This window comes from Galleria mellonella, unplaced genomic scaffold, assembly GCF_026898425.1.
Source record: "Galleria mellonella isolate WM207_F2 unplaced genomic scaffold, CSIRO_AGI_GalMel_v1 utg213, whole genome shotgun sequence".
Classification (NCBI taxonomy): domain Eukaryota; kingdom Metazoa; phylum Arthropoda; class Insecta; order Lepidoptera; family Pyralidae; genus Galleria; species Galleria mellonella.
In genome coordinates, this window is record NW_026442039.1 from 5451998 (window position 1) to 5740355 (window position 288358).

The following is a 288358-nucleotide window of genomic DNA, read 5'->3' on the forward strand; positions in this document are numbered from 1 at the left end:
TTCATTACTTGTTTTCATTAGAAGTACAAAATCTATTGATGCTTTCAAATTTAAATTATATATGTATATATATATACTAGCTGACTCGGCAAACGTTGTTTTACCAAATACATTATTTCGAGAACTATACATGAAAATTTATCGTACTACAATCATTATATTCGATTGTCATCTTGCAATCCTATCGCAGAATATAAAAGACGCGATTAAAAAACAAGGATTGATCGTAAAAAGGTGAAAATTTGAAGCAGTACGTATTTTTCAATGCTAAATCATAATAAAATAAAAATAAACAATTTTGTCAAAAAAATAAAAAAAAAATTTTTGTGGTGGGTCACCCTTATCATTGAGGAGTATGAAAAATAGTTGCTGGCCGATTCTCAGACCTACCCGATATGCACACAAAATTTCATAAAAGTCGTCTCGGAGGAGTTTGGTAACAAACACCGCGATATTTTCTATATATATATATATATATATATATATATATATATATATATATATATATATATATATATAGTAAATAGCACCTTTATCAAATTTATATATATATAAATTTGATAAAGGTGCTTTCTTAATTATACAGTACTATTTTATTTATTTATTTATTCTTTATTGTACACAAAAAATTACTAACTTAATAAATAATTAAAGAGGATACCTAGAGGACTATTTTCTTAATAAAGATGTAAGGTGACAAAGGTCAACCTCTGGCCAGGATTAGTGCGTCATACAATGAAATTAATGCCATATTACCTAAAATTGATATAGTGTATGATAATTCGAATTCCTACAGGAATAAATTGCTGAAGCACTTTGTACAACAATCTTATGAAAATTAACTCTAATTATCATAATATATATATATATATTTTTTAATATTTTTAATTAAATTCACTCATAATCGTATTTTCTGATATTGCTCACAACTTAGATTACATGTTTATTTTTATTATTTACTTAATTTTCTTGCACTGTATAATTATGTTAAAGTGAATGCTGTGAATATCTATAATAGGCGTGTGCATTAATATTGTATTATATTTAATGTTTGTTATACCTATATGTTATAATGCAATATGCTGTTGGTGTTCCTTAAATAAATAAATAAATAAAAGGTGAAAATGGCGATTTAAAAATTAAACTAGTGAACAAATTTCGATATAATTTGTATAGGATAAATCTGTAAGTATATATTTACAGAAAAAAATATGAATTTTTCAAATCAGTTTACTACTGAGTTATTAGGTAACAAACATAAAAAAATACAGCCGAATTGAGAAATTCCTTCTTTTTTGAAGTCGGTTGAGAAGTAGTTGATTCAGCAAATGTTTTGTCCTCTACTGCCACTTACCGGCTTAATATTTTTCTTATCGAGATATCTTTCAAGTTACTTTTTTTTGGGTTAATGGTAACCCCATCTGCGCTAACGGTATACGCTGGCGGGGCACCAGTGAGTAATGATAGGTGACGATGAAAAGGAAGGTCAGTTAGCCCACCGTGATGAATACACCTGAAATTCATCATGATGGTTTCCTGGGGAGACCTCGTGGAGGTCGACCTGAGGGGGTGTATTGCTAGCAATGGGACTAGTAACCCGCATTACTAACAATCTCTCCTCCCATATCTTTCATGTTGGAGTAAACAATGCAAATACAAAAAACAAATCCTTAAACTCGGTCGAGCGGTTTCGGAGATTAGCGTAAACGAACAAATTTATTATTTATTTATTTATTTAACTCTTTATTGCACCAGAAGTAAAAATATACAATGACAAGTGAATACTTCAAGTGAAATACAGTAACATAAATACAGATTGAAATATACACATAAACGTACAAAAGGCGGTCTTATCGCTAGAGCAATCTCTTACAAACAACCTTTGGTTAAAGGAGAACAGATAGAAAAGGGAAATTTATTATATCTCGTATTATTATTATTTTTAAAACTTATATTCGTTTTTTATTCGATGTCTATATATTATGTTATATATGTAATGGAAAATTAATGAACTCACAAAGCGACAAATGCCCCCTGAATAAGACTTCCGAATGAAGTCGAAACAATTGTTGGAAACGACAAGAACACAGTGAGTTCATTAATTTCCCGTTACATATGTATATACACATATCTCGTATTACGATCACCGAATCCATACATAGAAGATTGTTTAGTACGTAGAGTAATAAAGATTTTATATTTATATTATAAAGAGAAAAATGTAAGTAAGTGCTGTATATTATTCTCAAATTCGTGTATAATATAGTATATATCATATATGTGTAAGTATATTTGTTATTCATTTATATATGTAATTTTAGTATGTATGTATATCAATAATTAGTAGTACCGCATTCGAGTATTCTGACACTTCCCTACGGTTGACTGGGAGAGAATGCTTTTAGCATTAAGTCCGCCATGTACACATATTTGTACTAATGAATAAATAAATAAATAAAAATAAAAATCCTAACTAACTGACTTGTCAACGTACAGCCGAAACTCCAAAAGTTAAAATTAATTACTAATTTTGACAGTGGTATCCTTTTATGACTACACAAGTAATTCGAAATTCGGCCCCTAACAGTGTAAATATAAGTGTAAAAGTTTATGTGGAACTATTCTTTTTTTAATTGATACATACTTGAAATTTATCATAAATACTTTAAAAAAAATTATTGAACTTTATTTATTAATAATTAATTTTAGTATTTTTCAAAATTCAACCCTTGTGAGTGTCTTAAAAAAGGGATGCAGTAAAGAGAAATGTCCTGACTGACTGATAGAGACATAGCTAAGATTACTGAAGCTAGAAATACCAAATTAAGATAGTTATATCCTTTTATGACCTTCACAAGAAAGGATTTCTCCAAATTCGGCCCCTAAAGGTATAAAAATAGATGTTAAAGTTTGTATGAGAAAGTATATTTTATTAACCGATCTATATAAAATTAATTATACATATCTTATATAAAAATAATCAAACTTAATTTCAGTATTTATCAAATTTCTTTCCCCTATATACGTATATGCTTAAAATAAATATTTCAAATCTTTTTTAGACGGCTGTAAAAACAGTTGTTGTAAATTTGTTACTCTCCAGTGTTCTATATTCAAACATCGTAAATTCCAAGTTGAAACTACGAGAATATAAGATGATACCACGTTGACTTCACGCCCTATTGACATAACCGCGAAAAATGGAAAACCATTTTCGCGGTCGCCGCTGACATTCGCTGCGGCCAGTCTCAGTTGTACGACCGCGGACGATGCACGCACGACTCCCGCGCAATACACCGGCATTCGAAATTCGAAACGTGAATGAAACCGCAAACTGTTCGTAATTTAAATTTAAAAACTGTGTAATAGTGATCATTATTGTGTGTGATTCGAACTGGCCACATAATAAAAAGGTACCGTATTCTTTTTTTCTTTTTATTATCACCGCGCGAAATTTTCGTCCAGGTGTTTTAATATTCAAATGCGATAAAACGGCCAATTCGCATGTTTATACATTTTATAATATTATTAAGATACCGGTTAAAAATGCGTATCACAATCTATTTGCCTAAATATTTTCGCATCTGATAACTATCGTAATATTAAATTATATTTTATTTCGAAACGAAAAAATAGATTTTGAATTAAAATCCAAATAAAATAATTGACTATGTACAGAGTCAATTATTTTAATAATGGTATTACATATATGTTTTAAGATAATAATATTAATAATAAAATGCATATTGCCACCTCGTTGCATTCTTGCAAATTATCAAATGATATATATTTGTGTAAAAATTTATTTTTTAATTTAACCTATAAAGACATCCAAATTGGTTACTCCATCTGTTAGCAAGGGGTATTTTTTTTTAATGTATGATAGTGGAATGGTAGCCCCACCCGCGCTTTCGGTATACACCGGCGGGGCACCAGTAAAGGATGATAGGTGAGGATGAAGTAGCTCAGTTAGCCCATCGTGACGAATTGAACAAGAATTGTTCACGATGGTTTCCAGGGGGAACCACGTGGAGGTCGACCTAATAAGGCATATTGCTAGCAATGGCGCTGTCAAACTCCATTGCTAACAATCCCTTTCCCCCCGATTTGCAAGGGGTAATCGTTGTCTATAAAAATGAACAGTACCATAGACAGAATACCATGTCGCCTGCGATAGGTTAAGTACCACTCATAGCTTGCTATACCTGAAAATACTACTGTGATTTTAATAAAAACTTTAGAAAGATAAAAATTATGAATGTACTATAAGATCACTGTCGAGTTTATTCCAGGAGATCACAGCATGGGGTTCTTTAAAATGAAATAATGAGGTTTCTTCAGGGTCGGGAACACGTGTGTAACGCCTCTGGTATTGCAGGCTTTCATAGGTTACGGTAACCGCCTACCATCACGTGGGCCGTATGCTCGTTTGCCACTTCAGAGATATAGAAAATATATAGAATCTAAAAATATATGATCACGACTGTAATAGCAGGTAGGGTAATCAGAAGTATTAACAGTAGTTCTAGTCACGAATGTCCATAAATCGATTTATCTGTATTTTGCCGATTTTTAAACACGTCTTCATCATCTGTTGGGTTCATTTTATTCATCATACCATCACATCACCCGTTAACTGTCCACTACTGAACACAGGCCTTCTTCATAAGGAGGGCTTTGCTAGTAGTTCCACCGCTTGGCAACCGCAACTAACTAACTGCGGTTGGGTTGCCAACTTCATTTTATGTACTAAATTAGGATATAATATATCCGTGTACCAAATTTCATTCAAATCAGTTTAGTAGTTTTTGAATTAAAGAATAACTAACATACATTTATCTATTTAAAGTTCAATGCACAATTATATAAATGTACATATGGCAGACTCGACAACTAACGGCGTTCTCTACCAGTCAACCATGAGGCAAACAGAAAATTAAGTAGGCGGTGCATTTACTACTAGAATATGTACAAATATTGTTACTAATACATACAAATATATCCATATATATATATATATATATATATATATATATATATATATATATATATATATATATATATACAGACAGACAATGAAGCAGATCAGTTAACCCATCATGATAAATTCATCAGGAATTAACCATGATATTTTCCAGGAGGAACCGCGACCTGGTTGGGTATATTGCTAGCAATGGGATTCTCAGTCTCTATTACTAACAATCCCTTTCCCCCCACATACATTTTTGTATTAGGTTATAATACCTGTAAAAATAGTGATAAGTGTAGATATAAATAAATAAATAAATAAACTTCCATATTTATAATAGTGGTAGAATTAGTAGTATTTTAATGACCATTATTGGATCTCAACTACTTATTCATGTATATATATATATGTATACGATGGATGGCGCCTATGTCACATCAATTCTAAGCGAATACCAATCTAAGGTTTCCAAGAACAGTTAAGTTTTTGTCAATACAAATAAATTAGACAATGCCAGTCGTTTTCTTTGAATGCCGACGGTTACAAATTAATATCCGCTGTCAGCTTAGATTCTATATTTGCAAAAGGTATAATATAATATTATAAGCATTTATGCATACTTTAGACATGTATCTATTGTTCTATGTAGGCATTAGTAATGTGGATACCGATCCGATACCTATATATTGGGTTCTTCTATGTTAGACATTGATAGCGGAAAAAGTTATTATCTATTTCGATATCACCCATATATCTATTATATATATATATATATATATATATATATATATATATATATATATATATATATATATATATATATATGGTAACCCCACCTGCGCTATTAGTATAAGTATACACCAATGAGGGATCATAGATGACGATGAAATCAGGTGGTCTACCATGAAACGAAATTCCGAATTTTCGGACTCAATTTCGTGTTTTTGTTTGTACCAAAATTGACCCCGTAAATGGAGCTTAACATTTCGTTTATCATAAATCCTATCCTAATAGTCAAGACGAATGATATTTTAACATTTTTAATAATATTAAACGACATGTATTATGTAATTTTAACATCAAATTTCTGTTTCGTTCGTGCCCGAAATTTCGAAAACCGTTATTTACCGTTAGCGCAGGCGGGGTTGCCATTTCATTATCATCCTTTAAAAAAAAAGTACATCTATACCAGGATTAATTAAAAAAATACCATTTCCTATTTCCATTAGCACTACCTATAGTAGAATCCAGAACCTACTTTACGCAAAGCAATATATTTAGTCGTGTGGTCCTAGCATAGAATAGGCCACTTCTTCCTCACTCCTGGGTGTCGTAAGAGGTGACTAAGGAAACTTAATGATCATCAAATGGCCAGCAGCGTCACTCTTAAAACATCACCAGAGGGAGACTTTGTATAAAAGTCGATTGCTTGGGCACCTCTGTTCCATTCGTGTTTCAACCGTGAAGCAGTTAAGTTTGCATGGCTGTGTTTCGGTTTGAAAGGTGGGATATGGCGTGAATTTATTGGGTACAGAGGAATAACACCTGAGTCCTCAGAAATAGCAACGCATGGGGGGTATCATGGGCGAAACAGTATACTCTGTTAAGTCCATGGTACTACTCATATCTATAGGCGACGGTTACCACTTTCCATCAGGTGGACCGTCAGCTTGTTTGCTATTATAAATTGTATAAGAAAAAATCACCTAAGGCTTAGGCTTAACCAGAATTAGTTTCAATTGCCAATCGGCTTGCCAACATTATTATTAACAAAACCCCCCAAGGGGGAGGCCTATGTTTATCAGTAGAGAATTAATGGCTGTATCAAAATCATCATCAATGTATTTACCCCTACACCATGATCTAGCATTTTTTAACATAAATAATGTAATAAATGAAACGAATACATTAAAATGAGACTAGTCAACTCTGTCTTGACATAATTATTTGGCTGTTGCACAAGAATTCATTGCATCACATGCACGCAACACAATGATAAACGTCTGGCCGCTAAATGCAGTAAACAGGGGGAAATATATTAAAATATGTGTAACGTGAGTACGTTATGAGTTTACTACGTTTATGAGTGGTAACCTGTGGGTATGGGGGGAAAGGGATCGTTAGCAATGGAGTTTGACAGCCTATTGTTAGGAATTTGTCCTATCAGGTCGACCTCCACGTGGTTCCCCCTGGAAACCATCGTGAACAATTCTTGTTGAATTTGTCACGATGGGCTAACTAACCTGCCTCATCCTCACCTATCATCCTTCACTGGTGCCCCACCGGTGTATAATACCATTAGCGCAGGTGGGGTTACCATTCCATTATCACCCATAAAAAAAACCTGTGGGTATAGGGGGAAAGGAGTAATGCGGATTGGAATTTTACACGCTTAGATGTAAACAGGGGAAGAAAGGTTCTTGAATGGCGACCATGTAAGGGTAAACACAGTATAAGACGAGCCTCAACTAGATGGAGTGACGACCTGAAATGCGTTGCAGGGAGTCAGTGGATGCAGGTGGCTCAGGACCATTCTTTATGGCAGTCTATGGGGGAGGAACAATTCCTACGATTTATTATGCAACTAATATCAATGTACAATTGTGTGTTATAGTATAAATAAATCTGTAATATATATATATATATATACATATATATATATATATATATATATATATATATATATATATATATATATATATATATATATATATATATATATATATATATATATATATATATATATATATATATATATATATAATATATATAGATAATCCAGGTATATATATATATATATATATATATATATATATATATATATATATATATATATATATATATATATCAACGTATAATTTAGTTGTTCGTGCACTTATTTATCAAAAAGATGCCCCTTTGACCTCTATCAGATCCTAACGTATAAAAATAAAAGACGGATATTAATCAAAGTAATGACCTCGAGATAAAATTGTGCATTTTATCATTCACTTTCCACTATGATGTAGAAAAATTATATTAAAAAAAAAAAAAATAGTACTGTGTAGTTTCTGCATAGAATAGGCCTTTTCCTGTCCCGTGGGTGTCGTAAGAGGCGATTAAGAGAACTTAATGGTCGAAAAATAGGGAGCAGCGCTCTTAAAAACCTAACTGTGGTTGCCAACCCGACTGCCAAGCGTGGTAACTACTGGTACACCTTTCAATAGTGTAAGGTCTATTTCCAGCTGTAAACAGAGATTTGGGTTCGACAAATAAAAAAATAATTATCATACCAAAAAACAAACTATTTTCAAAATAAATATGCTAACCAGCCAGTGTCACTCGAGATAATATGACCATTCAACGATATTCGTAATGAAACCCTATACATTCAAATCTGTTAAAGCATTTAGTAGTTATGGTGGAATAAAGAAACTCATATACATTCCATTACATTACATTCCATTTTTGGCCAGTCGTGTAAATAAGTAAACCTTAATTCGCAACTTCCCAAAGGAAAAAGTTCTTAATTTATATAGATTTTATGTTTATTATGCTATTTGTCTTTCGTTTGTTTGTTTCGCTAAATTTTAACCGATTTTATAATGCTTTTTTCCGCAAAGATACCGTGGCTTTTAAATTTCCGTGCACGTCCACGATATTGTAACGCTGAGCACGAAATTTTAAAAGTATGAGTATCCATGGAATTGCAGAATTTTACTTCACTAATGTATCGTGACGGTAACATCGTACTATATCATGTCGTACCGTGGTAAATTATAAAAACGTTTATTTAATTTAATATTATAACATTTGTAATTTATTCCAAAAAAAAAACTTTTTTTTATACAACTTAGAATGACAAACAAGCTGACGGCCCACCTGATGGAAAGTGGTAACCGTCGCCTATAGACATGAGCAGTACCATGGACATAACAGAGTATACTGTTTCACCCATGATACCCCCATGCGTTGCCATTCCTGAGGACTCAGGTGTTATTCCTCTGTACCAAGTAAATTCACACCATATCCCACCCTTCAAACTGAAAAACATCGACTTCAGTCGCGGAAAATCCAATTATTTTTATTAAAAAAACCAAAGTACTGATAATTTTGATAAAATTTCTATGATACTAATAATAAAGTATATCTTTTCCAATAGAAAATATGTTTCTCTAAACACGTTTTTAAATTATAGAGTTTTGAGGTCACAATCATAAAAAAATTACAACCGAATTGAACCACCTCATTTTTTAAGTCGTTTAAATATATATACCTAAATATAGCTACCGTCCAGAATCATTTCAAAAAGGAATAGTAATCGCTGGCAATACCATACGATTAGAAATTGTTCAACCAATAAATTATATAATCAATAAGTGACAAGGGCTCAATCAGACCATATTTATAACGACCATTGTCGTGGCTGGTGTAAAATTGATTTATATCGTGAAATACAAACCGTCCCATCAAATGTTATTGTCCATTCAATGACATTCAATTGTTAGTAATCTTACTTTGTCTTGCTGGCTTTCCTGTTGACACATATTAGACCATAAAACTAATAATATGATTTCCAAAACCTTTATTACTACATAAAGGGTGAATTAATCATCGTTTTCTTGCCCTTATTCTATTTCATTTGTAGTCGACGTAATCATTTTCTTTCTTTGTAGGTCACTCTTTACTTCCTTTCCTTCCATTTCTATTTGATCTTCCTCTACGCTTCCTCTCAAAGAAATAGTCAGACAAATGTGAAATCGTTTTTGTTTCATTCAGAACACACTCGGAAATATTTCATGGTAGGCCCTCAGGGAATATGCAAGAGACAATTTATGAAAGTGAATGAATAAGAGATGTGAGTAAGAACAAAGTCTTTATTCACCTCTCTCTGCCTACGTTATAACGAATGTAGCATATTCGCCACATTCATGTTATATAGTTCATGAATAAATTTAATTGTATTAAAAATATATAGAATTATTGCTAAAATCTTGCGTCATCCCTACTTAATCTACTATGAACAGATATTATGTGTCCGATCGTTTGACTTTTCTATTTATATGTAAATCATATAGAAAATGTAAAGGGTTGCTAACAATTCAAAATTCAAGGAATATAATAATAATAATAATAATAAACTCTTTATTGCGCACAGTAAAGATGTATACAAGGAGTATTTATACAGAACGTGCATATACAAAAGGCGGCCTTATCGCTACAAGCAATCTCTTACAGACAACCTGGCATAAAGAATGGATAAGTACAGAGAGAAAGGTAGATGGCGCATATATTCATGAAACTAAATTATACCATTAGTAAGAAACGTGGGTCGCATGTTTAAAAAAAAGTTTAGTTTAGTATAATATTAGTTTGTATTAAAGTATAACTGAAAGCAACAAATTCAAAATATTAAAAGAGTTTGTCACATGAAATTTGAGAAACTTTAATTTTTTACGCTTGAATTTCATTCCACATACGTACATATCTATGCGCACAGCCAATTAAATATTATTTTGTTCTTTTACGATTATAAATTTGAATGAATGCTGCATACACACACGCTCGCACGCACGCACGCACGCACGCACGCACGCACGCTCGTACACACGCATGCAAGCACGCACTCGCGCACGCTCTCACTCACGCACGCACACACGCACGTACACACTCACGCACACGCACACGTTGCGAAAAATGACAAATATGAATATATTTTTTAAATATTGATACGTGTATATTATTTTGGCGCGGTTTGATATTCCCGTGTATATAGTTTTATACAGTTTGCATATATGAAATGTGGAATACGCGGGGAAAAATCATCATATGAATACGCAGGGTTTTCGGTTTTTTCCGCAGCACATATAGGTTCATTCGGAATTAAAACACCGCATTGTAAAAATTCACTGTGTAAATAGATTGCGATAATGCCGTTTTTTTCCGCACCGTCTAAAGTGTTAAGCCTAGATTACCCATCAATCATTTTACGTCCTTGTAAAATGTTTTATATTTATATATATATATATATGTATATCTATCAAAATAGAATATCTATGTTAATTCGATATATTATCAATTGGCCATCACATTACGTTGCTAAGAACAGCGTATATATCAAATATTTCATACTTATCAATGATATGTCATATTCAATTTACAATGACTATCTCTATACTATCAAGTTCGGATCGAGTAGGTATATTTTTTTTATTTCTTATCGTCTTATTTTATTAAAGATTTTCCTCAATTCTTTAAGCTATTTAACTTCCGTAGTTTTTAATGGGTGATATTGGAATGGTAACCCTAATTGCGCTATCAGTATACACCGGCGGGGCACCAGTGAGGGATGATAGGTGAGGATGAAGCAGGTCAGTTAGCCCATCGTGATGAATTGAACAAGAATTGTTCACGATGGTTTCCAGGGGGAACAACGTGGAGGTCGACCTAATAAAAAAAAAGTCTCTAAAGCCTGACTGCGATTGCCAATTCGCCTGCCAAGCGTGGCAACTACTGGCAAAACCCCCCAAGGGGGAGGCTTATGTTCAGCAGTGGACAGAAGGCTGATATGATGACGATGATGACTTGTTATAGTTGTTAATATCTAAGCTAAAATAAAAACCCAGTATAAGATTAGAAAATGTTTAATAAAAAAAAAATCTGGTAACCAATGATTTCTGTCACTGTAGTACTGGGATAAATTTCAATCGATAAGTAAAATAATCAGGTAAGATGCTGTAAGAAAATCAATAAAAAAATACTCGTACATTCTAGACATAGTACATTTAAATAAATACGCATAACGTTAACACAGATTTAAAAGGGTAACTATTGAGTTTCCTGCGGGCTCTTCTTCATAGATAACAATCTTGCAAATCTTGCAGAAGATTAAAAAAAAAACCTTTCTATTTGAATAAATATGATTTGAATTTGCATTTATTCGTTTGTTTTACAGATATATGTATACATCCATACATGTTATAGAATGTTTTTAATTTTTTTTATTACAACTTAGAATGACAAACAAGCTGACGGTCCACCTGATGGAAAGTGGTAACTGTCGCCTATAGACATGAGCAGTACCATGGACATAACAGAGTATACTGTTTCGCCTATGATACTTCCTAAGCGATACCATTCCTGAAGACTCAGGTGTTATTTCTCTGTACCCTGTAAATTCACTGCCATATATCACACCCTTCAAACCGAAACACAACCATGCAAATACAACTGCTTCACGGTAGAAACACGAATGGGACAGAGTGGCCTAAGCAAACGACTTTTGTACAAAGTCTCGCTCTGGTTTCTTTTATTTATTTTATTGTAAGATGTTAGGCTAAGATTACGAGTATATTACTAACAAATTGAGCCATTATTATTGTATCCTGTAATAATAATAATAATTATTATTATTATGTCACTAACAAAGTAATAATGTGCCAGAAATTTCCAGAAATTGTAAAACGACAACGCGTCCGCGCGTCAAACTAATTGATTTATGTTTATGCTTTTGATTTATTCCACAATGGTGCCCGTTGTCGTATAACGAGGCCCAGTTTAATAAGGAAGTGATTCGACACAATATTTACAATAAGATTTAGGGGTTTAGGTGACGAATGTTTCAGTCATTCTTTGTATTTACTCTATAATATAATAAGTTATAAAAAAAATGCATAAGACGTAAGTCAAAATTTTGTTTCACAAAATATTTTAAGATTTTGTTCCACAAAAAAATTCTTTAATTTGTAGTAAAACTAGTTTTTTTCTTTATTTAAGTACTACTAGTACTAAACCGATTTTGATAAAATTTGTTAAAGTTGTTAATAATTTCTATTAGAAACTGTAAGTACATAATATCTCTTCAGATAAAAACTCTAATTCGATTTAAAAATTTATGGAGTTATGAGGTAAGAAACATAAAAAATACCTCCTCCTTTTTTGAAGTTGGTTAAAAGAAATCAGACATACGATGATCTTAGTGGTGCAGAGGTTAAACATACTGCTTAGCCTTCGATAGATCGCGACTTCGAACCTCACACGATACGAACATTTATCTGCATGTCTTAATATATTTGTCTGGATATTTTCTGTTCAAGTTTTTAGAACCTCCTCGTTTTTTTAAAGTTTGTTAAAAATAGGAAATGAGATGTGTGTATTTTATATCACTGAGGTAGTTGTAAAAAAACATTAAGTTATAAATTAATAAACGTTATTTGAAATAAATAATAAACATAAACATAATAATATAAACATTTACATAAGTAGAATCGAAATATAAATACAGGCTAAACAATATTTTATTACTCAAACAGGGTTTAGTCAAATACTCATTTAGACAGACAGTATTTAAAATTATTTTGCAGTAATACCATTTTTCACATATGATCCTATAAAAATGTGTTCAAGCAACAATCACTTTTACTCCTTAATCAATAAAGCTATTTATAGCATGGATGAATACAAGAATTGTGTAATATCATATAACAAAAATGACATCAGTCGTAAAGCATTTGACGCGTCACATTTCATTCATAAACTACAGAGATAAAGACGAAGTATAGAGGACGATCGAATAAACTTGAATCTTGATTTAGCTGTGACAGAATAACATTGGTTGTAAGCAGTTGTTGTTGATTCGTAGTTCGACATTTAAAAATTTAAATTTTGTTCCACAAATAAATAGTAATTCTAGAACAAAGTTTAAATTTTAAAAACAAATAGTCTCTATGAAATACAACGCAAATAATATTAACAAAATTGTTCTGTTGTTGTTTTGAAAGTAAATAGAACGAGACGTTACAGAAATGTATTACATTAAAAAATATTTGAATTTAGAATTAATTTTAGTTTACAACAAGCCTTTTTGTATATTAACTTTAATGATCTTTATTTAAAGATCATTGAAGTTAATATGGTACTATTGTTAGGAAAGTTCATAATTGGCAACGTAATTGAGTAAAATTTGTAAAAAAACGTTACAACCGAATTGAGAAAGTACTCCTCTTGAAATTTATTATAATCTTTTGTTAAAAATAACTAATTGTAAACATTTTACTGATTTGTATTTGTGTATACTTATAAAACGTATAATTAGACCATAATTTTGACCATTTATCTTCAAATAAAATTTCATGACAACCATTTGTATGAGCAGTGGTCTTCCACCTTGCGTTTTTCAAGGCACTTTCTTCCACGCACAATCACGCTTTGGAATCAACTTTCAGCAGCAGTATTTCAAAACCGACACGACAGTATAAGTTTCAAAACAAGAGCGAGATATATCTATTTAAAAGGCCGGTAGTATACCTTCGGTGTTGCTTGTGCCCATGGGTGGCAGTAGTCACTTACCATCAGGTAAGTTGCATGCTTATTAGCCCCCTGTGTTATAAAAAAAAAAAAAAACAAAAAGTTCCATCTTCTATCTTGACAAATTATATTAGTAAACAACAAATAATTAAAGATTGTGTCCCCCCCCCCCCGGCCCCAAAAAAATACAGATTAATTGTGACAAAATCTTAAATTTAAATTTTGATTTAAAAACTATATTTTTGAATTAATTTGGATAAAATTTCTATTGGACTAATTTGTAAGTATAACTATTATAATAAAAAAAGATTATTTCCAAGTCGATTTAAAATTGACAGAGTTATGAGGTAATAAACATAAAAAAATAACAACCGAATTGAGAACTTGCTTGTTTTTGAAGTTAGTTGAAAAGAAAGTAAACCCTTATATTATGCGTAATTGACGCATTTTTCCCACGTTTGTTTGTTTATTTATTTAAGCGCGTCGTTATTTCGAGTCTGTTGCGAGAATTATGGTCACGACGTAACTGATTAAATGCGGGTATGACTTGCGGAGATAAAATAACAAATCAAAATCGGAATTGACGAAGAAATGACGTGCATATGTAATTAAGTACATAAAAATATTAAATACAATTTCATTGTTTAAATAAAGTGTGTTTTATTAAACGCTCAATTGGTATTCCAAAAGAAATCGCAGAGATTTAAAACAAAGATACCACCTAAAGTTATATTATGAAAAAGTCTGTATTACCACCAATCCCAAAAATAAAAAGTTGGTCTTTTTAAATGGAGTGAAAATGGAATGGTAATCCTAGCCATTGCCTGCGCTATATACTGGCGAAGCACCAGGAAAAGGTGATAAGCGAGAACTTCCCCCCCCCCCCCAAAAACTAAGACTTTTATCTTGTGCACAATACAACGTTAAATAACATTTTCCTTCTCTTTCGATTACTTTTTGTCCGTGATAGTATCCTCAGATGAATTACTAATGGTCTATTGGGGGGGGGGGAAGCGATTGTTAGTAATGGAGACTGAGAATCCCATTGCTAGCAATATACCCAGCCAGGTCGACCTCCTCGCGGTTCTCCCTGGAAACTATCATGGTTAATTCCTGATGAATTCATCATGATGGGCTAACTGACCTGTTTTCATTCTCATCTATCACCCTTCACTGGTGCTCCGCCAGCGTATTCCGTTAGCGCAGACGGGGTTACCATTTTCACCCATCAAAAAAAAATGGTCTATTTGTCAATTCGAACTACGAATACTAATAAAACGAATATCACTGACAACTTCCATTCATAAACACGTTAACGACACCAAATCGAATGAATAGCGGGAAATAAAGGGCAAATTTTATGTTACGCACAACAATAGCACATCTGTTGCCGCAAATATGAGGGTGGGAGGCGATGTTGGTGTAGGGTTGCCATCTGTAATATCTACAAATCAGGACAAGAGACTCAGAAGCCCTGATTAGTAGTTTAACATTTAACATATCTCACGATAAGTCCTTTACGGAATTTTTTTTTGATGGATAAAAATGGTATGGTGACCCCGCCTGCGCTATCGGGATACGCTGGCGGAGCACCAGTGAAGGGTGATAGATGAGAATGAAAACAGGCCAGTTAGCCCATCATGATGAATTCATCAGGAATTAACCACGATAGTTTCCAGGGAAAACCGCGAGGAGGTCGACCTGGTTGGTTATATTGCTAGCAATGGGATTTTCAGTCTCCATTACTAACAATCCCTCTCCCCCCAGTCCTTTACGGAGTAGACCACATTTCTTGCTTCAAATCTCTTATTCTTATATGCATGTCTCGCTTCATGTATTGATGTAACTCGTCTCTTTAAATAAGATGACGCTTTGTTCATATAATTTCATAATTAAATTGATCATTCTTTCATCATTTTAATTATGAAATTAATCTCTCCTTTTTCATTTCTCTTGTCGGTGCAACAAATTTGTGCAATTTCTTCCAGGTAGCTCTATATTAGGCCATATATTTTACGACATGACACCTAGAGTTTCTTTTATCTGTCCTCAGTCTTCCTTTTTTGCCCTCTATTTTTTCTTCTACTTTCTTTAAAAAATCGAGATTAATAGAATCTTATAATAATGTAATAGTACATTTATTGGGAACCAAAAAGACATGTAACAATTATATATTTCACACTAGGATTCCCTGTGTTGTTAAATCACGTGCTTATTTTTGCTTACAAATCATATTAATTAATAAACATAAACTATATAATTAATTTAGACATATACACATTTTTACAGACAAAGTTTAGTAAACCAATTAAATCTTTAGATTGTTAGTAGGATATTTTGCCACACACATGGCTTTAAAATAAATGTAAACATTTTAAAAAAAGTTAGGCTGTTTTATCGAAACAATTGTAGAGAAGTACACTATTTTATTGGTCTACTCGTTTGTCTTCCCGTGCATGTCATTAGAATAGAATAGAATAGATAACATTTATTGCCAGTAAACACACAATCACAATAGAAAATATAGAAAATACATATACAAGAAGTGTCCCGTACTAGGCAAAAGGAACCGACTCAGCTGATGCTGTGAGTGTCCCAGCGCAATGTGAACAGCTGCGCAGCGCTAGTTTTCAGCCAGTCCCTCTCTTGACAAAATGCAACAAAAATGCAGAGTACCACTGTAATTGCTTCTTACAAGAATTACTTCTTAAATAATATACTTCATAAAAAGAAAAGAAGTTTTAATTTGTGCCTTCATACATAATTCTTTTTATACATTACATGTATAATAAAATTAATTTAATTATTAAAAACCGAAAAATCTGGATTACATACAAATCCCTGACTGGACGAATCCCGGACATTATGCTAATGAGGCCATTTCCGGGAAAACCCAGATGAATGGTAATCCTACATGTGTTGGTTGACAAATAGACCAATAAATAAATAGAATGTAACAACATTTACGACAATAATAAAAATTTTTGGTGTTTAGAACCCTCTTTGTGTTACTAACGTATAGATAGATATTTGACATTTTAAAGGTCTCGATATATTATCAACGTTATTCCTTTCTTTTGCTATTTTAAAAACTTCAGCAAATCAATATAAATAAGATCAAAACCGATTGTAAGCTGAGTTTCGACCATTATGTGTTACTATGGCACACGCATGAGAGGAAAAAAATTGTTACATCTTTTATATATTTTGTTTTATTTTGTATAAGCATTCTTTTATCTCTTTTTACTGTGTATGTCTATCAATATCTGTTGTTATTTGGGTGCTGTAAGTAATGCAAATAAATTACATATCTATCTATATGTGAGCGCAACACTTTCGATTGGCTGCTTCTATTTGACTAATTCTTTCTTTGTTGTAATTGTCAGGCCAAGATTTGTATAAAGCAAATGTGCAAAGCCGGGAAGATAGCTAGTAATATAATTTAATGTTAAACCGTAACATAATTCTAATCACATCATTTTTTTTAATTCGGCATCAAATATTACAAGAGCGATTATAATTTCAATCGACTTTATTTAATTTTTAAATCTGAATTCGCAGCGTGTTCCTTTGAAACGCCATTATGCCATAACACTGCAACCGAAAAACAAGAATATACTAAAACAATGACATAAAACTGTCTGGAATAATGCCACATAATCGTGTATGGTCACGACTCACATCGCATTGTTTCCTTCGGCTATAAAACATCAGAGCGATAGAGTTACACGGACAGCCACGGGTGGGTGCCGACAGGGGCTCTTTGATTTCATCCATTCATGACAACGGCTTAACTTTCTTTTTAATCGTGATTTTTTATCATTAAAAAAGTTATTAATCTCATTGATCTTTTTTAATAATGAAATATTTATCATTAAAAATACAAGTTCGCCATTTGTGATAAAATTGCAATAGTAACTTTGCTTGTGTTTTTTTTGTAGTCCGCTATGCAATATTTAAGACATTACGTCCTCACTATTGGATATGTGTGGTGTGGTGGGAGTTATTTAATATATTTATAAGATATTTAAATTATTTATACATTTTTATGCTTTTTATTATTATATAATATAAACCATGTGGTCCCGGTATAAAATAGTCAACCCCTTCCTTTACCATGGATGTCGTAAGAGGCAATTAAGGGAACTTAATTTACCTCTTACTCACCTTACATTACCATAACCTAATTGTGGTTGCCAAGTCTCCTGCTAAGCGTAGCAAGCAGTGGCGTAACAATAGGGTGGCAGGGCTGGCAAAATGCTACGGGCCCCCGACCCAAAAGGATCCTGGCTGAAGAGGCCGCGAGCTCAGAATTTTTTTTTTTGCATTGTACCTGATTACTTTATTTTAATTGAAAAGTATTTTTTACTGATAGGGCCCCATCAAAAGAATTTGCCACAGGCCCCAAATGGTATAGTTACGCCACTGGTAGTAAGTACTAGTAAAACCCTCTAAGATGCAAGGCCCATGTTCACTATTGAAGAGTTAACGGGTGATAAAGTAAGAAAGAAGAAAGATATGATGATAATAAGTTTTATTATAATTTTTTAAGTCTGTAAGTAAAGCTCTTTACAAGCTAAATGTTCAAAACCTCGATCGATACTCGCACGTCAAAGAACCTTAGCTCAGCCTAATAACTTTTTCCAGCCTAATAAATACATTAAATGTTTCTCATACAATTAAGAAAGCAGCAAAAATATAATTTAAAAGTAATCATTGTTTATTATCTCTTGAACCTTGTGCCGATAACAAGTAGGTAGAAGGCAAAGTGCATATGTACTCAATTTTTTAGATGGCATGATCGAAACGTGCAATTTAACTAACTCCTAACATTGCAACTAAATTACAACTAAAACCGGATTTAAAAAAAAAATTACGATTTTGATATACAAATAAATATCCAGTTATGATTTTGGTTACAAAAATAAATAATACATACATACTTATCCATCACGTCATCAATGAGGTAGAAAGAAATAATGGAACGTCAAATGCTCCGATTCAAAGAGACCTTTTTACCTTTATTTTTGGCAAAAATAACAATGCAATTTTTTTCATTTAATTATAATAACTAGAAACGTTAAAAAGTACAAAATACGCAAATTAAACTAAACATCCGGATAAATTTGGACAGATACAACTGTACGCGCCACTAGGACATCGTAATAAAACTATATTCTCTTGACACTTTTTAAAACAGGGTATTAAGCGTCAGTTAAAGTGGAACAAACTAACGGTAAACAGTGAACATGCGCCAGGCAATGGGCGTGTTTACCTCCAGATACTGTAATCTCGAGTATCCATCGCTTCCGCGGACCAGGAAACGGATATACAAACGCCACCGCGAGGTAAACTGAGGATCTGATGAAATTATAATAAGAAATAATAAAACGTATTATATTTCGCGAAAAAACATTCTATGCATCTTTTTTTATACCACTGAGGTGGCAAACAAGCATACGGTTCACCTGATGGTAAGCGGTTACCGTAGCCTATGAACACTTGCAATACCAGAGGTATTACGCGCGCGTTGCCGACCCTGAAACAACCTCTTTACCCCCCTTTTGAAGAACCCCATGCTGTGTATCTCTTGGTAAACCTCGGCACGTTTATGAATGATGGTAATATTGTTATAAGTGACAAAGTCTAATTAAACAGAGTAATTAGAACGCCGTGCGGTCCTGGTATAGACTGGATGACCTTTTCCTTTCGTATGTGTGTCGTAAGAGGCGATAAACTGAATTTAACAGTCGAGAGATGGGCAGCAGCGTCCTTCTTAAAACACCACCAAAGCCTAACTGCGGTTGCCAACCCGCCTACCAAGCGTGGTAATTATTGGCAAAATCCTCCAAGGGAAGGCTAATGTTCAGCAGTGGACAGATAACGGCTGATATAATTATAGTTTAATAGAACTCTAATGAAAATTTCAACGATATTGGAAAAAATCGTAAATGTCACAACAGAGTCCTTGATAAAACAACGCAACCAACGATCTATTTTGCTTTGTAACTTTCAGATAACTTTATAAAGGAGAATGTTCTCGATTCTCCTGTATTATATTTACACAAAATACACTAAACTACAATACCTTAGTACATATACTAATAAATTCTAAACAAAAATTGAAAGAGTAGGGAAAGAATAAAATTTTGTTCACTTGGCCTAAATCTAACTAAACACGCAATTATATTCTGCGCCAATTATTTGGCTAGTACACCTACAGAACGGCGTTTTCCCTGCCGCTTCAACTAAGCCGCTAACTGTCCATAACAAGACTGTTTATCTAAGACCCGGAAACGCTCGAGGTTATATAATCCCTACAGCTGTACATGGTGTTATTGCCGGTGCGATAAGAAGAGATAGCGCATACGTTACAAGTCCTAAAAATACACTATATACACTATATTATACCAGAGGGAGATTTTGTACAAAAGTCGTTTGCTTGGATACCTCTGTGTCCATTCGTGTTTCAACTAGCAGTTGTGTTTGCATGGCTGTGTTTCGGTTTAAAGGGTGGGATATGGCGTGAATTTACAGGATGCAGAGGAATAACACCTGAGTCCTCAGGAACGGCAACGCATGGGGGTATCATGGGCGAAACAGTATACTCTGTTATGTTCATGGTACTGCTCATGTCTATAGGCGACGGTTACCACTTTCCATCAGGTGAGCCGTCAGCTTGTTTGCCATTCTAAGTTGTATAAAAAAAAACTTACAAAAACTCGCGATTAAAGTACTGGACGTATATGGTTTTTTTTTTATGTAACTCAGAATAGCAAACAAGCTGACGGCCCATCTGATAGAAAGTGGTAACCGTCAACTATAGACATGAGAAAATTTACTGCCATATCCCACCCTTCAAACCGAAACACAGCCATGCAAACACAACTGCTTCACGGTAGAAACACGCATGGGACAGAGGTGTCCAAGCAAACGACTTTTGTACAAAGTCTTCCTCTGGTAAATTACTTAAGTTTTGAATAAAATTTGATACACAGATAAATCTTTTATTTCGATACTACTTTATTTTTCGAATACTTTTTATTCGAATTCACGTAGGAAATAACTTGTTATGTTTACATAGCTAGTTAGTTATGTAATATTGTGTCTTAAAATTGATGTACAAGTACTTGTAGTCTAGTTGATAGAACTATTGCGATATATAACACTGATAACTGATAATTTTAGCCTAGACATATGTATTTACAGGCAATTTATTCCATTTAATCTATCTACACATAGATTAAATGGACTTTATCGATTATTTGCAAAGAGTAAATTTGAGAGTCTTTAAGTACCTTGTACAGATTAAACAGGTTATTATAGTGATTCGTACATAATAACTTACAGTACATACTTTAATGAATATAATCTCATCATCATCATCATCATCATCATTTCAGCCATTATCCGTCCATTGCTGGACATAAGTCTCCCCCATAGACTGCTATAAAGAACAGTCCTGAGCTACCTGCATCCAGTGACTCACTGCAATGTACTTCAGTCCATCACTCCATCTAGTCTGGGGGTCGTCCTACCTATGATCTCATAGTTTGTTTAAATTATTTAGTTTGTTTACCTTCATACATGTAATACCGCCAACTTAGATCGTCTAAAAGCCTCCAGTTAAAGACACTAGTACATCCCACTAGATTCAAACCGAAACACAGCCATGCAAACACAACTGCTTTACGGTTGAAACACGAATGGGACAGAGGTACCCAAGCAATCGATTTTTGTACAAAGCCTCCCTCTGACAAACATATTTATAAACTTTTAGAATTAATATTATATTAAATCATATAAGTTTATATGGAACTTGTATGGTCATAATAGGTCCTAAAGAAGCCGGATGATTGACGCATTATTTTTTTTTATACTGTATAAAAGTAACAAAGGACGGTATGAGCTTTGCGTTGCATAAATTAAGACCCTATTGCCATCTATTTACATATTTGTCTGATATCAATGTTAAGTCAGCTCGATGGGTCGTAACTTGATAAGTGATACTGTCACTTTACAAATTGTAGTGAAAACTCGTAACATGTATGCGCCATTCACTTTTATTTAAGGTCGCGTGTCTAGTGAACTAGAAATGTAAGTATTTAAAAGTTGAATAAATTAATCAATTAATGAAATGAATAAAAACTCTTTTTTTTAACGAATTTTAAACGTTTTAACGAATAAAAAACACTCTTTATTGTTCACCTCAAAGAGTAATACAGATTACCTAATAATATTTAAACACAAAGAACTTATTCCAAGTTCACTCTTGCGCCACCAGAGGGAGACTTTGTACAAAAGTCGATTGCTTGGGAGGATTTACCTCTGTCCCATTCGTGTTTCAACTGTGAAACAGTTGTGTTTGCATAGCTGTGTTTCGGTTTGTAGAGTTGGGATATGGCGTGAATTCACTGGGTACAGAGGAATAACACTTGAGTCCTCAGGAATGGCAACGCATGGGGGTATCATGGGCGAAACAGTATACTCTGTTATATCCATGGTACTGCTCATGTCTATAGGCGACGGTTACCACTTTCCATCAGGTGGGCCGTCAGCTTGTTTGCCATTCTAAGTTGTATAAAAAAAATAGTTTATTTTTTAGATCAAAATAACTGATTTTTAACATTTGAACTCAGTTTTTTTATGAAACAATTTTTACCTATATAGAGATTGTTTGGACCATTTAGGTTCCAAAAAATTACAAACAAACAAACACCTTTATAACACTAAGTACTAAATATATAACACTAAGGAATAAATACTAGTTCGTATAGCTCTTCTACTGATTTCAGCATGTCTAAGTATGAGGCTATGTAATTTGTATTGTAATGCATATGAATGGATTTAAAGGATGCGCCGCAATTAAGTACAAGGCTGCATATATACAATTACATACAAAGTAACATCTTATTTTTTTTTATTGTTGATAATGAAATGGTTAACCCGCCTGCGCTACCGGTATACACCGGCGGGGCACCAGTGAGAGATGATATGTGAGTATGAAGCAGGTCAGTTAGCCCATCGTGACGAATTCAAAAAGAATTGTTCACGTAGTTTCCAGGGGGAACCACGTGGAGGTCGACCTAATAGGGTATATTGCTATGGGCTGTTAAACTCCATTGCTAAAAATCCCTTTCCACCCAGTAACATCTTATTAGTTAGATATATATAAAGGTTTCTTTCTTTCTTTCACTTATAATTGAGAATGCTGGGAGAGAATGCTTTTAGCATTAAGTCCGCCATGTACACATATTTGTACTAATGAATAAATAAATAAATAAATCATTTAATATCAATCTTCATACCAAGCACCTAATTGTATAGTCAAAAACAATTTTTTTTTTTATTTTTTTTTTATGCAACTTAAAATAGCAAACAAGCTGACCGCCCACCTGATGGAAAGTGGGAACCGTCGCCTATAGACATGAGCAGTATCATGGACATAACAGAGTATACTGTTTCGCCCATGATACTCCCCATGCGTTGCCATTCCTGAGGACTCAGTTGTTATTCCTGTGTACCCTGTAAATTCACTGCCTTACTTACACTAACTTAACTGCAGTTGCCAATCCGCCTGCCAAGCGAGACAACTACTGGAAAACTCCCCTTATGGAGAAGGCTTATGTTCAACAGTGGTCAGTCAACGGCTGAAATAATAATAATAATACTCGTATATTTTTCTCTGCATTCATAAAGTATACCGTGTCTAGTTAATTTAAATTTTCATTAAAACACAAATTTAACTGTCACAGAGATATGAGTAATCAAGATAAAACCTAGACATAAAACCGCTGCGCAACCCTAATTTAATACGTAACCAAAACGACCTTGGCCGATTTTTATCTTGACGACACGAGAAATTTAGACAGTACGTGATATTACTTTATTCACGATCTATTCGTGTGCTGCCAAATGGATCGCAATGGAACCGGACCGTCTTTGATGTCCAATCGAGGTTTAATCTCTATTCAATTCTCCCAACGAAAAATTATGATAACCGCGATACATTTTAAAAGACATAAACAAGTTTATCTTTTAGATATTTACAATTGTATATTTGTTTCTAAAATCAAGGTCTTAATTACATTGACATAAATATTTTCGTGTCGATTCATTACCTAAAAATAACAATGTGATTTTATCACAATCTTGGTAAAAAGTCTCGTATTTTATAAACGTTTAAACGAAATAGGTAGATAGATGCTTAAAAAATTTAACTTCATTCTTTAATTAATAAAAAAAGAGATACTGTTAATCTCTCATTTTCTTATTTAAAACTGTAAAACTAAACTTATTTCAAAGCTAAGTTATAACTGAGAATAATAATAACTAAGAATATTGCATATACAGATTAGATTTAACTATTTCAAATTAGAATATGGCATCAAATATAGGTACTTGTATTACTTTGAAAAACTTAACCCTTCTTTGCATAATGGTGGAAATTTCCATTATAACATTGAATGCCTAAGAATTATTTAAAGTACAATTTCACTTTAAGTTGATCGTGTCTGGATACCTTTTTAATGTCCATTGCAAAAAAAAAACAAAGCTGTCAAATTTATTTTTATAACCATTTTTTCTTTAATTTTGAACATGAATTATATCACCTTGATTTATTACACCAAAAAAAAAAAAATTAATCATTCATTCAGAAGGGATAAAGAACAACTACTTGAATTATGACATCTGAAACTATCTGAGAAAATGTTCCTTTTGCAAGTCACTTAAAAACCCACTATTACAACATAAATAATTCTTAGTTTGTTAAATAATAGGCGTAACTACTAATATTTACTATAAACATGATTAAGTTCAATGAAACGCTCGTAAAACGCGCTTCCAATATTTATGATGCGTTTACACCATATAAAGTGCTATCAAACATCGTGTTTGTAATTACGGCTATTATATTTAATCAGCTACATACATTTAATTAAATACTAAGTACTTGTAACTTCACTTTGGATAATGGATTTTTTCTTTCTATGTATTAGATTTTTTAAAATTGCATTTTTTGTTTCATATATGTATCTGTAAATGGTAAGCTACCGAATGGACATGTTTTTTAATTTATGATAGCAAATATTGTCTTACTTTTGTTATATATATATATATATATATATATATATATATATATATATATATATATATATATATATATATATATATATATATTTAATAATAAAGTTATTATAAGGTAATAAATAGTAAAACAATTCATCTAGTGCTAAATGTATTACTAATAATGCATTACTAGTAATGCATTTAGCACTAGATGAATGAGATACAAAACGCGCGTCTTTTAGACGTTTCTGCTACTCGATACTCCATCTAGATGATCAAGCATCCATCAATATTTCAGGTACACTGAGTACATTCGTGGAACAATTCACACGGTAGCCGGTCAACAACTCATGTAATCGGTTATTGTACTTTCGAAGTGGAGAACGATTTGCGACGCTCACAATGCCGTATCCTAGGCTTGAAACGAACGTAGATAAATGTCAATACTAATTCCACGGTGAAAGGTAAGATGTTAAGCTTTACAAGCAATTAGGTACGGTGAAACTAGTTGTTGTATGGCATTGTCCGTGTGTTGTTGAGCCGCGGACCTCGTAAAAAGAATTTATTTTTAAACGATTTTTTCGCTTATTCTGAGTGTATTTTTTTGTTACATTTCGTAATCTATATAGTTTAGACCAATGTAGCTAGAGTATTTTTTTTTTGATGGGTGAAAATGGTATGGTAGCCCCGACTGCGCTAACGGTATACGCTTGCGGAGCACCAGTGAAGGGTGATAGATGAGAATGAAAACAGACCAGTTAGCCCATCATGATGAATACATCAGGAATTAACCATGATAGTTTCCAGGGAGAACCGTGAGGAGGTCGACCTGGTTGGGTATATTGTAGTTAGAGTATTAACTTTGTCACAATTGAATTTCTGGTCTTTGTTTGTAAAGTTGTCTGTTGTAGCTAATACAATATTTAAAACTATCTTTTTACTTATTACGAATTAAGAAGTAAAAATCAATAAACTTCTAGACACCGTATCGAGATAAAACATACATCAGATTTTAAGTTAGACCTTCAGGAATAGACCAGTAAAAACTGCATCGAATTTGGTGCAGTACTTTTAATGTGATATTGGGACAAACATACAGACAGACAAAAATTTTTTAAAATATTGTTTTGACATCTATTGCTTTTAATAGGATCCCTCATATTATTTTTTCTTAAATATTTTCAATGGCAACGCACGGGGTGTATCGTGGACGAAACAGTATACTCTGTTATGTCCATGGCACTACTCATGTCTGTAGGCGACAGTTACCAATTTCCATCAGGTGGGCCGTTTGCTTGTTCGCTATTCTAGTTGTATAAAAAAAAGAAGCCACTGATAAAAGCTAGCAATTAAAATTAAAAAAGAATTACATGTAATTCTTTTTTGAAGTGATAGACGTAAAGACCCACAGTGATTTATGGGTAGACGAATTTAAAACTGGGTACCAACAGCCCATATCAGTTTATTAAGTCTTCCACTTCCTACAAGAATAATTATTAACAGTCTCAAGAAACCGTATAGTGACCTTTGCTTCTGGTTTGTTGGAATTATGGCTATTTGACAATTTGAATTATAACCTCGTTAACATTTAGGTATAGAGTCAATGTCAGCGAAAGACTAACAACTTTTTGAATGAAATCCCAAACGGGTTTATCTATGTTGAATTATATCTATTTTTATTTCTGACTCTAGGTCCATGAGAGGTCGTACAGTAAGGATTGGTTACAATTTTTTTTATTCTGATATCGGAATGGTATCACTACATAGTATAGAACGAAGTCGCTGTCGCTGTCTGTCTGTCCCTGTTAAATGGTTAAATCTTTAAAAGTAAGCAACAGATTTTGAAGCGATTTTTAATAAATAAAGTGATTCAAGAGGAAGGTTTATATGTATAATACATGCATAATATTGTAGAGAAACACTGATAAATTAAGAGATTTCTAATGTGATGTCATAAATAAGCACGTTTTTTGCGCTTACATTGTAAACGCTGGTTTTTTTTTAATGGGTGATAATGGAATAGTAACCCCGCCTGCGCTATCAGGATACGCTGGCGGGGCACCAGTGAAGGATGATAGGTGAGGATGAAGCAGGTCAGTTGGCCCATCGTGACGAATTCAACAAGAATTGTACACGATGGTTTCCAGGGGGAACCACGTGGAGGTCGACCTAATAGGGCATATTGCTAGCAATGAGGCTGTCAAACTCCATTGCTAACAATCCCTTTCCCCCTGTAAACGCTGGTTGAACCCCACGAGATTAATAAAAATAATCATAAATCGATAAAAAAAAATAATAAAAACAATCTGTAAGTATATTCGTTTAGATAAAAATAATTCAAGTCGATTTACTGTTGGCGGAGTTATAAGGTAACAAACATAAACATAAATAAAACCTAATTAAGTACTGTCTTCTTTTTAAAGTCGGTTGAAAATGAAAATATTATTCTTTTTTTATTTGCTTTCTTATGTAAAAATACAATTATTAAATGGTTATTTCTTCGGACCGAAGACGAACTACGAAGTGTAATCTGTTACAAAAAAAAGTATATATATCTAATGCAGTAACAAATCAACAAAAATAGTTCTTTATAATTACTCCACTTCGAAACACTTTCCCTGATATGACAGTTTCTAAATTAGTCTCCCAAATACGAGTATAGGAAAACAAAAAACAAATAAAAAACTCTCAAATAAAGATTTTACTATTACTTTCAGCGTTACTGAGTGTTGAAGATTTTCCTACAGATAATGCTAGCCGGAAGAAAGCTTCTTGAGTGGCGACCGCGTACGGGCAAACGTAGTGTAGGACGACCCCCCACTAGATGGAGTGGCGATCTGAAATGCATTGCGGGCAGTCTATGGCTGAAATGTAGCTATCATCATCCACATAATAAAGTTATAAATTAACGGTGCCTGTACATGGGAAATATTTAAGAAAATATAATATGAAGGGGTCTTGAAAAGATCAATAGACGCCAAAACAATAATTTTTAGACATGTTTTACTGAACTAGGTGTTATCTTGCACAAGACCATCATCATCATATCAGCTTTCAACTTTTTTTTTATACAACTTTGAATGGCAAACAAGCTGACGGTCCACCTGATGTAAAGTGGTAACCGTCGCCTATAGACATGAGCAGTACCATGGACATAACAGAGTATACTGTTTCGCCCATGATACCCACTGTCCACTGCTGAACATAAGCCTTCCCCTTGGGGGATTTTGCCAGTAGTTGCCACGCTTGGCAGGCAGATTAGCAACCGCAGTTAGGATTTGTTGATATTTTGAGAGGGACGCTGCTGCTCATCCCTCGCCGTTCACCTCTTATCATCTTCTTACAACACCCACGAGAAAGGAAAAGATGGGGCCTATTTTATACTGGAACCTCACAGCAGAAAGCCATATCACTGGTTATTTGATAAGAAATAAACAAAATAATTAGGATTAAACAAAATCATTCTAATGAAATAACCAATAATTTTTAGAAATTTTGTCTGTCTGTCTAAAGAATCCACGGACTAGTGAGCATAACACTAGTAATATCTACAATTGTTATACGTATAGACAGCGTGACCATAATAAATCAAGATAAATGATATGCAACACACGGGATCCGATTACTCATAATGATGGAACATGCAAAAACTTTATCCATCGAACGTGTAGGGTGAAAGTGTCCGATTCGAGTGACTAATCGATAGGCAATGTAATTTATCACTATAGCCCATGACGGAGTTAACGGTGATGCGTGACACTGAATAAATTCATGGGATCCGTATCATAAACATTTAACTATTCAACAAAGCTGATAATTAAGTTTACTCAAATAGGAATTATTTTTATTTATTATTATTTTATAGACTGCAGTTCCCACGCATTGTCATTGCTGAGAACTATGGTATCACGTTTCTGTTCTCTATAATTTTACTACCCTTCGAACCAAAACACAGCCATGCAACACAAATGCTTCATAAAATGTAAAATAAGTTGAGAAATGAAATTAATTGCACTTTTTATTGTTATAATTTATTCTGTATAAAGGATTATATATCCTTACTACTTACTTATAAATTATAAATGTGAAAATGAGTTTGTTTGTTTGTTACCTCTTAGCTCCTAAACGGCTAAAGCAATCTATGTTAAATTTGGTATACAAGTACTATATAAGATACAGGTTACTTTTATATTAGTCATTGAACATTTTCCATTTACGTTAAAGCGTAAATTTATCTACTAAAATTTATCTAATTATGTTAACCTTAAAAAAATATGTAATTATATGTATTGTATATGTATATATATATATATTGTATGTATATTAAATATTATTATTAATTATATTTTTGTACATATATATTTATTTATAATTTGTGTATGCTTATTTTATTTGTATTTGTATTTACCGTGTATATCTTTTTCCCTGTACCTTTTCTGCATTAGAATACTCGCTAATTATTTTCTCTCTCATTGCATTAGGTTGGCTAGATATCTTTTAGAAATAAGCCCACTCTTGCTAACAAGTTGTTAAACTAATCGCTGTATCTTTTTTTTAAGTGTAATAAAGAATATATACAAGTTTACAGAACCCTAAAGTTCCACAGGTGGTCGCGAGTCGCCATGTTGCATTGTTCACGTACAAGAGCCAAAATGGCGCTCATATAAAATGCAAAGTAATAAAAGGCAACCCCAAGGCTCAGTGAGATCATCGTTATGAAAATAACTTGTGAAAGTGGAACTAGTCTAAGCTTAACTTATTTTTATGCAGGTTATGTATTATAACATTTTATCATTTCTAATATATTTTATTATTAGAATTAATCTAATCTGATAAATTTTATCCAAAGAATTAGGGTTTCGATCAATTTAAGTACTCGACAATGTATTCTTTTAAAATTGTTCTTCTTCACTTCAGTTTGTACTATATTTTTTTCTTTTTTTTTATTATTAAAGAGGCAAACGAACAGACGGTCCACCTGATGGAAAGCGGCTACCGTCGTCCATGAATATCTGCAACACGAGAGGGGTTGCTTGTGTGTTGCTGGCCTTTTAAATATTTTTACATATTTTGTACTATAGAATAAATAAATAAATAGATCCATTAAATATGATATAATAATTATTTAATGTGTGAATTTAATTATTCAGTCTGTCCAGCGTTTTTTTTTTTTTTATCACCAACATAAGATACAGCAAAACATTTCAATACAATACACTAGACTAGTAAGTAGGCAACCAAAGCACGTTTGTGTTTGAGAAACATTAAAATGGAATAAATTAATACATGTCATTAACTGAATAAATAGCAAAATTAACGAATATTGAAAATTATGGTTAAATTATCGTATGGAACATTTTTGTTTGTAGTCGTTCGTATTTTTGTTTTGTTAGATTCAATTAGTTATATTACAGTATCATTTATTTTGATCTCTAATCGTCTAATTGACATTATATTATTAAAAATTAATGTAATAATAATAATAAAAAAACATACAATTCCATAGTGGCATTTTATTATTTCTCAGGACAATTTAACAATTCATTTTGAACATCTATAATATTCAGCACGTGATTATTGGTATTTTAACAATTCCTATGGTAATTCCTATGCACCAATAGACTTGGCGCCAACAACACACCACAAACCACGGCCTTAATGGCTGTCCCATTCACGAATTCCAAATTCTAAACGCCTTCAAAAGAAAAACCCTAATGAATATTGATATGGCCATTGTGATGACGCGACCAATGGCGTGACATTTTTATTTAATTTTTTTTAAAACAAAACTGGTGCATCTGTGTCAACATATGTGCATTCACTAGCACAAACAAAATACTATTAGTTGGTGAGAGACGGCGAGGAAAGAAGAGTACAGTTAACAAAGAAAGACACGTGAAAACTCTTCATTTATTTATACGGATGTAATATCCATACAAATAAATCAAGAGTTTTCACGTGTCCTTTTATATATTTTTTATAATTTAATATATTTTTTTAATAACTATTATTTTAAAAACTATTATTTTAATAATTTTAATATTTTAACAGATAATTCGATATTTTGAATTGTTTGTTTATTGTTTAACGCCAAGCTGAATCAATAAATAAGTTGTCCTCTAAAAAGTGTAAAAATTAAACATTATAAACTACAAAAATATATAACCTTTATGTATATATTTTAATCTGTATTTTATATTACTGTATTTCACTTGAATTATTCAATTGTCATTGTATATTTTTATGTTTCTGATGCAATAAAGAGTTAAATAAATAAATAAACATATTTTATATATTAGAGAAGTAACTACATGGGATAGATAAAGGAAAAAATAGATGTCATGTCGTATAGGGAAGTCAAAGATATGGCCTGGAATAGAGCTGGCTGGAAGAGAATGTATAAATTACTTGCCCTGATAAGAGGAAAGTCTTAAATGAGAAGAGAAATTTTATTTATTATTCCTCATTAGCTGAATTAATCATAGTTTTTTTTTTAGTATATGAAATTTAAAGTAATTAATATAGCCGTGTAGGTCCCGGCATAGAATAGGATACCTCTTCCTTTTCCATGGATATCATAAGAGATGACTAATAGAACTTTATGGTAAAGAGATGAACAGTAGTGTCCCTCTTCAAACATCACCAAAACCCAAACTGCGTTTACCAGCCCGCCCGCCAATAGTGGTAACTACTGGCAGACCCTTCCTTATGAGTTAGGCTATGCTCAGCAGTGGGCAGTTAATGACTGATAGAACAGCTTCAATATAATCAAGTCAACAATAATAAATAGAGATATTTTTGGGGGAAAAAGAATTGTTAGTAATGGGATTGGAGTCCCCATTGTTAACACTATCCCTTATCAGGTCGACCTTTACGCGGTTCCCCCTGGAACCCATCTTGATTTTTTTTTATGATTTCATCACTATGGGCCAAAAGACCTACTTTCATCCTCACCTATCATTCCTCACTGGTGCCCCGCCAACGTATACCGTCAACGCAAGCGGGGTTACTATTTCATTATCATCCATTAAAAAAAATTAAGATATTTTAAGCCGACTGTACTTCAGCCAAGTATCTAATGCTGCGGCCGTACTATCGGAGATGTCGCTATTTATTAACGTCAAGTCAACATCATTGATTGTTGGTGCGATGATGTTACTTTAAAGAGCGCGTTGGCAGATACAAATTAAGATGATGCAAATGTTAAAATACAGTATGTTAATTAATGGAATTCATTCCTTAAAACTAATTTTAATATTTAATAGTTTAAAAAAAATGTAGAAAATATTGTTTTATTACCAAAAACTAAAAAAAAAAAAATTAAAAATCGAGAATATTAATTTATTTTTTTAGTTTTTGGTAATATATTTTTTTTTCTATTAAAAAAAATCGATACCTTATTAAGGAATACTTATACTAGTTTTAAGAAACAGCTTTTACATACTGTATAATTGTATAATTTAAAATATAATTCTTAACAAAATATAACATTTATAAATTAACATTTAACTACACTCTAAGATTATCTTAATACTGCTCTTGCCTATAGGCAATGGTAACCACTTTCCATCGGGTGGGCCATCATTGTGTTTGCCATTCTAAGTTGCATAAAAAAATCATGTCACAGTATTGATAAGTGATAACGGTTGTTAGCTTTTGATATAATGAATGAATGAATGAATAAAAACTCTCCATTATTTCCTTCAAGAATGATACAGATTTTTTTTTGATAGGTGAAAATGGTATGGTGACCCCGCCTGCGCTAACGGGGACATGTTGGTAAAGGGTTTTATTTCATATTTATGTTCTCACATGCCCTGTGCTTTATTCCCATACGAAATTCTGAGAATTAAAAGAAGTGTTGACACAATGTAATCTTATTCAATTACCACACAATAAATACAAATGTTATTTTCCTGTTCTTATATATATAATATAAAAGTTATTTTTGTTATTTTATATAATAATCGTTTTTGATTGTGACACATTTTAGTTCGCACTATTTATTTAAAAAGCCTTGGTCATTTTCAATACCACATAATACCTATAATAATAATATGTGTTAAATAAGAGGATTGGTTAAATCGTTGAAACACCAAGAGGTTAAATGATAAACAAACAAACCCACTTTCATATTTATAATACTACGAAAGACAAGGAATATATAATATTAATTATTAATATTTTTTGTATGTTTATATTTTTTAATGTTACAATCTGTATCATTCGGGGGGAAAGGGATTATTAGTAATGGAGACTGAGAATCCTATTGCTAGCAATATACCCAACCAGGTCGACCTCCTCGCGGTTTCCCCTGGAAACTATCGTGGTTAATTCCTGATTAATTTATTATGATGGGCTAACTGGCCTGTTTTCATTCTCATCTATCACCCTTCACTGGTGCTCCGCCAGCGTATCCTGTTGGTGCAGGCGGGGCTGCCATACCATTTTCACCCATCAAAAAAAAAATATACATACACACATACTTCGAGCACACATATCATTTATTTTAAATAAATATATTTAATGAAAAGTCTACATATGAAGTATGTCTGTCTGTCAAAAAAAAATATTTGTAGATCGCTTGTTATAACAATTTTAGAAATTTTACAATATACTGGATTAAAATTTTCACCCAAAATCTTAAAAGCAAACACGATGACCCTCATCCGCACAGGCCACTATTGTCGTTTGATAAAACAATTTACATTATTTACAAGAAAATCAGAAGAAGAATTTATTTTATCTCTTGTTCTTAAAAAAAAAACTGTAATAAATCTAGTTGTTTATGTTTATTCAAATTTAAAATAAAACTAAGCAATTAACATACATATAATAAAATACAAAATATATATAATTTGCCAGAGCTTGAAAAAGCGGTCCCAATACAAAATTGCCAATCGTTTTAGTAACTTGTCATAATATGACTCATATTCGTCATCATCATTCAAAATATAAAAGGCAATATTATGTCAATTAAACCATTTTAAGCGACAACTTTATCAGCAATTAGTACCAACCTACGTATTTTCTATTAATAGTATACAAAATATAAAATAAATACCACTATCCACTAAACGTAGCCAGGAAGAGATTGCTTAGCTATAAGACATTTTTTTGTATCACTCTGTCTATCATCATCATGTCAACTTTTAACTGTTCATTGCTGAACATAAGCCTCTCCCTTGGGGGTATTTGCCAGTATTTGCCACGCTTGGCTGGCGGATTGGCAAACGCAGTCAGGCTTTAGAGATATTATAAGAGGGACGCTGCTACCCATCCCTCGCCCTCCCATAGTTGACTTTTATTACACCCACGGAAAAGGAACGGGTGGCCTATTCTACAAGTATTCCGGGGCCATACGGTCATCATGGTATCATTCTGTATTTGTCATTTATTATTTTTTCTTATTTTTCTAACTGGTACAATAAAGTGTAAATAATTAAATCATCCAAAACTAATAAAAAATACGCTATTTTTTATTACTTAAAGTAAGTTTATTAAGTCTATGTCTTTATGAGACTACAAAGTGTAACGAAACGGATATCTCAATATAAAACCTAATAGTATTCATAAAACTGAACAACTTTTTAATATGAAAATATTTGAATGAATGAATGAGTACACTTTATTTGCATTATACAATATAGGAAACAAGCAAGACAATTAATAAAAGTAACGATTCAATTGTATAAATACAGTAAACCGGTCTTATTGCTCAGCAATCTTTTTAAAACAACCATATTTTATTAATTTTTCAGTGCACATCAATCATAGATCACAGTTTTGTATGGATTGTACTTTCGTTTCATAGGGGGAGTTGCTAATTTTTACGAACACTCGATTCTGGCCTTCTGACTTTAAACATAATATTCCACTTGGCCGCGAATTTTACCACATCTTATTCGGGATGCCTCTTACGTAAATAATTCCTACTCCACAAACTAGATAACTCTTTATAAAAACAAAACTTAAAGATATTTTTTCGCATAACATCTCTTTAACGGAGGGTGTTGTCTTTAATTGTGTAAACTAATACATTTTTACACCTTCCAAGGCTTATTAGAATTTGAAAGGTTATACACAAATTTGCCCACTTACTACAAATCATCGCTTTAAAATTTGACTCTTATTTTAAGTAGAAACACAGGTTATTATTGGGGTTTTCTTTACATACTTATACATTACGACTTTTGTTTAACATATTGTAGGCCCTTACGATTAACAATTGCTTGTCATATTGACAATGATACGTCAACTGTTTTAAATAATCAATGAAGTCAGATGTCAGTTTAGGCACGTATTATGTCATTTAATTAATTTATCCATAATTTATTATTGTGATGTAATTATTTATTATGGTTGTTTAAGGAATACCATTTAGGTATGTACTTATGAATAATTAGTTAATTAGTTGGTTAAATAAATCATAATAATTATAAAATTAACTACTCATACACTGATGTTTAATAAGCAATAATAATTTAGTTTTATATTTAAAAACAAGGAGACTTTTTCAGAATGGAATGCGGGAAGTCACTAACCTATAAATCGTTTAGGTATGTCACTGACCTAATTACTTGTAAATCAGCTGTACTCGTGATGCCATCTGTGAGTTTATATTTGTATTTTTCTACGGGATTAAAATATTTTAACGCAGTAAAAAGTATTTCTTTTATACAACTTAAAATAGCAAACAAGCTGACGGCCCACCTGATGGAAAGTGGTAACCGTTGCCTATAGACATGAGCAGTACCATGGACATAACAAAGTATACTGTTTCGCCCATGATACCCCCTATGCGTTGCCATTACTGAGGACTCAGATGTTATTCCTCTGTACCCTGTAAATTCACGCTATATCCCACCCTTCAAACCGAAACACAGCGATGCAAAATACAACTGCTTTACGGTTGAAACACGAATGGGACAGAGGTACCCAAGCAAACGACATTTGTACAAAGTCTCCCTCTGGTAATATATAAGTATTCTATATATTGAAAAATGTATTTAATTACCATTACTCGTAACTTTCATCAATTTGTATACAGTATTCAGTGTTCAGAGGAGTTATTAGATTTTAGAGAATTTCATCACTGTACAAACCGCCACAAGCTAAAGTTTAATTCCGACCATTTGGATAGAATGGGCCACTCCTTCCTTTCCCGTGGGTGTCGTAAGAGACGACTAAAGGAAATTATAGTTGAGGGATAAGCAACAGCATTCCTCTTAAAATATCATCAAAAGTATTACCGCGGTTGCCAACCCGCCTGCCAATCGTGACAACTACTGGCAACCTCCCCCCCCTACGACCCTCTCCCCATTATGGGAGAAGTCTATGTTCAACAGTGGACAATTAATGGCTGATATAGTATAACGTATTCAGACAGGGGGGAAAGGGATTGTTAGTAATAGAGACTGAGAATCCCATTGCTAGCAATATACCCAACCAGGTCGACTCGCGGTTCCCCCTGGAAACTATAATGGTTAATTCCTGATGAATTCATCATGATGGGCTAACTGGCCTGTTTTTATTCTCATCTATCACCCTTCACTGGTGCTCCGCCAGCGTATCCCGTTAGCGCAGGCAGGGCTGCCATACCATTTTCACCCATCAAAAAAAAACGTATTCAGACATTGTCCAATAACATTTTTATTTACAAATACTTATATGCTACTTATTTTTAACTTATCCACATAAGCAAATAGTAAGTACAATAAGAATTTGTTACTTATTAATACAAAAAGCTACTCGAATTTAAAATAGCTACGCGCTTAAAATTTTTAAATATACCAGATGTTTAAAGAACTTGACCGCTTAATTCGGTTAATGACCTATTCTAATTAAAACTTATGGTTTAATGCGGGTATGTACCTGTCGCCAAGCAATGAGCTCAGTACCGTATTTCGGTAAAGGATGGGATATGGCGATATGGCTGTCAATTTAGATAGTATGAAGACATTATAGCTTAATAAATAAATAATCCTCAGGAATGGCAACGCATGAATGTTACCATAGACAAACATCTTCGTTGTATGATCCTATATATTGGACAGTGTAATATACTCTAAGGCGTAATTAATCTATATCGCTCAATTTTCACCATTTATAAAATATTTGTATAGTACTTCAACAAACTATCTCCACGTGCGCGTGCGCATCATGGCATGACAATCTATCAACGAAGCGATTTGTCATCACCAGCTAATATACATAACAGATGACAGCTAGACGGCTGAGATTTTGACATAATTGTTATTTTTATTTTGAAACTGATATTATAATATATAATATAATTCAGTATTAAATTTAAATTAATTAATTAATAATAAATTAATGGACCACGCCACAAAAACAAATAATTGTACTATTTTTAGGCACTACATAATATTATAATACATTGTATTTTTTTTTATTTATGGTACAAGTAAATATCTATCTATACCTATTATTTGTAATAATGCCAATACGAATTCGTATTTTCATAGTTAAACCACACAATATATAACAATACTTTGAAAAAACTACTACTTATATATATTTTTTAAATTGCCTACATACATTACCCATTTATTGTATATTTCAGTATTAATTGGAATAAGAGGCAAATAAGTGAATAAAACAATTGATACAAACCGCCATTTGTACCTATAATTTTAACATGTATTTTTATTTTAATGTATTTTTTATATTATATTTAATATCTAGGAAAAATTTCTCAAGATCAGTTACATATATCTAATGTTATTAGTTATATATCTATTGTAATTCATGCCTATATGGACATGAATGAATACAAATTTTTGTATTGTACGAGAATTGAACCCGCAACTCAGTTGAATTGAAATGTGGTTGCAAACATTTACAATTTATTCACGTTCATGCATTTTCTTATTGTCTTGTGACATAACATGAAATAAATAATTATGCAGGAAATTAAAAAAACAAACTTAACCAATATTCTCACACCAATTACCAATTTTACATATTCTCACCAATTCCAAATTTTTGCAGTGAGAAACATTGCAAAGTATCCACCTCCGTGTTGTTACGCTAACAATGTTTATTTAGAAACACCTAACTAAATGCATTTCGCTTCGATACGGTACAAATTGGATTGTTTGCGAAAATGCTAATATTATTTGCACTATTAGTAACAGTCTGGGTCTTGAGTGATAATAAACAACAACGCGCAAAATACATATATAACTTTCGAATAATATGAAGTGACATAGTTTCAAACAAAACTACACGACACAAATATTAACTTGACCCACAGTTTCTTTCTAATATCAGATAGATTCAGAACATTTGGTAAAAAAGTCTTCATCATCATCATATCAGCCTTTGGCCTGGCCACTGCTGAACATAAGTCTTCCACTTGAGGGTTTGCCAGTAGTTGCCACGTTTGGCAGGCGTTTGGCAGCCGCAATTGCACTATATTTTATATATTTTTTTCTATATTTTAAGAGGGACGCTGCTGTCCATATGGATAGAGTGTCTCCATATGAATGCTTTTAGAAAACCGGGTCAACTTTTTCATACAATTTTGCATGATAAATAGTTACGAGTGATTCCTTTATAACTTCTGTACACGTATTTATTTTGTCTTATAATTTCTGCATCTTTTTAATGTGTGAACAATTATTTTATTTATTAAATTATCATTTATTATCTTATTACGTATAAAATTGACGAATACGTCAAAACACATTTTATACGTAAGTACATAAAACACTGATAAAAAAAATAAGACAGCGAATTTGACAATTAGCTGACAAAAAGTTGACCTGTTTTTGAGGCTCGATGCTCTATCTATATAATCTAAGTCACGTTAGAGACTGAAACGATCTTACTTAGGTAATGCAGTCTGCTGGTTGAGCGAACGCAGAATTTGTAATTGAAGTAGTTTGTATACAAAATATTGCATATGCCGACTGTCGGCCTACGGATAACCGTGACACAGAAAAGGTGACGTCACGAAATACTCGGACCCGTCCGTAATTTGTATCCATCAGCGATGAATAAATTATCAAGATTTTTTTTTAATAATTTCAAATGTGAGTTATTAATGAAACTTCCAATGTCAACGAGGTACCGAATTGAAAATTGGTACCGTCACCTACAAACATGAGCACCACTATGAATATTACTGAATACAATTTACTCTGTACTGGAGGAGAAGCCTATCAGGTCAACATCCATATGGTTCCGCCTGGAAACCATCGTGCTGAATTCCAGGTGTATTCATCACGATGGACTAACTGACCTGCCATTTTATCTCACCTATAATCCTTCACTGGTGCTCCGCCAGCGTATACCGATAGCGCAGATGATCATACCATTGTCATTCATTGAACAATCTACTGTGTACTATGGTACTCTTGCGATTCTATTTCTTAGTACTAAACCATTACGTTCCTATTTCCTATAATTTGATAAATACTCTCTTTTAAAATCACGTTCTTAAATCATTCTACGTAACTAGTACATATTTTTTATGTACCTACTCTCAATATTAATATCGGTAAAACATATTTTCTTTCGCTTTTAAAAACAGAACTCCTGTTCTAAATTCCAATGTTATTTTTTTTTATGTTTGTTACCTTATAACTGAATTTGTCGTAATAGAAGTTTTTTTGTAACCTAATCTGAATTATGTAGTTTAAGAATAATCGTGTGACAGCGTCATCGATGTCATATATACAAAGTACACATTTATGACTCAAAAATAACATATAATTATGATTCTAATTATTTGATAGTGTAATAACCACCTTAATCTTATAGATTCATCTATTATTTCATGCAACAAATGGGTGACCAGAATCAGCATTGCGCTCGAGCCGTGACCTAAAAAGGTGACGTCACACTCCCCGGACCCACCTGTAATCCACATATATCAATGGGTTCAAATGATCTCTATCATTAATCAAATCGTTTAACGTATGTATATTTAATAGCCAATTGTCAACAGAACGGGACCATGGCCTATATGTGACGTCATTGGGTGGCACCTGATCATTGCTTAATAATCACTATAATATTTTTTTTATAACTCACACCTCTATAAATAGTGATGTCACAGAAATAGAGTCATGAATGTCATCATAACTGATGTAGATTTCATCACATGTCGAATCGTTTTTAAGTACAAAAGTTTACATAAAATCTATGGCGATGATAGGTCAGTCGAATAACGCTTAACTGCAGTCTGAGATCACAAGATCAAGCCCCAAATAACAAGGGGACGTCTGCGACTTAAATAAGACGTCAAATATAAATAATTTTAGAGTCGATGACGAAAAATCGACGTCAATATAACGAATAATTACTACCTAGGACTCAGCTTTATTAGCATACCGCTCGCCATCGCCATGGAATTCATTCTGTCACACACAGTCGACTTCAGAGGAGCTCCCTCCATCGAATGCTCCTGTCGAAGTTGTCCTTAGAAACTACAGCATGGGATTCTTTAAAAAGAACGTAAAAAGCTTTCTGAAGGGTCGATAACTCATGTGTGGTTTCCCTGATGTTACAGGCGTCCGTTGGCTACATACAGTAAGTGTTTACCATCAGAGGGATTTTATGCTTATTTGCCATCATAGTAATATAAAATAAGGTTAAATCTTTGAATTTTTAATTCATGTTTAGATTATTTAAAAATAATAGTCACTTACTTCATGATGCTGAGGGCACATGAAGCCGCTTATGTCTGATAAATTAGTTTGTATATAACAAAGGTGGTTTATAAATTTATTTTAAATACGCAATAAAATGATTTGTGATTTATAAAGTCTTGACCATAGGGAGCGACACCTTCACACGAGTAGTAGCACAATCAGTGTTGCTAGATTGAATATTCTTTCGCAATTTTGGATAGAAGCACAAAAATAATATTGTATACAGGTTTATAAACACAACAAAATACATAAATGAAGGTAGTAAAACAGAGGATGGGATAAGAGAAAGACAGGATAAGATAAGCTAAAAGTAGAAATAAAAGGATTTTTAAAAAGTATTTAAAAACGCTAATAAAAAGGATATAAGTTTGTGATCGGGTAACGGTCCTAGGAATCGTATCGATTTGGGGAAAAATTATTTGACGTTGGGGTAAAAATTAAAATTAGCACCTGGCAACACTGGATGGGATAAATCTCATATAATAGCATGAACGGGTGATATTTATCTATCTGACAATGTTGTCACGCCCTTCAATTCTGTAGTAAATGTCTTTAGTCACGCTACTAGTTGCGTTCTTGGTGTGGTGACGTAATGGATATGGTGTGTCACCGCTGTTTTTTTCATCCCCAATATATAATACAATAATTTTTTTTTTATACAACTTAGAATAGCAAACGGCCCACCTGATGGAAAGTGGTAACCGTCGCCTATAGACATGAGCAGTACCATGGACATAACAGAGTATACTGTTTCGCCCATGATACCCCCCATGCGTTGCCACTCCTGAGGACTCAGGTGTTATTCCTCTGTACCCAGTAAATTCACGCCATATCCCACCCTTCAAACCGAAACACAACCATGCAAACACAACTGCTTCACGGTTGAAACACGAATGGGACAGAGATAGCCAAGCAATCGACTTTTGTATAAAGTCTCCCTCTGGTAATAAATAAATAAATATAATTTATATACAGATCACTATATTTAGACGAAATTGAGCGTTTTAGTAGTAGAGTTTTAATGAAAAGTATTCCAGTGCCTGTTTATTTCAATGAAGTATACCAATTTCTTCTTGAAGATTTTCTTTATACTACTATGGTGGTAAACTGAGATGTTTCCTCCCACGAACACTCAGGTTGTGGAATGAGCTCCCTGCCGAGGTTTTCCCAAGAGACTACAGCATGGGGTTCTCCAAAAGGGGGGTAAAGAGGTTTCTTCAGGGTCGGCAACGCACGCGTAATACCTCTGGTATTGCAGGTGTTCATAGGCTACGGTAACCACTTACCATCAGGTGGGCCGTATACTTGTTTGCCACCTCAGTGCTATAAAAAAAAATACGGTCCGTCTAATGGTAAAACTTAACGGTACAGTATCGTAACCTATGGAAGCTTGTAACACTAGGAATATCAATCGTATGACTTCCTCATATTAATGAAAGTCCGGGAAATTAATTAAATTAATTAATTAATTAAATGAAAGTGATGAGTTGTGGGAAGAGACTGATGCCCAGCAATGGGATTTGGATATAAAGTATTAATACACCTTAATCCAATTATAGCTATTCATAAAAAAAAACTTATTTATTTATTTTATTTATTTAATCATTAGTACAATTATGTGTACATGGCGGACTTAATGCTAAAAGCATTCTCTCCCAATCAACCATAGGAAAGGGTCAGAATACTCGACTGCGGTACTAATAATTATTGATATACATACATACTAAAATTACATATATAAACAAATAAATATATATAAATAACAAATATACTTACACATATATGACATAAACTATATTATACACGAAAATGAAACTTACATACTCTCAGTGTCATAGTTTCATGACCATAGCGGAGGGGGGGGGGGGGCAGTGGCATTAAAGGGCAATGCCTCTACCTTAAAAGGCCCAATGTTCTACCTTGAAATTAAATATTCCAAGAAAATTAAACAGATTCGCTTTTTCAAAGTCACTTAATTATGGCTTTTGCCCTACCAAAAAGTTCTTTTGCTCTACTTTAAACATGGGTCTAGCTACGGTCCTGCACAACTGTAGTTTATAAGTATTATACTGTCAAGATAATACTCTCAGAAATAGTAACGCTTGAAAGGCATCATGGGTCTCACAGTGTTTCCGCAATGATGTTTATATTTATAGACGATATTCATCGTTTTCCACCAGGTAAGGCGTCAGCTCATTTGACATTCCCAGTAGAATAAAAAATAAATAAAAATATTATAAAAATGCACGCATCCACACACAAACCCATAGAGAGATGTGGGGAAAAAATATACGCGGAGATAAGTATCAACAGCGCGTGCTGGCGTTATCAATTTTGATATTGACACAAAGTGTGAGAGGCTGCATAGTATAATAATATATTCTGTGACGCCCATTGAGTTCGTTCGTGTGTATGTATTATGTATGACGCCAGAAAACTGTACCCACCCCGTACGAGGACTGAGGCACGTGCGAAATACAAAAAACTCATGGTGCTTTGTGTAGTTTCGTTCAAAAAAAGCTCGGTGTTTTTTTTTTAAATCCTATTGTGTACAAACTTTATTACAAATGGCGTAAATCGTGGCTACTGAATGCTTATAAGCAGTTGACAAAAGAAACTTTTTATATAGTCACTTGTTACAATAACTATTACATCACGGCAAGCCGTTGTTAGCAATGCAACTTTTTATAAAGTTCAATATACCTTATTTATGGTGGCGAGATGATTTAAATAGCCTTTAAACCTATATCTTTATACATATAATAAAACTGTAGAACTCGAATGTCTGTACATAGAAAAAAAAACAAAAAACTGAGTCAGGGGAATGTTAGAACTAAAATAAAACACATCCAGATTTTTTCAATTATCTTTTCTTTTTTTCTGTTTGTTTGTTTGTACGGATTAATCTCCAAAACTGTTGAACCGATTTAAATGAAATTTTGCATGGTAGTACCTTATATCCCCGGTCAACAAGTAAGACTTTTAATCACGAAAAATTGAACAGTTCCCGTGGTATAGTTAAGTCACTCTTGTAACTTATACAGCTAAGTACACAACCTACTCAAGTAAAGTCATTGTGACCTAAGACAAAAAGTGAGAACGACACGTCATTTGTTAATCTTGGTCCAGTATTCCCAGACATAATAAATAGGTAGGTACATACATCGATAACTAAACAAGAATAAGAAATACCACACGGAACGAGTTGCAGGCATCAGCTAAAAAAATAAGCTTCCGTTTAAGTTTTATCAAAAAACATTTAGAACAAAAAATTCTAGCAACTGATCGGGCATTTTCGAACTTACCTTGTTTTCGATAATGACAGCGTCATCGCAAAATAAAGTTGTAAATCCTGTTGAAATATATATTATATAGCTGTACATCTCTAGTATTAAAGATATAGTTCTAAAATTAACGTTTTCATAAAATTAGAACACTGATGTAGTTAGGGGACTCTAAAAAAAAAATCAAGTCATGTCAAGTTCATCTTCTGTTTTAATCTAGACTATTTAAAATTCAAGTGCATACTCCTTATAACTAAGCAATAAATGTTATGACTCACGAATCAGGATTTATTGTCTCTGGTCTTATACTGTTTTTTCCTTTAGTTTTTTTTTCCAATACTTTTCGACGTCATTGAGTAATACTCTTTTAAAATATAAATGTAACTTGACAAAAAAGTAAAATATCTATGGAAGCTTATAATTTAACGATTAATATTGCACGATATCATTCAATTTTACCGTCACGATCCAATAGAAACAAAAGATGTGCAATTGTATGAAGACACTTTTAAACTGCGACGGCGTCGTAAACGTGCACAGTTAAACGATATCGTGGTCATATATGGCTCTAAAAAGACATGCATTATCATACCGTCTCACAGTAAATATATATGCAACAAATTATACAATAAACATATGGTTATTGTATAATTTGTTACATAAGCATCAGCCTTTTCCTTGCTATCTGCATAACAAAAAAATATACATATTTTCATCAGTCAGTAATCCAATAAATCATCACGCATCCATATATATCAATCAGCCAAATAATCAAATTTGTTATGATAATATGAACGCATTCGTTATACATAATTTATAATATTTATGAACGCATTGTAGTCTATGGTTCATTCCGCGGTCCCGCCAAAACAGCTGTCATGCACGCACATTCAACGTCCATTCGAAATGTAGTTCCGTATACAATTTATCATACTCTTGCTTCAGGGTGTGTCACAATAGATCGCAAAGAGTGTGTATGGATTAATGGAAACTACAAAATTCTCCTGTTCTAATATACTTTCTTAACCTCTTTTATGTGTACATAATCGCTAAGCTAGTCAAGCGCTTAATTTAGTACTTCATCAAACACCACAATCTTCTAAATCCTACAGTTACCTTTTCTTGCGAGTTTATGTTCATTGTATTCTTTAGTTTTTTTAAATTTCTTTCTGTAAAACTGTACAATTTTCTAAACTAAAATTGCTACACAATCTGTACCTGCATTTTTCCTGATATTAGGATCTTTCAGTCGAAAGCATGGTTTGCGGAACATATTATCAAATTTATTTCTGGGTTGCAATGATCATGTAGTCATAAATATGTTACAATATTTCTTCTTCTCTTGTTGTATATTCCTCTATATTATTCTTTTTCTTATATATATGATTATTTCTACAAAATTTTTAAAATACGCTACAATATTGGTACAGTTGAACCATTATAGTAACTAAGTTTTCTCAACGCAAGATTTGCATCTTTTAGCGAAATAAACCCAACAGTTTTTTACGTTTATAATTAGTAAACAAGTTTACGGCCCACTAAATGGTATATGATAACTGTTGCCTATAAATATGAATAGCATTTACCATGAACATTACCTTTCACACCGTGGCGCCCATAAAACTCAATGTGTTGCCACTTCTAAGGACTAACATTATACTCTTGTGTCAATGACAATAATTCTTATGACAATGTGATGGCTTTTCCCTTGACTGGAACAACAATGCACGCGTTGCTACTTCGCGGAATTAGAGGTTAAACTGAACATTATAATCCTAGTAATTTTGTAGAAGGTGAAATGTAAATCGTTGGCATCTTTTGAAGTGAATGTTTTATCAGCAAAACTGAATGTTTTCACTTCTTCTTCTTCTTTCGAGTCAATAGGTAACCTAAATATATTTAGACCAGAACTTAGCAATTCACCAGAGGGAGACTTTGTACAAAAGTCAATTGCTTGGGTACCTCTGTCCAATTCGTGTTTCAACCGTGAAGCAGCTGTGTTTGCATGGCTGTGTTTCGGTTTGAAGGGTGGGATATGGCGTGTATTTACAGGGTACAGAGAAATAACACCTGAGTTCTCAGGAATGGCAACGCATGGGGGATCATGCGATCATGGGCGAAACAGTATACTCTGTTATGTCCATGGTACTGCTCATGTCTATAGGCGACGGTTATCACTTTCCATCAGGTGGGCCGTCAGCTTGTTTGCCATTCTAAGTTGTATAAAAAAAAATCCACAACACAGATGGTTGCCCTATTCAGGTCCTCCTTCGTGCAAAATGAAGGACACAAAGAACAGGACAGAGAAGGTAAGACATGGTTTGTGTTTGCGTTCCATAGTCGCAGGACTTCCGAATTAATTTATTACAATTTAGATTAATAACACCCAAGATTCGAAAAATAAGAAAAAAAAATTAATTTCCCATCTCCCCCCCACGGTTGTTGTTCAATAAGTATGAGAGTCAACATTTTGTGGCGTTTTTGAATTACAACAAGAAACAAACAAGCTGACGGTCCACCTGATGGAAAGCGGTAACCGTCGCCTATAGATATGAACAGTACCATGGACATAACAGTACACACACATACTGTTTCGCCCATGATACCCCCTATGCGTTGCCATTCCTGAGGACTCAGGTGTTATTCCTCTGTACCCTATAAATTCACGCCATATCCCACACTTCAAACCGAAACACAGCCATGCAAATACAGCTGCTTCACGGTTGAAACACGAATGGGACAGAGGTATTCAAGCAATCGACTTTTGTCAGTCTCTCTCTGGTAAATCTGTAATATCAAACCGAAATTTTTAGAGATAGAATTTCACAATCGACCCTAATGAACAAAAATGGACACAGCACTAAAAGAAGTCTATTTTAGCCAACCTAACACTGTGGCATACTAAGAACTTTTAAAATACTCCCGACTAATGTTCATTATAAATTCAATTCATACAGGTCTATTGAATATTAATGATTTCGCTGTAATATAAAAATTTTAAAGTTTTATTTTAGAGCTAAAGAATGGAGCTTTAGAATCGATTATGATTCTAATCGGAGTTTTTATTATTATTTTATAATTTTAACTACTAAAGTTTTGTTTTGAAGTAACCTCTTTTAAAAATGACACCAATATACAAGTGTAGCGTAACACAGGTACTTTGTTTTTTTAATGGATGATAATGGAATAGTAACCCCGCCTGCGCTATCGGTATACGCTGGCGGGGTACCAGGAAAACATGATAGATGAAGATGGTCAGTTAGCCCATCGTGACGAATACACTTGGAATGGGGGGAAAGGGATTGTTAGTACTAGAGACTGAGAATCCCATTGCTAGCAATATACCCAACCAGGTTGACCTCCTCGCGGTTCTCCCTGGAAACTATCATGGTTAATTCCTGATGAATTCATCATGATGGGCTAACTGGCCTGTTTTCATTCTCATCTATCACCCTTCACTGGTGCTCCGCCAGCGTATCCCGTTAGCGCAGGCGGGGTTACCATTTACACCCGTTGAAGAAAAAGTACATTTGGAATTCAGCACGATGATTTCCAGGGGGGACCACGGGGAGGTCGACCTGGTTGGATATATTGCTAGCAAATGGAGCTCTTAGTTACCATTACTAACAATCCCTTCCCCCAACACAGGTACTCATTCGGTAAATCCACACGTTGATACCTAATGAGTCAAAAGTTTAATATTCCAACAACAAACATTTACCAACTGAATAATTGTCTGTGAGTTGGTTTATAAGACCTCAGCATTACCACAATCACGTAATTCCGCGTGACTCAGTATTCTCAGTAGATTATATAAAGTGTCTCTCGGGCTTAATGTACGAGTAGCTTAAAGGCAGTATGTTTAAGTACATCCCTAAGTACAAAGTTGGAAAAATGTTTAAGGAAATGGGTAGTCGAGAGTGAGGGGTTTGTTGGTAATGGGAATTAATGGCCCTATTAGTAACGATAAATCGAATCAGGTCGACCTCCACGCCGCCCCAACTGAAAGTTGTCGTGGTATCATCCAACCATCTGTCTTAACCGCCAGCGAGAATGACTTGAACTTGCCGATCTAACCCAAAACATAGTGTACATGCTTACTTTTTACTTCATCCGAGCAATAAGTACTATACTCATTTTCATTTATAATATAGTATATTTTATATATGTGTAAGTATAATTATTATTTATATATATTTATTCGTTTATATATGTAATTTTAGTATGTATGCATATCAATAATTACTAGTACTGCATTCGAGTTTTCTGACACTTTCCTATGGTTGACTGGGAGAAAATGCTTTTAGCATTAAATCCGCCGTAAACATATATGTACTAATGAACAAATAAATAAACTTAATCTGAAATTTAAGTATACACTTTGAAGTCTTGTTATTAACCAGAATTAAATGCGAACTTTTTATGATCATATACTGTTAAGGTCGATACTTGAATTTAAGTTTCTACCTAACTTCATAAAGAAGGATTTTCCAATTTCGTTGTATTTTTTTTTTATATTTGTAATTTTACAACTCCGTCAGTTACAAACCGATTTGGAAAAATCTTTTTTAACTGTAAAGATAAACTTACAGATCGGTTTATATCATTCAAATTATTTAGTTTTGAAACCAAATTAACTGGTTTTGCCACAATTCAAGTCAGTTTCTATTGTGAAATACCTTATACCTTAAATATTAGTTAGTACATATGTATGTATGTAAACATACACAAATTACATTATAACAAACAATAAGTCTATACATGCCTATTCCAGTTCCGCCTACCAATACGAATAAATAAACCATTAGAACAGTTTCCTGCGATATTTGAAGTGTTTTATAAATAATTACAAGTGACCTAAATACGTTGCTTGTGCATTATTCCATGTGACGTAACGGAATGCAGCTTCGCCTTGCACTCTGGTCACTTCCTAATCCCTTTTCGGTACACCGCTCCGTTAATGTAGGGAATGGATTACTTTTTAAATCAATAGAAGATTGTGTGTTCAAATAAAAATAAATTATATAAAAATTAAAAAAAAAGTTCTAGGATTTACAAATTAGTATAGACCTATACAAGTGTACGTGTGAAAGAAGTTGAAGAAAGTTGAGATAAAAAAAACAATTAGTCGTACAAAATCTTTACAGAAGAATCATTAATAAAACAATGAAAGTTGTTAACAAAAAATATAGACAACTAGCTGTATCCCGCAGCCTTGTCTGCGCGAATCAGTACGTTCTATATGTATGGTATAACCTACTCGTGTAACAAATTTCATTCAAATCTGTCCAGTAATTTTTACTTTTTTTTATACCACTGAGACCGTCAGCTTGTTTGTTATATTGTATAAGTAGGTAGATGTTATTTTTATTTTATTATATTTATTTATAGTATATGTACCTATATAATATTTTATTATATATTTTAATATTTTATTTAACTGTATATTTGTTTATGTATTCTAAATATTCATACTTTGTAGCACTTCAGCTGCCCGCTAACGACATGCTTTCTAACTGTATTGAGTTGACTAGAGATCTCTGTCAGAGAATCCACCCTTGCTCACAACATTTATAAATGCATTAACAATGTAATTTACATATATATATAAATATTTAAAAAAATCCAATTGAAAATCTTTTTTTTAAGTCAAATTTTCAATAAATTAACTCTTTTCAGCTTCAATACTATTTAGTATGCTGAGTATCTTATTTATAAGATTATTAATGAATTTGCAGGGATTACACCTAATAACTTCGTAGTCTTTTACAAAAGTTATCCAATTTTTCTCACTTCTCTATTAACATCCCAAATACCATAAAAAATCAACTATAGTCTACCTTCATACATTGATAGATACTCATCATCACATAAATAATAAAAATGACTGAATATATAGGTACATTAAACAATTCATACAATAAAATATAGTTTCCGTGTCTATTAATACATTGTTTTATAATCTTAATTATTTAATTACCAACATAACCTACTTAAGCACTCGTAAATTAAGCAATTTCCGCTCCACCACATCCCCTAAATTACAACCTTTTAATAAATTAAACATTAACTACGCAAACTTAGTAATTTTAATAGTAATCAATCATTGTGACTTTACAAGCGACACAATGATGTCATTCCGTCGCACGCGCGAACAGTTTCATTCGTTCGGCGCGATGATCCGTAAGATTAGTTCATTCAATCATTCACTGAAATGAATTCAATTTAGATGGGCATTCGTCAAAATGGACTATTTGTTTTGTATGTTTAGCGCCACTGTGAATGTGTCCGCCAAAATTTGCATAGTTCAACGACCTAGTCGATATCGTTTGGTAATATTGTATATTATACAATGTGTTAGCAGTCAATTTATTTTGTTTGTATGACCTTAACAGTGATCAAACTGAACTCAAAGATGAGACGGGAATTCAAGAGAATTTTGTATTAAAAATTTATACACAGAGCACCAAGAAATGCATTGATAAAAAATGTCCAACTTTTTTTTATATATTTTTTATTGATATAGCATAGTTTATTGATATAGCACGGTACATAGGGAGACTTTGTACAAAAGTCGATTGCTTGGGTACCTCTGTCCCATTCGTGTTTCTACCGTGAAGCAGTTGTGTTTGCATGGCTGTGTTTCGGTTTGAAGGGTGGGATATGGCGTGAATTTACTGGGTACAGAGAAATAACACCTGAGTCCTCAGGAATGGCAACGCAGGGGGGGTATCATGGGCGAAACAGTATTCTCTGTTATGTCCACGGTAGATACTGCTCATGTCTATAGGCGACGGTTACCACTTTCCATCAGGTGGGCCGTCAGCTTGTTTGCCATTCTAAGTTGTATAAAAAAAAATTATCTACAGGACTGTATTCATAGATTAAGTATGGCACCTGTGGAATTCTCTTTCTACGACGGTAAATGTTCTAACGTCTGCATCACCTATCTACATTCAAATATACAGTAGAGAGTCGATTATGTCATCATTAAGTCATCCGACCGCTTAACCGAATTGCCACACTCCCGCACGTGTAGACTGCTGCCTTCCACTCATCAAGGAGCGAAAAAATTCTTCTTTTTCAGATTTTTTTTTCTTGAGAACAAGTATTTATGTATTTAAACATTACTTTTGGTTTGAAAACAATTTATTACATATTTCATCTGTAGCCACATTATGGTATCCGTTTCCAAAGCAAAGGCCGACATAACATGAATGATTGACCTCGTATGTCGTAGATAAAAAAATAAACACTTGAAGATAAGAAAAAATACAATAGAATGCATTTTGTGATAAGCATAGAACGTCAATGCTTCCCACATTAGTCCAAATTTCAAATGGCGGTTGTTCCATTGATGACTTGCGCTATCTGATACAGAATATTGCAGATATGTGATTTAAACATGTACTCGTATTTCTTTAAATTGTTTTTTTTTTCATATTTACAGAAAATATATCGTTTTAGATATAAATATTTTTTATTCACTAGTTTTTATTCGCAACTTATGCGTTGATTTTGAAATTCTATTTTGTCGCATAAGAACAAAAATTAATTAAATAAATCACTTAAACATACAGCAGATTTTTAATTCCGAAAAGACCCCGAAGTTCCGAGAAGACCATCAAAAATATGGCTGAAAACTCATCTAATTTAGTGCAGTTTTTGCATGATAAACAACACACAAAAATATTTACTTATTTACTGTGTGCTTTTGGCGTCTGCTTATTTTTATAGGCCACATAGCTCGCCGGGAGTCAATACATTTGAAAAAGTATGTAATAGTCAGGTGCATGGAAGAAAGAAAGAGTAACCCTTCGGATTGAGTCAATCAGTACTGCCAGCAAACTGAATATTAAGTGATCCGTATGACCCAAGACTGGGAGTATTCTTTAAGAGGAGTATTCCTAGCCATCACGATCCTCAACCTCAAAGAATCGACTAAGAAGAAGGTGATATTAGTACTTAAAAGTTTATTATTTTCAAAAGCACATCAGAAGGCTATTATGCCGTTAATTACCAAAATTCTTACAATGGAATCTTTAGAATTAATGATGCGTAAAACGCAAAAGTTTGCTCAATTAGCGCCATTTTATTATCTCTTTTCGTTACAGTCTCTATTTAAGAGATAGAAATTAAATTTGAACAATAGTAAAATTCTAATCGTTGGATGTAGGTAAGCAATTAGAACTCTAGGTTATAGTTATCTATTAAAAATAAAACCTTAGCCATTAATTAATTAAAAAAAAAAAAACAATAACAACATTTACAATTAATTATGCATCCGTGTGGTCCCAGCATAAAATAGACCAGCCCTTCCTTCCCCTTGGGTGTCGTAAGAGGCAACTAAAGGAGAGCAAGGGCTGGGCAACAACGTCCCTTTTAGTACATCTCTAAAAGCCTAACTGTAATTGCCAACCCGCCTGCCAAGCGTGGCTACAACTGCCAAAACACCCCTATGAGGGCCTATGTTCAGCAGTGGACAGTTAAAGGCTGAAATGATGATGATTACTAACAAATGAAAGATCAAACTTTTCCTCTTTACAATCTAATGTATAAAATTCTCGTGTCACGGTGTTTGTTACCAAACTCCTTCAAAACAGCTTTACCGATTTTCATGAAATTTTGTGTGCATATTCGGTAGGTCTGAGAATCGGCCAACATCTATTTTTTATACCCCTCCATGATAAGGGTGACCAACCCCAAAATTTTTTTTTTTTATTTTTTTGACAATATTTTTTATTTTTATTTTATTATAATTTAGCATTGAAAAATACATAAAACTTTAAATTTTCATCGTTTTACGATCAACTTCTGTATTTTAATCGCGATTTTTATATTTCGCAATAAGTGGTAAAACAACGTTTATGGGGTCAGCTAGTATTAGTATAATACTCTTAGACCTGCGATCCGCCCTGTACGCGACGTACGTGTAATATATGCGATTACCTTGCCGATTCTGAATCGATCGATTTTGAATTTTGTTTAATCTGAAAGGATATACTTACCGATCGGTCCTATAGAAATTGTATAATATTAAAATCGGCTCTGTAGTTTAATTTCTAGACCAAAATAAGTGGTTCGGAAACAATTGAAGTGTTTTTTTTTTTTGTGAAATGTGACCCACTACAACTGTATTAAAGACTGTGGTCTTTAATTATCCTTAAAGGTTTTCCAAGTCAGTGAATTTTCCCGTGTGTGTCGTAAGTGGTGACTAAGGGAGGGCGAGGGATGGACAGCAGCGTCCCTCTTGAAACATCTCTAAAGCCCAACTGCGGTTGCCAATCCACTTGCTAAGCGTGGCAACTATTGGCAAAATCCTCCAAAGGGAGGCTTCACCAAAATAAAAAAATCACGTATCAACTGTATTTTATTTACAAATTAGCTTTTACACGCGACTTCTTTCCCGTGACTGAGATATTTTCACTGACCGGGATAAAATGTAAACAATGTAAAGTGCATTGCCTACTTTTAATATTTTTTTAATCCATCCCATATAGTAACGTATATGCCAAATAGTCATCGTTGTCATCGGATAAGCCAATTAAAAAACCTCACGTTATTCATCAACGGACTTCAAAAAGAAAAATGTTCTCAATTCTGTTTGTTACGTCATAACTCCGTCAGTTGTAAACCGATTTGGAAAATTGTTTTTGTTTTATTATTTGAAAGGATATACTTACATATCGGTCCTATAGAAATTGTATAATATTAAAATCGGCTCTATTATTTAATTTCTAAACCAAAATAACTGATGATGTCACAATTGAAGTGGTATTTTTTGTGAGATATAGTCTTATTAATCTATAGGTTCCCTTAGTCAGTAAATGATTTTTTTATACAACTTAGAATGACAAACAAACTGACGGCCCGCCTAATGGTAAGTGGTAACCGTTGCCTATAGACACGAGCAGTACCATGGACATATCAGAGTATACTGTTCTACCCATGATACCTCCCATGCGTTGCCATTCCTGAGGACTCAGATATTATTCCTCTGTACCCTGTAAATTCGCGCCATATATGATTTACAAAGTGGTGCACCTTCATTTTAATAAGCGACTACACTGAGGCGTGCAATGCGAAAATGCATGCGATCTGATAATAACTTACACGTTGCTTTCACTGCTTAATGGTGAGAACGGTATGTGTTTTATTTTATTTAAACACAAACTTCAGTTGGCACTTTCGTGGATAAAGAAAGTTTTTTACATCTTTAATATTTTATTTGACATGGGACATGAAATTTTACCTTCATTTTTAAAATTGGATCTGTTCTTAAATACATTAATTTAAAATATAATAAAATCGTAACTGATCGCTGTCTGTACATGGAAGATATATAAGAAAAACTGTTACAGGGACTTTATGAGCGCGATAGAACCTAAAACAATTATTTTTAGAGTTATTGTCTATAATCTTGTGCACGCTAACCTCAGAAACGGCTTAAGCGACTTGAATGCAGTTTTCACCAATGCGTTGCGGTTTGCTTCACTTAAAATTTAGTGTTTGTTTAATTTAAATCGGTTCATAATTTTAAAAGTTATATCAATCTAAAGAATCACATATAAAATGTTATAAAATAACCGATCAGTTGAATTGACTAAAACTTTATGAAGGTATTAGGTACGTAATTATCATTTAAGTATATCATACATATATAAAATCGGAATCATGAAGTGTTCCAATGGGAATAATATATGGGAACTACAAAGTTAGCAGCGGGCAACGCCGCGGAAAATGACTAGTCTTTAGAATATATTTAAAACTAAAGACGTGAAATCAATAAAATTTAACCTTGATTCTTTATTGGTCACTATTAGAGAGCGATGGACTGTGATGGGGTGATAAATGATGAAGACACGAATTATAGTAAAGAAATGTATTAACAGCAATCAAGCAAGAACAAAACAGACATCGTAATTTTCAAAGTAAACCTGTATAAAAAAAGTATATAATAAAATTTAAAAAGCATGCATCCGCCGATTGCCAATTTAGACAAATGAATGGTATAAAACATGTTGTGATTTTATAAGAACTTTTAGGTTCTTAGGTTTTCTATATACTTGTGATACTAGCTATATCCCGCAGTTCCACGCTAAAATTAAATTACGGCGCTGGTGTACTAAATTTCATCTATTCAATAGTTTTGACGTGAAAGAGTAACAAACAATCATCCTTTCACGCATCCATCGACCCATCCGTCATTAGAAACTTTCGCACTTGTTAAGTTGATAGGATAATGTGTTTCCAAAATAAAGCATTTAAATATAACTATCAACTATCTATTACACATAGTATAAGCCCTTTTTAGTCTGTGACTAGGCTGTATTATTTATTACACATGCCTTTTTTTTTTAATCTAGACTCGTTCGACCAGAGGGAGACTTTGTACAAAAGTCGATTGCTTGAGTACCTCTGTCCCATTCGTATTTCTACCGTGAAACAGTTGTGTTTGCATGGCTGTGTTTCGGTTTGAAGGGTGGGATATAGCGTGAATTAAAAGGGTACAGAGGAATAACACCTGAGTCCTCAGGAATAGCAACGCATGGGGGGTATCATGGGCGAAACAGTATGTGTGTGTACTGTTATGTCCATGGTACTGCTCATGTCTATAGGCGACGGTTACCACTTTCCATCAGGTGGGTCGTCAGCTTGTTTGCCATTCTAAGTCGTATAAAAAAACGGTCTACGGACTCACGCGAATACACGAATACATGTATTTGCAATTTTGGGACGTAAATGGCCAAATCATCACGAAAACTGTAGCACTTAGGTAAAAGCTGAAGACACGACCTCTTCTCGGTTCCCTGTAATACTTATTGCCTTTGTTATACATTGACATATTGTAGATTATTTTCCAAGGCAGGCCTGATCTGTTAAAAAAGCCGTATATGTACTCTCAAGCATGTCTTTGTGAATCTTCGCTCATTTCCTGAGGTAGGCATTAGACGATTCTGGGGTGGGTATGTCTCACCCAGACCCCCTTAAATAAGTTTATGTTGTTATAACATTAATGTTGCTTGCATTAATATTCGCCATAAATTGAAAATATTTTCCCATAAATATTTTTGTGATTATATTTCAATACAATAGCATAAGTTTTAGTCAATAAATTATTATAATGAATACGCTGTATGCATTAAATTCGTCCACATCCTAAGTTTATTATGAAATAATTACGTAATTAATTTTGCATTCATTTCCCAAAAACTTCTTAAGGGACGTCTAACATGAGCAAGGGATGGGCAGCAGCGTCTCTCTTAAAACATCTGTATAAGCCTAACTGCGGTTGCCAATCAGCCTGCTAAGCATGGCAACTACTGGCAAAACCTCTCAAGGGGAGGCTTATGTTCTACAGTGGACTTTTAAAAGCTGATATGATTATGTAATTAATTAAATATTAATTACTATTAATTGATTAATTTATACTATGTGTATTAATTTTAATTTGCCTTTTAATTTTATATTAAATAATTTATATTTGGTTTATCTTGGTATTCGATCTCTTTCCTTCCTCATTAAATAAGAACTAACACCTGAATCCATTATTATCAAAACAAGTGACGTTCTAATTAAATTAATGCATACGTAATCCAGTTTAATAAGGAACATACCAGGTTGAAGTGTAATTGATTGATAACACTTACTCCACCTTATCTGAACTGGTTTTTCTCAAATTCTTGACCGTGCACTCGACTTCGAATACAGTTAAATTGAAAGTGCCTTAAAGTTCAACCTTTTAAAATGTGTCAAATAAAAAGTTAAATAAATATTACCTATGTTAATAGCAATATATGTTATAAATAAAAAGAATAAAAAAAAGTAAGGGGATAACTAGGTAGTTGAGGGAGGAAAGGGTCAAAAATAAAAGATGAATAGAGAATGTGTGGTAAACACTTTAAAAAAAAAAAGAAAAATGTATTTTATCGTTGAATAATTACAATTAACTTAAGCTATGTTAAAATTGTATTTCTGTACATTATTCTTACAAAACGGACTAAGTTTCCATTGTATGCAGTCCAAAATGGCGAATAAATCAATAGAGGATTTATATTTCTTCGAATTATTGATAGCATCGCAGTTTGTCGAATAAATTCCTGTTCTCGGCTGCCTCACCTGCCATTCGGTGGGGGTTGTAAAGGCCACCTGTCTGTAGTATAACCAGTTGTTTTGGGCAGTCTCTCGAATGATACCCAATTATTATATTATACTAACGGTCGCCTGTGGCTTTGTTCGCGTGAATAAAAAGTACCCTGTTACTAAGAATACATCCATACCTGTACATGCTACCAAAAATATAGCCCATATGCGTACAATTATTTACGTATACGTACGTATACAAGACTGAAATAACTTAAAATCATTTCAGTTCTGTAAGCCTTATAGTGTTATTAATATTCTAACAACTTTTTTTATTACTTTCACACTTATTTTCTTTCTCATTTGATTTATTTTTACTCAAATACTCGTACCAGACGGAAACTTTGTACAAAAGTCGATTGCTTGGGTACCTTTGCCCCATTCGTGTTTCAACCGTGAAGCAGTTGTGTTTGCATGGCTGTGTTTCAGTTTAAAGGGTGGAATATGGCGTGAATTTACTGGGTACAGAGGAATAACACCTGAGTCCTCAGGAATAGCAACGCATGGGGGGTATCATGAGCGAAACGGTGTGCTCTGTTATGTTCATGGTGCTGCTCATGTCTATAGGCAACGGTTACCACTTTCCATCAGGTGGGTCGTCAGCTTGTTTGCCATTCTAAGATGTATAATATATATATATATATATATATATATATATATATATATATATATATATATATATATATATGCAATATTTTCAACCGATTTAAAAAGAACAATGTCCTCAATTTATTTTATAGTAGTTTTTTTTAAGTTTGTTACCTCATAACTAACATGTAAGTTATAAACCGATTTGAAAAATTATGTTTCTATCTAAAATTTCTATTCTACTAGTCTGTAAGTATGGATGTATGCAGGTAAAGCGGATGCGCAGGATACAGCTAGTTCAAAACAAGCTTTTCATCCAAAATTTACGCTGCTAGCTTTTGGTACAGGCACAATATCAATGTTTTGCAAAACACTTTTTCTTTTTTGAGGTCAAAACAATAAACTGAGATGTGACCGTTTCGTATTACGAGTACTGTGACACACACACGGCTCCAGTTTTGTTGTTCATTTATGTTCTTTCTTTTTTTTTTATACGTTTATTTATTTTCATTGTTATATGTGTTTTGGGGTCTCGTAAAGTGACGCCATTTGGGATACAGTATATTTACAACAATGTGCTTAGTTGCTATATAATAGATTATAGTAATTTAAAAATTTGTTTAGAAGGATAGATATAGAGACATAGTAGCACGTTGGTACTTTTTTTAAATGGATGGTAATGGAATGCTAACCCACTAATAACTGCAATAACTGCACTAACGGTATACACTGACAAAGCGCCAGTATAGGGTGATAGGCGAAAATGAAAAGGCTGGTCAGTTAGCCCACCGTGATGAATACACCTGGATTTCAGCACGATAGTTTCCAGGGGGAACCACGTGGAGGTCGACCTGATAGAATATATTGTTAGTAATGGGACTTTTTTAATGTATGATAATGGAGTGATAACCCCGCCTGCGATAACGGTATACGCTGGTGAGGCGACAGTGAGGCGTAATAAGAGAAAATGAAAAGGCAGGTCAGTTAGCCCACCGTGATGAATATACATGGATTTCAGCACGATAGTTTCTAGAAAAACCACGTGGAGGTCGACCTGATAGGGTATATTGCTAGTAATGGGGCTGGTAGTCCGCATTACTAATAATCCCTTTTCTCCCATCACTTAGATATTAGCCTACTATTATTTCACTAGTCGAATAGTAGCATACGAATTCATTTCGAAAATTTCGTGTATTAGTTGATAATCATGGTGTTTCTTTTTCGTGCTGTGTTCCACTATCATGGATGGAAAAGAGTATATCCATATTGTATTTTTACTCCATCTTCACACGGTTTCATGAACATTTCTTTTTTATTTACTATTTAGAATGGCAAACAAGCTGACGGCCCATTAGATGGAAAGTGGTAACTATCGCCTATAGACATAAGCAGTACCATGGACATAACAGAGTATAATGTTTCGCCCATGGTACCCCCCATGCGTTGCCATTCCTGAACACTCAGGTGTTATTCCTCTGCACCCTGTAAATTCACGCCATATCCCACCCTTCAAACCGAAACACAATAATGCAAACACAACTGTTTCACGGTAGAAACACGATGGGACAGAGGTACCCAAGCAAACGACTTTTGTACAAAGTCTCCCTCTGGTCCATCAACCAAATTGGAGATCAATGTTAATCAGACTATTCCGAGCGGTTTTCCTTTGCGTGACTCTTGTAATGAACGAGTAATGAGCACATAGGGGATCCACAATTATCCTAACGGGTGCTTGTTAGCTGAACTTGCTTTAATTTTTAGTAATTACACCACTTTCTGATGGCTCGTCCATCCACCTGCTAACCGCTATTTGATAATACTTTGATCGAAATGGTTAACATGAAGCTCCTGTAACGCCGTATCTTTTTACACAACTGCCCAAAAAAGAGTTATGATGTTTATAAGATTTGTAAATATGTGTTTATTTGAACCACCATGAGGTTTGTTTGAATCGAAGCATATGGCGTTCCATTGTTTCTGCCTACCCTAATGGGAGACAGGCTTGACAGATGTGTATGTATGTATGTATTGAACCACCATAACTTTTAAATACCTTCCTCTTCTTCTAAAATAGCATCTTTAAAATCTTTGCATCATTCCAAATGATATTGGCTATACTTTTTTAATATATTTTTTTTTTAAACAGAGCTGCGTTTCTTAATTGGCGGAGAAAAATGCTCTTGTCATATGAATGTTTTTCAAAAAACCGTTTCTTTACAATTGTTTTCAAGTTCGATATTTTTTACGCAATATAAAAGATAGATATTATTCGGCAACGCGCGTATAATATAATTGGTATTACAGGTGTCCATAGGCTACGGTAGCCGCGTACTATCAGGTGGGCCGTATGCTTGTTTGCCACCTCAGTGGTATTATAACTGATAATTTAATAGCAAAAATCCATCAAAGAAAATAATATAATCTGTATGGAATCGTCCAGTATTAACATTATCTTTCCGTATGTTTCATTTTTAATTCAATTACACACCTGTGCCCGCTGTCAAGCAGCTATGCTTGCACAGCTGTGTTCCACTTAGCAGTGTGAGATATGGCAGTGAAATTACTAAGTATTTTAACTCAAGATTTTCATATCATAAGAATCGGCAATCTACGAGTAATATTCCTATGGGGTTATCCTTGAAATAAATTCCAATAGATCTATTTCGAATAAGAACACTTCACCCTCCCGAATTGAAATACATATTACATTAACATAATAATTTTTCCATACTTTTTTTTTATACAACTTAGAATGACAAACAAGCTGACGGCCCACCTGATGGAAGTGGTAACAATCGCCTACAGACATGAGCAGTATTATGGACATAACAGAGTATACTGTTTGCCCATGATACCCCCCATGCGTTGCCATTCCTGAGGTCTCAGGTGTTATTCCTCTGTACCCTGTAAATTCACGCCATATCCCACCCTTCAAACCGAAACACAGCCATGCAAACATAACTGTTTCACGGTAGAAACACGAATGGGACAGAGGTACCCAAGCAATCGACTTTTGTACAAAGTCTCCCTCTGATACTGATTCTATATATACTGTTCTGATAGATGCATAGTAATACAACTTGTCAATGCAAAATAATTGTTATTTCATGAGTGTAAAAGTACAAAATTGTCATTAACATTAAATTGGATTGATCGATATTAGATTCAAGAGTAGATCTGCTGGTGTTCCAGACATCCATAGGCTGATGGGAGAACGCATTGTAATATTACAGTACTATGTATCTACTGAAATATATCGCTCCAGCCATTGTGCAAACTAAGATAAGCAAACAGTTATTATTAGGGGAAAAGAAATTGTTAGTAATGAGGTATAATGGTCCTATTGCTACCAACATACCCTACCAGGTCGACCTCCACGCGGTTTCCCTTGGAAACCATTGTGATTAATTCTTGCTGAATTCCTTACAATGGGCTAACTGACCTGCTTTCATCTTCTCCTATCATCCCCCACTAGTGCCTCACCAGTGTATACCGATAGCGCAGGCGGGGTTACCATTCCATTTTCATCCATAAAAAAAACAGTTATTATCAAAATATCTCAAAGTAACTGAAAACAGAATGCTAAAGTTCACGCTCAATTGCGAACTTTAAAGAAACTTATATCCATTAGTGGACTGTGGACTAGATAATAATGATGATCATGATAGCATCACTAATTTAAGATTGTCTTCTACAAAACAACAGAGTTATTTTAATTTAAAAACTAAATTATTAAACCGATTTTGAAAAAAGTTCTATGAAACCAATCTGTATATATATCCTTTAAAAAAAATCATTTTTTTTTCAAATCAGTTTATAACTGACGGACTTGTGAGATAAGAAACATATAATGGGAATTAAGAAACTTCTTTTTGAAGTCGGTTAAAAAGAATTTTGCCATAACATTGGTTACAAAAATTTAAATTTAATTTAAATTTATTTTTTAATTTTAATTTGAATTATGTACAATAAAGATTTTACAATACAATACAAAAAATGTATTACTTCATTAGTAACGCTTTAACCTTTACGCGTCTATTACCAGTAATAAATATATAAGCTTGATAACATTTACCACATTTTAATAATACACTAATTGACAACAAATATTCACAGGGGGGAAAGGGATTGTTAGCAATGGAGTTTGACAGCCCCATTGCTAGCAATATGCCCTATTAGGTCGACCTCCACGTGGTTACCCCTGAAAACCATCGTGAACAATCCTTGTTGAATTCGTCACGATAGGCTAACTGACCTACTTTATCCTCACCTATCATCGTTTACTGGTGCCCCGCCGGTGTATACCGATAGCGCGGATGGGGTTACCATTGCATTATCACCCATAAAAAAAAAAACAAATATTCACAAGTACAAGGTAACTAAATGATCAGAAAATTATTTATAATAAATAAACTAAGATAAATACTAATTGACTGGGGGAAAAGGGATTGTTAGTGATGGAGACTGAGAATCCCATTGCTAGCAATATACCCAACCAGGTCGACCTTCTCGCGGTTCCCTCTGGAAACTATCATGGTTAATTCCTGATGAATTCATCATGATGAGCTAACTGGCCTGTTTTCATTCTCATCTCCGTGCTCCGCCAGCGTATCCCGTTAGCGCGGGCGGGGTTACCACACCATTTTCACCCATTAAAAACAAAAAAACTAATTGACTCTTACGTACTACAAAATAATATGTAAATGCAGTGCTCGGTAATCTCATATTATCGAAGAAAGCATATTGCATAAATTATCGACTATAAAATCGTTTAAATCTTTTTTTTTATACAACTTTGAATGGCAAACAAGCTGACAGCCCACCTGATGAAAAGTGGTAACCGTCGCCTATAGACATGAGCAGTACCATGGACATAACAGAGTATACTGTTTCGCCCATGATACCCCCCATGCGTTGCCATTCCTGAGAACTCAGATGTTATTCCTCTGTACCCTGTAAATTCACACCATATCCCACCCTTAAAACCGAATAAGGCAACGCAAACACCACTGCTTCACGGTAGAAACACGAATGGGACAGAGGTACCTAAGCAATCGACTTTTCTACAAAGTTTCCCTGTGGTATCCTAATCTGTTTTCTTTTTTTACAGGTAAGAATGTCAACGGTGTGAGATCGTATTTTTGGATGTTTCAGTTTTTCTCCTATTCAAGTAAGTGGAATAAGAAGGTATATTCAAGTCTACTTGCTAACACTTGCACACTCAAATGCAATCTAATATCATCCTCAAATAGATGGAGCAATGACCTCAAATATCTTGCATCGGTGGATGCAAGTGAGTCAGGACCATTCTATAAGGGAGGCTTATACTCGACAGTGGATAGGGCTCTCCCATAAGAGGATTTTGCCAATAGTTGCTACGTTTGGCAAAAAAGGAAAAACTCTAAAGATATTTATTGATTTTAAAAATTCTTTCACGAATATAAAGCTACATTATTAACGAGTAATAGGTATAGACTGTATTTTATTTAAAAAAAGCTTCCTGATGACAGGTCAAGTCGCTAGTATTATTTTAAATTTCTTAAGTAGTAAATATGTTATGTTATTAAAGACATTTTTGAACCGTCTATTATGTTCGTAAAAAATACACATATACTGTAATACTCAATATCTATTACGTAGTAGCTTTTTTTTAGATGGCGTATTAAAATAAAAGATATACCAAATATTAAATTATATCTTTAGAAATAAAACTATAAACACTTTATCCATCTCGGTACAACAGTTTTTACGTGATTCTGTAACAAAAATATAGACCGACAAATACAATTTCTAAAATTTATTATTTTGGTTTCTGTTATTCTTATTACCCCACATATATTTTTTTCTTAAACATTTCCCACATACAGACACTGTCTAATTATAATTTTATTACAGGTATTAATAAAATTATATACATTTTGACACAAATTCATTGTTTATATAATTAAACATTTTGAAAAGAGCAACAGCTGAGTTTCTTGCCCGTTCTTCTTGACTGAGATTGCTTTCCAAATGGGCGTTAATGTAAAAAAAAAAATTGACTATTAAAAAATGCTTAAATCTAAGTTTACATGAATAAAAACATTTCTTTCTTTCTTTCAATAGAATTTGTCATTCAATTAAAGAATTATTTTCATTAATGTAAGCAGGTACATTAACCTACAAATAAAATTAGTTGCATATTAGCTCTTACACGTTTCAGAATAGATAGAAAACAAGAGTAACAAATAGCAAACGATTACAAATATTGTGATATCAATCAATTCATAAATCCATAACTCGATGAACATGGATCGCTAATATATAAATCAATCACAATATTGACAAATGACAGCAGTGTTCGACAGTGTTTTTATTAGAAGAATAAACGATACAATGATCGACCGGTCTCTGTTGTTGATTCGTTCCCATAACGCTTAGATAGTACATACTAGCGATGTAGTGAAAATTTTATTTAGTTTTTTGAATTAGTAAAAATTGGTTGCCGATTTCTTTTTTTTTTTTAAAGATAATAAACTGCTAGAACCGGGGGGAAAGGGATTGTTAGTAATAGGGTCTTATGGCACCATTGCTAGCAAGCCCTGTCAGGACAACCTCCACGCGGTTCCCCTGGAAACCATCGTGATTAATACTTGTTACATTCGTCACGATGGACTAACTAAGCTGCCTTTTCATTCTCACCTATCATCCCTCACTGGTACCCCGCCTAGTGCACTGCTAAAAAAGCCTATGCTATCAGTATTCACTGGCGAAACACCAGTGAGGAATGAAAGGTGAAGATGAAAGCAGATAAATATTTTTTGATGGGTGAAAATGGAATGGTAACCCCGCCTGCACTAACGGGATATACTGGCGGAGCACCAGTGAAGGGTAATAGATGAGAATGAAAACAGGCCAGTTAGCCTATCATGATGAATTCATCAGGAATTGACCATGATAGTTTCCAGGGGGAACCGCGAGGAGGTCGACCTGTTTGGGTATATTGCTAGCAATGGGATTCTCAGTCTCCATTACTAACAATCCCTTTCCCCCCGAAAGCAGGTCAGTTAGCCCATCCATTTATTCAAGAATTAACCACGATTGTTATCAGGGGAATGATAAAATTAATACGAAACCATAATATAGCATTATTTATTCTATTCTTGCAGCCGTGACTCAGAATAGCAAATGATAGAAAATTGTAACAATTGCAATACAAAACCACAAGAACATTGGGCTTAAAAACTTTAATGTTCATGGCCGTGGCATCTTTCGTGCTTTACTATACCTTACAAATAGGGTGTTATTAAAAAAATATTGCCAATAAAACTAATAATAAGTAATAAATACTTTAACCAGACGCCGTGTGGTACCGGCATAGAATATGCCACCCCTCCCTTTCCTGTGGGTGTCGTAAGAGTCGACTAAGAAAAGGCAAGGGATGGACAATAGCGGCCCTCTTAAAACATCTTTAAAAGACTGATTGCGGTTGTCCATCCGCCAGCCAAGCGTAACAACTATTGGCAAAGCTCCTTATGGGGAAGGCTTATGTTCATCAGTGGACAGTAACGGCTAAAATAATAATAATAATAAAACTGTAACCAGAATAATAATAATAAATTGTTTATTCATAATCAACATACAATGATGATGCCAAAAAGTACAACAAAGTGTCTTATTAGTGAGAATAAAGGGTAATCAAAGGTGAGGAAGAATAGTAATATCAGGCTAATATATTCCTTTTATGGGAACCCATGTCCAGCAATGGGACTTATATTATGAAACACTTTGATTCTTATAAAATATTTAATAATTATAAATATCATTAAAAAAGTTTTATAATATTTTACGTTGACATTTTAAATATCAATTTCAATAATTAACTAATTGAAGTTGGTATTTAAAATATCATATAGATTTATAAAATAAAAACACCATTAAAGGTGTACGTTACTGGTAATAAAATATATCTAAGCGTAGAACTGTAAACGTTTTATCTCGTCTCAAGTGGGTCGAGTGCCAGCCCACGTACGTGCTACCAAGTAAGCACAATTCGATACTATATGATGCTGCTACTTAAACTAACAATAATCCAGACTCCGAGAGTGTCAGATAAAATGTATCATATGCCCTAAAAAAGGATGATTTCTGTCGTGACTATATTATTATAGAACTAACACAAAAGTAAGTCCTAATAGTTTCTAAAACAATTATTTTAATCGATTCGTTGTTGATCTGTTGGCGAAAATAATTCAGTCTCTATCTTGATTCGTGGACACACCCACGCAGACACACTTACACAGCGCACAAATACAACTCATCAATCCGTATATTTTTGTTATTCGTCTCTATCTATCCTATTTAAGAGCTGCGCTCTTGTCGCTGGAGCTCTTGCCACTCACTACTATTTTCAGCGAGTCCCTTCACCTCTTGATACGACACAACACTAACTCCTTCCTTGATCTGCCTGATGTAACTATGCCTCGGTCTCCCTCTTCCCCTACTTCCTTCTATCTTACCTTCTATTATAATGTTCATAAGTTCGTCGTGTCGTATCAAGTGTTCCAACATTTTTCCCCTTCTGCCCTCAATAGTTCTAATAATTTATCTCTTTTCCTTAACCCTAAGCAGGACCTCCTTATTGCTAATCGATGTTATTCGTATATATATTAAATTGTAAATACATATTTTAATTTAAAAAGCGGGTTTGTGCAAATGCAAGTAATTTTTAGTTTATACAAAAAAAAACTTCAAATGACATAAAATTGAAATCATCAAAAACGGTAAAGATTTGGCGACATAATCATATAATATAGTTACAAGTTTTTTTTTTTTTATGTCAGTACATATTGTTTGCTTTTGTAATCAGACCATGAAATGTTTTCCGAAATTTCGACGCCAATTTGATTCATTCATTAAAAAAGTTGAGACCCTTTATTCTGTTGGAATTCAATTTAATCATATGATAGCTGTGTATCAATCGTTCTTTGCAACTGTATTATTTTCTTCATGCAAGGGATTACATCATTCTCTAGGGCAAACAGGTTCGTACTTATATATATATATATATATATATATATATATATATATATATATATATATATATATATATATATATATTATAAATATATATATATATTTATATATATATATATATATATATTTGAAAGATACAGTATTAATACATACATATGAATATAAACCTACATAAATAAAAATATATATACATATATATATGTTAAATACAACACATAAATATCAAATAAAAGAGAACACAATGATGACAGTCTTCTAATCATTTTTTATATTTAAACAAAATTGGAAAGATAGAATAATGAGTAATCTTCCACGATGTGGCTGATATCTCGTATTGGAGTACCACATTCGTAGGCCGCTGAGTTAGTCCAGCCACGTCTGTAATTATAAGATTTGTTTTGAAAGTCAATCGAACTCCACTTTATTAGGTACTATAAAGCGATTAACTTACAAATAAATATATTATGTCATCAGTACTTAAATTAACCATAAATTAAATTTTAATTGAATAAGTGACGGATAATAAAATAATTATTCACATGTTGTTATGAAACTACCTAAAAATATAATTAATAAACGGTAGCAATAAAATAAACTGTTTAAAATGCGAATGTTTAGATTACCAATCAATATATCTCGTATTTTTTATTATATAGTAATTATTTTTTTTATACCACGAATGTGGCAAACAAGTATGGCTGTATACGTCTAATTGTTGCCGTCATCACCAAAACCTGTGGTTGCCAACCCGCCTGCCAATCATAGCAACTACTGATAAAACATCCCAATAGAGAGAAGCCTATGTTCAGCACTTAACGACTGACGTAATGATGATGAAATGGTATGATATGGAAGTCATATTTTTCGAATATCTTATTGCACTAAAAATCGCACGGTCAAAAAATTTTACGAAATAACTTTTCTGCTTGCTGGTTTTTAAATAATAATTATTGTTATGTACAATCTTAGATTCATAATCATCACATCAGCCTTTAACTGTCCACTGCTGGGCATAAGCCTCCCCTTAAGAAGGTTTTGCCAGTAATTACCACGCTTGATTGGATTGGCAATCGCAGTTAGGCATTGAAGATGTTTTAAGAAGGACGCTACTGTCCATCTCCCACCCTTAGTCGCCTCTACGACATCCACGTGTAAGGAATGGGTGGCCCATTCCATACCGGGATCACACGGGACTATTGGATTATGATACAATAAATAAAATACATAAACAAAAAAAAATATTAAAATTTTCTTTTGTTGTCATACCAATTTTTTTTATACCACTGAGGTGGCAAACAAGCATACGACCCACCTGATAATAAGTAATTACCGTAGCCTATGAACACCTGCAATACCAGAGGTATTACGCGTGCATTGCCAACCCTGAAGAAACCTCTTTAACTGTTTAAAGTATAATTTGACAATGATTTTAATAATTTACGATGACAAATGTAACAAAAAGCATTCGGAGTCAAAAATCCAAAATACTCCGAGTCGAACAAGAATAATTTTATAGTACTTATGTTAGTATACGCATAGCAACACCGTATCTAATATCAATACTGTATATTTCCTTATCACTTCCATGTTTCGATTAAGAATCAGGAAAATGTTAATCAGTCGTTGCACATTTTTTTATCATTATTACGAGTAAGTAGCGTTTCACGTCTCATTCGTTTATGCGACACGTACCTAATGTTATGTCTTGTTTATCATTTTATTGTCCAAAATTATCTACTATCATCCTGTCTGCATTCATCTGATATGCGTCGATTTTGTCTGTTATCTTTCGATTGTAGACATTGAAATAGGCTAGATTAAGATCGACTTGAATCTATTTTCAAACTTCCGAGAAAATAAATGCCATTTTATTTCTAGGCCAAATGTTTATGAACCTGCAATACTTAAACGCGTAATGGTATTCAATAAAATCCATTTAATCATGAAATCGTATAGACAAAGCAAGCTGCAAACACTTTTTGGCGTTCTTACTGATCAACGCTATTACTTTTTTTTTACAACACAGGGGGCAAACGAGCATGCGGCTCACCTGATGGTAAGTGACTACCGCCGCCCATGGTCATGGTCACACCTACGGCATTGCAGGTGTGCTGCCGGCCTTTTAAAAAGGAATATGCTCTTTTCTTGAAGGTTATGTTGTCGTATCGGTTTGGAAATACTGCTGCTGGAAGTTGATTCCAAAGAATGGTTGTGCGTGGGAGAAAGTGCCTTGAAAAACGCACGGTGGAGGACCGCCACTCGTCCAGATGGTTGGGATGAAATTTTAGTTTATGGCGGGTTGTACGAAGGTGAAAATCTGCAGCAGATATCAATCCGAACAATTCTTCGGAGCACTTCCCATGATAAATTCGGTAGATGCATAGAGATGCAACATCTCTACGCAGTTTCAATTACTGACATACTCTCATGTTAGTGTCTATCTAGTACTTCCAGTACCTATCCTATTACAACAGAAAAATATACTAATATATGCAAAGATTTCTAGAAACACTCACATTTCAAAATATCCATTAAAAACCTTTTGATTGCATTTTTCTATATTGAGACAATGAAGTCTTTAACGCCAGCCAAACTTTACAGCCAAAATTTACAATCTAATTTGATTCTTCAAAAATCAGTACTCAATATTGCTAGGGACCTATAAATATTTCGCTTAGGTTTGGCTATGAATAACAAACATTGTAAGTGTGATAAGGGCTTATCATGAGTAAGTACGAGATTCGTAGATAAGTAGATAGTACTAGTTAGTAGGACAACGTAATCTTCAGTTACACAATGAAGTAAATCACCTGAGATACAGATTACATGTAATTTTAATTAGTCTTTGTCAACCACAATTGACCGACAGATAGATAAAATCAATGATTAAATTTAAATGTATGCAGTATTGAACTTTGTTTTTTCAATATCTCTTATTACCAGAGGGAGACTTTGTACAAAATTCGTTTGCTTGTACACCTCTGTCCCGTTTGTGTTTCTCCTGTAAAGCAGTTGTGTTTGCATGGCTGTGGTTCGGTTTGAAGGGTGGAATATGGCAGTGAATTTACAGGGTACAGAGAAATAACACCGGAGTCCTCAGGAATGGCAACGCATTATGGGCGAAACGATGTATTATGTTATGTCCATGGTACTTGCTCATATCTATAGGCGACGGTTACCACTTTCTATCAGGTGGGCTGTCAGCTTGTTTGCTATTCTAAGCTGCATAAAAAAAATTAGTACTTGCCAATTCCCGTGATTAGATTTATTTTTTTGTGTTTTGCTACTAAATGTGTACCGATTTTAATTTATTTGCTTTTATTACTAAGCAAATCATTTCCTTTATTTCAAATTTCTATTGAAAAAATTTCTTCCGTTTCTACTCTCTCAAGATTTTTAATTGACTTCGATTTAATTGTATCAATTCAAATATGTTTAATTTCTGAATAGATGTTATTATGATATTTGAATGGTTAATGCAAAATGAGACTTAAAACATCAAGAATTATGCTTTGAGGATAGAGACTCTTGTAAACACACATTTGAGGATCAGTCTGTGAACGCTAATTTCTTATACACATTACATCATTCTCCGTAACAAATTATTATCTCCGTAAATAAGCAGATAATAGTGATAATATTAAAACCCAACCAAATAAGCGATGTAACGTAACGTTACATAAAATATAATGGTTAAATCAAAATGTTAAATTAAATATGCAAACGAATGCATTTCATAAGTGACAACGTGCGGACGCCGATCTTCGGCAACTGAAAATATACTAAACGTGATAGGTACTATCTTAAAGTATAAAAGACAATACAATAATGAAAAAAGAAGACTGAAACTAAAACTATGCAATCCCAGGTTACTATGGCAAGAAGGCTACAAACCATATTTTGTGAGGGAGAAACACTTTTCCGTCTGTGGGACGTTTATTAGATTGTTATGGTATAACATTGCGTTACCATGGCATTGGTAATTTAAACGATAATGAAGTTGCAAGCGTAACTATATAAACATCTAATGACACAATAATGTCATGTTACCTACTTATTTATACTTTTGTTACACAAGACTGTGCTAACAGATGATGGGCTAAAGAATGTTGGCGGTGTCATTAGGGCTCCTACGCTGGACCAACATGGTCTGACAACACAAATAATACTTTCAATATACAATAAACTTTAAGCGCTTATTGGCATTTATAATTGGCATTACAATCACGTAAGGCGTGCCCTGTTGATTAGATTTCTGTAAATTGCTACAACTGTAATTAATTGAAGAAAACAAATCATGTTGTTTTGTTACTAAACGCTACAACGAAATCTACAATTCTGACATCTACTAATTAAGTTTGGTCTCTGTATATCTAATCGTAATAAATGGCTTTGTTACAGATAGGCAAAACAAACCTTTAATTTCGATATTTATAAATTAAATTTAGTCCTGGAATACCTATTATAAAAATTTATTTATTTTAAATATTCTTACCATAAACAAACTCTGCACTGGTTATTTAATTAGAATTATTTTGTTCAATTTTGCTACCATTAGTACGTATGTGACTGCCAATACTTAACAACCTTCTATCGTCATCATCATCATCCATGCCCACTGTAGAACAGAAGCCTACCTCTTGGGAGCTTATGTTCAGCAATGGACAGTCAACGGATGATTTGATGATGATATTTGTTACTCTTTTATGCAAAAACTACAAAATGAACTAATTTAGCACATTTGGAGAGTTTATGTACTTAACAATTTACGCAGGCAAAGCCGCTGGAAACAGCAAGTACCTAATAATCTAAATCGTGCACGAAACTAAAATGACGGACTTACAATAAAATGATATCACTACACGAATCAGTTTCCACATTATTGTCTTGGCGACTGCAATATTCATTGCTTTTTACCGAAACTATTGAAAAGAATTGCGACTCTATGCCTTTGTATTAAAGTATAAACTTTAATATTGATCCTTTATGAGTTTAAGCGGCTGATGATAGAATCATCTCTGCATTCGTGCATAAAGAGGCATTAAACAATACATGACAGGAATTTTTGAGTTGTCGCTCCTACCAAAAAGATGCTAAAACTTTACCGAGAACTGACATTTACTGGAAGATTATTTCGGTCATCAGGCTTATTTATTGCCTTGTACTGGTCGCAAGCTTAAAACTCATAAAAATGACAAATAGCTGTAGAAATTCGAAGAATATCGAATAAGCTATATAGCTGTATACTTATGGGTACTCAGAAATTTGATTACATAAATTTAGTTCTTTTTTTTTTTTTGTAAATTAAATTTGGATTTAAATCCAAAAACATTTTAATTTAGGTGCTTCCGATAATGTTTCTTTGAATATAAATTATTTCTATTCTATTCTAAATATATTTAGGAACTTTCGCATGTACAATATTACCAGGACTGCAAATACTGTTGTTCTAATATCGAGTTTGTACACGCTCGGTCGCCGTTCAATGTGCGGTCTTTATGGAAAATCGATTACTTTATCAAAGCCGCTTTATCAACTCTGCGAGAACAGTGAAATGTACTCCGTTAGGTCTAATGAACCTACTTCATATCTCACTTGGCAACTAAACCTTATGAAGGTTTAGAATTTTTAAAATAAATTCATTAATAACATATACATTTTACTCTGCAAAAAATATAAGGAATTTTCATCGTAGCAAAATTAATATTGACTAGTAGTCTCACTGTACTTGTTACAAAATATGTTATTACAAATTTGTTAAATAAATTAATAAATAAATGTTTGTTATTACAAAATACACTAATGAACTACGAAGTGTTTCAAAGAAATTAGATTGTAAATATTTAAATTTAAAATAAAGAACTGTACATCTATAATTAGGTTTGGTTATGTAAAATTTCAATTTAAAGTCAATTTATTCGTAACAATATTACATTGTGTTGAATATTGTTTATAAATTATGAAAAAAATTCATAAAAGAATTTTACAGTACACAGAAATAGTATGAAGAAATGAAATAATAAATATTATAATATTTGCTGGAAGAGAACTCTTACAGAGCTAAGCTCGCCTGTTGTACATCTTCATTTAATATAGACCATAACTATGTAATTTTTGTGTACAATAAAGTATAAATTAATAAATTTTCTTAAAAATATAATATTAACAAATGTACTTGTTAACCCTATGTTCAAAAGATTCGAGATCTAATGTTTTAAAATTCATCAATGCAAATGAATGCAGGTTTTTGCTCCAGAAAGAAAAACAACATCTTCAACCACCATACAATTAATATAGAATTGGCACGGCATTAAATTACTAACTTCAGAGCTACAAAATTTGTTTAGATTATTTTTTTATTTTATTTTATAGGAAGGGAAACGAGTAGACAGTACACCTGCAATACGAGAAGAATTGCTTGCGCGTTACGGTCTTTTACAGTTGGCAATAACATCACCAAAAACCTATCTGCGGTTGGCAACCCGCTTACCAAACGTGGAAACTACTGGTAAACCTCTCTTATGGGAGAGTTTAGAAGTGGGTAGTTAACGACTGACATGATAATGGCGATAAACAATCACATAAAAAAAATACAGACGAATTAAAACGTTTTAAAAATGGCTTAAAAATAATATTCAATCCAACGCAATTATATACTTGTCATTGTTAAAATACTCATTTATCATACTGTAATTATATAACTACATTTTACATATATCATTAATTAAACCGAATCGAACACAAAATGTCAGTATGTTAATACTGAAGCGGTTCTTGCTTTCCTTCACACTTTTGAGCACATTTCATTGGCGTGTATCACAACGGTTTTAATTTTACATGCTTTCATTACTAACTGTGCCCGTGACTTTGTCTGTGTATGAACAGAATTAAAAGTAGTTTAATTGATTGTCGAAAACGATAAACATAATAAGTTTATAAAATTCCCGTTATACGTAGATATATCGTCGGCATAGAATGTATCACCATGGTGATGAAATGAACAGCAGCCTCTTAATACATCACCAAAGCCTTACTGCAGTTATCAAACCAAGCATGATAGGGGAGAAACGGATTGTTAGCAATGGGTCTAACTGATTCATTGCCAGCAATACACCTTATCAGGTCGACTTCCACGCGGTTCCCCCTGGAAACCATCGTGGTTAATTCTAGCGGAATTCGTCACGATGGGTTAACTGACCTGCTTTCACCATCACCTATTATCCCCCAATGGTGCTCCTCCGGCGTATACCGATAGCGCAGACGGGGTTACCATTCCATTTTCATCCATAAAAAAAACAGTTATTATCAAAGTATCTCAAAGTAACAGTAATTATCACCCATTAAAAAAAAACAAGCGTGACCACTACTCCCAAAACTACCCAATAAAAGGAGGTCTATGTTCAACAGTGGATGGTTAACGGCTGGTATGATGATGACGATATAAACTTACTTCCAAGTGACTTCCTCTATTGCAATTACTACAATTGGGTTTACCTTTCATATATATTCATTAATGTGGTAAAACGTCAGTTTAAGCTAACAACAGGGACTAAACTCCCGATTGCTAAAAATCACTTCCTCCCCCCCCCCCCCCATAATCTATTAGCTCCCACCGTACAGCAAAGAACCCTCTGTTTATAACCTGCACCTAACAGTGGGTCGTTTATTAGATTGTTATGGTTTGGTAACATCATCAGAAATAGATAAGAAGGTTGTACTTACCTATCATTCGTCATCATCATTTCAGCCATTATTCGTCCACTGCTGGGCATAGGCCTCTCCCCCATAGACTGCCATAAGGAACGGTCCTGAGCCACCTGCATCCACTGACTGCCTGCATTGCATTTGGGGTCGTCACACCATGGAGTACCTACCCAGCGAGTTACTAAATCTCTATAATCGACCTTATTTTCACAGTTTCACATTACTTTCTCAATTGTACTTATTTTAATAGGTTAATGCCATAAAATAATTCAGCAACATAGTGAAAGGTAATTAAACTGTAATTGGAAACGGGTTAGCATACACCATAAGTCCTGGATTGGAAACATACGAACGAATATCACGACAGAACGTAATTTTATATTTATTGATAATAATCTACATACATATAATAAATAATAAATAGCTGTGTAGGTCCCAGTATAGAATAGGTCATCCCTTTTTTTCCGTAGGTGTCGTAAGAAGCGACTAAAACAGCTTATGGTGGAAAGATGGGCAGCAGCGTCCCTCTTAAAACATCACCAAAAGCCAAACTACGGTTGCCAACCTGCCTGCTAAGCGTGACAACTACAGGCAAAACTCCCACTTATGGAGGAGACTATGTTCAGGAATGGGCAGTTGACGGATCATACAACATATAATAAAAATTTGACCAGATATCTGTACATAAGAAAATCGATATGAAGTGTTTAAATAAGAGCTATAGAAGCCAAAATGATAATTTTGAAGTCTTTTTTTATAAAGAATAGTGCACCAAATTGGGTGTTGTTCATATGTCTATTGCCAAAGATCGAATTTAAAATCGGATGTGTTTTAAAAGGTGCCAATCCAGGAATTATCAACATCATTGATTTTCTTACTTCCAAAATCCACACTCTTTATTCTAAAAGCTCATTTACTTATTTATTAAAATAACTTTATTGACCATAAGAAAATATGGCACAAAAGGCGGACTTAATGCTAGTATCATTCTCTACTAGTCAACTTTTGGGATGATTACATTTAATATTTCTTTTCTAATCACCCTCCAGAACATTTACCAGAGGGAGACTTTGTACAAAAGTCGTTTACTTGGGCACCTCTGTCCCATTAGTGTTTCTACCGTGAAGCAGTTGTGTTTGCATGGCTGTGTTTCGGTTTGAAGGATGGGATATGGTAGTGAATTTACAGGGTACAGAGGAATAACACCTGTGTTGTGTATGAATTAAAACATATATTTTATATTCATTTCAAACCGCCTAATTTTCTATATTATTTTTTACAATAATGACATAGATGTTATTTTTACTAGTTACCTAGCAACCATCGCGAAGTACGATGCAACCTGAGTCCTCAGGAATGGCAACGCATTAGGAGTTATCATAGGCGAAACAGTATACTCTGTTATGTCCATGCTACTGCTCATGTCTATAGGCGACGGTTACCACTTTCTATGAGGTGGACCGTCAGCTTGTTTGCCATTCTAAGTTACATAAAAAAAAAGTAAAACCGCAATATTTCCTTGTACTGCATAAATAGTAATAATTGCCACAAATAACACTAAAAAGACCTTGTTTAAAAATTTGCATTGTCTTGCCTGGTAACGCCTTGAAATATCGCCTAAACACATTTAAATGGGACCATCTGTTTATAATAGTACACCTGGCCATGATTATATGAGAGATAAATAGCTGCTTTCTAACTGTCACGTCAATGTATGAGAACTAAGAAAGACCAAAATAAATATCTAAATATTTCAATAAGATTTTAATTTAAGAGCTTGCTCTGAATAATGTTTGTTTGTACAATTTGTTGATGACTCAAAAGTTATATTAGTTTTCGCAAGTTCGTCCGGGTAACCGGAATATATTGATGGCCGCGATAAAAGTAGCCGATCTGCTTCTCCATCACAAATACTACGTCTAAGAATACAAACAAACAACTCAATTTCTATTTATAATATTAATTTTCTACCAGAGGGAGACTTTGTACAAAAGTCGATTGCTTGGGTACCTCTGTCCCATTCGTGTTTCTACCGTGAAACAGTTGTGTTTGCATGGCTGTATTTCGGTTTGAAGGGTGGGATATGGCAGTGAATTTACAGGGTACAGAGGAATAACATCTGCATCCTCAGGAATGGCAACGCATGGGGAGTATCATGGGCGAAACAGTATACTCTGTTATGTCCATGGTACTGCTCATGTCTATAGGCGACGGTTACCACTTTCCATCAGGTGGGCCGTCAGCTTGTTTGCCATTCTAAGTTGCATAAAAAAATAAATTAAATAGATGAAAATGAAATGGTAGCCCGTCAGCGTTAAAAGTATATGCTGGCTGGACACCAGTGAAGGGTTATAAGTGAGAATGGAAAGGCAACCTGCCTTTAGATACTCCATCGTGATGAACCACCTGGAATTCAGCACGATGACTTCCAGAGGGGACTATTGAGATACACTGAGAGGGCGCCAGTGAGAGACGATACGTGACGATGAATGCAAGTTAGTAAGCGCTTTGACTCACCTCACTCGATAAAAACTGATAGCAACACCTGAAACAAAATGCTCTTATCCAGAAACTTACTATTCGCCGTTGATTTTCTGAGCTTCCACTTATATATTCAATTTGAACCCTTAATTGTCCACTGCTGTACATAGATCTCCCCCTATTTTTGGATTGAAAACCGTTAGACTTTGATGGTGTTTAAGAGGGACGCTGCTGCCCATCTCTCCACAATAAGCTCCCAAAGTCGCCTTTTACGACACCCACGATAGAGGAAGGGGCGACCTTTTATTTTAATTGATGATAATGGAATGGTTACCCCACCTGCGCTAACGGTATACACTGGCGGGGCACCAGTAAGGGGTGATAGGTGAGAATGAAAAGGCAGGTCAGTTAGCCCATCGTGATGAATACACCAGGAATTCAGTACGATGGTTTCCAGGGGAGACCACGTAGAGGTCGACTTGGAAGGGTATATTGCTAGCAATGGGACTGATAGTCAGCATTACTAACAATCCCTTCCTCCCCCCGCCCTCGAAAGGGGTGACAGGACTTACACGGCTCATATTAATTTGATTTTATTTCATGAACACAACGTGGTCTCTTATATTTTCACCGTGGAACAAAGCACCGTTGTACTATCATGCTAGCTTGCATCTGCTAACGCCGCTGCGATCTATCCTACCTTTCACTACACCACACCGCGGCGCACTTCCATAGATTTTATACAGTTTTATCTTTATACAAATATCTAATAGTTCTACTACTAGTTATGTATACCTTACTTCGCTTCCATTTCACAGGAAATCCCTTCTAGAGCTCATACTATATATGCTCTTATATGGAAAGTCCTTAAAAATATTGTAATTTTCTTAAGAAACAAGATTTTTAAGGGTCCAAAACAGGGATACTCTTTCAAATTGAATCTACTAGTACAAGTATGTAGACTATAGACCAATATCCTCCGCGTATCGGCAAAAACTGTTTTTTTTTATAGCTTATAATGAAATGGTAACCCGCCTGCGCTAACTGTATATGCTGATCGAGTACCAGTGAAGGTTGTTAGGTAAAAATGAAAAGCCAGGTCAAGGAGTCCATCGTGATGAATCACCTGAAATCAAGCACAATGATTTCCAGAGAAGCTACGGGGATGTCGACCTCATGGTCATCCCATTGTTAGCAATACAGGGTATAATATATATTGTACATTACTATCAATCCCTTTCCCCCAGCAGAAACCGGTTCGCAGTGGTAGCGCATTAATAAATTATTAAAATATAACTCTCACTAAAAAAAAAATTAATCTCAATAAAATGTAAACCCGAAATTTGATGTTTTAAATAAGTTGTTATTTAAAACACCAAATTCCGAGATTACACCACTTATAGCGCGATATTTGCATTTATATTTTATATAATTACAATAATTTACATGTCCCGTTTCTTGCGGCGGAAGTGCACGGCGAAACATAAGCCGGTCGCTTTGCGCAAACGCCACGTGGGTGTCTCTGGCCCGCAGGTCAACTCATCGACACCCGTGCATATTAACTTATAAATGAAACGTCATGGCGCAATAACTCAGTGACGAAAAACACTGCACATGTCAATGTAAATTTTGTAGGTGTCTCGTGACAGGTGTGCAATTTGTTATACATTTTTTGCCGATTTGTTAATGTTCGAATTAATATTTTCAGTTTATATTTAAAGTTTTTTGTAACGCAAACAATATCATGACTTTTTTGTTCCACTATGGTATACTATATTATATTATATATACCTACCACGGGTGACCGACTTGCTTAGATCCAAGATTTACTTTTTACTGATGAAACCTTGTGCGATTTACCAATTACATGCTTCTTGAAATCACAAATGGAACGACATAGTTTAGTACACAGTTAATGTAGTATTGTAGTATTATTTTATTTTATTAAGAGGGAAAACATAAAGCTGAAAATTATTCTTAGTAACTATTTATTTATATTAGTGTGAGCATTGCGTCTGAGCATCTTCCGCTAGATTAGCAAAATATAAAATTTTTTGCATTGCCACGATCGACTGGACTAATAATCGAGATCGAATGGTCGATTGTGACCACTTTGGTCACCCCTGATATATACTATATAAATATAACGACGTAAAAAAAAACTCCTAAAAAAAGAAAACAGATAAAATATTATCCTGTTAAGATTATTATTATATTATTTTTATCCAACGATTTATAAACGTATAGAAAGCACAAGATTTTGCATTTAGCATTCCATTGTTTCTGCCTACCCTATTGGGAGACAGGCGTAATCGATATGTACGTAGGTAAAAAAAGTTTAAAAATATTAAAGCTATTTAAGAGCGTTATAAAACAAAGCCGTTCATGTATTACATATAAAAAAAGAACAGTGAAATATATACTATTTTTAATTATGATAACCACTATATTATAATAATAAATTTTCCGTTGTTTTCCGTTTCGTTTCGCGTAACTTTCAGACATTTATTTCTATTTAATAATTAAATACCCTCAAATTATAATGTATACTTACATTTCTATCTATTGTTGACACCAAACATATTCCAGCGATAGCTCGGCCGCTAAACGCCTACAAGTTTTGAGAGACACAAATAGACACAGCAATTTTCACATAGACACACATTTTTCACTTTCACCAAAATTTATCGTAATTTTTCATGACGTTGCGCACTGACACTTACGTTAAACATCTTCACGTGGATACTTTTAGTTTCTTTTACTGTTTTTTTATGCAACTTAGAATCGCAAGCAAGCTGACGGCCCACCTGTTGGAAAGTGGTAACCGTCACCTATAGACATGAGCAATACCATGGACATAACACTGTATACTGTTTCGCCCATGATACCCCTCATGCGTTGCCATCCCTGAGGACTCAGTGCGTAGTGGCATCGCAGCTAGACTTTGGAGGTGTTTTAAGAGGGACGCTGCTGCCCATCCCTCGCCCTTCCTTAGTCACCTCTTACGACACCCACAGAAAAAGAATGAGTGACCTATTCTATGCCGGAGCACACGGAAAATACACATACATAGTTAAAAATAATACAAACAAAAACAAATTTTGTATTATCAAATAAGTATTTGACAACTCACGTACGTACGTGTGCTACATGTTCCACGTTATGTAGGTTAGTTCAAATTGTTGCTAGTTTAAAATACACAATATGTTAACTAACAAAAATAATGCTGCATTTAAACAGTTCCCATTGTAACCCCCAGCAACAGGCAACTGTTATACCATATGTTTACAATCAACAGCAAACCCCAAATAATAATTTATGCACAGAAAAGTAATGCACGTGATTTGCGCAAGTCCGCAAAATGGCGACGAGTAGTAAGTACCTACTGAAATATTGTGCTATATTTTTAGCGCGTAGTAACGAGATGAGGCTATTCTTGACCTTGTTTTGTATATTTTTCGAAGAGTGAAATGAATTCAATAACATTTGAAGTCTGACAGATGAATATCGTTCGGCCAAAAGTAAATGTGTTCGTTTAAATGAATTAATTAAAGATAATAAAATATTACATGGCATAGATAATTAATAGAAGTATAAATAAATAAAAACAAAATAAAATCTCTTTCTCTCTTCGTCCTCTTCATTACTGAAGGTCGTATCCTTGAAAGGTGACTGTTGCCTCTCTTATGATGTTATTCCTTTTTGCACGGTGTTCACCTTCTCGCAGGGCAGCTGCAATTGACAGTCCCGTAACGGCGGTTACTTGGTCCGACCATCGATTAGGCGATCGTCCGCGTGGTCTTTTTCCCTCTATCTTGCCTACAACCATTAGTTTGTCCAGATTGTCGGACTGTCGTCGAGCAACATAACCGAAGTATCCAAGAATCCTCCGATAGCAAACTGTCGAGAGTCTATCTTTTATGCGGAGCTGCGTCAGGATATTTTTTTTATACAACTTAGAATGGCATACAAGCTGACGGCCGACCTGATGCAAAGTGGTAACCGTCGCCTATAGACATGTGCAGTATCATGGAGTAACAGAGTATACTGTTTCGCCCATGAGTCAGGTGTTATTCCTCTGTACCCTGTAAATTCACGCCATATCCCACCCTTCAAACCGAAACACAGCCATGCAAACACAACTGCTTCACGGTTGAAACACGAATGGGACAGAGGTACCCAAGCAATCGACTTTTGTACAAAGTCTCCCTCTATAACATATGTATAGGAGATATAAAAGGAATGTTTATTTTATAATAATCGGAATACCTTCCGATGTTAAGTCCACCATATGTTCACATATACATACTGTGCATTAAAGTTTAAATAAATAAATACTATATCTGACACTAGCGTTTTCTTAAAGAAAACGCAAGTACATTCGATATCGCAAAGGAATGCATTTTGTTAGCGTATCAATTTACATCAGCACCATGATCAAAGCACCTCGCTGTATTTAATTATAGCGAGCCGTTTCCATTACAAAACACCATATTATTCAATAGAAATGATATCGGTTGTCATTGTTCGAAGAAATTGAATGGATTCCCCTTTTATATTGCTCACTGAAGCAAGTTTATCTATTTGTTTATGATGTGATTAGTGATAATTCTATTGAGAATTTGAATATTTATTTATTTATTAATCCACTAATAACTTCAACATTAAAACTCACAATTACATATATTAGAAGAAAAAATAACACGTGTAAATGTATAAGTTAATTAAAGGCAGATTTTTTTTTATTTTTTATTTTTTTATTTTTTTGCAACACAGGGGGCAAACGAGCATGCGGCTCACCTGATGGTAACTGATTACCGCCGCCCATAATCACCCACACTACCGCCGCCCATGATCACCCACTAGATAGATATAACTTTTTAGTATAACCAAATATTTAAATAAATAAATTAATAACAAATTTCTTATAAACAATGTCTTAACTACTTACAATATTATAATTTAAATATAAGTAGGCCCCAAAGATATTATATTAATAGAAAATATAATATTTACAATAATATAAACCAACTTTAAAATTACTGAACTACTTCTTAGAGATCTTATACTCATATATAGCTACATTAGATTTGACTAGTATAGGCTATAGCCTTTTGATTCCATTCAGTTGAAACCAAAAGACGTCATTAGCTAATAATGTCACATAAATTTTAAAAGACTAAATCTTTTTTTTATGCAATTTAGAATGGCAAACAAGCTAACGGTCCACCTGATAGAAAGTGGTAACAGTCGCCTATAGACATGAGCGGTACCATGGACATAACAGAGTATACTGTTTCGTCCATGATACCCCCCATGCATTGCCATTCCTGTGGACTCAGGTGTTATTCCTCTGTACCCTGTAAATTCACGCCATATCCCACACTTCATACCGAAACACAACCATGCAAACGCAACTGCTTCACGGTAGAATCACGAATAGGACAGAGGTACCCAAGCAATCGACTTTTGTACAAAGTTTGAAGTTTAAAAATAATTTTAAGTAATTTTTAATCATACATGTATATTTTCTTGTTACAATTAAATAGCTAACACCTAATGCTTTAATACTAATTTAGCCTTTTTCAATTAAATTAAAAATATAACGGGAATTATAGTAAATAAAGCCATAATGTTAAATTAGGCAGTAAACATTTTACATTTCAATGTTTTCATGACTCCGACCTTAATCTTATATAGTAGGTAAATTAACATACCAAACAAAGTTATAAATTATACTATTATAAACGGATTAATCTACAAAACCATAATGCTCCAAAACAATTTGCATAATCCTTTTAAACGAAAAATGAGCCTAATTTACGAGACGCGTTTTAATTAAGTCTTAATGTATTTCTCAAATGCTCCAGAGCATTCATTAGGAAGAGATGTCTAATAAATCATGAAATAGTTACAGTTAAGCCCACCTACGACGACTGAATTAATACTACTGGCCCTTTATCAGGAAATGTAAATGCAAAATACTGATCTGTATGAAATAAATAATAATAAAAAATTGCTGTGTGGTCCCGGTAAAGAATGAGTCATCCCTTCCTTTCCCGTGAGTGTGAAGAAAGCAACTAAGAGAATTTAATGTTCGAGGGATGAGCTGCAATGTTCCTTTTACCAAAGCCTAACTGCGGTTGCTAAGCATGAGAACTACTGGCAAAGTTCCTCAAGGTAGAGACATATATTCTGCAGTGGACAATCAGCTGAAATGATATGATGATAAAATATTACGTGTAATATTACTATTGAAATTATTAGTACAGCATAAATTATAATTTCTTCATTAACATAAATACTAGAAGGAAATCCGCCTTCGCAAAATCCAGTAACTAATTATTAGTTAGCGCATAATACGCTTGAGATAGAATTCAATAAGAATAAACTATGTAGACCATAAATAATTAAATGATGACAAAAATGATGAAGAAACAAATATGCAATACGGAAGTAGGAGGATGAAGGTATAGACGAAGATGTAAACGGATCAAATACTGCCAAAATTCATCATAACTAGTATAAATGCATGAGATGAATACTAAAGTAGGCGCTACTAAAGATTCGGAGATTCGGATGAATTAAATTGTTAAATCTTAAAATCATTAAACTAAATTTCTAATATAAGTAGTATATTCATTTATTTTAACATTTTTTTATATAAGTTGGTATTATATGTATTTATAGTGTATGTATTAACGTAATATTTTATTATATATTTTAATATTTTATGTAACTGTATATTTGTTTATGTATTAATATTTGTAGCACTTCAGCTGTCCACTAACGAAATGCTTCCTTACTGTACTGGGTTGACTGGAAGAGATCTCTGTCAGAGATAAGTCCACCCTTGCTCACAACATGTATAAATAGATTATTTTATATGTAACTTACAAGTGCAATAAAGACTATATATGAACAAAGTTTGTCCTTTCATCCGAAGCTGAACATTTACAAAATATACTAGGCTCCAAGCAACATTATCTTACTAAATGCTAAGTTTGAGTCGAAGTTAAGCGAGTGCTTCACGATGAATTGGTATAAAGAAACGCTTAAATCAAATTTACTGAAGAATTATAATAAAGAATTCCTTACTGGACTCAAAGGCGCAACGTCAAAAATAAGAAAATAATAAACATAATTTTATTAAACAAAGAGTGCATATTAATTTTATTATCAAATTTTTCTCATAAAAGTTTGTACCTATCTAAAAATTGTAAAACATTTAAATTAAAGTATTAATTTTAAAATAAAACACAAGATAGCTTTTAATAAAATTAAATACAAAACGTCTCGTTCTCAGAGGTTCATAGTATTTACGTAACAACTCAAGGCCATTGTAAATTAAAATTTTACGACAAGTGTTTTTGCCAAAACGGTTGTAAGTTATTCATTCCTGTGTAAACAACACAGTAGCAAGATTGATAATACGTTTTTTATAAATATGTCTGAAAAGAGGATTTATATCCATTGCAATAATTATCTCAATTTATATTGCTTTATTTAAGCTACTAATAGACTAATTAATACATTTTATTAACCTAAATTACTAGTATCAATCAATGACTGATCAAATTCCCGGAAATGACAGTTATAAATTGAGCGGAAATGGATATTTTGTAGGCAAATAGTTTGCCATTTATGAATTATGTATTCTAATATTTTTATACGTTATTAATCTATATACTTTTATACTCCATTTTACGAGTAATTTCAAGAGTTTTACACATTTTTGAACACTTGAACAATATATAAATAATATATAAAAAATAGGATCATAAAGACGTAAGAAAGACGTTATCATAAGATATGCTCATTAATATTTCAAATTAAATAGATGCTTTGATAATATAATATCCAGATTAAACAACAGAGAAAACCTATGGTATCCAGAGTAATTAATAATACAGATTCCGCTTAACTCCTATTATTTGCTCCATTAATCATATTCAACTCCATCAAATTAGGATTATTGGAGCCTCCGCCCACGGGCTTCGGTTTGCAGGCAGCTAGCTAGCTAATTGTATTACGGCCTCTTACTTCGAAATGTACAAACATCACGAAATTTACAGATTGTGCTTGTGTGAAATACAAACGCAAATGTTACAAAGGCGTATGTTATGTATTAATTTATGACGGCAAGTGTGTATGATTGCGATATTTGTAACGGTAGCCGAATTACTCTGATTCATCATTCACAATATTAGCTGTGAGTATTCTTTTTTTTATACCACTGAGGTGGCAAACAAGCATACGGACCATCTGATGGTAAGTGATTACCATAGCCTATGGACACCTGTAATACCAGAGGAATTACACGCGCGTTGTAACTATTGTCAAAACTCCCCTTATGGGAAAGGCTCATGTCCAGCAGTGGACAATTAAGGGCTGAAATAATAATAATAATAATTACATGGCTAATCTAGTTTTTAGTATGTGTCATAATATTATGTTTGATTTATAACACAAAGGTGACATACAAGCTTATAACCTATGAACGCTTTTTTGCAAAACTCTGTACTGTAGTCTCTAGAGAAAAAACTTGGTCGGAAGTTCATTCTACACATATAGATGTACAAATTATTTCGAACTCTAAATTGGCTCCGAACTCTAAATTCCACTTCTGGGCTGCGTCCACATGTAAATGTACATTGCTCTAATTTTTTATATCCCAGTTAAGAGAAGTAGCCAATTGGTACGATTGATTGTCATTTATTATTTATTGTGTCGGAAAACAGCTTACTTCATTGTCCCGGGCGAAATCGGACCGAGCCGATAGGACATTAAAATGCCATTGATTATTATAGAACAATGACGATATCTTGATGATAAATAGTGATATCATCATTAAGTGATTGAACTAGGTAGTTCTTTTATGATATTATGTTCATAATATACTGTTCTTAATGTATGTGAACAGTCACTGTAACTTATGAACACACCTAGACTGCACACACTGTGTGTCTGTGTGTGCGTGTTTTTTTTTATGGGTGTCAATGGAATGGTAACCCCACCCGCGCTATTGGTATACACTGGCGGGGCACCAGTGAGGGATGATAGATGAGGATGAAGCAGGTCAGTTAGCCCATCGTGACGAATTCAACAAGAATTGTTCACGATGGTTTCCAGGGGGAACCACGTGGAGGTCGACCTGATAGGGCATATTGCTAGCAATGTCGAACTCCATTGCTAACAATCCCTTTCCCCTCTGTGTGTGCGTGTTGACAATACTGAAGGAACCTTCATAAACCCTTTTTAAAGCACCCCATACTGTAGCCTCTAGGGATAACGTCTGTGAGTTAAAGATATACATTGTAGAATTTTCCTACGGAAATAAAACTTGTTACCATATTAAAATGTATCTATACCTTTTTATACAATGTATCTATATATATATACCATGGACATAACAGAGTATACTGTTTCACCTATCATACCTCCCATGCGTTGCCATTCCTGAGGACTCAGGTGTTATTTCTCTGTACCCTGTAAATTCTAACTAATTGCTGTATCCCACTCTTCAAACCAAAACACAGCCATGCAAACACAATTGCTTCATGATTGCAACACGAATGGGACAGAGATTCCTGAACAAACGACTTTTGTACAAAGTCTCCCTCTGGTACTTACAGCATTATTACTCGTATGACGATGTATAGACGACTGCGTACTTAAATTTAATTTTACATTTAAATACAATACAGTTGATTTTTCAATAACAACATATTTATATGTATGTAAATTAAAAAAAAGGCAAGACTTTTTTAAATTATTATATTACAAAATGTTTATTTCATGTTTTTTAAATAGCATGAAGTATATTTATCTTCGAATTAGTAATGAGTGGTCTAAACGATCAAATGTTTGCTGAATAATTTGAATGACTTGTCTTTATTTTGATAAGTAATTGATGAAAATTAATGTTTGATTTATGTCTTCACAGACGTTTTCATTAACTGTAATAAATTATTACACAAATATATGTAAAAGAGCTTTTAAAAAGTCTTTTTACACACCCTTAATATTCTACAGAGACGAGCTGTTGAAATTGTGAGAGATATCTTTTCCTTTTTAATGGATGCTAATCCCGCCTATGCTATCAACATACCAATGTGAGAAAATACGTGAGAATGAAAAGCAGATCGATGAAAGCCCATAGTGAAGAAATTCACAAGAATTTACCAACATAGTTCCCAACAGGAATCGCGTGGAGATCGACCTGATATGGTGTATTGCTAGCAAAAGAGATACTCATACCTAACAATCCCTTCCCCCTGTGGGAGATATCAACTTGAAAAATTCTCTGGGACCACTACAATTACGTAGATACATAGCCTTTCTCAAAGTCTTCTACTGCCTATTCCAAGGGGAGTACTCAAAAGAACTGCATTGCAAGAACCGCATACCCCTTTTCGATATCGCAAAACGAGGACGTGTCAGCGACTATATTTCTACTACGTAAATCGCTCTCGCTACTGTACAAGTAAATTTACAAACTCCTAAATGGAACGACCTTACTCTTGATATATTCACTACACCCTATTCTATCCACTTTAAAACGTAGCGTGCAAAAATTGGCAAAGCACAACCAATTTACCGTGTGGTCCCGGCATGGAATAGGCCACCCCTTTTCCCGTGGGTGTCGCAAGAAGTGACTAAAGGAACTTAATGGTTAAGGGATACGCAGCAATGTCCTTATTAAAACATCTCCAAGGCCTAACTGCAGTTGCCTTCCCGCCTGCCAAGCATGGCAACGACTGGCTAAGCCCCCCAATAGAGGAAGGCTCATCTTCAACAGTGAACAATTAACGGCTGATATAGCACAACCAACCGGGGGGAAAGAGATTAATAGCAATGGAATTTGACAACCTCATTGCTAGCAATACACTCCATCAGTTCGACCTCCACGCGATTCCTACTGGAAATCATAGTGGTTAATTCTTGTTCAATTGGTCACTATGGGCCAACAGACCTGCCTTCATCCTCACCTGTCTTTCATGGGGTTACCATTCCATTATCACCCATTAAAAAAAAACTAACTGTGGAAAAACAAACATTCTCTTTTTCAGTTGATCATATTTACAGACTACTATCATTGTATTCGCTCAGGATCATTTGGTCACTTTATGACATTATAAAAAATTTACAATAAATCCACTCGTTTGTATTCCCACATTTCAAATGAGCTGGACAATTACAAACAAATGAGCTAGACATGTTGACTCGTTGCCATAAAATTATAGTACAAATACATCATCGCAATGCTAGAAGAAATGATAAACAGAGAGCCTAGACAAAACAAATAAGCTATTGAATATTAATAGTATCGTCTGCTGACGAGGGATATGTCAATCTTATTCGCGTTGTTTCAATTTACGTTTTTCTTCTAATAACATTTCTGATAGAAATTTCTGAGGTATTAGTTCGTGTACATATTGATGCTTTTTCATGACTACGTTTTATTCTAGACCTGATGATCATCATTTGTCTTCCTTTACATAGCATCCCTCAGAATACTAACATGTCCTGACCCGAACTGTTCAATAAATAGCAAGAAAAGCATATCATATTTTAAAGTAAGAACGTCTGATTTACATGTATTATAGTCGAGAATGCTCGATTTGTTTCGGAACCATCCGGGATCCTTAGCAGCCAATCTCGTGTTCGCAGGACGGCCGCTCATGTCTAAGGGTCCCGGATGGTCCGGAAACTAGAAAAACATTCTCGATTAAAATACATTTAAATTAATCCGATATTTTTACATTAAAATATAATATGTACTTACAAAACCTTTAATAATATCATGTTATGTTTTTCATGAAGTGATAGTCACCACGTCTTGGAGATGAAATTGTTAATAATAAGTATTTGCATTGTTAAGCCTATCAGGTTGACCTCCACGTGGTTCTCCCTGGAATTCATCGTGGCTATTTTTTGATGAATTTGTTACAGTGTGCCAACTGTGCAGCTTTTATCCTCAACTATCTATCATCCCTTACTGGTTCCCCGAAAGCGGAGGGGTTGCCATTCCAATATCACCTTTATAAAAAACCACGAGGTATTTTTAATTCTTAAGAAAAAAAAACTCAAAATAATACTCCATATAAAGCTACCTAATATTAGAAAATTAGCATGCTAGAATCTTTTTTCTATGGAGAAGAATCAACATCTAGCTGTGAGATATTAAAGTGTTGTTAAGATTATTAGATAAATTGAGAATTAACATATCCTGAGGAATAATGTACAAGTATTATATGTCACGTATCAAAAATTGTTCTAGGATAAATTACCTCTGCATTTGAACCATAAAAACATAAGCATTACTATTTTCTTGAAGAAATACATAGACAAGGCGATATCACAAGCGGAAATAAACTTTGCACTAAGTTATCTGAGCTAATGCGCTTAATAGCGACAAAATAAGTTTATTTTATAAATATATGGGTACATACTTAGAGATGAAATCAGGCCAATGAAAATGTAAGCATGAAAATAGAGCTATTCAGCGGCTGATACGTGTACACGAGTGGGACAAAGATGCTCAAGCAGACGAATTTTGTACAGTCACCCACTGGTATTTACTAATCTATATCTATATAATGTAACATTACTTACATTATAAAAAATGGTATATAAAATGGGTTATACTATATACCTAGGTATCATCATCATGCAGTTCAGTTTACGTGGATGGATCCGAGATACGAGGCTCGTCGAATGCCTCGGTGATTGTAATTCACGCAAAATCATAGCAACTAGTACTTTACTTGCTGTACAGTAGTATTTTACTATTAAATGATTAATATTCATTACATCATATGCCCTAGAATGCTGCCCTTTTTACTATAATTTATGCGGATCGTAAATCATGTCTGCTTAATTCGCATTGACGCTAGTTTGTCGCCCATAAAACTGTACATCTTAATTATCTAAATATTCTCCTTAATAATTGGTAGGACCACCAAAGTATATTAGGTCATTGAAAATATTGAGCCTTATTATATTATTTTAAGGCTATGACAACGTCGATGGCAATTTTAGAGTTAGTACACAAATTTCAACATTCAGTAGTAAAATCCTTTCCGCCTTTAACTGTCCACTGCTAAACATAAGTCTTCCCATTTTGTCAGTATTTGCCACGATTGGCAGGCGGATTTGCTACTGTTTGGCTTTGATATTTTAAGGGAGACGCTGTTGCCCATCCCTCCCTCTCTTTTAGTTGCCTTTTATGGCACACACGGGAAAGTAAGCCTATTTTATCGCGAAACCACACATAGTAAAATATTGAATACCTTGAATACTTGAGTAAATTTAATAGATAAAATGTTGATATTTATACATAAAAGCCTAAATAAATATTACTGATGCCTTGCAATTTTTACTAAGACTCTAATTAGAGATATAAGAATTAAAAAATTACACAAAACAAAACCCACTTGTCACCAATGTTTCCCGCGGCTTTGCCCGTGGTCGTATCGTGATGTTAAATAGCTTATAACTTACATCAAGGAATGAACTATCAAATCCAAAAAATATTTATCCTACTAATTGATTCAGAGATCAGTGCGTTCAAACAAACAAACAAATTCTTCCGTTTTATTATATTAATAAAGATGGCTCTTGAATAAAAAGGGATCGATATTGGTGCTAGCGCAACAGTCGTTCAATATATTTTTTTAACACAGAGTATACTGTTTCGCCCATGATACCCTCCATGCGTTGCCATTCCTGAGGACTCAGATATCTAATTAAAAACACGCAAAATCGATTTCTCGATTAATTATCCACCCCGGAATCTGCTCAACAATTCGCCAAGGTTACTAAATTGCTAATACAGTCTATTTCCGCGCTAATTGAAAGGAATACACGAGTGGCCGCCGCTCTTATAACCAGATGTTCCGGCTCCGTCAGGACTGTCTTTAAATAAAAGATGAGGATGAGAGATTACGCATTCTAACCTGTGGTATGTGGGTTGCATTGCATAAACAATTGAAATGTATCAGTTGTTTACACAATGTGCTATTTGGCTGTCAATAAAATTGTTTAGCGTAAATTGAAAATTGAAAATCATAAATAATATGGACGCTAGCACTAAGTTCTAGATCTTTATGCCATATAAATCATCTAATATTTTCAACATAAATAAATTATCATTACATTAAAATTCTGTGAAAAAAATTCGTTCATCATTCATTTATCTATTTATTTATATAACTATGTCTTTTAAAAAAGCTATTTGATTAATATGTGTTTTAATATAAAGAAGGCCATAAGCGTATGACATCATAAATTAAAAATGACATAATAACGGAGAAGGGATTGTTAGTAATGGGGATTAGTAGCCCCATTGCGAGCAATATACCCTGTCAGGTCGACCTCCTCGTTGTTCCCCCTAGAAACCGTCGTGATTGATTTATTGTTAGATTCGTCACGGTGGGCTAACTGACCTGCTTCATCCTCACCTATCATCCCTCACTGGTGACCCGCCGGTGTACACCGATAGCGTAGGCGGGGTTACCATTCCATTATCATAAATATAAAAAAGTGACATAATACGAACTTTTCTCGCTACAAATGAATAGTTGAAAATTCCACATATTTAACGCTTAATCAAGCATTCTCATCATAAATATTCAGCATGTGACGAAAACGGCATTGAACTTTCAATATTGTTATTAGCAGTTCCGAACACTCAATGGATGTTAACAGCTGTATTGTTGTCTTATTTATTAGTTGTATGCATATTTAATTTTTTTTAATTCGTGGGAAGGCTGAAATAATTTGAAGTGCCAATCTCAATTTTTGTCACTTATAATCGTTTTTTATTATCAGACAAATCATGTCACATTAACGCTGATTCAGTCTGATTTATGACTCTGTATTCAAAAATAGATTTTTTGTAGCCATATTATTATACAAGTACCATTACATATTTAAATATTACAGTTTATTTCATTAAACTACCAAAAGTCTAAAATCAAATTTAAGGATCAACAACAACCTACAGAACACTGCAGATTTTTTTTTTTTATATGAGTGAGCATGGAATGGTAACCCCGCCTGCGTTATCGGTATACGCTGGTCGGGCACCAGTAAGATATGATAGGTGAGTATGAAAGCTCGTCAGTTGGCCCATTGTAATGAATTCCAAACGAGCTAACTACGATACGAAAACCGCGTAAAACATTTGTACTTTTAGTATAATTCTATCTAAAGTTTTGTTATAACGTTTATGTCCTTTTAAGTGTCCTTTTACAGATAGTAAATATTACTGCATATATTTTATCCGAAATTCAATTTTTTTTTATTTTGTCCTTAGCGTTACTAATTCACGGATACCCTATGTACTATTACAGCATAATATCAAAGCGGCGCCGTGGCGTAAATTTTTTATTTAGCTACGAATGTATTTTTATTTGTTTTAATTTGTAAAGTTTCGTGTTGGTACCAAATTTATATTCCTGTTTTCTTATTGCGGAAGACATTATTGCTATTGTCAACTAGCTTTTTAGTGATATAACTAGAAATTTATTATCAATAATCAAGAGTTTCATTCATTTCTCACAATCAATTTAATAACATTTTTTTGCTTTCTTACATACTCTTAAGTTACATACAAACCACATACTTGCTCCAGAATTTTATGTTAGATTCTTTGTGTAAAATAATTATGTAGTATTAAATATTACAGTGGATATCTCTCAACAAAAACAATGGCGCTGGAAAGAAGGTATGCAGGTATGACTATGCAGGTAATAGCAAAATGCACAGCTTTCTGTATCTTTTACGTAAATGAAATCGTCATCATCATCTCAGGCAATGGACAGACCACTGCCGAACATGTAAAAGAAATGCCTAACAATACTCAACCATCTCAAATGACGCTGAAATCTTCGTTTTGAAGAAAAATATCATGACGTGACTTTACCAATGTATTCATAACAACCAATGAAATTTCACTCCAATTAGTTGATAGTATTGACAGTTTTTCTTGAATTTGTTTTTTTTTTCTTGTAGTATTTTTTGTAATAAGAATTTTGTTTATTTTTTTTTTTAATCTTAACGCTTGCATGAAGTAATAGTACAATAGATAGTCTATGGACTTATTTACTACTAGCGACTCGTCCCTGCGTCGCACGGGTGGACATTTTTAACATTTCCCTTCACTGCTCTACTCCTATTGATCGCAGAGTGATGAAAAGTATACTACAACCTGCCCAGGAGTATAAAGAATAATTGTACTAAGTTTCGTTAAAATCCGTCGAGTAGTTTTTGTTTCTATAACGAATATACAGACAGACAGACAAAAATTTTACTGATTGCATTTTTGGCATCAGCATCGATCACTAATCACCGCCTGATAGTTATTTTGGAAATATATTTCATGTACAGAATTGACCTCTCTACAGATTTATTATAAGTATAGATTACTTATGGATATATATTTACTATTACTTGATGATAATTCACAAGTGATGTCAAATACTTTATAAAAAAAATTGCATCTTTTATTACTCGTATTTTACTTTATTTTTCATTTTGTCGAGTTATTAACATTTTTACACTGTCAAGGTGGTTTCGCCTGGCCGATATTATCAATTTTTGAAATACAGGTTCTTTAAAACTTCGGTAGCCAAAACACGTGTTCAATACCTAATAAATTACCTACTCCAAAAATATGCACACTAGACATTACGATGTTGTTCTTGGAGTACAAATAAATTGAAAAATAGAAAGTTTACAATTCAAACTGGACTTTGGACCAAATTTGCATTATTTAATTGATTTATTTTTACAGACCATCACCGAATCGGCCGGAAACCGTAAAAGTACACCGGATCAAACGGGCTATTAAAAAAACATCGGATCATAGCACGCGAACTAACGGGAACGCATTCTTTTTTTACTGAAGCATTCAAACTACCTTTATGTAATCGATCAAGATTCAAAAGTTATATTTTCTTAAAGTCAGGTTTTTTATTTTTAAGATCAAATAAAAATACTGCATTTATGTACCTATATTTTTTAAGATATTAATAAAAGTAAACAAACTTACGACTAACTTGATGAAAAGTAGGATCAATTCGATCTTAACGAGTAATAATGAAAAAAAAAACATCTCATTTCCCTGTATCCACTACCTTTAGAATAGCTGAGTTGTGAATAGAGTACGACCGAAAAAATAGAGATATCTGAGGGCCTACCATGAAATATTTTACGAAATTTCGGGGACGAACGAAATAAAAATTTGATGTTAAAATAAAATTAAAATACATGCCGTTTAAAATTATTAAAAATATTAAAATATCGTTCCTCTGGACTATTAGGATAGGATTTATGATGAACGAAACGTTAAGCTCCATTTACTGGGTCGATTTAGGTACGAACAAAAGCACGAAATTGAGCAATTGTTTTCAAATAATTCTAATTAATTGGTCAGTAAAATAATAAGTAAATAATGAGTAAATTCGCGTATCACTGATCATTAATATTGTCACCAATTGCTTTTTTTTTTTAAACAAAAACTTAATAATATTTTGTAAACATACAATGAGACTAATTTTTCCTCTCTTTATGTTAAAAGAGATTAAATCTAAATTGAGAATGTAACATTTCGTAAGCTGTCGCCTGCGTGTTTTATGAATGAGAAATAAAAAGGCGGGAAACAAAAATAAATTGTTTATAAATCATAAATATTTATTGTCGATACGGCGAAAGATAAACAGCGAGAGCGCAGTTTTATTGGCTGAGCCGATGTTAAAACCGCTGTCCGAGTGGACTGCGCTGCAATGTTTAATTTATAATCGGTGTGTTGCATAATGGAAAGGATATTCTTACCTATACGTAATTAATGTTGACTTTGTTCAAGTAGGTCAAGAATTCAGGTTAGTGTATCATTTGTGGATCCCATGACATTTAATTTTTACTAATATCCTAATACCAATTTTCTATTTCACGATTTAGACTATCTGTCAAAATACGAGTCAAAGTAAACAATAAAATTTTTTTTTTATTATTTGAGATCTGCACCACCTTATTAATTTTGACTATTTTATTTTGATGCCATTTAATTTTGACTAATATACTAATACTAATTTTCTAATTCACGATTCAGACTATCTGTCAAAATACGAGTCAAAGTAAGTCAAATAATAAAAAATATACTTTTTATTATTTGAGATCTGCACGACCTTATTAATTTTGACTATTTTATTTTGATGCCATTTAATTTTGACTAATATACTAATACTAATTTTCTAATTCACGATTCAGACTATCTGTCAAAATACGAGTCAAAGTAAGTCAAATAATAAAAAATATACTTTTTATTATTTGAGATCTGCACGACCTTATTAATTTTGACTATTTTATTTTGATGCCATTTAATTTTGACTAATATACTAATACTAATTTTCTAATTCACGATTCAGACTATCTGTCAAAATACGAGTCAAAGTAAGTCAAATAATAAAAAATATACTTTTTATTATTTGAGATCTGCACGACCTTATTAATTTTGACTATTTTATTTTGATGCCATTTAATTTTGACTAATATACTAATACTAATTTTCTAATTCACGATTCAGACTATCTGTCAAAATACGAGTCAAAGTAAGTCAAATAATAAAAAATATACTTTTTATTATTTGAGATCTGCACGACCTTATTAATTTTGACTATTTTATTTTGATGCCATTTAATTTTGACTAATATACTAATACTAATTTTCTAATTCACATTCAGACTATCTGTCAAAACACGAGTCAAACAAAAAATATTTTTATTATTTGACATCTATATGACTTTATTAACTTTATTGTTTCGTAAGCACACATTATATTTTAACACCATAACTACCGGTTTAACTTACATATAATTAGGTCAAGAAAACTCGACTAGTTTCGAGACGATTCGGGGTCCTTAATCGTGAACGGCTGTGACTTCATTGTTATGAAATTCAGCATCAACAGAGCCTTTAATATCAAGAAATGCATGCTCTTTATGGCAATTTATATAAACCTTATAATACCATAGCATTATTTTAATTACTATTATAAGCGAGCTGAAGTGAAGAATATATAATAGGCATACATTTCCTAATATAATTTTAAAGCTTAAATTTTATTTTGACGTTTGAATGTATGAATGAATGAATACTTTGTTTGCAATATACAATATAGGGAACAAGTAAGACAATTAATATAACAATACAATTGTATAAGTACAGTAAGACGGTGTTATTGCTGAGAGCAATCTTTTCAAGATAACCTTAGGGTAATGGACTAATTGTTGTACAAGTAGGTATGATAATATTGTATAATTAAGTTTTTTTTTTATACGGTAGAAACACGAATGGGACAGAGGTACCCAAGAAATCGATTTTTGTACAAAGTCTCCCTCTGGTAAAAATAATAATTAAGTAAAACATTAAAGAAAATTAATTATATATGTTATATTATATATGCTTTTTCTTGCACTTCATGATATTTTGTATTCGAGTAATGGCTATTTAGAAATATATTCTAAGTTTAGAAAATGAGGTCATAATTTTATTGCACAATGATTTCAAAACGTGTGAAGTCTGTAGCGGCGGTAGTCACTTACCACCAGGTGAGCCGCATGCTCGTTTGCCCCCTGTGTTGTAAAAAAAAAAAAAAAAAGTCTCTTTCACTAAACTAGCTGTTATTTTTGGAATAAAACAAAATCATTCAAATTACATAATATGTGAAATCTAATTTAATACCAAATATAATTGCACCGCATGCTTATTATTATATCAATTGTTAACTTTCGACTGCTGAACATAATGCTCCCCTATTGGAGGTTTTGCTAGTATTTTTTTTATACAACTTAGAATGGCAAACAAGCTGACGGCCCACCTGATGGAAAGTGGTAACCGTCGCCTATAGACATGAGCAGTACCATAGACATAACAGAGTATACTGTTTCGCCCATGATACCCCCCATGCGTTGCCATTCCTGAGGACTGTTTGCATGATTACATGTTTATATATATATATATATATATATATATATATATATATATATATATATATATAAACATGCAATGTAAACATTCTGTCGTCGCATATGGCCGACATATTGTACAATCAATAACGAATAACAATAGTCACATTGCTGTTCTTAGTATTTTGTTTTGCGTGCACTATAAATATGTTTTACAACGCTGCCTGCGAACGTACGTACACCCACTTCGTATGACTAAATTAAATGTTCCTCACCCAAATCATCGTAAAATTGGTGGAATGTATCCATCGAAATTCATGTACATTGAAATATAACTTTTATTAATAATTGATATAAAGCTCATTTCACAATATGAGCAATAATGTACAGTCATAAATGTAAAAATTCTTACATAGTCACACAAGAATGACAATGTCACAACTGTTTTTCACTTCCAGGAAAGTTATCTTACAGGTGACTTTTGGAACCGCCTAAGCAGCGTTGATATGGCTGTCATAAAAGAACCTTATGGGTCCTATGCCATGAAATGAAATGTTCATAGATTGTCATGGCATATAACATGGCATGGCATCTTATATGCCATGATATTAACTCTCAGGTTGTGGAATGAACTCCCTGCCGAGGTTTTCCCAAGAGACTACAGCATGGGGTTCTTCAAAAGGGGGTAAAGAGTTTTCTTCAGGGTCAGCAACGCGCGCGTAATACCTCTGGTATTGCAGGTGTTCATAGGCTACGGTAACCACTTACCATCAGGTGGGCCGTATGCTTGTTTGCCACCTCAGTGGTATAAAAAAAATTGCGTATGACAAATAATTTAGTACCGTGTAACATTAGGTATTTACTTATTTAAAAAATGAACAACCTGTGAACATATATGAAATAAGTAATTAAGTGCCACCCATTATGCAATCGCCCGGTCCTCAAGTTAGGATACAACACAACAGTACTTAGTTTCCTAAATTGGAATGAAATCAAAAAGAAATACATGATGCATACATTTCTGTATGAGAATGACATCTTTGAATTTCAGTCACTTCAATCTACTTTACTACTAGGTGGCAAATAAGCATACGATATCAGCTCGCCTGATGGGAAGCACTTACCGTAGACTGAACGGCCAAATTCCTGGAACATTACACGCGCGATGCCGAATCTGAAAAAAACCTTTTACTTACCGTTATTTATCCCTTTTTTTATTACATATTAAATAAACTACACATCGTCACTAATATGACAAAATAATAAAGTGTTTACATATTATTATACACGACTGTACATGCAATGGACAATAAAAGTTGCTGAACATATTACATCATGCGTCTATACCATATTATATCGCAGAAGCCCATAAATGTGTATCGACTTCCGTGTATTATTGTACACATAACACATAATATAACCATGTCGATACTCTACCTGACAGCTTACTGCTAGGTAGCTATATTCTAGGGAGACTTTGTACAAAAGTCGATTACTTGGGTCCATTCTTGTTTCAACCGTGAAGCAGTTGTGTTTGCACGGCTGTGTTTCAATTTGAAGGGTGGGATATGGCGTGAATTTACAGGATACAGAGGAATAACACCTGAGTCCTCAAGAATGGCAACGCATGGGAGGTATCATGGGCGAATTAATATACTCTGTTATGTCCATGGTACTGCTCATGTCTATAGGCGACGGTTACCACTTTCCATCAGGTGGACCGTCAGCTTGTTTGACATTCTAAGTTGTATAAAAAAAGGCGGTCCTATTGCTGAGAGCAATCTTTTCAAGACAACCTTAGGGTAATGGACTAATTGTTGTACAAGTAAGTATTATAGTACTGTATAATTATAGGTGAAATTATGTATTATATACTGTTATTATGATATTCCTATGGGTATTATGGTTAACATTCGCCGTGTGGTCCCGGCATAGAACCACCCCTTCCTTTCCCGTGGATGTCATAAAAGACAACTAAGAGTAGGCGAGGGATGGGCAGCAGCGTCCCTATTAGTACATCTCTAAAAGCCTAACTACGATTGCCAACCCGCCTGCCAAGCCTGGCAAAATTCACCTTATGGGTAAGTCTTATGTCCAGCAGTGGACAGTTAACGGCTGAAATAATAATAATAATAAATAATAATGTATAATATTATATGTCAATACAATAAATTAATAAATTTAAAATACATTTAAAATCTTTATTTGATCAACACCTATGATTTCCTCAATTAGTTAAAACATGTAATACATAGGTGTAATACATTTTTTTACACCAAACGAAAGCGTCCTGTGTATCATTTAAACGCCTAAATAATGTAAAATACCATTCTCGGAGCAATTTCTCTTTGAAATAACTCGTTTTCTGTACTTTTGTTTGGTCGTGCACGAAATGTTAGGGTTGTCTCTGCGCTGAAACCAGTCAGCTGCAATTTTATTAATACTTATTCCGATTGCAGAATTATAATTAAAAATCCTACCAAAAAACTTATTGTTGTATACTAATATTCATGTATAAAAATGCCGATTTGAACTGAAATGAAATGTGTTTTTATTCGTAAAAAACGTAACTGTAGTTTCTTAACTACATATTAATATGATTTGGTTATTATATTTTAGCAGATAAACTAATATCAATTTGGAAAAAATATCATAAAGTTTCAATCACAAGGTAATAATATAATAATGATATATAATTATATATTAATTATCTTATAAATTAAAGTTAGGCTGTCATTTTAAACAAGAATTGACCGGTGACAACCCTAAATATTTAAAGCCTTCACATGAATATATGAGAGCATAATGACATGTAATTTGTCTTGTCCATGAAGGCAAACAAGACGTCTATAGTGAACAGTCTTTGTAAAGAGGACCTGAACAAAAAATATTTTCTAAAAACAAATATTATACGCATACGAACAGACAGACGGTTTGTGGTCTCAGACTGAAATGAAGAATCGTGTTACTCATATCTTATAAAAATAAATTACGTTCAAAGTAAAATGTAAAATACGTACAATAAATATTTTACAATACACTCACATTATCTGGGGGTATTATCAAAAATTATTGGTAACATTTGAATTTTACTATATAGATATAAGATTTAATATAAAAAATAAGGGATTTTATCTAGACAAGGTAATAAGAACTTTCATTTAGATGATTTGCAAATTCAATAACTGCATAAATATATTAATATCTATCTATAATATAGTGTTATATTGAACTACAGTATCGGCGACACAAAAAGATTGCATTTTTGTGGAACAAAAACGTAACATATGACAAATTAGTATAGTACGCACACATTTAATATAGATCATTAAAATCGCTCTACAACGGGCTCAGACCCTCAAAAAACATAGTTTCTTCGATTTATGTAATGTTTTCAAACATTTGTAAATTTTATACCGCATAAAAACAACAAATGACGAAATTAATATGGCACCAACACATTTAAATATATTTCAATTTCATTAAAAAATAATCATCGAAATCGCTCCACAATTGACTAAGATCCTGTAAAAAGTATACAGTATAAAATAAAATAACGTCTGATAAGAAAATAACTTATAAATAACATGGCCGATGTAAACCGACACCCGTGCCATCAGTAATCTAGTCCAATATTAGCGTATGACGCAACTCCACCTTCGTGTACTGTAATGTAGGTACTAATTATTTTACTGGTGTCCCTAAATAACTGACGCAGCCCTTGAAGGTCAGCAAGTCCGGTTAGCAACCTAAAACTGTGAGAACTTTAGTGTAAACATGTTATATTTTGTAATAAATCATGTTCGAACTATGAAAATAGCTGTAACAAGTAAACCAATTGCTTGTTAAACACGTTTTGGTAGGCTTTTTCAGTCGTTATTTACAGTTATAAATGTTATTATTGCTATTAATATCTCAAAGTTTTAGCTATAATTTTTTTTATAGCGATTCAGTTTTTTTTTTTGTTTTTGTTAGCATGTAGCCTACATTTCGCTCTGCAATTAAAAACAGTGACTTCATTATTTTCTTATTCTAATTTTAAGACAAATAAAATTCACCATTCTACGTAGAGATGTTTCAGAATTAAAATATTTTATTAATAACAACTGAAAATTATAACAAAAACAAATTATAATAAGTAATTTAAGTATATTGCTCCGCAAAGAAAAACACTTGATTCAATCGAGATATGGTATGACAACGTATGGGAGGTGTCATGGACGAAACAGTATACTATGTTATGTCCATGGTACCGCTCATGTATATAGGCGACGGTTACCACTTTCCATTAGGTGGGCCGTCAGCTTGTTTGCCATTCTAAGTTGTATAAAAAAAATATAATTAACATTGGACCAATATGAGTAAACCTTAGAGTAAACCTTATAGATTCTAGAAAAAAAAAATATAAAATTTAGTTTAGAATACACAGAAAAAAGTATAGAACCTCTCTCTTTTGAAGATGAATAACTTAGGATGCTGTAATTACAATTATTTCATGATGAACAAAACGCTAGGAGCTTTATTTGGCTTTCATCTTAGAAGGCTGCAAAAACTAAACCATTTGGGATACTTCCACTTTTCCACTCGTCGACTGAGAAATCGCATTGCGCTCTCCTGTCTTAAATAAACTCATATATTAATAATTCTCTTATATTTATTCAAAATTAAATTATAAATCATTCTAATTGAGTTATCATACAATTTATAATCATATAATTCAAATTTATATTAATTTTATAATAAATGCAAATTTGAAAATCGTTAAAAATATTTGCAAACATTTCCGTCATTGGATATATGTATTCCGAGAGGCGCGTCAACTTGGCCTATATATCGTGATCTTATTTACTTATTAGATTCCAAGACTTCACGACGAGATAAGATAAGAATTTATATGATGAGCAGTTATAAAAATGACGCACAGCAAGCCTTTTAAATAGGAATACCATAAATCCGAACACAGTGTCTCGCGAACCACGCTAGCCGAAAACCGACGCGACGTTAACGACGAGTAGAAATTTGTCGGAATTGTCGGAACTCGAACGTGCCGGCACTGTCAGAACTTGCAACCCTATTCTCGATACGTAACGAACGCCTCTTCAGTCGCTTCTCGAGGATTCGTAATCTCGAGTACGCTTTGAACTGAATGCTTTCTGGAGTGCATTACGAAGCTTTATTCGTCGGCGTCGCGTTTGATACCTTCGTCTGGTTCATATGTAATTCTTAATGGTGGCTGTGAATAAAGGCGATAATGTGTATTTATTTTAGTGATTGTGCCGCGATGTTTGTGAACGACTGAATTTATTTCAATGCCGCACGATTGTATTTATGGTATCTCACAACTTTCCCCGAGAAAGGTCGAAGGTCAATTAAAAAATCGTTCGTAACTCGCAGTCACGGGATTACAGAGCGTAAAACGTTCAAAAAAGGTTGTTTCAAAAAACTATTCCTGGATTTCGAATTATTTTTATAAGTAAGTATTTATTAAAGATATTATATTATTTTGTGTTCTTTTTACTATAATCTGTATATGCGCTCTATATTTCTGTCTGGAGAAATTGCACGCTTTTTAACATTTATTTTTACTTTCTTACAGCATCAAGTATTGAATAAATATTATAATAAAAGTACCTACCATATGCACGTTTACTTTTAAATTTATTAAAAGTTAGATTATTCTATTTTTTCTTTTCATTATTTGTAGAACCATCAGCCCTCATATCTACACTTGCTGTACTTTTATAGATATAATATTTCGTCCAAATCCATGCACCTTTTCTTTGATCGTATTCTCTCGTTGCATCTATCCTCGTTCATACTCGTATTCATCACTTATATATATAATATATATATATATATATATATATATATATATACTAGCTGACCCCGTAAACATTGTTTTACCACTTATTGCGAAATATAAAAATCGCAATTAAAATACAGGGGTTGATCGTAAAACGATGAAAATTTAAAGTTGTATGTATTTTTCAATGCTAAATTATAATAAAATAAAAATAAAAAAAAATTGTCAAAAAAATAAAAAAATATATTTTGGGGTGGGTACAAAAAGGAGTAAATAATCAAATAAAATGTTTTATAAAGTTTTTACCAAAGCAATCTCTTCCAGACAACCTTTTTCTCAATTCTCAATCTAATAATACAAATTACATCAATCATTTCACTTAAAATTTATTTTTTCTATATTAAACTCTTTTTTTATTTTCTATATTAAGCTTCTACACGACACAATATATTTTATTACATTATTAAATTAGAAAATGTAATGTTAAGAGTCTTATTTTCCCATTGGTCTCCTGAACATTGGTAGTTACGTCAACTTTGAAAGTAATATCCTTGTACGATTTGCCGTATAAGGCGTGCAGATAGCATTATTTTAAACACGAAGCGCTTGACCTAGTGGTAATATTTAATAGTTTATAGCCCACTATCCATTAAGTCTGATAAATGCACGCATGCGCAACAAATGACATTCTAATACTGAAAATTTCATTTTATCACATTGATTGACAGTTAATGACTTAATTGTTACATTGAAGTTACATAATACTTGTTGTAAATAGCAGGATGCAGCAATAAAACATATATGTACTTGAGATATAAAATAATAAGTTTAGTGAAAAAATACAAGACATGTCTTATAAAAATCTGACACAGAACAAACTTAAAAATAATACATTGTTCTGAAAAAACCTCAGTGTCAACAGCCAGTATTAAAACACCAACAATACTATGTATAAAAATTTAAATAAATACACATTGAAATTTTATTTCTTTCATTAAAATGAGATAATACTTTAAAAATTTAAATAAATTCAGAAAGTATACTATATATAACTCAAGGTACAAAGGAATAACACCGGAGTCCTCAGGAATGGCAACGCGTGAGGGGTATCATGAGCGAAAGTGTATACTCTGTTATGTTCATGATAGGCAAATAAGCTGACAGCCTACCTAATGGAAAATGATAACCTTCGCCTATAGACATGAGCAGTACCATGGGCATAACAGTATATACTGTTTCGCCCATGCGTTGCCATTCCTGAAGACTTATGTGTTATTCTTCTGTGCCCTGTAAGTTCACTGCCATATCCCATCATCAAACCGAAACACAGCCATGCAAACACAAAACACAAAAACACAAATTCTGAAGTAACAAATATAAAAAAATATGAGTGTGTAGGCAAATCGAGAACATCTTTATTTGGGAAGTCGCTTATAATACGCCCGAAAGACTTTGCAATTTGTGTCGGCAAACGTTCGATAATTACATATTTACTTCCAGCTTTGAAACGGGTCTCAACATAGACATATAATTAAATAAAAACCGGATTGACGTCTTTTAGAATTCTGTTTATAGTTTCTAGGACAGGATTGGTATAACAATGTTAAAAATTCATTAGACGGTTATTGTATTTACATAAATTGTCCACTTTAAAAACAATATTAGCGACTAATTTATTCAAACCGCAATTCAATCAATCAATGCAGTTTATTCTTCTAAATGTCAAAACTTAATGTGTGTGTTTCTTCGTGTGTGTGTGTGTGCATGCGTGTGTGCGTGCTTGCGTGGATGAAAGCATACGTATGTGTGTGTGTGTGTGTGTTCACATGTTCAGGGTATGTTCACTGTCGGGGATGAAAAGTTACTTACATCCTTCTCCATTCCATTTAGTACGCGTATACCAAACTTATTTATTTATTTATTCTTTATTGCACAATAAAGAAGAAGAAAGAATTCGAATTATCATACACTATATCAATTTCAGGTAATTTGGCATTAATTTCATTGTATGACGCACTAATCCTGGTCAGAGGTTGATGCAGTCCTAGGTTTGTTCTGCAGCGCGGTAAGCTAAATGTTCTAGTTATAGGGTGTCGAGGACAATTTAGAGGTACCATTAATTGGATTGAACTCAGTAAATCTACACAATGAATTTTATTATTGAGAATTTTATGAATAAACATTAAATACTTTAACTAGTAATTTAAGTAATGTGTTATTAATTACCAGAGCGAGACTTCATTTAAATATCGTTTTCTTGGCTACCTCTGTGTCTTTCATGTTTCTGTAATTTTATTTATTTATTTTATTTTATTTATTTGGCGCACATAACAGAAGCTTACAAATACAAACTTAAACTATGACATGCAAGTACATTAATGTATTGATAAGGTAAATTTACCATAACATGTTCACACATCTTGATCCAATAATAAATGCGACTGCAACAAAGCCATTCGGTTGCAACTATTAGTGACAAAAATTAAACATAAAAAGATACATAAACGTAAAGAAAGTTAAATAAAAACAAAATAATCATTAATTAAGAAGTTTCTAAATATTACATTATTCAAATAATTTTATACAATTGTAATGCAATGCCTACATCACTGTATTTCAATTTGATGAAATAAAACAGTGAAGTTTTTTTTTTTGATGGGTGAAAATGGAATGGTAACCCCGCCTGCGCTAACGGGATACGCTGGCGGAGTACCAGTGAAAGGTGATAGATGAGAATGAAAACAGGCCAGTTAGCCCATCATGATGAATTCATCAGGAATTAACCATGATAGTTTCCAGGGGTACCGTGAGGAGGTCGACCTGGTTGGATATACGAGGTTTGTCCGGAAAGTACGTATAAAAGTTTTTTAAAAATTTTATTTTACAATTATTCAGGTAAATCAATTTTATCCCCTTCAAAGTACTCCCCCTGTGACATAATGCACTTGTGCCAACGCCGTTTCCACTGTGAGAAGGCTCCTTGAAAGTCCTCTGGTTGTAGGTTTCTCAGCTGCCCCGTCGTAGCTTTTTTTATCTCATTTATGTCCCCCAAATGCCGCCCCCGAAGTACCAATTTGGTTTTTGGGAACAAGAAGAAGTCACACGGGGCCAAATCCGGCGAATAGGGGGGGTGTTCGGTCACCGTAATGGAATTTTTACTCAAAAACTCACGGACAACAAGAGAGGTGTGGGCAGGGGCATTGTCGTGGTGAAGAATCCAACGCCCCTCTCGCGCCAATTCTGGACGAACTCGTGCCACACGAGCTTTGAGGCGTCTGAGCACATCGACGTAGAATTTTCCATCAACTGTCTGGCCTGGAGGGACGAATTCTTGATGGACAATCCCCCGAACATCGAACTCTTTCTCGGCCCTCTCTGAATCTTTTTAGCCACTTGTGGACGGTTGGTTCCTTCACAGCATCATCCCCATAAACTGTTCTGAGATCGGCAAAAATTTCACGGCCATTCTTGCCGAGTTTCGAGAGAAACTTGATTACGACGCGCTGCTCTTCAACGGAAGCGGGCTCCATGCCGACGGGGTTTCGTTAAGAGGTAACTTCACAGATGGCGTGACAAGCCAGTTCGCACCGCACGGCGGTCAGACCAGAACTGAAGCATTTTTAGGGACATAAGGAAGGGGTCCTGCGCTTACCTGGCCTCCCCACTCCTCTTTCTCGCATTCCAGAACACTTTTATACGAACTTTCCGGACAGACCTCGTATTGCTAGCAATGGGATTCTCAGTCTCCATTACTAACAATCCCCCAAAACAGTGAAGTTATGAAGTATTGTGGCATAACACCTTAGTCAGGGGGGAAGGGATTGTTAGTAATGGGGTCTAACTGGCCAATTGCCAGCAATATCAGCATATAATTAGGCCGACCTCCACTTGGTTCCTCCTGGAACGATGGAAGCTGGAAGCACGATGGTCGTGCTTAATTCTAGTGGAATTGGACACGATGGGCTAACTGACCTGCTTTCATCGTCACCTATCACCTCTCAGTGGTGCCCCGATAGCGTATACCGATAGCGCAGGCTAGGTTACCATTCCATTTGCACCCATTAACAGAACACCTTAGTCCTCAGGGATAGCGTATTATTAATAATGTCGTAAATGGGCCGTTTACTTGTTTATCATTAAAACTTTTTTTTTTAGACATACAGTAAGAAGCTGACAGCTCATAGTAATAGAAAGTTATAACTGTCATAATTGTCTTAAAAAATATCACACTTTCAAGAAAAGATAATTTCACTCCGAAATTCATTCATCATCAACATTTCAGCCATTATCCGTCCACTGCTGGACATAGGCCTCCCCCATAGACTGCCATAAAGAACGATCCTGAGCCACCTGCATCCACTGTCTCCCTGCAATGCATTTCAGGTTATCACTCCATCTAGTGGGGGGGGGAATCGTTTTACACTGCATTTGCACGTCCGCGGTCGCCACTTAAGACGAGCCATGTGACCAGCCCATTGCCACTTCAGCTTGCTTATCCTTCGGGCTATGTCGGTTATTTTGGTTCTTTTGCGGATATCCTCGTTTCGGATTCTATCACGCAAAGAAACTCCGAGCATAGCCCCACCGAAATTCATTAATTTAACATAATTACAAATTGTTCTAGTTATTCTTTGGAAGAATGTCATTTACCTGCCTTGTTATCGCATATTAAAACATTGTAGCATCACTTATAATTATATTACCGCACACGCTTCATATAACATGTGTCTAGCGCACGGGTCGTTGATTCTGTGGCTTATTGTAATATCTGATTACTGAATACCAGTACACTCACCTTGAAAAGCTATTTGATAGAATTAAATTGTTATATATACAAGTAAACACACACACACACTTGTTCAAAATTTAACCTTTTTAGATACATTAATAATTGTAGGTTGTTAGAAAAAGAAAATTGAGAAAACAAATTAATTTGTTAATAAACAAAAAAAAATTCAATCCAGGATGCTCGAACTTCCTGTGTGTAGGACACACTTTATGGGCAACTCTTTTTCGTATCGAGCTGTCCAGTTATGGAACTCCCTTCCCACATACAAGAGAGTCCCTCTATTACCTCTTTCAAGAAGAGGTTGAAATCACATTTTCTTTCCCTTGAGTAATATTTTTTTTTTGTATTTTTCTAATTGAACTGTCAAATCTTAAAATCATTACTTTGTACAAAAGTCGATTGCTTAGGTACCTCTGTCCCATTCGTATTTCAACCGTGAAGCAGTTGTGTTTGCATGACTGTGTTTCGGTTTGAAGGGTGGGATATGGCGTGAATTTACAGGGTACAGAGGAATAACACCTGAGTCCTCAGGAATGGCAACGCATGGGGGGTATCATGGACGAAACAGTATGTGTGTGTACTGTTATATCCATGGTACTGCTCATGTCTATAGGCGACGGTTACCACATTCCATCAGGTGGGCCGTCAGCTTGTTTGCCATTCTAAGTCGTATAAAAAATACTGATATCCTATAAGGTAGAATTCTCTTCATATCTTACCATCACCTTATCTAACCAACTTTAAAAACACATTAATATATCACTGCTCGATACTAGTAAAGACGTCATAGTAGGTTTCTAAGCTATTATTAACAAGCTGGCCGAGCGATTTAATATAAAATATTTCATTTCAAGTTTCTCTTTACTAATATATATTATTTTATATATATATATATATATATATATATATATATATATATATATATGCTATCACACATATTGGACTACATATCTAGATTATTCTATAAAATCAATAGAGATATTTTAATATCAATATCTCATTTAGTATAAGTTATTGTGTAAGATTCCTATGTCCTCAGGAATGGCAACGCATGGGGAGTATCATGGGCGAAACAGTATACTCTGTTATGTCCATGGTACTGCTCATGTGTATAGGCGACGGTTACCATTTTCCATCACGTGGGCTGTTCTAAATCGTTTGACATTCTTAATTGCATAAAAAATCACTACTATTGATTCGTATAAAATCCTATTTAATACTAACAATCCGGCCCAGTTTCGTACGAGTAAATGGTATTTTCGAAAATAGTATATACACTTTGTCACTCCCTAATAGCGTAGCTTTCTATAGGTGAAGGAATTTTTTTAAATCGATTGAGTTTTTTTTACTTTATTCCTTACAAACAATCTAATATTTTCTTTTTACAATATTAGTACAAATAATTATCTAGTACCTGTAATATGCAATAGTATTTTACCTATGATGAAATCGTTCAATACTTTCAGTCGCGATTGTCCATTAAATTATAGCAAGCAATTTGAACCTTAAAATAAAGGGAAAATGCCTCCACAAAATTGACCAACAACTTTTGTTTTCAATGGGGTGGTCTGCGTCTGCGGTGCGTCTATTTTTGTTGCGATAGCTCGTAAACTTTTGTTATTCACATGTGAATTAACTCTATGGCTGTGGTCGGTGTTACTTTTATGGTGTTTTTATAAGCTCACCCCTTAGGCCTCGTCAACAGGTTATGTTAGAAGCATGCAGAAGCATGCATAAGCATAACAATAATGTTACAACTTTTTTAAATCAATACCAGGTGTGTTCACTGTTCAGAAACAATAGATCTTATTTTCGCGTATGGGGTCAGCTAAGCCGTTGCACGTCGACCCATATGGATATTTTGTGCTTCCCCCGCCTTATACCATAGATAAATAATACAACAATTGGCCGTGTGGCCCCGGCATAGAATTGGCCATTTCTCCCTTTCCCGTGGGTGTCGTAAGAGGCGAGTAAGGAAACTTACTGATCGAGAGATGGGCAGCAGTGCCCTCTTAAAACATTTTAAAAGGCCGGCAGATCACCTGCAATACTTCTGGTGTTGTGTGTGATCATAGGCGGCGGTAGTCACTTACCATCAGGTGAGCCGCATGCTCGTTTGTCCCCTGTCTTATAAAAAATCTCTAAAAGCCTAACTGCCATTGCCAATCCGCCTGCCAAGCGTGACAACTACTGGCAGAGCTTTTTCTTGTCTCTAGTTTTTATATTAGTTTTGTGTGTATATATATATATATATATATATATATATATATATATATATATATATATATATGTGTATGTATATATATGTATGTATATATATGTATGTATGTATATATATATATATATATATATATATATATAAACATATGTACAGAAAAACGTAAATTAGTGAAAAAAGTGTTACATAAGTAGAAAAAGACATCAAATATTATAATATACGTACAATTTAATATACGTACTGCATAATGGTAAGCGATTATCGTAGTCATCTGTCACCTGCAATGTTGCGCACGCGTCGCCGACCCAAAAGTAACTCTTTACTTACTATCTTATACATATTTAGATACATTGATCGATGATTTTATGTCATTATTTAATAACCTTCTATTCATTCGACAATAGCCCTCATTGTTTTATAATATACAATTATTTTGTATCGATCATGTCAGTACCACAACTAATATATACGACTCGCCATTATATTCGTTAGAACAATAGAAATCATACGCCTGTCGAATAGTACCAAGATATTTCCTCATACACATTTTCTATTTATATTTACGCAAAAGCTTTCCATACTGTTTTGTCAATGGCACTCAATTGTTCTGCCATTATATACTGACAGTATCCATCTATACTTCTACTTTATTCCTCAGGTCGTTAGATATTTCATGGTCAAACTGTTTTTTTTTTTATATATATCAAGGCCATATAAATAAATTCAACAATTATTGACATCCGCTATATGTATATCTACCCGTCTCTTTATGTTTTTTTTTATGTATTTTAAGGGATTGTTAGTAATGGGATATAGAAATCTCATTAATTTGGTTATTGGATGATAATGGAATGGTAGCCTTGCTTGCACTAACAATATACGCTGGCAAGACCAGTAAGGGATTATAGGTGGGAATGAAAAGGTAAGCCCAGCCCTTCATGATGAATACATATGGAATTCAGCACGATGGTTTCCAGGAAGGACCACGTGGAAGTCGACCCGACCGGGCAATAGCAATAGGACTGGTAGTCCGAATTATTAACAATCCCTCTCCCATAATATTAAGTACTAGCAATCCTGGCCAGTACCAATCTCCAAGTTAATTTAAAGGAATCCCGCAACATTATGCCTGAGATTCCAATCGCTTTCATCAGAAAGCTAATTTTACCAACAGTTTCTTCGTAAATCCGTTCACGAGTATAGACTACCATTATTTTATTCATTCATTTATTTTTATAACACAGAAAGCAAACGAGCATGCGGCTCACCTGATGGTAAGTGACTACCTCTATCCAAAATCCCCCGCAACACCAAAAGTATTGCAGATGTTCTGCTAGCTTTTTAATATATATACGCCAGAGGGAGACTTTGTACAAAAGTCGTTTGCGTGGGTACTTTTGTCCCATTCGTGTTTCATTCGTGAAGCAATTATGTTTGCATGGCTGTATTTCTGTTTGAAGGATGGGATATGGCGTGAATTTACAAGGTACAGAGGAATAACATCTGAGGAATGGCAACGCAAGGGGGATATCATGGGCGAAACAGTATACTCTGTAATGTCCATGGTACTACCCATGTCTATAGGCGACGGTTACCACTTTCCATCAGATGGGCCGTCAGCTTGTTTGCCATTCTAAGTTTTATAAAAAAAAACGCTTGTCCCTATTAAGTACGGTGAAGCTGAAGGTCATTTGAGGCCTATAGCATTGGATTCCGAAAAAAGGTAGCAATAAAAGCCGCCAATGTGAGCAAAACATCATATATCCCTGCAGCTCTAAAACACACAGTCGTAAATAAAGGTATTTTAGAAAACACCTCGGCAACCCGATTGCGTTTATAAAGTGAAATGGTAAAACATAATGGCGTCTATGATTTACGGCGTGTTTCCTCCGTCGAAATAGCGCCGTGTATTTTGCGATCGATTTCTCTTCTAGTGCCGCTGAGTTTCCAAATGCTGTCAGATAATACATTCTGCTGACTGTCTCTCACCAGTCCTCATAAATGATTAAAAGAACAACCTGTTAAATGACCATAACTTTTTTTATGCTACTGAAAATAGCAAATTAGCTGATATAATCGTTGCTATAAACATGAACAGCATCGTGCAGATCACTGACTATGCTCGTACTAGGTATATTATCTGTTGTCAAAATTATTGCCATTTTTAGCCGTTTTCTGTTCACTGCGAAAGATACACCTCCCATTTGGCGGTCTTGCCAGTAGATGCCACGCTTGGCAAGCGGGTTGGCAACCGCAGTTAATCTTTGGTGATATTTTAAGATGAACGCTACTACGGGCCTTGACCATTAAATTTCCTTAGTCACCTCTTACGACACCCGCAGGAAAGTAAGAGTTGATCCATTCTATGTCGGGACCACACGACATCCTTTATATTAATTGATATAAATTGCTAAATACCTAGTATTGACATTAAAATCAGCTTTTGTATCTTATTTTTTGATTACATTAAAGGGAGCAGGTCCTCGAGCCTTCTATATCTTTACTGGTAGATTTAAAAAAAAAATTCGATATAATGTTTACCATATTGATCATGTAGTCAATTTATGTATATTTTTTTTTGATGGGTGAAAATGATATAATAACCCCGCCTGCGCTAACGGGATACGCTAACGGAGCACCAGTGAAGGGTAATAGATGAGAATAAAAACAGGCCAGTTAGCCCATCATGATGAATTCATCAGGAATTAACCATGATAGTTTCCAGGGGGAACCGCGAGGAGGTCGACCTGGTTGGGTATATTATAAGCAATGGAATTCTCAGTCTCCGTTACTAACAATCCCTTTCCCCCCAATTTATGTAATATTAATTTAGTCATGAAATTAGTAACTGCTTTTATTATTGAAATCTTAAAGTATTTAATCATTAAAGTAACTGTTTTCCAAAAGGTCTGATCTCATCTATTTTATCCACGTAAAACCTTCCTAACAAGCCATAACGTAATCCAGCAAACAATTCTAAGTGCACGAAAGACTTCTAAGACCCTATAAGGCACAGGTCAGACACCGTGGTGAATATCAAATGATATCTTACGAAATGTACCAAGAATTTTGCTAAACAAAGCGCGTTATTATTTCATAGAGTTTCGGCCACTTCAAAGCTCCTAATAATTATAATTTCAACCTCAGCGCATGCGGGTTATTGGCGAGACTAATGCATAAGAGTTTGTTGAGGTTTAGCTGTACATGAATAGCTAGGGCCGCCGATTTTATTGCTAGTAACCAGACTTATAGTCCTACACGATTTTCCGTATGCAAAAATTATAAATTACTCAGCGGGCTTTGGAGAGGGCTATGCTCGGAGTCTCTTTGCGTCATAGAATCCAAAATGAGGATATCCGTAAAAAAACCAAAGTAACCGACATAGCCCGAAGGATCAGCTGTGGCAATGGGCTGGTCACATAGCTCGAAGAACCGATAATCGTTGGGAAGAAAGGTTCTTGAGTGGCGATTCCGTATGCGCAAACGCAGTGTAAGACGACTCCCCACTAGATGAAGTGATAACCTGAAATGCATTGCAGGGAGTCAGTGTATGTAGGTGGCTCAGGACCGTTCCTTATGGCAGTCTATGGGGAGGCCTATGTCCAACAGTGGACAGAAAATGTTCAGCTATTATCCGTCCAATGCTGGACATAGGCCTTCCCTATAGATTTATGATGATGATGAACCAGACTTAAGGGCTCGTGTTGACCGACAACATGTTTGTTATTATATGTACATGTTATGTACATTAACATGTACATTTTTGACGACCTCAGTTGCTAAGCGATGAGCACATCGCTTTGCGTGCGGAGGCCCCGGGTTCGATTCTCAAGCGGACCAATTTTTTTTTGATGGGTGAAAATGGTATGGTAGCCCCGCCTGCGCTAACGGGATACGCTGACGGAGCACCAGTGAAGGATGATAGACGAGAATGAAAACAGGCCAGTTAGTCCATCATGATGAATTCATCAGGAATTAACCATGATAGTTTCCAGGGGGAACCGCGTGGAGGACGACCTGGTTGGGTATACTGCTAGCAATGGGATTCTCAGTCTCCATTACTAACAATCCCTTTCCCCCCTATCGGACCAATTTAAGAAACGAACTTTTCTGAATTGGTTCGACTCTCTGATGTTCATAGCAAGGTTTCTCGTAATACAGTCTCTTAACTTGAGCAACAGGCTATTTGTATGAATGATAACAAACCATTTATTTGCTTCGCAAAAAAATACGTTGACGGTTATTTTCTATTATCACAAAATAAGTTTGGGAACCCTGCTCTAAATAGTGAAACAGGGGGGAAAGGGATTGTTAGTAATGGGGTCAAATAGCCCTATTACTAGCAATAGCCCTGTCAGGTCGACCTCCACGTGGTTCCTCCTGGAAACCATCGTGACTAATTCTAGTTTAATTCGTCAGGATGGGCTAACTGACCTACTTTCATCTTCATCTGTCATCCCTCACTGGTGCCCCGCCAGTGTATACCAATAGCGCAGACGGGGTTACCACACCATTATCACCCATTAAAAAAAAAAATAGTGAAACAAAATCTGCTACTGGGTACATAGACCACCATAGTAATATTGTATTCGCCTTCAAATTATTACGTCAGTTCATTATGTCAGTACAGGCAGTTTTATTGTAAACTAGCTAATAAATGTGTCTAAATAACACTATTAGATTTTATACAATATAACTGATAAGAAAAATGAGGTCATATTAACTAGTGCGGTGTTGTAGTCATTTATAAATAGGATTATAAAATATTTACGTCCAATATGTTACTGAATGCAGCAATTTTAATAATCAGTGTACATTTATACGTAGCTACAAAGTCCATAAATGTATTTAAATGAAATACGAATGATACTACCTTTTTTTATTAAAATATATTTAAGAAGAACACCCTAAAGATCATTTTATATTGGATGTCTCTACATCGTAATGGGGCACATGTGTTATTTATATTTCAAACTAGCTCTATCCCGCGACTTTACCTGCGTGAAGTATCCTATGTGCTTAGTTAAGATATAACCTATCCGTATATTTTTTTTTTATACAAATTCGTTTTTTCGTTTCGTTAATTGTCAAATTAGCTGACTCGTGTTTTTATCAATGTTCTATATACTTACGCATAAAATGTATCTTAACGTATTATTTAGCAATTAAAATAAATATTTTCGCATTAAAAAGATGCAAAATATATAAGACAAAACAAATATATTATAATATATTTATTTTGTCTTATAAATTCTGCATCATTATCACGCATAATTGTATGAAAAAGTTGACTCATTTTCTTTGAAGCATTTGTATGGAGACACTCTATCTATCTATATAATCTAAGTATTTTACATACTTATAATTTCTATACGTATAAATGTAAAAATTAATTAAGAACTATCAAATCTCTAGAAGTGTTTCATGATTCTACTATTATATATATATATATATATATATATATATATATATATATATATATATATATATATATATATATTTACCAGAGGGAGACTGTATGAAAATCGTTTGCTTGACTACCTCTGTCCCATTCGTGTTTCAACCGTAAAGAAGTTGTGTTTGCATGGCTGTGATTCGGTTTGAAGGGTGGGATATGGCGTGAATTTACAGAGTACAGAGGAATAACACCTGAGTCCTCAGGAATGGCAACGCATGGGGGGTATCATGGGCGAAACAGTTTACTCTGTTATGTCCATGGTACAGCTCATGTCTATAGGCGACGATTACCACTTTCCATCAGATGGGCGTCAACTTGTTTGTCATTCTAAGTTGTATAAAAAAAATATTTGTTACTAATTACACTTTTCCTTGTTTCAGGTGACATCGTCTTAATTTACAAACTTATCATATTAAAAAAATAAATATCTCATCGCAGTGTTCTTTACTTTCTTAAACCGTTTTGTTGTCGCAAGTGAAATTATAAAAATGACATAAAATTTTGTGCCAGTATCTTAGTGTGCTCATAGTGTTTTTTTTTTTAATAATTCGTAATAATTCTGAATCGGACTCTTTAATTAGTGACAATGGAAGCGATGGAGAGAAGAGGGAACCTAGTGTTGCTAGCAGCTATAATTATGTTTTGGTGCCAATGTAAGTATAAATTAACCTATTTATATAGTTTTAAATATCACGATGTGTTCTGGGCATACGAATAAAATGGGCAACCGCTTCTTTTTTCGTGGGTATCGTAAGAGACGACTATGAGAACTTATTAGACGAGATATAGACAGCAGCGTCCCTCTTAAAACTTTACCAAAGACTTAGCTACGGTTGCTAATCCGTTTGCCAGGAGTGGCAACTACTGACAAAACTCCCCTTATGGAGAAGGCCTATGTTCAGCAGTGGACAGTTAACGGTTGACATAATAATAGTAATGGATAGATAGACAGATAGATAGATAAACACTTTATTTGAGCCATTTAACACACGTAAATTAATGAATAAAATGATACAATTTGATTATTTACATTTTTTCAAATATAAAACAACATATAAAACAGAAAATGAATATTGGAGATATGTTTTCACCAAGTGTGTCGCAGTGACCCAAAAAGGCTACAGCTCAGTGCTACTTTTGCTTAAAAGCAAAGCACTGATTTTCAGCTGCAACCTGAAGTAAGGCTACACGGACGCGTGCAACAAACCCAGAGTGTAACCTGTGTAACCAATTTACACACACATACTTATATAGATGATGCATAAATAATATATTTCATTAATTAATTAAACATAATATTTAACATATATAAATAATAATTCACCACAGTAATTATGTTAAAAGGTATGTAATGGGTTTAATTAAAATATATAAAAAATAAAACTTATGAAAAAAAATTAAATGGAAGGACGAAACCCTATTGATAGCAATAACAATTATCATTTTCGGTTCAGCACTTATGTATATTCGATATTTCCAGACCACAGTCAAATGTTTTTCAACTAATTTATTAATGCTTACTTATTACAGAGTATTTCAAATAGTAATTTAAATATATTACTAATATTTCAAATAAAAACATTTTCTAAACCACGTTATAACTCAGCGTAACCACGAAAGTTTAACATACGAGTACAAAGTGTTCACTTTACCGCAACTTACTGTCTGTAGTTTTTACAAACGCCTCTGAATTTTATTGCCACCTTATATCCCATTAAAAATCTATAGCTCAATCAGATTCCCTGTGTACATATTATTTTTTAAATATCAATGTGTAAAAGCCATTTTAGAAAGATTCGATCTTTAGTTTTTTCTGTTATCATATTAATTAGCACGACATTAAAACAATCTTTAAAACGAGTTTTATACTTTTCTAAAATATATTCTTTGTTATAATACTATAGTGTAGACTTTATAAAAATCAATATTCAACGTTCTTAAGTATTTTTAACTATTTCTTTATATAGTTTCGAATTTAGCCACCCACACACACAGTTCAAAATATCTCCATTTGTATTATTGAAATTATAGACCGATGGATCCGGCCTTAAGACAGTCTGCTATAGTCCAATACTAGATAGATAGATACTCTTTATTGTTTCCTCCAAAAGATTACAATAGTAAACTTATTATAAATATAAATAATTACAAGAAATAATCACAATGAGAAAACAATGGGCGACCTTTTCGCTAAGAGCGATCTCTTCCAGGCAACCTTTGGATGGAGAGGAGTAATTATAAACAATTTGTAATTATAAATTAGCGCAAATTAAAAGTCAAATAATTGAATTCAATTAGTTACTAATTCATTCAGAGAGTATTTTCGTGATAATTTTAATAAAACTTTGTTACCTTTTCATTAAATTTCATTACAACGTGAGAAATTAAAATATCATTAAGTAAAATTGAGTAAAATTGTCATTGAGGCAAAATGCTGAGCCACCTTATACGACTATTTGTTAAAGAGCATACTAGAAGGAAAAATAGAGGGCAAAAGAGGAAGGGGAAGACCGAGAAATAACTACACGGGGCAAATAAGGAAACACTAGGTGTCATGTCGTATAGGAAGATCAAAGATATAGCCCAGAATAGAGTTGGAAGAGAATGCAAGTATTAGTTGCCCCACCAAGAGGAAATTCCTAAATAAGAAGAGAAAGAGACAAAGTACCTACGCATTATTTCACAATTTCATCCGTGTTCTATTGTAAATTTAAAAAAAAAGCAATTAATGACGTAAATGTTTCTCTTTGAGGGGAACTAAAGAGTAAACTTATCCGTTCGCTCACAAATTTAATACGCTAATAAAAAATATTATGTCTAAGAAATAATATCCAATAGTAATATACCAAGTAAGTAATATTATTACTAATTATTTAATTATAATTACCGCAGCTATAAACATACGTGAAGCTTTTTTATTTTACAATCAATAAGCACATACGCTCGAAGTATTCTATAAAGATTTCTGTTAAACCTGAGAATTATCACGTGTATTTGTTAATGAATTAAAAACAATACGACATGCAGCCCACGGTCCGTCTGTCTGTTCACTTTTTTGGGGTAAACTTGACCTTGGAATATAACTAGTTTGCATATTTCCGAAGCGGTTCCCCTACTAGCGACCTTTAATGGCAGACGCCACTTTGGGAAGTGCCACGTCTCATTGGCCTGTGATGAGTGTCGCGATAAACCCAACAATAGGCTATTTTTCAACATGATAATTGTTTAATAATGTTTTATTTAGTTTATTCACTGTAACGTGACTATAACACGCCTACGAACGTGATAAACTATTGGTCCAACCAATAAAACAGTAAAAAAACAAGCGCGTATATCAATGTCATATTTGTATGATATCTAGATCTGGATCACAATGCGGAACTACAGAAATTCTATTTTAAAAGCCCTCATGAATATAAACCCAGATGAGGAGTTTATTACCGGCTGGCGTTAAAGTTTCGTGTGGCTCGTTCAGTGAGATAGGAAGTGCAATTTCTAACGCAAAATAAAAAAATGACCCATTTTTGACACGGCAACCCCAAATAGTCGCAAATAATATACGCATCAAAAAAGCATTATAACTTTCCATTCCAAATTACCATTCCATGTAACGAAGACAGCACATTTTTTTATTTTCTATATATATTTAATTAAAATATATAAAAAATGACAAACAAAATAATGACCTACTTGATGGAAAATGGTAACTGTAGTTTAGAACAGTCGATAATTAATACGATAATTTCGGTAAACTATGAAGCGGAGGCATGGCTACCCCATCTAAATTGGGAGGAAAGGGATTGTTAGTAATGGAGACTGAGAATCCCATTGCTAGCAATATACCCAACGAGGTCGGCCTCCTCGCGGTTCCCCCTGGAAACTATCATGGTTAATTCCTAATGAATTCATCATGATGGGCTAACTGGCCTGTTTTCATTCTCATCTATCACCCTTCACTGTTGCTCCGCCAGCGTATCCCGTTAGCGCAGGTGGGGTTACCATTCCATTTTCACCTATAAAAAAAACCCATCTAAATGATAATTTACCTAAGTGATCGCATTAATTCGCTTCTCTTATAAATCATAAACCATACAATATAAATGTCTAAAAATTAATATTTACTCTTTATTGCACCATTTAAAGAATAATACAAATATGTATCTTTTATAAAAAATCTTAAAAAATTAATAAATTAAATTAATTAATTCATACTTATTATACCCTCTTTTCTTTGATTTTCAATTAGGCAAATATGTTGCGATTCATTTCTTCCAAATCTCTATCAAGATATTAATTGTCATGTGATATTTATTGCAGATGGAACAGTGGAGGGACACCGCGACTCAACAAAGATGTCGTATGTGTGCCCACCACAATTCATCCGGCTCGGGCACAGCTGCTATTTCTTCAGCGAAAAACAAGCTACCTGGCAGAATGCACTATTCGCTTGCAAGGTACCTTTTGCATTAAGTATTAAACAGTTTGATTTTGTGTTTAAAATCAATATTTTAAGATATTTTAGGACGTAATCAGTAAGAGTAATTTAGCAATATATATTGTATCTAGTTACAATATCTATACACATATTGGTCCAATAACAGATATATTAGATGTCGATTATCCAATATATAATATCGAAAAGAAGATACCGCTCGTAATGAATATAGATATCCGACTGGTATGAGCGATACCGCAGTGGTCGGTCATCAATGTCAACAAGAATTCAATATATAGCTATCAGATATTACATATTTCTAATAATAAGTAAGTAATACAAAACAAATTTAACTAAAACATTTCATTTATTAGAGGTTCTTTCAAATGACTGCTTCTTTTTTATAATTACATGTACGATACATAATTATAAAAACGATTGTTTAAGACATTAAAGCGACGAGAGCTATCAAACAAATAAACAAACTCATTTTCGCATTTATAATACTACTTTTATCCGTATATATCCTATTTTTTATAATTCCATGCATGACGCATAGTTATAAAAACGATTGGTTGAAACGTTAAAGTGACAAGAGGTATCATACAAACAAAGAAATAAACAAACTCACTTTCGCATTTATAATACTACTTTTATCCGTATATATCCTATTTTTTATAATTCCATGCATGACGCATAGTTATAAAAACGATTGGTTGAAACGTTAAAGTGACAAGAGGTATCATACAAACAAAGAAATAAACAAACTCACTTTCGCATTTATAATACTACTTTTATCCATATATATCCTATTTTTTATAATTCCATGCACAACGCATAGTTATAAAAACGATTGGTTGAGATGTTAAAGTGACAAGAGGTATCATACAAACAAAGAAATAAACAAACTTTCGCATTTATAACACTAACTTCATCCGTATACATTCTATATTTAAAATTAAGATATAACCTATTCGTGTACAAAATTAGTACAAATTTGTACAAATTAGTACAAATTACAGAAATTTGAAAGAAAAACAAACATTTATCATTTAGGAATTAGTCAAGATAAAGTTTAACATAAATACAGAATAAACTGTAAGTCACCTTACAGATAAACAATCAGTGACAATAAACTCTCTGATTTCCAACATTAACACTCATAAATCTCCATTCGTTATATGAACTTTAAAGATGCCATTGAGCGTTTATTAAATTCGGGCAGTGTACAAGTAATAATTGCACAACGCTGTAATACAATAATTCAGTTGTCACAGCCACCTGTCATGCTTGATTCGAATTTATGGTGGCTGTAAAAATAAAGTGGAGTGTCCTTCACTACGGTCTCGAGTCTGTATATAGGGTTATCTTGTTAAGATTCATTAATACATATAATAAGTAAAGATGTAAGCCTTGTGTGCAATTACTTCTGCATCATATTGTGTCATCAATGAAAATATTCTATTTCGAGATAGTATAGATCATTGAAAAGTAACTGTCGTGATTATGTGTACCAAACTGGACAAAGATCAAAGGTCGAATATGTCGATAAAAAATAAAGAAGCAGGTATACAGAGGGAGACTTTGTACAGACGTCGTTTGCTTGGGTACCTCTGTCCCATTCGTGTTTCAACCATGAAGCAGTTGTATTTGCATGGCTGTGTTTCGGTTTGAAAGGTGGGATGTGACGTGAATTTACTGGGTACAGAGGAATAACACCTGAGTCCTCAGGAATGACAACCCATTCCATTAAAAAAATACTATTTACCTGTAAGGCTTTTACATCGCGTTAAGTCCTGATTGTGTTTTTTTTTATGCAACTTAGAATGAAAAACAAGCTGACGGCCCACCTGATGGAAAGTGGTAACCGTCGCCTATAGCCATGAGCAATACCATGGACATAATAGAGTATACTGTTTCGCCCATCGTCATTATAAATTTTGTAATACATAGAAGTCATCATAAAAATCTATGTCAACAAAATAATGTTTGTTTCACATTAGCGCAACATTGTTATTAGTTATGACATTAGATATCAAATTCTTTTATAAATAAAATAAGTTGTACCAAGTATGTGTAAATTTGTTCAAAATTAATAAATTAAAATAAATAAATATGTAATAACAAAAAATTTTATATTATTAGATATAGTATTAATAAATTATATTCTAATAATACATCTAATAATATATAAAGTTTCTTATTGTTATTTATATATGTAATATAGGCGTAAAATATCGCAAAGTGGATTGTGTTTAAGTCTAATTATAACCTGGGCCTTTATAAAGCCCAGATTATATACAAGAAACAAAACAGATTAAATGCTTATAGGTAAAGTCACATTCTGATAACATTTTAACATTTCTTTCATGATATTAATATCAGGCTCCATATTTCATTAATATTTCGGACAGATCTTGATAACTACAAGATACATACGTGAAATCGTCGTATGAAAGGTCACTTGTACATTTACTCGTTCATAAACAAGTGTACCACAGATAATAAAGATATATTTATTTAACAATGTATGATTGTACAAACACAGAATTTACCTTATTTAGTTCTCTCTCTCTCTCTCTCTTTCTCTCTCTCTCTCTCTCTCTCTCTTTCTCTCTCTCTCTCTTTCTCTCTCTCTTTCTCTTTCTCTCTCTCTTTCTCTCTCTCTTTCTCTTTCTCTCTCTCTTACTTTTTCTCTCTCTCTTTCTCTCTCTCTCTCTGTGTGTGTGTGTGTGTAAGTGTATGTGTGTGTGTGTGTGTGTTTGTGTGTATGTGAACAGTATTTTTATTTATATGATTACATGAGCATGTTTTCAATATCGCCATAATTCATAGACTTCAAATGTTTGTTTAATTATTTTTTATTGCAACTTAGAATGGCAAACAAGCTGACGGCCCACCTGGTGGTAACCGTCGCCTATAGACATGAGCAGTACCATGGAAATAACAGAGTATACTGTTTCGCCCATGATACCCCCCATGTATTGCCATTTCTGAGGACTAAGGTGTTATTCCTCTGTACCCTGTAAATTCACTGCCATATCCCACCCTTCAAACCGAAACACAGCCAGGCAAACACAACTGCTTCACGGTAGAAACACGAATGGGACAAAGGTGCCCAAGCAAACGACTTTTGTACAAAGTCTCCCTCTGATAAACTTACTTTTGATTTTGTTTTTTTTACGGTACAGTTTTTAGATTACAAATTTTGCAAATTGTATTACATATGAATGGGAATAAATATATAATACTATACTAGCATGTACTAATTACGATCTGCTTGTATGTAGCTTGAAATCTGTAGAGATACTTACTCATGTGGCCTGGGTTATCTCGTCACGAATTATTATATTATGGCCTTGTATGTAATTATTGTTACATCGTGTTATATCATCAATGAAAATGTTCAACGATTCCGAGAAATTAGACGAATTGGTTCGTAACATGCATCTTGCATTAGGATTGTTGACATAGTTTTTTATAGGCGTACACATATAAAAACTATGTCATCAAGTTCAATTGAGTTTAAACAGTATTATGACCGTTTGTTTTGGTAATAGATGTCAAATTCTTTGGATGTGTGTGATGATGTGAATTTACTGGGTACAGAGGAATAACACCTGAGTCCTCAGGAATGGCAACGCATGGGGGGTATCATGGGCGAAACAGTATACTCTATTATGTCCATGGTACTGCTCATGTCTATAGGCGACGGTTACTACTTTCCATCAGGTGGGCCGTCAGCTTGTTTGCCATTCTAAGTAGTATAAAAAAAAAAAAAACCTTTTTTTCCTTTTTTTAAACGCAGTACGATATATATATATATATATATATATATATATATATATATATATATATATATATATATATATATATATATACATAAAGCACTTGTAAATTACATGTAATATAGTGCATTTTGGTCTAATAGCCCCATTACTTGCAATATACCCTCTCAGGTTGACCTCCACGTGGTATCTCCTGGAGACCATCATGTTTAATTCTTGTCTAATTCATCATGGTGAGCCAACTAACCTGCATTCATTCTCACCTATCATCCTCCACTGGTGCCTCGTCGGTGTATACCTATAGCGCGGGCGGGGTTACCAAACCATTTTCACCCATTAAAAAAAAAACAATATAGTGCATTTATAAATGCTGTGAGCAATGACTTATCAATAAAAATACTAGATATAAGATATGCAGAGAAAAGTCATTTGTATTCTATATAATACAAATGACTTATATCTGACAGAGATCTCTTCCAGTCAACCCAATACAGTGAGAAAGCATGTCGTTAGCGGGCAGCTGAAGTGCTACAACTATTAATATTTAAAATACATAAACAAATATACAGTTAAATAAAATAATGCTAAAGTAAATATAAAATGATCTCAAATACGTTGCAGGTGTTCAGTGGCTAAAGGTGAGGATGATTCCGTAAGTGGATTGTATGTGAATAGCTAAAATGATGAATGATAATTTTGAAAGGTTTCATTTCAATAATAACAAAATATAAACAATGTTAATACTTGTCAAATGCATTTCGAACTCTTCTCTTAATTAATATTTTTTTTAATTAAGAGAATAATATTATTTTAATTAATAATAATATTTATACTTTTTGACCGACTTCAAAAAAAGGGGCGTTCTTAATTCAACTATATTCTTTTATGTTTGTTACCTCGTAACTCCGTCAGTTGCAAACCAAATAAAATTATTGAAAAATTATTTTTTCTATCTGAAAAGATATGCTTACAGATTGGTTACATAGATACTTTACCAAAATCAGTTCAGTAGTTTTTTTTTAATCAAAATAACTGGTTTTGTCACAACGAAGTTGGTTTTCATTTTTGGAACACTTTTATTTCCTATTCTCTATTGTTATTATTAAATCACATATTTATTCATTATATTACATTATTAAATTCTTACAAAACTCTAAATCATTACAGTTACCCGCTGTATAGCGTCCAATCTAATAAATAAATGGCGATTATAACCAAATATTTGACTTTTCCCGTATATTTTAAACGATTCGTTAACTATGTTTGCGCTTCTCGCAAATCGAATTCTACCGCAGAATAAATTAATGTTAACAGGCAAGTCTTTCATGATAATATTTTATTGTACACATTGGACACCATTTTTTTTTTTGTCTAAAATCATGTTTTGTAAGGAGTTTTATTTTGAAAACCAGGCATTTTATACAATTATCTTGACAATAAAAAAAAAGTAAAAAAAAAAAGTAAAATTAAAAATTAAATATCCATTCCTGATTTATTACAAATTTATAGAGAACAAGCAGAAATTAAAAAATAACCACTCTTAAGAGTAGTTCTTTTGCTAAATTTTGTAATTATTGTATGTAAAAACATAACAAATTCAAGTAACTAACTGACACCGACGAATACTTGCTATTCTGATTACACAACACAAAATATGATAAGTATCTGACGGTCATCACATTATGGTCATCATAACAACACGTAAACAAGTGACACTCCCTAGCGTGGACATTTGCATACGAATAGCTTGAAATAGTTGGTGACGCGACGCGTAACTCGATGCAAATCTATCCCATTTCACGCTACCAAGAAATAAGCGGTATCCCGTTGCAATGTCTGCTCTAGTAGACTTAATATGTCTGTATTTATGTAGATATATAGATTTGTCCTTGCGACTAACAATGTAAATTATACAAATATATTTATATGTACGCTCATAACTTCGTAACGCCAATTATATTTACTGTTATATCTATGTACAGTTAATATACAAGTAGAACGCCTTATTGTGCAAAGTACTTTTTTACACTGTATTTATATAGTTGTATTAATTTAAATTTATTATTAGTTGTATTTTACCAGAGGGTGACTTTGTACAAAAGTCGTTTGTTTGGGCACCTCTGTCGCATTTGTTTTTCTACCGTGAAGTTGATAGTTTGCATCGCTGTTTCCGTTTAAAGAGTTGGATATGGCAGTGAGTTTACTGGATACAGAGGATTAACAGCTGAGTCCTCAGGAATGGCAACGCATGGAGCGTATCATGGGCTCATGTTGCCACTTTACATCAGGTGCGCCGTCAGCTTGTTTGCCATTCGAAGTTGCATAAAAAAAAAAAACAAAAAAATCTTTCCTCTTTCTAATATCATCTTAGATACTGTGCCGCGTGTTTACACATATATTGATATTGCTAAGTTGAAATAAGGGCAAGCAAGCCACCAGGTTAACAGACCATCCAACGATATGGAGTAATCATTGAACATCAAAGTGTTTTTTGATGTTAACGACTTTCCTTACCCTTGATACGGAGCATGCTTGCATAAGACTTACAAAGGATTTCCTTTCAAGTATTCAATTTCATTGACTACTGCATAAAATTATATGTACATCATCTCAGCACTTTTAACACCATTCGTCGTGATAAGTATGAAAAAATTACACGATTAATTGGTAAACATCTGTGGTTGAGATTATTAAAACTTCAATACTTGCCCTTATTTGCCTACTGATATTATTTTTCACATATTTTTCACCCCCACTACCCTTCATACCCTTTCTGTTTTTACCTAATAGCTCGTAGACAATGCCATATGGCATTAAGCTCGCCAATTGTGCAAACTTTTATTGTGCTATAAAAAATATATAAATAAATATTGTTATAAATTTCATTAATTTGTTGCTTTACATAAATGTAGTCCCGGTTTCGATTCCCAATTGGGCCAATTTAGAAAACTAACTTTTCTGAACTGACTCGGGTCTGAGTATCCTAGATTACGTTCTCAGATCTTAATTGCCTAGTTCATCATAACACATTCCGTGTTATCGTAGCTTGTAAACGAAACAAACGACTAGTATAATTATGTGGTACTCATTATTTTGTTGTTTCCTGGCAACTTAGCAATTCTACCATCGTCATGAAATTTGGCATGTTATTTAACATGAAAGGAATATTATAATATACTCTTTATACACTAACTATATAATTAAGGGATCAAAAAAATCTAAAATTTTGGGGATTTTTCAAATGACTGTACCTTTGATAAAAATGGTCGTATTGGAGTAAGAAAAAACAGCAATTTGAAGCTTGAAGTTTCTAATTTTTGGATCCACTAGTGTAGTTCCGATTGGGCAATAAAATCGCGATTATTATACAAATAAATAGCATCAAATATAATTGAATTTCTTTAAATTCTTCATCCATTATTAAGACCAAGAGAAAAATAACGTTTCAAGACGCCAAATGCAAAAATTCATATCTATGTTTTCAAATACCACTTCGGTTTTAACTTCTCGAGATTTCTTTATTATTCGCACAAACATTGTTAATTATTCTAAGAACAACTACATGCAGCGATGGATACTGATGGATTGTTTGCTTAACTTATTGCATTTTTTTATAGAAACTCAAACAAATAGGCCACTATAGAAACGTGTGGGTAGCTCACAATCAGCATTGCTTTATTTATCTTCTTTGTTATTTCTAAGTTATGTAAGATCATGCGCATAATTGTGTACTTGCTATGCGACTTTACTTATTTCTTATCAGTTTCCTATAGACTTGTAGATTCATAATTATTTTCTAATGAATTTTATTTTGCATTCAAACCATCTGTATGTATAAGAGAACGGATCTATAGTCAAACATATTAGCTTACAGTCCAAAACACGGAGTTTAAAGTCTGATATAGTGTTAATTGGAGATATACCATTTTCTATCAGCATTATCGAACCAAATCCAAGCTACGTCATGATACTATGGAATCAAAAAAGGTATAATATTAAAATTGCATCATAATTTCAATCATTATCTGTCCACTGCTGGACATAAGCCTCCCCCATAGGCTGCTATAAAGAACGATCCTGAGCCACCTGCATTTACTGATTTGCAGAGATATGCCAAAATAAAAATCAATCAAGCTTCTAAGCTTGTAAATTTTAACTTGAAAAGGTTAATTTTAAAATAAAAATTTTAAATGAAAATATCTCTAATAATATTATATATATGAAAGACAGTTTGTATGTTACCTATTAGTACCTGACGGCTATACCAAACATTACAAAATTTCGTATACACGTGCTATATGGAACGGACAAGACTACATTTTATCCCGGTACGCAGACGATTTCAAGAAAAATGTCGATTTAAATATAGCAAATTGACAAATGAGAAGCAGTGTCCAAACCTACACGCCCAGTTCTAATTAAACTTGTGATCTGGTTTTCACGTCCCAAAAACGAACACCGTAAAGTTTATGTACCCAGAACGATGCGTGTGTGCCAAAGCTGTAACTATGGTATTTACTATAACTAGTTACTCGGACGACTCGAAAAAACAACAAAAGTATTGTCCGACCATAAACATGTAGAGTAACAGTTCATATCCAGGAGCTATATCCGTTTACTATTAATCCGATTTCTAGGTAAAATGAGGTTTAGAATATACATGCAAAATAGAGATACGGTCATACGTAAGAACACGGCATGTTTGACTACAAATGATACTGTTAGAAATACAAGTGCGTGCAAGGTTGAATGCCGTTCTTTAAACTACAATATTTTCTGTCTCTAATCTACATAAGAATTTTTCTCTCAACATGTAAATTTTATATTTAAAAAAACTTTACTTTATTCCTACTTATGAACATAAATATTTTACAACCTAAACTATCTTAAATAATATTAGGAAGCCAAGTTTCTTTTAAGTCTTTTTCCTTTTATATCCACAGAAATTCATAGGAATCGATAATTTTAATTTTACTGAGTTCAAAAAGAATGTTTTTGATTGATCTACATTTATATATGTAGATTACATATTTTAGACATTTTTTAAATTTAAATTGTTTGTTCCTTTTCTAATTTTGTCAAATTTAAATTCGGTTACTTTTGTGGAACAAAATCTTACATTACTACTAACATTCCCCGAGTCGCTTCTCACGACGTTTTGAGAATGAAAAGTGATGACACATTGTATCTATTTCGTTATCAACACAGAGGATAGAAAAGTTGCTTCTGCTTTCTAAAAAACAATCCGCTCTAAGTACGTGTCGCGAATTGATATAAGTGAATCTAGAATCGTGAATCATCAGTCCACTTCTCACTGTGTTTTTCGTTTGACATGAGTCATTATAGAATTCGCAATGACCTGATTCAATTTCTTCTTAGTGGGAATAAAAGGGGACCTATTTTTACATACAATATTGTTAGTTCATAAGGACATGAATGACCTCAGTTTGTCAACGATCTTTTGAATAAACTAGGGCGAGCTGTACGAGAGAAATGTATGCCACACTGGTAATAATTGAATGGCCTGATACAACAGATGTTGTTTATTTTTTACTTTGTAACTTAAAAAATATTGACAGTTTTTAATAATAAAATTTATGCAAAGACTATTTAATACAAGAATTATGAAGACATAATTCTTGTTTTATTAGCGTGATATACTTGTAAACACAATACAGCATTGAAGACGAGCGTCCTCTACTGTCGTGATAAAAAACAGTGACGTTGGATCCTTATACATGAGAGTTTTTTTTAACCAATAATAATACATGTATTTAGCCTACGTAACAAATCAAATTATAGTACCGTCTAATTTTTTGGCAGCGCCATCTGTTTTAACCTTAGGTATTAAACCATTTTATTACAAACTTATACAATACTATTTTAATGATAAGAAGACTTAAAATAAGAAAATTTGTTCATACCCATCAACATCTATAGATGAATAATGTTTAACGATAATTCACTGATTCGATTGAAATCAATGTTTAATTTAATGGTGATAACATTAAATGAAAAGTTGGTAAAAATATTTTTCATGCAACATGGATGGCAAGCAGTTGACAGCTCGTATGATGTAAAAATGTTAAACGAAAGTAAAGTAACTTAAAATACTCCTTTTATATTTTACAATTGTTTTAAATTCCAGTTATTGAAAGATCATCTCAAATAAACATATTACTTCGAATATGTATGGTAGTTTATTTATCTTCAGTCGACAGATTGCTCGCTATATATATATATACCTAATGTCCAAATTGGTGACAATGAGGCGGAACTAGATATTGGGCTCCCTGTAATATGGTTGATTACTGCAACGGCTAGCTCATCTGTCATACTCGTAAACGGGTGTTTCCAATAGTGACTGGTCCGTTTAAGAATACTGTGATTGACTGTAGCTTTTTAGTTTTTTATTTGCTTTTTATTTATCAATATGAAATTTGTAACAATCATTTTATCCATTAACAATTTTGTTGTAAATTAAACTTTTATTTGAAAAACAGCAACACCTGAATTTCTTGCCCGTTCCTCTTAATTGATATTACATTCCCAACTGGTCAATAGATTAATAAAAATTACTATTAAAAAATGCTTATAATTATGTTTACTTGAATAAAAAATTATTTACTTATTAAAAGACATGACCTGCCTTCGAGAACACGTGGTAAAGTATGTAGGATTATATTACATCATAGCACTCTCAAATACTACCTAGTATTTGTGGATACAATGACGCCATGATGCTACACGCATGACGTGATATCGAGTCTAAACATTTTAAAATAACACCAGTACCGAGATCTGTACTCGTGTAATAAAAAGCTCATCTCATTTCCTGCGACGTGTCACACGAGCTATTTTCACGGACAATGCTCACCATCACCAATGACCTTCGCAAATCTAATCGTAATACAAACATAATAACTTCGAATTAACATGTGGTACAAGTTACAAGAAATATGCTACTTTTTGCATTATAAAAGTCGCTTTGAGTAAAATAATTGGCTAACAAATTGATGTCACGCCCGATGTAAAAAGGTACTTACATCCGACGGACATAAACAATACCGTGTATCCACGGTAAAAGATGTACTCTTTCCACTATGAATTCACTGATGAAGAGTGTAGCAGACCTGAAGAGTAAATTGTTAGACCTCTCATCTCAGAGATTGCATTGGCCATCTTAACCATGAATCCGAAAAATGACGGACGGACTGATGAAGAAGTAGATAAACCCAGAGGTACCACAAAAAGCAGTAATAACAATAATTTCCAATCAAATACCAATACCTGTTACTAAATTCTAAATGATACTGCTATAAGAGGGGATAATATACCAAAGAGAGACTTAGTACAAAAGTCGATTGCTTGGGTACCTCTGTACCATTCGTGTTTCTACCGTGAAGCAGTTGTGTTTGCATGGCTGTGTTTCGGTTTGAAGGGTAGGATATGGCGTGAATTTACAGGGTACACAAGAATAACATCTGAGTCCTTAGGAATGGTAACGCATAGGGGGTATCATGGGCGAAACAGTATACTCTGTTATGTCCATGGTACTGCTCATGTCTATAGGCGACGGTTACCACTTTCCATCAGGTGGGCCGTCAGCTTGTTTGCCATTCTAAGTTGTATAAAAAAAATCATGCCACTAAAAAAGGAATAGACTAATAAAATTCCCTAACTAATGTTACCGTTTGGAAAGGTAATAAATAAATTAACTCAAGTTAGGTATAAATATTGATTTATTATTGATCGATATTGTACCATCATTATAATTTCAACCATTGTCTGTACACTGCCATAAGGAACGGTCCTTAGCCACCTGCATCCACTGACTCCCTGCTAGCATTTGAGATCGTCGCTCACGTCACAACAAATATTGTGTATATTAAATAATAAAGTGTCAGAACTCGAGCATCTAGTCGCTCATCACTTGGGACATACGCTATAACGTGTCACATTCTTGACTCAAATGATTGAGATCAATTCAATGGAGCCTGTTGACATCATATCGGCCTACCGCTTACACAACACCTATTAGCACAATACATAATTGCTTTTCCAATCATTTGAATGATGTCACCGCTGTTAGAAATGTATTGAAACTCAAATCTACCCACTGCATGTTGGTTATTTGCATTTAGAGTCATTGGACACTGAAAACGAATCATTCCCCTGTTCGGTATCATTTGCTCTGAATACAAATGTTTGTTAATACAATAACGTGATCGCTTTAACCGCAGACGTATATGCATTTGAATAATTTAGTTCAACCGATGGGAACCATGCGTCTTGATTTTGTTACGTCAATTGATAGTTAATATTAGCTGTAATAGTATATTTATTTCTAATATTTTTTTTATGGGTGAAAATGGTATGGTAACCCCGCCTGCGCTAACGGGATACGCTGGCGAAGCACCAGTGAAGGGTGATAGATGAGAACAAAAACAGGCCAGTTAGCCTATCATGATGAATTCATCAGGAATTAACCATGATAGTTTCCACGGAGAACCGCGCGGAGGTCGACCTGGTTGGGTATATTGCCAGCAATAGGATTCTCAGTCTCCATTACTAACAATCCCTTTCCCCCCTATTTCTAGTATTAAAGGATGACAACAATTATTCGTTATTATTTTTATTATATGAGCCGTATACTGACCACTGCTGAACATAGACCTTCCCCATGAAGGGAGTTTCACCAGTAGTTGCCACGCTTGGCAAGCTAGTTGGCAACTTAGGTTTTGGTAATATTTTAAGAGGGACACTGCTGCTCATGTCTCGATGATTAAGTTCCCTTATTCGCTTAGGCTTTTCCTCTTAAATCATCACCTTTAAGAGGCTGCTTCCCATCCCTCTATCATTAAATTACTTTTACGACATCCACAGAAAAGGAAGAAGAGGCCCATTCTATGCCGGGACCATGCGGCTATAACTTAGCTCATAATTCTATCTTAGAACATTAATGATCTTTCCGTGGCTTTTTGAATTGCTCTGATAATAGGCTAATATTGTTTAAAATGATGATATTTTGATATCACAGAAAATAAGAAACAAGTTGCCAGTTATCAGATACAAAACACTAATTCTTATCTTAACGCGAAAGTACTCAGAATAATAAAGATGTTACAATTCCCGAACTACGTGATCTTACAATGCCCGGCAATACTTCAATAATACTACAATAATACACCTGCAATTCTCCTGGCGCTGAACATGGCGGTAGTTACACATTCGTTTCCTCTTATGCAATATAAAAACCCCAAAAGAATAAAGATGTTACTAACAGCAAGTGTAAGGTTACATCAACCGGCATTCGTTACAATGTTTACTCAGATGCGCATACGCAAACGTACCCCACTTTCATGGATGACATTGGAACGTATCGATACAGGCAACCAAAGAATAATAAGGCTTCACAAATTACATATTGGGCATTTTATTGACACAATGCTAAAGGTCATGTTTTATTTAGCTTCTGTTACAGTTTAAACAGTATTTATTAATCGTATTAATACTGTTTTAAATTTAAAGTAATAAATAAATGGATAAGATTTAGTGCGAAAAAATTAAAGGTTTTTAAAAAAAAATTAAATAAGGTTCTAAGAATATAATATTGAGATTAATATTAATAGAAAATAGAAGAGGCAAAGTGCTGGGCCATCTTATACGACATGACGATTTTTTAAGAGCATAGTAGAAGGAAAAATAGAGGGCAAAAGACGAAGAGGAAGACCGAGGAATAACTACATGGGACAGATAAAGGAAACACTAGGTGTCATGTCGTATAGGAAGATCAAGGATATGGCCTGGGATAGAGCTGGCTGGAAGAAGATGCATGAATTAGTTGCACCGACAAGAGGAAACTCTTAAATCAAAAGAACAATATTAAATCGCTTACGTTTTGCAATTATGCTAAGTGGGGCATAATTTGACGTTCATGCACTACAAAAATATTACAGCAAATAATAATATCCACTAAAATCTAAAAGTACCCAAGTTACGACAAGTTTATAGTGAATATATGTCTTACTTATAATTTATTGCTTTCTTTACACTATTACTATTCTTCATTCTTTGGCCGTTTGGTCCCGGCATAGAATACGCCACCCCATCCTTTCCCATGAGTGGCGTAAGAGTAACTTAATGGTAGAGGGATGGGAAGCAGCCTCTTAAAGGTGATGATTTAAGAGAAAAAGCCTAACTGCAGTTGCAGGGGGGAAAAGGATTGTTTGAAAATGATAGTTGTTGAATGAATACTAAGTATTCTATTGCTAGCAATATACCCAACCAGTTCGACCTCCCCGCGGTTCTCCATGGAAACTATCATGGTTAATTCCTGATGAATTCATCATGATGGGCTAACTGGCCTGTTTTCCTTCTAGCCTCATCCACACCCTTCACTGGTGCGCCGCCAACGCATACCGTTAGCGCAGGCGGGGCTGCCACTCCATTTTCATGCATCATAAAAAAACTGCGCTTGCCAACCCGCTTGCCAATCGTAGCAACTGCTAGCAAAACTTCCTATGGTGATGCCTTATATTCAACAGTGGACAGTTAATGGCCGATATGATGTTGATGATGATTATTTATTCTCATTATGACGAAGATACTCATAACTCATTTTTTTTTCTTTATATTATTTTAAGGGCTTTTACCTTCTTCAATTACGGATATCATTTATACAATTTTCATCAATAAATTAAAATTGAAATCCGCGACTTTTTATCCCGGTCAGTAAAAATACGACACGCGGACGAAGCCGCGGGTAAAAAGCTAGTACTTATATAAATCATACAACTGTCATTACAGTAATCCGTTCCATATACAAGTTTGTTGAAAACGCTTTTTTGATTTTAGAATTAAATGAGTTCCATGACCGATACCGCCGTTCCACAATTACTAATCAACACCAAACACCAGCGGGCGAAAAAACTTTATCGAAACGCACTACGTCTTCACCGTGTAATATATCTTCATCTCGTTCTCTCATAAGCGTAATATTATATATAGGTGTTCTGCTCCACTGTCTGTTCGTACACGTTGCCAACCACTATTTGGTGGTCAATAAAATTAATTGGTAATTATTTTGGTCTGCTATATTCGAGGTTAAGTGGCCAACGACCACCAACCGAGACGATTGACTGTTATTGATTCATCTATTATTCGAAACGTGTTGTTGAGACAAATAAATGGAAAGCGCCAATTTCTATCAATGAACGGTCACAATAAATTATTGTAATGCTCCATCTATATGAAAAAGTTTTTAAACTGTCGTAAACGGTGTTGGTGACAAATTTACTCAATGTTTTCTTTGATTAATATTATGTATTATTATTTATTTTGTAACTGTTAGTTTTCCCAAATAAATGAAAAATGAAAAAAGTTAACTCAAAATGAAACGAACATTTTGTCAATGTTCCACTGGTTGGTGGATTGAACTCCATTTAGCAACCAACTTCAAAAAGAAGCAAGTTCTCAATTCGGTTGTATTTTTTATGATTGTTACCCCATAATTTCGTCAATTCTAAATCGATTTGGATAATTCTTTTTTTATCTATTGGACCCATAGAAATTTTATCAAAATCAATTTAGTAGTTTAGTTTTCAGATCAAAATTCTGGTTTTGCCACATTTGAAATCGGTTTTTTTTTTTTGTGGGACACAATCTTTGATTATATTTGTATTCTGTTTTTAAATTTACATTTAACTAGCTTTTACTGGCATCCGCGTGATTGGTATATGTTCATTGACCGGGGTAAAAGTAGCAGTTATCCTTCTCTATTTATATAATCTAAGTACATTACATACTTGTAATAAATAAACACGTATAAATAAATTAAAAGCTATCAGATATCTGGAAGTGTTTCATGATTCTACTATTTATATATTTAATAATAAAAATAATAAAATATAAACACTAATACTAAGACACTCTATATCTATGTAATCTAAGGTATGTATGTATTTGTCATTCCACCTCATATGCCACCGCTCCGATACAGTCACAGATTACGTTATTTTAAAAGAATTAAGTAAGCTTCCTGGCCTTGTTTATCTGCAATTGAGTAGCAATATTGATATATCATTACTCACAGAGACAAGAACAATGAGAACGGCCTCCATTTGCCGTGTATCTGTTGTCGGGTGGATTCGTAACGAAACTTATTTAAGCCAATTCATTCGCTTAATGAAATTGTACCGTTTTATTGTTCGCTATACACGTATATTTGGCGACCAGCCTTCCCGTAAAGTTGTCAAGATCGAGAACGATACCGAAGTAAAATTTAATAGAATAACAAATGGGAATGTTCATGTCTGTTTTATTTTTATTACTATTTAATTAAATAAAAAATAAACTTTATCGTGCCCCTATTTGGAAATTTTCGATTGTTTTTGCTAATAATAAAAAAAAAGTATAATGCGAAAACATTTGAATGTTTTATTTATTTGTTTAGAAAACACAATAGATAACAATTGAAAATGTATATAGTTAAATTGTAGATATACAAGATATAAAACAAGATTCATATAATTTAATTTAATACTTTATTATACACACTTATTATACACTAGCGGCCCGTCCGGGCTTCGCACGGGTGGACATTTTACATTTTAAAAAGTGGCCATTAAGGCTGCACACGCGACAGAAGCTAACTTAAGTAACTTAACTTAACTTAAGTAACTTCTCCCGTTTTCCCAACATTTCCCTTCACTGTTCTGCTCCTATTGATCGTAGCGTGAGGAAAAGTATACTATAACCTGCCCAGGAGGATGAAGAATAATTGTACCAAATTTCGTTAAAATCCGTCGAGTAATTTTTGTTTCTATAAAGAACATACAGACAGACAGACAAAAATTGTACTGATTGCATTTTTGGCATCAGTATCGATCACTAATCACCGCCTGATAGTTATTTTGGAAATAATATATAAATATTTCATGTACAGAATTGACCTCTCTACGGATTTATTATAAGTATATATAGATAAAAAGAAATATATGGATTTATTTACAGATATAGGCGGCATTAAATATATATGTATTTTTATTAGTATAATTCATCTTATAAATTGACCTTGACATTAGGTCATTAAGAATGTCATTTATTATGTGCAAATTCCAATAAATTAAGCATTTATTAAATAAATACCATTTCAAAGTCTTTGAAATGTCATCTTTAAATTAAATGTAACGTACATACTAGCTTTTACCTTCGACTTGGTCCGATTGACTATGATCATATCAGTCTTCATCTGTCCACTGCTACACATATGCCTTCCCCATAAGAGGATTGCCAGAGATGTTTTGCCAGTAGTTGCCATGCTTAGCAATAGAGTTGGCAACCACAGTTCGGCTTTTAAAGATGTATTAAGAGGGACGCTGCTGCCCATCCCTCGTCCTCCCTTAGTCGCCTCTTACGACATCCACGAGAAAAAAAGGGGTGACCCATTCTATGCCGGGGCACATATGTTACGGCGGTTAAATAATTACATATTTCCAAATATTATGATTATTATATAGCCATTGCTATGTAATTCTTTAACTGGTGTGCATAGCGGGGAAAGGAATTGTTAGCAATGGAGTTTGACAGCCCCATTGCTAGCAATATGCCCTATTAGGTCGACCTCTACGTGGTTCCCCCGGAAACCATCGTGAACAATTCTTGTTGAATTCGTCACGATGGGTCAACTGACCTGCTTCATCCTCACTTATCATAATTAAAATATAAAGAAAGTTGCTTATATAGAGCGTTCACTGTATAACCATATTTACATTAAGTGTTACATATATTGTAACAAATTATATGTAACACTGTAACATGCACCAATAAATAAATAAATAAATGCAGACTGTGATAATAAAGAGGTACTCAGACAGATAGGCACGTATGTTTAAGAAAATATGCTAGTCTATATAATAAAAATAGCTTATTACATAATATTCGAATCGAATAGTTTTAAATCGCGAACGTTGCATATCAAGGTCACATTTCAAGTGGCGAATAAAACTTGAACATCGACTATTCTCAAATCAGCATTACATAATGTAATATGCCAATGAACTTCACATCACCGTGTTATATATAACATCGCCTAACAACTCCGCTGGCGCCATCACTAACGATTCTGTTTAATAACATTTTTTTCTTAGCTTGTGTTTTTGTATGAAACTTGAAACTGGTAAACGGTGTTGATGGCAACTTTACCCAATATTTTCATTTATATTATTGTTTATTTTGACATTGTTAGTTCACAAAAAGTTTGTTAAAAAAAGATATATATATATATATATATATATATATATATATATATATATATATATATATATATATATATATATAAATAATAGACTTATTCAAGTGTTCTATACTATACAATCATAGTTTATAGTTTATATCATAGTTTATGTCAATCATAATCTGAGTTCAGAATCTTGATTTTGCTGAGAAGGAAAGGAATGATTAAAGATAAACCCAGTTATTTTGATCTATAAACTAAACTACTGAACCGATATTGATAAAATTTCTATGGAACTAATCTGTAAGTATATCATTTCATATAAAAAAAAAGATTTTTCGAAGTCGGTTTAGTCTGGAGTTATGAGGTAACAAACATAAAAAAATCCGAATTGAGAACCTCCTTTTTTTTGAAGTCAGTTGATAAAAGAAGAACACATATGAAAATATCTTTTCAGAAAACAAAAAAAATTATAAATCGATTTATAAATGAGGTAAATATCTTATCGTATACTATCTGTGTCTCGCGACTTCGCCCGTTGATTATATATTATTAATTTTAAACAACTTCGTCTAGAAATAAGATATCAAATGCAAAAAGATTTTTTAATTCGACTGGTAGTTTCAGAGATTAGCGCATTTAAACAAACAAACAAACTTTACTCGTCTAGTGTATATATCAGTATTGCTTTACATTTGGATGGATGTTTGTTTTTCACCCAAAAACTATTGAACGGATTCGAATGAAATTTTAAACACGGATAAGTAGATAGTTTGCATTGAATTGTATAAAATTATAACATAGAAATCGATGTAAAATAATTTTAAGTATGAAAAAAAAAGATTTTTTCCCATGGTTTTTTTTTTATACAACTTAGAATGGCAAACAAGCTGACGGCTCACATGATGGAAAGTGACAACCATCGCCTATAGACATGAACAGTACCATGGACATAACAGAGTATACTGTTTCGCCCATGATACCCCCCATGCGTTGCCATTCCTGAGGACTCAGGTGTTATTCCTCTGTACCCAGTAAATTCTCATGGTTTTTCAATACTCCAAAATCTTACAGAAATAGGGCAATAACTATGGTTTTATAATGAGTTTGTTGTTGATGTCCTAACTTACAGAATTATAGAATGCCTTATAATAATGATTTACGCGAGCAAAAACGCCGGACACATCTAGTATCTTATATATTTGTAATTCAAATACACTCATAATGTTTAAACGTAGCTATGTTTCTTATTTTTAAATCAATGTAGAAAAACTAGCGCGTTTCTAATTCTAAAAGCACAAGTGGTAGAGTCATTCATTCCAAGCGCACTGGCAATAAATCGCTTGCATTGACAACTACATTTTGTTTTGCAAAAACAACCGGCTATTTCAATATACGTGAGATGTTTCGTACGTACACTATAATATTATCTCTTCTATATAAATAAAAATCAATTGACGATTCTATGTAACCACGCCACTTCAAAATGGTTGCACCTATTTAACTATTTTTTTTTTTGTTGTTTTTAATTGTTTTTTTATGGGTGATAATGGAATGGTAAACCCCACCCGCGCTATCGGTATACACCGGCGGGGCACCAGTGAAGGATGATAGGTGAGGATGAAGCAGGTCAGTTAGCCCATCGTGACGAATTCAACAAGAATTGTTCACGATAGTTTCCAGGGAGAACCACGAGAAGATCGACCTGACAGGGTATATTGCTAGCAATGGGGCTACTAATCCCCATTACTAATAATCCCTTCTCCCCCCTATCCTTTGGGCTACGTCGGTCATTTTGATTCTTCTGTACGTATAATTATACATTTTGGCCACAACTGAATATCAGAATTTTACTCTTTTGAAGGCAAAGCAGTAAACTGAGTTGTGACCATTTTGTGTTACTGTGGCGCATTCACAAGAAAATATGTAACCTCTTTTATGTACTTTATTTTTGTTTTGTATATGTTATGTTTTATTTCTTTTTAAGTATGTATCAATAGCTAATGTTATTAAATTATATATCTATTTACATTAAATATATGATTAGAGATCCAATCCTTCGCTATAAACTGGTAGATTTAACTTCGCAACTAACAATCCTTTTAGCTCTAAAAAAACACCAATTTTAACCCCAACAAAATGAACATAGAAACGTAAACTGTCGGTTACGAAAAGTCACGTAACAGACGCATAAAAAAAAAAAGTGCAGACGAGTTAATAACTTCCTCGTTTGAATGTCGCTTAAAAAAGCGATTATTATTTTAAAAATAACCACTGCATGACTTGTAAAATGTACCGTTAGTACGTGCGGATCCAACATTCAACACTGCAGGAGCTCAGACAATCATTAGTATTTTTTTTAATGGATGATAATGGAATGGTAACCCCTCCCGCGCTATCGGTATACACCGGTGGGGCACCAGTGAAGGATGATAGGTGAGGATTAAGTAGGCCAGTTAGCCTATCGTGATGAATTCAACAAGAATTATTCACGATGGTTTCCAGGGGGAACCACGTAGAGGTCGACCTAATAAGGCATATTGCTAGCAATGTGGCTATCAAACTCCATTACTAACAATCCTTTTCCCCCCAATCATTAGTATTAACAAGGAAACGCGGTCGTAACTACGCGAGTGTTAGCAATCTCGATCCTATATATCGAAGATCGATTTTTAATCAATCTAAAATCTATATAAAATAAATAGATCAATATCGATCTGTTCTATATATCATGTGATATTCTCTGTACGGTAAAAACTACCAATACAATGTCAATTTTAAGAATTTCTTTAAAAAATCGTCATCTCTATATATCACTGTAGGTTTGCTTTTTAAAAAAATATTCCTTTCAATGTGTAGTTTTACTTGTTTTAGAATTCAACATGAGACATGAATAAATTGTGTTCAATTCAATCATGAGGCCGATCTTTTAAACGTTGATTTCTTATCGATTTATTTCAGATCTTTCGATTCGAATCAATTCTAAAAATCTATATTTTAGTACAACATCAGAAACCCTAATCGAATGACGCCGTGACCGCGTCCTGCTCACACCGCGCGCATTCAAATGCATTTGTAAAACCTACAAATCAATCATGGTGTCCTTAATGACTCAGTTGTGGCTCGAAATAATACTTTAGGCGTCTTGTACAAGTACGACTTTACGTTTATATAAATATCAACTGTATCCTGCGACTTCCCCCGCATATATAAATATATAAAGTATCCATATAACCTATCCGTGTACCAAATTTTATTCAAATGTGTACAGTAGTTTTTACATAAAAGGTTAACAATCATCCATCCATTATTATAAACTATTATGTTTACTATATTAATAGAAAATATTAATTCAATAATCGTAATTTTGCACAATAATTAGGTATGTACAATTTTTATTATTGTTAGAAATGGTTAGTAATTGTCCAAAAATCAATTCAAAAATCAATACTTATATCAGTTTTTTTTAAAGACGTGAATTTACTGGGACAGAGGAATAAACATTCAGGAATGTTTATTGTATGTCTCTCTGTCTATAGGCGAAGTACAACTTTCCATCAGGTGGACCGTATGCCATTCTATATTGCATAAAAAAAAAAAGACAGGACAACATTTGTTTATTGTATCTCTCTTAAGTACAACTTTTCTATGTTCGTAATGGTCCATTTAAATATTATAAAATATTCTTAGCAAATAAACAAAAGTACAGTATGCTTATTCTTAATTTATTTTATTTATTTATTTAATTAATATTATAACCGTATTACTATATTATTTGCAAAAACAACATTTGTACACCTATGTAATGATAAATATTGCTGAACAATTGTATTAAATTTTAAGATATGTTACTGGCAATCACCAATATTTACTAAATAAAATTCGATCTAACATTCTTTCTTTCAATTTAAATTTGAAAATTGATTTGTTGATAAACAAATAAAAATAAAATATAACTATTCCCGTAGTAACTAGTAACACATGGTGAACGCAACTAGACGTGTCTGTTTAAGATTTATTTTTTTATAAAATAACATGCACAAAAACCAGTCCACCTGACATGACCCATCTCAAGAGTGCGGTAGTCAGATAAGAATGTCGACACTAACAAAAACAGGTCATGTGCGCGTGCGCATACAAAATATCACAAGTGCATCTTCTGACCTGGTTTAAACTGTAGGTGCGTCTATTGTTTGTGTTATCGGCACTGACAAACTTGTAAATATGTACATAAAACTGACTATATATATACATACATACTCATTTTTTCTCTGAATCTTTAAGTTTTTTTTTTTATTTTGTTCTAGAATTGTTTTTAAATCTTTTTTTTTTTTTTTTGTATAACTAAATCAGGTTTTATTTATACTAAAATATTTATTATAAATACCAAATTTGTCTCTATAAATACGGTTGATTAAAGAACTCGCTATGTTTTATTATGAACTGAATAAAAATAAAACATAAGCTTTAAAAATAATATTTTTTTTTTTTGCATATGGATGAAACCGTACACTAAATAGTTTGATAATATTTTAATTAGAAAATCTAAAATTTACGTCAGTGATGGTAATAATTCCATCCCCTCCAGTAATAGTAGAAATTAGTCGTCAATGTACCATTTGCCTTATGAGCACGAAGTCGTCTTAATTCCGTCACTTGTTTTTATTTTATACAGATTAGTCTAGCAATAGACTTTTATCTGTTCTGTGATACAACTTATAGATTGAATATAACCGTCAATAGTATATTTTTAGAAAGAAACTTCGTGAAATAAGAAAATCGGTTCAACTCTTTGCTGGTCGCTGGTTTTGTCACAGATAAATTTAACAGAAACTTGGATTCAGAAGAATAGAATTAAATGAAAATAAAAATGCCGTGTATAGACGTGCATGCGATGTATTGTGATAGACAAAAGAACGTTTTGTAATCTCTTTTTTACTTTGGAATATCTATCTTCTTTTGAACTATTGTACACATTTCACAACTATGATCTTAGAATTAATGAGAATCAAAGACAAATAGACCGATAACTGATAGGCACATACATATGTAGGTTGAGTGCAAGTTATAGGCGAAAAACTGTAAGACTTCACTGTAAATTGTGTATACCATTCTCGTATTATTTTTTAATATTAACAATATAAATACTCTAAATATGTAAAGGTTATTATTTCAAATTTTAATATCTAATTAAACCCCAGTAAAAAGTAATATATTTCTTTTTTTATACAACTTAGAATGGCAAACAAGCTGACGGCCCACCTGATGGAAAGTGGTACCCGTCGCCTATAGACATGAGCAGTACCTGGACATAACAGAGTATACTGTTTCGCCCATGATACTCCCCATGCGTTGCCATTCCTGAGGACTCAGGTGTTATTCCTCTGTACCCTGTAAATTCACAAAAATACAGGATACTTAAAAAGAATACAGGATAATTATTATGTGATTTACCTATTCAATTAAGCATGGGTCATATGGATATCGATCTGATATCTATATATTGGGTTTCTCTGGACACTGATGGCAAAAAAAGGTCATTACCCATTTCGATGTCGCCTATATCAGTCGTATATCTATTTTCGAATAGATTAAAAGTCTGCTATCCAATATTATTTTCTAAATAACAGACTTTTAACATATTCGTTATTGGATCAATATATAGATGTTGTAACTGAAATATATACATATTACTATATATTACTCACCCCTATACTTATATACAAGGTATGATAATGGCTCAAATAACATGTAAAATGCAGATCGAACTGAAGTGTATACGTGAAACATATAAGCTCTGCATAAACTTACCAGAGGGAGACTTTATACAAAAGTCATTAGCATCGGCACCTTTGACAGCCGTGAAGCAGTTACCATGATAGAAAGTGGAATAACAACTGAGTCCTCAGGAAAGGCAACTTATAGATATGCAAAACAGTATACCTGTTATGTCCATGGCATATGTCTATAGGCGACGGATACCAATTTCCATCCCGTCAGCTTGTTTCTATTTTAAGTCGCATAAAAAAAATTACCCACATTATTAGTATTACTTTACTACAAATGATGTCATTTCCATACAATAATAGTTATATTTAGAAAGACAGTTATGTATTCATGAGACAATATATTTTATTACGTAAATATATGCATAATTCTGATCGTAGTAAACCCAGTCTCCATCATTATCAGTTTTATATTCATATTAATTTAATGAATGTTAGGGAGAAAACACCTCTGCATTTATTATATTCTTAGAGCATTTATTAATATTATGTAAATATATAGTTCTCTATTTTTAATAAATTCTAAAATAATAATTAATTTTCAAATTCTTGTCGGCCGCTATCATTTGTAACTCGCGCCTTGTAGTGTTCTAAGAAACGAGGCGCGCGGTGCCAGTAATCTCAGGATGACCGATGCCATTGGCACGGCTGAGATGCAAACTCTAAATTCTACGACACTGCTCTTCGATGAAGTCGTCTTTCACGTTATTTTAAATTTAATACATAAATAAAGGTCTTCGATAAATTCAAACACATTTAAACCCCGAGCAAAGTAAATAAATAATTCATTCCATTCCCAACCCTGAGTAGATTTTCCTCCGCAAAAATATACTTGTTTTAAAATTAAACTACTAATTAATGAAGCGATATTTTTACTGAGATATATATATTTTTTTTATATTTTTTTTTTATTTATTAGATATATTTTATATATGTTTATTATTATTAGTCTAATTATATATTTATAATGTTTGAATTTGCCATGAGGTCCGGCATACAATGGGCCACCCCTTCTTTTCCTGTCGGTGTCGTAAGAAGCGACTAAGGGAACAATGGTCGAGGGATGGGCAGTAGCGGCTCTCTTGAAACAACACCAAGGGCTACTGCAAGTGCCAACCCGCCTGCCAAGCGTGGCAACATACTAGCAAAGCCCCACTTATAGGAGAAGCCTAGGCAGTTAACGGCTGATATAATAATAAAAAAATGTAATTAAGTATTACTTTATGTCTCCTTAATTTTTAAATACACAGCCTACATATGTCTCTGTATGTCCAATGATTAACTGATGGAAAACACCATCATACAATAACATTAAAGTTTAAATAAATAAATATTTTATAAAAACATTGGATTTAATATATTTAAATTTAGAACGTCATCATTATTCTCATTTAAAAATACGTAAATCACCTAAATACCTTTTGAATATTTTAAATCAATACTCACACATACATCAAAAGAACAAGCCATATGATTACTGTAAGTTATACGAAGCTGTAAATCATTAAGATGTTTAAGTACGAATGCCCCCATTAGTTAATATTAATAAAGTTAATTTTAGTTTCTAAATTTAATCGCCTATTAATTTATCTCATCCAGACATTCTAGAGACGTTGCCCTCGATTGTGTTGTTAGTGTACTCAGCAATTATCCATTAAAGCCGACAATATCCGAGAGCAGCTAATAAGGTATAAATAACATTAGATCACCGTAACCCCGTTTCCATTAAAATATATCGTAAACATGACGACATATTTTGCGACATGTATTCTTAAATGACTACCGAATGTGGATTGTTCGCAATTCGTTTGAGTTTTTGTCGTTGTTTTTTTTTACAACACAGGAAGCAAACGAGCATGCGACTCGCCTGATAGTAAGTAACTACCGCCGCCCATGATCACCCACAACACCAACGACATTGCATGTGTGATGCCGGTGTTATAAGGTGTTTACCAGAGGGAGACTTTGTTCAAAAATCGATTGCTTGGGTACCTCTGTCCCATTCGTGTTTCAACCGTGAAGCAGTTGTGTTTGCATGGCTGCGTTTTGGTTTGAAGGGTGGGATATGGCGTGAATTTACTGGGTACAGAGGAATAACACCTAAGTCCTCAGGAATGGCAACGCATGGGGGGTATCATGGACGAAACAGTATACTCTGTTATGTCCATGGTATTGCTCATGTCTATAGGCGACGGTTATTACTTTCCATCAGGTGGGACGTCAGCTTGTTTGCCATTCTAAGTGGTATATAAAAAAAATAAAGTCTATATTTAAACACAAAATATTTATAATATAAAGTATCTATGAAATGATCATTGTAAAGTAGCAATCTTAAATTATATAGATAGAGCATCGAGCCTTTAAAAACGGTACGAACAAAGAAGAAATTAATATTCTAAATTAAGACAATATATTATACGATTGTAAATTAACTTTAACACTCCTTATATCTAACATTTTATGATACCCTCTCCTAAATTTATATCTTACACATAAAGGACAGACAAGTGTATATACTCGTATATATACCCGTCTGAGTACTGCATACCAATGTTTTTGTCCTTTTTATTTTTCTACATCATATACAAGTGTATATATCATGACGCGTCATTTAGATAAGCAGAAACCATATATTAGATTTAAAATGTAATTTATATATATATATATATATATAATTATACAATATTATTATACCTACTTGTACAACAATTAGTCCATTACCCTAAGGTTGTCTTGAAAAGACTGCTTTCAGCAATAAGACCACCTTACTGTACTTATACAGTCGTATCGTTACATTTATTAATTGTCTTACATATTTTCTATATTGTATAATGCAAATAAAGTATACTCATTCGTTCAATAAAAAAACCGGACTTGTAGCAAAATAAGTTAACTTGTTTAAAAACTAAACTATTGAAAAGATTTTGGTAACATTTCTATGGGATTAATCTGTAAGTATATTCTTATATTGATAAAAAAAAAATCCAAATAGGTTTACAACTGACAGAGTTATGATATTAAAGACATAAAAAAATACCTCCTCTTTTTAAAGTCGGTTGAAACATAAAACTATTTTGGACTAGATCATCTAAATACACGGTTTGTGCAAAGAAAATTATTGCCGCTGGCAATATATGCATTGTTTGCGAACTTGTCTATTATTCTTGTATAGACTAAAAAAACTGTCTAGACATTTAGAACATTGACCGAAACAAAGGATATTTAAAAAAAAAAATGTTAATTTACAACATTAACAAGTTTGTTTAAAAGGATTTTTAAAAACTAGCTTTTATAATAATCCGCCATCTTGTGGATGCGGCCATTTTGAATAATTTGATTGATTTTGTCGTTACGGTATAATGGGCGACAAAGTATACTGTGTTAAATCCATGATACTATTCATGTCTATAGGCGACGAGAATCTGATGGCACGATCCGGAATACCCAAAACCGAGACAATTTAGAAAAAGTCACCTATTATATTGACTCAACCGCGAGTCGAATCCATAGGACCTCAATATGCAAAGCAGGGGGAAAAGGGATTGTTAATAATGGAGACTGAGAATCCCATTGCTAGCAATATACCAGGTCGACCTCCTCGCGGTTCTCCCTGGAAACTATCATGGTTAATTCCTGATGAATTCATCATGATGGGCTAACTGGCCTGTTTTCATTCTCATCTATCACCCTTCACTGATGCTCCGCCAGCGTATCCCGTTAGCGCAGACGGGGTTACCCTACCATTTTCACCCATAAAAAAAAATCAAATACGCAAAGCAATGTATCTACCGCTGCACACCAGATGTCGTTATACATACATACCCTACACAATTTCACTGGTATATACCTAACGTCACTGTCACATCTTGTACGTGACATTTTAACGGAAATTTCACAAAAACGTACTTCCATATAAGTCCCCATTTTAAATTAAGCAATTATCTTTTTAAATAACAACAGGAGAGATGTAATATTTCACTCCACCATCCGGTACGGCGTTAAACCAATTAAAACAAGCGGACAGTCTCTTAATTAAATGATATTGTTAACGTCGTGATGATGGACGTGAGCTATCTAATAATTAAACAGATGGAAATTCTCTTTAGAAATGCATTGACAAAAATGACCTTTTTTTTTTTTTAAAGACAGTGCTCTTTTCGGAAGATATACATTTATTTTAATCGTGCCATGGGTGATTTTTATTAGATAAACCGTGTCGCCATATGGTCCCAGCATAGAATAAGCCATTACTTACTTACCATGGATATCGCAAGAGGGGACTAAGAGAATTTTATGGTCGAGGTATGAATAGCAGCGTCGCTCTTTAAACATCATCAAAATCTAAGTGCGATTGCCAACCCGTCTGCCAAACGTGGCAACTACTAGCTAAGCCCCCCCAACAGGAAGAGGCCTATGTTCAGCAGTGGATAGTTAACGGCTGATAATATGATGATTACGATAATACCCGTAACCGGCGAGCGTGTATGAAAAGATTAATGAATGTGGAAGAAGCGAAAGAGGTTTGTTTGAATCGAAGCATTTGGCGTTCCATTGTTTCTGCCAACCCTAATGGGAGACAGGCGTGACAGATATGTATGCATGTATGTATGTACGACGATTAAATATATGTATTGATTAACCGAAACAAAAAGTAGCTTATATCCTTTTTCATCCCAAATGCTAAGATTATAAGGAAGTCCCTGACGATTGATTGACCTAGTAAAGCATCAGAGAGTACCAAACAAAAATACTTTCTCATTTATGATACTAATTTTTACTCGCGACTTCGTCTACGTAACCATATATTGATACTTTAGTATACTGTGAAAAAAATTGCCTATATCTCAGTCTACGCCTCCATTCCAAACAGTACGTGTGTAACAAATTTAATAACTATTGGTTCAGCCGTTACAACGCTAAGAGGTCACAATCAAACAAACACACCTTCACATTTCATCATCATCATCATTTCAGCAATTAAAAGTTAGTTAAGTTAATTTAAAAGGTCGGCAGCACACCTGCAATGCCGCTGTGTTGTGGGTGATCATGGGTGATCATGGGGCATAAAAAAAATATTTTTCCACTGCTGGACATAGGCCTCCCCATAGACACACATATATAAGGTATTAGTAAGGATTTCTAAATACCTATTTCATAATATTAAATTTTATTAAAAACAATCGTAGACGTGACTGAACCACACACAGTAAGAGTCGAAAAGCTGCCAATTAATTTTATTTCATTAATCTTAATTATGCTTGGGAATGTTTTAATTTATTAATCATAATGGTTTAATTATTAACGGGCATTCAGAGTGCGTTCTTTACGTAATAATTTTACAGGTAATAAAAATACTTTCGTAAACAAATATTATATTATCTTTTATTCGCTTATAGGGTCAGCTAAACAGTTGTAAGTCGACCCATCGGGATCTTTTTTGCTTGCCTTACCTTATACCATCATTTTATAGATCCTATGCGTTACCTTAAAAATATCCCGCGGTTTAAGATATCTGTAGTCCCCTGACTCTGGATAAACTGTTCCCAGTAGATTCATACGCATACTTGCCCACGAATCACAGTTGCACATCAAGTGTCCCATGTGTCCGAGGATAGACCCATTTTGTATATATTACAAAACTGGTATATAAAATACTTCCACATAAACTCTACTTCCCACATTTATCGCGTAATATCATCGAAGGGTATAGCAGTAAATTTACAGGGTACAAAGGAATAACACCTGAGCCCTCAGGAATGGCAACGCATGGGAGGTATCATGGGCGAAACAGTATACTCTATTATATTTACGGTACTGCTCATGTCTATAGGCGACGGTTACCACTTTCCATCAGGTGCACCCTCAGCTTGTTTGCCATTCTAAATTGTATAAAAAAAAATATACGCACAAAAAAATATAGCCGAACGAAGTCCCTCCTTTTTGAAGTCGGTTGAATATTCCTAAGTCACTGAGATAATAATAAGTTGTTAAAATCAAAATAAAACGAATAAACGAAAGTAAGTAATTTTACGGCAAATAATTGATTTGTTCTTTATAATTGTCTAAAGATGTTGCAAGTCGAGTTCACGCTCAACATCCACAAATTAAAAGATATAGCGTTTAAAATAAACTTTAAAATTCTATTCTCTTATGCAAAGTTCTATTTGTTCTATTTGCAAAGATGTTCGTCTGAATAAAAAAAAACTTTATATTTGAAAGTTATTTTCAATGTTTTATATAAATCAATGCTTGTTAATCTAATTCTTTTTGATAAATATTGCAATTACTTTTGAAATTATTACAACTGTAGTTTTAGAAAATCTGGCAAACTTTAGACTAAGATATATCTTATTATAATATATAACAATTAAATAAAGATAAGACAATGGTTAGGAATTTTTTTTATACAACTTAGAATGGCAAGCAAGCTGACGGCCCACCTGATGGAAAGTGGCAACCGTCGCCTATAGACATGAGCAATACCATGGACATAACAGAGTATACTGTTTCGCCCATGATACCCCCCATGCGTTGCCATTGCTGAGGACACAGATGTTATTCCTCTGCACCCTGTAAATTCACTGCCATATCCCATCCTTCAAACCGAAACACAGCCATGCAAACACAACTGCTTCACGGTTGTTACAATTACAACTAAAACACATATTTAATGTTTAATATAATAAAGTAATAAATGTATGAAAATCACATTACACACACGAACACAAAATTATGCCTGTTGGCATGATAATAATTTCTATTTCAAAATTTACACCTAATTGTTGACTACTTCCATGATACAACAAGTGTAGACATATTGCTTTACGTAATGCTGTTACTGTTTTAATTCCCAGTCAAGCCAATTTTGGACACGATGTTTTCTGAATTGGCTTGAGTTTAGATACTCCAGGTATAATACTCCCAGATTTAATTATTTATAACGTAGGAAATACCTTAAGCGTCAGGTTCTAGGTTCAAATATGTGGCACTAATAATAAAAAAAAAATATATGTATATATACGCTCATCGCTTATACCTTTTACCACAGCTATTACACAACTGCTAACGGATTCGGCCGTGATCTTGATCTTATTCGGATTCTATTACATTGTCAATGGCGATCAATCGATTGATCGATAAATAGATATTTACTATTCGATACGTAATAGCTGTTGTGATTTACGTACGGAATTGTACTTAGTCATGTGGCATCCGTCTTGTTATTGCATGTATTGGTTGTTATTGCTTGTACTTTAAAAGATTATCTATAAGGATCGCTAACACGATCGATGTATTGCTATTTACTATTTGATATAGAATGATAACTACCGCTATGCTTCCTACGTGCCAAATTTATTGACAAACACCCAAGTCGTATAAAAAAATGCTCACTTTAATCGTAAAAATTCATTATTTCGAAATCCTCTAAAAATATATTCTGAACAGTTGCTGCCATTTACCATCTCCGTTGCCATGTTATAAATATGCATTAAGTTGCGATTAATAACATGATATTTTATAATGGAGAGGCGTGGCCGTCTCGTGTCTGTCACCTATTATTAACTATTACAATGGGCCATAGCGTCATATATCCGATGCGTCGTAAGATTATACGGATGGAAACCGTAATCCTGATCAGTGACCAAGCTATTTTTTTATATTAACTACACAACTAACTCTAACCCGCGGGTTTATCTGCTTAAATTGTGATAACAATGTCTTTGACGTGGAGAAAAGGATTGTTTGTAATGGGGTCTACTGGTGGTGGTGTAATGGGGTCGACCCCCTGGAAAGCATCGTGGTTAATTCTAGTGTAAGTCATCTGGGTTAACTACCTGCTTTCGATGATTAACTACCTGCTTTCGATGTCACCTATCATCTCTCACTGGTGCCCCGTCAGTGCATACCGATAAGCGCAGGCGAGGAATACCAATCCATTATCACCTATTTAAAAAAAAAAAAATGTTTTTGGATAATTAAATATATTGCTCCATTTAGGTAGCACAGTCATATTTATAAGCAACCAATTTGTTACTTATAAATTCGTCTATCTATATAACATATATGTACATATACATATATATATACATATATACATACATATATAATATACAACGCTACCAGTATATTGGGTACGATGCCTTACTGCGGTGAGTTGGGAGACTGTGTATAAATAATTGTAAGTGTTGTTATTTAAAAAAATGTATAAAATTAAGTTATTCTAATGTTCAGCAAATAGTACCTACTTTTATATATATAAACATTTTCAAAATTGCTTATATCAGAAGAAACTGCTCTTTCAAAACAATGAAACTTATGTTTATAAACTTAAAGTCTTTTAATTATCGCCATAATGAATAACAAAATATCAATCAGATTTTCTTTCAAATGACGCTTCTAGAAATATCTCTTTTATCATTTGATTTGCCTAAATTACACTAATGACGAATAAGTACTATGACTCGACCACGAACGATACAATACAGTATAAATATTTACGCCTAAAAATAATTTAATCCACAGTTTTTATTACGGATATATAAAGTAAAATATTTATTTACTTTGGCACAAATGTGACCGCTATTATAAAGCAAATAAAAGGGCGGTCATCCTGCAGAGCGTTTACATTGGCCGCCCTAAATCTGATTTCACGGAATTAAGTCAGTGTGCTAGCGTTAGCGGTGAGTCATCGTAAATTGGTGATAAATACGCGTCAGAGATATAGAGCGAAATGATTAGCGGACATGGCTAGGGTTGCCACACGTGAAATACGATGGACCATAAGTACTTGTACACTTGTACGTAAATTATTCGTTTTTCGTATGTAAATTAAAGATCGTTGGTTACTGCTATTATTTTATGTATTCTTGTATTCAAAAAATTTTAATATAAACATTAGAAGCTGAAACAAATTTTTTTAGTCTTTTTTAACTGTATGTTTCAGTGTTATGTAACAACTGCTGGACTAAATTAAATGTAGTTTATTCCAGCATTAAGCAAAAATTATCAGATAAAATTAAATACAACCTGTATTTCATTTTATCTAGTTTCACAGTTGTGTCTAATTTCATTTTAATTAATTATTTTTTAGACATTCATTTCAGCCGTAAACCTTCCTCATAAAGGAGTTTTGCCAGTAATTGCCACGCTTGGCGGGCGCGTTAACAATCGCAGTTAGGCTTTTAGAAATGTTTAAGAGGGACGCTGCTGTCTTTATCTCGTCTATTAAGTTCTCGTAGTCGTCTCTCACGATACCTACGGAAAAAGAAGCGGTTGCCCATTTTATTCATATGCCCAGAACACATTGTGATTGTTAAAACCATATAAATATGTAAATTTATACTTACCGTTAAGCCAGGACCATACGAATTTAGGCATTTTACAAACATAAATAGATAAAATACGAATTATAAACATTTTATTATAAATATATATATTATAAATTCCTATAAAAAAAGTAAAAATTATTATCTAATACATTGGAGCCTTAAAAAGCTATTTCGTTCAAACGTTTTCTCAACCCTACAATATAGACATCATAATGATTATGATTCGAGCGCCAGCCCTATATAATAGAGGTATCAATTAAAATTTTAAAATCAGCGGGTCGCGAAGCTCACCAGCGAGAAACAATCATTAATCATTACGTATTTATTCCGTTCATACGTTTGTTTCGACATGCTTGACGTAAACTTGTATAATTGGCGGGTTTTTCAACGCGTTTTTGCTAATCTCAGATCAAAGACCTGTCAGATATACCTCTGCCACTATAATTAAACGCACTCTTTGTAATCTATAAACAAGTTAACAATGGCATTGATTACTGTAAAAACTCGTCTAGACACAGAGACTTTTATGATTATCTTCAAGCCAAGTCACTAGCTAGATAAGCAGAGAGAACTGAGTGCCAACTGTCTCATTTATACACATATTTAATACTACATATGATCTTCAACCGACTTCAAAACAGGAGGAGGTTTTTAATTCAGTTTTTTCAACTCCATCAATTAAAAGGCGATACGAATTTTTTTATCTCTTCTGATCTCTGATAATCGATTCAATGGTTTAGACTTTTAAATCAAAGAAACTAGTATATAATACATAGTTTAACATAATATATAACGTAATTTTAAATTATTGTATATTTTAATTGATTGTATATATATATATATATATATATATATATATATATATATATATATATATATATATATATATATATATATATAATAATTTAAAATAATAATGACGTTACAATGATGTTAGTAACTAAACTAGGTTATAATTAAATACGCTTTTTTATTACATCTAGACTGGCCAATAAGCTGACACCCCACCTGATGGAAAGCGGTAACCATCGCCTATAGACAGGAGCACCATTGACATCAGAGAAAACACTATAATTCCTATGATACCCTCTCGTTACCATTGCTGAGAGCTCTGACCATGACTGGTACAGAGGAATAACATCTGAGTCCCCAGGAATGGCAACGCATGGGGGATATCATGAGCGAAACAGTATACTCTGTTATGTCCATGGTATTGCTCATGTCTATAAGCGACGGTTACCACTTTCCATCAGGTGGGCCATCAGCTTGTTTGCCATTCTAAGTTGTATAAAAAAAAATTAATAAATAAATTATTCCTATGGTTTCCCAAAATGATAGGAGCATTTTATTTAATCAATTGATTGTATCATGAAGACCTCACACCTAGTGGTTGCCATTACGTAATTCAGCCAATTAGGATTTGTTGGTGTGATGTGACCTAGTTCATATTATAACTATAGGCATATATTACTTTTGTTTGTATGTACTGATGTCAAATGACGAATGTGGCGCCTCGACGTTGTTACAGCAATATAGGTTAAGATGGGGAACAAGTGATTTAATTGCAAACTTTAGTTATGTAAACAACTAACTATTGAAGTTATTTAGTTTCATTATTTCTATCATTAATATATAATTTACTAATGTGCAATTAAAAAAATGTGGATTTTTTCTTATATTTATATTTTATACTCATAAAATATCACAGGATCTATAATTTTAAAAGTTACTTTCTCTTATGTAATAACAGGTACTAAAAAAAAACCAATTTGACAGCCTCTTTTTTTATAATTCTCAAAAATTGTGAGTCTAATTCCAATTCAGCATTTCTTGGAATATATTTTAAAAATTCAATAAATTATACATACTTTTTAAATAGAAAATAATCATGTCTTGCACTTCACATTTCCTTTGTCTATTTTACAAAAAAAAAATTAAAAAATAATCTCAGCTATACAGATATATATATAATCCAGTTGTGTAAATACCCCGCATAATTATTTTAAGTTAAACAGTATAACTAAATAAATAATAAGGAATGATAATTAAATTTAATTCGCCGGCTGTTTTAATCATTGCAAATGCTAATTTCGCTATTGGAACATTGACATCCACTTGACACTAGTCAGTCTCGAGTACTACTGCACGTGTAGATCCAGCGTTCATGAATGATGCTGGAATGCCAATAACATGATAAACAGACATAAATATTCTATGTAGAATGTAGGTACAAACATAAGCATTCCATACAAACTAGACTATGCATAATACCTATGAGACTGACTAACATCCCATGTAGTGGGGGGGGGGGGAAGATTGTTAGTAATATTGAGGTTAGTTCCTATTGCTATCAATATGTACAATCAGGTCGACCTCCACGCAGTTCACCCTGGAATCCGTTCTTGACAAATTTATCGTTGAATTCGTCACGATGGGCTAACAGACCTGCTTTTTCATTCTCACCTTTCATCCCTCACTGGTGCCCCGCCAGCGCATACCGATAGCGCAAATGGAGTTACCATTTCATTGTCGTACATAAAATTTCTCCTCTGTATACCAAATTACAATGGTGAAAGAAAGTGTGTGAACAAACAGCCAGACACTAAAACTACAAAGATTCTATTGTACTACAAAGCCTAGACTATGCCTATGAATGCTACAAATCACAAATAAACTATTCGACCGCCATTCTATTCTCGGAACGCGATTCCACGGATGCATAGTCTCGACTACTTGTGATGTCTATGAAGCATAAATTTACTGACTGTCCTTGACATTTAATTTTTATTTCTTTTCAAAGTTATCTGCGTTATTTATTGAGCAATATATTTTTTTTTGCCACTGAACGTTTTACATAATGTCATCTTGTGACAAAATAAACAGCACTTTTACTAATGGATATTAAAACTAATAACTAAATATTATGACTAATAAATAAATAATGCAGCTTATATATTCCTGGATTCTCTATGACATATCTCTAATGTTTGCTCTAATGTATATATTGACATTGTATTATATATTATTATTGTTTTCCTATTTACTATAGTGGATTTTTTTTTAATACAACTTAGAACGGCAAACAAGCTGACGGCCCACATGATGGAAAGTGGTAACCGTCGCCTATAGACATGAGCAGTACCATGGACATAACACAGTATACTGTTTCACTCATGTGGGGTATCATGAGTACATGATAACCCCCATGCGTTGCCATTCCTGAGGACTCAAATGTTATTCCTCTGTACCCAATAAATTCACGCCATATCCCACCCTTCAAACCGAAACACAGCCATGCAAACACAACTGCTTCACGGTTGAAACACGAACGGGACAGAGATACCCAAGCAATCGACTTTTGTACAAAGTCTCCCTCTGGTTAATTAATTACAGAATTGACATTTTATGAAAATTGAATATAATCGTAATCTTTTATAGTTAATTATTACTAATAATTATTGTAAATAACTTGACATGTACCTATAAATTTTAATTACCTGTAGTATGTTGGGGTTTGATCATCTGTAAACTGCAGGTAATAATAAATAAATAAATAAGTAAATTTTTGGAAAATACTTTTTTTCAAACATTAACACACAAACTAATACATTGTTAAATTGCACGAGAATTGAACCCGCGGCGTTAGGCCAAAATTTATTTATAATTAAATATTCCCCCCGAATTTGAAATCATGCATCGGTATATAAAATCCTGTGTTAGGATATAAATTTGGTACATGTAGTATGTGCTAAATACATCAGTATATACAGGATTCTATGTAAAATTAGAAATTTTATACATTTAGTACATAGGATACTTTATGTAGTAACCTATCTGTTACTACATTAAGCATCCTATGTACTAAGTTAGGATATAGTCTACCGGTGTACTAAATTTCGTTCAAATCCGTTCAGTAATTTATGCGTGAAAAAGTACTAAATATCCAACCATCTTTACAAATTTTCAAGTTTATAATACATACTTTTCTCCAAATCTTCTGCTTTATACAACTCTCATACACTTCTAGAAGCCTAAACTAATTCTAAAATGTACTTCTAGATATATAAAATACGCAGAAATTCCTTCTGTAACGTGGCTGACAGGAAATTTCTGTAAATTCGCTAACAATTAATTCTAATAATGTAATCTTTGTAACATTATCGAGTATACACCTAGTAAAGCATACAGCTGTGTTTGCATGGTTGTGTTTCAATTTCAAGAGTGGCCATGAAATTACTGGGTACCAATCGGTCGACAATACTGTCTACATTTGTAGACAATGAATATATCCATTAGAAGTACCGTCAGCTTGTTTCTCATTCAAAGTTGTATAAAAAACCTTAACTCAGTTATTTCTCTATAAATATGAGCACTCTTGTTCTCTATGTATATTCCTCTATTATAAAAAATCATAGCTCTGGCGTGTAAACGAAAACATTAATAAAATATATAGAGATATCGATTTAAATTAATTCCTATTTGTTCTCCTTTAACCAAAGTAACTGTAAGAGATTGCGCTATCGATAAGACCGCCTTTTGTACCTTTATGTGTATATTTTAATCTATATTTTATGTTACTGTATTTTATTTAAATTGTTAAATTATCATTGTATATTTTTATGTTTCTAGTACAATAAGAAGTTAAATAAATAAATTTATTTAATTCTGTGATAGAATCCGCAAGACGTGTGCTGAGTCAGTGGTTTTTTGATAATTCATCTTTGAGCGTGTGATTTCAACTTTTTATTTTACGTAACTACCTACTAACAATGCTTGTATCTATTACTTCAAGTTTAATTTAGTTAATTGTACGCATTAGCGATGTCATATGCATTTGGTTAAATCTTCTTTTTATTTGTAAAAACCTGTTGACTTTTTGTTTTTACTGTTGTATTTTTATAATGTTTTTTTTAATTTTTGTAGTTGGTTTTTTTTTTTAATTAATTCAAAAACAAACAAAAAATAACACAATAAACAAATATAATAATTACCATTTTATTTGTAGAAAATCTATTGCCAGGTCCATAAGAAATGCTATTTCAGTATAGGCATTATTTTCAAAGCTGGACGTTCTCTTTCTACTTTTAAAACCATTCAACCACAAGAACCATTGCAGATGGCGTACGTTTTATATTTCAGTACTGGTAAAACAAACAAATTTTCGCGCCAAAACCACAATATAGCCTACTTGCAAACAATTTATAGATTCCCACACACAATCAGTGTTTAATGTACTCGTAGAGAGGTGATAAATTCAGTCTTATTTTCAAAATTAAGCTAAAAATGACTTATTATATTTATTAACAAACTAACAACTTGTTAAACTATAATAAAAGAAACTAACATAAACAAATAGCAAAAAGAATAATGTATAACCATAATTATTTACCCCGTATTGCTATTACGCCATATTATAAGAAAGAAATAAAAATATTGTACGCTAGCTTTTTCCCACGACTTCTACCGCGTGGCCGGGATATATTTACTGACCAGGATAAAAAGTAGCCTATATCCTTCTACATCTCATATAGTTTGTGTTTACTAAATTTCACAATAATTAGTTAAGACATTAAGACGTTATAACGTAACAAACAAACTCACTTTTACATTTATAATATTGGTAAAGATAGATCCAGAGAAAATACAAACAAACAACGTCTTGTTGGTACTTTAATGAATACAAACTTATTTCTTTTTCGATTCGAAATCCTTTTAAGAAAGTTTGTCGAGTTTCTAGCTGCCTCTGCTTGGTACAGAACAACAAAACAACGTTCTAAACTGGGTAAAAGAAAAAAAAGAAACGATTTCAATGTTCTTGTATACAAACTCTGAAAGATTGATCTGTCTATTCTTTTGTAGTAAATTACTGTACCAACTTGTATAATACTTAGTTATACTTACTGTAACTTTGCTTGCTTAATATTGTTGTCGTGTATTTAAATATCTGTAATAATTAATTGTTTATTTAAACTTTAATACACAGTAAAATTCTATGTACATTTGACGGACTTAACACCGGACGGTGTTCTCTACTACTCGACCGAGAAATAATTGGACGATGCATTATTCAGTAAAGGAAAAATAAAGAAATACTTGACATATTTATACATTATTAATATATGTACTTGGTCCTTCATGACGAATCCACCAGAAATTAACCACGATGATTTCCAAGCGGAACCGCGTGGAAATCAAACTATTAGATATATTGTTAACGATAGAGTTATTAGTACCCATTACTAATAACCCCCTCCCCCCACATTAGACATATTGGAACATGGCCAAAGAACGCTGAACTTGGCTACGTATCTCCATGCCATTTATTACTATAAATTAATTACAATTGTCTGGATCAGTGATTTTTAACCTATTAGTGAGGGGTAGGGGGGGGACAGCCTTATTGCTAGCAATATACTACCTTACTACTCAACCACCACGAGATCCCCTGGAAACAATTGTGCTGGAATCCAGGTGTATTTATCACGATGGGCTAACTGACCTGCTTTTTCATTCTCACCTGTTATCCCTCAATGGTGCCCCGCCAGCATATACCGATAGCACAGGTGGGTTACTATTCTATTATCATCTATTTAAAAAACTATTTAGTAGAGATGGGCAATCCACCTGGGTGGGTTTAAAGTCTGGTGGGTAAAAACCGGGTGTTTTGGGTTTATTGGGTTTAAACCCCATAAACACCCAAATTTTTGGGTGTTTATGATTTTGTACTTCATCATCGTCATCTCAGCCGCAAGACGTCCACTATACTGGACATAGACAATATTATTATGCAGCCTACAGAATAAAAAACTTTTAATTTGATTTTGAGTTTATTAAGAAAGAGATGAAAGTAAAATGTAAAACTACAGTCAATCACTGTCAGATTCAGAGTTATTACAAGCGATGAATTGTATAGGTTCGATAGGCTCTATTTCGTCTAAACTGTTATGTTCATTTACTTGCTCAATGAAAGCTTCTAAGGTATTTTCTTCATTAAACTGAATGTCCTCGCATTCAGCTTTATGTTTAAGATTCCAGTTATAACAAATGAATGAAATTTTTTCAGTTCTTTCAGTTGTAAGTCGATTTCTTTTGTTATTATGTATGTAGCCTTGGATACTAAAGGAACGCTCAGTGGCTGCCGAAGTACAGGGAGCTGATAGAATACGAATCGCTACTTTGCTTAACTCAGTGGAACCACAAATACCTTTCCACCATATTAGGGGCTCAATGCTATCTAATGAGCTCCATACAAATCCTCTGGCCCAAAAGTTTTCTTTAGCTTTATAACACGCCAAATCTGCCATTACATTTGACAAACTTAAGTGTTGGCTTAAATTGTAGATAAACTCCATACCCTTAAGTTCTTCCTCTTGAGTAAGTTCGACTCCTAGAGTCCTGGGGTCTAGAATATATGCTGCAAAATGTATTGGCCTCATTGCCATATTGCATCTTGAAGATACTGATGTTAGAATCTGCTGTTTGCTTTCTTCGCTCAATGTCGAAATCTCATTTAATGCAAAACGTATCTTAGCTTGTACATCTCTAAATGTAATGTATGTGCGATGCAAACGATTCTGGTCGCTCTCTAAGTAAAATATGCTTTCAGTGACTGGTTCCAAAATACTTATACATTCCCCTGTCTTCGTCCAGAAATCATCACTTAGAATTAAATCTTTAATATCTCTTGAAATTACCACATCTTCTCTAACTGTTAATATTTGCAAAGCTATCTTATTTGCTTTCAAACTTTTTAACGAAGTAACATGACTTCCCCATCTTGTAGCACAAGGCAATTTTAGTGTTTGTGTAGAATCTTCACCCTGCCTTGATTTTATCAACAAGGAACTTAATCGTTGACTCCTTTTAACAGTTTTTATTATATTTATGGCTTGCATAATAAACACAGTTACTTCTTGTATCTTTACAATATCTTGGCACAACAAGTTAAGGATATGTGCACAGCAACCGAGAGGAACAACATGTGGATATTTGAGTTTTGTTAATTCGAATGCTTTTTGTATATTTCTAGCGTTATCGCCAATAAGTACAAGAAACTTATTTGCTCCATACACTTTCATTACTTTTTCAACTTCTTGGCTAAGGTATTCACTAGTGTGAGGATTACTTTCTGTATTCAAACTTTTAACGTATGCAGGTTGAGGTTTTGATATAAGAAAGTTTATTATTCCTTCATTTCTTAAATTAGACCAGCCATCGCACTGAAGGTGTAAGTAACTACAAGCATTTAGTTCCTCATTTAACTCAAAACGCATTTCTCTATATATTTTATCTAAGTATTTTGTCGCTAAAGCTTTACGTGAAGGTATTTTAAATTTTGGTTGCAATTTTTCGAAAAATTGTATCCATAAAGGATGTTGCACCATCGATAATGGCGTCCCTGTTACAAATATAGCTCTCGCTAATTCTGTTTTTATATGATCATCGGTGTCTTGAAACTCAGCATTTATTGTAGTGTTAGCAGACGACGAGGGGCTTATAAAAGAATCATTTGTCTCTATCTCTGACAGTCCAGACATTTTGGTTTTGGACGAGCTATCTTTTATAAGTTTCATAGAGTCTTTTAATGTTTCTGGAGATTTTGGACAAGTGATAAGATGTTGAAGCATTTTGGCAGCATTACTGAATTTGTAGACCTTATTACAAAGCTTGCAAGAAACAGACTTGTTTGGTAAAGTACGGTAGTGCTCCCATATGCGTAAATCTTTAGGTCTCCCCATTGAACCTAAAAAAATGAACGATGATTAGTTGGTCTGACGAAAATTCAACAATAGAGTGCCTATTTTTTTACAATGATTATTTCTTGTTATTTACAATAAATTTATTAAAAAAATAATAAAATAAATACAAAAAACCTTTGTAAAATTACATCTCCTCGGAGGATTAAACGCAGACGCTAGTTTATTATCGTATTGTTCTGTATTTTTCTCAGCAACTTCTTTAATTCGATTAGGTACTTACGCATATTATGTTAAAAATAAATATCTAGTACACATCTTAGGCTATCCACCATTATTATCCAATGACGACTCTCAGCTAACTATGCACTATCATCCAAAATAAACGTGTATGGAAAATTTTATCCCAGTCGGTTGAGGATTGAGGATAATTGCATCAACATACGAACATACCTACATACTTTTATTTACATAACGCAAGCTAAATAAAAGCTTGTAATAATACATCTAATTTTAAGTTAAAATTGTTAAGTGATCATGATATAATTGTATCATTCAAAAATCCACTTACCTTTAATTATTTCTTGTTAAGTATAAATATTATTTCAAATCTGCTCCCTTAATATGCACTTTTTTACTGCTTTTCCTACCTAACACGTTACCAGGAAGTCACGTTACCAGAGTCAGAGTAATAGTGAACACGTTTGACAGTGATTGTCGTCGCCTCATATTCAGCGTCGACGAATAGGGGAATCCCCAGTCATAATGTATTGCATGCGTGGCGGTCTTACTTCAAATCCATAAACAAAGAGATAATTACAGAACTCGATACTAGATGGCGCTGTTTTTGTTTGAAGAAAGTTTGCGGGCTAAAATACATAGAATTTCATCAATGACTTCCACAAAGAACAACATTTCTGTTTTTTCTAAGTCCGTATCTCTTCCGTATATTTCATAAGATATAAGCTTGGGCTACATTGTTATGCAACGTGATTTTGTCGCTGTCTTGCTAGCAGGGTTGACAGATATACGATTTAAATCGTACTCATACTATTATTTGTCTATTTTTTAATGTACGATCGTAAAGATTATGATCGTAATTCGCACAAAAACATACGACTTTTTGGTTACCTGGCAACATTTTTATTATGAAACGAACATGCTCACATCATCAGTCACATGCAACAATTTATTGGGGATTTCCCCTTCACATCTGGCAGTCCTGCTTGCTAGAATATAGGTAAGTCAGCCACAGTTACTGACGATCGATATTTAAAGGGTATTGTTTTTGTGCTAAATATTTCATAAAAACGTTATTTAATACTTTGTGGATTATTAATTTAGTTGATAATCACTGGAAGTAAAATGGATGCTAATTTGAGAGATCAAGATCTTCGTATAAAACAGTTAATAAAAGAAAATCTACGTAAGTACTCTTTTTATACCTAGGTAGGTAAGGTATAATAAACACAAAAGGTACTTAGATCGCGTGTGTTCGAAGCATTTATTCTAATAAATTTAATTTAAAATTGTAGAAAGAAAAAAATGTCTGCCAAGCCGTAGCCGAAGCCGATCTCCAAATATATTTGGCGATAGTGAGACCCAGTGTCCAGATGATTTACCCAGCGTCGTCGCAACAAAGAAAAAAACGAGGATAAAGTAAAAGAAAATTTACTGAAAGAAGAAACAAACTGTTCTAAATGCTTAATTTATGGAGAAGAGGATAAAAGAAATGAGTATTTCGGACTGTTAGTGGCTCAAGAATTTAAATATATACGGCCATGTGTGCGAACGAGGTGTTATGAAGAAATTTTAAAGTATCTACGGGAAGCAAAAGGCCAACATGTTGATCAACTGCAACATGAAAACACTGAAAATTAATTACTTTCATTTTATTATATATAGATTTTTAAAATTTCCTGAAATATTATTAGTTAACGTTTTATTTAATATTGTAGAATTGATCAATACAATTTATAAAAATAATTTATTGGTATTACTTACATATTTTCAAAAAAATACGTAAAAACCTATTTTTTTGGGTGATTATGGGAGTTTATGGGTGTTTATTGGGTTTTTACCAAAGCACCGGGTTTAAACCCGGTGCTTTGCCCATCTGTACTATTTAGTGATAAGGAACCATTTGATAAAATTTCTGTCCTGCATGGACCACCAATTGTTTAGACTCCAAACAGTTTACACAACACCATATTTATTAATTTTTCAAGAAAATTCTTAATAATTCTAAAAATAAAACATGCATTTATTTTATCTAATTATAACGCAGGCAGCAGCGTGTGTCGTTATGTCGACTCATTGTCACCTGTTTAACCTTTTTCGAATAGTTTCACGAACCACTTCAGGTACTTCCAGGGACCACTAGTATAGCCTACGGACCACCGGTTAAGAAGTTCTGATATAAATATAACAATATTAAAACAGCTATATGAAATCGCGTTAATCGTCCAAAATATTTATATCATTGTAATATTTTTAAACATCATTTACAGAGTTACAAAAATTAAGTTCTAGAGTAAAATAAAAATATAAATATGTCAAACAACCCACTTTATTAGAAAAATGCGTTATAGAGAAGTGTTTATGAATTTGTGAATATAGAAATATTTATGCAATGAACGAAGCTATTTAAGAGTCCTCTTCGACTCTATTAAATTTTAAACAAAATTTTGTTAACAATAAATACTTTAACGTCATTATTAATTTATAAGAATAAATAATACCATAAACAATTTTCAACATAATATTTTATATGGAAAATGTGGCAACACTGGCACCTGATTCCCGCCATTTCTCTACCAACTGTCAAACGCTCTATACAAATTAATATAAAAACTCAAGCGCGTTGTGATTCCTACTACCATTAATTAATTAAATTTCGTTATATATTAAATGGAATTTCGTGGCAATTGCATAAAACGTATTTTCTGTCAAATGCGCAAACATTAAGTAATACGTATATACAATTATAAAGTTATAAAAGATAATATTATAAAAAAAATGCTCTTAACTACAGTCTCTAATTTAGACTACAACAAATTAACACAGTGATACCTGACATGCCCACATTTCGTCGAGTATGTTAAAATTCAACAAGGCAGGTGAGTCTACCGCCGTCCCTCGAGATTAGTTTGGTATAACATTTTCATTACACGACCAAAGTATGAAACCAACTCCCAGTAGTATTTCCGAACAGATACAACATTGAAACATTCAAGAAACAAGGATACTCCTTCTGAAAGGATCGGCAACACACCTGTACTTATACCAATAGGTCACGCCTTTTGGCTTCTCACAGGTGCAAACTGCACACATAAATCTTCCGTAAAAAAATATCGAAAATTATCTGTTGTAAAGTATTAATCTATGGTCATATAATCTGTGCAGCTAACTTTTGACAGAACTCGATGGGAACACAATGTTATTAGAAACCTTAAATTATATAGATATACTGTGTCCATACAAATGTTTCGAGAAAAGCGAGTCAAGATTTTCATACATTTTTGCATGATAAATAACTATAGTTATGAGTATTTCCTTTATAACCTATATTTATTCTGCTTTATATTCTTTACATCTTTTTGCATTCATGCACAAAGACTAATTTTATTTATTAATTAATTAAATATAGATACGTCAAGATACGAGTACATTATGTGCGTAAGTATAGAGAACATTGCTAAACCAGTCATCAAATTTGATAATTAGCTGACAAAAGTTGACCCATTTTTAACACTCGATGCTCTATCTATATAATCAGAGTTAGGAACATTTGCTTTTTTTTTTTATAATTACGATTTATGTTATTAAATTCAATTATAACTTGAAGAGTAATTTAATACTACAGTAACAAAATCCATTACTTGTATTAGAAGTAGGTAAGTAAAGAAACAGACGCGGGCAAGGATTAAAAATCCAGTAAATCTTAATAAATTATGCCATATTACAAAACTTAGCAAAGCGGTCCTCTTAAGAACTGGGACATAAACAAATTTAAAACAGCACCACGACTACCATCACTCAAAGTCGCGTTTGCGAGAGCGTAATCTGAGCGTTTATTTCATTTGAGTAAACATTTTACAGTACCGTGAACGCGGTGACAATTATTGTGCTAATCTGCTAGTTATTTTATGATAATTTATAGCTATGGTACTTATTTATATGTTATATTATACTAGTTAGTATAAATAATATAGTAATATAGTAGAGAGATCAATGGCAACTTCTAACGTTGTTGGTTTACTCAGGCAAGACCTTTAGCGTCCCTCTTAAAATCTGATAATGTTTTATGAAGGACATTGCTGCTTATCTCTCGACCAATACATTCCCTTAGTCGCCTCTTACGACACCCACGAGAAAGGAATGGATGGCCTATTCTATCCCGAAACCACATGGCAACGGTTTATTTATCATTCGTGTTACTTATTGCCGTGTGATCTCGGTCACAGAACAGACTAAGGGAAGGCGAGGGGTGGACAGCAGCGTCCCTTTTAAAACATTTCTAAAGCCTAACTGCGGTTACCAATCCGCCTGCCAAACGTGGCAACTACTGACAAAAACCCCCAAGGGGAGGCTTATGTTCAGCAGTGGACAGTTAAAGGCTGTAATGATGATGATAAGTAAGTAACAATAAACCTAATCCGAAATTGTGGGGGGAAAGGGATTGTTAGTCATGGAGACTGAGAACCCCATTGCTAGCAATATACCCAACCAGGTCGACCTCCTCGCGGTTCTCCCTGAAAATATCATGGTTAATTCCTGATGAATTCATCATGATGAGCTAACTGGCCTGTTTTCATTTCTCATCTATCACCCTTCACTGGTGCTCCGCCAGCGTATCCCGTTAGCGCGTGCGGGGTTTACCATACCATTTTCACCCATCAAAAAAAATCCGAAATTGTGGAGGGGAAAGGAATAGTTAATAATGCGGACTACCAGTCCCATTGCTAGCAATTTGTCCTGTCAGGTCGATCTCCACGTGGCCCCCTCTGGAAACCATCATGCTAAATTACAAGTGTATTCATCACGCTGGGCTAACTGACCTGCTTTTTCATTCTCACCTGTCATCCAGTTAGCGCAGTCTTACCATACCAGGCTAACCATACCAAGCTTACCAGGATTATCATTCCATTATCATCCATTAAAAAAAAACACTGAGGGACCATTTGATAAAATTTCTGTCCTGCATGGACTACCAACTGTTTGGACTCTAAACAGTTTACACAGGTTAACAGGCTGACTGATCTACCTTTTCGTCCTCACGGGTGCTCCACCAGCGTACACTGTAAGCGCACGCAGGGCTACCATTCTTTCAACCCCCGAGTGGTAGGGTGAGCACGCCAGCCCCCCTATCTTGAGAGAGGAGACCTGCTCTTACCATCAGAGGGCGGGTTGCTACCGTCGGAGATGTGGTGAGTGCGAAAGCGAACCCATGTCTCCAACATATGGTACCTCGAAGATATATCGTCTGGTTTTTGGTGGGTACACCCCCACCTTACGGGGGGATTCCCACAGTACCCATTCACCCCTCTCAAAGTATATGGGTCTGCATAAAGCATTTTCCAGACGTAAAAAAAAACAAAAAAAGGGCTATCATTCTATTATCACCCATTAAAAAAAGTAGGTATTTAAATATAAATGTTAAGAATTCCATGAATTTAAAATCTGTAAAAAAAACATCTACTTACAATGTGTAAATGTTATCTGCTGGAATCGAACTAAATATGCCTATCACGGGACGCAGCTCTGTAAATTATGTGCAATAAACTTTTTGTGACTGTAATTACTAACCTGTTGTAACATTGCTGAGATTTGCGACGTCGCACGACCGCAACATTCTAGCATTACTCGAGAGTAGTATAGTACCTACACATACACACATACACACTCTGTTTCTAACCAGTTCTCTGTGCGGTTGGCAGGTGTCTTCGCTCACGGTCCTCTGTAGCCGCAGGCACAGCCTATGCTCATACAGGCGTGGCCAATCAAAAACATGGTTCAACTAGACAGGCCAAGGAATAAAAAATAGACATGTCGCATGCTGCAATTTAATTTGCAATATCAACTAATATGCATTGAATAATTTATATATGAAAACATTGTACATTAAAACAAGTAAGAGTAATTTAAACTTATAAAGTGAGAAGATTTATTTCCTACTTAAATTGTATAGATAAAGTAATTTTTTTTTCTTTACTTTACCTATTATCCACTATTATGCAAGCTTTTTGCAATTTATCCATTATGAACATCCATAGAAAGTTACATTATCAGAAAATATCATGGGCTACATTTTATTTTCAGAAAAACCGTGCGAAACCGGTGCATATCGCTAGTTATTCTATAATATACATACATTATTTTCAACCGACTTCTAAAAAGGAGGTCAATCAAACTACATCAGTTGTAAACCGATTTGGAAAATCTTTTTTGTTTATCTGATAGAACAAATTGATACAAATTGGTCCAATAGAAATTTTATCAAAAAATTTAGTTTTGAAATCAAACTAATTGTTTTTTTTTTTTACAATTGAAGTAGTTTTTTTTTTTATTATACATAATCTTAATGATTGCAATTAAACAGTGTAAATACTGCAAATTATTTTCAATACATTTTGTTTACATTCAGTTTAGTTATAATATTAATTAATTTGTCATAAACTGATATTTATGACCGTAATATCAATTAGCAATAGATAAACTATTGATTTTTTTTTCAACAACAAAAAAAGTGTCGTTAGTCATGACAAGATGATGTGTGTAAACATATTTCTACACACGTTATCGCATTTTTAAGCATACACTGTATAAATAAATATGGCTAATTCATTATAGATTCTTGTAACATAATGATTACCATCCGGCTTCGCAATGCAATCAGTAAATAGATGTACAAACATACTTACTCACTAATGTGTAAACCTGCCCGTTTTTAAGACAATCCAATATGGTTTGTAAATTTATATTGTAAATAATGCAAAATCTTAGATTATATAGATAGAGAACATGGTGCCTTAAAAACGGGTCAGCTTTTTGACAATTAGCTGACTCTTTTTTTTTATTATTGTTCTATATACTTACATACACAATGAATCTTGACGTATTTATATTTTATTATTTAATGAATATATTAAGGTTCTGTGCATTAACCCTTTTAATGAACTTTACAGAATTTAAGTTAAGAAAAGTTTTTTTTTTATACAACTTAGAATGGCAACCAAGCTGACGGTCCACCTGATGGAAAGTGGTAACCGTCGCCTATAGACATGAGCAGTACCATGGACATAACAAAGTATACTGTTTCGCCCATGATACCCCCCATGCGTTGCCATTCCTGAGGACTCAGGTGTTATTCCTCTGTACCCAGTAAATTCACGCCATATCCCACTCTTCAAACCGAAACACACCCATGCAAACGCAGCTGCTTCACGGTTGAAACACGAATGGGACAGAGGTACCCAAGCAATCGACTTTTATACAGTCTCCCTCTGCTGAATGAAGGAATTACTCATAACTATTAATCACGCAAAATTGTATGACATAGTTGACCCGCTTTTCTCTTAGTATTTGTATGGAGATACACTATCTATATAATCTTAGTGCAAAATATGCCCTCTAAAATGTTTTTCTAATTAATAGTTTGGGGGAAAGGGATTGTTAGCAATGGAGTTTGACAGCCCCATTGCTAGCAATATGCCCTATTAGGTCGACCTCCACGTGGTTCCCCCTGGAAACCATCATGAACAATTCTTGTTGAATTCGTCACGATGGGCAAACTAACCTACTTCATCCTCATTTATCATCCATCACTGGTGCCTCGCTAGTGTATACCGACAGCACAGGCGGAGTAACCATTCCATTATCACCCATTAAAAAAATAAAAAAATATTAATGATTTGGATAAAAATTAAAATTTTTTTTTTATTTATAAAAATAGAAAAAGAAGTATTATTAAAACACTGTTTTGTCTAGCAGGTTCTTATTATTGCTATATACACTTTTATTTTGTTTGTCTGGTGTTTCTGTCACAATATTTAGTCTGCGGCAAATTGTTGCTACGTGATGTCTAGGTACTGTAATTTAGAAGTACCCATGACTTTCTCGAAAGCACTAGCGATTCATTCACCTTCACTATATACATGATTCTAAATTTATTTAAAAAAAAAAAATAACAATGAAATTAAATTAATATATTCATAAATTAATATACGATTTGAGCATTTTGAGGTTTGAGGACTACCTTTTTTTTTTTGTTAGGAAAACAAACGAGCAGACGGTCCATCTAGTGGAAAACGGCTACCGTCACCCACGAACACCTGCAACACGAGAGGAATTGCTTTTTTTTAATGCATGATAATGGAATGGTATCACCGCCTGCGCTAAAGGATTTGCTTGTGCGTTGTCAGCCTTTTAAGTTATTATAGGCACATTTTTAAATTTCCCATATTATATTGTAAAGGGAAAATTGAAAACTGGAACTCATTCTACAATCTAGATGTACAAGGTACAAATGAATGGAATGTACGGACAGTAGTATTATGCCATACACATTAATAATAGTATTACAAGAAATAAGGCTAAAGTCCAGCTTTATAGCGAGAGGTACGATGGTGAAAGGGTAACTATTTTTTTAAATGTAAATAAATAGATAGATAGATACTCTTTATGTTTCCTTCATAAGATTACAATAGTAAACTTATTATAGATACAAACAATTACAAGAAAATATTACACTAAGAAAACAATGTCTGGCCTTATCGCTAAGAGCGATCTCCTTCAGGCAACCTTTGGATGGAGAAGAGTAAATATAAACAGTTTGACTAGAGACTATTTTAAATGTACCTTCGATATACCATATATAAGTTTATGACCCGTATATGTAAACGCTAAATAATCCTCCTGTCGTAAGTTAATTTACATATGAAGTCTTTTTTTGTAAAGATTTAACGTTATTATCGACTTTACTATTTTTTTACTGACTATAGTCTAAAGCAGAGCTGTCCAAACCATGTCCCGCAGGCCACACGCGGCCCGCAGCTTGAATTGAGGCGGCCCGCCAAATCTTTTCTAGCTACTATCAATATTCATGTTGATATTGACAGAATTGTAAAAGATAAATTAATGCAAAAGTAATACAATAACAAAATAATAATATTATAGCTGCATTTTGTTTTTACAAATATTTTGCGGCCCCTTAATAAATTTAGGCATTTTTATTGGCCCTAAATCCTATCTAGTTTGGACAGCCCTGGTCTAAAGTATAGCTATAATAGTCAATACATGATATGTTATATCAATGCTGACTTAAAGAGGACACCTCAGAAATAGAGTGAAAGGAGAAATGAGGACAAACCGAGACAGATTTATGGTGATAAGGGGCCCCAGTTCTGACGGCATGGCATGCAAACTAAATGTCTAGGTCGGCCTCTTGTTACTAAACATAGTCTTAAACTCTATTACGATGATCTTTCAATGACTTGATAGCTATTATAATAGTTTTTTTAATGGATCATAATGGAATGGTAGCCCCGCCCGCGCTATCGGTATACACCGGCGAGGCACCAGTGAAGGATGATAGGTGAGGATGAAGCAGGTCAGTTAGCCAATCGTGACGAATTCAAAAAGAATTGTTCACAATGGTTTCCAGGGGGAATTACGTGGAGGTCAACTTAATATAATCCAATGCGCATCGGATCGACCTCCACATGGTCCCCCCTGGAAACCATCATGCTAGATAATAATTTTTACTTTTTGTATAGGAATTTATAATAAAATGTTTATAATTCGTAAACTAAGCAGGCCTTGTACTATATACCTAGGAGACAACTAAAAAATATATACGACTATTTACAGATGGAGTAATTTTATTTTCAATTTAATTTGATTTATTATCGCCTATTATTGTTCTTGTCTAAGAATTAGTAGAATAGAAATATTGCATCCGCCTATGCTAACAGTATGCAATAGTGGGACGCCAGTGGAGGATGAAATTGATGAGGACAAAGTCAGGTCGGTTGGCCCATGATGGCGAATTTAATAGTAATTAACCCACGAGAGTTTACCGCGGTGAGGTCGGCTTGACGGGGTATATCGCTAGCGATGGGGACTATTTAACCCATTACTAACAATCCCTCCCTCCTCCCTCCGATAGATATATAAGTTCTCTTATCTCCATGTTAAGAACATTGGTAGGTTGGCAGTTTGCATTATCCTTTTCATGTCTTCATGTCCAATCCATAATAGTTCTGTAAATTTCATACATTTCACGATGTGCCCTAGTTACTCCTATTTAAAGCTAGTGATGTATTTAATAGCATTCTCACAGTTTATTTGTGGAATCGATTCGTCACACCGTACCGCACCGTTCCAATACACGCAGATTTATAGATATTTTGACGTCGCGTTCATTTCTGTCGGCGGGGATTACATTTTATTCATTCATTTGGCATTGTAATATGTTGTAAGATATAAATTTTGTGATCATAATAAAGCAGTCGAATGTTTGATCTATAAATAAACTCACCTGATTATTATCTGTTTTAGCTACTCTCTTTTGATTAAATAATATCTAATTAAATAAATAAAAATCTTTAATCTTTAGATACCTGAATATTCTGATATATAAATTTTATAATCCCATCCTAAGAACACATTGATTTCTCCCAAAACATAAAGAAAAATATTTATATGTTTTGAGAATAAACGTAATTAAAATGTATTAAAAAGTCACATTTTACTTCAAACTACTAAACCAACTTTGATAAAGTTTCTATTCGACTAATGATCTTCCTACCCTTATCCCAATCATTTGGGGTCGGCGTAATATCATTTTATCCATATTACAAAAATATTTGGTTTTTAGTTTTACGACCGGCCACCTGCCTGACGTCAACCCTCTTTGGGATTGCATTTGTTGGTGGTTTCCGCCAAGTTTCTATACGACTAAACTGTAAGTATATCCTTTTGGATAAAAAATTAATTTTCCAAATCGATTAATGACTGACGGAGTTATAAAGTAACAAATATAAAAAAAGTATCAACCGAATAGAGAACTCCCTTCTTTTTAAAGTCGGTTGAAAAATTAATGATTACTTTGTTAATTTTGATTTAAAAATTTTTCCACTAAAATTACTGTTTGCGCTCGAAGCTGAGAAGCTTTTGACGAAATAAAATACTTGTCCGTGTCTCAATTTTTGTAATAAACTAAATAATACAAAGGTGCGTGTAGTCCTAAGGCTATCTGTTAACAAAATTTTGAGTATTTGACCTTCTAACGGATAAATGGTCTACGTCTATGGTTCTATTTTTTTTTTTATACAACTTAGAATGGCAAACAAGCTGACGGCCCACCTGATGGAAAGTGGTAACCGTCACCTGTAGACATGAGCAGTACCATGGACATAACAGAGTATACTGTTTCACCCATGATACCCCCATGCGTTGCCATTCCTGAGCACTCAGGTAGTATTCCTCTGTACCCAGTAAATTCACGCCATATCCCACCCTTCAAACCGAAACACAACCATGCAAACACAACTGCTTTACGGTTGAAACACGAATGGGACAGAGGTACCCAAGCAAACGACTTTTGTACAAAGTCTCCCTCTGGTATATTTGCAATAATATATCTACAAATCTGGTAATACTGCAAGTGCGAATAATTTTACTTTCTATTAAAATTCTTATAATGCCGGATCTTGAGCACTACACAAGTATGGGCTTAAATTATTGTCGCTCGTTGTTTTCTTTATTTATTAATAAAAAGTATGTCTGACAGCTCAGTTTCACCTCTGAATAGGTACTTTAATGCTCAAGCTAACATTATAGTGGCTTAACGATAGACCTTTTCTTATATGTTTGGATATCTCTCGGGTATCCAATAAAAGGTCACGTACAACCGTACTCAACATTAACTACTAGTTTCGACGGCCGAGACCTATTACTGTAAACTACTTGTCTATAAGTCCTATATTCAATTTATATATTTGATCCCTTCTTGATAAGATACTTGTAAATCAATTTTTACTCTAATTTATTTCGCCCTTGTTTCTATTTATCCAAATTACAATTTATATTTGAAAGAGAATCAAAACTACTAACATAAATTTAAATACAGCCTAAATGGGGGAAAGGGATTGTTTGTAATGGAGACTGAGAATCCCATTGCCATCAATATACCCCCAGGTCGACCTCCTCGCGATTCTCTCCGGAAACTAATCATGGTTAATTCCTGATGAATTCATCATGATGGGCTAACTGGCCTGTTTTCATTCTCATCTATCACCCTTCACTGGTGCTCCGCCAGCGTACCCCGTTAGCTCAGGGTTACCATACCATTTTCACCCATCAAAAAGAAAATACAGCCTAAAGGTCGCGTACAACACGGTTTCGGAGATGTTTTCTTCCACGAACACTCAAATTCCAGAATGAGATCCCTGCCGAGGTTTTCCCAAGAGACTACAGTATGGAGTTCTTCGAAAAGGGGGTAAAGAGGTTTCTACAATTATTATATTGGATTGCCATCTTACAAACCTATTGCAGCATATAAAAATCACGATTAAAAAATAGGAGTTGATCGTAAAACGGTGAAAATTTGAAGTTGTATGTATTTTTCAATGCTAAATCATAATAAAATAAAAATGGAAAGATTGTCAAAAAAATAAAAAAATAAATTTTTTGGGGAGGGTCACCCTTATCATTGAGGGGTATGAAAAATAGATGTTGGCCGATTCTCAGACCTACCCAATATGCACACAAAATTTCATAAAAATCGGTAAAGCCGTTTCGGAGGAGTTTGGTAACAAACACCGTGACACGAGAATTTTATATATACGAGTAAGATTAATAATCCGACATTATAGAGGTACATTAAAATATTATAGAGGTATGTCGAAAAGTGGATAATTGACAAACCTCTACTAAAACTTCATTAAAGTTATTATTTTAACTTATTTATGTTATTTAGTCATGTTTAGATCATTTCATCAAGTTATTTAGATTTTGGATACGTGGCACGCTACCGCTGTACATACAATACAACCCATTCGTTTCTAGCTCACACATCTAGGTTGTGGAATGTACCTTTTATATAGTTTTTCTTTTACATTATAATTTAGAACTTTTCAAAAAGCGTGCGTATTGCTAGTGTTCGTAGGCAACGATCTCATCAGAGATGCCGCTGATGATGAACTTTATGGCCGTTTGCTCTAACAAACAATAAAAAAATTAGATTAGAAATCACAGAAGTCAGAGATTTAAGTATAATTAATTGATACACCTGTGAAGCTACGCGAATTAATAGGCATATAGAATTATAATCAGTGTCGTTAAGTTGAATCATTCGGTATTCTAGCCTACTTTATATGTATAAACTAGGAGTTGACTACAATAATAAATTACTGGTTATCTTGTAAGCATGTAAGCATGAAGTGCATTATCCGTGAGCTTACGTCAGACCTAGGTGTGATTCAATGCTCACAGCTCTGTATCTAGGTCATATACAAAGTTTATATTGTGAATAAAATATAATTGCAAATTTTTGCAAAATTAATTTACCTACAGTTTTTACGAATATAGACGACGGTACCCATTCTCCTACAGGTGGGCCGACAATTTATTTGCCGTAGTATATTGTGTAAACAATTTAATGTGAGTGTCACCAGCAAAATGGTTCGACACATAACAAATTGTATTTGTACAAGCATTAGGCTAAATGGGGCAATTGCCAATAATAATGCGGTTGGCAGTGACATCACACCAATATATAGACACGTAATGTCTGATAAATATATACTTTGTCGGCTGACTTTCTTTGATATGGGTAAACATAATCCGAACCGATAAGATGGCTATCAAACACATCGAGAGTACATTATGTAATCTGTCATCTTGATAAGCCAACACACAAAAGCATGTGCTGCCTCAAGGGTTAGTAAAGGGTATACTGATCCGAAACCCAACGAAGATTATTGATGAAACTGAACAATTTGGTCTAAAAAGAATAGCCAAATTCCGACAATATTTTTCCAACCTCTTTTACTAATTAAATCGTGTGACTGTGTGGCTTGTATAGAAATTTCAAATATTGTTTTGAGATTTTAAATTTGTTCCACCAAGGAACAAATAGAAAGAAAGTAGTTTAATTTCATGAATATTATTAGTGGGTTTCGGCTTGCTTTATACTAACTTACAGATAACTTTATATATGCAAGGTTAAATTGAAATCATTAGCATCCTTTTAGGAAATGATTTTGCCAATTCATAATTTCACCCATTATTCGTTCACTGCTGGACATAAGCCTCCCCCATAGACTGACATTTTGCCAATTACTATATACTAAATATTTTTCTTAAAGGAACAAGCGTTGATAAACTACAAATTCGAACTCATACTAACACGGTGCATCTGTCTGTTAAGTTAGTATGGTAACGTCAAAAGTTTATTTATTTATGTGTTGTTATTATTGTCACTTTATTGAACTTTTTATTTACGAAATTTCTATGATAATTCATGGGTAAATTCTTTGTTGAAAACAAATCACATGATGTACTTATTAGAGAGGGTCGCGTATGTTCTAAATGGAGCATGTCCTACAGCCTCAATGGTCGCGTACTGCGCGGTTTCAGAGATGTTTCCTCCCACGAACACTCAGGTTGTGGAATGAGCTCCCTGTCGAGGTTTTCCCAAGAGACTACAGCATGGGGTTCTTCAAAAGGGGAGTAAAGAGGTTTCTTCAGGGTCGGCAACGCACGCATAATACCTCTGCTATTGCAGGTGTTCATAGGCTACGGTAACCACTTACCATCAGGTGGGCCGTATGCTTGTTTGCCACCTCAATGGTATAAAAAAGAAACTAGGCTTTGAAATCGTTACTTAACACGTCAGCAAGTATAATTTCTTTAATACTTATTGGTAATGAAATATTTGTGTTCTATATTTAATTGTTTTAGTATTTGAAACTTTATCAAGTACCTATTACACGTCGAAGGGCAAGCGTGTATCTTAATCCAACAATTACACTGTGCGATATGTACAAACATATTACGCAACAATCAACATAGTGATAAAAAATGATAATACCTATCATTACCATGTAAATCTTAACATGAGAAAAGTAGGTTGTAGTTGTAGCACCTCAATCAATCACATAACGCACACATTCTGATAGATCAAGGTTTAGTTAAACAAATAATTCACAATGGTTTACGGTGTATTCGTAATAATATATGTAAACAGTTTTGTCACGCGTAATTTACGCAATGAACAAGTGTGCAAACTCATCAATTTTCTTTAGTACACAGTGACAAAAATAAGTTTATTACTAATTTTCATTGCTGAATTATAGTCACTTAAATGTATTTGTAGTGTGTATCTACTAGTCGGTCGTATTATGCTATTTTATATAATTTTATTTTACTGCTATTATTTAGAATTATGTTTTTTTTTTTTAATTTATTAACAAATCACCATTAGATAAGAAATAAATTAACCTCTTAACGGTTTAACCAATCGCTACGAAATTATGTATATACGTAGTATGTGGATTGGAGAAGAATATAGGCAATATAGGGGGAAAGGGATTGTTAGTAATGGAGAATGAGAATACCATTGCTAGCAATATAGCCAACCAAGTCAACCTCCTCGCGGTTTCCCCTGGAAACTATCATGGTTAATTCCTGATGAATTCATCATGACGGGCTAACTGGCCTGTTTTCATTCTCATCTATCACCCTTCACTGGTGCTCCGCAAGCGTATACCGTTTGCGCAGGCGGGGTTACCATACCATTTTCACCCATCAAAAAAAATATAGGCTACTTTTTATCCCGTTCAGTGAATATAACCCAAACATGCAGAGGAAGGAGATATTAGTAATGGGGAGCAGTGGCTCTATTGCTAGGAAGATATCCAGGTCTCTTCATTCTCCCTGAAAACCACCACAATTAATTCTTATAAATTCGACAGGATGGGCCAACTAGCCTGCTTCATCTTCACCTATTATTCATCACTGAGGAAGACAAGATTATTAATAATACAGTCTACCAGTCTCATTACTAGCAATATACCCTCTCAGGTCAGGTCAGGTCGACCTTCGTGTGATCCCCTGGAAACCATTGCGCTGAATTCCAGGTGTATTTATCGTGATGGGCTAACTGACCTGCCTTTTCATTCTCCCTCACTGGAACCCCGTCAGTGTATACCGATAGCGCAGGTCGAGTTACTTTTCCGTTATCATCCATTAAAAAAAATCAGTCACGCGGACGGAGTTGCGGGTAAAAGTTAGTGTAATACCTACTCTAACACTCAAAATCTAGGAATTCACAATTGTACCTATGAATCGATTTCGTTGACAGACGTATCAAATCTTAGCGTTTAATTTCGTGTTACATTATGTTTTCTATATTGTTTCAGGATCGAGAAAGTAACCTGTCAGTACCTGCCCGATGGGAGGACAGAAATCTACGTGCCTACCTCAATAAACACCTTGTAGGTCAGTATGGATGCAAATAGATTCTATTTCTAGTAGTCATTTATCTCCAGGAAGATGTCGACTCAGATACTTCGAATTATTCGCAGACAATCAGTCGTCGATAAAGACAAACGTTTGCTAATATACATATATCATGTTTTTTTTAAGATTTTTTTTTTTTGTGTAATAAGATATGTTATGTTCATTCTTCAATCTTTTTTACTATAGCTACTATGGAAGTAATTATGAAACAGAACATTTTTTCTTGAGGAATCTATTACAACAGTGGTTTGATTACAACAATTTGCCTAAGATCCCGCTCCTCACTTCTGCACGTATAAAGACGTTCTAATGAAACTTGGTTTAAATAGAAGATGAGTTAAAATATAATACATTACACCTGGGTTGCTTGTACTCTGTACAACCTAGTGATACCAAATAAAAATATGTAATAACTTTAATAAATTTAGTAAGAAGAAAGGATGAGAAGAGATATAGTTACATCAAACAGATCAAGGAAAAAGTTGGTGTCGTGTCGTATCAAGAGGTGAAGAGACTCGCTGAAAATCGTAGTGAGTGACACGAGCTCCACCGACAAGAACATAGCTCTTTAATAAGAAATTAAATTAATAGTAAACCCATCATACTTTTTTGATAAGATTTACACCAAACGAAAGTTTATATCTGCAGAAATCTGTGGGATCCTAAGCTGAATAGTTTTGTCTTTACAAATGTAGTATAGAAATACCTATGTACTCGTAATTTGGAAGGTTAAAAATTGTTTCCATGTTTTGACTCGTAATTTCTGGAGAAAGTTTTTTAGTGTATATTAAAACGATCGATGATTCATTTTAGACATCAAAATAATTCAATCAAATTTTTGTTACCTCCCCTTGTTTCAGCTGTCTTTTTGTCCTATCATTACTTTACAAATATCCATACTTACCCATATAGAAAGATTTATTTTAAAATATGTGCTTCAAAATTATCTAGACTGAATGGACTAATAGGAATTTAAGAATTTATGTACATTTTTTCATTTATATAAATTGCAGATTCTGCGAGCCGATGGATAGGGGGCATCTACGAATATGGCTCCCAATCTTGGAAGTGGGGCGGCGAGCTGCGTCAGATGCACTACCAGTCCTTTTCGAAGATGAAGAAGCTCTCTCCGGACGAACTCCAGTGGCACTGCATAGCCATGATGCCAGAGCTATTATATAGGTGTGTATATCTCATATTAAATTGAAATTTAAGACAAACGATACATAATCTTCGGATTTAATGTTTTTGGAATACATACCCTAAAAACATTCCACTTCATCTCGCCTTCGAAAATACACAAAGTGTCATATTTTCAAAGGTATGACAATATGGGATTCGCCATCTTCTCATTATCTCTGTCTACTTGCAATTAGGAAGGACGTTAAAATAAAGATTGTCCTTGTCGTCTATCCTCCGTCGACTGCGATTTTGCGTAAAATTTGGGATGGTTTTTTATTCATAACGTGTAGGACGCCGTTAATAGAGGAAACATCTTGATAACCCAATTTAATTATCATAGTTTACAAACCATAATTACCATAGTTTAAAACCCAAGTAAACTACTATAGTTTACAGATATGATCGTGTTATTTCCCGTCCTTTATAAACCATATGGTTTAACACGAAAGTCTAAAAATTAAACAACACGTATCCGCTCTTTAGTCTACAGAACAGTTCTCAAGCATTACCAAAAATTAGGAATTTTAAAAAAGTTCCTACAACTTGATGTAACTGAAAATCGATTAAAATAGATGTTAGATGCGTGTACTCCAATGCCTTCCTACTACGATCTTCTGTCCACTTATAATGTTATTGTTTCAATGCACTCATATATTTTGTTAGTGTCATATTAACCACACGCAATAGTTATATTGATTGCCACTAACAGATTTGTCACATAGCAACAGTTTGGTTACAAACTTGCAGCTTAGTCAACTACTTTAATATTCTCTTCAATTATTATTGTTAGAATCTTTCTAATATCAAAGAACTTAGAATTTAAAATTCAGCTTCATAACAAGTTTAACTTCACACTTTACCAGAGGGAGACTTTGTACAAAAGTCGATTTGTTGGGTACCTCTGTCCCATTCGTGTTTCAACCGTAAAGCAGTTGTGTTTGTATGGCTGTGTTTCGGTTTGAAGGGTGGGATATGGCGTGAATTTACAGGGTACAGAGGAATAACACCTGAGTCCTCATCCTGGGGTATCATGGGCGAAACAGTATACTCTGTTATGTCCATGGTACTGCTCATGTCTATAGGCGACGGTTACCACTTTCCATCAGGTGGGCCGTTAGCTTGTTTGCCATTCTAAGTTGTATAAAAAAATCCTTAGTATTTCTTATAAAAACAATATATTTTACTAATACTATAGCTCTGTTGCTCTCTACGCCTCTATTGCTGGCAGGTTAATCAGCCAGTCTTTTTTTATATACATACTTGTATTTTTATATTATTATAGTTACTAGTAACATACTGTTTCATTATTTTTCTAGTCAAATTTAGCAATAGATGTCCTGGTGATGAAAAGGATAGGCATGGTCACCATATGAAGAATAAGCATTTATATATTTTTTATTATTCCTTTTTATCATATCCTCATAGCTGAAAGACGTGACTATTGCGTGAAGCTTACGCTACCATCTCTCTCCAGACTGCACGATCTTGTACTTTCTGGCTGAATTCCTATAAGCTTCAGTTATCTTGGATCACGAAAATTCTGACTTTATGTCATTACTATTGCTAGACTTAGAATGAATAGTTAAAAATAGTTCCGTTGTCTAAGTATTTTTCCTTATATTTAACGACAATGTTGAACACAACCCAAATAAATAGCTCTCAAAAGCTATAGAACGTGACTCCCCGATAAACAAGAGTTCCAGTACACAAAAGTGTGTCGAAACTAAACATGTGTCCATGTTGATGAGAGAAACGGTATCCCATCACCGCTAACTGCGGACCACCCTAAAATTAATGGAATCCAATATTGCTACTGCACTATTCCAGTAAGGTTGCAAATTGGTGTAAAAGACAAGAGGTAGCGACAGAGTAACTTATTTATGAAATTCTGTGATTTTGTTAGATAAACTGGTTTTCGCCCATTCCCGTAGAAATTTCGAGAAGGATTTTTAATGAATAAAAAAACAATATTATAAATATCCACATGCATTGTAAAGAAAAAAAAATAACAATATTCATTGAAATCATATAAAAATTTCAAACGATCTAATATAATTTCAAACAAACAAATAAACATTTATGACTTTTTTAAACCTCTTCGAATAAAAAGTTCCCATTTAGCATGTATTTTTGTGTATATTACGTTATTTTGATAATAACATTTTCGAACAATTTTTACTCGCATTCTAGTCTGACATTAATTTTCAACTTTAAAAAACATGTAATTTTCTTCTTTTTTTTTTTTGCTTTAAATTTATAAAAAATGAAGTTTTTTTACTTAAAATTTTTATACCTTTTACGAAATCTTACTACTATTATTATGGTTACAAAAGTTTGTAAGAATGTATGGTTGTTTATTACACAATCACACTTACACTACTGAACAGATGTGAGTGAAATTTTGTACATGGATAGAATATATCGTTCTAATTTATTTAGAATATATATATATATATATACACTAATCGAATATATTTTTTTAAATTCTTATAATATACAGCCTGATAATTAATTTGAATATATATATGTATATATAAATTACATTTTAAATATATATAATTATACAATATTATTATACCTACTTGTACAACAATTAGTCCATTACCCTAAGGTTGTCTTGAAAACATTGCTCTCAGCAATAAGACCGCCTTACTGTACTATATATATATATATATATATATATATATATATATATATATATATATATATATATATATATATATATATATATATATATATATATATATATATATATATATATATATATATATATATATATATAAAATATACGAGTATCTCTTCTTTTTTTCTCGCTCCCGCTATCTGCTCTAACTTATCTAATATCTACATTGCCTTACAAAAATCAATACTACGAAAACCAATATTAAAAGTTTTACGATTTGCAATTGTATTATATACCTACCTACCGCGCCGCTCTTAAATTCCCCTAAAATTTCGCACAGATGGCGTTATTGTTGTCGAAGGAATTTGATTTATTTCTATAGTGATTTAGTAATACCATCGTTGGTAATAAAATCAAGTCCCTAATTCCTGTATGGGATAAATTAATTTTTGTTAGAAACGTTTTAGTTACTGTACCTACTGAACTAGGGAATTATTAAATTTAACAATACTAGCTTTTACCGCAACTACACCATGCATTCATATCAGCCGTTGACTGTCCATTGCTGAATATAGGCCCTTGGGGGGTTTTGCCAATAGTTGCTAAATTTAGCAGCCGAGTTTGCAACTGCAGTCAGGGTTCAATGATGTTTTAAGTGGGACACTGTTTTTCATCCCTCCTATTTAGTTTTCTAGCCGCGTCTTAAAATACCTACGAGAAAGGAAGGGGTGGCTCATTTTCCATGCCGGGCATGGACCACACGACAAATTCATCCACGTGTCCGGGATAAAAAGTAGCCTATATTATTTCCTATCATCATCATCATCGTCAGTACATACGTTAAGTAAGTCGATTGCTTGAGTACCTCTGTCCCATTCGTGTTTCAACCGTGAAGCAGCTGTGTTTGCATGGCTGTGTTTCGGTTTGAAGGGTGGGATATGGCGTGAATTTACTGGGTACAGAGGAATAACACCTGAGTCCTCAGGAATAGCAACGCATGGGGGTATCATGGGTGAAACAGTATACTCTGTTATGTCCATGGTACTGCTCATGTCTATAGGCGATGGTTACCACTTTCCATCAGGTGGACTGTCAGCTTGATTGCCATTCTAAGTTGTATAAAAAAAAATACGTACTGTATGATATATTTAATTTCATAATAAATGTACTATGAAATGAGACGTTGTATAAAGCTGTAAAAGCACCAAGAAATAACAAATAAACTCACTTTTACATAAATGTATTATTTTTATACATATTTTAAATATCTAAATGGATATTTAAAACATGTATAAAAATAATTAAAAAATAAACTTTAAATTTAAAACTTTGTCAAAATGCAAAATTTATAAACATTAAATACATATTCATCATACTAAAACGAAACTATATGTTTTTTTTAATAGATGATAATTAAATGGTAACCCCGCCTGCACTAACGGTATACACTGCAGAGGTACCGAGGGATGATAGTTGAGAATGAAAAGACAGGCCAGTTACTCCATCGTGATGAATACACCTAGAATTCAACACAATGGTTTTCATGAGGGACCACGTGAAGGTCGACCTGACAGGGTTTATTGGTAGCCCACATTACTAACAATCCCTTCCACCCGACCCTATAGGTATATATATAGGTAATCCTAGATAATAAGTTGTCATTGTTTCCTCCAAATGCGTCCAGTATTTTTAACGGGAAGCGTAAGCGTAACTGATAAAACATACAGCCTAGTTACAGTTTTATACGATTGAGCAATTATAAACAGACGACACAGAGTATAATAGTTACTACGTAACTGACTGCTGCCAACTGGTAGGAAGTGGTAACCGTCGCCTATAAACGTTGTGGACGTCACATTATACTGTGACGCCATTGACACCTACGCAAGTGATTTACCCTTTCAATAAAAAACGCTAATACAAAAACCACAACCATTTCCTTCCGGAGGTACGCGAGATAAGCGCCTTAAATAGAAACTTTTTGGACAATATATCAAGAACTCTATTACCTGGTACTTACATCACTATTTCAGCATCTGACTACCAGATGAGAAAAAATGTTTCTAACCTCATATCTTTGATATCCCATTTATTCATACGAAATTCTTCGCGTCTTCTTTCCTCGTACACAAGGCAAGAGGTCAAATTAATTCCAATTCTCAGTTTTTTATAATAGTAATTTATTTGCTTAAAATGTAGTCTTAAATGATAACATAGCTACACATTTAGCCTTATCTAAAAACATGCAAATTTTGTCTCAGTACGTTTTAGTAATTTTTAATGGTTTACATGTTTAAAGTATAAATTCAATAATTACATAAGTCTAAATAGTTTATGAGCACTATAATTCTAAATTCAGATTCTGAATCTCTTAAAAACTAAATTAATTATACTATTTATAGGTCTTCCCTTTCACAAACTTTCCTTTCGATTCCCATTATCGCGATACTAAAGGCTTTTACTAAAAAAAAAGAAATTAAAAAACAAATTGAAACCACTTACAATGGAAATACTGAAAAATGAAGCGAAGTAATTCGTAATTGTTTCAAATCATTTGTAGTGCGTTGCAAAGCTACTTGTTGGAAGTGAGACCATTCATACTTTTTCAAATACTAGCCCAACCATAATCATAAACCAAGGATATTTATACTAACGAAACAAACTATTTTTTAAATACTTCTCGTCCATTATCGTTAGTTATGCACAGATAATACAACACTAGCATTTGCATATATAATAATAATAAATCACTTTATAAAGGCAGACAAATTTCTCTGTATTTCAACTTTAAAGTAACATAAATCAGCTATTGGTCCAATAATTCAGTTAAACTACGAATACATAATTGTTATAATTAACCATTGTATTTTGATTAGAAATTTGAATATAATGAAAGAGTTTAAATTATTAATATTATAACTAATATTAAAAGAAAAAATCTATTGTAACTGCTACTAAATCATCTTTGTTGTGATGAAAATTTTCAAACGAACTAAATTTGTATTCTTTACAATTTAACAATTAACAATTTAATTTTTCAGGTGGGCACCAAAAAATTGCTTCGAGCCCCGCAAGTTCATCTGCCAGACGAAACTCCGTAAGGTTCCGAAATCGAAAGTGAAGGAACTGCGTCGTCGCTGGCAGAGGATGGGTCAGCTGAACGAGATCACCGCACCGAGCGTTAGCCGAGAGGTCAACGACCGGAACAATGACGTCACCGTGCACCCCTACAGGAATCCGAAATCCTACGACCTCCGACCGAACTCCCTTCGGCTGCATCCAAAAGGGAATAGAACGAGGACGGCAATAAACCGAAACCGTCCGAAGAATTATAGAACAAGACAGAACGAATTGAAAAAGCGATCGAGACCACCTGGTGCTCATAGACGACTCAAGAGACCATTCGAAGGGTAAGTTTCTACACCTTCTTTGAATTATAACGATGACGCCAGATTCAGATATCAAAAAACATAGAGCAAGTGTTACTATCAAATGAGAGCTAGAAAGTAATAAGCTTAGAAATTGAAAAGTATGCAAGAACGTTGATACATGTAAAAAAAAATATTTGCAAACATTGTCGATTAACAAACAAATGTTCTTGAATAAATTACTCATAATATACATTTAACACATTTACACTAAAAGATAAATACAATTAATTTCTTTAGTCTTAGTAAATTTTTTCCTCTCACACACTTTTAAAGTGTGTGATCAATGATACACGTATGGTGTAATATATCAACAAAAAAGCTTAGAAAAATACATCTAAAATGTTGAATTTATTGAACTTATTATAATTTTGGAAACTTACATATTTTCTTCATTGATATATTTAACAAGGTACCTACATAAGAACAGAAATTCTGTCATATACTAACCAAGAAATTGCAAAAACTGTTTGACCAACGAAGCGGAAATTTATCAAGTAGATTTCTTGTGGGACATAGATCAGTCAAAAGATATTTTATATTATAATGGGAACAGAGAATAAAAGATTTAACAGGAAATAATACGGGTAGGTTTGTGTATGGGATTTATGTTTCATATATGGATTAGATTCTTCTTATGACTATAACTAATACAGGTGACCATTGTCTACGATATTCATTTACCATTGTGCAAACTATGTATGTTTGTCTCCCTGGTAGGATAAAAATCCACATACGTTCTCATGTCAAAGAACCCTAATAAATGTAGAGTAAAATACGTGATGAATCTAATAAAAATTCCCAACAACTTTAGTCACGAACTAAACACATTATGTTAGCATTTATTGCCCCATCTCATCTTAATAGACCATAAACGTTTATTTGATCTGATTTAGAATCGATCTTCAACTGGAAAAACTTATCTTTTAGCAGAAACAAATAAATTTTTGGAATACTTAAGATATTTATTTGTATTTTCAACTTGCATTGCAGTTACCAATGGAAGCGATCAGATCCTGAAGGCTCTTATAAATACAACGTCGATCTACTAAAATCTGGAAAGACTGGGTTGACACCACAGCAAATAAAGACGCATTTAGCACGCCTCGCGCGGATGCGCGATGTGCAGATAGCAAAACGCAGAAGGCTCCAGCTGCGAGGGAAGAACGACGATTGGCTTGTCAACGAACCGAGACCTGTCCTAGCACAAACACACGCGAGAACTTATATGGTAGACAACAACATAAGCGCGTTGCACCCTAAGACGATAGTCGAAGAATTCGATTTGTTGCCAGCGTCACCTTCTCCCGTAGTGCTGCCCAGCCAAGTGCTCGGCCGATAAGTCATATTGAGTAGTTCGTAGTGAGAGATCTGACAATTTGTATGCACGATTGCTTCTTTCCTTCACTTTTCGTTCTAAAGCAGCCGAAACGAATCGATAGTCTTTCGTTATCTAACTCTTTACCATTTTGTATTATATTTGTAAGCCAAGAGACAACTCAAGTTACCAACTTTGTCTTTTTTTTTAAGCACGGCCGATACACAATTGTGATCACGTGCTAAATCATTTATATGTAATGCTTCTTTTTCACTATTAATTCTTAAACTTTGATGGATATCGTTGATTTCAAAATAATTAATAAATCTTGCTATTTAATTATAAATATTTTTAATTTTATTTCCGTTACAAACTTTATAAAATTGACGACTTATTAAAAGAGTAGATACTCCTTTCGTAATTTAAAGCATGCTATGGATTTTATTTATATTTAAATTCGCATTCTTACTCATTAATGTTATTAAAATATTAAATTCCATTTACATAATTTTAAATTCCATAAAATTATATCAAAATGAATATAAATATAAATAAACGTAGCGTCGTCGTCGTCAGTGACATATTGTATTTATAAAACTAGTCAGTAAGATTATTTTTTATTGTATTAATTGCAAAATAAATTACACTAAATATTGTTATGGGCATTCCATAATGATGTGTGTGTGTGCTTTATAATTGTTATTACTGTATTTTAGAGATTCGGATCCTTATCATTGTACGTGAATAAATGAATTTTTCAATGAATGATTGTAACACGATTGCAAATAAGTTCTCGCATATATTTACTGTAATAAATAAAAATAAATAATTAATAAATGTTATATTTACATCCTCTATTAATCATTAACGTATTCAGTGTATAAAATATTTATATATTTAAAAAAATAATATTATTATTCAATATAACGTGTCGTACTTTATAATTGGCATTTGAATACGTACGTAATTTAAGATTTATTTCAGAATGTTAATATTTTAAGTTGTAAGGTAAAATTCTTAATTAACTATTCTTGTTAAACTTGGAATGGCAAACAAGCTGACGGTGCGCCTAATGGAAAATGGTAACCGTCACGTACACCTCGTCATGTACAGTACTGTGGACGTCACAGAGTATACTGTGACGCCCATGGTGCCCGTCATACGTTGCCATTCCTCAACTGCCACATCATAGTCCTCGCATTTAAACGACGAATTGATAGATTAATTCGTGTATAAAGTATACCTTTAGCAGAGTTGTTTTTATGGCTGTTGTAAACTTAATATTATTAATCATTAGTTTTTATTTTATTTTTATAATGCACCGATTATATTATATCTACCATAGAACCTCTAAGAGTGTGGAGTAAGCTTACAGAATGCTTTACACATAGTGTGTTGAACAATGTACCTACATGTTATAAGGTAGTGTACTGTGTAATGAATATGCTACATGGCAAATTACAGTCGTACCTAAATGTAATTCAAGAATGAATGTGAATTATTATTATAGAATAACATTATTTTATTAAAATTATTAATTATTAAAATTAAAATATAGTCATTACAATATATTACTAGTCTGTTAGAAAAAAAAAAAAAAGAAAAACGCCTCATCATTCTGTACTTTCAACTTTACAATATTTTATTTTTTTAATTTTAAAATTGAAATAAATTCATATCTGTGTTTAGAGTGTAATCTAATTGCAGTGTAATTTTTCCCAAATCAATCTTAATCATTTGTACAGTAGATATTATACTTTTATTTAATGAAAATAATGTAACAAATAAACGAGTACATAATTTTAACTGAAACATCTTATTATATGAATTGCTGTGTAATTAATTGTAAGAACAAAATACTTTGATTCTAAGTATTAATATTCTCTTATAATAAATAAATAAATACTTCGGCACATTTGCAGTTTCATTATATCCTGAAAAAAAACCGTTAGACAGGAAATACTACAACAGCACACACAATCCTACAAGGAGGGGACAACAAAATACCATAACAGATTGGCAAGAGACCTTACGGACGTAAGGCACACGACTCGCAGACTGACCAGAGGGAGACTTTGTACAAAAGTCGTTTGCTTGAGTACCTCTGTCCCATTCGTGTTTCAACCGTGAAGCAGTTGTGTTTGCATGGCTGTGTTTCGGTTCGAAGGGTGGGATATGGCGTGAATTTACAGGGTACAGAGGAATAACACCCGAGTCCTCAGGAATGTCAACGCATGGGGGCTATCATGGACGAAACAGTACACTCTGTTATGTCCATGGTACTGCTCATGTCTATAGGCGACAGTTACCACTTTCTATTAGGTGGGCCGTCAGCTTGCTTGCCATTCTAAGTCGTATAAAAAAAAATGCCTCAAGTTGATTAAATAAAACAAAGTAGAATACGACAGAAGTCGCATACTAAGTACGCCATTACGCCAAGTAAACGTCAAACATACTATTTATTGTCCCAGCAAGGAGACATTTCTTAGAATACATAAAGACATAAAAAAATAATTAAATCTATCTATCTAGGTAGGTATAGCAGAGTTCAAGCGAAAATGATCTCTTTTTTATTGTATTTAAGGCTACACCATACATTGCTTATTTTATGACATTTAGAAGATATCTTTTAGAGGACTAATTGCATTTTTATAAATAATAATAGGATTTTAAATATTTTATACTCGTATCTGAAGTGTTGCCTAATAAATTCAATAAGTGTACATACAATTTTAAATTGATATCTCGTAAATAAAATTTTTTCATACATTTATTGTTTTCAATTAATTAAGTTTTCAACATGAGTCCAAAAATGTACCTTTAGATATATAACTTTAATGAAATGAAAATCTCCATATTTACTTATATTTTGAAACTATTCTCTTTAACATAAGCAATAGTTAATTAATTCTTGGAACATGTGAGTCGCGAATAAGTACCCAACTATAATATTACACAAAGAATACTTAATAAAAAAAAAATTAACGAACCCAACAATTTCCTAACTACGGTTTTGCAGTTTTGGGTTCTGATTATACATTATTCTCTTAAATATTTTTACTATTCACAATTTTTATGATTTTATTATAAATGCAGCCTTATACCGCCATCTAGTATCGAATAGTTTATTTAACGAAACTACACTGCTATCGTTAGAAAGTTGAGATTCTTTTTTATATATTCAAGCATTTTCATTATTGATTGATTGTACCTTCATGTTAGTTAACGATGCAGACTATGTCGCCATCTTTCGGGTAATAATATTTTTAGTATCTACACATTTAACTAAGTACCCATTGAAAACAAGAAAGAAACTGAGAGAGAGGTGGGAGGGAAAGGGACTTTTAGTGATGGGTTCTAACAATATCAAACGTCCTCCACGTGCTGCGGTTAACCACGATGAACCTAGAGGGAACCCTCTGGTACCCATCGTGGTTACACCTTATGGAATTCTTCACGGCTGGCCAAGTGACCTGCTTTCTTTCTCACCTATCTTCTATCACTGGTACCACGCCAATGTTAAATCGTCAGTACAGGCGGGGTTATCATTCCATTCTCATCCATTAAAAAAGCCTACTTAAACTATTTATTTTTTAAATTTATTTCATTTTATATAAATATCTGTTACAAATACTTTTAACTTTTTTTATGTGGTTACAGATATGCGAATATTTAACATTTAATAAATAAATTAACGATGGGCTAACTGACCTGCTTGAACCTGGTTTATTTTTACTTACCATCCCTCACTGGTACCCCGCCAGTGTATACCAGTAATGCAGGCGACCTCAACATTCCATTGTCATCCAATAAAAAATATTTTATTATTAAAAAAAAAAAGAAAAAAAAAGCGCACCTCTAATGCGGCAGGCATCCATTGTTTACAGTGATTGTTTACCATCAGACGAGCTGAATGCTCTTTAGCCATCTTCGTGGTATAAAATAAAAATAAAAGAAAAGAAAATAAACAATTTTTTTATACAACTTAGAATGGCAAACAAGCTGACGGCCCACCTGATGGAAAGTGGTAACCGTCGCCTATAAATATGAGCAGTACCATGGACATAACAGAGTATACTGTTTCGCTCATGATACCCCACATGGTGGGGACTCAGGTGTTATTCCTCTGTACCCAGTAAATTCACGCCATATCCCTTCAAACCGAAACACAGCCATGCAAACACAACTGCTTCACGGTTGAAACACGAATGGGACAGAGGTACCCAAGCAATCGACTTTTGTACAAAGTCTCCCTCTGGTGAATTATATTATGGAGTTAAATATTATTTTTAGTCCTTAATTAGATTGGAGCATTGAAATAACGGTATATAATGAGGATCAATGACCCAATGACCGAAACAGCGATATTTCCACGCTCGCGAGATGTTCACTGATATTGTAACCATAGCAACGCAAGTCAAACATCGCACTAACATATACTTAATCGTTGAAAACTAAGCTTTAACACCTCGTATTAAGAGTTATAGTGGCGTAATAGTATTAGATTGTATCCAAAGTCGATTGAGCTGTAAAAATATTAACTGTACACATTTCATTTTCCATTTCTAATGAAAGTTAAGGACGAGTTAATATAATTTTGCATTAATACGCTTTGTACATTTTACTGTAACTAAAATAACACACAGTACGGTAATAAAATAATCGCCGTATGGTCCCGGCATAGAATGGGCCCCCCCTTCATTTCCCGTGGGTATCGAAAGACGCGACTCAGTGAGGGCGAGGTATGGGCAGCAACGTCCCTCTTAAAATATCTCTAAAAACCTAACTACAGTTGCCAACCCGCCTGCCAAACGTGGCAACTACTGGCATAACTTCTCCAATAGGGAGAGGCCTATGTTCAGCAGTGGACTGTTAACGGACGAAATATTAATAATAAAAATAATATTAACGTGAACGGTCTTATCCCAACCAGTCTGAAACAACATCTCAGACGGCTGGGATTCCGAGGCGGCTCACTCCCGGGAAAGATGCAGAAAGCGGTGCTCTTAGATACTGCCCGCATTGTACGACGGTTTCTCTCCCTGGGACCCTGAACCCCGGCCGACTGTGCTTCTGCTAGGGGTTAATTTGCCATCTCCTCTCCTTAAGAGGGGAGATGTGAATTTGTGTAAAAAAAAATATGCAGATACAGGTTGTTCGTTTTTTCGTGATTTTTGTTGAATAATTTGACAAAGAAATCTGAGAAAAGTAAATATTTTTTGAGACCCTATTAATGAATACAGTTTTAAGGAATAGATCGTGTTAGTTAACATAATGCATATTAAAAATTGTGTCATAAAGTTGATTATATTATATTATTGACTACTCGTCAACATGGAATTTTAAATGTATTTAATTTATTTTTTTATTTTTATTTTTATTTATTGTCATCATCATCATCTTCCTTCCCTTATCCCAATTATTACTTAGGGTCGGCGTAATATGAATTTTTATCCATATTAAAAAAAGATTTGGCTTATCGTTTTACGACCGGAAAAGGGATTGTTAGTAATGGAAACTGAGAATCCCGTTGCTAGCAATATACCCGACCAGGTCGACCTCCTCGCGGTTCCCCCTGGAAACTATCATGATTAAATCCTGATGAATTCATCATGATAGGTTTTCATTCTCATCTGTCACCCTTCACTGGTGCTCCGCCAGCGTATCCCGTTAGCGCAGGCGGGGTTACCATACCATTTTCACCCATCAAAAAAAAAAAGCCCGGCCGCCTGCCTGACGACAATCCTCTTTGAGAATTTAATTTACAGTAATATCGCAAGTGTTTTAAATTAGAAAACGAATATGTTTGTTTATTACCTCTACACATAGATCATCAACCAGTTATAAACTTTAACTTCTTCTTTTTATTTAAGAGTTTCCTCTTGTCAGTGCAACTAATTCATGCATCTTCTTCCAGCCAGCTCTATCCCAGACCATATCCTTGTCCTCCCTATACGACATGACGCCTAGTGTTTCCTTTATCTGTCCCATGTAGTTATTCCTCGGTCTTCCTCTTCCTCTATTGCCCTCTATTTTTCCTTCTACTATGCTCTTAAAAAAATCGTCATGTCGTATAAGGTGGCCCAGCATTTTGCCTCTTCTATTCTCTATTATTTTAATTAATGTTCTTTTCTCGTTCACTCTTTTTAAACTTTAATATACACGTAATATTCTAAATCTGAAAGACGTACGCTAGTTTTTATCATGATTTTGTAAATTTTATAATATTTAATCATTTAAAACACAAATAGTTTCATAAGCAATGTAAAAGAGTTCTATGATGTAAATACTGTTTATCCCGGTTATGCAGACAAAGTCGAAGGTGAAAACTAGTGTCAAATATTATCGTACATGACTTATGTGTATGTAATTACGTTTCTAATTTAAATAGGTAGATTGACGTTCAAAGAACTCAAATGAAAATATATGTAATAAGTTAGTTAATTACTTATAACTACATATTGAAGTTAGAAATGTACACTAATTGTTCACAAACACTTGTTAGGCACGGTGTCAAAGTCCTATATTAAATAAATCTAGTTATGAATGTTTATATTAAGTACTACGAATAAGCTAGTCAAATTGACTTCGTAAGAGTAGATAAATAAATAAATTAATATTTTATGTTAACTTTAATTGGCAAATTTTTGATAGAAGATACATTATTTTATTTTTATAGGGATCTCTAATTTATTAAAAATAATTTATGGATAATAATTTATATTAATAATTTTTAAACATAATATTTTTTTAAATTACTGGTAAAGTAATTTTCTATATGTGAAAGAAATTTCCAAAGAATAAAATCGATTTAGTATTTTTTCGGTTTTGGATTATTGTAAACAAATAAACCTCTATATAATATTAGTATAGATTACACTAAAAGTTTATAACATTATTATTATATATTATTAAATAATAACCTAAGTAGTTTACAGTAAAAATATTCTAACAACGAGTAGATAAAAGAAAAAAAAAGAAAAAGCTGTATTTTGCTTCCGTAGATAATTTTTTTGTTTATACCACTGAGGTCGAAAACTTATTTATTTATTCATTAAATATAATTGTATAATATATGTAAGTATACAACGTGTAAAAATAAATCTTTCGAGTTCATTTAGAGATATGTATAATAATATATCTTTGGATTCTAAAGATAGATGATCAAAAGGATTTTTGTGGGCTAAAATTTTCCAACCAACCACTCAAGTATATTTTCTCTGATAATGATAATGTTAAAATTGTTGGAGTTTTAATGCTGGCTGTTGACACTGAGGTTTTATAGAACAATATATTATTTTTATGTTTGTTCTATGTCCGATTTTTATAAGACATGTCTCGTATCTTTTCACTAAACTTATTATTTTATATCATAAATACATATATGTTTTATTACTGCATCCTGCTACTTTACAGTAAAAATAATTTATGAACGTGTATCAGAAAATAAATCGTCTTTAATTCTAGCAAAACCAGTTACTTTCATTTTAAAACTATAACTATGGGACCGATTTTAATAAAATTTCTATGAGACAATTTTTTTTTATCCGAAAAGATATACTTTTCAGATAAAAAAATATTTACCCAAATCGATATACAATTGTCAACTGACGGCGATGTAAGTTAACAAACAAAAACAAATACGACCGAATTAGAAACCTACTTTTTTCCAAATCGGTTGAAATAAAATAAACGACTTTTATTACTTACTCATTTTGCAATTCTAAAAAAATTGTTCTCCATTTATGCACATTAAGTGTGCATGTAAAATATGTAGCAATTTCTAAAAAAAAAAAGAAAACTATCTACGATTTAATTAAGTGTAAAAGAAGGTTTAATTGAATATTCCAATAACAAGCCATTAATCATAAAGAACTATGCTATAAACTATTATTTGCATCATTTAATTCTAATTCCATAACAAATTATACTAAAATTAATTTTATTTTCATGACACCTCTGCCAAATGCTGATCTTGGCAATTGGCCATGGTTGAATTAACATACAGAACAGAAATGAAATATTAAATTATTTTTAATGAATTATTAAATTATTATTTTAACGCTTATTATATTTACAAACTTATAATTTTTTATCACCTAATCATGGAAAAGATATGTTCTAACTAAAAGAAAAACATGTGTTTATACTTATATATCTAGGGCCAAATAAATTTAAAAAATAAAAACACGTTAATTAAAGTAATTAAAGATATGTGTGTTTTAGATGTAAAACGTTAACAAAAATAATTAAATTTCAATCAAATATTGTATCTACTTACGTCTACACATCTCTAAAAGCCTAATTGCGCTTGCCAACCCGCCTGCCAAGCGTGGCAACTACTGACAAAACTCCGTTGTGGACAGTTTACGACTGATAATATTGTTTTATTTAAAACACCACGTATGAGTCACACATATGTTTTTTTTTTTATTAAACCGAAACTATAAAAAAGATTTAAAAAAAAAAAGATTGAATTTGAATCATTCTTATACAAAAAGCCTGAACTAGTATCAAACCCTCAACTAACGGGGGGAAAAGGTATTGTTAGTAATGGAACCTAACTGCCCCCTTACTAGCAATACATCCTATCAAGTGGACCTCCACGTGATTCCCCCTGCAAACCATCGTGATTAATTCTAGTGCAATTCGTCATGATGGGTTAACTGACCTGCTTTCATCGTTACCTATCATCCCTAATTGGTGCCTCGCCAGCGTATACCGTTAGCGCAGGCGGGATGACCATTTCATTATCACCCATTAAAAAAACCCCTCAACTAACCCCATACTTTAATCCCGACAAATTGCTATGACCTTAATTTTTTCTGAACTTCAATTATAAGGGCACATATAGTACAAGCAATTACAGTGTGTACCTTCCTCTGTTATCACAAAAGGGTAAACAAAGACGCTCTAGGGTTAGAGCCATGACCTAGTTTCCTTGCACGGAACTTGCGTGAGCAATTCGTTTCAATGAAGTCGCAATCTTTTCTTTTATCTTAATATAATAAAAAAATACAATTTTATCTATATTCACAACTGTAATCACAGAGTAATCCGAAACATGTTTTATGATTCTTAAAATGGTAAATAAAAACTGGAAGCTCATCTGATGGAAAGTGACAACAACAGCGTCTCGGAGCTCACAGACTATATTGCAAAGCGTTGTCATTCCCGAGATATCATAATCCTCGGGAACAGTTATATACTCTTTAATAACTCCTCCAAAAGATTACAGTAGTTAACTACTTTATAATATAAATACAAACAATTAGAAGAAAAAATCACACTCAGAAAACAATGGGCGTCCTTATCGCTGAAAGCGATCTCTTGTAAGCAACCTATCCTGTAATTTCGTACATACATACATACCACGGTTTCTCTGCAATTGCCAGCAATAAAGACGAGATTCTCATAATGAAATATTTTATAAAATAAAATAAATATTTATATTAATAATTAAACATTAATACTGTTATCTTCGGAAGAACAATAATTTAAATAAAATTAAATTTTATATTGATATTAAAGAGAGAATTTCAAAGAGATATGACGCCGGCTGGTGGAAACCTCTGACGACCGGAAGGTTGATCTACTTTGGTCAATGCATCTTCATAGCTATTCAGCGTGGAAATGTAGCAAGTCTCCTAGGTACCCTACCAATTAACAGTAATGTCAAAGATTTTTTTTATCTCTAAGTATTTTTTAAAGTCTTGTTTTTTATATTTATATTACATAGATGTAAGGTGTATATATGTATATGATAGATTATATTTTTTAATACAGTAATGTTGCACCACTAATACAATTATGCTAGCAAATAAAACAAATGTAATCAACTAATGCAAATAATAAACAATCTTCTATTTTATATTAATATTCGAATAAAATAAACTTTAAATAAGTGTTAACTTTTTTTATAGAAGCTTACACAATTTTTGTGTCTTTACAAAAAAGAAATATTTCCATGACGTAGGTACATAGTTAGTATAACAGTAGGTAGGTACATACATTTAAACGTCTCTGACCTTCTCGCTATCTGAGCTCACAAATCTCTAAATTATCAACCCCAAAAATGTTAAATCACACCTTCATTTCTCTACAAATGAATATAAATGAACATAATATAATTGTACAATCATAGTTGCCCTTGTCCCTGGTCTATGAATAGGTAGAATAATTTATTACAGGCTTAAACAATAAAACATGTTTAATGTTGGAATATAAAAATTCTTAACGAATTTTACACGCATTTAATGCGTAGTCGTGTGGATGGTTATGTTACACACAAGTAAGGGTAATAAACAAGGTCCGAAAGAGTATAGTTTATACATATAAAACTGTATATATATATATATATATATATATATATATATATATATATATATATATATATATGTATATATATAAAATAATTATAAAAATTTAATAATAATTAAGCTGTAAAGTATTTCATTCATTACAAAGCATTGCTATTCAGATAGAATTGTGAAGTTGTTCTACCGTATAAATATTTTTTCTCCATAAGAACACCCTAATCACCTAGCAGTATGAAATGTTCTTTACGGCCTATATACATTCTCATACCTACCATACATATTATACATAAAAAAACTTTATAAAAATCGGTCGAGCCATTTCGAAAGAGTTCGACCACAAACTTTGGGACATGAGATTTTTATATTATTAGATTATCTTAAATATATTGGTATGTACAACTGTTCATAATCTTACCTGCTTATTCTGTTCTGTGATTCTCTCTCTCTCTCAGCGATTGCTTGGAAAAATGCAGTTAATGACATGTGCATTATTTATTACGGATACAATCTATATTATAGAGGGGGAAAAGGGATTGTTGATAATGGGGTCTAACTGACCTATTGCTAGCAATACACCCTGTCATGTCGACCTCCACGCGGTTCCCCCTGGAAACCATCGTGGTTAATTCTAGTGAAATTCGTCGCGATGGGCTAACTGACCTGCTTTCATTGTCACCTATCATCCTTCACTGGTGCCCCGCCAGCGTATACCGATAGCGCAGGCGGGGTTACCATACCATTATCACCCATTAAAAAAACTATATTATAGATATTGTTGTTCATTTACTTATACCTAGTGCAATAAGGGAGGTTGGTGGAGAGTAAAACGCTCGTTGATAGTAGTAAACTGATGTACTTCAGATTTTGCATAATACTCTAATCTTGGGGGGAAAGGGATTGTTAGTAATGGAGACTGAGAATACCATTGCTAGCAATATAGCCAACCAGGTCGACCTCCTCGCGGTTTCCCCTGGAAACTATCATGGTTAATTCCTGATGAATTCATCATGATGGGCTAACTGGCCTGTTTTCATTCTCATCTATCACCCTTCACTGGTGCTCCGCCAGCGTATCCCGTTAGCGCAGGCGGGGTTACCATACCATTTTCATCCATCAAAAAAAAAACCCACTAACAATCCCTTTTCCCCCAAGGGATACAATATAAGGAAGTTATTTCATACAATTACTATGTTCATGGAACGTATTATAATTTACGTTACCATATCAGAATAGATACAAATTGGGATTACTTCTTTTCTTTTGTAAAACAAATGTGACCCATAAATTGAAACAAGGCTATGTCTGACGTCACCAATTTTACACAGTGCGGCGTACAACCCCTATGGTATAGTAAACATGAATTTCTATTAATTTCTCCGTATAGTTACGTAGTAAAAATACAACACAGATCACCAGTCTTTTTATATCCATGTCATAAGAGACAACTACTACAAAGCACAATATACTCGTATCTCTCTCAGACTAAGAGAAGTAAAGCCTGAAATAAAACCAAGTCGCCTCGCCTAATCACCAAGATAATCCATACTAATATTTTAATTTAAGATTATGTTATTTTGATTTAAAAACTAAACTACTGTACCGATTTTTATATAATTTTTATAAGACCAATCTGTAAGTAATATCCTTTCAGATAAAAAAAAATGTCGTTGAATGTTTTAAAACGGTTTGGTTATAACGGAGTTATGAGGTAACAAACATAACAAATTACAACCGAATTGAGAACTTCCTTGTTTTTGAAGTCGACTGATAAATGTAAAAGTGACTCTGCTTGTCTCTTAGATTTCCACACCTTAGAGAAGAACATAGGCTACTTTATTAAGGGGATGAAATACGGGATGAAAGTCCGTATAAGAAGTCAATCATTTTTTATGTAAAAGATGTAAAACTCAGTTCAATGCAGACAATGTCGCGGTCATCAGCTACTTCTAGAATAACAATCCCGTCTTGCGAAAATACCCATGCTCAGTATTGGGACGATAGTCGAGTCTTGTAGAAATAAAAACTGACGTTATAATATGAATGATAATTGTAACATCTTCATAATGCCTATCTGTCTGTCAAGGGGTGTCTGCTAATACCTAACCCTCGTTTAATTATTCATAGCCAATCGACAAAGAATTCTACTGGCCACTTAGTTCATTGGCATTCCAAGTTTCCACGCAAACCTTCTGATTAAATATGCAAAGAGGTTGTTACTTCTCGTTATCGGTGCCAACTGTCCAATACAAAGACGTTGCCACGAATATATATGCGGTGGAAATAATTTTCAGTCGTTTACCTTGTGGTAATGAACTTAGGAAATTAGAGGTTTGTGAACTTAGATTTATTTGGGGTCTATTTTAGTGGTATGTGCTGGGGAAATTTATATGGTTGCACGATTTATATCTAGATTCTGGATATAGATATAATCTAAATCGCATGTACCCTATAATAGGTTATTTTCATGGCTTCAAATATTAGCAATTAAAATCTGTGAACCATAATTTACTCATGCCATGGTAGTATTTTTTTTTTGGCCCTTATATATTGTTGTTAATTACTATTTGTTAAATTATTAGTTTATGTATTTATTATAAATTAATTAATTTATTACTTATCCTATAATAATGAAGTATCCCAGTCGTCACAGATTATTCCAAAGGTTGACTTGTAGAGAATGCTTAATGCTAGTAGCATTAAGTCCGTCTTTTGTACCATGTTTTCTTTTGGCCAATTAAGTTATTTAAATAAAAAAAAAAACAATAATTGAACAATATACATATTTATAATGGATGAGATCATTCAAAATATAAAAAATACCGTATATTATTGTTCACTTTAGATGTAATAATTGCATGGTAACATTCTCGATAATTCATAAAAACATTTTATTCTTGTATGTGGCAATTAATAATTTTAATTGGAGGTAGATAGATAAAAAAAGGTTGTTGGTGTCTCTCTCTTAAAAAAATACAGAAACAGAACAGTTTTGTCGTTGTCGCTCTTAAAAATATTTAATAAGTAAAAGATTTAATTTCACAATCGTGAGACTTTAATTTTAGAATTCAATATTTTTGTTTTATTAAATAAACTACGCAAAAGATTATTTCTCGTGTCGTTCTTAGAATATTTAAAAAGACAATTCAAGATTGAAATGTCTGTCAGAAGATTCAAGACCGAAACCCTTCAGTACTTATAACATTTACGAGGTAATCTCAGGTAACTTTAGCATGCTTTAGGGAACTGAGTGATCTGAGTATGTTATAAAAGGAATTTACGCTAATCAAAGGGTAAGTCACTTGAACTAAGTTTGAACCTAGGTAGTTTAGTAGTACTTTTAAAATAACTTTTCGGTTTTCGCATTCTCGGATCTATATAAAAAACTTGTCATACATACAGTCCACTTATATTCTCGCACAATTATAATAACAAAAAAGCAAAAAACATACACACACATTTTTTTCATATTTTTTTATACAGAATCAAATTGACAGCCTGATCCTCAAACTAAGAAATCCTGTGTTATAATAAACCAGGCAACGGACACCTGGGGATATAACCCAATATACCTAACTCCGAGCCAATTAAAAAAAAACATTATCTAAATTGACCCAACCGGGAATCGAACCTAGGGCATCATTATAATTATCAATTTAATATAATAAAATATAAAATACATTCTCAAAGCTAATACTACTTATATATGACTATAACATATAACTTATGGTTATATAGATAGAGTATCGAAGCTCAAAAACAGGTCAAGTTTTTGACAGATAATTGTCTTTTTTTTATCAGTGTTGTATAATACACGTACGTGCACAATCTATATTTACTTATTTAATAAATAAAATTAGTTTTTGCGCATTAGGAAGTGCAAAATTTATAATACAAAATAAATGTAGAAGTTATAAAAGAATCACCCATAACTATTTATCACTCACAGTTGTATGAAAAAGTTGACCCGCTTGAAGCATTTGTATGGTGACACTCTATCTATATGGGGAGAAGGGATTATTAGCAATGGAGTTTAACAGCCATTGCTAGCCCTATCAGGTCAACCTCCGCGTGGTTCCCCCTGGAAACCATCATGAACAATTCTCGTTGAATTCATCACGATGGGCTAACTGACCTGTTTCATCCTCATCTATCATCCTTCACTGGTGCCATATCAGCGTAAACCGATAGCGCGTGTTGGGTCACTATCACCTATAAAAAAAACTTTATCTATATAATATAAGATATAATATATCTAATATAAATGAAATAAATTCAATAGACGTCAATTGAAAACGCAACCTCACCGACTTAATAATATTAAACGTAACGTATTTACGTAACACGTTAATAGATACAACGTAAAAATAAAATACAAATAAGATACAAAATAAAAAAATAACTTCATTGATTTTGTTGAAAGTAAATATTGTTGGCCTTCGGTGCAGTCATGAACGTACCCGTCATACACACATGAACCTTGACATGTGACCATCGATTTGAGATTAAGTATGGATCATTAGTGACCGAGGGGTAGTTCTAATCAAATTAAAACGAACCCCTTCAGTTACTTTACTTATAATTATTTTTATTTCCATTATTAGATATTAATTAATTTATTATTTATTTATTTATTCATTTATTTTATTATTAATCAATAACCAAACTTAATTCTAATAATATAAATTAATTTCCTGCATCTCTAATTAATTTGTTTTGAAATATTGATGTTAAACTATTCTATGTATAAACATATTGGAATGCCAAACAAACTGACGGACAATCTAGTGAAAAATAATCAAGTAATCATCAGCTATAGACACGAAGAGCAATATTATTTTTTATTATTATCTTTATTGTTCATTATATTTATATAAGGTCTTACAATTTAAATAGTTCATCCACGATATAATCTTTTTAAAGCGTGCAATATTTAACAATTACGTGCTTTAGATACACAGTTCTTAAACAGAAACAATGTTATATCATTTATGATGAGAATAAGCTTACTTACTAGCATCATATACCCATGGTCTCCTTATGTCTCCATGGGTAAGAAAGAATGTTTTTTTTTATGCAACTTAGAATGTCAAACAAGCTGACGGCCCACCTGAAGGAAAGTGGTAACCGTCGCCTATAGACATGAGCAGTACCATAGACATAACAGAGTATACTGTTTCGACGGTGATATCCCCCATGCATTGCCATTCCTGAGGACTCAGGTGTTACTCCTCTGTAAAAATTCACTGCTATATCCCACCCTTCAAACCGAAACACAGCTATGCAAACAACTGCTTCACGATTCAAACACGAATAGGACAGAGGTACCCAAGCAAACGACTTTTGTACAAAGTCTCCCTCTGGTTATTCCGTGCGTTTATGCACTTGTCAATCGCATATTAAAAGGATAATGTCAAAGTTAATGTGTCGTATTAGTAACCCTGGAAAATCTGCAATGAAAAAGTAACCTTCAATTAAGTACCACTAAGTTCACAATTATACAATTCTATCGAATTCTTGTCCAATTTACGAAGAACCACAGGTGAACTTATAATATTTCATAGTGTAGTAAAGTTGAACCGGTCCTTATGGAGACGGTTGACGCTGGGGTACGACAATAACATTGAACAAGAAAATAAAGTCGATAGAAATACTTAGGCACACAAATTTTTATCACTATTTTTATCCTAACAGATCTAACTTATAGCAATATTTATATTTATAAACATATTTATTTTATTTATTGTACATAAAATTTAGATTGTTATAATTTATATAAAATAAAGATGTACAATAGGCAAGCTTAACTCTGTAAGAATTCTCTTCCAACAAACTTTATTTATTCCTTATTTAAGTAAATTTTTTTTAATAGCTTGACATATAATGGTGCAACAAATTATTGCAAAACCAAATTTAGCTGCTTTTTCCTACGTCTTTTGAAGAACCCCCCGATGTATTTCATAGATATGTTTTCACTATTAAACTGTTAATTAATCTTAATTGTTAAAATCTATTTATTAACAATTTAGTTTAAATACTTCCTTTATCTAATAAAGTTATTTTTATTATTCTAGTAGTTGAACCTAACTAATAAAAGCTATAAGTATCAAAATTTTTAAAATTATTTCAATTCTAAACTTAATTGATAATAATACAAAAATGTTTCCTGAACACAGTTCGTCTGTAGCACGAAATATAAGTTAATGCAGGTATTTTCTGACACAAGAAGCTTAACACCTTTATGCTCAGCAGTGTCAACAAATAAGGGATGCCATAACACTTACGTTAAATGCTATGATGTCCATGAGATGATATTCACGACTTGATATGACCACTTTATATCGGTTGGGTCTTGAGCTTGTTAACAATTTCAGGTAGTATAAAACATTCTCATCAATCAAAATAATTTTATTTTATTTAATACTGTCATCATTGTCATTGAATGAACTTAAATTAAAAATTAAGAGAAGTTATATAAAGTCGACTCTCGTACACCAATCTTCATGATTTACTATGCTATACATATATGGATAAATTTTTCATTATTATTAATTATCTTAATGTAATGACCGTAATTTTGGATAAATTAGTTAAAATAGTTTTGACACAGATGACTAGATAACACGTTAGTAGGAACAAAACTCAATTAGAGCAACCCTAACTGTAATAAAGATTGATTACCCCAATAACTATAAGCCAAAAGATCAAGATTATAAAGCAATAGAACAGCTTCTAAAGCGAGTTTGAGTCTTTCATGAAAATTTTATGCATATTAAGATCCTTTTTTTTCGTTTGCCAAGATACATCAATGTCTAAATGTCTTCCATCTTTGCTGATCACTACTTTTTCATCGAGTCATTTCCCACTGATTTTTAGATCATCTGAAAAAAAGACAACCCACGATGGGTCCCTAAAGTTTATAGTTATCTATATTTATAATACAAGTATCTTCTTTCCCTTAGTCCCTTACAAGTATCTTCTTTCATACATCATTCACTTAATAATTCGACTCCATACATGCCAGTTTCAGGCACTTTTTTTATAATATATATTTAAAAAAAAATATAATTTTAATAATCTTTACATATTTCTAACATAGATGTATGCTATAAATCTGAGCTACCCTACCTTCTGAACTAGGTATGATCTGTATTTTAAAAGTAAAGTCCTTCCGTTTTTTAATACAGTTAGATAGATAGATAGATAGATAGATAAACACTTTATTTGAGCCATTTATGACACACGTAAATTAATAAATGAATTTATACAATCTGATTATTTACATTTTTTCAAATATAAAACAAAGGATGAATATTGGAGATATGTTTTCACCAAGTGTGTCGCAGTGACCCAAAAAGGCAACAGCTCAGTGATAGTTTTGCTTAAAAGCAAAGCACTGATTTTCATGATGTTACTGAATATATATATATATATATATATATATATATATATATATATATATATATATATATATATATATATATATAATGAGTCTAGAACTACATGTCCTGCATCCTTACACTTTTCACTAATAAAATAAAATTCAAATCGATTCAAAGACGCTGTGTCACTTATAGAACAAAATGAAAAAAATAAATATGATGAGTCAATACCTTCACCTCTAGGCGAACGTCCTAACATCAACTACGCCTACGCTCGTAGTAAATCTACGCAAGTCTTTTCCAGCAGCTCTTCTACGTCTTCGTGGCCAGCAATGGTGGTTTTAAAAGCTGGGGTGGCACGTGGCGGGCAGTGGTCAGTGCGCGCCCCGCGGCCGGCCGGTCGATCCGTGGCCATGCAGTAAACACTACACGCTACATCGCACTGTACCCGGCAACATGACTGATGACATACCAGGTGAAGTGCTCTCCAATACTAGTGCCATAATATATAAGGATTCTGTAACCGCTAGCAGTGTTGACGTAAAGATTTTTAATACCGGTTTGATTAATGACTACAATTGTAAAAAAAAAACATTTTTTTTTTATAATTTGTAAGCTATATTTTATAATATATGTGATTTGTTTTATTCATGTACGACTTCTAATTGCATGTATGTGTTTTACAATTTTAGAATTGTATTCATTGTTCGTGAAATCAATATACGTGAAATCATGATAATTAAATATAATATTACAATAAAAACAAACGTATCCAAAATCATTGTGCCCGATAGGAATCTAGATACATCATTTTACGGAGGCGGTATGTAATGTCAAACGTTTTGAATTTTATTATTATAATTAATAATAATAATTATTCTTTATTGCACCACAGACATAAAAAATTATAATGTCAATTAGATAATGCAAGTTAGATACAGTTGCATAAAGAATACAATTTATAATTTTTACAATTTATATTGAACGGGAAAAAATTCTGCATTACTGTCAGTCCCCAAACTAAGCCAGAGCTGTATTTTGGGGACTAAAATATATTTATTATAATATTATTTTTTATAACTACATTATCTACTCTGTCTACCTCATAGTAGATAGTATTGTATAAAAATATTACCTATTTATAAATGTTAAAACACATTCATCTAAACACACATTTCATACATGCATACTTAGTTCTTCTTAGTATCAGAAACCATATAAACAGTATGAACTTTACCAAATAGCTTTAAAAACTTAACAGATAAGATCTAATATCGTGTAAATTCTTTATCAAATCAATCTGGTGCAATATAAAATACTACATATGTGTTCGACCGCTAATTGGACGTATGATTAGCATATTGTATACATACAAATATGCCACGCAACACGCTAACGTCAGAATTGCATGCCAGCCACTGACCTGTGTAGGTACCTATAACTATACGGTAACTGTCTAGGGTACATAATACCCTATTAAAAAAAAACACTACATTAAAGTATCCATATATTTACTGAAAATTCGAATTTTTGTCGCCATTAACACTAAGGCTTAAAATTATTAAATTTTCCACAATAAATAAGTAGTTTTTTTAATGACAAATTAAGAAAATCTTGTATTATAATAATTCGCGTGACAGAAAAAGAAAATTTTAAAAAATACCTTTAAAATACAACCATGATAGATTGATGATAGATGAAAAGAATAGTTTATTACCAAGGATACGTCAGGCACGAATAACATCTGAGTCCTCAGGAATGGCAACGCATGGAGGGTATCATGGGCGAAACAGTATACTCTGTTATGTCCATGGTACTGCACATGTCTATAGGCGACAGTTACCACTTTCCATCAGGTGGGCCGTCAGCTTGTTTGCCATTCTAAGTTGCATAAAAACAAGACATATAATTAGTACCTGTCTAAGTTATCAGAACGTGTAAATTCAAGTAAATATGACATACGTGCACCCCTCAACGGAAACATCAGATGTACCAACTGTTACAGGTACAGATTAAAAATTAACACCCATAAAAAATTTACAATGGCTCATGCACACCGTACCTTAGCCTAGTACGAGAATAGGAACAATCAATCATACTATAATAATTAGATATGTAAACTTTCTATTTACAAAATGCCTTTAAAAAAGCTACAAAATACGTTTGAAGTTCTACTAGAAAAATTCGTTATTGTTTCTAAACTACGCACGTATTTAGTTTACGAAGAAATTTGATCCAACAATGATCAATTTTTTGCCTTTTCTTTTTTTGTTTTCAATTGTTACACAATCACTACATTTGCCTGGCCTTTAAACTAGCCTATAATCTGTGTTATGAGAAAATAGGCAACAAACAAAACCCAGAACACCTAAATCCGAAACAATTCAGAAAAGTTCGTTTCCTAAGTTGGTCCCAACAAGAATCGAACCCGGGACCTCATTAGCGCTAAGCAACATACCCACCATTGCATCACAGAGTTTATATATTCTTTCGTTTATCTGAAAATGGAATAGATTATTATGCCACTTGTGAACTTATTAATTCTTTTTTTCCGAAAAGGTTTGTCTATACTTATATTATAAAAAAGGAAAGACTTTATTATTTATTTATATTGAATAAACACAAAAAAAATATTATTGAAAAACTCACCCGTTTTTAAAAATTCTTTCACTTATAAGAAGCTTCGATATCAATGTGTTACTCGTTGTAGATATTTATTAAGTACTCATGGCATTGGACTATTTGTTATTATAAGTTTATTATTTATTTTTATTTCAAAATAAGTTTATTTCAAAATAAATGTTACAAACATTTTTAAATATAGGTGAAACCCTGCTCGTTACACTTTATTTGTATTATTTTCAAAAGTTCTATCTATCCGTGCAAAAACTGTGACCTTGAGCATAATAAATACGTCGTGTGAACTAACAATTGCAATAAGAATTATCAAAAATAAATTTAATGAAAGCCTAGTCCTCTTAGAAGTCGTTTTATACTCATTTCGAATTCAATATGTGCCTACTATATATATATTTGGGGTAGTGGGGAGGCGATGTAACCACTTGATAAACTTAATTGTATGTAGGCAATATCGAATTGAGAGAGACCGGAGTTACACAGTCTATTTCAATAGAACAAAGTAAACAAACAAATAATTGACCCCACCATAGATAGTCTGCTGATATCCATTAGAAGAACAAAACAAATATTGATTATTTGGCTGAATATTCCAATGTATTTAGTTTCATTTAAAGGAATATTATTTTACACTTCATTGCGCAAGTTAAAAAAATATTAAATACAGTATAATACAATTTTAATGCAAAGACATACAAAAGGCGTCCTTATCGTTAAACAATGTCTTCTAGACCATTTTTGGAGATGTTTCGGTGATAATTCCAAAAACAATGGTTTACTTTTTAAGTTCAATTGAAACCAACTGTAGATATTCTAATTGGGCTATGGACTCTCTCAAAGGTAATTACGTACCTAAGTTTCACCAAGTGGTCACATCACCTTCGCACTCACGCAAACAAAAACAATTAATTTCAGACATGATATCAATCTTCTCTTCGAAATAAAGGCTGACAGAATGAAGTTAAAACCTTGAGACAAGGTCGTACTTTTTTCTTTGGTAGGCGTGTTAATCTCCTTCAATTTATGTGAAAGTATATAATTTAGGTCCTTGGCCCTTGCTGACGTCATGTTGGCGATTTTCGTGAACAAAGTTGATTGTTAGTATTACAAGTAGGTATTCTTGGAAGACTGACATCACGCACATGAAATACCTCAAGTTACAATAGTAATTATGCTATGCTTTCAAGTTATAAGATCACATCTACAATCTACAAAAACGTTTGGCTAAAACGTTTTTGTACCTAACTTTTTGAGAACTATTTTATATTTATTATAGCAATCTATGGATGTTCCGTTATTGAAGTCGAGTCTCCTCATAAATAGAAGATGTAGCATACAATTTTTACTCTGATCAGGTGCCTTTTTATAGAGTAGAGAAGCCTAAAGATCACGTGAACGTTTATGAATATTATAACCGATAGTCATGTACAGTTTTGTTTACATACGTTTATTGTTAATGGAGAATTAAAAGCGCCTTCATACATCTATATACATTTTGCTATTTTATCGCCATATAATGTGCATAATCCAATATATAAATATTGTAACTAAAATATATAGATATTAGGTAATATATATTACCTAAACCAATTAAAAAATATTTTTATTACACAGAGACGGGTGCAGTGTTCACATTCGGCAAGTCGCACTTCGCCGACAACGAGCCCAGCCACTTCTTTATCAAGAATGATCCCGTGGTCGCCATATCGTGTGGCGACGAACACAGTGCTGTTATATGCCGTATGTAATCCTATCGTTTTTGTAATATCATTACAATAAACTGATATAATTGCCGTGCCTCAACGTGTGGTCCCGGTATAGAATGGACCACCCCTTCCTTTCCTGTGGGTGTCGTAAGAGGTGACTAAAGGAGCTCAATAGTTGAGAGATAAGCAACAGCATCTCTTTTAAAACAGCACCAAAATCTAACTGCAATTGCTAAGCCGCCTGCCAAACGTTGCAACTACTACCAAAGGGTGGGCAAAGGGACTGTTAGTAATGGAGACTGAGAATCCCATTGCTAGCAATATACCCAACCAGGTCGACCTCCTCGCGGTTCTCCCTGGAAATTATCATGGTTAATTCATGATGAATCCATCATGATGGGCTAACTGGCCTGTTTTCCCTTTACTGGTGCTCCACCAGCGTATCCCGTTAGCGCAGGCGAGGTTACCATACCATTTTAACCCTGAAAAAAAACTACTAGCTAATCCCTTCTTATAGAAGAGGCCAATGTGCAGCAGTGGACAGTTAACGGCTGATGTGAAATTGATATAAAGTTGTAAGAAACATGTGGAAATAATTAGAACAGCGTGCTTTTAAATGCTCGTCATGCCCCTGGTATTGCAGGCGTTCATAACGCTTACCATCAGGTGGCTACGATAACTGCTTACCATCAGGTGGGCTGTATACTTGTTTACCATTACATTGGTATAAAAAAAAATTAAAATGGATGCATAACATTTTATAACTTTCAAAAATGAATAGTTCAATTCGACCTTAATATATTTGCATGACCGTTATCAATAGAAATCGCTCAGTAAAACCCTGTCAAGTGGGATTAATTGTTGAACATTGAAGTTTTATTTTTTGGATCAACCAGAGGAGATTGTACAAAAGTCGTCTGCATGGGTACCCTTGTCCCACAGGTAATACTGTCCTGAAGCAGCTGCGCTGGCATAGCTGTTTGAAGAGTAGGACATGGCAATCAAATTATAGGATATAAAGGCATCTTAGTCCTCTGGAATAGCAGAATCTATGATGCTGTTCTGCAATATATATTTCATTCTAAAAAATTACCTATTTGATTTTTATACTTACAGCAGCTCATCATTACAGATAATGGACGAGTGTTCGTATTCGGCGGCAATGCGTGGGGCCAGCTCGGCCTGGGACATAAAGACGAGGTGACGAGACCCAGCTGCGTGAAGTGGCTCAAGCCGCACAGAGCTATGTTCGTCGCATGCGGACGAGCGCACACCGTATTCGTCACTGGTATACATATTATTTATTTGTCGTGTGGTCTCGGGATGGAATAGGCTACCCCTTCCTTCCCCGAGGCGAATAAAGGAGAGCGAGGGACGGGCAGCAGCGTCCCTCTTAAAACATCTACAAAGGCTAACTGCCCAATCCGCCTGCCAAACGTGCCAACTATTGGCAAAATCCCCAAGAGGCTCGTGTTTAGCAGATGAACAGTTAAAGGCTGATATGATGATGATGATGATGATACTTATTATTCTTAACGATATTTTTACAAAAATCATAAATTCTTATTCCTTTAATTTCGTACAACTCATCTAAATAGGTTTTGCTGTCTTATCTATTTCGACAGGGGACACTTAGACTAAACTTAGTACAGCTACAGTAACTATAGATATGTAGAGTACCTGCAGTATTAAGAATAATCATAATGATTCCAATAAATTATACGAGTACTGGCTTTCTATAATATCTATCGTCATTGCCTCTTATTCCATTATTTGATTTCCCTCTCAATGATTCTTAACTGATCACTGTCTTACCTGAGCTTACTCAGATCAAGAACTATTAATTATTTCCTCCTTTCAGTTATTTTACCTGCAATACTTTAGCTATTCATATTTTATACTTTCTTCAAAACATACCTTTCGTTTCTTAACATACCCAAACCCAAATTCCTTCTATAATAAAACTTATTAATACCTAGTCCTGCAGTTATTTACCCTCACTTAAGAGAACTAACTACATCTTCTGTTTTTATACAAAACAGATTCGAATGCGATATACTCAGTAGGCTGCAATGATGAAGGGCAACTAGGTACTGGCGATATGGAGCATCACACAGTACCTCAGTTCGTGGAGCTCGAAGGGGATCCTAAACCGATACGTCAGGTGTCAGCAGGGAGCAATCACACTGCTATTCTCACTGGTATGTGTACACGAATGAGGTTTAGAAGACTATTGTGCCATAAAAAGTTGTTGACGAATGACGCAATTTAGCACACGATCGATAGAGCCGATCGTAGAGGAAGATCTTTGCTTTATATAAAATCAACTAACTTGCCTATTAACTTGCTATTAAGTAGGGGGAAAGGGATTGCTAGTGATGGAGACTAAGATTTCCATTGCTAGCAATATTGGGTATATTACCAGGTCAACCTCCTCGTGGTTCCCCCTGGTCCTTTGGGATTAAAGGACTGTCAACACATTGTATTAAATAATCATACAATATACTAACTTCTATACCTAATAGCAAGTTTTTGTTTTTGATGGGTGAAAATAGAATAGTAACCCTACCTGCGCTAACGGTATACACCGGCGGGGCACCAGTGAAGGATGATAGATGAGGATGAAGCAGGTCAGTTAGCCCATCGTGACGAATTCAATAAGAATTGTTCACGATGATTTCCAGGGGGACCACGTGGACGTCGACCTGATAGGGTATATTGCTAGCAATGGGGCTGTCAAACTCCATTGCTAACAACCCCTTTCCCCCCAACTCCGTCAGTTATAAAACTGAATTGAAGAATTCTTTTTTTTAATTGAAAGGATATACTTACAGATTGGTTGCATAGAAACTTTATCAAAATTGGGACAGTATTTTTATTAAATCAAAATAACTGATTTTGTCGCAATTGAAGTCAGTTTTCTTTGTAAATGAATGAATGTAAATGAAATGTAACAAAGCCCTGAATAAAAAGTATTTATTTAATTATTTAAATTGTAATACATAGGTAACAATGAATGGTAAAACAAGATAAGTCCTCTATGATCAATTCCATCTATCGTGGTATACAAATTTGAAATATATAAGAAAAAAAAATATATAAAAAAATTAACCATGTCAAAAAAAATAGTAAAAAATTATACCATTATATGTATTAATTTTATATTTCTCATGTGAGTTTATTTAATTTGTTACATTAATTAAATAATTTTACTTAATAATCACACAATTATTATCGTCATACATCCTATACTAGCTTTCTCACATGCATTTACGAATCTATTAATAATTTCTGGTTGTGTCGTAGACGAGGGTCGCGTATTCATGTGCGGCTCCAACTCCGAGGGGCAGCTCGGGCTCGGTGAAGACACGAGGTCAAGTGTCAAATTCACCGAACTAAAATTCATGGAGAAGATCGCTTTTGTGGAGTGTGGATATTACCACACGGTCTTCATTACTGGTAAGTTCAATATACATAATCATTACAAAGGAAGACTTTACAAAAGTCGATTGCTTGGATACCCCTGTCCCATTCGTGTTTCAACCGTGAAGCAATTGTGTTTGCATGGCTGTGTTTCGGTTTGAAGGATGGGATATGGCGTGAATTTACAGGGTACAGAGGAATAACACCTGAGTTCTCAGGATTAGCAACGCATGGGGGGTATCATGGGAGAAACAGTATACTCTGTTATGTCCATGGTACTGCTCATGTCTATAGGCAACTGATTACCACTTTCCATCAGGTGGGCCGTCAGCTTGTTTGCCATTCTAAATTGTATAAAAAAAAACTAAACATAAACCTTCCTCATATTTCATTACAGAACATAATCTTACACCACCTGCATGTAAATTAGGAATTACTTTATTTCCTTGTACAAAATTAGCCTATGGTACAATATAGCTATGACCCCACACTAGGCAAAGCAAGGTTATTAGTAATAGTATAGTACTGCCCATTGCTAGTAATATACATTTCGACTCCTTGGCTCCCCTTGAAAACTGTCGTGCTGAATTCCAAATGAATTAATTACACGATGGGCTAACTGGCCTGCCTTTTCATTTTCATCTATTATCCCTCACTGGTGCCTCGCCAGCGTATACCGTTAGCGCTGACAGGATTACCATTACATTATCCATAAAAAAAAAAACTAAGAAAAGCCAGTCTCATGGAAATCAAAGTAAGAAATTTAACAGTTATGGTGCAACGAACAAGATTAATTTAATTCGCATTTTATTTTTTATTTATATATGTATATGCCTAATTGAAATCGACTTCAATTCTTAAGAGTAAATACGTTACTTACGTCGCAGCGTCTCACCATTACATCGCCATACGTTAAAATTGTTTAATTCAGCTAAGGCGGCTTCTATTACCAGCAAAATGTACTGTTTTTTTTTCTCTTTATTATTACTGTAATTATTATCTTTTATTGTTGTTGGTAATAAAGGATCTATATATTCAAAGTTTGCACTATTGTGTAAATTATTCTATATTTATATATAAAATAATAATAAATTCTACTTAGTATTTACAATAGCATTATATTAATGTTACATTAAAAACTATGTTTTCGATTATGATGTATTCTCATACGACAAACAATCTTTAAATAAACAAAAATTATAAAAATAAAATTTTCAAATGACTGACAACGTAAATACTGCAATGATAAAAACCAATTAATGCTTAATAATAATGCATTTAATAAACGATTTGATCTAAACTGACGTATATATTGTAAAGTGTAAACTTGACTTTATTAATTATAAAAATGTATAATAGTATTTTATATATATATATATATATATATACAATTTTAGACACAATGCACATTGTTTTTTTTTTTTAATAAATGACTAGTGACTCCTTGTGGTCCCGGCATAGAATAGGCCACCCCTTACATTCTCGTGGATGTCGTAAAAGGCGACTAAGACCTCTTAAAATATTTATTTATTACCTCTAGACATAAACCATCAAGCAGTTTTTTTTTAATGAGTGATAATGGAATGGTAACCCCACCCGCACTATCGGTATATACCGGCGGGGCACCAGTGAAGGATGATAGGTGAGCATGAAGCAGGTCAGTTAGCCCATCGTGACGATATCAACAAGAATTATTCAGGATAGTTTCCAGGGGGAACCACGTGGAGATCGACCTAATAGGGTATATTGCCAGCAATGGGGCTGTCAAAGTCCATTGCTAACAATCTCTTTACCCCCGGTATTCATACTACAGTTAGGTATATGTATTCGTAGTAAAAATAATCTGAAACCCTAGTTTCAAATATTGAATAAGCACTTACCTATAACCTGTATTATACTACAGTAGAACATAATATTCACTATAATCTAGATAAAAATAACGAATTGAATCTAGCCATTTAATACGAAAAAAGGAAACAATATTTTTTTATTCCATTATTATGACGCTAGCTGCTACTCGCGGCGACTACTTTACCTGCGTAAATTAAAATAAAAAAAAATCATACGTGTTGATCTTGGATAATTGTACTGTATCTATGTATTAAATTTCAATAAAATGCATTCAGTAATTTCAGCAGACTCAATTAACAAAGAACTAAACATTTTATGTAAAATTTTCAATTTTATAATATTAGTAATGTACTAGAAGTAAAAGAAAACTCCAAAGATAATCAATTAAAAGCTTTATTTAGATAGAATATTTAGTACCTTCCTATACTTAAAAAATATTTTTAAATTTTTTTAATATATATATTTCATTATAAATAAATAAACAAACAATTACCGTGTAGTCCTGGCATAGAATGAGCCAACTCTTCCTTTCCCGTGGGTATCGTAAGAGACTAAGAGAGGGCGAGGGATGGGCAGCAGCGTTCCTCTAAAAGCATCTCTAAAGCCTAACCGCAGTTGCCAATCCGCCTGCCAAGCGTGGTAACTACTAGTAAAACCTCACAAGGGGAATGTTCAACATATCAGTTATATAATCAGGCTTTTGCTTATATAACCCTATTATATTTTTATAGAACAAGGCGCGGTGTTTGTGACTGGCGACAATGAAAATATGAAACTGGGTGTACCAAATGCTGCTACAACCATCTACGTTCCCGAAGTATTACCAATAAATATACCAATAAAAAGCGCATGCTGTGGAGCGTCCCATACGTTCCTCTTGTCTATGGACGAGTCTAAAATCTTAGCGTTCGGCTCGAACGAGAGGGGGCAGCTGGGGATGCCCAAGGATGTTGTAAATGTATCCGAACCCACTGAAATCGATATGGAAACGATGTTCGAAGGATATCAACTGAAACTTGTTGCTTGTGGAGCGATGCACACGGCTTTTGTTACAGGTAAGTAATTATAAATTAGCAGAGTAAAATACCGATACATGCATTTAATTATAATGCATTGAGGGGCAACGCCCTACCTTAAAAGAGCCCAATGCCCTACCTTAAAATAAAAGGCCTCTAGAAAATTAGAAAGATTCGCTTTTTCGAAGTCACTTAATTATGATTTCTACTCTACTAAAAAGTTCTTTTGCCCTACTTTAAACATGGGTCTATCGACGGTCTACGGCCCTGCCACGTAGTAAATTCAAAGTATATAATTCAAGGTATATTAAATTTTTCTTTACGTCAGTCGTCAGCTTGTTTTTCAATTATATAAATAAATAAAACCGTTTAAAAGATACACTGTGAGTAACTTTGTACTAACCTAATTTACCCGTTATTAATGATCACTGATTTAATCAGTGATTTAATCTATTTAATAGACAAGGAAACGGTTAAAAGTAACTTGTCGTCGCAGTAATTAAATCAGTAGGTATTTATTTATTTCTTTAGTAAGAACAATGAATCAAGACAAATTTATGGATGTTTTATTTTTTATATATTAAATACCTACCTACCTTAATGGTACATAAGTAACTATTAAACGTGATATACTTATAATAAGTACTGATTAATTAAGACATTGATTCTTGTCCTGTGACGATTACGTTTATTTCAAAATATAAAATTATGTATTAAAAAGGATTTATGTAATTTAATTGAAATAGCAAACCGAATGAAATAGTAATATTATATTGATATTCAATTTTCATACGTCATAAATATCGTGGCCATTGTGGAAATGACAATGCGGTATACACTAAAGAGCTAGCCTACCCTTTTCAGGCTTTACACCTATATTAACTGCCTAGTCCACTAACGGACATTTATTTTTGTTGCATGCCCTTGTACGTGTTCGATTTCATAATATGATACGCATTATTCGTATATCCTTTGTCATGTGAACATAAATAAATTGCTTCGATAATGACCGAGTGATCGTCATTTGTCATTTATTCAGTATTAAAGTTTCACTCGTTGACTATACTCGTATATTATGTCTATTTAAATATTGCAGATAACGGATTACTCTACACCTGTGGTGAATCGAGGCATAATAAACTGTGTTTGGAGGAAATCGACGGCACCGACAATTCAAATGAGGCTACCCCTAATCAATACTCGCCGAAGCGGGTCACAGCTATGAATGGATTCGTTGTAGACAATGTCGCCTGCGGTGGGTGCCACACTCTTCTAACGGCTACTAAAGGCTCCAACGCTGACTTTACCAATAACGATTTTAACATAATCAACGAGGAAACTAGACAGATATCCTTAACTGAACTGCCACCGTTGCAAAAAGTACCAGTAATGAACAAACCTGAAGATACGCAAATAACTGGAGACGTCACCGATTCAAACATCAATGAGCATGTCAATCCGGACAACGTTAATGGAAATACACATGAAGAAACGGGGTCGATAGATTCATTAGAAGCTAATGTGAGTGGATCTCATATAGTAAACATAAATGATTTAGAAATTGACAATGCAAGCACTCACGAAGTCCCAGACATAAAAACAGATGAAATTGAATCGTCTGTGATGGAAGAAAGCAAATCTATGGATATAATCGAAACTATGGATACAATGGTCGAAAGAACTGAAGAAAAAATTGAAGAGTCTGTTAAAGATATATCACATAAGGTAGATGAAAAAGTAGAAGTAGTGGAAAATGTTGTAAAAAAAGTAGCTGCCGTTATACCCGATATCCATCACGTTGAAAAAAAAGTACTTGAAATTCCAGATAAAGTAGCTGAAATAGCTAATTCTCCTCCCCCGAAAACGCCGATACTACAAGATTTACTTCATGTGCCGGATATATCTCAAATGAGTCCTGTTTTAAGTAAACACAGCGACGATGGCCAAAAAAGTGAGGGTGGAGAATCGGAGAATGAAACTATACCTTGTGGCTCTGACAAATCTAGCCCTCAAGCTGGTAAAACAGCAAAAACTCAAGCTGTGATGCCTATTGTAAGAAGTGAAGATGCAATTGATGATAACGATGAATCCGGGAATAATGAAGAAAACGATGTGGTAGTTAAGAAAGGTCGCTTCGCACGAATATTTCAATCTATAAGAGATAAAGAAAACTCTTGCATGAGTAAAGGAAAGGTTATCGAAGAAAATGTTGTAGGTAAGTTTGATTCTTATATAAGCATTGTAACCGTTTATGTTGGCTTTACTCATGCCGATGCTTATAACGATGCATATGTATAGTTTCGAATTTGATAGGAGCTATTAGTGTGATTAACAGCTATGTCGCGAGCAGAACTGCTTAATCAGTGCTCTGTATGTCGCTGCGTTAGTACGGTCGAGTTGAAACTCCTATTGAATTTGAAACTAGTCGAACATCCTTGAATTTCAAACGTGAGTAAAGGAGGCATAACTTATTACAATACAGTATAACTTACAATAGTTATTACTCATATAAGTAGTTTTAGATACTTTACAAATTAATTATTTAATTATATTAGTGTTATTTACAAATTTGCAATTAATCATACTCGTATTTTCAGTTTTTATTACTCTGTGACTAAAGAAGTAGAGATATATGCTGACGAAAAATCCAAAAATATTTATAATTTGCAATGCATGTTTAATATTACTTTAGTTGTAACGTGCCATTATTCATACTAAGTGCTAATAACTGAAATAATCAACTTTCAGAGAACGTTCACAAAGGAATCGAAGGCACTGAACAAACAATCCATAAGCTTGAAGAAACTGTAGAGACAGAAATAAGAAATCAGACGAATTCACGAACCTGCACCTTATTATAATTATTATAAAAATTTTCGTCTTCATATTATTATAATATTTTAATGTTTAATTTTATCAATAAAGTTTATATTATTGATACATAATTGATATCATTATTTTCTATTAATATTACGAATGCAAACTGAGTTTGTACTTTATTTATTATCCAACTTTCGTCTCCTATCAAGAATATCTCGGAAATTATATCTCATTTATACCTTTATACATAAATTTAAAGCTTTTGAAATATTTTTCTGCAGAAGGATACAGAAAATTAAATGGAAAGACCAAATTAGAGGAGGTCCTACTTAGGGTTAAGCAAAAGAAATAAATTATAAAAACTATTGAGGTCAGAAGGGGAAAATATTGGGACACTTGATACGACATGACGAACTTATGAACATAATAATAAAAGGTAAGATAGAAAGAAGAAGGCGAAGGGGAAGACCAAGGCATAGTTACATAAAGCAGAGTAAGGAAAAAATTGGTGTCGTATCGTATCAAGAAGTGAAGAGACTCGCTGAAAATGGTAATGATTAGCAATTTCACGACTATACTTCTTTGACGTTATGGTAGCGTTTTCCATGACTCAGTTGGATAAGTGCGTTATCTCTTATCACTTATCAATACGTACCTTATGAGACTTCATTTCAATCCGAAGACTTCATTGTTGTTAACACATGCAAACTTTTTTGTTACTCATACTAATTTGAATTTAATAAAAAATAAAAATCACTCTTTTTCTAGCTGTCAATGTCTTTTATTTAAAATATTTAAAAGAAAGCAAAACACAGCTAAAACACTAACAATTGTTTATGAAACAAGCAACTACAAACTGAACAATATTTTTGAAGCATTGTGTGCTTGAAAATCGAACTTTCGACGAATTGCGATAGTATTTTTCACTTTCTTAGCAATTTTAATGTTTTCCTCCCTCGACTTATTTGTTGTCCAAATGACTGAAAAGAATAATATTAAATTAAAAGGCGACTACTTTATAAAGCTAACTAACAGTTCAATCTATTTATTTATACAAGGTGCAGTAAAAATCGTTAGTATTCTTTTACTGACAAATAGTTTTAGAAGTCCCATACAAACTCGACAACTGGACGCACTGTCAATATGGGAGGGGGCTCAAACTTTTTCATCGTTCTACACTTCGCGTTTCTTTGAGAAAAATATGTAATTTCACTGTTAGAACACTCCCGTAAAAGAATACTAATTATTTTATTTCGCCTGTACATTGGATTTTACTTACCGACTTTACTTCGAAATCTGACATTAACTATAACACCAGAAATCATATCCATATTTTCAAAATTTTCCCCAATCAAAAGGAGAACCTAGAAAATACACAAATTTATGTAATTTTTACTAGATAGGTTACTGAGATTACTTTTATAATACATTACTTTTTATATCTTTGTAGGTAAAATAATAATAGAATATTACATAAATACATGGGCGGCGGTAGTCACTTACCATCAGGTAAACCGCATGCTCGTTTGCCGTTCGCATGCGTGTTGTATAAAAAAAAAATTAAGTATTGTTACTTAAATTTATGTAATATTCTATTATATATATATTTTTTTTTCTTGTAAATTAAAAGTGAAACTTACAATATCTAACCAAATGGCGTTTAAATGGTGCAAATTTTCAGCCATAATGACCCAACGACCGCCGGATACGTTATTCGAGTCTTCCCACATAGGGCGGACGCCTTGTTTAAATACTGCATAATCTTGACCTTGACGGAGTTCTGATGGTAGCAACATATGGTGATAAAGGCTGTAAACACAATTTTATTTAAGTATTTATTTAATAAAATAAGGAATACTCACAATGATTAAATAAACATGACTAAGTGAGGGTACACTTATATATTTACTATTTCCTGCAGCTCCGCTCGCGTGGCTCATTATAATGAAGTATTCTACATATGTGTTAAGTTAGAATATAACTAATGTACCAAATTTCATTCGAATCCATTCCGTCGTTAGAGCGTGATTGAGTAACAAACATCTAAACAAATCAAACTCCGGGATCTGTGTTTTCTATCAAGTATAACTTGGATTCGTTAAAGAGAAATGTGATAAAGTGTTTATATAAGGCGGCATAGGATGGGCCGCAGGTTAGTTGCAATCTCGCGCTGAACCTGCAGCCCATACTCACTGTAATAGATTATAAGTGATAGTGTATGACACCCTTTAGAAAACTATATTAATCTATGGTTTGTAATTTAGCATAGACTAACACATAGTTATAGAGAAGTTTAAAGATGGTACTTCTTTCCAATCGTGTAATTTTATTTAATTAATATAAATGTATAATCTAATAATACACTCACATAGATGGATTTCATTATTACTTATCATCAGGTAGTAAGAATCAGAAGTCTTTTTTTTTATACAACTTAGAATAGCAAACAAGCTGACGGCCCACCTGATGGAAAGTGGTAACAGTCGCCTATAGACATGAGCAGTACCATGGACATAACAGAGTATACTGTTTCGCCCATGATACCCCCAATGCGTTGCCATTCCTGAGGACTCAGGTGTTATTCCTCTGTACCCAGTAAATTCACTCCATATCCCACCCTTCAAACCGAAACACAGCCATGCAAACACAACTGCTTCACTGTTGAAACAAGACTTTTGTACAAAGTCTCCCTCTGGTGTCTCATTCCATTCCAGTATAAAAAAAAATAAACATCTTTTCTTTTATAAAGATAACAATATATAAATAATGATATAGACCCACTGCGAGGATCGTGTCGAAGCTTAGGCACCGACTAGCAGACTCCAAAGTTCGTGAGTTCGAATTTCATTAACCAACATCAAAGACAATGTGTGTGTATTTAAATTACCAACTGACCGAAGAGATCACGAAAAAGATCGTTAACTGGATTATTCGAAGAGACAGTGGTAGTCTCACCCCCTAACACGTTGACTAACTCTAATAACTAATTCACCACAATAACAGTGGATAGCAATGCGAACAAATGCCCCGAAGTCCACCAGGTATACAGTTATAAAAGGTATAAATAAAAATAACTTATAAATGGTATGAGTATAAATAATGCTATTAAAATATAATGGGAACACATGTAGGATACCATGGGCGCCGCAAAGATTACATTCAGGAAGGTCATCAAGGTCAAGGTCATCTACACCTGCGCGGTACATTATTAACGAATAAAATATAAATTATACATATATGTACAAATTGGAATAGCAACCGACATGCTCTAAGCTTTTATTCAAACGCTTCAAGTACTTTATTCCCGATAGAGGGATGCAAGTGCATTCCATCTTTTTTTTAATGGGTGAAAATGGCATGGTAACTCCGCCTGCGCTATCGGTATACACTGGCGGGGTACGAGTGAGAGGTAATAGGTGAGGATGAAGCAGGTCAGTTTTTTTTTGATGGGTGAAAATGGTATGGTAACCCCGCCTGCGCTAACGGGATACGCTGGCGGAGCACCAGTGAAGGGTGATAGATGAGAATGAAAACAGGCCAGTTAGCCCATCATGATAAATTCATCAGGAATTAACCATGATAGTTTCCAGGGAAAACCGCGAGGAGGTCGACCTGGTTGGATATATTGCTAGCAATGGGATTCTCAGTCTCCGTTACTAACAATCCCTTTCCCCCTGAAGCAGGTCAGTTAGCCCATCGTGACGAATGACAAAATACCACCTCTCACTGTTACCCCGCCAATGTATACCGATAGCGTAGGCGGGGTTACCATTCCATTATCACCCATATAAAACATACTAAATACATTCTATCACATGAGCCATAAACTTGTTTGCTATTTCAAATATTAACTCACCACCAATAGTCTTCCACGGTGTCAAACGTAGTGAGTTCTATAAGACAATCCTCCCAATTCTTTTTATCATTAGAATTATACCAGATGCTCCACGGTCGCTCGAGAGGATGTTTGATACTGACCATTTCAGGCACCATCGGAACAACTGCAGACGCATCATCCTTGAAAGTTTGCATCATTCTCATCATAACAAATAAATACATCTATTATTATTCAAGCAGACCTTGACTTTCCACTGCTGAACACAAGGATCCCCCTTGGAAGGTTTTGCCCATAGTTGCCACGGTTTGCAAGCGGATTGGAAACCGCAGTTAAACTTTGGAGATGTTTTAAGAAGGACGCTGCTGCCCATCCCTCGCCCTCCCTTAGTAGCCTCTTACGACAACTACGAATAAGGAAGGGGTGGCCTATTCTATGCTGGGACCACGTAGGAAAGTTAGCATACATTCTTACAAACTAATATTTATATCATATTAGCTGTTTTTTATACGACTTAGAATGGCAAACAAGCTGACGGCCCACCTGATGGAAAGTGGTAACCGTCTCCTATAAACATGAGCAGTACCATGGACATAACAGTACACACACATACTGTTTCGCCCATGATACCCCCCATGCGTTGCCATTCCTCAGGACTCAGGTGTTATTCCTCTGTACCCTGTAAATTCAACAGCCATGCAAACACAACTGCTTCACGGTAGAAACACGAATGGGACAGAGGTAACCAAGCAATGGACTTTTGTTCAGTCTCCCTCTGGTAAAAACCTCAGACATCGGCCACGTGACCAGAATATATTAATAAAAATATAATCATTTCAAGATTCAAGATTTTTTTGTTTGTAAAACATGCGTATAAATACATGCAGATGTTGACAATATAATATCGTTCGACATGTTTAGCCTGTACGGCATACAAAAAATGTGGTTACACAGATAGTTCACCAGTCAAGTTTATTTTTTAATATATTCATTTTTCATTGCATTTAATATATTTTTATTAATATATTCTGGTATAATAAAAGTATCTTATGGTTTTCTTCGTCCTATATAACACGTGTATATAAAAATTTCATTGTAATTGATTAAGCCGTTAATGCGCGAAAAGATAACAAACATACAAACAGACTTACCTATCTATAATATTAGTTACAGATAACAGGGATTAAGATTAGCAAATGAAATAGCACCATAAAAAACTGCGTATATGATGGACATTTTGTACATAGACAATTTTTTTTTATTTGCATTAGTAAAGTGTATTTAAAATGTACATTAGTAATTTTAGCGGAGAAACGTCCGTTGTCGTAAAATCTGGAATAACGAGTCAAATAACGTCCTTCATCTGCGCAGACGAAGGACACAGGATCTTTTTTTGACAAGTACAAACTTTTCCCTAAGACAAATTCTATTGAGAAAATTATACCTTTCTGCAAAAAGTTTACTATCTTAAATTATGTATATAGATAGAGTGTCTCCATACAAATGCTTTGTGAAAAGCGGGACTCTTTCATACAATTTTGCGTGACAATTATAAGTGTTTCCTTTATACTCCTATATTTATTTTGTTTTATAATATTTACATGTTTTAATGCGTAAAAACTCATTTTATTTATTAAATAATGAAATCAACAATCGCTTAAATCAATAAAACAATCTATCTTGACGTACCTAATGTCAAGAAAGATTGTGTGCGTAAGTATATAGAACAATGATAATGAAAAAACAATGATGATGAAAAAACGAGTCAGCCAATTTGACAATTAGCTGACAAAATGTTGACCCGTTTTTGAGGCTCGATGCTCTATTTATATATATAATAAAATGTACTGTGTAAGCCCAGCATAAAATAGGCCACCCCTTCCTTTCCCGTGGGTGTCGTAAGAGACGACTAAGGGAGCTTAAGGGACTACTCACACTTATTCAGCTCTATTCAGCTTTTGTCTATAGAAATCAACGCCGTACGAAATAGACGAACATTTCAACGGAGATAGCACGCTATGACGGCTTTTCTCATTCTTACGGCGACGCTGATAGAAGCAGAACTGTATAAGTGTGACCAAAATTATTCAGAGAAACGCGAATGATGCTGAATAAGTGTGAGTAGTCCCTAATAGTCGAGGGATGGGCGGCAGCGTCCCAAAACATCACTAAAAGACAAACTACGGTTGCCAACTCACCTGCCAAACGTGGCAACTACTGGCAAACCACCACAATAGGGGGAAGCCTATGTTCAGCAGTGGCCAATTAACGGCTCATGTAGTATGGATTAACAAGCTAAAGTGGCAATTAACTGGTCACATAGCTCGAAGAACCAACAACCGATAGGAAGGACAGGCTCTTGAGTAGAGACCCTGTACGAGCAAACGGAGTGTAGGACGACCCCCCATAAGATGAAGTGACAACCTCAAAAGCATTGCAGGGAGGAAGGGATGCAGGTGGCTCAGAACCGTTTTTTATTTTTTTTTTAAGTCTTTAGTTATTTTTTAATGGGTGATAGAGGAATGGTAACCCCGCCTGCGCTATCGGTATACGATGCCGAGGCACCAGTGAGGGATGATAGGTGAACATGAAAGAGCAGGTCAGTTAGCCCATCGTGATGAATACACCTGGAATTCAGCACGATAGTTTCCATGGGGGACCATGTGGAGGTTGTCCTGATAAAGTATATTGATAGCAATATACTTTATCAGGTCCGTATTACTAGCAATCCCTTCCCCCTCCCCCCAGTCTATGGAGTTTTTTTTCAGTGGATGATAATGGAATGGTAACCCCACAGGTGCTATCGGTATACACCGGAGGGGCACCAGTGAAGGGTGATAGATGAGAATGAAAACAGGCCAGTTAGCCCACCATGAATTCATCAGGAATGAACCGTGATAGTTTCCAGGGAGAACCGCGAGGAGATCGACCTGGTTGGGTATATTGCTAGCAATAGGATTCTCAGTCTCCATTACTAACAATCCCTTCCCCCCCCCCCCCATATTAATCTATTAGATAGGATAAGGTCTTACCACCTTATTCATGAAAACGTCAAACCTCTTATAAACCTGTTTTAACTATTGGAATGTTGTCTCTTTCTTTTGCGCTAATTTCTTAATTTGAAAGACTGTGACAACACTTTAATTGTTAAAATATGTTTCTACTACATTTTAGTTTTTATGAATAAGGAGGGTAAAACTATGACATGATTTATTTGTGTACCTATATTTTACTGAATAAAATGTTATTTTGCGGAAGTCGATATCACTGATTAGTTGGTTCGACCAGGAATTGAACAATGATATTCTAAGCGACCAGTTTATTTGTGTGCCAAATTTCATTTAAAACCTATCATCCAAGTATCTGAAGAAACTTATTTATTATAATTTATAATTAACTTTATTTATTTTTATAATAGGTAAGTATCAGTAGAATTAAACAAAATGACACTTAACAAGTTATTAAAATATGATTCATGCAATGATGCATAAAATTATTATTATTATAAAACTTACCTTTAAATCTACGCTTATATTTTGCGCCATTTTAAACTGTCCTACCCACTTTATTACGAAATAAAAAAAATTAAAACTGAAAACCTTAACTTATATAAAAACTAATAAATAATTTACTAATAAATGACGAAAGATAACTGTTTCAATTTGTCATATTATGAAAGTCCCAAGCGATCGCAATCAGTGTTGCCAGTCTTGGAATAATTTTTGTTGTAGTAATAATTTTTGTATCAGTTATTTTTTATTTATTTTTTATGCAACGTAGAATGACAAAACAAGCTAACAGCTTACCTAATAGAAAATAGTAGTCGTCACCTATAGATATGAACATTACCATGGATATAACAAAGATTATAACATCGTCTAATTTCTACTAAATTAGGTATTTTTAGATGTGTAAACACGAGTTAATTTTCTTCTTGATACTATAGGCAGTCAGCATTCGTATATTTGAGATCTTTTTCCAGGAGAGGAAGGACTGGCCCTTTAAAAGACGAATATGTACTTGACATATATTTAAACATAGCTGAAAGCTCTGCTCTCGATCCTCATTTGGGTAGGGGGAAAGGAATTGTCAATAACACTATCGAGTCGTCCTTCAAGCAGTTTTCCCTGGAATCCATCGTGACTGATTCTTATAGAATTCATCACAATGACCTGACTTGATTTTATCTTCAAATTTATTCATACTTTAGTATATTTATATTTTAATACATAAAAAAAATTATAAGACAAATGCTGTTTTTGAAATGGCACCATAACTTTACCTGTCATAGTGCCTATTCAAAATGTCCATGATTCGCCATGATAGAATACAGTTTGGTAACATAGTTTTCTACTAAAACTACAATCCTACAACGATGTTCCCATTGTCGTAGGTCTGTAATATAGTATCTTAATGTTAAGGGGGCAAAATACCCTAATATGGGGTGAATGAAACTAAAGAAAAAAATATATTAAGGAAAGAAGGGCGGGGGGGGGGGGGAATAATTTCATATAATAACGTAAAATTATTGTCATAAGTTTCATACGACTAGCGACTCCCATTCAATGTAACCAGATGCGATTTTTTGTATAATGTAATAATTACTTGCACTGTTTCTACCCAAATTTCAAATATTTTTCTCCAAATTGATACAATTTCCACCACTTTTAGCCAACCGGTTAAATTATAAACGTAATGTCAGTTTTCACTACCTTTTACCTTATAGCTAGTTTACGTTAAAGTTAATTTAACAATTAGCTGACAAAAAGTTGACCCCTTTTTGAAACTCAATGCTCTATCTATATAATCTAAGAGATACATATATATCACTGGAAATTGGAAAACTTAGAATTTAAAATTTGTACTTTTCTATAATATGTAACTACTTACAGGTGCAGGAATACATTAATAATAAAACAAGAAACATTTTATTTTAGTGTTTTCATTACAAAATACCAAAATAGTGTTTGACTGTTACATAACCAAACTGAAGAAACGAATGTTACAGAGGCAGCAGTTCATTGTAATGCTAAAAAGATTGTTCAATGTGTTAAATTAAATTAAAGCGGACGTTACTTATTATTCGATTGGTATACATCGTACGACAATCGTTAAATGTAAAAATATCATTTTTCGTAATAGATAAACTAAGTCTAGTCACCTTTCCGTTACAGTGAGACGTTCCACGCGAGTGCCTAAATCGCTTTGTTAAACAACACATGCGTCTACATACAGTTAAAATAAAGCATTCTATCGAATTGAACAACAATTGGTCCATTGTAACTTGACTAATATGTATGCAAGACAATAAATTTAGACACTCCTGTATGGTAACAGTAGAACAAAATACGAGCCTTCGGCTCACGGGTCGGCAGTATTCCGCCGCGGTAAATGTACGATAAATGACGTCAGATTCTTTGGTAGCCCGTAACAATATTTCAAACTGTTTCACGATGTCATTAAAGAGAGAATAAGCAATAATTATTGTAATATATGCTTACAATGAGTTAAATACATTCATGTAAATAAAACGAATTCGCACCTTGCCATCTTCTCTCATTCCACCTTCGTCTATTCAGTAGCATCCCATGAGGATTTGCCAGCAACTACATCCATAATATTGAATAGCCCGTGACATTTACCCTTCATCTAATAACCTCAGATCCTTCAAATATAGCGTGAAAAATCACATAATGAGCTAGCAGACTACGGCCAACTGCAGCATTGTAAGTAAAATATTCTCTTTTCTGTTGACTGTTTCCGTTTCCGCTCAGGATAGGGTTCGTCACATGTCGTGCTATAATAAAAAAAAACTGAAAATATTGGGATTTTTACTTAAATCTCACCGACCCGTGAGAGGACTCTAAACTTACATCTATGCGATATCGACAAACATACTCAAGCACAGCTTAGTAAAAAATCAGACTCAATTTTTTTTAGTCAATAACAAATCCATTGCTGCGACTCGGGGACGTCGCGAACGATAATACATATGCGAGACGAATCGAAACTTGAACCTAAAGTATGTCTACTTCTGTTAAATAAATTGTTTAATATATTTAATAACATAACAGTAGCCTATGGGATTTATTTACAAGAGGGCCGATACAGTAAGTCAGAGAGCTATGTAAACAAGATCTGACATCCCAGTTCGAGTCAGCGACTATCCTTTTGCGTGTGATCCCATACCGCTGTTGTTAGGTTCAACATAAAAGTAATTAAGATAACTAAACAGTGTATAGATTCTTTGTAGCTGAACTATGCTTAACCATAGTGTCTCTGTGTACTTGAAAACCAATTTTCCCATGAATACCAAGCTGCTCTTTTAATTTTCTACCAATTTCTAGATTAGCGTGCTGTTTTGATGTATCTGCTGTCCATACACCTGAAAACAAGAGTAATAAAAAATTATTCACAGCTAATTATAATTTTAAAATAGCTAAAAATGTCCTGGGTAATAATATAGGTTATGTTGCCAGCGTATACCGTTAGCGCAGGCGGGGTGACCATTTCATTATCACCCATTAAAAAAAATTAGTTATGTCTACCTATATAGATTTTTTATACAATACAATTTTTTTAAATCACCTGTCATATAGTTAATTTTAAACTTTCGCTACACACATTTAAATACACAATCAAAACTTGACGCGACAAAAAGTTTTTGCAGGTAAATAATACCTACATACTTGTTTCTCATCATCATCATCGTGGTGAAATCCACGTCACATCATTTTGACGTGGATTTCACCACGACGTGGTCACAACAACACTAGTATTGTCAATTTTTCGTCATGTTAAGTCCCGATAGTGGATATAAGCACTTGTCATGTGTCAAAAATATTTATAAATATATATATATATATATATATATATATATATATATATATATATATATATATATATATATATATATATATATATATTATTATTAAGGAAAACCCAACACCTAGAAAATTTCATAATAAAAAAAATAGTAAAGACAAAAAGCCAATTACAGGTTTTCACAAAAAAAAAAAACAAGATTTAACTAATCCATATCGCTAATACTTACAATCCACTAAACTTAGAGTAATAACATTATTGTAATACAAACATTATATGTAGGCAGTTATGAAAAATAAAAAATGTAAATCACATGTTCAAAGATGAATTATCAAAGAACCACTGACTCAGCACACGTCTTCCGTATTCTATTTTAGAATTAAATAACTATATCTAATCGAGACCTCCAGATATTTTATTAAAATTATCGCTTGCACACCATATATATAAAATTACAAATTTGAGTCGAGTACTGGGGGCTGAGCAATTACTAAAAAGACAAGTGGTCAGAAGGTTTTTACTCTACATCATTTATCCTGCAAACTAGGTAACATACATTTTATAAATGTTTATTTGTTACACTCACCAATCTTATCGATTTTTGCTCTGACGTTCACGACAGCCCCGCAAATCTCCTCTGGATGCTCGAAATTTTCACCAATTAGTAGAAGAACCTAGAAAAAAATTTAACAATCAATCACACTTTATTTTATTGCTATCAAATGATTTAGTGATGGGTCACTATATATAATACTATATTATTATATATAATACTATATAACTGGGGGGAAAGGGATTGTTAGTAATGGAGACTAAGAATCCTATTGCTAGCAATATACCTAACCAGGTCGACCTCCTTGCGGTTCTCCCTGGAAACTATCATGGTTAATTCCTTATGAATTCATCATGATGGGCTAACTGACCTATTTTCATTCTCATCTATCACCCTTCACTGGTGCTCCGCCAGCGTATCCCATTAGCGCAGGCGGGGTAACCATACCATTTTCACCCATAAAAAAAAACTACATAACTGAACTACTTGAATACTCAAATACAAGATTCGAGCACTGAAGGTACTCAAAGTAAGCGGGGTAATTTATTTTTCTGTTTTAACTTAATTAAACTTAAAGGACTGAACATATGTAAATGAAATTCAGATATGTTTCATTCAGGGGTAGATTATATCCTAACTTAACACATAAAACACTTTATATACCAACTAATTCAGGCAGTGTCGTGTGAAACAACTAATATGTAATATAGGTTTACATTTTTAATAACTATAAAATTAATAAAAATATAAATTAAAAACTAAAAATTTATTTTATCTTTATTGAATGTTTCTGAAACCAGTTAAAAAATATTCTAGTAGGATGTAGCACTCTAATACTCATATAAATACTTAAGTACTGATCTACAAACACAAATCAGTGTAAAATTACAGAAAATACTTGTTTACCAAAAAGATTGATTCGGTACACCACTAAACTGACGGCTTTTCAATCTTATTCAAAATCAACTCACCACATCTAACCAGAAACGGTCAAGATCCGAAGTGCGTTGCTTCTTCTCCAAACTGATGAGCCATCTACCGCCCATCTTATTTGCATCATCTTCCCACATAGGACGTATGCCTTGTTTAAACACTGCATAGTCATGACCTTGGCGTAACTCCGATGGTAACTTTATATGGTGGTATAATCTGCAAATAAAAAAGAGCATACTGTAATGATGTATAATAAGTGAGTCACTCTTTATTATAATAAATTTACATGGACTTTAGCCATGAACCATGTTTATAAATAAGCGTACTAACTAAGTTTGAAATCAAACAAAATAATTTTGCACAAATTCATCTAGTCCCATATAAAACCAAAGAATCTCATTTATACAAACCTACATCTACAAGCCCCATTGATAACAATATACCCTATCCTATCAACCTCTTATGATTTCCCCCTAGAAACTATTGTGATTAATTCATCATGATGGGCCAACTGACCTATTTTTATCCATGCCTAGGAGTTACTAGTGCCTAACCAATAGTGCAGACAGGGGGGAAAAGGATTATTAGTAATGAAGTCTAACTGGCCCATTGCTAGCAATACACCCTATCAAGTCGACCTCCATGCTGTTCCTCCTGGAAACCATCATAGTTAATTCTAGCAGAATTAGATAGAACACAATAAGCTAACTGATCTGCCTTTTTATTCTCACCTATCACCTCTCACAAGTGCCCCACCAGCATTTCCCAATAGCATAGGTGCGGTTACCATTCCATTATCACCCATTAAAAGAAAATAGTGCAAGATACCATTTCATTTTCACACATTAAAATATAAAGTTACCTGTATGGAACAAAATTGCTTGTTTGTTACATGTGTAAATCAATTTCATTATGAATGGGTGTATGGTGTGATACTACTTTAATTTTTTTGAATTAATACCTGGCAGTTCTTTTTTTAATAAATTTGTTTCTCGCTTTTTCTTGTGCCTACAATTAAAATTATTTTTGCAAATTTTTCACTAAATTATCTAGATTCTCTTATTTCCCTTAAAAATGTGTACTAAACTATCAATTATATAATCTTTTTAATATTTATATTACATATATGGTTGATAATATAGAAAAAAATACAAATAAAGCTATGCCATATAAAGCATTAATAATTTAAACAAATAGTCATAATTACAATTAACCTTGATGCTGTACAATCTAAAGGTTCTTATGACTCAATCATACTGAAATGGTATTTCAAGAAAATTTAAGATAATACAATGTAATTATAGATAGTTCAGCTGTTATGTGACCATAAATTTAATATAAAGCTTATGCATGTTTTTGTTATAATATTTAATATTGACAATTTAATTTTAACAAAACTTTTTTTTCCCCTTAAAGGACTGCTTACTGCAAGATTATTTATCAATAAAATACATCTAGTTCACAAAACTAATGAATTACAATTCTCTGTGAACTACATACAAATAACAAAAGTTAGTAGTATTTTGATCTTTACCTCCAAAAATCTTCCACCGTGTCAAACGAAGTCAGCTCAATCAAATTTTCTTCCCATGTTTTGTTCCTGTCATTGTCGTAAAACCATAGGCTCCAAGTATTTTGCAGCGGATGCTTGATGAGAAACTCGGGAGGAATCTCAGCAGCGGTATTCGTTTTGGTCTCGGTGGAAGTAGACCCCTTGAACACACAAGCCATTTTCTATGAATTCTAACCTAAAAACTTGGTTCAAACTTTGGAAGATAGTTTACAAATTAAATTTTATCGTCAAAAAAGTGTATTAATAGTCTAATTTTAATGTGAGACCGAGTAACAAAGCAAAAATACAAGCGAATATAAAAAAAATTGTAGTGAAAGTTCGTCCGGCCACATCAGCATAATTAGCAAAAAGTAGACACATTAAACTATAACACAATGAAAATACGGGTAGATCGTTTTATTTAGCAATCAATTTCTTTATTCCACCTACCTCCACTTCCTCAGTAGTATTTCCAGCCATGTCACAAAAATATCGTAGATCAAATTTTTTAATATTCTACGAAAAGGAAAAAAGACAGTTTTTTTTTTTTAATGGTTTACTGAATGATACCTGGGTTCTAAGTTCTAAGCGCGCTGGTATTATACAAACAAAAGGCAATGAGACCGATTCTGAGGTGTCATTTCTTTAAAATTATCTCTTAACCTACTATTTTAATTTAATAGTTTTACAAATTATTGTTTTAGGATCATCATAAATTAAAATTATAATAATTTTGACTTAAGTGTATTAAAAAATTAGTTCATATTAGTCTTAACAATAAAAATTTCGCTGTGATATTAAATTGAAATAGTAATTTTAACAATAAATTTACAAAAAACGGCACCTCACGGCGAATCGACCGTAAAGTATGTCTATTAACTATAAATCGTTTAAAGTAGGCATTATTTTTGGTGACGATGATCTACTGACTGATAAAATATCATTGTCACTAGAAATAATGAAAGAATATTCAGAATCTAAATACAAAATTTTGGAAATTTATCAATAATAATTTTTACATTATTAGATTATATATTCGATATAATTTATGTAGAAAGTATGCAAGCAGGTTGTATCTGAATTTGGTAGGGTTATATGGCTGTATATAACATTTTCTATACACTAGCCCGCACTAAGAACAAGGAATTACATAAAGGAATGATGAAAGAAAAACTGTAAATTATATGGTTGTCTCCTTTCTTCTTATGGAAATATAATTAGTAAAAAGAGGATGAAAGATACATCATCAGTTTTCATTTTTTCGATTCAAAGGAAGCAACCATATGATTTACAGTTTTTATTTTAACATTCCTTCTGTGTAATTCCTCGTTCTTAGCTGGGAATCGATATCGATTTGGAGAAAGGTATTTAACATTTGGGTAACAATCAAAATTAACATCTGGCAACCATGGACAGGTAACGCAACAACGACACTGACCACAGATCACTATCTGTACATAGAATAACATAGTTCACTATTACCTACTCCCCGACTGACAGTGACAGATATTCAAGATCAAGATTGCATTCATTGTCTTATCCTTTTTTTTCTCTTCTACCGGTCCCGTCCAAATTATCTTTGTAAATTTCCATAAAATCTCATAAAACTTATTATGTCGGTTCAAACGTTGCTTTTAGATTTTTCATTGGATCCCGCGCGCTTAGGCGATGAAAGCGGCCAGAAAACAGTTTTCGGTCAACTGGAAACGGTGCTCAAAGATTATATCCCGAATCTTATTTTAGCCGCTGAAGTTAATATAGAAGGCGGGTCCTTGAAACTGTTAACAGGAAAGAGGGGAACGACAGTTTCAGTGAGGTTATTTGATCGTGGCCTTATCACTGTAAATATTGAGTATTTTAAGGAAGACAACGAGGAACCAATAATAAGCTTCAAGGTATGTATTTTTGAATAAATCTACCAACATTTTATTAATTAATAAATTAGAAGTCAGTCGGCTATTAATTGTAAAACATTTTTTGTAGAAGACTACAAGTGTTTTCCAATAATTTCAAATCAGAATTATTTTAATATAAACACTAGAAACAAAAGTTGTATAATTTATGTTATAAGTATGTAGGGAACCTGATATTTACAGTTCAGTTGCACTACAAAATTGTAAAATCGAAGAATTTTTAAAGTCTCCTTTCTTGTGCATCACATTTCTCATATCTATGCTTACTGTGAAATTAATAGGCTTTGCACTTGTGAGTATTTTGTGATTATTTATTGAAGTTTTTCAACTCACAAAACTCAGTAATCCTATTAGGTAGGATGCCTTACATCATAAAAAAATATTCTCCAACATTTAATGTTTCTAACTGCAATAATTTAGGCTGTGCATTTATCAATGTAATCTTTCTATATTTTTATATAGAATAATTTTCACATAGATATACACAGATGTTGCAAGTATATCAATAAAAAAAAACCTATATGGTTTTACATGTGATATGATGGAAAACTTTATTCCAAAAACATTATATATTATATAATAATTATACATCAATTTAATAACCAACTGATATATTTAATTAAGAAAAAAAAAACATGGGTTTTGTTAAACGAACTCTACAAAAATAATGCTTGTATGTTTTAAAAACATATGATAGTATATTAACAATAAATTTCACCTGATCAAAATTGTATACTTGTATGATCTATGTATGGATATCTAAAACTGTATTATTACATTTTAAGAAAGTGAAGGTTGAGCGTAAAACTCTTATTTTCTAGTGCACTAAACTACTGAAAAATGCCATAACAATGTCATTGGGCTGCGAAAGAATAAAGCTGTTACCAACAATCAAACGTGGCTATAAATTTGATGTATACCTAACTAGCTCAGGTTAGACCTTGTAAAAGCTAATTCTGATTTATATACCTTAATGCTGTTGCATTAGAGGCCGTATTTTGATTGTGCAACTATTGTTGTGTATATTAAATATGTCCAAACTCACCAAACTAAATCTTACATCCATCACATATGGTTTATTATATCAGTGAGTGAATTCTGGTGCATAGGTGGCCTTTCATACATTCTTGCTGCCATGTAGTAGATAACTGGTGGCAAGTTCTGGTGGCATCTCCGAAATCTGAGTTGGTACTTTGCCTCTCTCTCTGTTACTGCCTATTTGGAAGGGAGTAATTGTTCAACTTGCCCACAGCTACCTTCTTCCTGCACTCTATTAGCCATCTATAGAGATATCCTCTCATACTTTATGACATAAGTGATCACATGCAATGCAATTTTAGAGGTATTTGACTACTTTATTAGCATAAAAAAAAACTATAAAAGGAAATAAGTATCAAACAAATCAAAGTCCATCATGACCATAACCAGAATTCAAACACTATTTTTTTCAATTTAATTCACAATTGTTTGCACTGTTATAAATTGAGCAAAATGTTTTTTTTTCTTCTATTAACATGCTATAACACACTTCTAGTACCTAATCTTATTATACTTAAATATTTTCAGCTAAGAGCTTTGGCTTTACTTTTTTCTAAAAACATTTACTTTATTATTTAAAAACATTCGTAGGTACCTTCTCATTTGTACAAGTAATTCTTGCGTAATTTACATTACATTTTTTTTTTAATAATTTATCATCTAATGGAGATTTTCTCAATCTCACAATACTTAATAAATTCCTTACTCTCACTCTTCATTTGTAAATTAATGTATTTTAGATGTATTAAATTAATACAATTTAAAATGCTAATCATCAAAGTATATAGCTTGACATAATGTAATTTTATTCATTATATAATATAATTACCTAACCTACGTACAGCTAAGAGGTATGTAGTTCTTTTGTACTTATATATTCTTAATTTATTATATTAATTTAAATTTGTAGACATAAATTAGATGCAATTTTTATTTCTTTTTAATTTTACTTTTTTTTTTTTGTTTCTAAGTTTATCAAGTTTAAGAAACAAACTGTAAGCCCACATGGGTATTTGAAACAAAAATATTATTCAACAAAACAAAGGACCATAATTATGTCAAACAGGTATTTAGTCTACAATACCCATAATACCTAGTATTTTTACAGATAATCCCATATATTGGTATTTATAATCATCTCTTGTCAGTTATTAGAAATTTTTATAAGCGTTACTTTTTCCAGCCTTTAATTAACAATATTATTATGGAATCTTTATAAAAAAAAATCCAATTCATAACAGCGACGCTCAACCTTACATTTTTATAAATAAATTACGTAAAAGTACGTATTATACTTGTACACTGCATGCTATTCTTATCCATTATGATTTATTTTTCTTTTCTCTTTTATTTATCACTATGTCAATAGTCAGCGAGAGTGTTGGAAAGTCAACTGAAAAAATACATCAGTGTGATGAACTCTCAAGCTTATGCGCCGCTAAAGAGATGCCTGTTCAGCAGGTACTATCCCACATCAGGTAAGCTTTAGTTCAGCTTTTTAAAGAATAATAATAATAAGTGGCCTTGAACCCCGGCTGTGCTTCTACTGGGGGTTAGTTTACCATCTCCTCTCCTTAAGAAAAGAGATGAGATTTTTTGTTAAAAAAAAAATCAAAAATTCAAATAAAATTATTATTTTTTAAATTTTACTAAAATTCTCATCTCCCCTCTTAAGGAGAGGAGATGGCAACTAACCCCCGGCAGAAGCACAGTTGGCCGGGGTTCAGGGCCCCAGGGAGAGAAACCGGCGTACAATGCGGGCAGAATCTCAAAATTATTATTATTATTATGATATTCATTAGCAATGATCCGTTTATTACTGAGACGTCACAGTCTGACTCATTATTATAGAAACAGCGTCTGGTTACACACACATATTCGTACATCGCAAGAATACTTTAACAACCCGCCGCCGCATACCTTCCGTAAATAAAAAAAAAATGGCGGTGAAATCTGTCAAAATATTCTGCGTGGTTTAAGTGTCAGGTTAATAAGCGGGGTAATTGACAAACGTGGGCAGCAACTTTATACTATTTAGAAGAAGATAACAGTATTTATTATTAATATATCAGCCGTTAACTGCCCACTGCTGGACATTGCCCTAATAGGGCAATGGGGTTTTGCCAATAATTGCCACGCTTTGAGCGGGTTGGCAACCATAGGCTTTAGTGATGTTTTAAGAGGGACGCTACTGTCCATCCCTCGACCATAAAACTTCCTTAGTCGACTCTTATAATACCCACGTGTCATACGAGGCGACTAAGGTAAGGAATGGAATTTGGTTGGAATTAAATGAATTTCCCCAACTATCAGTCATTATATAGAAATGCCTTAAAAATGAAAAGTATTTTTTTTTTTTTTATATATCCACTGAATTCCTTAGTCTATTGTTATAGTAACACGCTTTTTATACAACAGTTTTCAAGTTTGTATTATGGTAGTAATTCAAAATAGCCAAGTCATTGGTGAGAAACAATCATGAGGGTAGTTTTTTATTCGATAAAAACATCAGAGGTGTGCGCTGAAAGACTATGTAGTGACAAAAATCGAAAAAGGAATGTTGCGTTGGCCATCTGAAGAGGATGTATGAAAGAAGAATTACGAAAGAGATTTGTCGAGCGAGTATGAATGGAAATGTCGGTTGGGGCCGCCCTAGACGGACGTATGTCGACCAAATATGCGACATGCCAAATTAAAAGTACCCGTAACCGGCGAGCGTGTACGAAAAGATTGATGAATGTATATTAAATTAAATCTTTTAATGTGTCTAATATAAATTATGTTACACAATAAATATTTTACAATACAATTCCTCAAACTAGCTGTAAATTTCCCTGTTATAAAAAATTAATATGAAATAAAATTATTTCTGATCTATTCTTACAAAAGAACACTCCTGTCCTTTTGTAAGAATGGATCGGAAATTATCTCTCCCCAGAGAAGGGAATTTTTTTTTTAATAGATGATTAATGCAATGGTAACTCCGCCTGCACTAACGGTATATGCTGGCCGGGCAACAGTGAGGGGTGATAGGTGAATAATGAAAAAGGCTGGTCAGTCAGTCCATCGTGATTAATACACATGGAATGAGTTCCATGAATACACATGGAACTCAACACGATGGTTTCCAGGGGGAACCGCTTGGAGGCCGACCTGACATATTGACTGGGTATATTGCTAGCAATGGGACTGGTAGCCCGCATTACTAACGATCCCTTCCCCCCAGAAGGGAATATTAGTAATTAGTATTAACAACTTCATTGCTCGCAATATACACTGCCAGATAGATCTCGACGTCATTCCCCTAAAAAACATCATGGTTAATCTAATGAACTCATCACGATGGGCCAATTGATCTGCTTCCATTCTCACCCATCCCTGACTGGTATGTGTTTGGAGGACCAATATTAAAAAAATACATAAGGACAGAATAAGCATTCTAATATTACTTCATCGATGGTTACAGACGAAAGGCTACTGGAATACGACATAGACGACGTGTTGATCGACGAACAATCGCCCTTCCAGAGAGTGCAAATTGTGCATTCCAAATCGCTGGGCAACATGCTGGTGCTAGATGACTTACAGAGTAAGTTGACTAGTGAATTCATAGTCGAAATATACGGTAGAGTTTACAAACTGCCATACTTTTTGTTACTCATCCTTAAAATTCGCTCTAATTACGTTTTTTTTTTTTTTTTTGTAAAATAACATGCAGTAAGTAATCAACTACATTATTAATTAAGAGTCGGCACTGCAATCCTATTGACTAAACTGGAAAATGAATCTATGCAACCACTTATAAATAACACAATAAAATGAGTGAATGTTTATAATGTAACAATATTTACAATGTGCCTCAGTCTAAAACAACAAATTCAATTAACTGGTTACCTAGATCAAAAATATTTTGATTTTTTTTAAAGTGTGCATTTGTAAAATAAAATATTTATATTTTTTTAATATAACTTTCATGTTATATATAGAAAACACTCAAACCAATATCAACAGTCATACAAATACCTTTATGTGTATGAATATATCGTGAGACGAAGCAGTGTGTTGAACCACTACACCACCAAGGTCGTCAAATAATAGAACTGTGATAAACTAATAAAATTATGATAATTTTCATTGCTTATTGTTCCAGATATCTCGGAGGCTGACCTGATTTACACTGAAACGTTGATGCAGCGAGGTAAAGAGTCCTATGAAGGAAAAGAAATCGTCATTTTGGGTAAATTATTTTACAAATAATATCTATTTATTACAATGTTTATTTACTGGGAAGTGTGGCCTTTACCACCGCTTTGTTCTGCATGCTTCCATCCACGACTGCATGTGTACATTTTTATTAAAAGGGGAGACAGAGTTTATATTTTTATTGTTGAGAACACGTTAAATAAAAACCAAAGATAGTCAAGTGTTTATTTATGTAATTGAACAAATTTCCCTGGTGAAATTTTTGCCTTAATTCTTTAATGGATGGATTGAAATACGACGAAAAAAAAAATGTTATTTTTCTAATACTAATAAACAGATTCAGCCCTCAAATTAGAAAGTTATAAAAAATGTAAGAAACTCAAAATCTTTTTTCTCTTGATCATTTTTCAACCAATATTACTTTAGAAAAAATATTAATTACTACTGATAAAATACCCCCTTAAAAAGATGCCTATGACTTCCGTTTGACCTATACATAGACAGCACTGTACATAGTATGAATATTATTTATTTAAATGCACTTTATTATACCACTTAGAGAATAATTCAAATGTATATTACACTTATAGAAGTACAAAAGACGGTCTTAGCCTTAAAGCAATCTCTTCCAGACAACGTGGGTAGAGGAGAAGAGAAAAAAAACTGTAATTATTTGATGGAGGAAGTACCTTAACTGTCAAATTCTTTGTCTCCACTTTTTAACACGATAACATTGGGGATAACGATTTTTTAAAGGTGGCGGAGATGGTGCTCTCTTGTATGAATTGTTGAAGGAGAAACCGAAATTCGTTTGGATGCTGGAAATAGACGAGCTTGTGATGAATGCGTGTAACAAACACCTCAAGTCTATATGTGGGGACGTACTCGAGAGAAGAAAGGGTCCCAACTACGAAGTAATGTTGTTTGTTCTTTGATTGAATGCGCCGTGTGGTTTAGTTCTAGTGTGATAGTTCGTTCATTGCTTGCTGACGCTTTTTTTTTTTTTGTGCATAACATAAATTAAAATTATTTCTAGCATACATATAATATGAAAATCGAAATATAAATGCATAAAAAATAACTGATTAACAAAATTAAAGTCATGTGTATGTGTACTCCATTATAACACTGTTTAGAGCTAGGGTTGCCATCAGTCCCATATTGTCAATATAATGCCAGTCAATGTGGGTAACTGACTCTGCAGCTCATTTTAGTATTTTTCACAGAAGAGTTGGTAACAACTAGAAAAGCCCAGATAGATGGCAACCCTATTTAGAACTCGTTTTACCTAATGGCGTCCTCTATTTCCTTTGTTATGTTTATGAAACCAGTTTTTAAAAGTAACAATTGGTTTTCTTTGCCCTTTACATGAAATCGTCTCAATAATTTAATCTCGTACCATTCCTTGATAATAATGCACATATTTATAATGTGATATAGTTTATTAGCTCTCTGAGTAATTACACATGTCTGTGCAATATATTTATCATATCTGATGTTTCAACAAAGATAAAAATGTAGATAAAAGTATGTATATATACGGTAGACATTACTAGGCATTGTACTTAGTTGCTATCTATCTAATAATGTATATTATATAACCTGCAATGACAATTTTAAATTTGAGAAAATAATAATGACTGATATAGACCTGAAGAAAATGTACTTAATGGTTACACAGAACACAACGAAAAAAATATATACATATAATTTTATCACATAAGTTTCAAAAGAAACATGTAATTTTTTACAGTAGGTATTTTACACATTGGGGTTGGTTCTGAAGCATTATTTTTCTAAACTTATGTATCTACTTAACATTTTAATTTAATAATTTCATATATTACTGTTTTATGAATGACCATAAACTAAAATTATAAAAATTTTGTCTTTAATCTACTTGACTATTTGTTCATATTGGCCCTTACAATAAAGATTTCGCTGTAATATCAAACTGAAATTTTAATTTAAAAAAATAGGTTTAGTCGAATGGCGCCCCTGAATCGACCCCAGTATTTACCTAATACTCAACTGAATCTGAGTAATCATGTTAACACGTGGAAAAAGCCTTGAAACTAATATTACTTGAAAATAATCAATATATATAATAAAATCATAACTGTTCGCTGTCTGTACATGGCAGATATATAAGAAAAACTATTATATGCCACACTTAATAGTTTTTCGTAAATATATCTTCTATATGCGACGGTTACATTTGCCATCAGGTAGGCCGTCAGCTTGATTGCCATTCTAAGTTACAGGAAAAATTTTACTTAAGTGTATATTTATAATTCTTTTCGTAATGTCACAATTTCAGATAATCGTTGAGGATTGTATGCTGACTGTGAACAAATTTATAAAAGACAATAAAAAGGTTGATTACATATTCGGCGATTTAACGGACATCCCGATATCGGAGTCCGCTTGCGGTGAGCTCTGGGAGTTCATGATCACAATACTGCAGGCGGCTTTCAAGATTCTCAAGCCGAATGGAAAGTTTATGACACATGTGAGTACGGAGCAATGGGTAATATTATAATTTACCAACATTCAACAGATTTCAAAAGAGCCTTCTCTTTTGAAGTCGGTTTAGTGGTAAGTAGGTTCTCGATTCGATTTTTTTTTTATTTTTGCTACCTCATAACTCCGTCACTGATGAACCGATTTAAAAAATAATTAAACGTACAATACAGATTTGTTACATCTACTGTTACCAACTCGTCGCTAATATTATTTGTGAACCCATTAAAAATCTTGCGAAGTCATGATCATTGATTTTTTATTATTATTTCAGTCATTAACTGTCCACTGCTGAACATTTCCCTTAAGGGCCTTCCCTATTAGGTTTTGCCAATAGTTGCCACGCTTAACAGGCGGATTGGAAACCGCAGTTAGGCTTTTAGAGATGTTTTAAGGGGGACGCTGCTGCCCATCTTTCGACCTCCAATAGTCGACTCTTACGTCACCCACTGGAAAGGAAGGGGTGACCTATTCTGATCATTGATAATTATACTTCTTAATAGATCATTGATAACTATATTTCTTAATTTTAAATAATATTCCAATTTAATTTCTAGGGCAACGGAGCGACGTGTCCCGAATCTCTGGAGCTGTACGAACAAGAGTTGGCGAAACTGAAGCCGGCTGTCACTTTTACAAAAAGCAAAGCGTTCGTGCCGTCGTTCTTCGAGGACTGGGTGTTCTACCAGATATCATTCAAAGCCGCCGACAACGGAGATGCTTAACAACACACCAACACCAAAGATAATCACACAAATCGTTCCTTCAATATATTTACAATTTTTCTAAGTCATGTTAATGCCATGTACCTAGGTGATAGTTTGATTGATTCACAAAACAATGCCATTAATATAAGAGTTGATTACGCTGCGTTTAAGTTTTATATCCTATTTATAAGGTATCCAGGTACGTTTACAAGTTTTTTATGTTCCATATTTATAATTAAGATGCGGGTGCTAATTTGCCTGGATGTGATTGTGAAGGCAGTTAAAATGTCTGATTGTGACCACAGTGTTTTTATGAGGGCATTTCTACGTATTAAGATTTTGATAAGTAGCTATTGTAAGACATATAGTGACATTAGTCTTTTTTTCTCAGTATTTGATCTAGTTGAAAGTTTACTGTTACATTTTCTATTAGTTTGTGCTTGTTTCTTTAGTTGTTTTATAATTAAAAATATTTTAACAGAACCATAGTTGTTTTGTATCTACATTTATTGCCTAACAAGTTACAGAGAAGTTCTCCATTCGTATACCCAATCTTATATACATTACCTCTATTTTCATAAATAAAACGTATTTATGTGTGAAGCGAAACTAGTAAATCGAGTCTGAAAAAAATCCTTCACTTAGTATTACACTATTCCGGAATAATGTAACCAATATTTCCCACAAAGACGCTGATACGCAATCACAGAAAGCGGCTAGTATGAAATAAGAGACTTCTAAAATATATGATAAAAATATATTCATACTTGTATGAAAATATGTAAATATTATAGATTCTAAATTTTCAGATTTACTTGCATGTTGGCTCCATACCAATTTTTGTCTACATCGCAGCCAATTTTCTTTTTTGTACAACTAAACATTGTAATTTTGTATGTTTTTTAACTAGCCGTTCCCACGTAATGCGTGAAGTACTCGTTATTTCGTTTCCATGCAAAATTTGGAGTCTCCTCATTTACCTCCTTTAAATAAGTATATAAATAATACGTTATGTAAACATTCCCTCTTTAATTCATAAAAATCATAAAACTCATGAACCTATTTTAGCTATTGAACTGTTTTATCTCTACGCTAAATTCCAAATTTGAAAGAAAGTTACAAAATAATATAATACTTAAAATAGGTTTTAGTTTTATAATTATAACTTTATTACAGACTGCAATGGCTTAATTCGTTAGTAACATAATCTTAGCCTAATGTTAGTACACCTTAACAATAAAATAAATAACTAAAAGAAAATAAACAAATTTGGTCTCCGCTGGAGCATTCCATTTGAGATCCCACAACAGGGACCAATGTAAGGGCAGTACATTTTATGAATAAGAGATTAGTTATTTCAATATATAAAAAAATATGTTTTATATACTTGGACCCAATAATAATTATCTGCAGAGCGTTGACCAATCAGTATCTTTTCTATATGTGGATATTCATTTATAAATCGTTATTAATAAAAGAAAGGAACGGTATAGTGTCATCGTCACACTAATATCGCCGATAGATGACGTAACCTGTTATTCGTACCTACCTAGTACCTACATTACATGACGACATAGCGAGTCAAGGATGACGCAATGGTACCAAATTACTAGAATGCCTTGTTAGGCAATAATAGTTCGAATTTAAATCCCACATAAATTTTTTCACTAACATTTATTCATAATCTATTAAAAGGGGCAATTTTAATTAATTTTAAAAATAATAATCAAATTTGTATGTACTATTATACGAGTATGTACCTAAGCGTTGAAAATAAATTTATTTTTTTAATGAATGAATACAACAAAAATTGATTTAATCAAATATATTTTAATAAGCCTTTAAAAATAAGCAGGAATAGGAATGCAATGTATGTGTGAAATGCGTATACAAACTTCGGAAGTAAATTTATTGATAACATTTATTTATAATAATTGTGATACCAAATTAAGTTTCCATACTATATAATTGATCCTAAAATAAAATAATTATACAAACCAACTTTTAAATTCATAAGATTAATTTCTAGCACCTATCTAATACAGTGGCTGTAATTTGAATGAAACTTATATTGTGAAGCAGATTTCCATAGGCATATTAAAAGAGGACGAGGTGTCGAGGCCATGCTCTCCTCAAAATCATCTGGTACCACCCAGAAACTTTGCAAACATGCAGAGATTACATATGTACCTTTTATAGGAGGACAGCCCCTACCCCTGGAAATTAGTCTTAAATATGCCAATATATTTTTTTTTTGTTAAATGAAACTTTTTGTCAAAAGGGTTATTACACTATCATTAAGATAGTATCATATCATATATATGATCATTATGTATATCACAAATACAAAAACTATATTACACATCATCACTGATATTGAAAGTGCATAAATTAATTAGCAAAACATAGATCTAATTACGATCTTATATTTATGATAATGTAATAATCCTCAAATTGAAAATAAATACAGAAGTTTTAATTCAAAACTACCTGTAATTTTTCCATTTAATATTACGGACAGATATTTCAGGATTGAATGTGATATTACTGTATAAAAACTATCTATATTATACTCGTAAACGTAAACTTACTCAATAAATTTAATACAAATATAGATACAACTCTGTACTGGATGATACGGCAAACTAGAGCTAAATGTCAAAAAAATCACATAGGCGAGTTTCTAATATTATCATTACAAAATAGCGCCATCTAGTATCAAAGTATGCAAATCTTGTCTATGAATCCGATACAATATATCTTTTTTTATTTTGTAAATGGGTAAATATATATAACAAAAATAAAAACTTTCGAGACTCTATGGTACTGCTCATGTCTATAGGTGACGGTTACCACTCTCTATCAGGTGTGCCGTCAGCTTGTTTGCTTTTCTAAGTTGCGTAAAAAAAAATCTCTTTCACACCATACCGAATTTTGTGACTTTGTACGTAAAGCATTTTTATAGCATAACTATTTCTTTCAATACATACTGTATAGCAGTAAATGACAAAGAAACTAACAATTATTTATAAATTGGAGATAATTTTGCGTATTCCAACAAAATAAATTCACTGATCCAAGATCAGCTTTATCTACTGATAATTATATAAATTCAACAGACCCTCATTGAGTTAATTATAAAAACTACTATTATTAGTAGTAAACTACTATTAGTAGTAGTATTAGTATTACTTCAGTAGAAAATATTATAAAAACTATACATAATGACCAATAACTTTAGTTTACCATAAAATCCAATAGTGATTACTGTACAAATGAGACAATTATATATTATTCCGCTTGTCTTAATCTTGCAAGTCTTTGCGTCAACTCGTCTTGTTCCTGTGACACGACAGTGGCGGTGCCGATTGAGGTGCTCGGGACGCCTGAGGGTAGTTCCATATTCAGCTCCAGACTGGGAATAAAAAAATATAATGTAGTATATAATGAGCCCCTTTAAATGAAGTAATAACTTCAATTGCAGAGGGATCAGGACTATTTCTTATTGCAGTCCATAAGGGAGATTTATGTTCAGTAGCGAATAATAATTTATTTCTTGTGCCATATCTTTACAAGATAGAGTCTATGTCAATAAAGTATAAAAAACAACATTTGTTTAAACTTTAACATGTAGTAAACATTCCTACCCTTGTACTCCATCTGAGAACATGTAAACATATCAGTACTTCTATTTGAAATATTTAATAGAACAAGTGCTCTAATGAAAGGTGCATGTGACGCCGAAGAAACAGCTGTTGACATAATCCTGAAATGTGAAGCTGTAACCCCTCAACGTTTAGAAATTCTTAGAACAGTGAGGCTTGTGAAGATCACAGGAAGCTTCTGTGCTTCTGAGGGGATTTGGGCTGGCTGTACTAGCCATGAGAAGCTAATCGCAGAAAAGATAGTTCAATTTACATTACATTACATGAAAGGTGCATGTCGGAGCGAATTTGTTTTAGACCTAGGCACTGCAAATAATAATTAACAATAGAAATAATTATGTGAATAAATGTAAGTACATAAGTTTGAAACTTAAATGAACTTATATACATTTAAGCAGTAGGTAATAACTAGTATTTGTTAAGATCTATGCAGATAAGAAACATTTATTCACATAGAAGCAAATTTCCTATTATATGTTGTATATTTGGAGAGACACTACTCAGTATGATATGGCAATAAGACATTGGAAGTACATCACAGACTAGGGTTTTCAGAGCACTTTTTCTTCACTTTATTTTAACCTACACAAGAAACTAAAAGAAATGCTTCATTTTCTATAGAATGTATAAACAATGCCTTATAGATCAGACAAATGGCCTGGCTGGAGAAATACAGCACAACAATCTACAAAACTGAGATGATGGCTTGTATTAAACCTTGACACTGGATGCTGAAGAGCTTTACAAAATCATTCTGAGAGAGCTGTCAGTGGACTGCTTCTCAAAACACAAATTTTCACATAAGATACTATCTGATTATGGCTGTTATGGAAGAGCCGATTACAGATAACATAAGAGAGAGAAAACAAGTCTCTATAGAAAAAATCCAAGCAAGAGACCATTACGATATTAAAATAATTAAATTATATACATACCCAGCCTCATCAGCTACTTGCTGCAATAATTGGTCTACATCACCCTGGGGCACTGTGGTTGTGGTTGTTTGTGACATTGCATTCTCCATGTAAGATGACTGAACATCCAAATCTTCAAACTGGCTCTCAAATTTGTCCATCAGGTTGGATATCTTCTCCAAGTTCATTGATTTCATTGCTGCATCCATAGCTTTCACTACACCTGCCATGGAGTTTGTAACCTGAAATTGGAGTTAAAAACTTTACAATTGTTTTCAAGATATTGTACCTATATTATTTGTTTTATTTAATAAATTTGGTAAATTTTTAATCAAGTTGAAGAGGGTAGTTCTCAATATGTTGTGGATTCTTATATGTTACAATCACATAACATACAAAAACATCTAGATAAATTGGCTAAAACAATATTCACAAATTTTAAACAAATTTCAATAATTTTTTTAACTTTGTCTATGTAATATGGATAAATACAAGCCTCTATCCTTCATCCATCCCACCTTATAACAAATTTCATATGATTGGCCGAGCCATTAGGCACCAAGAGGTAACAAACATTTATATATATAAGTAAGGATAAGGATTCTGCAATAAAACATTACCTTCCTAGTTGTGAGTGCAGTCTGAACTCTGCTAGATACCGCATCTACCCTTGCTGACATTCTCAAATAATTCAACGCTTGGTTTTTCTGTCTGATTGCATTTTCTGCATGTATTCTAGCGCCCTCCATGTTACCCTTCTGTATTGCTTTCTTTGCTTTCTCTTTTTCCAGCTTTTCTTCTTTTTCACACTTCTTTGAATTTCTCTCTAACTCTTTCACAGCAAATTTTAAATTAAACAGATGTTCTGATGATAGATTGAGTTAAGTATTTTCATGAAACACTGTTAAGAGGTATCATTATTTAGAAAGAAAGCATTAATTATTAGAAATTAATATCTAAGACAATTTCTCTTTTTAAAATTAGAATACTTCTTTTATAGCAATCAGTATAATAAAAATATTTAGATTTTGTTAATATATTACTCTTGGAATAAAAGGACCATGTATTATACATAAATATTATAATATTGTCTTGCTAACATCTTCATTAATATTATAAAGAAGAAAAGTTTAAATTTTGTTTATTTGTTTTTTTTTAACAGATAAAATTAAAAAATACTCAACCAAAAATATAGAATTTAAAAATTCATTCATCAATAGAAAGTTATATTATTAGCAAATACTGATCTATTTACTAAGGAGTAATAAAGTTAAATAGTACTCCATTTTTTACACTTAGTCTGTCATTCTGGACCTTCAGATGTGGAGCCATGGAATAGTCACTTGCTGAATTGCTAACAACTTTAATTATAATTTAAATAATTATATATTGCTAACTTTCATTCAAAATAAAATCACTATAACACTTTCAAATTCCTCACACACACATCATTCACATTCATTATGAAAACTATTAGACTATCATAATGTAGTTCAACTAAAACTTTTACTGTGTATAAGCAAATAAATATAGGATACTTTCTACAATCATATACAGTGGGTATACAATTTAAGAATGTATTCAATTTGATTAAATAACATTAATTTTGCAAATAAGCTCGTTACTTATTTATAACCAGCATATAACAGAAAGAGAATAAGCTAAAATTCAATGACATCGAAAAAAATTCTCCAAGGAAAGAATAAACAAAAATATTGTTCTGGTAAACAAATTAACAGACGAGATCGATTTTGTAGTGTCAAATATTCTTGACCTATTTTAAATAAATGACTTATAAAAATATTAAGTATTCATAAAATGCAAGTTCTTTGTACAAACCTTGACTTAATAGGAAATAGTAAACACTAAAATTTTTTACAGTGTACTGTTAATAAATATTATTAAAACATTAATATCCCTAAATTCAGATAAAAAGTTATTTGTTGGTATAGTTTATATTTAGTAAAACCTACAATTAATTTCGCAAGTTCATTAATAAAGGATACTTTCCATTGCGGATGAAGACATTTCGTTCCCCAGTTTGACGGCTTTTTATTAACTTTTAGCACACAAAAAAATAATAGGTACAATGACCTATTAATATAAAAATCTGAAATGAAATAGATTAAATGGAAATATATCTTAAAATGCTTAATTATACGTAGATATCCAAGTTAAGATGACTCAGAGGAAAGAAATAAATCATAATAACATACAAATATACAATGACACTTGACAGTTCTTGACAGTCCCAAAGTATCAATCAATGTCATGTTTGACGTCAAATTCTATGTACAGGTACTATGCTTAATCTATACTATTCAATTTTGAGGCCAAATTATATAATAACCCATGACTATAATGACCCTACAATTCAAACCTTATTCTTTTCATCTATTGACGTCGCTTATTCCCGTACAATGGAAAACATGAAATATCGGTATATCTACGAGTACGAGTTCTACCGTGGCATCAGTGCTGCAGAAACAGCTCGAAGAATTAATGACGTGTAAGGCGTTGATGTCGCAAAAGAAAGTACGGTACGTTTTTGGTTTCAACGTTTTCGTCCTGGAAATTTCGACCTTCAGAACCAATCCCGTGAACGGCCGGAAACCAAAGTGGAAAATGAAGAATTAAAGGCTATTATGGAAACGGATCCATCACAAAGCACTTCAAAGATAGCTGCAGGCTTCGGAGTAAGTGACAAAACTTACAAACACGATACAGTAATGAAGAGATTTTAAATCGATTCATTACTTGTGATGAAAAGTGGATACTGTACGATAATTGGAAGCGCTCGTCACAATGATTGAATACTGGAGACCCAGCCAAATCCTGCTCTAAACGAAAATTGACTTAGAGAAAGATACTTGTGAGCGTTTGGTAGACTAGCGCCGATGTCATTCACTACAGCTTTCTAAAATCTGGCCAAATGATTACGATAGATATTTATTGTCATCAACTGCAAACCATGAAGAAGGAATACCTGCTAAAAAACCGAGATTGGTTAATCACGACCTTTACCCAAGACCACACACTGCGTAACAAACAACCACTAAGTTACATCCACCGTACTCCCCGGACCTTGCTCCAACAGATTACAATTTTTTCCGAAATTTGGATAACATCTTACAAGGAAAAAATTCAACTCTGATGCGGCAGTCCAAACTGTCTTCAATAACCAATAATGACTCATTCCTTATTTAAACATTTAGTAGTGTAGATGAATCATCAAACTCCAATTGATTAAACCAGATTCCTCAGACAAAATACAAACAAATCGTTATCAAAAGCGAGTCCATCTGTTGGAATGAGATATTCGAAGTTGCTATCTCATTCTATCTCATAGACTTTCTAGCGATTTTAATTCCATTGATGAATTCGTTTGCTGCTTGTTTAGAGTCAAGTTTATATACATTCGATACTACTATCCTCCGCTCGATCGATCCTATCTTTTTGGATGGAAAAAAAAGGAAGATTAAATAATGGCTTGAGTCTTAATATATACAGATTATTTACAGGGAAGAAGTTAATATTCCAGATGAATTTAACATTTACAAACAGTGAGAATTTAGGGTGACGCACTGAAACTCCGGTTTTAAGAAATATAATAAACAAGAAATAACAAAATAAAAATAAAGTACGAAGGATGGAAAGTGTGACAGAGATATTGAAAGCAGAGTAAAAGCATGAAACAGTGTTAACAAAGCACTGCTCTCGATTATGTCAAGAAAAAATGTATCGAACAAAGCTCACATTACCATAATTCAAGGAGTACTGACACCAACACTCATGTATGGAAGCTAATCGTGGGTATGGCAAAAGAAGCATGAAAGTAAAATAAATGCTGTAGAGATGAGAGCTTCGGGAAGTATGTGTGGTATAACATTAAAAGATAGAGTAAGAAACAATGTGATTAGAGAGAAGTGCGAACTGAAAGGCAATGTAGTGACAAAAATCGAAAAAGGAATGTCGCGTTGGTTTGGCCATTTGGAGAGAATGGATGAAAGAAAAATTATGAAAGAGATTTATCGAGTAAGAATGAATGAATATGTCGCTAGGGCGCGCCCTAGATATATGTATGTTGACCAAATCAAATCAAGCACGTCGCCTACGTGCTAAAGAAGAGCCTAATTTTTTTTCATTTTATTTTATTATCAATAAAAATACAAGTTACAGAATTTATGTTACATTAGCATTCAGAAACCACGTAGGTTTATATTAATTAAAAGTACCTGTAACCGGCGAGCATGTATAAAAAGATTAATGAATGTGGAAGAAGTGAAAGAGGTTTGTTTTAATCGAAGCATTTGACGTTTCATTATTTCTGCCTACCCTAATGGAAGACAGGCGTAACAAATATGTATAAACAAGAAATTATTAATTAGCAACTTAATAAATAATTGTAATATTGACCGTTTACGAAGGACTAAAGGGAAATCTGAGTTGATTATACATAATTTATATTTTACGTGGACCGTATTTTTTATCTATGACTTTCTTTGTGATGTTGGTGAAACTGTTTTATAACAACAATATGTCAAAATAAATTGAACATAGTGAAATGAGTCCCTGCCGGATTTTTAGATTTGGAACAGAACTAGCTGAACCATCAGCGTTAAAATAATCTGTAATATTTGTAGAAATCCTTTAAGTTAACAGTTTATAATTAATTATATTTAGTTTGTTGCGGTTGTTTTTATTTAATACTAATATTATTTCTGTTTTGTTGGTTTTGTGAGAAAAATTCGAAATCCCAAATATTGTATCTAGTGTATAGAGGACATTCGCTGGGCGTAAAAAGAAAATGGCGTGTGCTACTCTTAAAAGAAATTTAGATTGGGAGTCCATGGCTCAATTGCCTGCTAAAAGGCGAAGATGTGCACCATATGCTGCAACTTCAAATACAAGTCCAGGTCTGAAAATGACTGAAAGTAGACCTTCAACATTTGGCGAGTCCGTTAGTGCACCTGCGAAATTGACCCCAGGTTTGTTTATATACATATTACCTATCTCAATAGTCAAATCGTCTTAAATACGGGTATTGACTTTTAGGATAAGTAATTTGTCTGTAAAGATAATTGAAATCACTGTATGTATAGTAATCAGCTGTATTATCTATCGCCATTGTTTCTTTATTACATGCATAATTTTATCATGCCAGAGCGAGATAGTTGATGGGCGCAGGCCGTTGAGTGGATTTTTCCTTGCTGTTTTATTTTTCTTTTAATACAAATGGCGTTGAATTCCGACTTGATCTTTTTTAATATGGTGAATATTGCTGAAATACGTGAATGGGAGGGGAGAATTGACGCTGCAACCCACGGTTTCTGCCTATTTGGCAATACGACAGTGGTGTCAAATGATTGTTCACTCAGCTGAAAAAACTAGCAAAAAATGTCATTTCAAAGATAGTGTAGGTTTTTCACGCCTACCATAGTCGTACAATGAATGGGTATAATGAGATATGCATTATTTTGAAATTTTAATTAAGTAGATAATCTCGCTTTTATACTTGACATATTTAGTAAACATTTTAATTTTAACTATTCATTTACTGTATAAAAAAGTCATGTTAAGATTGTTTAATATATGTGTTTAGTACGAAAAGTGATTATATGTAAATTATATATCTAATAATTGAACTATGAGAACAAATAACATAACACAATGTGTAGAGAAATGTTTGGAAATTTGCCCCCTTATAAAAATAACCTATTTTTGTTATCAATAAGCTATTTTGTCTTTTTTTTTTGCAATAAATTTTAAATTTACATAAAATTTAAATAATTATAAAAAAAAAAACAATGCTTAGAGAAATGTAAATATACATCCCATTTATTAAAAAAAAACTCAATTTACTAAATAATTTGTTTTTGCTTTTATTTGCTTTTTGCTATATTCTTATTTTATAATAATGTTATAAAAAATATCAACATTTAAAATTGGTTTTTAGGATTTTCTTTTTATGAATATTGTAATGTAGAACATCTTTTTAAGTAACCTTTTCTTAAATAACTACTTTCTGAATTTCTTACTTGACTTACTGGGTAAACAATATTGGCTGATCTTTGTAGTGATGTTAATTGTCTGTGCTCAAATAAAACAAGACATCAAAAAAATCTCAGAATTTTTAGAATTCTTGTAAAAATTAGTTACTTTTAAATTATATATAAGTCTGTCTTTATATTGTGAAGGAAAAATAAAGGAACAAAATTTTACAGTCTAGTAGGTTTTATTTAAAAATTGGTATATCTTTTATCAGACTCTGTTAAGAGAATATAATTAAAAAAAAGATTTACTAAAAATTAAAAAATGAACAAGACCTAAATAGTTCCATGTAAGCAAAGATAGAGGAAAAAAGGAAGCTTCCAATAATAATTACATAATCATTTAACACAAAAACTTCATAATAATTTGTTCAAGTTGTTTTCAATTATTACACTGAAAAGATACAATATTATCATACCTACTTGTACAACAATTAGTCCATTACCCTAAGGTTGTCTTCATAAGATTGATCTCAGCAATAAGACCGCCTTACTGTACTTATACAACTGTATCGTTACATTTATCAATTGTTTTGCTTATTCCCTATATTGTATAATGCAAATAAAGTATACTCATTTATTCAAAAGAAATGCCAGGAATCATCATATTATATTAATGAATTCTAATTAATAATATATATTATTTTGGCTAGGCACATTGTGAATGATATTCTTGGCTTGTTTTTCTCAAGATAATAGTGTATAAAATGAACTTATGACTCATATGAAATATTTTTTTGTATTATTATTATATATAAATGCTGTTTGTTATGGCTCTGCTTTTGTTTGACAGTACATAAAGCATATGTTAGGATATAGCTTGGAGAACACACTTATAAAGTATACTTCATTAATTTGTGGTCCCTTTCATCTATGTAATTAAATACATTGTTTCTTTAAAATAAAGTGTTATTGTCTTCATCAATATAGGTTTGACATATCGTCGTTGTCATAGAATACTGACGGATCTTTATATATAGTCTTCATCAGATCCGTCAGTATTTTACGACTATGACCATATGTCAAGGTAAAGATGGTATTCAATATAAATTAAAAATGTTATTACTAAATATTATTATATTTAGTAATATATATAAAAAGTATGTATTATACTATAAATTTTGTCAAGTCATCTCATCTCAACTGACTGTTGCAGCATATTTATTCTGAAAAATTATGGCAATTAGGTGTATTTTAAAATTTTTAATTCTTCATAAAATAATTCTTGTAAATTGAAAATTCATAATAATATTATTGGAAAGAATGAAGAAAGACAGTAAAATATTTATTTGATGCATACCAATAACAGAAACATAAACAATTATGATGTTAAATAAAAAGAAAATACATAAATAAACATGTTTAGGTATATATATGACTAAAATGATGGTAGTACTGAGTAGACATTAATATTCATTGATAATAATCATCATTTGATATTTTGCATTGTGATGATCTATGTATGTAACCTAATGTGGTTCTATGTAGTTATATATATGTACATTCATTTATTGAATAGATAGATGATAATTTATTAATGTCAAATATGTATGTATAAGCACATATATGGAGATGGATAGAGTCTATATAGAGTATAGCTGATTGGCTTGGAAATTTGATTTTCTAGCTGAAATATCTTAAATTTTGTTTTAAACAAGGCAATAGATTTCGAGTTTCTAATCAGAGGTAAAAAATTATCCCAACACGTTATAGCAGCAATAGGGAAAGCTACCACAAAATGCAGCCATACCATACTACAGAATTAACATGCATTTTTTTTTTACAACACATTTTGATTATTTCCATGAACTGTAAAATTATTATTGTTTTCAACTAACCAAGTAAATACAATTTTTTTTAACTGTCAAATTACAAAACAAAAATTGCAGTTGCTAGGTAAACCATCTGTGGTGGTCTGGTATTCATAGATTGCATGTTTTTACCAACAAGTTCAGAACCCAGTAGGATTAATAATGTGATTGGCATTTCCCAGAACGTATGGCACAAGAGATATGCGACGAAATCAAGCGGTTGCAGCGCCGCAGGCAGCTGCGGCTCGCCAGTGGCGCCGCTGCTTCTTGTTCGTCATCCAGCGGCAGCGAGGGCGACTGCTCGCCTCCTCACCACTCCACGCACAACTCACAGAAGGTTCACAATCGCGCTCTGTTCACATTTAAACAGGTATGTGTATAATATGTATATATTTTTGTATGTATTTTTTTTCCAAGGAAAAGTGTCTTATAAAATCAGGTTACACAGCTGGGGTAGCAATGAGGCGGTGATAGGTAAGGGTGAAGTCAAGTCAGCTGGTTGATGGTGACAATATCATAAAAAATCAGCAACAATGGTTATTAGGTGGTACAGAAGCTTAAATTGGTAGGCAGTTTCCATGAATTACTTCATTTTATTTATCAGTAATGGCACCTTGATGTGCAATGAGAAGTCTTAATTGAATACATTAACATATTAAAATCTATATACATAAGAGATAAATGTTTAAGTATTTAATTATTTATCATTCTACAATGAATTAACCTTACTCTATTTCACTGGATATTAAAATTTTTATGTCAGTAGCTTGAAAATTAATTAAATTAATATTTTCAACTAACTAAAAATACTAGTAGCTTATAATTTTTACTATATTTTATTTACATACATACATATCTGTCACGCCTGTCTCCCATTAGGTATGCAGAGACAATGGAATGCTGAATGCTTCAATTCAAACGAACCTTTCCGTTCTTCTACACTCATCCATCTTTTCATACTCGTTGGCTGGTTATACGTATTTTTAATTTGACCCTTCTTCGACATGTCGTCTATTTGGTTGACATATATCCGTCTAGAGTGGTCCCTACCGACATTTCTATTCATTCTAGCTCGATAAATCCTTTTAGTAATTCTTCTGTAATATCCATGGATTCTGAGGTGACTAATATAAATTGAAAAGCTTTTTTTCTTTGTCTTATTTTTTCTTTTGCAAATATTTTAATAAATTTGGCCCTTTAGGGCTCAACCAGTCTCAAAATATTTATAATATGTGTACTGTTTGGGATAGAGACTGGCATAGGTTACTTTTTATTCTAGTCGATTAATTTATTCAATACTATATATTTTTAACCATAATGCACAGGTGCGTATGATCTGCGAGAGGATGTTGCGCGAACAGGAGGCGGCTCTACGGGCAGAGTATGAGTCTGCACTTAGCACCAAGCTCGCCGAGCAGTACGACGCCTTCGTGCGGTTCAATCTTGATCAGGTACATCACATACCATATACATGCAATGTTAATGACAAAATGCTAATAATAATATCTCTTAATTGCTATAAATCATACAGCTTTTAAATTGTGAATTCCCTGACTTCAAAACTAGATAAAACCTGTTTCAGAAGTGTCTTCTTTAATGAACAGATAAATTGTCATACATAACAAAGAAAAACTATAACTATAAAATAACTTATAGAAATGATATAAATTTGAAAATGAACAATTAACAAATTTAAAAGTATTTAGAATTTAAAACATAATTTAAGGGAAACAGGTTGATTGATAATAAATTGCCCACATACTATTTTTGATTGAATTTTAATGGGCCAATCAATAAATCCAATACGATTGCAGTGTAAATGATAATGCAACTGTGGAAATTAAAAGGCTCATTTGAACGAGCATAGAATACAGCAAAAGTGTCATACACGATTTATTTTATATATTTTAATTACTTACAACTTATTCAGATTTAGATTATTTCAAGAATTGTACAAGTCATTTGCTCTGGCAATGTTTCTGAAATATTGTCAGAGCAAATGACTTGTACAAACTTTCTTTGTGCAAATTTCTCATATTATTTAATATGATGATTTTTTTTTTTCTTTCATTTATGTCCCTAACAAATGCATGTACATGCACAAACAAATAAAACTTCAATATTATGTATTGAAGTTGTGAATACATTATTTCCATACTTATTGCAATTATGTCAATCTGTAGTTCTAGCTTTAGAAGAAGCTTAAACTAGTGATCTTAAATATTTTTTCCACGCTTTTCCATGCATTTCTAAATTAATATTACAATTTTTTTTTGGTGTTTGTTAAGTCAGTAAACACTTGACGGATTTTAAAAATTCTGTCACCTATATAAAGATACATTATCAGTAAGTAATTGTGAAGACAAAGCAGGTGGCTAGTTAATCTATATCAGTATTTTTCAATCTTTTTCATGGCGCGACCCCCTTAGTATGTAATGATATCTTGCGAACCTGTATGTATTTTATTATAGTATTTATATTCCTATTTAGGTATCTATTAAATAAAAAAATAATGCATATTGAAGTATCTAAAACAAACATCGATTACGAAACTTGTTTTTTCACTGCTTTTTCACGCCTCAAGTGGTCTCGACTCGCACTTTGAAAAACACTGATCTGTGTTAATTAATATGAGTAATATGTTTACAGGTGCAGCGCCGGCCTCCTCCCTCGACGTGTATGCCCCACGGAATGGATGCGGAACATCATATGCATCAGGATCTCGTCCCAAGCTGTCAGTATACATTTTATCATTGTTCAGTAAATATACCCAGAACAAAGATCTTACATAAAAAATTGCTATAATATTATATGTATGTGATTAACATATCACAGTATGGGCATGTGGCCTCCCCTTCCTTCCTATGGGTTTCGTAAAAGGCGACTATGGGAACATAATGGTCAAAGGATGGAACAGCAACATCCCTCATAAAAAATCACCAAAGCCTAACTGCGGTTGTCAACATGCCTGCCAACCATAGCAACTGCTGGCAAAACACTCCAAGGGGAGGCATATGTTCAGCAGTTAACACTTAAAGGCTGGTATGATGATGATGCCTTAAGCTAGAAACACTGTTTTGTGTGTCTACATTGTCACAAACATGTTTTCATACTAGACGTTTACACCACACCAATAACCGCCAACAAAATAGTCAATTTTAAAGATATTATTTAAACACAACAGAAATGGATGGTTTACAATTATACAAAAACCAGAATTGAAAACTTTGAAAATTATTAAAATGCCATCTTAATGCCTTTCGATTCTTTAAGACACTCATACTAAAGCATAGTGTGTCACTACCTTTGACTGCTTGCTTATCATAAAAACCTCATTAATTTAAAATCCGTTTTGACAACTTGTCAATTGGAATGGTGGCAGAAAACATTTAACAAATCTAATATGTTCTTTTCCAATCTTACATTGGAATGCCCTATCGTTTCATTAAAGTCATGAGTATATTTTTACATAAACATTCCTAAAGATCTTTGTACATAAAAACACAAAGTAATTCATCTTGTAATATGGTTTTTACAATTTCACAATATTATTACAGAATTGATATAAATCTTGTAACAATTGTTTGAACAGAATTTACTAGATACTAAAATAATTTCTTATCAAAACAAACAAGTTTTGTCTAAGTACAAATATATAGGTATTGTAGTAAGAATATTTACACGTGGTTACATTTTTACATAGTTTCTGGTTATTGAGAAGGTGATACTATTTTAATCTTTACTTATTCATCATGAATAACATCTTTGGAACCAAGCCAACTTTGTTAGCACAGATGTAAACATTTTGACTGTAATTATTGTTCAATAGCTAGAATTAAATTTAAATTGTTACATTTCAGATCTGTCCTAATAATAAAGAAGACGGCAGTGCGGTCTATACTGCAAAATATATCAAGACAAACATATTTTGGTATATGTGAATAATTATATGCGGGAATAGAGTAACCTATTGAATCACATGTGATTGATTGCTTGTGGAATTTATCTATGAATAATATTGTTGAGTCGGTACAGACTAGTCTCGGTATGAAAAGTGTATGCAGTATTATGAACTATAGTTCCCTAATTTTCGTAACCTGTTTTTGTTCCTGATTCTATGAACGCCCATAAAAATAGCCTTGGATCATTTTCACAATATTGTAATAGTTAAATTCCACGGTTTTGTTCATGCCACACATAAAAGAATTTAGCTTTTAATGCTTTAGATAAGGTTCGCTGGATAATTGTGTTCATAGACTGAGGATCGACAGTGGGAGTGAACGGAGTGATGTAATGGCTGAAACTCGTAACCTAGGGCTTAGCCATAATTCATAATGAAACGGGTTTGTCAAAAAAATATTATGTGTTACACATAAACAAATATTGGAGCCAAGTGTCTACTTGTATTTTGTATATTTTCTAAAATTATAAAATTAACACAAATGATAAAATCACGCAGAGTGCCTGTTAGAATTGTCGTCAAGGATCATTTGCTAAATAATTAGCCATAATTTTGACTTTTATTTTATATTTAGTACTGTCGAATTATAGTTGTAGTTCATATTATATCATGCTACTATATTATTTCTTGTCTATGAATGGTGTGCAAGTCGATTAAACGTACACATAATTTCTTATGACAAGACGGCCTCATGTATCAGACAGTTTGGAACTCGTCTCACTTATACTATTTACTCATATTTATACGATCTTTAATGATATAAATTACTGAATTTTCCTGAAAATTACTCATTTACTGATACATACATGGCTTTAGAAGAATATAAACTAGCTTTATTTACATTTTTAAGTTATTTTTTTCTCAATAATGTACTTGACTACTGATGCTATCAGTAAAGATGATGGAGACTTGCGCTCGTGTGTGCATTATTGGGACATTGTTTTATATTAATTGTTAGTGTAACTTTTTATTGAATACAAAGGGATATAATTTGTTACCAAGCATTATTCAATAAAAAATAGGATAGTTCTTTTTTATTGTATTATCAGCTCACTATTAGTAGGTTATTGGCGTTTAAGAACTGAAAATAAATTAGCTAAACACCCATTTGATTTTTTTATTTATATATATTCCCTTTAATATAACAATGGCATCAATTGTTGATACGATTGCAGGACAAATCGTCGGGGGTACAAAGTTGAAAAAAAAATCAATTTTCATATACTTTAGAATAATTGTATTCTAAAAGTATTTGGAAACAGAAGTGTTACCTGTTGTTTTAGTTTGCTTTAAAAATTCTAAAAAAAATTATTTACCTTAGATAAATAATTGTAATGATCAACAAATAATACCTGGAGGAAAGGGATTGTTAGCAATAGAGTTTGACAGCCTCATTGCTAGCAATATGCCCTATTAGATCAACCTTCACGTGGTTCACCCTGGAAAACGTCTTGAACAATTCTGTTTGAATTCGTCACGATGGGCTAACTGACCTGCTTCATCCTCACCTATCATCCTTTACTGGTACCCCGCCGGTATATACCGGTAGCGCAGGCGGGGTTACCATTCTATTATCATCTATTGAAAAAAAAGACGACTTTTCATCTTAAATTTAGACATGACTCGATCTGAAATAAAAAATTATCTATAACCAAAGATAGTCTATAACATGCAGTACAGAGTAGGTAAGAATAGACATATTTATATTGATCAGACAAGAGTGCGTTGACATTGACTGACATATGTACGTATTTATTGTATAGGCTATATTAATTATAGCTGTGGTTGTTTTAGTGGACGAATAGAAAATATTTTTATGCTTTTTGACTTTCCAAAAATGAGTTTCGATACTTCGAACAATTCCAGTAACAAAGAAGAGAGAAAATATTACCATGATCGCAATAAACCGGATGACTTGCAAATATCAAGGACGGACATGAATATGTTAATAATGAATTATTTAGTTACAGGTATGTAACATTACGAGCATGCAATATGTTTACTTAAAATCAATAACGCATTGTGGCGTTCTATAAAAGACAGAAAATTCTGTAATAGTTTGTATGCATAGTATAGATACAAACATACATATAACACAGATATTTGTAAAGATTGACATTGCACATTACTTACTATTATAAATGTGAAACTTTCACATGTAAGTATTTAGGTGTTTTATTTGTGTGAAAAGATACATTTCTTGCTACTTGCAACAAGCATTTAGCAACTTTTTATTTGGAGGGTTAGCAAAATAGCTGGTAAATTGGAAAATGGTAACCATAACCATACACAAACAATAGATTAACTATCACATAGTAATCATCCTCATTTTTAAATTACATATTTTAAATATTATAGTAACTGTTGTTTCTTGTTCATTCTTGACTGAATAACATTCCAAACTTGACAATGGGGTTATAGAAATTAACATTTTATAAGTGTTTGCAATCAAAAGTATATATTTAAATATAGATTATTTCTATTTATCCACTGTAATGTATTTATGTTGCTGTTAAGAACAAAGTAGTATTCCACCTGATGGAAGATGGAAACTATAATCTATAGATATAAACAGCACCATAAGTTTCACATAATGTACTTTGTCATATTATATCTATTTTAGATTAAAATGAAAAAGGCATACCACTAAAAGTAAAAATGAACAAACATCTAAACATCTTCAGAATTAACAAGCTGTATCCTACAGCTTTGTCCCCATATAAACTGTTGATTTAAAATATATATTAAATGTTTATTAAATTTTTTTGAAATCCATTCAGTCTTTATTATATATCCCTGGTGTTACAGACATTCATGCGCTATGGTAACCTTGTTTACTATCAAACGAGTCATTTTTGTGTTATGCATAAACATATGACTTATATAAGAAAAAATATAAGTAGAAAGTGGATAAGTTTATAAGATAATTTTTTTTGTGTAACTTAAAATGGCAAACAAGCTAACGGCCCACTTGATGGAAAGTGGTAATCATTGCCTATATACATAAGCAGTACCATGGACATAACAGAGTATACTGTTTCACCCATGATACCCTCCATGCATTGCCATTCCTGAGGACTCAGGTGTTATTTTGTTGTCAGGTGTCAGGTGTTCTGTACCCTGTAAATTAAATATCTAAAATCTATTTCTATTTAGAATATGTCATTTAACCTAATTTTTTTTTAATCTTTTTATTTTTAATCTTTTAATCTTTTACAGAGGGCTTCAAAGAAGCAGCCCTAAAGTTTCAGCAAGAGGCAGGCTTACAAGAACCTGCACTGTGTAGTTCCCTTGACGAGCGCATAATGATTCGTGAGGCTGTGCAGAGTGGCCGTATACCTGATGCTATTGCAATGGTTAATGCTCTCCATCCAGAGTTGTTGGATACAGATCGATACTTGTATTTCCACTTACAGGTACCTTTTTGATTATGAACTGGCTATTATATGTGGCTGCTCAGTGCAATGTCATTTTTTAGTCACATTAGTTTTAAGAATTTTTTCTTAGTACTCATTTAGAATATTGGAGAAAATGTTATACAAAACTTCCTGTTCCTAGTTTTTGTTTATGGCTGTACTTGCTTTTTTAACCAACTTAAAAAAGAAAGAGGCTCTTAATTTGATTTTTTTTTTGTTTGTTACCTCACAATTCTATCAGTTATAAACCAATTTCGAAAATTCTTTTCTTATCTGAAAGGTTTATATACTCAAAATTGGTACTGTCCTTTAATTTTTAAGTCAAAATAATTGGTTTTACTACAATTGATATCAGTTTTTTATGGAACACAAAATCAGGAATATTTTGTTATTTTTTTGCACTTACAGATATAAAAACCTTAAACATGATAAAATATATTAAGATCTTTGTAATAGTCATACAATACCATTCCAGTTTATTATGAAAAGCTTATCTATTTTCAGTAATTTATCTGAATGTCTACTATATACTATTAAGTAAATATATATTATTATTAGAAATAAATAATAAGATTTTCCCTTGCCTCTTCATTATTTCTAAAATAATGTATTTTTTTACAGCAACTTCAACTTTTAGAACTTATCCGAGCAGGAAGAGCTGAGGAAGCGTTGGCCTTTGCAAGTGCAACCCTGGCTGAAGCCGGCGCAAATGATAACAATGCACTAACAGAACTAGAAAGGTCACTGGCACTCCTCGCATTTCCTGATCCTCATGCATCACCTTTTGCCGATTTACTGCTACCTTCACACAGTCAGAAGGTACCATTCGACTTCTTACAAACTTTTACTTAATTGTAATAATAGTTTGCATGATTTATATACTACTGGCAATGATTAATAAATTATTAAAATCTACAAGGGAGACTTTGTACAAAAGTCGATTGCTTGGGTACCTCTGTCCCATTTGTGTTTCAACCATGAAGCAGCTGTATTTGCATGACTGTGTTTCGGTTTGAAGGGTGGGATATGGCGTGAATTTACTGGGTACAGAGGAATAACATCTGAGTCCTCAGGAATAGCAACGCATAGAGGTATTATGGGCGAAACAGTATACTCTGTTATGTCCATGATATTGCTCATGTCTATAGGCGACGGTTATTAGGGGGTTTGTCAATAGTTGCCACACTTGGCAGCTGTGTTAGCAACTGCAGTTAGACCTTATTAATAATATTCATATTATATTACTTTATTATTTAATAGTTTGTTTTTATTTTCTGTGACATTTAGACTATATTTCTTCTTTAAAATATTTATTATACAAATTTTACTATATTTGTTTATACTTTCAGATTGCAAGTGAACTTAATGCGGCAATACTGAAAATGGAGAATCAGGAATATACCAACCCTAAGCTCTGCAGCCTTCTAAGAATGATACTTTGGTCCCAGAGTGAACTTGACAAGCACAACATCAAATACCCGAAAATGACTGACCTAGCAAATGCTACTATAGAACAACCAAAATAATTTATATTGTAGAGATTAATGGATAGATGTGATACCTCATGTTCAGGACCTGTATCCTTATAGCAAAAGCTCGAAAATATTCCTGTAACAATATTGATGATTTTGCTATAAGAATATCCTGTTTAGTTTCGAAAACTAGTAATTTATTATAAACAATTGTAACATTAAAGAGATTGTCGAGACAAAACTATGAATAATTCAATCTTAGATCACTATGAGACTTACTTAGCCTAGTCTAGATTTACTCAGTTATCTTTTACATTATCAACCAATATAATTAAAAGTTGAAATAAATTACATAGTCTAAGTAACTAAATTCTATATTATGTGACTCAGCCAAACAGATTTCCTTGGTTGAAAGGCGCAAATGTGAAAAAACAACTATTAAAAGTGATGTTGTTGGGTTCACTATTGTTTACATTATTTAATATGGTTGCTTCATTCAAATTAAATAGCAAAAGTGAACTATGTAATATCACCAGAATGCAATGATGATTCTGCTCTACTTTCACATGTTTCAAGTTTTAAATATTTAAATACTGTTTCTGGACAAGATAACTATTTTTTAAATCTTCAACTATTTTATACATTAAGCCAAATTACATTAAATTGTTGTCAGAATAAAATTTCTTATAGAGTTAAGGTTTTATATGTAACATTTAGAAATAAAATCAAGTAATTATATAAAATAATATTTATTCCTTAATTGAAGATGACAATATTTCATTTATTCAACATTTTTATATATGCCCACGTTATGTACAAAATTAAAATATTTTTTTAGGGTGAATATTGACCATAAACAAGCACATGTAATATAACAAATGATGATGTTACGATGTGATGATGAGTATCCTTCTGCTGCACTATAGCATTACCTCTTATAAGATGTAATGTTATTCATTCATACATTTCCCTGAGAATACTAACTCTAATGTCTAAGTTTATCGATATGCTAAGTATCTGGCGTTGAGCATTTGTCACCAACCTAATACATAATCTAGAGCTTTGGAGATTAAGCCATTTGATCTCTGTGGTACTGGGGCTGATGGCACAGGGGTGGGACACAGGGACCTGGCCCCTGTGGATTGCCTGGAATGAAATACAATACATATTTACCTATGTTACAATTAAAATAGCAATGTATTGCAACTTTGTCCAAACAAGCCTTGGAAAAAGGGACTCTTATGCTACATTTCTTTTTTATAGCACTGAGGTTGCATACCAGCATATGGGGTAACTCATGATAAGCAATTGCAAATGCAGGTTATTATGCAAAGGCTACGGCCTATAGACGCCTGCAATACCAAGAGCATTACACATATGTTATCGACCTTGAAGAAACCTCTTTACTCTTCTTTAATTTTTTTAATAATACCATGCTGTAATTTCTTGGAAAATCCTCTTCAAGGAGCTCAATCTATAACTTGAGTGTTTAAGGGAGGAAACCTCTCTGAATCTACGCTGTACATGATTAACCAGGCTCTAAGGTATAAGAGTAAAGTCCCTGTCAGCAATGAGCTGTACAATTGTACATGGTCTTGTTTTAAGACCAACAGGTTTATCTTAAGATATGTATAAAATACACAGTTCTTCTATTTACAAAATCATTTATCAGTATTAAAAAAAGTTTTTAAAATTATTAATGTCTGAAATATTAAATTATATTGTGGTCCATGAAGAAATTGATAAGACTAACATGTAGGATATTGGTAGGTATCTATGAATAGAATTTTTTCTTCTAATTTAGAAATGGAAATTGCAATTCATACCACAAAATTATGCTTTTAGTAAATAAAAGAAATTTTACTCTGTAAATTAAAAACAATTGCCCTATCAAAAAAAGAACTCTTTTCAAATATTTATAGGCAGTGTCACTAAGACAGATGTAACTCTAACAATATCACACATCTAGACCTGTTCAAGCATTAAGAATTTATAGAGAAACAAAGAAAGTCACATGTAAACCCTACAAACACTACATCCTTTTTTGGGGCATTTATTAATTATTAAAACAAATCAGCAACTCATCATCAACATGGAATTCATTCTCATATACTAGAACTTAAATGGTTAGATAGGTTTCTACAATGAAGTCAGGTTATGAAATGAGCTCCCTGCTGAGGTTTTTCCTCGAGACTACAGTATGGAGTTTAAAAAGGATGTACAGTAACAGCTCTTTATTCACAGGGTATACATTCCGTAAATATGCTGCCAATACAGAAACCGTGAATATGGACAGCCAAACCGCTTATACAGCAGTAGTAGCAGTAGCTTTGACAACATACTTTAGGCATAGTTGTAATAAACTGTTTTTCTTTTTTATTAGTCTATTTTCTGACATATTTACAAAGGATACTTAATCCTTTTTAATAATATGTATTGATTAGATCTGTGAATACAGAAATCTTTAGCAGCAAATATAGAATTAGTGAAAATGAGAATAAAGGAAGCATGAATAAGCTTTTACTTTATTAAGATTTCAATGGGGTCTGTAACATGTATGTGACATCCTTAGTGTTGTAGCTGTCCATAGGCTATAGTGACAATTTACCATCACAACAGACTATATGCTTGTTTGCCACATTCATAGTATAAAAAAAATAAGCTTTAATGTTGATGGCCAATTGAATTAATATACCTTTCAGAAGCTGCAACTCCAGGGCTAGTGACAGCAATGCGTGGTGGTTCTTTGCACTCCACCACTCCTACCATGACACCTGGCAGCACTTGGCGACCACTGAGGGCCATGGCTCTTTCCTTTTCAGCTCTGGTTGCATATCTTACATGTGCCCAATTGCCTTGTGTTGGATATTGTTTATCTGAATAAAGTGTCAAATAGAAATAAGGCACTTTCTAGTATAGATATTGTGTAATATAAAAGAACATATAAAAGTTATTACTTCATAAAGGCTGTGATAAATCTATAATTTACAGACAATATTAAGTTTAACATTAAAACATTTGTTTTCCTGTAAATTTAGCATTGTTAATTAATATAATGATATAAATAAGGATTCCTATTAAATATGAACTATTTTTTTTTGATGGGTGAAGATGGTATGGTAACCCTGCCTGCGCTAACGGGATACGCTGGCAGAGCACCAGTGAAGGGTGATAGATGAGAATGAAAACAGGCCAGTTAGCCCATCATGATGAATTCATCAGGAATTAACCATGAAAGTTTCCAGGGAGAACTGCGAGGAGGTCGACCTGGTTGGGTATATTGCTAGCAATGGGATTCTCAGTCTCCATTACTCACAATCCCTTTTCCCCCATTTGAAACTAATTAGACATCTCTAAATTTAAAACACGAGTAATGCCAACACAAATAATTATGAATAAAGCATTGTAAAATATGTACTTACCAAGTATTGCTCCACAGTTACTAAACCTTGCGAGGACAGTATTAGCAGCATTAGGAGGGAAACCAAATATTGTAACCCAGTACTCATCTTGTTCCTGACAACTGTCCTGCCATTGTGTCATTAGTGATTGGTTATTCACTGATGCATTCATACTGGCATAAGAAGTTTGAAGCATAGAACTATTACCATAACCAATAAAACTGTGATCTTGATAAATAGACTTGTTTGATGGTTCATTGCTTTTGATTGTATCAAACAAATCCTCTATTGGTGGACCGTTAGGTTTACTTGAATATGAAATGTTGGGAGAAGTTGGAATGTTGCTGAACATGTTTTGGTTATTGTACAAAGCCTGCTGGTGGATGGTCATATTCTGACGATATATTTTCTGATCTGGAGTTGAAGTTTGAGTTGGACTACTAGGTGAACCTGTACACAATAATTACTTTTTAAATGCAATTTGTTTAAAGTTAATATTAATATTTATATAAATATCGAGAAAAATACTTACCAAATGCAAGGCTTCGGCCTTTTGTAGGAGACAAACTGTTGGTACGTGGTGTTGCTGGCGGATTAATTTCACCTAAAAGAAATGGGGGTAAATATCCTACATTAGGGCTCCCTGACGGAGAATGAGTGGGACTTCCCAGAGTCATAGGTTCCATTTTTGAAACAGTTGTAATCCCCAAAACAAAAAACTAAAACAAAATATTGTTTAAAATTCCATTCAAAACTGGAACCAGTCCGTTTCACAAGTACTTTTGATTTTTTTACTACTGAAATGAAAATTTAAATATAACATGCACAAAATCTACATATGATGATTGACATAACAATGACAGATATAAATGACAGAACGTAGAATAGTATAGCTCTGTATCTGGTGGAACATTTCCGTCTCTGTCTTACTAGTGGCGATTATATGGCACACACGATTCAAATTTAGATCATCTATAGACCTTTAATGGCTTAAACCTAGTCTACTCTGTAATTACAACAATTAATCAATGTTGGCTACATTGATTTATTGTCAAAATACTCAAAATAATTTCATTCAGTCAAACAAACGAATATGGATTCTACAGAGGAATCCGAAAATTCTAAATCTTACAAAAATCAACATGACAAAATGTCTTCTAATACTCCTAAATGTAATATAATGAGGAGTAATAATATTGTTCATAAATTATTTAACAGGGAGGTAAGTGTATGTTAAAAATGTAACTACGTTTTGAACATGATTTTGTGACTACAATTTTATATATTTTTTTAACATAGAAATTCAATCAGTTAAATGTTTATTATTGTAATTCAGTTTCAAAAGCAGTCACACAAGTTTCATTAATGCAAATTTCTAGTTCATACAGTGTGCTTTTCTACCCAGTTTTCGATTTAGCCCTAGTCCTCTGAATGTTTTATTTATAGAGGACATTAAATTTTCGCATAGACATGTACTATCATTGGTATTAAATTGAATTATGGAAATAAAATTAGTGGAACTCTAGAATCTAGAAACATTTTTTTAATTATTTGCATTGTTGTGCACATATTTATTATGTGTCATCCATTCTAATTAGATAATTATTTCTTATAATGCATGCCATTAAGCAGTACGTAATTTTAAATATTTCATTACAATTTTCTTTCCATTAAATCAGTAGATAAATCAGATAATGTATACCATAATTATAGGTCACAATTATAGTGAAAAAATGTGTAATTCTCATTATCTATCTATACTGCTTGATACCTAGTTCTTTTTTGGCTAGCTTTTTCCATACATACATTTCGAAATTTATATGCTATGTGGTTCTGGAGGTTTGATGCTCTCAAACAATATTATACATATCATTATGTATAATGGAACATAAATAGCCATCATTATTCAAAAATATTGTCTCATTTTAATTTTTTATGTTTTCTCTTTTAATTTAATTTTTTTCTCTAAAATTATTAGTGTTTCTCTACTATATTATGCAATATAAACCTTCCTCTCAAATCTCCTCAGTCTATAAAAAAAAATGCATCAAAATCCTCCATTGCATAGTTTTAAAGATCTAAGCATACATAGGGACAGATAGATGGGAAGAGACTTTGTTTTATGTTATGTAGTGATTTTGTATGCTTATATAGGAGGACATGGAGATAATATTTAATTAATGTGGTTATTATATTGTGGTATATATGGTGGTATTTAGTTAACCTTAACCTGACCTATGATCCACAATAAAGATATTTGTATTTGAATCCTGTTAATATTATAAATGTAAATATTTGTAAGGATGGATGGATGAATGAAAGTCTGTCACTCTTTCATAAAAAAATACAGAGTAGATATGAATAAAATAATGAGTAGATTGTATTGTAACTCAACACATAGGATACTTTATATATATGGGCAAAACCGTGAGGTTCAATTAGTATTAAATAAGCTAATAGCCGACATGATAAAAAATGATGGCTGTAATATGATAAATAAATAAAATTAACTTATAAACATAAACAGTACCATGGTTGTCATAGAATGCAATGTAACACTATGGTATTCCTTATATTAGACTATTGTCATTCCTTAGTAGTAAGCTGTTATGCCTTCTTTACTGGTATATTTATATTTTACATTATTTTATTTATTTATTTGCTTTATTGCACCCCTTCAAGAATAATTCAATGATAACTTATTTTATTATTACAATATTACTTATTTTAGAAAAGTAAACATAGATTCTTGAGCTGTATTTTTGTACAAATTATCTGTACATATTCAGTTCTTTATTATTAAATTATATGCATGTAAAATATAAAGAAAATGTACAAATTATATATAAAATCTTTTTTTTTTTTTTATACAATTTAGAATGGCAAACAAGCTGACGGCCCACCTGATGGAAAGTAGTAACCGTCGCCTATACACATGAGCAGTACCATGGACATAACAGAGTATACTGTTTCGCCCATGATACCCCCATGCGTTGACATTCCTGAGGACTCAGATGTTATTCCTCTGTATCCAGTAAATTCATGCCATATCCCACCCTTCAAACCGAAACACAGCCATGCAAACACAACTGCTTCACGGTTGAAACACGAATGGGACAGAGGTACCCAAGCAATCGACTTTTGTACAAAGTCTCCCTCTGGTAAATCTAAATTAATAATAATTATATGCTAAAAACATTTGATAAAATAAACTACATATGTAATATTATCATCATCATCATCATATCTGCCATTAATTGTCCACTGCTGAACATTTGTCTCCCCCAGAGACTGCTTTTGTCATTGGGAAGTATTACTATTCTTGACAGGCAGGTTGGCAACTGCAGCTATTTTTTTAAGCTCCTGTGCTAAGCTGCTCTTATGACACCCATGGGTATAATATATTGTTAGAAGGAAAATAAGTAGAATTTTGCAAATATAGTTGTCTTATTAGCTTTGTTTTTTTAGATATTTGGCAGCACATCAAGAAAATCAAATGATAAAAATCGCAAAATGTTTGAGAGGATTCCACCTCGGCTTCGTTTCTGCCTCATGGATATAGTGCCCATGTCATACCTCCGTGAGCATGTTTTTATGGGATTCTCTCAGTGTGGACAATTCTTACTTAGTTTCACATACAGCTGTAATACCCAGGTTTATTTTAGAGAGAGCTCTAAGTTTACGTAAGTCAGAATTAGTAATATTTTTTAATAATAATGATGATAATGTTTTTTATTTTTTTTTCAATTCTTGATATGGAGAAAAGCATTGTTTACTTTTGATGTCTATAAATTATTTACTATATCCCAGTTAAGTAGATGAAATCTCGAGAACAGATAATTTATAAGGGTAACATTGAATTTTTTTTAATGAGTGATAATGGAATGGTAACCCCGCCTGCGTTATCAGTATACACTGGCGGGGCACCAGTGAGCGATGATAGGTGACGATGAATGCAGTCCATCGTAACAAATTTAACTAGAATTAACCATGATGGTTTCCAAGGGGAACCATGTGGAGGTCGACCTGATAGGGTGTATTGCTAGCAATGGTTAAGTTAAACTCCATTGCTAACAACAGTTTTCCCCCAAATTACATTAAATTATAGAGGGTTCTTTTTTTGATGGGCGAAAATAGTATGGTAACTCCGCCTGCGCTAACGGAATACGCTGGCGGAGCACCAGTGAAGGGTGATAGATGAGAATGAAAACAGGCCAGTTAGCCCATCATGATGAATTCATCAGGAATTAACCATGATAGTTTCCATGGAGAACCATGAGGAGGTCGACTTGATTGGGTATATTGCTAGCAATGGGATTCTCAATCTCCATTACTAACAATCCTTTCCCCCCCAATAAAAGATTTTTTTCCCCAATTATAGAGGGTTAAGTGGTGTAGTATAACTGTATGTCATTATTTCAGGCTCCACTTCCTATCTTGGGTACCAGGTTGTGTGGTTAAGCCGGTGCACAGTGTACCACTGTTTGGTGATGATTGTGTGGACAGTAAAGTCACCATCTCAATGGCACAATGGAAACACAACCCTGGCGTACTAGTTGTCTATGGTATTGCGTAAGTATAAATGCTGTATTTTTGTATAATTGATAAATATCAGTGAATATTATTATATAAATACATATATAATGTATTTAATAGTTTAAAAATATATTTTTTATATATATTTTACTTATTTACACTTGAATACACAGTATATGCTCATATATACTTTTGGTATATTACTATTCATTATTTATTATATGTATTTACATATTTAAAATTATACTTTTTTAAAATGTATAAAATGCCTTTAACTGTCCACTGCTGAACAACTCGCTCTCCCTTAGTCGACTCTTACGACACCCACAAAAAAGGACGGGGTGACCTATTCTATGCTGGGACCACACGTCCATGTATAAATGTTTCAAATGTATAATTATAATTCATTTTAAATGTAACCTATATTTATTAGTCTGCGTAGTTTTGTTTTATTTATTTTTTTCTTTTAATTATTTATATTGAGTGTTTTCATTATGTTTTAAAATGAAGTTGTATATTACAGAGACTCTTGCTCTGAACGATCCTACCTCAGTGTAATCGGCGTACCTCGTCTAGGGTGTAAGAAGTGCGCTGCTTATTCTAAAGATGAAGGTAATATTCAGTATAATTAATACAAGCTTCACATAAATTGCCTTATGCTTGGACTTCTAGAGTCTATAGGTAGTATTCATTTTGGGCTATTCTTAAAACTTTAGTAACGAAACATGCAATTGTTATAGTTTACCAGAGGGAAACTTTGTACAAAACTAATCTGCTTGAGTATTTCTATCTCATTCATGTCTCTGCCAAAAAGCAGTTGTGTTTGCATGGCTGTATTTTGGTTTGAAGTGTGGAATAGGCTATGCATTTAAAAGGTATAGATGCATAACACCATAGTCCTGAGGAATAGGAATACATGATGGGTATCAGGAATTACACAGTATACTCTGTTATGTCCATGGAACTGTTCATGTCTGTAGGTGACGCTTACCTCTTTCTAACTAGATGTTAAATAAAAAAATAAAATTTATTGTTATTTCAGATGATTTAAACTGTGGAAAAAGGTGCTTAGAACATAATTTCGCAATTCACACAAAATTTTTCTGCACATCTGACTCCAGCATGTATGAACCGGTTGTACAATTAGCGTATTCAAATCAGATCATCATTTATACTGATTTCATCCACATACTCGAGGTGGACTTGGTGAAGCCTGATACAGAGAGAACCGAAGTACTAGACGATAGTAAATACTCATTAGATAGAGACGAAACAAATTCTATAGACACCAACCCTAGCACGCCCGCGTCCGACGTCTCCGCCGCGTTCCAGTCACCCAAGTATCAAAACAACGTAGTCCAAAATATATTAGCAGATTTCTCAGATTTAGAAGTAGAACCGTATCAGATGTCACGGCCTGTGCAGATGCCTGATATGATGGGCCAGGAGTTGTGTATCCAGGCTTCTTCGATTTCACATAATTTAATGGAGGAATGGGAAGGACCATCACCCTCTATTAGGACACTAATCAGTCCGCCCTTAAGATCTCCCAGAAGACGGCCAGCAGAGAGCATGTCGAGATTCAATGAAATGCACCGAATTATAGCTGAGAAAGCTTACGAGTTTGTTGAAGAGACTGAACCCAAGTGCGAGAAGTTGAGTATATATCGTAAACGACGTTTAGCTGATAAGAAATACGAATTCTCAGAAGACAACAACGAGAATATAGTTCCGTTTAGGGTTTTAAGAAGTAATAGAAAAGTATTTATAGGTTCAACAAGTAAAAATACGCCACGACGGCCGAAATCTCCTCCGGTGGAAAGCGTGGTACTAAGAACGCATAACCAAATAAGTCGACCACCGTCACCAACAACTAGTTGTGGAATCAAGAATTCTGTTGAACTGTCTTCACTGGAGTCAGATCATAACAGTGAGTCTGAGTATAGGGTGATGGAGATGCTCGATGATGGCTCTCTAAAAACTGTATCAGTTCACGATAATACCTCAAAAACACTCTCAGATTGTCCTGTCAGTCCGCAGGATCCTTATTTAGTGCATTCCGGTAATTCAAAATGTAGCAAGTTCTTCACGAGATACTTCGTCGAAAGTGATGATGAGATTACATCTATTATTACAGATTCTGAAGGTAAGTTTCTTAATTTTATTTACATGAAATAGTTTTCGAAATTTGATAGTTTATTTTTGGCATTTTGATTTTATTCTATCGTCATATAGTCAATGTTACTTTAATCATTAAGCCTATTCAATGACATTTCGTTTATAAATATCCATTACTAGGTTTGGAATACCTACATGGTTTGCTAAACAGCTAGATGTCTACATCTATTTTTTTTTTTTTGGGAATGGGGTAAAAATGTATACTTAATTTGTATAAACTGAAGTTACCATACATATAAAAGTTTAAAAAAGGATTTCATTTTAAACTTCACAATATGTGAAGTTGAACATACAAATGTGATGTTCTTTTTACGATGCATTTAATTTTTATAAAGAGTGATAACTATCACATAGACTTGAATAGCATTATAGACATGACAACTGAAGACATTAATTTCCTGTAATCAATCGCAATATTTAAACTAAAACTGTAGACAAGGCAGCATGGCCATTGCCCTTAGTTGGTTGTACGCTGCGATGGTGATGGTAGTACTGTAAGATGGTTGCGCATGGCGCGGCCGCGTGCGCAGACGACTGCCTGTCGGGCTACCACGTGGCGCTGCCGCTGGCGGCGCACGGCGCGGGCTACGCGGCGCTGCAGGCGCTGGGTGCTGTGGGCACGCCGGGCGCGGCGGCCGAGCGCCTGCCCGCCCGCAGCCTGCGCGCGCGCCAGCGCTCGCTCGACACCGAGCTGCTGTGCAACGAGGTCTGCGGCCGCCTGTGCCGCCTCGCCGGCAGCAAGTTCATCTACTGCTTCGACTGGGGCTGCCACGTCATCGACGTCTGCCACTCCAGCGGCTGCCTCTCCGGGGTCAGTCCGCCGCGCATATATACCACATACCGCTCTGCCGGTGCACTTACACCACAGTTATCCTATGCACTCAATCACAAGTCTGTATGTAAAATTCAATTTTAATCGACTCGACCGTTTCAGCATGATTAACTAGTAGCAAGCAATAATTAGTCCATTACCCTAAGGTTATCTTGAAAAGTTTACTCTCAGCGACAAGACCACCTTACTGTACTTATACAATTGTATCGTTACATTTATTGTCTTGCTCATTCTCGGTTCAGTATAATCCAAATAAACTCATTTATTTATTCACATATCAAAAACACCCTTAACAATTTTTAACGATTATTTTACTAATCGACAGCTGTGCGCGATGTGGCTGTGGGCGAGCGAGGAACGCGCGGCGGCGGAGTGCGAGGCGTGCGCCGACGGCCGCGCCGGCTGCCTGCTGCACCGCCACCAGTACGCGGCCGAGGTACTGACGGACACGTAGGGCAGAGTTGTGTGTACAGCTGACGGCTGCCTGCTGCACCGCCACCAGTACGCGGCCGAGGTACTGACGGACACGTAGGGCAGAGTTGTGTGTACAGCTGACGGCTGCCTGCTGCACCGCCACCAGTACGCGGCCGAGGTACTGACGGACACGTAGGGCAGAGTTGTGTGTACAGCTGACGGCTGCCTGCTGCACCGCCACCAGTACGCGGCCGAGGTACTGACGGACACGTAGGGCAGAGTTGTGTGTACAGCTGGCGGCTGCCTGCTGCACCGCCACCAGTACGCGGCCGAGGTACTGACGGACACGTAGGGCAGAGTTGTGTGTACAGCTGACGGCTGCCTGCTGCACCGCCACCAGTACGCGGCCGAGGTACTGACGGACACGTAGGGCAGAGTTGTGTGTACAGCTGGCGGCTGCCTGCTGCACCGCCACCAGTACGCGGCCGAGGTACTGACGGACACGTAGGGCAGAGTTGTGTGTACAGCTGACGGCTGCCTGCTGCACCGCCACCAGTACGCGGCCGAGGTACTGACGGACACGTAGGGCAGAGTTGTGTGTACAGCTGGCGGCTGCCTGCTGCACCGCCACCAGTACGCGGCCGAGGTACTGACGGACACGTAGGGCAGAGTTGTGTGTACAGCTGACGGCTGCCTGCTGCACCGCCACCAGTACGCGGCCGAGGTACTGACGGACACGTAGGGCAGAGTTGTGTGTACAGCTGACGGCTGCCTGCTGCACCGCCACCAGTACGCGGCCGAGGTACTGACGGACACGTAGGGCAGAGTTGTGTGTACAGCTGACGGCTGCCTGCTGCACCGCCACCAGTACGCGGCCGAGGTACTGACGGACACGTAGGGCAGAGTTGTGTGTACAGCTGGCGGCTGCCTGCTGCACCGCCACCAGTACAATTTTATCACTAATCTATTATTATTAATTAGCGATCCATTCACGCTTCGTACGAATAAATAGATAAGATAAATCAATATTTTTTTTAACTGCAGTAGGAATTTTGTTATACTTCGGTTTTATATTATTATATCCGTAGTGAGGTATAATTATTTTTAAAATAATATATAACCTTTTCTGGTTTATCTATTACATACACAAAACATACAAAAACCATATTTTTCTCTTTATTTATTTATCAAACAAATTTAGTGAGAATAATTTTACACTATGATTAATATGTATTATTGTTTTAGTGCCTTTTTGTTTGGGATTTGGTGACCGGCGTGTATAGAACTGAAAGGGCTACCATGAAGGAAGACTCCAGTCAAGAAGGCTCCAGAGGTAAATGTTCTGTTTTATTTTTAATTGCCTTTAAAAGTAATGTTATCAGTTTATTATCATATTCAACATATATTTTATATTATAAATTTTTTTTCAAATTGTCTATGTCAGATCCCTAATGAATTAATGCAGTCCATTGTTTTTTCACTGTGATAATTTTTTGTAATTATTTGTACCTATAATAAGTTTACTATTGTAATATTTTGTAAGAAACAATAAAGATTATCTATCTATCTACAATGTGGCACCAAACCGAAGTGTCGAGTCGTCGGACCAGACAACGGGGTCGATTCTGAGGCACCGCTTACCTAAACCTATCTATCTCTTAATCTAATATTTTAATTTGATAATATCGCAAAATTAATGTTATATGGATTATCATAAACTTAATTTATTACATTTTATTTTAAATATACTAGTAATTTAGTTCATATTGATCCTTAGAATAAAGATTTCGCTGTGATATCAAATTGAAATTTTAATTTTAGAAATGGCTTTAGAGGAAGCCACCTCAGAATCGACCTCAGTATACTGTATGAGTCAAGTTGATGTATGTAGAAATTTTTGACACTCAGATCTCCGCCTATCCCTAAGGCATTTATTGTTGTGATAATAATTGTGTGTAATATCACGAAGTTCATAAATTATAAATGCCCACTTAATTTATTTTATTTATTAGTCTTAGGCATCAGTTAAGAACCTAAAACTTAAGATAAAAGAACCGACGAATTACTTTTTTTTATAAAGACAAATTCCGAGTAAATAGTATTAAAATATTTACGATATGTATGTTACATTATATATATATATATATATATATGTTGTATATGTTAAAATCGATTATTATAATTATGAACTTATTTAGTTTATGATTGCAGTTTAACCCCCTTATTCATAAAAACTAAATTTTTTTAACAGGTACTCTGTTTTTTTCTCTTTCTAATTGAGAATTTACTCTAAAGAAACAAAACAATTCAATAAGGAGGTAGTTTTTTTTTTGTAATTTTCACCGTATATTTCCTTCAGTGTCTGGCGCGGACAGAGCGAGGGAACTTGCCAAGAAACTAGGCCCCATCAATATGCCGCCCGGAAACGAAAATAGATTGCTCACTACTTTGACGGGTAAATATTATTTTTCTAACAAAATGTCGTATTTCTTCTTAATGTGTCATGTCTATTTTCGAGTGACTTATTTTTATTTTTTATTTTTTACTGTTTTTTTTTGATAAATTTTGTATGTAAAAAAAACCTTACACAATATTAGAATGACTATTTTTTTTTTCGCGGTAACACCGAAAATGTTAGACGCTTATTGTTTTTATACTAAATTTTTCTGGTGTTCCACAAGGACCTATCTTAGGCCCTATAATTTTCTTATTATAATTATATCAATTAAATACAATATGAAATAAACATTACAATATTTTCAAATTATTTCCTATTTCTGTTTTTACCGTCAAGCAGCTTGTGCTTGTAAATCTGTAATTCGTTTTGAAAGATATAATATGGCAGAAAAAATATAGGGTATGGAGGCATAACAACCAGAACATGGCATAACAAACCATTTACCAGAGGGAGACTGTACAAAAGTCGTTTGCTTAGGCACCTTTGTCCCATTCGTGTTTCTACCGTGAAGCAGTTGTGTTTGCATGGCTGTGTTTCGGTTTGAAGGATGGGATATGACAGTGAATTTACAGGGTACAGAGGAATAACCTGAGTCCTCAGGAATAGCAAAGCATGGGGGTATCATGAGCGAAACAGTATACTCTGTTATGTCCATGGTATTGCTCATATGTATAGGCGACGGTTACCACATTCCATCAGGTGGGCCGTTGGCTTGTTTACCATTCTAAGTGGCCCATTCTATGCCAGAAGCACACAGCGAACACATTGTTATATATTTTATAAATTATCATTTGTCAACAGGGAGATCACTGAAAAGACTGACCGATGTAGACAACTGCATTGAAATTACAAAGAACCATCCCGATAGTTCGGAGTCCGAGTCCTCGACCGACGAGGACAGCGACTCTGATTGACTGATTTTGCACTAGAACTATGATTCTATGTAAATTTTATTCAGAACCACGTTTCTGTTGCTAAATTATTGGCAACTAGACGGGATTATCCTATGGATTGACTATTTTAGAATAGTTTCTGCTAAGAGACTGTAAAACTCGAGTGAGTGGATTTGCTCGGTTAACTTGTCCATCACTTCACGTTGTTCCATTTAAGGTAAGGTGATACTGATCTATTAAACCGGCGGGGTGATTTTCTATAACAGCAAACAATGTGCGAACACGTTAGAAACGATTGTTTAGTGTAAAATTGTATTACGTCGCACAATATACACTTTAGGTAATTTTAAACTTTACACGTATTTAAATAAACCTGCTTTTTTATTGGCGAAGTTTCGACGCGAATTACACTACGGCATATAGGTACTATTTAATTCTTTTGAGTAACAATCATATGTGTGTATTACCAAGGGCCCTCACTGGACACTGCAAACTGAACAAGCATATGGCCTAACTAAGTTTGTGTCCAAAAAGTGTTTGCAGATTTTGTCACAATGAGTAAGAAACGCCGTAGCACTTAATGTGTCGCTGTAGCCCAATCAGACATAAATGATATATCTTCTTTGGAAACACACACTTTTTATCCTGAAGAGAAAAAAAGTCGCTACAAAAAACATCTTAAATATCCTACCAAAGGTAAGAATTAGCAGCGAACTTTAGAAAAAGGGCGAACACAAAGATCATGGAAAGTTCACAGTCACAGATTATTCTGCTTGAAAAAAAAAAACCGTCTTTCAATAATTATATGTACTATTTACCTGCAAAAATTTTTCATCGCGTTAAGCTCCGACCCGCGACAAGTCTATTTGCGATCAAATACCAAAAAGCCCTGCCTTTTGCCACGAGATTGCTAATGAGTAATTCATTCTAGTGATTTTAGTGCCGAATTCGCTTTACAGATTTATCTGTAATTTATTAGTTTTGAAGGCTTTAGCCTTTAAAATTAATCGTCGATGACTAATTGCTTTTAGATAATAAAAAAATTAAAAAAGACGATTACTATTGACCCACGAACACTCAGGTTATGGAATGAACACCCTGTCGAGGTTTTTCCAAGAGACTACAACATAGTTTTAAAAAAAAGTGGTAGTAAAGAGGTTTCTTCAGGGTCGGCAACACGCGTGTAATGGCCATGCTATTGCAGGTGTACATAGGCTACGGTAACTGCTTACCATCAGGTGGGCCGTATGCTTGTTTGCCACCTCAGTGGTATAAAATAAGTATTATGCAATTTTCGTCTATCGCAACTGTTTGCTGTTGTGAGCTATCACCCGCCAGGTGTCATGCCTCAGGCTAGTGATACATACGTCTCGTTCTCAATACTAATGTGTGAGTGTAACTGTTAAATATTGTTGTATCAATTGGCAATGATATAATTATATGAATATGAACTGTATTATTTAATTATTAACTACAGATTATATATATATATATAATATTTTGGCAATGATAATGTTACTTTATGTTTTATGAATATATTTTGCAAATTTTTCCTAAAACTATAAGACTTGTAACAGTATTTTATACAACTTTCAGTTTACAATTTTTAAAATTGCGAAAAATATGTTTCAATTTGAATGCTCAAAAACCAATCGGAATGATAACTATATAGTTAAATCGAAATACTAGTCTGCTATTGGTTGATACGACATAAATGTACCTCATCCAATATTAAAAATTAATAGATACATAAAAAAAAATACTTGATATACCTACACAAGTATGTCAAATGTGTACCATATTCTACTACCTAAGTAATTGGTGCAATGCTAACATTTTTTTTTTCACGTACACTGTGTATGTTTAAAAATTTTATTTTCCATTTATGCAAGTGGTAATATGATTTCTTTTTAACAAAACTATACAATGATAAAATAAATCTCCATTTTAAATTTATTTAAATCGTTTTAATGTATATTTAAATGACTTAAATTTTTTTTAATCGGTCAATAGTGAGACATCTGTCAGTCATGGTAGAAAGGATACATCAATATAACCATGCTACTGAGAATGCTCATAGATTTAAATGATGTGACATTGATGTTAAAAGGAATAATTAATCAATAATATAAAAATGTCAATAAATTTTAAATTAGATATACATTTTATCATTAATTGGCAAGATCAAACAAACCAGCGGATCTACCATGAAATGAAATTCCGAAATTTCGGATTCAATTTCGTGTTTTTGTTTATACCAAAATTGGACCAATAAATGGAGTTTAACATTTCGTTCTTCATACGTCCTATCATAAAAGTCTAAAGGAACAATATTTTAACATTTCTAATATTTCCAAACGGCATGTATTATGTAATTTTAACATGACATTTCTGTTTCGTTTTGCTCCGAAATTTCGGAAAACATTTCATGGTAGGTCCTCTGGTTACATTTTTATAATATTATTGTTTAATGAAATATTACAATTATTTTAAATTCCAATTACTTGATGTTATAAGTTACATACATCTTGTATAGCATAGCTATTTACTTTATTTCAAAAATTTTCATTGTAATGATGTACATTTTCGTCAAAAACAAGCCAATTTGATATTACATTAAATACCATTTTCGAATGTAACACGGATTTTTGTGAATGCGTGTACGACTTTGCATTTATGTACATCAGTATCTGTACACATGTGATGAATATGAGTGTTGTGGTTGTGAATGTCGTTAACTCTTCCCATTCTTTTATTTTAGTTTTGACACTTAAATGTTTATTTATTTATAAATTGCTCACTACACTTACAGTATTCTAAAAAGTGTAGTGCTATAGGTTCATGTTACGAACTTAAAAATTTTAAACAATTTTATCATTAAGTATCTGGCTGCTGAGCAATCAGAGAATTGAGCAGAGAAATAGTCTGATAAGTGGGAGCAAACTGAGCAGTACAGGTGCGAACCGGCGGTACCGACTTTTTTTTTTATTTAAAAGTTTACTATAAAAACTGATACATTTACGGTACCTATTATGTTTTTACATAATAAATAAGATAAAGTTGAGACGGTTTATATATTTCTTTGACTCCTTATACATTTCAAAGTAGACTTTCATAGAATCTCTGAATTGAAATTGAGCTGTCAATGAAAAAATGTTTTCTTTTTTTTACCAAAAACGGCGATTACGTCGTAAATAATTAATACGAGATCAACACGGAAGTAAAGCCTGTAGATTATAAAAGTATTATCATAATCGGTCCAGATTTTGTGAAAATATTTTGTGACAGAGCCAAAAAAATACATGCTCGATTGAGAATATACTTTTTTTGAAGTCGCTTAATAAAAAAATGGGAACGGTGTAAATGGTAGCAATTGCAATAATTGTACATTGATATTATTGTTATTTATGAATTTATAACTACAATGTAAAATTTAATGACTCTAGCGCATTTGAAAGGACAAATTTATGATTATAGTACAGTGGTATTTCAATCCAATATATTACGAGATTATAAAATCGATACATGATTAGACCTATTCAGAAACAAACTCGTTTGAAATTAGATAACGATTCTAGCTTTCAGCTCGCTCGCGTGTCGCCCTCAAATATTTTTCGTTTAATTTTTTTTTTAAATGCGATTCGGATCGTATACCTTATATATTTAAAAAAATAAATTTTAAAAATTGATGAAGTAGTTTTCGCGTTTATCCATTACTAACAAACAAACATACAAGAAATCTATACTTTCCTCTTTATAATATTATTGTAGATTTTTTTTTATTTAAGAGTTTTGTCTGGTCAAGTAATTTATGTATTCCAACCAGCTTTATTCCAGGACATATCTGACCTCCTTAGACGACATGACACACGATGTTTTCTTTATCTGTCCCATTTCTCAGTCTTGTTCATCTTTTGTCCTCTATTGTATCTTTTAGTATGTTCTTTGAAAAAATTGTCATGTCATATAAGGTGGCCGAGCATTTTGCCTCTTCGATTCTCCATTGTTTTTTATTAATGTTCTTTTCTCATTCACCCTTTTCAAGACTTTCTCGTTCGTTACTTTTTACGATAGTGTAGATAAAGTGCTATGAAAACCGACTGCTCTCAAAAATTGCTTGAATATTTATGATATGTACATTTATTTAGTTATATAATAAATGCGTTATTATATACAAAACTAGAAATATCTAATATGGATTTGGATAATACAATATGTAAGTTATTTCATATGCGCTAGAGCTCTCCTAGGCTCATTGTACGGTTGTGATCGTTTGAAAGTAGATTTGTTTAAGTGAAGTGCCTATGAGTCATCATCTAAATGTAATCATAAAATGCTACGAACATATTGATCTCTGTATATTTTGCGTGTGGCTGTCATATATAGACATAGTTCCTGTACGTGCTGATGCAATTATATGAAAATAGTCTACCATAACTTGCAGCTTGTAAATCTATTAATCAAATAATTTATTTTCAACTTCGGGTTGTGTTCGGCACACCTGCTAGAGTTCGTTGGACATCTTATATAAATTACAATATTATTAATTTTATAAATGTGATAATTTGTAAAGATATATATAATTCAGTCACGATTAAACAGCTGCAAGGATTTTGATGAAAATCGATATACAGATATACCATGTCCAAGATTAATTTTGAATGCTTTATTCTAACTCATGTAGGTAAAGCCGCAGAATACAATTACTTGATTACAATGTATCTATTTTATTTTTTTATAATTTGAACTAATTGTTAATGTAATGGTCTCTCTAAATATACATAGCCCTGTTCAGACCACTATGTCAATGATTTTATATTATGTCATTTTTAGCAAGGATTAAGAATGCAAGTACTGCCAACATGAAAAAATTGATCGTCATTATTTTAGTCAGCCATTTAGTTAAATATTATAGACTTTTAAAATCAATAATTTGTTTTTATAAAATAACATTGCAATCCAATTTTGTACTTGTATGTATGTTTTTATATTATTTACCATAATTCTAATAACACTGAATTTGCAAGTTATTTTCTTAATTAAATTTCCATAGGAAGGTCATTATTTGTGGGGCAATATGTATATATTTGTTTTAAGTGAAGTAATAGTGCCGCAAAAACCTAAACTATGTGAAACTCGCAATAAAATTATATGTGGAAGATTAGCATTTAAATGAAACAAGGCACTATCCAAGTGTACTAACTTGCCATCAAATGTACTTTATAGTGTTAAGGTATGAAAATAAAAAAATGATGCATGATCTAAATTCAGAAAATTGTTTTATTTTAAAACTATTTCATAATAGATTGTATGTGTATTTCACATTGTTGAATGCCCATAGGTATTATTGATCATACCAGTTAGATGACGGGTTAAGTGGCAAAATATTTCCTATTTACATACAACACATCTCATTCTTATTATGTAAACATAAATTCTTTCAATCTATGTAACCATTTTACATTATACTATTATATATTAAAACATATCATAATTTAATCCTAACTTACAGTCATAGCTTATAGATGGATGATTATAACATAGGTGAGGTGGGTCACTACCTACAACCTCATGGTCTAAGTAAATCTTACATACATTAATACGAGGTCTGTCCGGAAAGTTCGTATAAAAGTGTTCTGGAATGCGAGAAAGAGGAGTGGGGAGGCCAGGTAAGCGCAGGACCCCTTCCTTATGTCCCTAACAATGCTTCAGTTCTGGTTTGATCGCCGTGCGGTGCGAACTGGCTTGTCACGCCATCTGTGAAGTTACCTCTTAACGAAACCCCGTCGGCATGGAGCCCGCTTCCGTTGAAGAGCAGCGCGTCGTAATCAAGTTTCTCTCGAAACTCGGCAAGAATGGCCGTGAAATTTTTGCCGATCTCAGAACAGTTTATGGGGATGATGCTGTGAAGGAACCAACCGTCCACAAGTGGCTAAAAAGATTCAGAGAGGGCCGAGAAAGCGTTCAAGATGACCCACGTTCAGGACGTCCTTCCACTTCACATTCCGACGAAAACGTGGAAAGAATTCGAACTTGTGTTAATGGGGACCGTCGTTTAACGGTCAGACAGTCGTGTGGTACGAGTTCGTCCAGAATTGGCGCGAGAGGGGCGTTGGATTCTTCACCACGACAATGCCCCTGCCCACACCTCTCTTGTTGTCCGTGAGTTTTTGAGTAAAAATTCCATTACGGTGACCGAACACCCCCCCTATTCGCCGGATTTGGCCCCGTGTGACTTCTTCTTGTTCCCAAAAACCAAATTGGTACTTCGGGGGCGGCATTTGGGGGACATAAATGAGATAAAAAAAGCTACGACGGGGCAGCTGAGAAACCTACAACCAGAGGACTTTCAAGGAGCCTTCTCACAGTGGAAACGGCGTTGGCACAAGTGCATTATGTCACAGGGGGAGTACTTTGAAGGGGATAAAATTGATTTACCTGAATAATTGTAAAATAAAATTTTTAAAAAACTTTTATACGTACTTTCCGGACAAACCTCGTATATCAACTACCACACACTGATACACCAATATAATTTTTGTTCAACAGAAACTTAGATGTGTAAGGGAATTTGGTTTAATTTTTTTATAGTTATTTATGACCAATTTGATATAAATATTTAAAAATAGAAAGAATTAATGTATAGAATAACTTGTATTACATGATTAGTTTTATTTACATAACCAGCTTTTACTCTTGGCTTCGCTCACATTAATATTGATTTTGTTAAACAATTCTGGTTGTTGGTATAGCTAGAGAAAAATAGTTACAAACAGAAACCCACCTCCTTTAAGGAATCATTTCAAAAAAGAAATATGTATGCTTTCATTATGAATAATACCTGAGGGAGATTTTGTACAAAAGTCGATTGTTTGGGTAGCTCTGTCCCATTCGTGTTTCAACCGTAAAGCAGTTGTGTTTGTATGGCTGTGTTTTGGTTTGAAGGGTGGAATATAGTGTGAATTTACTGGGTACAGAGGAATAACACCTGAGTCTTTAGGAATGGCAACACATGAGGGGTATCATGGGGGAAACAGTATACTTTGTTATGTCCATGGTACTGCTCATGTCTATAGGCAATGGTTACCACTTTCCATTGGGTGGGCTATCAGCTTGTTTGCCATTCTACGTTGTATAAAAAAATAAAATAAATATGTCATGATTATAAACAATAATTTTGGAAAGTATGAAGCAAATCAGATAAAGCAAAAAAAAAAATACATAATAAATTAATAACATCACACCTGCTATAAGTTATTCATAAGAAAAAACAGTAGTAGTCTCCATGATTAAATCTATCTCTGTATTAAAATTAATCATAATTGTTTCAGTAGTTTAGACATGAAAGTGTAACAAACAAACTGAATATATGGTAACTACATATTAGTTAGGATGTTTCATATTCAATAATGAGCATATAACACAGATTTGAATCCTTGTTATATTATTATATTTTGATATCATATATATCATACTGATAAAATATAAGTAACACCAGAAATGTCTTAAATATACTATTTCAATGATCACAATAATTTCATAAATCTATAAATTACAAATAATTGAAGTAGTTTCTCTGGGGTCACAAATTGAACATGTCATCACATTCCGTTTCATTTTCAACATGGGGCCTACTCTGGCCACGCTCATCTAATATACAGTCCATAGACAGCCTTTCTATATCATCCCATGACAGCTTGTTGAATTTATCCTGCACTACTTTCATCAGACGATTTGCTGTGTTCATAGCTTCTACATCAGACATACCTAACTTCTTAAAATATTTTAATGAGGCTTCATAGAGCCCATCCGGCTTTTTAACAACCAAATTTAATCTCGTTCCGTCTTTTATTAAAGGGTACGCCTGCACTGTCTTTTCGTCAGCTAAAGATCTTCCCATAAACAACAACTTTTGTTCTTCCACAGGAATGTGTAATTTATTAGAAATTTGACGCTTAATTTCAGATATATAAGTCGTGGACATGACCTGTAAACGATTATTTATATTTGCAAATTGTAGACCTTTTTTAACACTAAGAACTAATCGATTACGTTTACTTATATTTGGAATATTATTGAAGTTTTTACCTCTACACAACATTCACCTCCTTGTAATTTTTTTACTATAAGTTTCATTATAATATTTGTATTGTTGTATATATTTCTAACAATGCGAATGAAAATCACTGATAATAGAATCAAAATAATTATAGATTGCAATGAATTGAAAATTGGAAAAATAAGCTTAAAAGATATTGATGACATGACATTGACAGCATATTTGCTTACAACAAGCCTTTGTCACTTCACATAAAACATATATACAAATTTTCTGCAACCAGTTTATCGATATTGAAAAATAAAGTATTTAACTATATTATAGTATCTATCGATAACAATATTTTTGGAGAAAGGAATATTGCAAATAGGTTTATAACGCAATAAATATTCTTTTTTTTTTGTGTTCTTACTAATAGGTAACTGCATAGATTACTTTTCCAATTTCGTCAAAATAAGAGTAGTACCATCTCTTAAATAATGGTGTAGTTACGTCCTCTGTGATGCACAGAGCAAAGATATTATAACAGATAGTGGTATTAACTAGTAAGATTACGGTTACGACAGTTAGAATTGAACCTTCACTTTCAACACATAGAGTTTACTTTTTATTTATTTGCGAAGCTAATGTATGAGGCAAAAGATTATGGACTCGTCATTATTATCTGTGGCAGGTATCCCTTTCGCACAGTAGCTAACGTATAAGTAAAAACAAGTATCACAGTAAATAAAGGTATGTTTTATAAAGGGAAACAATTAACTTAAACGATTTGTGTACTTTATTTTAAGCTATCTAAAACTAACTACTTAAAAACTGCATTTCGGCTGATTTTTGAAAAAGTTGGCTTTCAAACAATGCGGTGTCGAAATGTTTGTTGTTGTATTGTTTCTGCTGTATATTATCTATAATTAATTATATAAATAAAGTATATAAATATTAAAATGCATTTTACTGTCAACTTCGGATACATGCCGTCTAGGTTTATCAAAAATATACGAGAATTATATAAGAAATTATATAACTAATGAAAAGAAAATTATCCACAGATGCAAACGGAAATCACAATTTTTGTGAAATATTTTACTACACATATGTATCTAAATTAAATTATAAGGGGAAGGGGATTGTTGGTAATGAAATTCATATACCCTGTCAGGAAACCTCTACGTGTTCTTCTATGTAAAACATCGTGTTTAATTTCTGGTCAATTTTTCATGAGGGGCCAATTAATCTTACTACATTCAACCTTTATATCGTTGGCGTATATCGATACCAAAATGGGATTATCACCACTATTTTTAATCGACGATCAACTAGGTTGTATTAACTGACGGGCGATAGTAGCAAGTTTCCTTGTCTCTTTGTTTTCTTAAATGAACATCAAGCTAACTTATATTTCTTTGTATTAGATTTCAACAATATTACGAATCAATAAGTTTCATGGACGGGCGGATTATGCTCTGTTTTCAATTGTGTTATGAAAACCGAAACACGAGTATAGTATGCAGGATCAGCAAACATAATTCACAATAACTTGATTAGGTATTGAATACTTGATACTTACCTGGTCCATTATAAGATATTTTTATAAAAATATGAAACCTTTGTGGTATCCGGCCTTGATATGAAAATGTCAAATTATTGATTAGATGAATAAATAGAAATGAATTTAATTTAAAAGATAAATGGATATTAGTTTCTGTAACTAAAATTTAATCAATATAGCTATTAAAGATCATATTTTTTCAAAAATATTTAGCAGGACAGCAGCGAATAAATTTTTAAATCTAAAGATGCTATATAAAATGGATATAAAAAAAGAGAACACAACACTTCCTGAAAATGAATCAAATGTTTATAATAATATATATATGTTTGAAGTTGAAGGTAACAAATATTATTGTAAAAAGTTTTTGTAATAACTAACTACTGATTTATCATAAATGCACCTATGATCTTAAGTACATTTATGATTATCTATTAATGTTTTTTTTATATTTGATCAAATATCAATTCCATTATAATTTCATTCGGTGTATTATATGTATTTAATATTAACGAATGTAAAAGCGATCACGAGGTGTGAGAGCAGTAATTTTATTTATTCTTTAGAAATATCGATAGAAATTGATTTTGTTTGCGCATGCGTAATTTTTTCTTTATTTAAATTTATATAAACAAAGGGTTACTTATAAATACAAATGGTTATGAAGTAAGACATTACGTGATGATATATAGTGATATTTAGTACTTA

The 288358-nt window shown here is 33.3% G+C and overlaps 13 protein-coding genes across 18 annotated transcripts in view; 7 read left to right on the forward strand and 6 right to left on the reverse strand.

The window, feature by feature from the left end:
* The first annotated feature begins 3230 nt into the window (after positions 1-3230).
* On the forward strand, positions 3231-188724 carry LOC116413606 (uncharacterized). 3 transcript variants are annotated; one of them, XM_052894434.1, is made up of 8 exons: positions 3231-3413; positions 25623-25788; positions 115844-116116; positions 119781-119917; positions 178161-178239; positions 179274-179442; positions 185107-185475; positions 186487-188724. In XM_052894434.1, exons 3-8 carry the CDS (start codon positions 116050-116052, stop codon positions 186833-186835), a joined length of 1170 nt encoding a protein of 389 aa, XP_052750394.1. In that variant the 5' UTR covers positions 3231-3413; positions 25623-25788; positions 115844-116049; the 3' UTR covers positions 186836-188724. The 3 variants fall into 3 exon arrangements, with proteins under 3 accessions (XP_052750394.1, XP_052750392.1, XP_052750393.1); XM_052894432.1 differs by lacking the exon at positions 25623-25788; XM_052894433.1 differs by lacking the exons at positions 3231-3413; positions 25623-25788 and adding an exon at positions 102160-102668.
* LOC128200579 (uncharacterized) lies at positions 159648-163355 on the reverse strand. The gene is made up of 2 exons (XM_052894430.1): positions 162305-163355; positions 159648-161780 (listed from the first exon to the last, which is right to left on the reverse strand). Exon 2 carries the CDS (start codon positions 161773-161775, stop codon positions 159904-159906), a length of 1872 nt encoding a protein of 623 aa, XP_052750390.1. The 5' UTR covers positions 161776-161780; positions 162305-163355; the 3' UTR covers positions 159648-159903.
* Positions 188725-204860: 16136 nt separating the features above from the next.
* LOC113514118 (X-linked retinitis pigmentosa GTPase regulator-like) lies at positions 204861-218087 on the forward strand. Its single transcript, XM_052894426.1, has 8 exons — positions 204861-204984; positions 208761-208886; positions 209985-210140; positions 210895-211053; positions 212159-212311; positions 214858-215181; positions 216239-217357; positions 217891-218087. The coding sequence occupies exons 1-8, from the start codon at positions 204966-204968 to the stop codon at positions 218001-218003; spliced, it is 2169 nt and encodes a 722-aa protein (XP_052750386.1). The 5' UTR covers positions 204861-204965; the 3' UTR covers positions 218004-218087.
* A 634-nt stretch (positions 218088-218721) lies between these two features.
* LOC113517756 (eukaryotic translation initiation factor 4E1-like) lies at positions 218722-225496 on the reverse strand. Its single transcript, XM_052894437.1, has 5 exons — positions 225313-225496; positions 221819-221979; positions 219603-219771; positions 219242-219326; positions 218722-218942 (listed from the first exon to the last, which is right to left on the reverse strand). Exons 1-5 carry the CDS (start codon positions 225340-225342, stop codon positions 218812-218814), a joined length of 576 nt encoding a protein of 191 aa, XP_052750397.1. The 5' UTR covers positions 225343-225496; the 3' UTR covers positions 218722-218811.
* Positions 225497-226706: 1210 nt separating this feature from the next.
* LOC113522186 (eukaryotic translation initiation factor 4E1-like) lies at positions 226707-232268 on the reverse strand. The gene is made up of 5 exons (XM_052894436.1): positions 232111-232268; positions 231643-231821; positions 230147-230324; positions 229209-229296; positions 226707-228182 (listed from the first exon to the last, which is right to left on the reverse strand). Exons 1-5 carry the CDS (start codon positions 232138-232140, stop codon positions 228025-228027), a joined length of 633 nt encoding a protein of 210 aa, XP_052750396.1. The 5' UTR covers positions 232141-232268; the 3' UTR covers positions 226707-228024.
* An 888-nt stretch (positions 232269-233156) lies between these two features.
* Positions 233157-244856, forward strand: LOC113511480 (spermine synthase). Its single transcript, XM_031913504.2, has 7 exons — positions 233157-233555; positions 235981-236089; positions 238078-238200; positions 238762-238848; positions 239571-239728; positions 241135-241326; positions 241895-244856. The coding sequence occupies exons 1-7, from the start codon at positions 233274-233276 to the stop codon at positions 242060-242062; spliced, it is 1119 nt and encodes a 372-aa protein (XP_031769364.1). The 5' UTR covers positions 233157-233273; the 3' UTR covers positions 242063-244856.
* On the reverse strand, positions 243948-248833 carry LOC113511481 (charged multivesicular body protein 1b). Its single transcript, XM_026895106.3, has 4 exons — positions 248630-248833; positions 247244-247488; positions 246645-246865; positions 243948-245459 (listed from the first exon to the last, which is right to left on the reverse strand). The coding sequence occupies exons 1-4, from the start codon at positions 248649-248651 to the stop codon at positions 245336-245338; spliced, it is 612 nt and encodes a 203-aa protein (XP_026750907.1). The 5' UTR covers positions 248652-248833; the 3' UTR covers positions 243948-245335.
* Positions 248834-251167: 2334 nt separating this feature from the next.
* On the forward strand, positions 251168-259552 carry LOC113511479 (akirin-like). Its single transcript, XM_026895102.3, has 5 exons — positions 251168-251611; positions 254667-254854; positions 255810-255935; positions 257134-257218; positions 258345-259552. Exons 1-5 carry the CDS (start codon positions 251431-251433, stop codon positions 258353-258355), a joined length of 591 nt encoding a protein of 196 aa, XP_026750903.1. The 5' UTR covers positions 251168-251430; the 3' UTR covers positions 258356-259552.
* Positions 259553-260165: 613 nt separating this feature from the next.
* On the forward strand, positions 260166-263828 carry LOC113511477 (glucose-induced degradation protein 8 homolog). Its single transcript, XM_052894435.1, has 4 exons — positions 260166-260415; positions 261665-261861; positions 262483-262680; positions 263211-263828. The coding sequence occupies exons 1-4, from the start codon at positions 260262-260264 to the stop codon at positions 263385-263387; spliced, it is 726 nt and encodes a 241-aa protein (XP_052750395.1). The 5' UTR covers positions 260166-260261; the 3' UTR covers positions 263388-263828.
* Positions 263829-264066: 238 nt separating this feature from the next.
* Positions 264067-267604, reverse strand: LOC113514604 (nucleoporin Nup35). The gene is made up of 4 exons (XM_026898704.3): positions 267267-267604; positions 266756-267184; positions 266029-266209; positions 264067-264479 (listed from the first exon to the last, which is right to left on the reverse strand). The coding sequence occupies exons 1-4, from the start codon at positions 267418-267420 to the stop codon at positions 264368-264370; spliced, it is 876 nt and encodes a 291-aa protein (XP_026754505.2). The 5' UTR covers positions 267421-267604; the 3' UTR covers positions 264067-264367.
* A 198-nt stretch (positions 267605-267802) lies between these two features.
* Positions 267803-283430, forward strand: LOC113514615 (uncharacterized). Of its 2 annotated transcripts, XM_052894425.1 has the most exons (10): positions 267803-267956; positions 270203-270417; positions 271157-271306; positions 271794-271882; positions 272313-273416; positions 273979-274259; positions 274606-274716; positions 275940-276027; positions 277054-277149; positions 277954-283430. In XM_052894425.1, exons 1-10 carry the CDS (start codon positions 267828-267830, stop codon positions 278064-278066), a joined length of 2376 nt encoding a protein of 791 aa, XP_052750385.1. In that variant the 5' UTR covers positions 267803-267827; the 3' UTR covers positions 278067-283430. The 2 variants fall into 2 exon arrangements, 1 of the variants encoding a protein (XP_052750385.1); XR_008252785.1 differs by lacking the exon at positions 277954-283430 and having other exon boundaries at positions 274606-275574; positions 277054-277104.
* A 1443-nt stretch (positions 283431-284873) lies between these two features.
* On the reverse strand, positions 284874-286327 carry LOC113510971 (ubiquitin-like protein 4A). Its single transcript, XM_026894522.3, has 2 exons — positions 286134-286327; positions 284874-286032 (listed from the first exon to the last, which is right to left on the reverse strand). Exons 1-2 carry the CDS (start codon positions 286308-286310, stop codon positions 285628-285630), a joined length of 582 nt encoding a protein of 193 aa, XP_026750323.3. The 5' UTR covers positions 286311-286327; the 3' UTR covers positions 284874-285627.
* Positions 286328-288208: 1881 nt separating this feature from the next.
* Positions 288209-288358, forward strand: part of LOC113510972 (transcription factor RFX3) — a 31661-nt gene continuing 31511 nt past the window's right edge. Inside the window, exon 1 of one of the 3 annotated variants that reach the window (XM_052894427.1) lies at positions 288209-288358. This exon is cut by the window's right edge and continues 315 nt beyond it. The gene's annotated coding sequence lies outside the window, so the exon portion shown is untranslated. The other 2 variants (XM_052894428.1, XM_052894429.1) reach the window with 2 other exon arrangements.

Coding starts and splice junctions, on each gene's coding strand:
- LOC116413606 (XM_052894434.1), top strand. CDS start 116,050: ATGGAAGCGATGGAGAGAAGAGGGAACCTAGTGTTGCTAGCAGCTATA. Junction 178,240..179,273: donor CCTCAATAAACACCTTGTAG/GTCAGTATGGAT, acceptor TATAAATTGCAG/ATTCTGCGAGCCGATGGATA. Junction 179,443..185,106: donor ATGCCAGAGCTATTATATAG/GTGTGTATATCT, acceptor TTAATTTTTCAG/GTGGGCACCAAAAAATTGCT.
- LOC128200579 (XM_052894430.1), bottom strand. CDS start 161,775: ATGGGGAGACCTAAAGATTTACGCATATGGGAGCACTACCGTACTTTA.
- LOC113514118 (XM_052894426.1), top strand. Junction 212,312..214,857: donor CCACACGGTCTTCATTACTG/GTAAGTTCAATA, acceptor ATATTTTTATAG/AACAAGGCGCGGTGTTTGTG. Junction 215,182..216,238: donor GCACACGGCTTTTGTTACAG/GTAAGTAATTAT, acceptor TAAATATTGCAG/ATAACGGATTACTCTACACC.
- LOC113517756 (XM_052894437.1), bottom strand. CDS start 225,342: ATGGCGCAAAATATAAGCGTAGATTTAAAG. Junction 221,980..225,312: donor ATATAAGCGTAGATTTAAAG/GTAAGTTTTATA, acceptor CAAACTTTCAAG/GATGATGCGTCTGCAGTTGT. Junction 218,943..219,241: donor CAGATTTCGAAGTAAAGTCG/GTAAGTAAAATC, acceptor TATTCTTTTCAG/TCATTTGGACAACAAATAAG.
- LOC113522186 (XM_052894436.1), bottom strand. CDS start 232,140: ATGGCTGGAAATACTACTGAGGAAGTGGAG. Junction 231,822..232,110: donor ATACTACTGAGGAAGTGGAG/GTAGGTGGAATA, acceptor TGTGTGTTCAAG/GGGTCTACTTCCACCGAGAC. Junction 229,297..230,146: donor ACCGTTTCTGGTTAGATGTG/GTGAGTTGATTT, acceptor ATTTTTTTCTAG/GTTCTTCTACTAATTGGTGA.
- LOC113511480 (XM_031913504.2), top strand. CDS start 233,274: ATGTCGGTTCAAACGTTGCTTTTAGATTTTTCATTGGATCCCGCGCGC. Junction 239,729..241,134: donor GAAAGGGTCCCAACTACGAA/GTAATGTTGTTT, acceptor TCACAATTTCAG/ATAATCGTTGAGGATTGTAT. Junction 241,327..241,894: donor ATGGAAAGTTTATGACACAT/GTGAGTACGGAG, acceptor TTTAATTTCTAG/GGCAACGGAGCGACGTGTCC.
- LOC113511481 (XM_026895106.3), bottom strand. CDS start 248,651: ATGTCTTCATCCGCAATGGAAA. Junction 247,489..248,629: donor GTCTTCATCCGCAATGGAAA/GTATCCTTTATT, acceptor ATCTATCATCAG/AACATCTGTTTAATTTAAAA. Junction 246,866..247,243: donor CTGCACTCACAACTAGGAAG/GTAATGTTTTAT, acceptor CTCCAATTTCAG/GTTACAAACTCCATGGCAGG.
- LOC113511479 (XM_026895102.3), top strand. CDS start 251,431: ATGGCGTGTGCTACTCTTAAAAGAAATTTAGATTGGGAGTCCATGGCT. Junction 254,855..255,809: donor CTCTGTTCACATTTAAACAG/GTATGTGTATAA, acceptor CATAATGCACAG/GTGCGTATGATCTGCGAGAG. Junction 255,936..257,133: donor TGCGGTTCAATCTTGATCAG/GTACATCACATA, acceptor ATATGTTTACAG/GTGCAGCGCCGGCCTCCTCC.
- LOC113511477 (XM_052894435.1), top strand. CDS start 260,262: ATGCTTTTTGACTTTCCAAAAATGAGTTTCGATACTTCGAACAATTCC. Junction 260,416..261,664: donor AATGAATTATTTAGTTACAG/GTATGTAACATT, acceptor AATCTTTTACAG/AGGGCTTCAAAGAAGCAGCC. Junction 261,862..262,482: donor ACTTGTATTTCCACTTACAG/GTACCTTTTTGA, acceptor ATTTTTTTACAG/CAACTTCAACTTTTAGAACT.
- LOC113514604 (XM_026898704.3), bottom strand. CDS start 267,420: ATGGAACCTATGACTCTGGGAAGTCCCACTCATTCTCCGTCAGGGAGC. Junction 266,210..266,755: donor TAACTGTGGAGCAATACTTG/GTAAGTACATAT, acceptor CACTTTATTCAG/ATAAACAATATCCAACACAA. Junction 264,480..266,028: donor GGAGTTGCAGCTTCTGAAAG/GTATATTAATTC, acceptor ATTTCATTCCAG/GCAATCCACAGGGGCCAGGT.
- LOC113514615 (XM_052894425.1), top strand. CDS start 267,828: ATGGATTCTACAGAGGAATCCGAAAATTCTAAATCTTACAAAAATCAA. Junction 267,957..270,202: donor ATAAATTATTTAACAGGGAG/GTAAGTGTATGT, acceptor TTGTTTTTTTAG/ATATTTGGCAGCACATCAAG. Junction 276,028..277,053: donor CAGTCAAGAAGGCTCCAGAG/GTAAATGTTCTG, acceptor TATTTCCTTCAG/TGTCTGGCGCGGACAGAGCG.
- LOC113510971 (XM_026894522.3), bottom strand. CDS start 286,310: ATGTCATCAATATCTTTTAAGCTTATTTTTCCAATTTTCAATTCATTG. Junction 286,033..286,133: donor GAGGTGAATGTTGTGTAGAG/GTAAAAACTTCA, acceptor AATCGTTTACAG/GTCATGTCCACGACTTATAT.